This window comes from Chenopodium album, chromosome 4, assembly GCF_948465745.1.
Source record: "Chenopodium album chromosome 4, dcCheAlbu1.1, whole genome shotgun sequence".
In the NCBI taxonomy this organism is placed as follows: Eukaryota; Viridiplantae; Streptophyta; class Magnoliopsida; order Caryophyllales; family Amaranthaceae; genus Chenopodium; species Chenopodium album.
This window is the reverse complement of record NC_137837.1, coordinates 9424621-9668090: the sequence shown is the minus strand read 5'-3', so window position 1 is coordinate 9668090 and position 243470 is coordinate 9424621. Positions and strand designations below refer to the sequence as shown.

The window sequence follows — 243470 nt, the reverse complement described above, 5'->3', positions numbered from 1 at the left end:
TATATATTGGGAAAAAAAAAGGTCATTAGATCTTTTACTACCAAACTTTTTGTTGATTTCTATTTCAAGTTGAAGACTTTCAAAGTCCTACATATTTTAAGTTCTTAATTTCCTAATGGAAAATAAGTCCAAAACCCAACCTTATTTCTTAATACAAAATAAAAAAGGATTCCTAAAAGTTACTCCATATATGTATTAAAATAATATATAGTACGTCAGATCTATATAATAAATTTGTTAAGCCCAAAATCTTGAGGGTGCAGATGATATAAAGATCTACGCTAGAAAAGGGATTGTCAGTTAAAACCGACGAAGAGCAAATAAGAAAGAAGCAAATAGATTAATAAATTTTGTAAGAGTTTGATATTGCAAAAACTTTGTAATAAAATAATTAGTTGTATGAATTTATAAATGATTTAATAAATGTTGGAAATTGGACCCAACACTTACATAACAAAATGTGGGTTACCCAAGACAAACATTTATGCCTGAAATTCTCTAACTTCATATGTTGACGAGTCAGGATTCAGTACTCACTCGGCTCTATCTAACGATACTACGAAGTTGAGTACACCTTTTTTTTCTTTCTTTCTTTTAATTTTTTTTTAGAGTAACGTACTCATCTTTTATTATTTTGACCCGTGCATGCCGCATCGCATCACTCAACCCGCTGCCTACAGGGCACCTTAACGGTGAGAGTTTGGGTTGTGGATTGGAGGAATGGAGATGCATGCATGCATGCATTTTTGTTTTTTATCTAGCAACTGTTTCTCGTATTTTGATTATTATCACCGACTTATCTGATTTACACTTAAACTTATTTCTATATTAAATATCTGTTTAAAAAATCTCATATGACTATACTGTATTATAAAGTTATAAAATTTATTGTTACATTATTAGACGTAATAGAATCAGTTGAAATTGCAAAATGAGTCAAATAAAAAGAATTGAGGATATACATTATTCTTTTAATCAAATTTGATCAACATTACTCCATCATAATTTATCTCCTAGTAATCCATATTATGGCGAAATGGGCATTTATATCACTTATCTTAAAAAGTTTTATATTTAAAATTGGACATAATGACTCAGCTCCTTATTTTATTCAGCTTATCTAATTTTTACCGATTTACTATTATACTCAAAACTAAATAAAACTTATTCTATTTAGATAAAAAAAAAAATTTGGACGGTATACCATTGTTAGATTCATAGCCTTTTAGGTTGTCGTAAAATTTCCAAAAATTGAACAATTTATAAAAAGAGACAAAGAAAGTAAAGTGGCAAACTTGCATGAAAAGGAAAGAACTAAGGGAGTCGATCTCGAAGAAAGAAAAAGGCAATCAATAATTGTTTGATGAAAAAAGGATCTTATAACTAGAATATATATTTTCGGTTCAATCAGCAACATAATAGTCGATAGATGCGGCTTTAATACGTTTCCTTTATCGGTAGTGGATACCATTTCTTAGCGGAGAGGTGATTTATTTTGAGGGACAACTTTCTTACTTGACTTCATTTCCATTTGTTTTTGTCTTATGGGGCTCGTAAAGTTGCGCAAAAGTCGTCTATTACTTGATTTTTTTTCATATTCCGAATCTAAATAAAGCATTATTATATACTATGAATATCTATACTACGTGTATGGTACTTAAATTAGCGTACATATAGTTGAGTATTGAATCTTTTTAGAGGCTATTCACATTTATTAAACCGAACTAAACTGATTGGAGTTGAAATAAAATAAATATTTTATAAGTAGAAAATTAAGAGTTGAAGTGAAGTGAAATAAAATTAAGCTGAAATAAATAGGCCCTTAATAACCTAAATAAAATTCTTGAGTTTGAGTGTATGGCATAGCCATGTACCTCCCACGTCGTACGTAATTTCACTACACTTACGTTTTTACTCACAAGTTACTCATGTATATATGGCATAGTCATGTTACTCATATATGATGTATGTAGGTTCACATGTTGTGTCAACACGTCTCATGATTAAGTTGATCATGCTTAGAATAGACCAAGAAATAGTTATGACATGCTCCTGCAGTCGTGCCAATCTTCTAAATATACACAGAGCAGCCCGTTTAAGTGTTTGGCCGGCCAAGCTAGGCTAGCATAGTCCCTTAATAATTTTTATACTATGCATTATACTACTTTCATTTTATATTATTTGCAACGATTCGATATAAAATAGAGAGGAAAATGTTTAATCATTACAAATAATATGAAATAGAGGGAGTAATAAAAATAAGCAGGCCGGATCCGTTGTACTTGTGCTAGTTCGTGCTACATAAACGATGTCCATGCAATACGTTAACACTCCTACATATCCTTGATCACTAAAAACATTGAGTAACTAAAAATTATGCGATCAGAAGTATCCTTCCCTAGAAATAAAACGAAGTAAAAGTACTAAAAATAGAAAAAAAAAATTAAAAAAAAAAAAAAAATGAAAGAAACAGAATGGTATAAATCAGCGGCACGTGAAAAGGAAAGTGGGTCAGTTGAAAATCGGGGTGACGCGTAGAAGAATGAATGATGAGTAATTAGTGATGAATCTGCCACTGCATCTACTGCACTCACTCCTGCCCCCCTCTCCCCGTTTGCTCCGCGTCAACTCATCATATAGCCGTTGCCTTTTGCGGACCCCACGAACCCCACTTATAATGTTATCCGATCAACTAGAAATTATCCGTTGAAACTTGTCTTAAATTTATTATGGGGAGCTCCTCTAGCTTTTTATGGTCTTTGCTTGTCATTGTAACTTGTAGGATATTTTATTTACTACCTCCGTTATATATTAGTTGCAACTTTTGCCATAAAAGGATGCTACACATTAGTTGCAACTTTTATTTTTTCTCCTTTTTTAGTAAGTTTTTTTAAATGAAATTACAAAAATACCCTTACTAAATATTTCATATCACAATTAGTTACCTAAATCAGGTCTCATTAAATTTATAATCTGACTTAATTAACATAAAAGTCACCCAATTAAATCAATAATCAATTCAAAAAATCATTCACATCCATCATCATCTCCCACAAATTTATCAGACCACCACTTTAGCGTTGTCGTCGCTACCTCAAACCACCACCTCCAACGCCGCTGCTGCTCATCACCACCTTCAAAGTCGTCGCTTCTTCCGTCGGTGTTCTTTTCTCTCGATCTCTCTCTCTCTCTCTCAACGTCGCTGCCGCATCTAACCACCATCGTCAATGTCGTCGCTGCAAGATTTCAGTGCTCGAGGTCGTCGCTGCTTGAGATCTTTCGGTGCTCGAGGTCGTCGCTGCTCAAGGTCGTTTCGATGCTCGAGGTCGCTACTCAAGATCTGATTTCAGTGGTGCTCGAGGTCGCTTAGATCTGATTTTTTTTTTTAAATCGAGTTGACATGGGGTGGTTTCGGTATCATTTGGTTTGAAAGAGGGTGATTTTAGGGTTGTTTGGTGGTGCATGTGGGTGGTTCTTGGGTGGTCGGCTTGAGAAGGGGGTGGTTTCGGTATCATTTGGTTTGAAAGAGGGTGATTTTAGGGTTGTTCGGTGGTGCATGTGGGTGGTTCTTGGGTGGTCGGCTTGAGAAGGGGGTGGTTTCGAGCTGAGTGGTGGTGGTTTTAGGGTTGTTCGGGTGCGTTTGGGTGGTTTTCGGGTGGTTCAGGTTGTGAGGTGGGTGGTTTCTAGGTGGCTGGTGTTGGCAATGGTTATTGGGTGGCTATTGTTGGTGGTGTTGGTCAATTTACTTAATTACCTTCATTTTCTCTCTCCTACCCTTGATTTAATTCATTAATCAACCATTATGAAATTTTGTCTTAGAATCTGTGTCAAGCTCAAAGTTGCAACTAACCTGAAACGGAGGTAGTATTAGGTGAATGTAGTTTGATTATTTTATTTAAATTATTTTTTTAATATAAGAAAGGCAAGAAAGATAGAAATTCTAGTTACTTTATTAAATTGTTTTAATATTTGCAACAATTTAATTGACATACAGGTTAATAACAATATTGACCATATATGCTCCCTCCGTCCAATAATATAATACCTGTTTGTGTTTTTTTTACGTTATTTAAGAAATAGGAGGAGAAATTGGATGAGCTACATTAATAAAAGCGAAAAGTACAGTCATAGACAAAAGTTAAAAAGAAAAAAGTACAAATCATGTGCAAAATTCAAGGGTAAATTAGAATGTACAATGAATAAAGTTAAAAAAAAAAAAAAGTGAGGGCATAATGGATTTTACATACTATCCAAAAATAAAAACAAATTAACAACAAGAATTATATTATTAGACTTGACAATCCTGACCCAGACCCGATGACCCGACCCATGACCCGAAATTGACCCGAAAATGACATGAAATCCGAAATTGACCCGACTCGACCCATACCCGACCCGAAAATGGAGTTGACCCGATCCTGACCCGACACCAAACTGACTTGATGACCTGAAATTGTCCCGTTCCGAAATTGACCCCAATTGTTTGACCTAGTCAGACCCGATACCCGAAATTGACCCGAACAAACCCGATATCCGAAATGTCTTGAACTAAAATTACCTTATAATTGAACTTAATATGTCTTGTACAAAAAATAACTCAAATTGTTCATCTTTAATTGTAGATAAGCTCATAAACTGAATTGGTAGTGTTTGTTATAATAGTAACAAACATATATAATACCTATAAAATTATTGATTTGAGCTTGATTCACAAATGAAACAATTCGAACATGACCTGACCAGATTTTGACCAGACCCGAATATGACCCGAACATACTTGACCTGAAATTGACCCGACCCGAACTGGACCCGATTCCTGACCCAGAGTTGACACGAAACCCGACCCGACCCGAATGTTAGCTAACCCGAAATGAAAGTTGATTTGGGGTATTTAATATTCCCAAGGGGACCAATGAGAGCGCGACACGTGTCCCTCTAAGAGGCGTCCAAAAGGACTCTCCAGATGTGTGACATGTGTCACTCAGATACGCCTCCTTGGAAATGGCGGCCTTCAAGGCCCAAACTCCAAGGGTGCCGCAAAACGGCGTTGCCCTAATCCTTAGGTCATCAAACCCTAAGGTAGGGCACGTTTTCCTAGGACACCTCAAACTTTACGTCTTAATCATTGGGACAATCTTTTGACACCTTAAACTTTATGTCTTAATCATTGGGACAATCTTTTGACACCTCGAACTTTACATCTTAATCATTAAGGCATTTATTACTCTCTAAAACAGAGAACACATGAGATTGGAATCCGAACAGATAACTTACTTTCCGCACGTTTTTACTCTGATTCCGTACTAACTTAATCTTCGGAAGCGGACCTCCGACCATTCGGAGCTCCGTTTTGCTTGCAGGTACAGGTGATCTTGACGAATCCAGTCTTTGAGTTTTAACTCTCCTAAGGGACACAAAAAACCCCGAAACAAAAGTGACTTGACCCAAACTCGACTCGAATGACCCATTTTTCAGGTTTATATATTATGGGACGGGGGAAGTATGTAACTATGAACAAAATTATTTGAAAATATATTTTAACTAATTTAATATCATGTGCCACAATAACGTTTGATTTTTACAATAAATATTAGGATAATAAATTGTTAAAAAATCCAAAAAATAGTGTTAAAATCAAACTATTAACACTATTTTTTGATTTTTTTTCACAATTGTGATTAGTAACCTAAAAGTTAGGAGTTAAGATGATAAATTGTTAAAAAAAAAATAAAATAGTATTAACTAAATAAGTAAATACTAGTATACTTCATGTGAGAATCAAATGCATGATCAATCTACTTGATGAAACGGGATGAATTCAGCGAGTCATGTCATATCTCGTCGTCTTGTGGGGTGTGGAGTGTGGACGTGTGGATAAACAAGAATATAGTCACAATTGTTTTCGGGTAAGTTTCATTTAGCCAAGTTTCATTTAGCCCCATGAAGTTAATGAAGTCCAATGTCAATTTAAGCCTTTTGGGCGAGGCCCAGTACGAAGTAATTATGAATTTTTTTGATAAGATTTTGAAGCATTGAAGCCTTGAAGGTATTAATCTTCTATAAATATAACTAAAAAAATAACCGTTGACATCATCATTTACAAATGTCAACTTCTCATACAAAATTTTGCCTCTAAAATTTTGGAACATTATTTTTTTTTTTCAAGATAAAAAAAAAAGGTTTGGAATTAGTAAATTAATTGCACATTTCCTAAAATATTTTATGCTAAAATTGATTAACTACACAATTTTTCCGTGGATTAAATTAAAAGTAAGTGGCTGGACTATTTCATTTTTCTACAAACATTTTATCTCCCCTACTTTATACATTTATAGTGTTGTTTTTTATGTTTCCATAATCAGCGAATTAATGCTAACATCTTATAAATAAATTTTAAATTTTATTTAAATCACGAAGCATATAGTCTGATACATGATTATAATACTCTATATTTAACATAATATCTTTCGTAATAGCTCAATTTAATCTAATTATAAGAAGACACACGATTCATTAATGTTTTTCTTAAATATGACATACAAATAAATAAGCAAAAAAAATATTAAATCGTGCATCGCACGAGACTAACCTAGTGTACGAGTAAAGATGTAACCTTGCATTTGGTCCAAAAAAATTAACTTCCCTACCATTTTTTAATCCATCTATATAGCATATTTTGTTTGTAATTTGTAAAATAAATTAAAAATTTATTAATACTACGGTGATAAAAAACAAAAGAGAAGATTAAGTAAAAAAAAAATGATAGGCGACCTTCTTTACGATGGGAAGATTCCCTACATTTTAAAAAGTATGAGAATACACTTATGAATAGTTTGAAGACAATTATAACTTTAAAATATTTGTTTATCTCTATACCCTTATTGATGTAATGTTAATTGTCTTTAAGTTTTTCCTTGTATAATTTAATGATTTAACTCTAACGATTAATGTTTGGACATTATTCCTTCTTAAATGTTTATTTACTTATTTGCACTAATTAAGGTTAACTAGCCTTCCGACCCGTGCATTGATGTTTATAAGGGGTGCATGTAACACCCCAATAATTCTCCCTTTTCCAAACCACTTACTTTAAATAAAAATAGAGGAGAACCATTGACATGTTACCGCCACGTGTTAAAACGTTAAGGCTTTATCAAAGTATTGCAGCGGAAATCCAACTTAAATCTTAAAATATATAATTTAGAAAACCAATAAGTCAAAGCTTACAAATTGGAACCATAAAGGCCCTTATTTAAAACCAAACCAATAATCAAAGTTCCAAAACATAATTAAAGTAGTAAAACATAAATAAGTTCAACACAAAGAACGAATACTCTCAATCACACCAATCCCTTGACAATGCGTATGTCAAATCCCAAAACTTCACACCATCAAGCTAACCTGTGCAATACTGCTCCCCAATAATACAAATGTAATAATTGGATCATCACAGGGTCATTGAAAGGCGAAGGCCATGACCAAAAGAAAACACACACAAAAGCACGCAATCAGCAAAGCTGAGTACATACAAGCTACAACGTACCAAGCCTAGCATGCTCAACTAATTAAAGTAAATAAACATACAACACGAATTCATTAATCAAGACTCCACACTTAAACAATTCAATCGACTCAACATACTTGCTAATCAATTCCAAACACTTGACTCTTTATATTTAATTTAATTAATTTAATTTGGAGTAAGCAATAGACGAGGTTGTCCAATCCACCAAATCATTTTGGTCCCAAATGACCATTTAAAATAAAAGTTTAGCGCGATGCAAGAATGGGCGCGACTCCATTCTCACAAAGTTAGTCTAGGATCCCATCTAACTTTCATTATAAAAATAAAATGTAAATACCAAACGAAAAGAGGACATGTTGATCAAACAAGCCTCGGAAAGCCACGGGCTACCACCGTGTACCCCAACCCATAATCGTCAATACTCTAGAAGTGCACGCTTTCTAGAGTTTTATTGCTCATCCATGTTTCACTTTACGTGATTACAATTTTAATTAATAGCCGACTCATTCAAGAAGACCATATATAACAATCATACATCAATTCACTTTTAATCTTATTTAGGACAATGGTGATCACATCACAAGTTGACCTTTAGTTCCATTAAACTTCCAAATTATCCAAATTGTTGAACATAGTTAACTCACCTAGCCATTTCGGCTTAATCCACCTTTACTCAACATACTAACAATTCATGATTGAGTAATAAAATAAAATAAATAACAACCTTATGGAATAATTAATAAATTCATTCCATTTAAACCATTAAATTTCAATCCTTTAATAATCCAAATGTGGTTAACAAACTAATCCAATAAAATATGTTTGTATCAATATTCCATACAAATAATTAATCCAATATAATTCAACATGTTTGCATCCATAATTCCATACAAACATAATCAATTCACCAAAACATGTCTCATAAACATAAGCACATGAATTAATTAATGTATAACCAAACAATTTTCATCCAAGTGTTCTCTAATCATGAAACTAAGTTCTTTTCTTTGGTACCTAAACATGATACTACTTACAACGAAGTAGACATGTACGTACCTCGTATAAACAATCCTTTGTGCCACTTTTAATCACTTAAAAGTCTCCTAGGGAATAATCACCTCCTAGAAAACAACCAATAATCACAAATTAACACTTAAACAAATTTCCAGCAATATAAATTTGATTAAAGATCCTTAAAACTTCATTAAAAACATGTTTTTATGCTTAATTAATCAATAGAAATCCAATAGGAACAAAAGCCCCAATTTAATTAGTCATAAGAACCCTAAAATCCAAATTTAAATAAATTGAAACCCTAGGTTTTAAAATTATAAAATCTAAAAATTATAACAACAATTATAATCTGAAATTATTAGTTTAAAACATAGAAACATGATTTTGATACTAAAAATATAAACTTTATACTATAAAATCAAAACACAAAACTAATTAATCAAACATTAAGCATAAAAAAAAAACTTCGTTAAAAATCAAAAACTGCCCGAAAATCATATTTAGAGGCTGAATTTGGCCACAAGAGGGTGGTGCTCACTACCGTAGGTAGTGAATCTTTCTTAAAACATTGTTTCCACATGGAAAACACTACTTTTTTGTCAAAATCGGATGAGTTCAGAACCTGATCGGAATTAAAACGGGATTAATATTAACGAACCAAAATCTAAACATTAAAACACGAATTTACGTGTTCAAAATAATATGGGATTAAGTTAAACTAATTAGTAGTATAATCACCAAAAATTCAAAACATCATTACTATAAAAGCCCTAAATCAATTGTTCATAAAAACCCTAAAATAATGATTTTCAATGATTAAAAACCCTAGGTTATTAAATTTACAAAATCTGAAAATAATAACATTTATAAAATCTGAAATTATAAAGTTTAATCATCAAAATACAATTTGATACTAATTAAATTAATTTCAAACAATAAAATCAAAACCCATAATCAATAATTATAATTACACAAATTAATAAAACAAAGGAGAAAGAAAATAAGACTAACCTTTTGTATAGGGAAATTTTTGGGGATGTATGGGGTATTTATAGGAGAGAGGGTAGTAGGGTAAGTAGGGATATTGGGCCTCATTAAATTAATGGGTCAATTAAGAAAGTAAACTGGGTTTGGTTTGTTTGTTGGACATAAATTATAGAAGGAAGGTTCATAAAAAGTTCTTTGTAATAAAATCGTTTATCAACCCCAAAAATAATTTGAAACTTTTGAAATTAAATTTCGGAAAAATACAAATAAATATTATAAATAATATATAATTTCATTTATAATATATTTAAAAATATGGGGGATTACAATACAACAGTAACTTTTGTTTTATAATATGTTTTAATTGGAAAATGAATAGTTTATAAAGGAGAAGAAGAGGTGATAATTGAATGTAGATATTAAGTTGGGGGAAAATGAATCAAATAACATTCATATATGTTTTTTTTTTTTTTTTTTTTTTGAAGGGAACATTCATACATGTATTGAATTAAAGCTAGTTCTTTTTTAAGATAATAAGGGGATTAATTAATGAAGGGAGGTGACATGTGGCATTGGTGAAAAATAAATTTTAATTACATGTGGCATGATGGAGATGATGGTTTGTGTTTTTAAATACTAAGTATAGATATAGATATAAATAGATATAGATATAGATATAGAAGTATAGATTGTCTCTTTTTTTTTTTTTTTTTAAACAACTTTAAAAAATAATGTGCAGATATCTATACCTTAAAATATTTATCTACTTCAAAAAAAAATGAAGGGGCATTCCGAGAATTGAACTCGGGACCTCTCGCACCCTAAGCGAGAATCATACCACTAGACCAAATGCCCTATTGTTGCTTATTGTTCAGAAAATTACTTAATTATATAAACTAAAGTTTATCATTAATTCGTGTAACACAAAGTTCAAAAATCCTATTTTCATACTCTTCGCTACCAAATTAAAAGTTCCTCAACATTTCTCAATTTATGGGCTTTCGTTTGAACTTTGAAGGTAAGAATTCTTCTATTATTAAGCACATATTATTTGATTAATCGTTCACTTTATTCTTGATTTCTCTAAATTATTGCTTAATTACACAATTACTTGCTAAATAATTTCATCGGTATGTTAAACGATTGTTAATACAGTCAAATTCTTGCTGAAAAAATAACCTTGAAACTGTCCAATTTAATTGTACGGTTTCATTATTATTGCATCGTGTTATATACGCATTAAACTTGAGCTATTGTCTATTTAGCTACTAGTATATCTTATTGACTTTATTTGTTGGTTGTTTGTGAGGTTTTGAAGTCTAGTGCATACCACATGTTCGACGAAATGCTAATGAGAATTATGAACTAGAAAAATAAAAGGAGAACAATGTACTTGTTGTAATTGTTGGTATATGGCTATTCTTTGATTTTTGGGGATATAATTTAAAGTTATAGTTTTGATTAGTTTTGTTTCTTCTATCCCAGTTGAACTGATTTCGAGCTGTTGCAAGAGTTAGATTGTTGATTGGTTCTGCGATGTTGAAGACTGTATTTGGCGAACTGTTTAGTAAAGGAGTGCACAACAATGGAGGAAATAAAGCTATGCATTGTTTGTATATGATGACGAATAACATTCACACTGGACAGGTATACCATTTTATTTTTTAATATGACTGTTACTTGTATCTACATGATTTGCATATTAGCCTCATATATACATCCCTTTTTCTGTTATAGATGTATTCGTTGATGACATTTGGAAATTAATGGTGTTCTGGTTGATGTACACTTTGTCATTCATTCCCCTCCTTTTGAGATAGAGAGTGACGGGTTGATTGTGATCATGAGAATTGTAGACTAAGGTCCTGTTCTCATTGACTGAGCTGAGCTAAACTGCGCTGAATTGAACTGAACTGAACCGAATTGAATATTTTATAAGAGAAGGAAATTAGGACCTGAACTGAACTGAATTTCAACGTAAGAGAACAGGGCCTAAGATTTGAGTGGAGTGATGTATGAGATCTGAGAATTGACAAGAATGAGGTTCTGTGCCTTTTTCGTGAATTGTTTCTCTTTGGAATTTGTCTGGGACCTGGGAGCATAAAAATGTCTGCATTCTGACCTATTGCTAGCGCTTTAGTTAGTTTTCAGAGGGATATAACTTCTGTCATGAGTACATATGCAAAAAAATATATCCTTTGTTATATGTTGAACCTTTAGGGATGTAGGGTTGGCGCTATACTGCTAGCATATTGGTCAATGGTAGAGTAACTGTAGGATAAGGTTCGGATCTTTTAGCCAGAAATGTGTTATAGATCTGAAGTTAGATTTGAAATTGTAACCAATTCTAAAATGTTAATAGGCTAGTAGGAAAAGTAGCTGTGAGTAATGGTACTTGATTTCTAGGCATTCTTAGGCTGGTGTGAGGATACTGAGGAATATTTTGCAGTAGATATTGAATTTAAAAAGCACATTCACATTTGCAATCCTTTAAAAATGCAAATGCTACCAGCCAGTATCAGTAAATATTAGTTCATGAACATGAATCAAGAAATCAGGGGTCTTTCCCTTCAGAACTGATCCATCTTCTATAAAAAATTGTACTGTAATTGATGCATGTTAGGCTTAGCTGTTTGTTTATCTCTACACATCTTGTTTAGGATAGGAGCTTATTTTAAACAGAACTGAGTCTCAAGCTGAAGAGCTTTGTAGCCTTTTGTTCACCTTGAACCAAGTTGCAATAAGCTGCTCAATTTGGTGTTATGAGTGAATGTGGGCGATATATTTATGGGTTGTAAGTTAACTCTTTCAAGTGTCTTTTGCAAGACTAGATGCTTTATTATATTGTGCCTGATGCCTGGAGTTTAATGAAGTTATCCAAGTGAGAGATCAAGTATCTGCTTATAAGAAAATAATGTTCCAGAGCTGAATTTGTTTACTTATTTGGATACAGGTTAGTGTTGATGAGCAGGTTTAGTTAACTCTAAATGGTGAGTTTGATTTGGCCTTGATTTGCATGCAATTATAGTTAATTTTGGGTTTTGAGCTAAAAAACAATTATGATTGGGTATAATTGAGCAGCTTTGTTAGCCATTACTTGCAACCACCATCTTTGAACAATTCCCTTGCAGCATTGCGCATATTGTTTACCTTCTTTGTGTTTTCATATAGCTATCTAAGGTACATTTATCTCAGCTTTTTGTATTGCATTCTCAGCTTCATAGGCAATAATTTTCACATGGGATGTGATGCTCGTGATGTCCTGGGCTATAAACCCAATCACCCAAGTGAGCTATTGACTTAACCTTGCCAGACTATTTTTTAGCGTGCAACTTGATATACTACTCTATTAGTTGTTTGCATTAGCTTAATGTGATGGCCTTATATTACTATCCTTATTTCTTGGTTGTATCTGTATCTAAGCCTGTGAGTCTAAACTCTCTAAAGTATATTTCACTGTTCAATGTCGATTGACTACATGCCTTCTCCTTTCATTCAGAGTCAATTGTACTAATCATCTAAAATAACGTATATTTATTTGCTCTTTCAATTTTTGGTATTTCATCTATATGTTGATAAATATGCTCACTGGCTCAAATTCTCAGAAGATTGAATCCTTGATAATTAATTCCTGTCTGACATGATACCTATTGCAGTCCCACTGTTCTCCAAGGAGCTTCTTTGGGGTGGAAGATTACCTGGATGATAATAATAGTCGGCCATATACATACCAGAAGGAGAAGAAATCAAAGAATCCACAAAAGCACATATCATTTAAGCAGCGGACAATTGCTTTTATGGAACCTTTTACCCTAGATGTATTAATCTCAAAGCGATTTGTTCAGGCTTCTCTTACTCATAGAGTGACATGTAAGCAGGTTGCAGTTTCTGGTACCAACTCCAAGGATATTAAAGCTGCTCTCAAATCCCGATGTGATATACCTGCTTGTTTGGCTGTTGGTAGGATTTTAGCTGATCGGGCAAGAGAAGCAGATGTTTATACAGCTTCTTACACCCCAAGGGCTAGAGACAAATTTGAAGGGAAGATTAGAGCGGTTGTGCAGTCTCTCATTGATAATGGCATCGATGTCAAAGTCTATCTAGACTGATTGTATACAGTGTTATCAAATCTTAGTGGCTGATTGTATACAGTATAAGACTTAATGGCTGTTTTTTTGTTACTTAGCCTTGGATTGTGGTTGGCTACTTGCCTTGTTAGGTTGCTCTAGCTTAGTAATTAGGTGAGAAATCCCCGTTTTTGAGTTTCATACGTTCTTGAAACGATAGGAAAACAAACAACTTTAGAAATCCACTTCCTATTGTTGAGACTTTGGGGGTGTTTGGTATCAAATTAGTAAAGATAATAGTAGATTGGAAACAAATTAGGGGGGGAAAGGGTAATATATATAGTGTTACCCTTACTAATTGTTTGGTATTCTTGAGAAAACATAAATGATTATAACCAATCTATTTCCTCTTGTTTGACATAGATAACTTGGAAACAAAAAAGAGCAACAATGAGCCTAGTATATGAGCAACAGCAGTTTTCTACTTACTGATCTTCTTGATCATATTAACCAAATCTTCTTGATCAACTTAAAGATAGGATATAAAATTGTTTCTTCTTATTAGGTTCTTGTATCTTCCCTTTATCTTATGCTATCCCTTCATTAATTAGAGAGTAATAGGGAGTAAAAAAAATTAGCCGAATTTGATAAAAAAGAAAAAATCAAGCATATCTGGTTCTGATCATATACAATAAGCAATTACATACTACCAATTTTGTATAAATGCAAGAACAAATTTTGTATTATAGCATAGACAAGCTATTCATATACGTAGTAGTTAAATTTCAGCTAGGCTTTTTATCATACAGGTTATGAGTACCCAAAAATGAATTCTAAATCTAGGAAAGATCAAACATGTAGAGATTAGTGTATACAGTAAGCGATTTGCATTTCAGTTACAATCATATAAAACAATATCATTAAACTATATACTACCTCCGGTTCATTTTACTTGCAACAATTTCCTTTTTGGGGTGGTTCATATTACTTGCAACAAATTTTTTTTTCCTTATTTAGTAACTTTTGAGCTGCACAATTACATATATGCCCTTACTTTTTTTCTAATCCTACTACTTAACAATTTTAATTGGATTTGCTTAGTTTTATGTTTTGATTAATTAACCTAACTATTCCCACCAAATTTACCCATTTCCCTTTAAATTCCTTCATCTCCCAACCACCTTCATTGAATCCGCATTCAATACAGATTGAAGATGGTTGAGAGCATTCAATTCTGGGAAATTTTCCCAGAAAACCCACCCTCCCCCAAACCCTACTTCTTTAAAATTTTCACACTCTCTCCTCTTTGCCTTCTCTTTGTCTTCTCGTATACTTCATCTTCTTCTCTGCTCTCTCTTCATTTTCTGGGTTCTGCGACTTCCTCACTCTTCAATTCTCCATCAAAATGTCTCAAACTCAACCAAAAACTGCAGATCTCATCTGCCTTGAGTCCCTTTCTTCCAGATCTACACGTTCACCCCCTAAAGAGGGGGTTACGAGGTATGTGCCTAGGCGTGGTTCTCGTGTGATGAAGCCAGTCCGTCGGGCTTCAATCATTGCAAGAAGGAAGATTAGAGGGGCGAAGCTTGTTGAATACATCTCCAGTGATGAGGATGAGCAGCCCTTGCGCAGTTCTGGCTCCAAAAGACCTGTACCAGCAGCTGAAAGCCCAGATCTTGAGGTTGTTGCAACCAAGGAGGGTGGATCTGCTCCTGCCGTCCCTGTACCATCTCCTTCACCACCACAAGAAGCCATCTCCTCAACTGGGTCTTCGGCGTTTCCCGAATTGACTGCTGGTGAAGTTCTCCAGCCACCAGCTTCTCATCCTATGATGGGTGGGAGTTCTACTGGCCCTAGTGGTGGTTCTAAGAGGGTCAGATCTAGATTTCCTGAGGGGCTTGAGCCTGATGATGTTGTGGAGGCTTACCTCCAGATCTACTACCCCCAGTAGTCCCTTTCCCCATACTGATTTGGGCAGCGTAATTTCTATCACCCCTTTCTTCTTTTACTGTTCCAATTTTTTGATATTCAGGTCAATAATGCTACATACTGGTTTTTGTGATTCTGTTTTTGGTTCTGTTGGCTTTTTTGTTACTGAATTTATGAGTCCCTGTGTTGTTGGCTTTTATGTTACTGAAATTCTGATTTACTGAGTGTTGTTGGTGTGTTGGATTAGCCTATATCCTGTGTTGCTGTGTTGGATCTTGTTTTCCCTTGTGTTGGTGTGTTGGATCTGGTTATCCTGTGTACTGTTGGATTTTGTGTTGTTGGTGTGTTGGATTTAAGGCTGGAGAATTTGAGTCCCCTGTCTTTGATGTAATGAGTCCCCCCTCACAAAATGCATGTTACCCAATCCCATCCAAATGATGAAGGGACTCATCAAATAGCTATTTGAGTAAGTTGGCTGCTCTAGTACCCTCTTTTTGAGGAGTACTATTGAGGTACCACAACTCAAAGATGCCTTGAAAGATAATTAAACCCTAACTGATGGATGGTTGTTACCTTTTAAAGATATTGATAGCATTAATGTCCCAAAAAGTGGATTTTGATACTTACATACCTTCAATTGCATATAAGACTGCCTATCTAGGAATACACAATCTTTGTTATCAAAATACACCTAACCAATACTATTGTAAACAACAAAAAACATGTTAAAATTATGCTGGTTATGTGTGGCAGTCTATGCTTCATCTTGTGTGATATGCTTCCCTTCAATCTTCAGTCTGCATCAACCTCCATTTGGTTTTCATTTGCACCAGTTGTTGGAATAATGATTGAATCTAGGTAGTGAACTACCTCTGCAATGAGTTCCTTGTCCACCTCTAGCAAATCTGGCAGAACACCTTGCCTATCTAAACTCCTTTTTTTCATGTGTGGTGGTGTGTAGTTGTTACCCCCTTTTCTTCTTAAGACCTCAATCATGCAAGATTGGAGAGTAATCCAACAGTATTTATTAAGCTCTGCCTCAAATCCATTGAATGCTATTTCTACTTCTCTTATAAGATCATCTAAATTTTGAGGAAATGACTGATACTGTAATGATTGAATGACATTGAAGAGTCCTAAGTCTAATACATTCATGTCTGGTGATTGTGCTGATTGAAAAACAAACTTGATGTTGAACCCATATGCTTGACATGCTTCCTGAAATTCTTCATCTTGTGGTATTTGGTGAGGCCTAGCATTGTCCCACCGAATTGTGATGTCCTTCGGCAGTTGGGGAGGCCATTGTGCATGTATTGTTGGCAACACATGGTTTAGTAGCATGTCCCTTATAGCTTCTTTGTTTATGCTCTGCACTGCCTTAGCTTCAATTGTACCCTTGTCTCTGTTTTTGCTTTTTTTCTTTGCTTGCTCATACTTGACAAAGGGAAATAGACCATACTTACCATCATGTAGTAATTGTTTGTTCTCATCATACAATGGTTTCCCAACCATGCCCATAAACATTGCCTTCACCTTAAATCTCCTTGACTGCTGTGCTCTGTATGGATTTTCTTCTGCTGGTAAAAGATAGAATGTTCTTGTTTTTGGGTTTATGAAAAACCACTTCTCATCAATGTGTATCCATTGTTGCATATCAACAAAAGAAGGGTCCCCTTCTGCAGGAATAGGGATAATGTGACTGAGAACCCATTTCAGTCTTGCTATTTTATGATTGTCAGTCAGTGCTGGTTTGTTTGTGCTTGTGTGTGTTCTTAGTATTCCCCTTTTCCTTAACCTATGAATTGCAGACTTAGAAATATGAAGGGCTGCAGCATACCCTCTTTCAGTTTGTCTCTTGTACAAAGGGACTGATGTTAAGAATTCATCAGTGTATTCCTTTTGTTTTCTACCACAAGTACCTAATTTCTTTGTCCCAACATCTACACCATTTCCTTCTAGCATGTGTTGTTTAATTACCTTAAACCATCTTGTTGTTGTTGATCTATGCACATAATGCTTTCTAGCCAAGTTTGATAAAAATCCTCTTGGCAAAGAGTCCCCCTCCATATTGAGCATGATCTCATCAACAAGATTCCTCTTTTCTTCCACTGTCATTTCTCTTTGTTGTCTGCCATAAACATGTTCTGCATCTTGTTGTTCAGCATCATCATCTGCATCATAACCATCTTCTTCATCTGAGCTGCTGTTGTTATCATCACTGTATTCTGCACTGAATTGATGTCATGTTGCCATATCTTGTTCCTCATCATAAAGCTGATTTGCATTAAAGAAGAGTTCTTCAAAGAACTCTGCCATGAGTCCCCCCTTTATTTTTTTTCAGGCTGACTGAAGGTGATGAAGTGGTGGCTGGAACTTTTTGGATGGTCTTCAACGGAGCCTAGTACAAATGGACATAGATGCTGCTTTTGATTAACTTAGCACTGTGAATGTAGGCTGATTACACAAGGAGTCCCTTTTAAATTTGGCTGGAAAAAAAAAGAGGGAATCCCTTTCCCATGTGAAAAAGCAGAAAAATTTGGGTGGGAAAAGTCCACCTAAGCATACTTTCCCACCCTTCATACTTTATTAAAAAATGGGACCACATACTTTCCCTCCTTATTATCTCCCTTAATTGCTAAACCATCACATGCATTAACCCCCTTAAAAGTTTTGTCTTGGTTTGCATAAACTTGTACTTTGTTGCAAGTAAAATGAACCGGAGGTAGTACTATAATGTTACAAGACTGATTACAGAATTTTGTTCATTATTAAAAGAGAATACCTGGAATTTTGATAAACGTTGGAAGCATCCCGATTCAAGCATCATATTAGCAATAATGCCATGAAGCAAAAAGCAAGAGATTCAATTGAGAAAAGTAAAACTCAAATAAAACAAAAAAATTAGCACAGAAAACCCTAGAAATTAATACCATGGATGGAAAATAGCAATCAACAAATGGACCAAACACTCAATTAAGGAAAAAATTTAACAACTTGAGCAAAATCTATAACTTCGATCGATCAAAATTGGGATTTTTTTTAGAGATTTGTCGTATGCGAGCCTGAGAGGAGAGAGAAGATTTAGATTTGTCTTTTTGAGTTAGAGGAGAGAAATGAATTTGTTTCCCCATGTTTTACACGGGAAACAAAGTGGTGGAATGGGTTAGAGAAAAGAAATGATTTCTCTTGCTTAACTCATTAACCAAAAAAAAAAAAAAAAAAAACTCATTAACCAAACATGTTCTAACGGAAACGGTAACATAATTTCGTTTCTAGCCCTACAAAAATAGCATACCAAACACCCCCTTTGTTACCTTGTCACGTTATTTTTTTTTTTAATTTTTTATTTATTTAGGAATTGCTTGATTTTGTGATTTTGAAAGACGATGATGTTGATGAGTTCCCATTCAATCACCCAAGGATGTTCATGCTTTATCCAATTGGTTGATTCATTGGTTTGGTAGGTTTCAAATCTCGTCATCTCCTATCATTTGTTCCTATAGTATCTCCATTTGTTCAATCTAGCTGTGTAGTAGTTAATTATCCAAACTTTAACTTTGTGTCTGAGTTAGCTTGAACATGTCTCTTAAATTTAGGTGTTCTTGCTTGTCATTCCCCATGGTACGGTCCTTTATTTGCCATATGATTATTGTTTTGCTAAAGACCGAATATCCATATAGTCAATAATTTAGCTTACAAATTGTTATCGACCAATTAGGGCCTATTCACTTTAGCTTAATTTCAGTTCAGTTCACTTTAGCTCCTAATTTCCTTCTCTCATAAAATATTCTATCAACTCTATTCAGTTCAGTTCAGCTCCAATCAGTTTAGTGAATGTGAACAAACCCTTAGTGGTGTTTCTAGCCCTTTTTTTTTTTTTTTTTTTTTTTTTTTTTTTTTTTGTTGTTGTTGTTATCTTGTAAAGCTTTTTGTTTTTGTTTTTTTTTTCCAAAATATTAACTGCCGAAAAAACCAAAAAGTTTAGGGTTCGTTTGACATCGCTGTGGTTTCTATTATTTTTTTTATTTTTATTTGTTTTTGTTTTTGTTTTGTTTTTCAAAGTCATATGATATATGATATATAATGAATCAAAAATAAGTCCAACAAAAAAGTGAAAACACCTTGAAAACAAAAAACAATGTCAAACAAGTAGTCCATAAACAAATTTCATTTTAGCTCACAGTGAATTCTAAGTTATAGAAAAAAACCCCGAAAAACTCTCTGTTCTCTCTCATCTCAAAAACCAAAACACAGAACTCCCTTCCCCTGAAACCCAGGACCTCGCCAGAGTTTTGGCGTCGCGGCCCCTCTGACAAGTTTCCTCTTTCGTTTTTAGCTCTCTTTTCAAGTTTTTAATCTCGAATAGGTTAGCGGAGGGAAAGAAGGTTGTTTTCAAATCGGGTTTCAAGGTTGGTTGACAAAATAAGAATCGACGGCTACCTTTAACGCTGCCGGCTAGTGGTGTAAAGTTAGGGTTAGGGTTTGTTTCTTGCGTTGGGCTTTATTCTCGAATCTTTTTCCTTTTGTGAGTTCGGGGTTTGTTTTGAGACTCCTTCTGCGGCCGTCGTTTGGTTTGCCGGTGAAGGATCTATCGGTTTAATAGGTTGTTTCTGTTGTGCCTAAAATTTTACTATAGGCTCAGATGACTGCAGGTTGCTAGATCGCAGGTCACAGGTTGCTAGGTCGCATGTTACAAATTGCTACGTGATCAGCTACCTGGTTCTAGGTCTTAAATATAATCAAACAAAGATATTTCCAAGGAATATTCTAAGAGAATCCAAGTTTGAATGAAGTCAAATTTGTTATAAGCTTTCCTACAATCAAGGAGGAGATATTTCCCACCAGGAATAAGTTAATCGGAAATGTTAAATGTATCTACACCGCAAATCAGTCCACATTCATTGAAGACCAAATCAAGGAGTCAAACTACTTCTCCTATTTTTGTGGAGGACACTCCCACTATCCTCCAACTAACCAGCAACAAAGAACAAGTCAAAAGGCAAAGGATAAACACAAAGAGAATATGGCATAAATCTCGTAGCTGAACCTGGCAGCTAACTCCTACTTTTAAGGAATCATCAAGGAAGTTGTTACAAGACTTCAAAAGACTCCCCCATTATAAGTAGGATGGAAGACCATTGTAAAAACACAAGATACGAGCCCTAGGCATCATATTTCATAGTCATTAGCAATTAGTACTAAATTACAGGTTCATTCTTAGTCACAAAACAACCTGTATTGTACCTGTAATTCATTCTCAAACTAGTAGATTGGTGGACTCAACGCCACCCGCAGTTTTTACCCTTATTCCTGGGGTTTTCTGCGTCATCATCTTGTGTCTCTTTTCCTCTTTCCCCTTTGTTCATCTTTTGTAGGTTATCTACCCTCATTAATTGAACCTACACTATCATTTGCATACTTTTTAATCTAGTTGTTGTCCTATAGAACCTGGTCGAATCTAGCGAGCAAATTTTGGCCAAAACAGTTTCCAACCTTGTGTTTTCTTTCTTGTTTGAATGGCTTTTAATTTGTTTTTAATTTTCCTTGCTTTAATGGGTTTTGCTGTAAGTTTATTGCTCTTCGATGCAGTTTTCTTTGTCCTAATTGGTGTTTGTCAAGTTTTTTGAGGATTTAAAGGAGTGTGTTAAGCTCCTGTTTATAGTTTTGGATATTCGAGTTCGTGTATTTTGGGGGGTTTGCCATTGGAGTGGTATCCTTTGGTTATTGTAATTGGTCAGGGCTTGTAGTTTGGTCGTCGTTTCCTCCTTCAATTTTTCCAAACGAAGGATTTTCAATCTATTACTTTGAAAATTTCCTATCTTATATATAATTGCTCCTCAAAATAAAATGTTTGGGGGCCTTCAAAATTCTCATTCCCAGAGAAGAGATCAATGGTACCCACAGTTAAGGGTACCAAATCACTTAAATGTGTGATTCAATATGTGTTGTTATGCCCTAACCACTTTGTTTCCTACCCCATCTACTTTATGTTATTGGCTATTAGTGGTGCCTTTTCAGCTCGTTAATATGTATGCCAAAGTTTGTTTGTTCAACATCCTCTTATACATTCTCCAGGTTCAATGGAAAGTGGGATACAATAATATAATGTTGTATTCTAGGTCTTATGTTCAAAGGCAATTGGTGCTTGATGAGTAATATTTATATAGAGTTTATAGGCACGTTTATACTAGTTAACAGTAGCTTTTTAGGTCATTTTAAAAAATAAAATGATAAATTTTACTTTAATTAACAATTTTTTTTCAAAAATAATTTAGTATATTATTTTGTATATGTGTGATCCTATCTATTACATAATATTATCAATTATAAGATTCTATTACATAATATGCGCGATTAACTATAGATATAAATGTTATGATTGGTGCTTTTTTGTTGAGAAAGGATTGATGCAATATTTTGGTTAGTACTTAGGTCCTGTTTTCTTCACCTTAATTTTGCTGAACTGAAATTATTTTTGCTAAATTGAAATTATTTTTGCTGAACTGAAATTATTTTTACTGATTTTCCATTATAATTCTTCTTTAAGAAAACTGAGTTTACTGAACTGAACTTATTTTTACTGAACTGAAATTAATTTTACTGAACTGAAATTAATTTTACTGAACTGAACTTATTTTTGAACTGAAATTTTTTTACGTAATATTAATTTTTTAAGGTGAAAAGAACAGAGCCTTAATGTGTTGTTTATTTCTAAGTGTAATTGATTCTATTGTATACATACATAATATTATCAATCATAAGATTCTATCAATCAATAATTCAATAATCAATTAAATACTACTAAAAGCGAATCTAAAGACACACTTGTCAATATATTATTAAATAATTTCCCGCCAAAAGTACCTTCTAAAAAAATTATTGTTATGTAAGGAAAAAATAAATTATATCTAAATTATGACATAATTTGTTTTATATAAAATATAAATCTTTTCCTATAAGATTAAACTATCCATTATATATTTACAATTATTACATCTATTTTAAATATTTTCTCTTACAAGCTTTTATTTTTAATATACTCTATAATTTTTAATACTCAAGTCATTATATCAAAAAATTTATAATAAAATTGTCAAAAATATTTAACAATCGTGCATTGCACGGGATTTAACCTAGTTATATACTAAAAGCGAAATCAGGAATGACACATGTCATTTCCTGATTAAATTTTTTCCCGCCCATTTTACTTTCTGTTTTTACACATATTCTTTAAGGAAATTATTTTACAATAAACCAAAATATCTTTCTCCCAATTAAAATTCTTAATAATAGTAATCCTCCATATAAACCCAACTAATATATTTTTAAATATACGGAGTATTTTATACTTCCTCTGTTTTTTTAGTTGACACCTTTCTATTATCACGCTTTCCAACACATGTTTTTATCGATTAATATCTCTAATTATCAGCATTGTAAAATTAAAAAAGTGGATATTAATAAAATATACATTGAAACGAATTAAAGAGGATCCCTCATGAATATGTTTTATCGTATTTATAAACCACAAAGCGAGTCAAAGCGTGTTGTGTGAATAGTGTAAAAGTCAAAGGGTGTCAACTAAAAAAAACGGAGGAAGTATTAGGTATTTATTTTTTTGTAAAAAAAATGAACGTATATTAGGTAAATATTATTTCCTCCGTTTTTAAATACTTACTCCATTTTTCTTTTCCAGCCGTTTTAAATGCTTGGTCAATTTCCTTATTTGGAAAGATTTTACAATATTTTACTCATTTCTCTCACCAAGTGACCCCCATAAATCACATTTTATTGATTTCATATTTTCTTTCCTCCAATTCTCTCAACTACTTTTGCTTTTAACAATTTTTTATTCTTTCACTTACCCCACTACCTCTATATTTTAGTACTTTCTTTAATTTCTCCTAACACTCCGCGCATGGAGAAATTGATCAAGTGATTAAAAACAAAGGGAGTATTAAACAATACTATTCTATATTATCTTAGTTTTCGATAATGCTATTAACTTTTTTTTTTTTCTTCCAATTTTGTTACTTTTGCAATAATGTTTAATTCAATAAAAACAAAATCATTTTGTTAACACACATATATACACACTTTATTTTCAAATCTTAAAAGTCGTATCAATAATAACGTAGCACGCACGGGTACTATCCTTAGTATTTTATTTTCTTAAAATAAAACCTAATAGACCCTTTTTTTTTTTTTTTTTTTTTTTAAATCAAGTCTAAGGGTCTGTTCACATTTACTGAACTGATTGGAGCTGAACTGAACTGAACTGAACTGAACTGAACTGAACTAAGCTGAAATGAATATTTTATGAGAGAGGGAAATAAAAAGCTGAACTGAACTGAACTGATTGGAGCTGAACTGAACTGAAATTAAGTAAATGTGAACAGGCCCTAAGTGTCACTAATATTGGTATAACTAGGTATAAAATTAAAGTTATATATATTTTTGGATTGGTATTATGAATACAATTTTTTTTTCCAGAAAATTAATAATTACACAGATCAATGACACATGATTTTGACGTGCATTATCAAATTAATATCAGTTTAAGAAGTATATTAAATTATTATCATAACGCCGCGGGGCGTCCTTTAGCGAGATCCATTAAATATATTTGATTTTATTGATGCTAGGATAATGTTTTCCACGTTATGTGGTTGTAGACGAGCACTTACTATGAAAATTTGAGTCCTTATTTTTGTTGATATGTTTGTTGATAAGTTTGTTATATATTTTATCGTTTATTGAATTTTGAGTGGTTATCATACACTACCTTGTCAAGAAAATTTGGAATACAAGAAAGTTCAAACGTTGTAAAATTGTCTGATATTTCGTTTTGGAGGAATAAAAACGTTGTACTACTCGTACCAGTGGCGGATCCAGGAATTTCGAACTTATGAGTCACCATCAATAATTGATCACTTATTTCAATCCAAAAATTATACAAAAAAAAATTATATTTCACCAAAATTATTTCAATCCAACAATAGGATATAAAAATACATACTATAAAACTATTACATTAAACTAACTTTATGATTTTTTTACTTAAAAACAAGAATTATTAAAAAAAAATGTTAGATAACTTAAGAGACCGGTTATTAAATATAACAGGTCTTTTAATTGAAATATGAAAACAGCGCAAAAATTATTCTGCTAACAAAAAGAGACCTGTTATATAGATAACAGGTCTCTAATGACGTGGTGGCAATGGCAGCAACAAAGAGACCACCTATCTGATATTTTAATAGGGGGTCTATTTGATATCTAAAAAACTGACAGTGGCTAATCTCAAATAGAAGCAGAAAAGAGACCGCCTATTTGTAATAGGTGGTCTCTTAGATTTTTTTTTAATTTTTTTTTTTTTTTTTTTTTTTTTTTTTTTTTTTTTTTTTTTTTTGTGCTGGTGAGTCACGTGACTCACTGTGCACCTTAATAGATCCGCCCCTGACTCGTACACTTGAATAGTATTAATTCAAGTAACCGAATGGAGTTGGGGTTTGTTATGTTTGGATCAAAGTTACTATTTTAACCTGCCCCGATTTGAATCGGTTCAAATTTGGGCCAAGATCTGTCAAGTTTGGGTTGGGTCAACTTTAGATCAATTCATATTCAGTTCAAGTAATTCATACTAGGTTTAAAGCGGATTTGACCGGGTAAATTTTGAAGCGGATGACTTTGAGTCCGGTTGATTTCACTTCGGTTAAGTTCAGTTTAGTTTTAGTAGGGTAAGGATGATTTAATATTGTGTTCATCATATCTTTTTTTATCTTGGCTGAATTTGGATTAGGTTGACCCATTTCAATATTCAAATAAAGCCATTTTAAACTAAAGTAATTACCTTATAATTGGATCACTATCAAGTCATTTATGTCTCATTTAACTCATTTTTCATGTCGTGTTACCAATCTTTTAAAAACAAGAAGATGAATATTTCTTGGTCTCATTGATGTCATTTATACCCGTTTCAAAGATTAGCATATCATCAACGTATAAAAAATACAATGACACCATAACAATTTGAGAACTCAGAATAATAAATACATATATTATCATAATTATGAGTAAAACCACATGACAAAATTGTAGAATTAGGTTAAACTTAGAAAATCTTTTCCTTGTAAACCTTATAAATAGGTAAAAATTCTACAATGTCATTCTTTAAAAATGACAACACAATTTGCTGATGTGGAAAAATTTGATTGGCCTGTATTTAGTATTTTTTTTTTCATTTTGATATTTTTAATGTCCATAATGTATTAAAATTGTATTTTTATGTATTTTTTTTAAGAAATACGTAATTATAAATTATAAAAATATAGTTTTTATAATATTAATTATTTTTTGAATTTATAATTATAATTAAAGATAACAAAATTAAAATTGTTCATCATTGTTCATCCATGTTCATCAATCATGTCATAGATTTGCCCCCATTCCCAAAATCAATGTTAGTTGTTGATAAATTCATAAATCCGAACACAAATTGGGATAAAAATTCGAAATAAATTGTGTTTTTGCGTTTGGTTTTTTGCCGTTTTTTATTTTAGGTTTTTGTTCATAAGGAAATCTCAACAATAATCTCATTTATAAGTTTTTGCAAAGGACAAATTCCGATTTGAATGGTTCAAAAATATCATTTATGTGGACTCAAGTTGTGCAATTTTGACAAAGAACAAGGAGTATCAAGTTTGTAGAAGATGAATTGGTCGCATCTTTTTTTGGTTCGCAACCCCTATTTGATTCGATAAATGTAATTAAGTTTTCTCGAACTTGTTTGTGGGTTAGGTAATGACCTACCTAATATAGATAATTACCTAACTATATACAAGTAATTACCTAACTAAATACAGGTAATTAACTAACCACAAATAGATTAAAAAAATCACATATCTCAATTCTAAATCAAACAGATCTGCGAAAAAAAATTCAAACGATAAATCGCAGAGCACACCCTCTTTATCCATCAGTTGATTGTAAAAATAATTGAAAGATACGTGTTTTAGATCATCATAATACATGATCCTAAGGCTATTTTCATCATCAAAACTATCAAACAACATTATTTTTACATAAATCATAATTATCAATCGACCAACGAAATTTGTATACGAATCAATGAAGCAGATTCAATTCGAAACCCAACAAATCTGATCATTGGACAAAATTTTAGTTTGAGTTCCGAATAGATTATACAAGATTTTGGGGTCAGGGTGGTTAATTAAGATCATGAATGAAGAACAATGAAGAACAAAGATGATTTTTTTTATTTTAATTATAATTTAATTTTCGAAAATAATTTTAAAAAGATAAAAATAGTTTTTAAAAAACAATAATTACGTGTTCTTTAAAAAAATACATATATTTATAATTATACATACATGTATAGTACATTTAGTATTTTAAAAATAAATAAAAAATAGACCAATCATAACTATGACACATCACCACGTTATGGTGTAACATCCTATAGATAGGCCACAAAACTATATATCAATAAATTTTAGTGTATTTTTGTTTTGGGATTAACTTTTTAATGCTGCTTGTTTGATTTCTAATGATAATCTTCAATCCATCACTTGTAGCGACTTGATTATTTTCTAGTCGTGACTAGGAAGAGGCGACCATATATTCATTTGAGAATCAGGGTATTATCCCTTTTATTGAAGCCATAATTTCCATTTTTATCACTTCAGAATTCAGATCCTCAAAACTCTTCACAAAGATTCAAGCTTAAATCGTTGCTAATTCGAATTAAAATCCATGTCACTATTGCCCCGGTTTCAAAATAACTAACACAAGATACTATTATTGTGCATCAAAGCATGGTTCTTACAGGCGTATGCCCCGAACTTGGTGCATATGTTTCATTAAAAAAACCAGAATGAAAATATTATAGAAATGTAATAAACATGTACTTACAGTGAAAAGAACATACTATTAAAATGTAATAAACATACTATTAAAATATAATAAACATATATCTAGAGTGAAAAGAACATACCACATCTACAATTTTTTTTTATTGTCAGTATAATGTACTTTTGTTTGTGACATAATATATATTGTTTATTTTGAAATGTTATTTGAATTTTGCCTTTAGATTATGGTGGTTAAATAAAAATAAGTTATTTATTTATTTATATTTTTTTTCTCCCTTTTACCATCAAGAAAAAAGCCGAAATTGTTTTTTACCACCAAACTTTTAAAAGTTTTATTTTACCACCAACTAATTAAAAAAAAAATCTAAAAATTATTTTTTACCATATGCTGTCAAAATAACCATTAAATCAAACAAAATAAAAAAAATTCTTCGATTTTCGTGTCGAAAACATATTCTTTAATGTTTTTAGGGTCTATTTGGCCCTTTGGTTTTGATTTGAGGTCAGAATTGACTAGTAATTATCGTAAATAACTCATTTTGCCTACGAAAAATACATCGATTTGCGTGACCCACACAAAACGAGACCCTTGTGATAATTTGTAGTCAATTCTGGCATTAAATCGGATCTAAAGGGCCAAAATGACCCCCTAAACTTCTTAAGAACATGTTTTGGCATGAATATCGAATAATTTTTTGAAAACCTCTTAAATTTAACAGTTCCTTAGACTGCTGGTGGTGAAAAATAATTTTTTGATTTTTTGTTGGTGGTAAAATAAAACTTTTAAAAGTTTGTTGGTACATACTTCCTCTGTATTTCTTTTATTTGCATCAGTTTGTCCGTCATATTTGCCGAGACACAACTTTGACCATTAATATCTTTAATTGTTAATTAGTAAAAATTATAACAAAATTATATATATTATGAAACTAGACATTATGATGAATCTAATGATATATTACATAATAATATTTATTTATTTTATAGAGGTGAAAAAAGGTAAAAGTCAAATAAACCTAAAAATAATTTTCATTACCTTATATTATCATGTTCTTTATTAATATTACGAATGTTCTTTGAATATATAAAATGAACATAAAGCTGGATGTTCTTTATAAAATAGCTATATGTTCTTTACAACACTGCTATATATTTATTACAAAACAACTATAAGTTCATTCCGCCTTTTTAAAAAAAAAAAAAAAAAAAAATTAAAAATTTGATGGTTTAGGCTTAGGTTTGTGTTTTATACACTATCACACCCTCTCCCGTGAGAGCCTTTTGGGCTTGAAATGTGAATATATCACGGGCCCACCTCATACCATGTACTTAATATTCTACTTTACAAGGAGGGGTAGATTAGATTCGAACTCGTGACTTTTGTGTCACGTTGGTTTTGATACAATGTAAGTTACTTCGAATTGTAAATCTCCTTAATTGAATATCATATTCTCATTAATCAATATATATAGGGATTGCAACCTAATCTATGAGAATATAAGATACACATAAATACACAAAAGATATCCACATAATTTATACTAGTAATATCATATACTCTATCATGCACCATGCATGAGCTTGTTGGAAGAAAATTTCAATTATGCATACTTACAAATAAAACAAAATAATATTTCAAAGACTTGGGTTTGAAAAGTAAACGCTCATACAGTCATTCAAGGCCACATGCAATAAGTGGTAATCTTCATCCGAGGATAGATCCTTCTTAAGATAATAAGATAGAGCTGGAAAACTCAGCCACCATTTCCTTTATAATCCTTCAATACTAGAATAAACATGCACAAGTTCTATTTTTTAATTTTTGATTTTTTTATTTTTTTTTTATAAAAAAAGCTCTTGCTAGCAACTTAGCAGGAATTATTTTCCCGTCATACATAAGCTTGTAAGGATTATCCTTAACTTGCTTGATAAAATATGTCGGAAAATCTCTTTCTAGCAGCAAGAGTAGGGAATGAAGAAATATTCCTTGAACAAAATCTCAGTAGTCCTGCTAGGATACTTTATACGTCGCCAGAAGACGGGAACAACATCATCCATATTGCAGTGCAAAATGGCAAAGCAACGTTCATTTCCAGAGCTTTAGAATGGCTAAGTCCCACACAAGTATGTGAGCTTATTTGTCAGAAGAACAAGCAAAACATGAATGCTCTTCATATAGCAGCTAAAATGAACAATAAGCAGATAGCAGATTCACTAGTGAACGCCTATAGGTCTGCTTCCGATAAAATTAGACAGCAACAATTAGAGGAGATTACGGTTGACGTCGATGTTAATCATCGAGAACCATGGATTGAAGGGAACATGAATAAGGAGATACCATTGCATATAGCAATCAGGGAAGGGCACAAGGAAGTCGCTTTGTCTTTGCTGTCAATTGATTCGAACATTTCGGGGTTGATGAGTGGCTTTTGTGACAAGGATGGTTATACTCCTCTCTACCTCGCGGTAGAAAAGGGGTTTGAAGATGTTGCCTTAAGAATGTTGGAGTCAAGTACTGATTCTTCAAACAAACACTATACCACGTCAAACTATCAAAATCCCTTAAGTGTGGTGCCCCAGTGCTCAGGTGAGTTTAGTTATTTAGATGATTATTTTCTGTCATACTAACTGCTAAAGAGCATCCCAAATTTAAGCTCGATAGGAATGGAGTCATGGACCTACACCAACTGCACAGTACAACAGAATTGGAGAAGTCTATAGTTGGCTTTTAAGTATTTTGCTACCAAAAAATGTTTTTTTTTTTTTTTTGTTTTTGTTTTTTTTACTCCATATCCATCCACCATTTCAAATTAATCGCAACACTTTTCTCACTTTATCATCTATTTCAAATTAATCGCAACACTTGTCTTATTTCGTAAGGACCATTACTAGTTTATAATTTATTTCTCTAATTAACACACTAACATAAATATTATGAAATATATATATATATATATATATATATATATATATATATATATATATATATATATATATATATATATATATATATATACTACCTTCGTTAAATTATGTTATCTGTAACTTTGGGGGACTTTACGGTTCACGATGCAAAATTTGATAATGGTGATTAATGTATTTTAGGGGTATGTAATTAAGGTGGAGAGAGAATGTTTGGATAATTAATCAAACACCCACTGCCACCACCAAGACCGGCCAACACCAGTACACCACCCACTGCCACCACCAAGACCAGCCAACACCACCCACTGCCACCACCAAGACCAGTCAACAGTCTAACACCACCGACACCGCCTTCACCAAGACCACCACCGCCACCGCCTTCACCAACCCGCGAAACCAACTCCACTACCAACCCCACGAAACCACCACCACTACCAACCCTCATGAAATTACCACCACTACCAACCCCCACAAAACCACCACCACCACCCACGAAAATCAAAACCCAGAAAATCCGACCCCCACGAAAATCAAAACTCGGAAAAACCCACCCCACGAAAATCAAAACCCAGAACAACCCACCCCCACGAAAATCAAAACCCAGAAATCCCACCCCAACTTAAATCAAAACCCAGAAAAACCCACCTCCTCGAAAACAAAACCTAGATCCGACGGAAAACCGAGAAAATCCCACAAATTCATCACGAATTGAACTTCTTGAAAGCTGAAGAAAGAGAAAGAAGATCTCAAATCCATGAAACCCACTACAAATTTTTAAAAAAGTTGAAGAGAGAGTAAGAAGATCTAAGAAAGATGAAGAGAGATAATGATATTGAAAGAGGAGAGAGAATATATGGGGGAAGATGAAGATGTAGATGAATGAAGATAAAGATGAAGATGAATGTAGATGATTTTGGATTTCTTGAGTTGAAGATGAAGAGTTGATGAATTAGATTGGGTTAGTTGGGGTGAAAATTAGGAGAGAAATTACTGATTAATTAAATCTGATTATAATTAGTAAATTGTGTTTTAATTTTTTTAATGAGGGTAAAATTGACATTTGACAAGTTTTTTTTACTAAAAGAGGAAAGAAATTTTTTTGTTGCACATAATGCTTAGCGGACAAAAATGGCAAAAGTTGCAGATAACATTTAATGGAGGTAGTATATATATATATATCACATGCTTCCCGTGTCATTGATGACATTGATTTTATGGCATTAAAATAAGTTTAAAAAAGTTAAAACACTGGAAAAAAAAGTTTAAAAATTTACGAAATTACAATAATGCCATAAATTGTGTGTGTGTGTGCGTGTGTACATATATGTATGTATATACATATATATATAAGTATGTATGTATATATATACATACATACGTACATATTTCATTAATGGCATATTTGTAAATAATGTAATTTTTTTTCCCATTTCTTTCTTTTCTCCTGTGTTTTTCTTCCCTTCTTTTCCTTCCAGTTCATAACTCCATCCCATTTATTTTCACCCAGAGCTCATTTTCTCCATTTCCCTCTATCTCCACCCTATTCCTATGTATTTCCTCTTCCTACCATCTTTCTCTCATGAATCTAGTAAGTGAATTATGGACACAACACGTATCAAAGAAAAGATTGAAAATCAATTATGCAGTATCTTTAAACTAAATGTATATTTTTTTCGTAAAAAATGTGCTTATTTTAAAAATGATATGTGCTTGCATATTTGATAGTAGAAATGTGCAATTCCTTTGTACTTAAAAAGCATATTCGGATGCCGTTCTTTTTATTTGCTTTTGTAGTAATATGTACTAGGCTCTTTTCTTTATCCTTTGTCAAAAAACAAAGCATATTCTTTACATAAAATGTGCTTAACATTATAAGTTGAGGAAGAAAACCTAGTTATGGTTGGTAATAAGGAGAAGGGCCCTGCCGGGTCGAAACCTCTCATAGTTCCTCCCGGATCGGGCTACATATTTTGAGTGTGTGTGTGTGTGGGGGGGGGGGGAGGATAAAGAAATCCCCACCCCAAGGTGCCTCTAGTGGGTTTGATCCTACAACCTCTTCACTGTGAGATGCAAACTTTTTCACTAGACATTGCTTGATGTGTGTGTGTGTGTGCGCGCGCGCGCGTGCGTGTGTGTGTGTGTTTCTTTGTTGAGATAATATGAGAACCAAGATGAATAATGAGAACTAAGAACTAATGTGAGCCTTTAATCACGCTCGATCTGACGGCTCACGTTCACCTGCACTCATTAATGGCATTTTCGTAATTTCGCGGCTTTTCAAAGTTTTTTCAGGTTTTAACTTTTAAGGCAATTTTATTTACTTTATGATTAATTTCATTTACTTTTACTAAGTTTTCATTTACTTTATGAAATGAAATTGGAACTGTTTTGTAAAGTTGAAATATTACAAAAATGTCATTAATGATATGGGAAGCATGTGGACTGCCTGATTAATATAAAAGCCTAAATAAGTTCATAGTTCTCATTTTAGCCATGAAGCATGTGGACTGTCCGATTAATATAAAAGCCTAAATAAGTTCATAGTTCTCATTTTAGCCTTGGTTTTCATTATTACTTGATTCTATATGCAAATGAGATTATGTGAAGCCTAGATAAGTTCATAGTTCTCATTTTAGCCTTGGTTCTCATTATAACTTGATTCTATATATAAATGAGATTATGTGAGAACTTAGGTGTATATTTTGAGAATTAAGAACCAATCTCAGCAATTAATCATTGAAATTGAGTTTTTTTTTTTTTTTTTTTTACTTGATGACATTTAGTATATTTTCTGCATTAAAAGTTAAAATAAGTTGTGCAAGGGGTTGAACAAATATGTATTTACTTTTAATGTAAAATGATTTACTATAATAATGTTCCGCTTTACTTATAGGATAATTTGTTCAAAAGGACCACTTAAGCGGTCTCTTTTGTTCAGAACGACCAATTAAGACAAAAGTTATTAAAAAGGACCACAAAACACACTTTGGGTTGTTAAGAGGGACCAAGTTTTATTTTCAGGCAAGTCAATGTCAGACTCCGGCGTTGACCGTCACGTGCCAGGCACATGACTCATGGAGTTGAGTCTAATTTTTTTTTTCTCACTTCTTTCACGATTTTCCCCCAAAATTCCCAATTACCCCCAATTGTTTTCATTTCTTGATGCAAGTCTAAGCATGGAGAACTTCGAAGATTTGCTTATCATGCATCAAGATAGTTTATCCCTAAACATTGATTCAAGCCAAGCATTGCATGGACACTTTCTTGGATATCAAAGCAAAGCCACGGTTTGCTTAGTGGTTTTTCTTGGAGTCTAGTTCATTTTCTTGAACTTTCTTGAATTTTCTTTACTTAGATTTTTGCTTACAAGTTTTTACCTTTCACTTGAAAGGGTTTTTCTTGGTTCAAGCATTAGGATCTTTAATCTTTATTTAGTTCTTTAATTTTTATTTATTTATTTAGTTGCTTTAAAAATCAGTTAGTTAGCAAAATAAATCAGTTTAGGCGTGTGCTTGTTCTCCAAGGAGTTTGGTGTATGCTTGTGCGCCAAGGTGCTTGCTCTTCAAGCAAGTTAGAATTCTAGTTTAATTAGGATTGAATTAGGAACTTGTCCTAATCTTCCTAGGTAAACTAAGTCTTATAAATAGGGCTGTAAAACACACAAAAAAAATATAGAGATTAATACTCAGATTTATTTCTTAAGTTGCATACTTGAGTTTTGGTTGATTGTGATCAATTGCTGTTTTGCTTGTTTTAGTTAAAACATTCGTTTGGATTGATTAATTAGGTGGATTCTTAATTGATTAATCTTAGTTTTTGTTTAATTCTTGGTGGATTTCCTGTATAGAATTAGACTTAAACATATCCCTTGTGTTTTGTTGATTTTCGGATCAATAATTCACATCATCTTTGGTATCAGAGCAGGTTTGCGCAATTTCGGTAAAAATTAAACTGGGAACAATTGGCTGGGAATTTTTACGTGATTCTTTTTTCATTGAACTCTAAAAACGTCCAGCTATCACCATATAAAATTTCATAATTTTTAGTTGAGTAACGCGTTCTACACAGCCTAAAACGTTTGGTGTTTGTGCACTGATTTGCGGTTGGGAGTCCGGTTTTTGTGTTGCCTAGTTTTCCTTCAAGATTCGATCTTTTAATCTAGATTTTTGCATGAACTGACTTGGTTTGTGTAGGAATCATGAGTGACGAGGAGGTTCCACAAGTTCCAAGGGGATTAACCTTAGAACAGGCTCAAAATCTTAGAAGAGACAGGCGAATTGACGAGTTGGCAGCAAGGATGGATGAGATATTAAAAAGGCTTGATACTCGTGCTGGAGATTTTTCAAGGAAAGGGAATTCTAACCCTAATTCTGGTTCAAGTGAGGAAGAACAACCAAGGAGGAACCCAAGGAGGCCACGAAATAATTATTCTTCAAGTGATGAATCACCAAGGCCTAGGAGAAGAGATAGACCAAAGGATGATGATAGGAACCTTAGATTAGATCTTCCCGAATTCAATGGGAGTATGAATGAACCTGAAAAATACTTTGAGTGGATTAGAAGGGCCGAGACACTCTTTGATTACAAGGAGTATGATGAAAGGAAAAGATGCAAATTGGCTGAATTAAAACTGACCGGTTATGCTAGTCTTTGGTATGATAATCTAAAGAAGAAGAGGCATAAGGAGGGGCGTGCAAGAATCTCAACTTGGGAACAACTCAAGAAGCACATGAAAAAAAGGTTCGTACCTAGTGATTATATTCAAGATGTTTATCTTAAGATGCAACTTTTTAAACAAAATTCTATGACTGTTGAGAATTATATTGGTGAATTTGAAAAGTTATGCATGCTATGTGGCTTAGAAGAGATTGTTGAGCATAAGATTGCTAGATTTATTTCGGGGTTGAATGATAATATTGCTGAAAAAGTTGAATTGCAACAATATTGGTCCTTTGAGGATGTTTGCAAGGTAGCTTTGAAAGTTGAAAAACAGATAAAGGGGAAGAAAGGGACGTACACTAAGCTCTTTGTAAAAGGTTTCACTAAACCTTTTGAGAAGAACAGCTTGGAGAAAAGTGGTTCTAGTTCGAACTACAAGGAGACTAAATCAAAATTTGAAGCTCCTAAAAAGCTTGTTGAAGATAGGAAGTGCTTCAAGTGTGGTAGTGTTGGTCACATTGCAACTAGTTGTCCATAAAAAAGAGTAATGACTGCTCAAGAGTGGGAACAAGAACAAGCTAAGTGTGAGCAAGGTAGTGACTATGTAGAAAAGAACGAAGAGGAAAACTTTGAAGAAGAGGAGGGGCATATTGACGAAATTGATCCCGAGACTCATGGTCAAAGTTTGGTTCTAAGAAGGGCACTACACTCTAAAACCGTACCTATGGAAAACAATCAAAGGGAGAAAATCTTTCTTACAAGGTGCAAGGTAGAAGATAGGTTGTGTGACATGATCATAGACACGGGGAGTTGCACTAATGTGGTATCTACTACTTTGGTAGACAAATTGAAGTGGCCAAATACTGAACATCCAAGCCCTTATAAGCTTCATTGGCTTAATATTTCGAGTGATGTTAAGGTAACTAAACAAGCCTTAATCTCCTTTTCAATTGGTAAATTTGATGATAAAGTTTTGTGTGATGTTTGTCCTATGGATGCTTGTCATATACTATTAGGCCATCCTTGGCAATATGATAGATTTGTGAAGTTTGATGGAAGAACTAATGTGTATGTTGTGAGAAAAGGAGAAAAAGAGAGACCGGTTGCTTTAAAACCTTTGATAAGCAACAAGTCTTCTAATGTTACCTCTAATTCGAAGAGTTCTTATTTGATTAGTGAGAAGGAATTAGAAAAAGAGATTTGCAGCAACAATGTGGTATATATACTTGTTTCCAATGAGATTCGAATTGATCAAGATAAACAAGCAAAGAGGCCGTATGAATTGGAATCTGTTTTAGAAGAATTCAAGGATGTCTTTCCTAAGGAATTACCTCCGGGAATACCTCCTATTCGTGGATAGAGCATCAAATTGACTTGATTCCGGGAGCACCATTACCTAATAAGGCAGCCTATAGAAGTAATCCGGAAGAAATAAAGGAGATGCAACGGCAAAATGAAGAGCTTATGACTAGAGGATACGTGAGGGAAAGTATGAGCCCTTGTGCCGTGCCTACTTTACTTGTCCCAAAGAAAGATGGGAGTTGGCGCATGTGTATTGATAGTAGGAGTGTGAATAACATCACTATCAAATACCGATTTCCTATTCCAAGGTTAGATGATCTACTTGATGAACTACATGGTTCAAAGTTGTTTTCTAAGATTGATCTTATGAGTGGTTATCATCAAATTCGAATGAGAGAAGGAGATGAGTGGAAGACAACATTCAAGACTAAGTTAGGGTTGTATGAATGGTTGGTGATGCCGTTTGGACTCACTAATGCACCTAGCACTTTCATGAGGTTGATGCATGAGGTACTTAAACCTTTCCTTGGCAAGTTTGTTGTTGTTTATTTAGATGATATTCTGATATACTCTAAAAATTTGCATGATCATCTAAATCATCTAACAAGTGTGTTTGAAGTGTTAAGAGAGAAGAAACTCTATGCTAAGCTTGAAAAATGCTACTTCTTAGTGCCTAGTGTTACTTTTCTTGGTTATGTTGTATCAAAGGATGGAGTTTCAGTTGATCATTCGAAAGTAGAGGCTATTAAAACTTGGCCTATTCCTACTAATATGAGTGAAGTAAGGTCTTTTCATGGTCTAGCTTCGTTCTATAGAAGATTTGTCAAAAATTTCTCAAGTATTGTGGCGCCTATGACCGAATGTTTGAAGAAGGACAAGGGTAAATTCGAATGGACAAAAGAAGCTCAAAGTGCGTTTGAGTTGGTTAAAAAGAAGCTATGTGAAGCACCTATACTTGCGTTACCAAATTTCTCAAGTCCTTTTGAAGTTGAAACCGATGCTAGTGGAGTTGGAATTGGAGCAGTTTTACTCCAAAAGAAGAGGCCTATTGCATATTTCAGTGAGAAATTGGGAGGAGCTCGATTGAACTATTCTACTTATGATAAAGAGTTCTATGCCATTGTTAGAGCTTTAGATCATTGGAGTCATTATCTCCAACCTAATCACTTTGTGTTGCATTCTGATCATGAAGCATTGAAGTACATACATGGACAACAAAAGCTCAATCCTAGACATGCTACGTGGGTTGAATTTTTACAATCATTTAATTTTTCTTCAAGGTACAAAGAAGGGAAATAGAATGTTGTGGCTGATGCATTATCTAGAAGATACACTTGATTGGAATTCTAAATAGCAAGCTACTTGGTTTTGAATTGATCAAAGAATACTACAAATGTGATGAAGATTTTGCTACATTGATTGAAGAGTGTTCTAAAGGAGCCGTGGGTTCTTATTTGCTGCAAGATGGTTTTCTTTTCAAAGGAAATCGACTTTGTCTTCCTAAGTGTTCTATTAGAGAGCTAGTTGTTAGAGAAGCTCATGGGGGAGGAATTGCTGGTCACTTTGGCATTACAAAGACCTTGAGTATGTTACAAGAACACTTCTATTGGCCTAAGATGCTCACGGATGTGCAACTAGTTATTTCTAGGTGTACAACTTGTCAAAAAGCGAAGGCTACTTTTCATCAAGGCTTGTATACTCCTTTACCTGTTCCAGATTCACCTTGGGAAGATATTTCTATGGATTTTATTGTGGGATTGCCGAGAACACAACGGGGGAAAGACTCTATTATGGTTGTTGTGGATAGGTTCTCTAAGATGGCTCATTTTGTTCCTCGTCACAAAGTGGATGATGCTATGAAAGTGGCGGAATTATACTTCAAAGAGATTGTTAGATTGCATGGAATTCCGAAAACTATTGTGAGTGATCGAGATACAAAGTTCATGAGTTTCTTTTGGAAGTCTCTATGGAAGCTTGTGGGAACTAAATTTCTCTTTAGTACATCTTACCATCCACAAACTGATGGACAAACCGAGGTTACTAATCGTACTCTTGGTGCGCTTTTGCGTGGGTTAGTGAGTAAGACACAAAAGGATTGGGACATCAAGTCAGCTCATGCGGAGTTTGCTTATAATAGATCACCTACATATGCTACCAAACATAATCCTTTTGAGGTGGTCTATGGAGTCAATCTGAAACTTCCAATTGATCTTGTTCCATTGCCTAAGGGTGAGTTAATTCACAAAGATGCCGAGTCTAAGTTGAAGAGTATGCTGAAATTACATGCTCAAGTTCGAACAAGAATAGAGAAAGTAAATGACATGTACAAAGCTAGAGCAAACAAGCATAGAAAGCAACAAAGTTACAATGTTGGAGACTTGGTATGGTTACATTTGAGAAAGGAAAGATTTTCAGGAAAACGCAAGAATAAGTTGATGCCTAGAAGTGAAGGTCCTTTCAAGATTATTGAGAAGATCAATGACAATGCTTATAAGTTAGAACTTTCGGGAGAATATGGAGTTAGTGCTACATTCAATGTTGGCGATTTGGCTAAGTATATTCCCGATGAAGAACTTCAAGATTTGAGGACAAATTCTTTCGAAGAAGAGGAGGATGATGCAAGTCTAAGCATGGAGAACTTCGAAGATTTGCTTATCATGCATCAAGATAGTTTATCCCTAAACATTGATTCAAGCCAAGCATTGCATGGACACTTTCTTGGATATCAAAGCAAAGCCACGGTTTGCTTAGTGGTTTTTCTTGGAGTCTAGTTCATTTTCTTGAACTTTCTTGAATTTTCTTTACTTAGATTTTTGCTTACAAGTTTTTACCTTTCACTTGAAAGGGTTTTTCTTGGTTCAAGCATTAGGATCTTTAATCTTTATTTAGTTCTTTAATTTTTATTTATTTATTTAGTTGCTTTAAAAATCAGTTAGTTAGCAAAATAAATCAGTTTAGGCGTGTGCTTGTTCTCCAAGGAGTTTGGTGTATGCTTGTGCGCCAAGGTGCTTGCTCTTCAAGCAAGTTAGAATTCTAGTTTAATTAGGATTGAATTAGGAACTTGTCCTAATCTTCCTAGGTAAACTAAGTCTTATAAATAGGGCTGTAAAACACACAAAAAAAATATAGAGATTAATATTCAGATTTATTTCTTAAGTTGCATACTTGAGTTTTGGTTGATTGTGATCAATTGCTGTTTTGCTTGTTTTAGTTAAAACATTCGTTTGAATTGATTAATTAGGTGGATTCTTAATTGATTAATCTTAGTTTTTGTTTAATTCTTGGTGGATTTCCTGTATAGAATTAGACTTAAACATATCCCTTGTGTTTTGTTGATTTTCGGATCAATAATTCACATCATTTCTTCTTTCTCTCTCCTCAAAGTATAAACTCTAGATTGACTGTAATGTGCAATTGAGCCCTCTTTCTCCTAACAAATTCATCCACAATGCAATTGACTGTTGAGGACAAGTCACAGAAGGTAAGCATTGTGAAATTTTTTCGAATTTGTCGAATTTTGCAATTTTGGTTGATGTTGTCCATTTCAGTGTTTTGTTCAAATTGAATTTGCAGCAAAATGAATCTGGGCAAAATGAAGAGAACTAAGTGTAGCGGAATATCAAGTCGATTGACAATTGTGCTTTTTTTGCCCTTTTCCTTTCCTTTTGCCATTGATAAGGTCAAAAACAAAAACAAAAACAAAAAAAAATTGAATACAAATGGTGAGGAAACACTCCAAGATAAGAAAGGAAAGTGACAGGGAGAGAGAGTAGTACAAAGAATTTACCTTTAATAGCCTCTGATCTCACCAACAATGGCAGACTTCTAAATCCATGAACAGTGCTTTTGAGCAGGGAGAAAAAGAAGAAGAAATGGAAAATAGGGAATGTTGGGGGTAATCGTAAAAAAAAAAAAAAAAAAAAAAAAAAAAAAAAAAAAAAAAAAAAAAAACCAACTTAATGGCACGTGATGGTCTACTATAGGACTTGGTCCCTCTCAACAACCCAAAGTGTGTTTTGTGGTCCTTTTTAACAACTTTTTTCTAATTGGTCCTTCTGAATAAAAGAGACAACTTAAGTGGTCCTTTTGAATAAATTTTCCTTACTTTTAACATAGTAAACATAAATGAGCAAATGCAACCCCTAATAAAAACTGTTGCAATAGGGCAAGAAGCCGTTGCTATAGACCTATTCTAACGACTAAACCGTTGCATTTGCGGCTGTTGCCACTGGCGGATCTAGGGGGTACATAGAGTTACAGTTGTACCCCCATTCTGCCAAAAAAAAAAAAAAAGTCTGGTAAGAAAAGAGACCTCCTGTATCAAAGAGGTGGTCTCTTAGGTTCTGTTATGTAGTTAGTCAAAGCAGCGTTTTTGAGTAACATCAAAGAGATCGCCTACTTAAAAAAAAAGGTCTCTTAGCCTCTTTGGTGATTTTTTTTTATTTTTCTAGAGGGAGTTTAGTTTTTTCAATCAAAGAGACCTGTTGTTCCAGATAACAGGACTCTTAGATAATCTCTTTTTTTTTCCGCAAACATATTTAATTACTCAATAATAAGACTTATCGGAGGAGGATGGGATGTATTGTACATTTGTACACGCAATTAGTAATACAAAGTAAAATGATTTATGATTTATTAACTCAAAATTTATTTAGGAAAAAATTATTGCAATTCTTATTATTTTGTAAACTTTTTTATCGAAATTCATTTCGTACCCCCATTTCACAAATCCTGGATCCGCCACTGGCTGTTGCACTAGGTTTAATGCAACGGTTCTTTTGACCTAATGCAACAGTCATATACTCTCTAACAAATCAGTTTTTTTCCCCTTTTCTTTGGTGCTAACAGAGAATTTCGGACGAAAACTGCTGGAAAGATACCCCGATCTCATAGACAGAAGCAATGTAGGACGTGAGGACACATTTCTTCATCATTGGGTTAGAAATTACAAGCTAGATTCTTTCAAATGGTTTCTAGAGCAAAAGCCTTCATCGGAGATAGCTTGGTCTACAGTCCGCCGAAAAGTAATCTGTCGAAAGGACACATTTGATTATAATCCTCTTCATGTTGCCGCGGAATGTGGCTTATCTGAAGTAGCAGAACTCCTTATAGAAGCATACTTACAGGAGCAAAAATATCACTGGGGAGATCAATACAACGGCGAAAATCAGCATCCTTGGTTACAAAGGAACAGAAGCGGGAATACTCCTTTGCTTTTGGCCATCAGACATAAAAACCTTGAAGTGGGGATGCTTTTGTTGGATGAGAAAATTAATCCTGAAGATCAGTGTAAGATCACCTCCAACACCGGTGAAAGTCCACTTTTCCTAGCTGTCCAAAATAATTATGTCAACCTAGTAAGAGAAATAATTCTGAAATGCACAAGTACAGAATACACTGTGCATACTGGTCCAGATAAACAAAACCCTATGCACGTAGCTTTAAACTGCCCAGGTACTACATTCTTCTATCATCAACTGCTCATAATAGAACTTGGTCAAATATTTATTTAAATATTATTTATGTGATGTCCTAAAAACCCAACATATTAATGGCTTAAAATTTAATTACCAAATATGTCACAACTTAAGTGACTGATGAGTATGTTCTTGCTTTTGTAAAGGTTACTTTGCCTTATATCATATACTACCTTCGTTACATATTATTTGCAACGATTTGCCATAAAGTAGAGAGGAAAAATGTCTAATCGTTGCAAATAATATGTAAAGGAGGTAGTACTATTTCTCTCTCTAAGATTTTTATTCCTCTCTCTAAATAATTTAAACAAGTGAAATTAAAATATAAAGAAGGAAATTTTGACAATTACCACCTTCTGTTATGTCCATTTTAGCAATTACCACCTTCTATTTTTTTTTTTTTTGAAAATTACCACATTCTATTTTCAAAAACATCAAAAGTTACCACCTTCTTGCCCCCCAACTAGCACGTGACGTCATTTTGGGCCAATTCTTTCCCTTCCCTCCCTATTTCCCTTACATTTCTCATTCCTATTTTGATTCTCATCTCCCCTTTCACTTTTTTCCCCCAAACCACCAATAATTTTCCGTCAATTTTGATTTGGAGGACTGAATTGAAGAGTTTCTGAATTTTTGGGGGAAAATAAGTGAATGAGAAGGTAAGAATCGAGTTATGAAGAGAAATGGGAGAGAAATAGGGAGGAAAGGGAAAGAATGCGCCCAAAATGATGTTACGTGGTAGTTGAGAGGCAAGAAGGTGGTAACTTTTGATGTTTTTGAAAATAGAAGGTGGTAATTTTTAAAAAGAAAAATAGAAGGTGATAATTGCTAAAATGGACATAACAGAAGGTGGTATTGTCAAAATTTGAGATTGGGAAAAAACTCTTCAATTATGGAACAAATAATTCATTTAAAGATTGAAAAGCTAGATGTTCTTTAAAAATTACTATTATGTTCTTTTTTTTTTTTCCTGATGAATAAAATAATATTCATTACATTATATTATCATGTTCTTTATTAATTTTACGGATGTTCTTTAGATACATATAAAGAACATAAAGCTGGATGTTTTTTTACAAAATAGTTGTATGTTCTTTACAAAACAACTAAATGTTCATTACAAAACAACTATATGTGATGTTCGTTATAAAATAGTTATATGTTCTTTACTGAACAACTATATGTTCATTCCGCTTTCACAGAAAACGATATAATAAAGAAAACCGGATGCACGGAGCATGGTGCATCTGCCTTTACAGAAATTTTTTAATTATTTATCTCAAAAAAACGATATAAAAGGAAAAGTTTCACATTGTCTAAAATAAGTTCTACTTATAATCTCCAAGCAAATACTCGGATATTTTAAGTTATCTACAAATAAAGCAATCTCTTTTTAAATATGATTATTGAAATTTTTGACATAACTGCAATTACAATTTGTGGCTGTGTTTGGTAAACAGCTTATTTGACCAATATTAGCTTATTGACTATTAAATAAACTAATTCAAGGTGTTTGTTGGGAAGCTTATTTAAAGAGTTTATTCCACTAAATAAGCTCTTTTTAAAAAAAACTACTTTTAGGAGCTTTTTCAATTAGCTTATTCATTAATTTATAGTGAAATGACACTTATATCCCCGTTTATTTTAAAATCCTACCTAAACTACCTACCTCATAATTAGCTTAATTGTCATTTTACATACTCAAACAACTTTAAGCTATCAGCTATTTACCTAATATTTTTATACAATAAGCTAATAAAATAAGTTAGTCAAATAAGTTAATACAATCGGCTAGTCAAAATCAGCTAACATAATCAACTTCAGCTTTCAGCTTTCAGCTTTCAGCTTTGAGCTATTCACCAAACACGACCTGTAATTACGTTATCATGATTAAAAAAAAAAAAACAAAACACTTAATTATAAGGCAAAATTGGTGTAAACCACCTTTTTTGACTAACTTTTTTGAAAAAACCACCCTTTTTGTTTTGTTTTTTTTACTAAACAACCTTTTAAGTACCTAAGTTTTTTTATTGCATCACCCCTATTTCAATTTTTGACGAAAAATTTAACTGAGACGTCAAAGGGGGCACACAACTTGTGTTTTTCGCTCCTAAATCATTTTTTTCCCACTCCCAAAAACACTCCACCCTTCTCTTTATATAAATGCATGACTAAATTGAGTAAAGCTCTTAAAAAACAAAACCTAATTTTGCTGCAAAAAGTTAAATTGTAGTCTTTGTTCATTCTCAAACCCTAAAGTGAGGTAATTGAAGTGGATGGTTAAGATGGAAGGGAAGGTTTTGTTGTGGTTGATGATTTGGAAGTGGATGGTTGAGATGTAATTTGTTAGATTTGAAATAGGGTGGTGCAATAAAAAACTTAAGTACTTAAAAGGTGGTTTAGTAAAAAAAAAAAAGGTGGTTTTTTCAAAAAAAAGGTGATTTATACCAATTTTACCTAATAATAATAATAATAAAAATATTTTTTTATAGGATATAATACACTTAATAATTTAAACAAAATCTTTTCAAGGGAAATCAAAACGAAACTAATTTTACTTGTCTATCAAGTTAAATTTTTTTTTTGAACGGATCTATCAATTTAATTAACTCATGTATTCACAATTATTTTCAAAGTTTGTTAAGAGTGTGTTACAAAAATATCAACAAATTTACAATTTCTTACAAATTAAATGAGTGAAAAAACGGATAAGGTATTTTTTTTTTTTTAAATTGTAAAAAAAACGGAAATTTCACCAAATGCCACTGACAAATTTAAAAATTCAGCAAATGCCATCGGATTTTTCAGAATTCACCAAATGTCACTCAGTTTTTAAATAATTCACCGAGTGCCATTAATGACTGGAGGTGAACTGGACTGAACTGAAATTAATATTTTATGAGAGAGGGAAATTAAGAGCTGAGCTGAACTGAACTGAACTGAACTGAAATTAAGTAAATGTGAACAGACCCTAAGATGATTGGATTTCCCAAATTGATCTTGATATGACTAAATAACAAGGAGTGTGAAAATAAGGGTGTGTTCGACAAAGTATAGCTGTGAAGATAGCTGTCAGCTGTGAAGGTAGCTGTTAGCTGTGTAGGTAGCTTTTAACTGTCAACAAGCTGTTAGCGGTGAAGATAGATAATTTAGATATGAGTATTCGGTAAAGTAGCGGTTGACTAGCTGTTACATTTAAGAATCAATATTTTATCTTTAATACTATACATTAAATTTTCAACGACTACCTCAAAAGCTAGCTATAACTTCAAAAGCTAATATTTCTAATTTTTCATTAAAGCTACCTTTATCACTAAAAGCTACTCTAACCACTACTTTGTCAAACACTTAGGACCTGTTCACATTTACTTAATTTTAGTTTAGTTTAGTTCAGTTCAGCTCCAATTAGTTCAGTTCAGTTCAGTTCAACTCCAATTAGTTCAGTTCAGCTCCAATCAGTTCAGTTCAATTCAGTTCAGTTCAGTTCAGCTCTTAATTTCCCTCTCTCATAAAATATTCATTTCAGCTTAGTTCAATTCAGTTCAGCTCCAATGAGTTTAGTTCAGTTCAATTCAATTCAGCTTTGTTCAGTAAATGTGAACAAGTCCTTACATTTTTTTGTTAAGTAATGGTTTGACCAAGTTAAACACCTAAAAGCTACTCAAAAGCTATCGCTAATCTCACCATTTTAGTAAACTTGTGTCTTGGTTTTTTTTTTTTTTTTTTTTTTTTGGTGTTCCACCTGATTCACCCTTTGGGCTAATCCGGATTTGGGGATCAGTTTTGGGTGGTCAGGTTCCAGTCCCCTCGCAATGAAATCGGATAGAGGGAATATTGGTTGAAAAGTAATTACTCCGTAACAAATACATTTGTTCTCCTCATAATCAAGTTATCTCGTTTGCATACAGAAATTGCAAAATTGCTGATAGAATACCCTGAGTGGGCAAAGAGCAAAGATAGCAAAGGAAATACGCCCCTAGACAACGCAGCCAAAGCCGGAGATACAAGCCTTATTGAATTATTGCTAATGAAAGTTAACTGGATGGAGAGTTCACCTAGAGCTTGGGTTAATGCCTGTGAAAATGGTCACGTAGGTGCTTTCCACCAATTGATATCGAGCGACAAGGCAAAATTCTGGCGGCTTTGTGAGATGCAAACAGATACACCTCTGCATCATATCTGCCTGACAAATCAGAAAGATTATGAAGAATTCATCAAAAAATATCCTGGAATAGAACAACAGATTAATGTAAAGGATAGTCAAGGCGCAACACCTTTGCATCAAGCAATACAACGGAATGATTTGGTCCTGGCTGAATTATTATTACTAAAATTCAATGCAAATACAGACATCAAGGACAATAATAGGGTAACAGCCATGGCAATGCTAGCAAGTAAATGTGAAGAATCTAAGGACTGGGTACGTTTTACAAACTTGCTTTGTCATTATATTTTAAGTTTTGTTCTTCTTGACTCAATTCCTCAATTTCTTTGAGTTGCTTTTGTCAACAAAAAAAAAAAAAAAAAAAAAAAAAGAAAAAAAGAAAGAAAGAGACTCAATTCCTAAAATCACATTAAAGTATTTGCTAAATATAATATGAATTTTACATCATAAATCTAGAAATCTGCACATATCTCCAGCTTAGCGTGCTGTCAAAACTGAATTTTATGAATAAAATTATTTGTGAATTTTAAATCATACTCCATTCGTTTTTAAATACTTGCTCCATTTCTCCATGCGCGAAGTTTTAGGAGAAATTGAAGAAAGTAATTAAATATGGAGATAGTGGGGTAGTTGAAAAAATAAAAAATTACAAAAAGCAAAAATAGTAGAAGAATAGGAGGAGAGAAAGTATTATGTTGGGTCCACTAAGTGTGAAAAATGAATTAAATATTGTAAAAGCTTTCCAAAAAAGGAAATGGAGCAAGTATTTAAAAACGGCCGGAAAAAGAAAGTGGAGCTGGTATTTAAAAACGGAGGGAATAAATCACATAGTTCATTAATGGTTATGACTTATGAGACAAGTGAATTGAGATAGATATAGTAGCTTAATTTCTTGCTCCATATATATATAAAAAAAAAAAATTATTTCCCTATTATTAATTTAAAATACAGCAGCATGTACCTTAGCTCTTTTGTAAAGAACATAAAACTCTTTTGTAAAGAACATATAGCGTTTTGTAAAGAACATCTAATAATGAACATTGTTTTATATATATCCTAATATCCACCATAATTTTAAGACAAAATTCGATAAACATTTTATCATAAGCAATGAACATTATATCACAAATAAAAATACATTAAACCGACAATCAGAGAACATGGACATATATATATGTTCTTATCACTCTTTTTATAGAGCCAATATGTTTTGTTTTTTTTTTTTTTGTTTTTTTGTTTTTTTTTTTCACTCTTAAGGTATATGTTCAAGCGTTCATTACATTTAATAGCATGTTCGTTTCACTACAACTGCATGTTCTTTACATTTGCATAATACGTTTTTTTTCTACAAAACGGCTATATGATGCAAGGAACTCACGCACACCTGTAGGAGCCACACACAGCTCCCTTTACAACCGGCTAGGCCTCTTTCATTACCAGTATTATATTGCCATCAACCATCACACCCTAATTTCCCTCTCTCTATAGTCTCTTCTACACCAAAAACAAGGTCAACATGATCATTGTCAACTGTACTAACACTATGTTTACATTTTGGGTCTGTTTAATATTCCTTTGGGTTTAATTGATCGGAAAACAGGCTACTTAACAACTGATGTATTATCCGTTCAAACCAGAACTAAATTGGACAAATTTTATGAAAGATATCGCTAGTAGAACCACAATAATCAACCATCAAACAAAAAATTTAGTTTTAAAAAAAAAACCTAAAAGTTTTTTTTTTATTTTTTTTGACACAAACCTAAAAGTTAGTTTTACCAACACACCATATGGTACCAAAAAAATTTGAAATTCAAAAAACTACAAGACTTATATTAGAATGAAAAAAAGTTCCATGATTATAAATTCAATTATTTTTACACAACATTATACACATATATACTTTCTCCGTTTCCCTATTATTACAACAATTACTGTTATAAAAAGTTTCATCAATAATGAAATACACAAACTCTTAATAACATTCGAGTGTAAATCGGGGTGGGCAACTTCATCACCAAGAAAAACACCCACCACCAAACCACCAACCCTGTTGCCACTCCCTTAGCTTCTCCCAAGAATCCGGCGTCCCCCTCCGATTCGACCTTGCTGACCACTCCCATCCCCCGATTCCAGCGCCGCTGACCTCCCCCCATCCCCCGATTCTAGCGCCGCTGACCTCCCCCCATCCCCCGATTTCGGTGTTGCTGATCTCCTCCATCCCCTGATTCGTGTCGAACTTCGATTCCTGCCTCGATTTCGCGTCGAACACAATGTCGGGTTTGGTGGGTTTTCACACTTTTCTTTCTCTCTCTTCCTTCAAATCAATCCACTAATAACTACAACTATCTTTCCCCCAAATTCCAATATCGCTTCCTATATACACAACTACACAAAATCCGAATCAACATCCAACTAAAAAAACAATCAAATTCATTCATTAAATCCCAAAAATGATCCAAAAATTGAAACAAAAACAAGCTCAAATAAAAAAATATTAATGGGGTTAATGGGGTTTTGGGTTGGCTGGGAGCAGTGGGTGGGATTCCGGTTGGTGGTTTGGCGGTGGGTGTTTTTTTTTATATTTTTGAATTTGTGTTTTGTGAAATCAAGTTGGCTTCTGGACTTATGTAGTTATATTGCACTGAAATTGCAACTTCAAGAACACAAGGTTCAGTAGACTCTGAAACTGAGAGGTGATGATTGCTATAGAACAAAAACTTTTGCATTTTGTGTTTATTTTTTTGATTTTGATATTCTGTTTTTGTGAAAAAAATGGTCACTTTTGTGAAAAAAAAGGGTCACTTTTGTGAAAAAAAAAAAAAGGTAACTTTTGTGAAAATATAGGTCATTTTTGTAAAAAAAAAAAAGAAAGAAAGGGTCACTTTTGTGTAAAAAAAAAGGGTCACTTTTGTAAAATATGGGTCACTTTTGTAAAAAAAAAAGGGTCAATTGTATAAGAAAAAAAGTCACTTTTCGCAAGATGTTCGATGTACAATAAAATTATTGTAAACTGGGGGCATGTAAAAGTTTTTGAATGAAATATTACCATCTATGTCCATAATTTCCCTGTATCTCTTTATTACATGAGTTCTTATCTTTCTTTCTCTCTATCTTTCGTACCAACAAGTTCATACCAAACCCGCACTATATTTACTAAAAGAAAGGCGAGATTTAAACTAAAGAAGTATCGTTGAAAATGGCTTGCCTTGTACGAAATTCACAAACCAATATATAGTACAAACTAGCACTGTCAAAGTTCAAACCGAAATCATTGAACTATCCGAAACCAATGATTGATCCAAATAAGAACCGAATTGATTAATAACCGTTTTTTTAAGCTACAACCAATCGGAATAGTATTTTAGTAAACTCGAAATCGAATCGATCCAAATATTGTTAAACCATATTAGAATCAAACAATTTCTAAATCAAACTGGAATGGAATCAAACTTAAATTAAAGAATCGAAACGTTGTTAACCCGAACCGTTTCTAACCAGAAATCGTTTACACCAAACCATTTACTAACCAAAACCGTTCAAAAATTGAACTATTTATAAACCGAACTACTTATAAATCGAACTGTTTATAAACTAAACGTTTACAAACCGGCTTTTATAATTTGGTAGTTTAAGTAGAATAAATCTTGTCATCTTAATCTAAATGTATAAACTATAAAGAGAGGATTAAAATCACGTTAATAGGAATTTTAAATGAATTCTAAATATGTATACATGTTTACTACGGAGTACTTTATCACTAGAGCCTCGGTTAAGTTAGTAATTAGTTCATTGTTATTTTTTTTTTTACGCATAACTGATTTTAGACTATGTTCATGCATCTTTTTTTTTTTTTTTAGTTCATGCATCATTACTTTATTAGAACATAGAAGAAAAGAAAGTGAAACCATTTAACTGCCCGCAATCGACCAACCCAAATGAAAACCGAAGCGATTAACAACTTACATTTGATATCAAAAATTGATTAGAATCGTAGTTTAGTAAACCAAAAACCAAACCAATCTGAGGCCCCGTTCTTTAGAGCTGCTTTGCTCTGCTCTGCTGAAATCTGCTTTGCTCTGCTCTGCTTTGCTGAAATCTGCTCTGCTCTGCTTCAATCTGCTCTGCTCTGTCCTGCTCTGCTCTACTTAAAATTAATACTTAATATTAAATTATTATAATAATAATTAATATTTAATATTTAATAATAATAATAATAATTAATATTTTATAATAATAATAATAATAAATAAATAATATTTAATAATAATAAATAAATAATATTTAATTATAATAATAATTAATATTTTATAATAATAATAATAATAAATAAATAATATTTAATAATAATAAATAATTAATATTTAATTATAATAATAATTAATACTTAATAATAATAACAATAATTAATTATTGATATTTAATAAAAAAATAAAAAAAATAAAAAATAATTATTAATATTTAATAATAATAATAAATTAATAATAATAATAATAATAATAATAACAATAATAATTAATATTTAATAATAATAATAATAGTAATAATAATAGTAATTATACTAACAGTAATAATAATATTAATTATAATAACAATAATTGATTTTTATAATAGCAATTAATATTAAGATAATGACTAATATTTAAAGATAATACTAATTATTAATTTTTAATAATAATAATTAAATAATATTTAATAATAATTATAATTAATATAATAATAATTAATATTTAACTTTAAAAATTTAATGATTATAATAATAATGCGATAATATTAGTAGTAGTAGTAGTAGTAGTAGTAGTAGTAGTAATAATAATAATAATAATAATAATAATAATAATAATAATAATAATTATTATTATTATTATTATTATTATTATTATTATTATTATTATTATTAATATTTAATAATAATAATAATAATAATAGTAGTAGTAGTAGTAGTAGTAATAATAGTAGTAGTAGTAGTAGTAGTAGTAGTAGTAGTAGTAATGATGATGATGATGATGATGATGATGATGATGATGATGATGATAATAATAATAAAAAAATAATAATAATAATAATAATAAAATCTGCTCTGCTCTGCTCTGCTTTGCTTTGCTGAAATCTGCTCTGCTCTGCCCAGAAGCTCAAAAGAACAGGGCCTGAGTAATGTTAAACCATATAAGAATCGAACCTGTTAACGAACCGAATTAGTTCTACCAGATCGAAATAGAATCAAACCGAAAAATAATTGAACCATCGTTAACTCGAATAGTTTGTATCGAGTTTAAAATTGTTTACACATCGCAACCCGTTTGCACCGAATCGTTTTCAAGCCAAACTGAATTAAAACTGCACAAAAATAAACCAAAACCAAAACGAACCAATAATAATTTGAACCTAATCGAAACCAGCCTGTGGCTAGGTCATTTGAATCGATTGTAAACAGAATCATTTTAAACCGAATTGAAACCGAACAGTGAAACCATTTTGACAATGCTAGTACAAACTTAGGAAACCTATAACTCCTAAGAGATATACTATATCAAATGATAACCTTACAACAAAATATTAACATGCGTCCAGTTAAAGTGCAACATGCGTAACAAAATCCAATTAAATTGTGGTTGTCCAAGAGCCTTCGTAAGAATTTCTACCAACAGATGATTTATCAGAACATATTAGCATATATGAAATCAACAGAAATGTCAATAGATAGGTTGTTGGGCCTGGTTCACTTACTTTCTTCTAGGAAGCTATCCATAGTAGCATGCAGCAGTGAGCCTACACTTAAAAACCATTAGAACCAGAAGTATAGCTCCTGTATGATAGAAAATTCTATTTTAAAATCAGCCTTATAGGGTGAATGCTATGCCAACAACTGCATACATTATCTTGTAGGATTCAATGTGCAAGCGTACAGCTATATATCCAAAGATAAAAACAAGCTATGTGTCGCAAAAGACAAACTTGGGGGAAATGAGAGGGACGATGTCAGTAGTAGCAGCACTTCTAGCCACAATAACATTCGCAGCTGGACTCCAAGTTCCTGGTGGTTTCAATGATAAAGGAAAAGATGCTTTAGGGAATAATGCAGCATTCGTAGCGTTCTTGATATTTGATACATATGCGATGTGTTGTTCTATGGTTGTCTTGTTCTCTCTAATCTGGGCTATGGATTTGGATAATGAAAAGGCACTAGTTCTAATTGATCTCAGTGTGAGTATACTCCAGCAGTCCTTTTATGGGACTCTGCTAGCCTTCATGACTGGAGTTTACGCTGTGGTGTCTCATCATCATCACTCTTCTGGATGGGCAGTTTCCATTTTCATCATTGTGGTGTGCTGTATGGTCCTACTCATAACCAACAAGAGTATTCTTCTCTGGATCCTTCAAAAGTTCAAAACTAGGATGCGATGAATAATTTGGAGTGAGTATATTAAATCAGTTGGTTCCTCAGGATAGATATAATTACTACCAAAATGGATAAATAATCTCGTGAGAACCCCTCCTTTATGTGAGAATTGTTCTTATGTGAGAACACTTTTTATGTTCTAAATATTTACTTGTATGTTCTAAATTTTAAACCTGATGTTATAAACTTTTTCCCAGGTGTCCAAAATTAAATCAGATGTTCTAAATTAGTACTCACATTTTCTAAAGCATATACTTCCTCCGTTTCTTTTTAGTTGACACGTTGTTAGACACGTATGCCAATGCACAAATCAAAACATTAATATCTTTAGCTACCGATAAGTAAAAATTATAAAATAATTGATATTTTGAAAATATATACCGTGACGAATCTAACAAGACCCCACATGACTATATTTTACATTACGTATAAGTCAAAAAACATGGTCAAAGGGGAGTGTGTGAATAGTGCTAAAATAAAACGTGTCAACTAATAAAAAACGGAGGTAGTATTATTAAGTTAGATGTTATAAATTTTGAATAACTTATTCCAAAATTTTAGCTTATATGTTCTAAATTTTAAAACGTGCGCGTGTTCTAAGATTTTTAGTTATATGATCTAAATTTGAAAGCATATGTTCCAATTTTTACTCCCATGTTCTAAATTTTTACTCATATGTTCTACGTTTTTACTCCCATTTTCTATATTTTATACCAGGTGTTCTAATTTTGTTATTCACATGTTCTAAATTTTAAATCAGGTGTTCTAAATTTTACTTATATGTTCTAAATTTCATAAAGCAGATTTTTTTAAATTGTCACTCGCATGTTCTAGTTCTTAAGTCTGATGTTCTAAATAATTACTCACACAGATGTTCTAAATTATTACTCAGGTGTTCTAAATTTAAATTTGAGACGCATGTTCTAAATTTTTACTCTTGTGTTCTAAATTATAGATTAGTTCTCATATAAGTATGAATTCTCACATATTGACCTATATACTACCTCTATTTCTTATTATCTGCAACAAAAGAATATTTTAAATCTCACAAATAATACTTATTTGTTACATATAATAAGAAACGGAGGTAGTACATATATACATATACATACATATATATATATATATACATATACATACGTATATGTATGTATATACATACGTATATGTATGTATATATATACGTATATGTATGTATATATATACGTATATATATAAGAACCCTTTCTTATGTAAGAATACCTTAGGGGAGGGATCCGGTAAGAACCCTTTTTATATAAAACCCTTTCTTATGTAAGAATACCTTATGTTCTAAACTTTTTTCTGCTTATGTTCTAAACTTTTTCGTATGTTCTAAATTTTTTCCAATGTTCTAAATTGTTTTTTAGATTATGTTCTAAATTTGTTCTTATGTTCTATTTTTTTTTTCCAGCTTATGTTCTAAATTTTTTTAGGTTCTAAATTATTTTTTCAGCTTATGTTCTAAAGTTTTTTCTATATTTTAAATTTTTTCTACTTATGTTCCAAATTATTTTCAATGTTCTAAATTGTTAGATTATGTTCTAAATTTGTTCTTATGTTCTAAGTTATTTTTTCAGCTTATGTTCTAAATTTTTTCCTATGTTCTAATTTTTTTTTTTCAACTTAAGTTATTAATTTTTATTTATGTTATAAATTATTTTTTCAACTTATGTTCTAAATTATTTTTCTTATGTTCTAATGTTTTTGGTTGCTTATGTTCTAAATTTTGCTATCTTCGAAATTATTTTTCTTATGTTCTAAAATTTTCTGCTTATGTTCTAAATTTTTTCTGCTTACCTATGTTCTAAATTTTTTTCCATGTTCTAAACTTTTTTTATATGTTTTAAATACGAAATTCGCAAAATTACAGAAATGCCATTACTAAAGGATCATTTTAGATTGTTAGATCAAAACTAATAAAGGGCTGAGATTGGTTTTTATATAAGATTGGGTTCTTATATAGAAGAAGGTTCTTTTATATATATATATATATATATATATATTTGCGATGCCCGGGTTGTTCGTTGAATTTTAAGATAAACTTTTTTATCTAAAATTTATACGGAGTATTTTATTTGAATTTTCTACTCATGGATTAATAGTCATTTTCTACTCATGAATTTTTTGCCACTACCTAGCCACTTATCAGTGGCCGGCGACCACCCCCCTCCCATACCCCGACGCTAGCAGCCCTCCCCTACCCACTCCGTAACGCTGTTTGTTAAGTTCAATCCGTTGTTTCTGGCGGTCGACCGTGTGGTCATCAACTTGGTAAAAGCACCATCCTCAGCTTTTGAATCCACTCCTTGACGGCATCACTGTCATTCGCTTCTTGGTGCCTTTGAGCATCGCGAACTCAAGCTTGGATCATCCTGATGGTGTTCTCTAGTTTCTTCAAATCGGCTCGTGCACCCCACCAGGATGCAGCCTCTTTAAAGGCTGCTTTACCCAAAACTTCCAAGGCTTTTGCAACTAAGTCAAAAATAATTCCCTCTGCCATTTTTCTTAGTTTGTCTTTAATCTGAGCTCTCTCGTTGTGAATATTGTCTAATTTCTGATATTTGTAAACCAATACCTGACTTTAATAATCTAATTTATGACACTTTTAGTATATCTGATAAGTAACGAAAAGACAGTTTCATACTGCATTTTCTGGTAAGAGGATGAAGGTAGAATCGTAACCAGAGAATACGACCCTAATTGAACTTATAATCTAAGTTCTGGCAATTACAATATAATATCTGATAATTATAATCTAATACCTGACCATTATAATCTAATTTCTCACAATTGAAACCTAATATCTGAAACTGATAATCTAATATCTTATAATTATAATTAAATATTTGACCGTTATTATCTAATTCCTGACACTTTTAATCTAATGTCTGATATTTACAAAGTATAACTTAATATCTGACTATTTTTATCTAATTCCTGACAATTAAGAATTTTATTTTTTTATTTGTATGACCAGACTCACTTAAGTCCATTCTACACAATACTTTTCCTAAGGAAAATTTTAGACCAGGTAAGCGGATAAATTAAATCATAAAATTTTACCATCGATAAGAAAAAAAGGGATAAGTTGCTATACGGCTAAAATTTCATAACTTAATTAATTCGTTTACCTAGTCTAATCACCTTCTTGAAAAGCGTGATAAAAGGTGTGTTGCAACTATTAAAAAACAGAGGAAATAATAGAAGTAAATGGATTTATTTTGAAGTAACGAATATTATGATAATATAGAATAATAAATTTATAAGATAACGGTTATATAAACTAATAAGTCTCTTTGATTTTTTTTCCCCTTTTTAATTTGTATAAAATCTTAACCAAAAGTTTTATTGAAATTAAAACTCTAGAATAACTTTTTTTATCAAATTAAATCTATCTAAATTTTATTGAAAATAAAACTTTAAAATAACTGTTTTATCCTAATAAATCAATCCAACTTTTTGTCTTGTTAAAAATTATTCAAATAAATCATACGTGTCAAAATTTTAATTAATTGTCGTCTACGTGGTGGACACTTGGCGAAAAGTTAGAGCACCAAGTGTCATTGTCTCGTGACCTGGCTAAAAGTTTAGCTTTATATATATATATATATATATATATATATAGGGCCTGTTCACATTTACTGAACTGAGCTGAACTGAACTAAACTGAAATTAACTAAATGAAAAGGGTGTTAATATGAGAAGGATGAGAAGGATTATGTGCGCATATTTTTTGTACTAAGCATATATATATATTTTGAACTAAATGTGCAGAATCTTAAAATATAAAAAACCAACGCCTTAAAAAATATTTCTCTTCCATTTTTAAGATCTTATCAACCTCTTCTCCTGCCATTGTTAATGCTCATAAATTTCTCTCTCCTCCAAGCTCCAACAATGGTGGCCAATCTACCGTAACTCACATGTACTTTTCTCTCCAACACTTTCTTATTTTCCGTAACCACCGCTCGATGCCCACTACAACCGTCAATCTCACTCCAATTAATTCAAAATTTATGCACATCGTTGGATTTATATGTACAATCAAGATTTTTTCTCTTCCTTCTCATTATAAGATCCTTCTCATTGGATCTCATTTGAAATAACTAAGGAAAAGGAAAATAATCATTTAACCGTTATCTTTTCATTTGTTTAGTTTAAATTGAACATGGAAATGAACCACCTAATTAAATCTAACTCTGTTTTAGTTTGAGGAGAGCAAGGGTAATTGTTACCTTAGCTTTTAAAGAGATAAAATAGCTTAAAATTATTACTCTAAGGTATTAATAATTGTTTCCTAAACCTTCTAACCAAACACTTGATAACGGTAATGTTTTGATCTAAGTCGTTTCCAACCCTAAAAATATTCTTACCAAAAAATACTCTTAAATCTTAAGGTGGTTTGATTCACTATTAAAGTTGGTTTTTTATCAATAAATATTAACATAATTCATCAATAAACCCAACTAAATGATATAATGCATACACATTTAAATTATCGATGATGTAAAATTTATTTAAGGAAAATTTGTCAAAAAGATCTTTTTATGTAGGTTTTTTTTTTTTTTTTTTTTTTGTTATAAAGATCTTTTTATTTTTTTTTTAAAAAAAAAAGAAGAAGAAAAGAAAATGGCACCAAAGGTTAATTTTATATGATTTAGGTTGTGACGAGGGTTCTTTGATCAGATTTCTGCCATTGACTTTTTTCCGGCCAAAAAAGTTTTGTGCATTGCACGTGACTACTTAGTTTCCCCCTCCCCCCCCCCCCCCCCTCCCCCTCCCCCTCAATTTCCCCCTTTTCCTTTTATTAAACCCTAATTTCTTCTTCTTCAACCTATATGCGAACCTTATTATGTGAAGGAAAATCATAAAAATCTGATTGAAGTCCCTGAAATTAAAATTGAAGGCATTTGAGAATCATAATAATAATTAAAAAAAAAAAATTAAAACTGGTTTCTCTTACCTAAAAAAATTTAAAAGGTTTTTCTTAACAAAAAAGGTCACTTTAAAAGGTTATTCTGAACAAATTTCCCAATTAAACATTATTATAAAATCATTTTTATTATTTTTTATTATTATGATTATTATGTCTTTGTTATCAACATATTATTATTATATAGTACAAAATATTTATGGATGATTATTAGATAATAGTTTTTTTGAAGACAATAGAATTAGATAATAGTTGTTGAACATAATTGAATATAATGACGGCACTGAGCCTAGCTAGCCCGCCCACTCTGGCCTGACATTATTTATGCTGGGCCATAGGCCGTATAATTGTGAAATAGAGTTATGGCAAGGCCTGCAAATAGGCCTGTGGACTTGTCTATCACCATTAACAAAATATCCTAATACAAACATTTAAAAAAAAAAAAATTAATAAATAAACTAACCATTAATTAAGCACAAGAGATAATATTTCTTCAAAAAAAAAAAAAAAAAACCATAAGATATAATGAGTGAGTTCTATGACCAAGCATCATCCATTGCATATAATTGGATAAATTGAGGAAAGCCCGTGGGTCCATGTGCATTATTATGGGCAGAGCCGACATGCCCATGGGCTTGGGCCCTTTTTTTGCAATTTTGGGCCTGGCCCATCACATTTCTATAGGATTTGGACATCACGACTCACCTCAACTCAAAGCCATCTTTATAAACAGATAAATCTAAAAAAGATAAGGAGCAAAATTAATTAAAGAATTATACAATTCACAAGCTAAGCCAATGTATTGAATAAATAGAAAAGGACATAAAAAAACATAATTTTTTAAAAAATTGAATCATTGTATCCAATTCCAAATGTTCACAGTAAAAAAAAAAAAATTTATGACATTGTCTGAGTTGCACATTACTGTAGTTTATGAGGGTGAGGGATAGCTCTAAACACAAGAACAAAAAAATAATGAAATAAAAAAAAAATAAAAAAATAAAAAAAAATAATAATAATAATAATAATAATAAATAAAGAATTTATTTTTAGTGAATTAAATGCAGAGAGTATGGGTCCTGTCATAAAAAAAAATTAAAAATTAAAAAAAAAAATAATATGTTAAATATAGAAGAGAAAATAAAGAGAGATGAGGGAAGATTTTTTACGTTGTATTTTATATTCCATCTACTACGGGATATATATAATGTACATTTTCTAGGGTTCCATCAATGGATAAGACCAAATACCCAACTCTAGAATATTCTAAGTTGTACATGGATAATAGTCATCCATATTTAGATATTATCATAACACTCCCCTTTGGATGACTATATATTGAATAAAACAATAACTAACATTTACTACAAAACCTGTACAAAATAATACACTATAATGCGCATAAGATGCTGCCTCGTTAAAAACCTTACCAGGAAAACCCAGTGGGAAAAAACCATGGTTAAGGAAAAAAGAGTGCAGCGCGCATTAACTCCCCCTCATGACTACATCACCTGAGATCTTTAAGACGACGCAATCCAATGCCGTAAGCTAACTTTTTGAATGTTGCTGTCGGAAGAGCCTTATTAAATAAGTCTGCTAAATTCTCACTTGAACGAATCTGCAATACATTTATATCTCCATTCTTCTGAAGATCATGAGTGAAGAAAAAATTTGGGTAAGATGTGCTTTGTTCTGTCACCTTTGATGTATCCTTCCTTAAGTTGAGCAATACAAGCAGCGTTATCCTCATATAAAGTTGTTGGTGCCTCTTTCCCAGATGATAAACCACAAACTTCTTTTATATGTTGAACTATCGACCTTAACCATACACATTCACGACTAGCCTCGTGAATTGCTAAAATCTCAGAATGATTGGAAGAAGTAGCTGCAATGGTTTGTTTCATGGAACGCCAAGAAATGGCAGTACCACCATATGTGAACACATATCCAGTTTGTGACCGACCATTATGAGGATCAGATAAATAACCTGCATCTGCAAAACCAATCAAATTTTCTTTGGACAACTTTGGGAAAAATAAACCCATATCCTTCGTACCTTGAAGGTAACGAAGTAAATGTTTAATCCCATTCCAATGCCTTCGGGTTGGACATGAACTAAACCTTGCTAATAAATTAACTGAAAATGATATATCAGGTCGTGTATGACTTGCAAGGTACATTAGTGCTCCAATTGCACTAAGATACAGTACTTCAGGACCAAGAATTTCTTCATCATTTTCCCGAGGTCGGAATGGATCTTTCTCTACTTCAAGTGATCTTACAACCATAGGGCTGCTCAATGGATGTGTTGTATCCAAAGAAAATCTTTTAAGAACCTTTTCTATGTATGTTGATTGATGCACAAGGATTCCATTCTCTAGGTGCTCTATTTGTAGCCCCAAGCAGATTTTTGTCTTTCCTAGATCATTCATTTCAAACTCTTTCTTTAAATAATTGATAGTCACTGAAATCTCTTCAGGAGTTCCAATGATATTTAAATCATCAACATACACTGCAATTATAACAAATCCTGATCCAAATTTTTTTATAAAAATATATGGGCTGATAGGATCATTCTTATAACCTTCTTTCAACAAATACTCACTTAGACAGTTATACCACATACGCCCAGATTGTTTCAATCCATAAAGAGATTTGTTTAATTTAATACAGAAATGTTCTCGAGAACTAGATTTTACTGCTTCTGGTAGCTTGAATCCTTCTGGGAGCTTCATGTAAATGTCATTATCCAGTGGGCAATATAAATAAGCTGTGACTACATCCATCAAACGTAAGTCAAGTCCTTCTCTTATTGCCAGACTAATCAAAAATCTAAAAGTAGTTGCATCCACCACAGGAGAATATGTCTCCTCATAATCAATACCAGGTCTTTGTGAGAATCCTTGTGCAACTAAGCGTGCCTTATATCTTACAACTTCACCTTTTTCATTTCTCTTTCGCACAAAGATCCATTTATATCCCACTAGCTTTACACCTTCAGGTGTACGGACTACTGGTCCAAATACTTCTCTTTTTCCAAGAGATTTTAATTCTGCTTCAATTGCTTCTTTCCATTTTGGCCAATCATTTCTTTGTCTACATTCTTCAATGGATTTTGGTTCATGATCCTCATTATTATCCATAACATCTAATGCTACATTGCATGCAAAAACATCATCGACGTCGATTTGATTTCGGTTCCATGTAATTCCAGACATGATATAATTTATTGAAATTTCTTCATTATCAGGTACCTGAATTTCTTCTTGTATCATGCCTAAAGTATCAGGTACCTGAATTTCTTCTTGTATCATGTCTAAAGTCTCTTCTGGAGATCCTTCGAAAATTGTTTCTTCAAGTTGACCATCATCAATCAATGCTCCTTTTCTTTTCCGAGGATTCTTATCTTTGGAACCTATTGGTCTTCCACGTTTCTGGCGTGGTTTAGACTCATTAGCAATTTTATTTTGTCCTTCCGGGACATCTATTTTAAATGGAGCATTAACAGCTGGAATATGTGACTTGGTCACTCTTTTTGGGTCAGCAAACGAGTCTGGCAATTGATTCGCTAAACTTTGTAAATGAATTATCTTTTGAACTTCCAGTTCACATTTTTTAGTTCGAGGATCAAGATAGGATAATGATAATTCATTCCATTTAATTTCATTTTCCAGCTCTCTCTTTTCTCCCCCTAATGTTGGGAAAAGTGACTCGTTAAAATGACAATCTGCAAAACGAGCCGTAAATAAATCCCTGTTGTAGGCTCAAGATATTTAATTATTGACGGGGATTCAAACCCAACATATATCCCCAACCTCCTTTGAGGACCCATCTTAGTGCGTTGTGGTGGAGCTATTGGAACATAAACCGCACATCCAAAAATTCTTAGATGGGAAATATTTGGTTCCTGACCATAAACCAATTGTAATGGGGAGAACTTGTGATAACTTGTTGGCCTAATGCGAATTAGTGCTGTTGCATGTAATATAGCATGTCCCCAAGCAGAAATTGGGAGATTGGATTTCATAAGCAATGGTCTAGCAATTAACTGAATACGTTTTATTAATGACTCTGCTAGACCGTTTTGTGTATGAACATGTGCTACAGGATGTTCAACATTTATCCCAATGGACATGCAATAATCATTAAAAGCTTGAGATGTAAATTCACCAGCATTGTCAAGCCGAATAGTCTTAATGGGTGTATCTGGAAAATGTGCCCGTAACTTAATCAATTGGGCAAGTAATCTCGCAAACGCCAGGTTACGAGTTGATAACAAAGACACATGTGACCATCTAGTTGATGCATCAATTAAAACCATAAAATATCTAAATGGTCCACATGGGGGATGTATGGGCCCACAAATATCTCCTTGTATACGTTCCAGAAAACTAATTGATTCAAAATTAATTTTAGCTGGTGATGGGCGAATAATCAACTTGCCTTCCGAGCAAGCAGCACATGAAAAATTATTATGAAGAATCTGTTGGCTCTTCAAAGAATGTCCACATGAATTCGTAATTATTTTTCGCATCATTATTGAACCGGGATGGCCTAACCGGTCATGCCAAACAACAAAATCATAGGTAAACTTCTGGTTTACTATAGCATGAGCTTCAATAGCATTGATTTTTGTGTAGTACAAACCACTAGAGAATGTAGGTAGTTTCTCCAAAACATGTTTTGAGCCTTGAGTTATATTTGTGATTTGAAGGAATTCATTATTTTCTTCATTGATTGTCTCAATATGATAACCATTGTTGCGAATATCCTTAAAACTTAATAAATTTCTTTGAGACAATGGGGAGTATAAAGCATCAATTATTTTAATTTCAGTTCCCCAAGGCAACTTTATAGTGGCTCTTCCGGAGCCCTCAATGATATTTGTACTACCCGATATGGTACTTACATTAATCCTTTTCATCATCAAATGAGAGAAATATTTTTTATGTTTAAGTATTGTATGTGTAGTTGCACTGTCAGCAAGACATAATTCTTCACTCATAGCAAATTGAACTTGAGGAATATCCATGTTCTTCATGAAATAAAATACATGTCAAAATATTAAGCATAAAAATAAAGATGATAAAACAAATAAATCAATAAAAACACTCAAATAGTTCATAAATTTATAAAGCAAAAATCCTTATTACAACGAAAGAAATAAACTTAAACAAATCACTAGAATAAGCAAACATAAGTCTAATACTTAAAACTAACATAAAACAATATAATTTTAATTATTCCCTTCTGGGGCAGTGAAGAAATCGGCAACATCTAAATGAGTAGTACTGCCAAAATCAAAATTATTCCCTTCCGGGGAAGTAAGGAAATCACCAACATCAAATTGATTAGCATTGCCAAAATCAAAATCACCTTCACCATCTTCAAGAACAAGGTTTGCCTCAACTTTCTTTCCTTTCTTCAATGATTCTTGGTAAAGTTCAATAAGATGCTTTGGAGTTCTACAAACCCGAGACCAATGACCTTTTCCTCCACAACGGTAACATATATTGTTATCACTTTTCTCTTTTTCATCCCTACGTTCCCACTTCTGGTGGGAATGTGAGTTTGTGAAATGACCTCCACGACCTCTACCATATCCACGTCCACGACCCCGGCCGCGCCATTGGCCACGACCACGACCTCTACCTCTACCACTACTGCTGGAATGGTCTCTGTTTTTAGTTTCTTTCCCGTTATGGGTTGTCACATTCGCTTCAGGGAATGGAGTAGAGCCAGTAGGACGTGATTCATGATTTTTCATTAATAGCTCGTTATTTTGCTCAGCCACAAGAAGACAAGATATTAATTCAGAATATTTTTTAAAAAGCATTTCTGCATCAGTAATATTTTCTCCACATAATTTCAATTGAGAAGTTATTTTAAACATAGCTGAGTTATATTCACTAACAGATTTAAAATCTTGCAATCTCAAATTCAACCATTCATAACGAGCTCTAGGGAGTATCACTGTTTTTTGGTGGTCATACCTTTCCTTTAGATTACTCCAAAGGATTTGTGGGTCTTTCACAGTTAAATATTCATTTTTGAGCCCTTCATGGAGGTGATGGCGAAGAAAAATCATGGCTTTAGCCTTATCTTGAGGTGTTGCCTTATTAGCCTCTTTTATTGTTTCACCAAGCCCTTTAGCATCTAGGTGTATTTCAGCATCTAACACCCATGATAAATAATTCTTTCCGGTAATATCAAGGGCCACAAATTCGAGTTTGGCAAGGTTCGACATTTTTCACTATACAAAATAATATTAAAAGGTAAGTATATATAAATAGTATCCAAAATATGTACTAAACGTTATAATCATGCATAAATAATCCTGATACAAGTCATGCATAAATAAGAACGAAATAGAAGATGAGAACTTTAGCATGGAGAAAAATAAGAATGGAACCTTAAATTATTTATCATGCTCTGTATTCGTTATATATGTTGATATTCCAATAAATAAGCATGTAAAATTAGATAAATGTTAAATTATAATTGTTATGGGCTACGATCATACTCACATGATAATAATAATATGGGTATATAAAAAATGTTTGGTAATCCTACTCAGTTGACTAGCAATGGTGCTGATAACGTGTTAAATATAGAAGAGAAAATAAAGAGAGATGAGGGATGATTTTTTACGTTGTATTTTATATTCCATCTACTACGGGATATATATAATGTACATTTTCTAGGGTTCCATCAATGGATAAGACCAAATACCCAACTCTAGAATATTCTAAGTTGTACACGGATAATAGTCATCCATATTTAGATATTATCATAACATAATAATAATAAAAAAAAAAAAAAAAAAAAAGCAGAGTATGGGTTAACTCAAGCCAGGTATAATTTGAGCATGACTTGAACTCTTGAAGCCGTTCAAGGAATGTACTCCGGTAAGACATGTTTGATAGAGCTGCCAATATTTCATGAATTGTTCAGGTATGTGTTCAAAAAGGGTCTCAACAATAGATGCTCCTGCTACCATAAATAATAATGTTAAAACAAGCTTATTCTTTATAAAATATTCAATAAATATTGTATATAATACTTCCAATTTAAAAATCATTAAAAGCCACCGTGCGGTAAATAGTAGAATGTAATTTTTTTTTTATTTTTTTATTTTTTTATTTTTTGATGAAGAAAAGAATATAAAAGTTTTTCTAATATAACTAAACTTACCCCAATATATTAATGAAAGTCTGCTATGCACATTGTTTTTTAAAAAAATCCTCAAAAAAACAAAAAATAATTTTTGTAATTAGATCATAGATATTTGTTATTGCTTTTTTTTTTTTTTGGAAAGATTTGTTATTGCTTGTTTAAGATAATTTTAATAATGTTATGTAATTCATAATGAGACCTTATTACTTGATATTAGTTATGAGGAAATTGAATTTCTAATTTATAACTAAATTACATATAATAACATATGATATCTCATTTGTTAGATATTCAAATAAATAATTTATGTTAATTTTTTTTTTTGTTTTATTAAATAATTTAAATCCTAAATCATTATTCGTAGTTTTTGTTTAACCTTTGTGGCTCATAAAATTAAACCCTCAAATCTCATTTGTTAATTTTGTTTATTTAGCAATTGATTTTTTAATTTTAAAATAAAATATAAATTTTTTTATTGGTCAAAAAAATACTTTGTAAATATGTTATATTATCCATGAGATATTAGGATAAAATTTTAAATGTAAAAAGATATTTTTTAAAAAAAAATAATAATTTTAATCCTTAATCGTGTGTGTGTGTGTGTGTATATATATATATATATATATATATATATATATATATATATATATATATATATCATGGCAATATATTAAAATCATCAAACCTTATTCGTTAATTTTACGTATGTTAATGCACATTATATTCAAAATATATACACATAAAATTTGAGTCTTTTTTTTTTTTTATTTATTTTTGCCATTTATTACAAAGTTGTGCACATAAAATCCTTCACATTTGAAGGAACTTCTCATTTTACCCCAAATATATAATGATTTATTTTATATCTTAAAATTGAGTACATCACAATACAGGTAATGTTTACATATAAAAAGAAAGTAGAGATAAGCCCGTGCGATGCACGGTTCCACTAAATCATTTTATTTAATTTAAAATTTTTTATATTTATGAAGATCATTCATTAGATATATTGATAAATTTCCTAACATCATAATATAATTTTAAAATTTTAATACTAAAATTATCTTTTGTTGTTTTAAAATCCCAAACTAACCTTATTCATTAATTTTGCTTATGTGACAATTTCAATTTTTAATTCAAAAAAAAAAAAAAGAAAAATCTTGTTTTTTTTATTGATTAAAATAAGTCTTTTGCCTATGAGTTTATTTGAATATACTCGTTCTGTTTAAAATGTTAGTCTCATTTATAATTTTTTAGCTATTAAAAATTATGGGGAATTAGTAATATGAGATTTAATTTGATTCGTATCGATGTACATTATAAAATCAAACTTTTATAATATTTGCTAGGGAGAGATTACAGATATTTGCGATGAAAAATTTTCATGCATATATGTAAAAAAAGATAAGTATTACTTTTTTTTTTTTTGTTTTTTTTTTTTTTTGAGAGAAGATAAGTATTGGTTTTTTAAATAATTTAAATTTTAACTATTCACTATTCCTTGTTTTTACCTATGTGTCAAAATTCTTAAATTTTATTCGTCACTTTTGCTTAGGTGGCGAGTAAATTTTTTAATTCTAAATAAATTATTAGTCTAATTTTTCATTGGACAAAATAATACCTAATCTTATGTGGCGCACCGAATGCTCTTTAAAAATGCCTACTTTATTTGTATATACTAGATGTAAGCCCGTGCGATGCACGGTTCTAGTAAATCATTTTAATTTAATTTAAAATTTTGTATATTTATGAATATCATTCATTAGATTTATGGATAAAATTCTTAATATCATAAGATAATTTTTTAATTTTAACACTATTGTTATCTTTTGTTGTTTTATTTATTTTATGTGATGCTTGTATTTAAAATCTCAAACCTTATTCACTAATTTTGCTTATGTGACAAGTTAAATTTTTAATTCAAAAATGTAATGACAAATCTTGTTTTTTAAATTGACCAAAATAAGTCTTTTGCTTATGCGTTTATTTAATATACTCGTTCTGTTTAAAATGTTAGTCTCATGTATAATTATTTAACTATTAAAAATTATGGAAAAATAGTCATCCAAGATTTAGTTTTATTTGTCTCGATGATTACAATATTAAAATCAAACTTTTATAATATTTGCTAGGGAGAGATTAAAGATATTTGCGATCAAAAATTTGCATCCATAAATGTAAAAAAGATATATATATATATATATATATATATATATATATATATATATATATATATATATATATATATATATATATATATATATATATATATATATATATATATATATATATATATATATTTTGGTGAGAAGATAATTATTGGTTTTTAAAAATAATTTAAAATTTAATTATTCTTTATTCGTTGTTTTTACCTATGTGTCAAAATTCTTAATTTTTATTCGTCACTTTTGCTTAGGTGGCGAGTAAATTTTTAATTCTAAAATAAATTATTAATCTAATTTTTCATTGGACAAAATAAGACCTAATCTTATGTGGCGCACCGAATGCTCTCCAAAAATGCCTACTTTATTTATATATATATTAGATTAGATTTTTTTTTTTTTTTTTTTAATATGGAGTAGGAAAAATCACAAGTAATTGACGATAGGTGTCATTTATACTGTAATACTTTATTTTAAATTATACTTCATTCGTTTCATATTGTTTGATATAATTTCTTTAGATATATTTTCCGATGCAAAGTTTAAATGTAAATATCTTTAATTACGTGTTAGCAAAATTATAAAAATTTGATATTGAAATACGGACCTTGAGACAAATCTAACAGAACCCAACATGATCATGTTTTTTCTTACACTAAATCCCAAAATGAAAAATTGACATAAATAATCCGAACTTCGAATCATCTTATAGTAAAAATAATTCTTACTTTTGATTATTCTTGAATAATCTCAACTTATATAAGTATCTTCTTATAATAATCCGCTTTTTTATTTTTGTTATATTTAATAGTTCCAAAAGGATCAGCAAAAGCAAAAAAAAATAACACTTTGCATTGGGGTTATTCAAAAAAAATTGACCAAAATTGGAATTATTAAAATAAATTTTTCCATCACAAAATGTACTTTATGTAAATAATATATAAGGTTAAAACGTATCAAATAAAAAGAAATGCGAAAGACCAAAGTATACATCATGTAATATCAAATAACTTAAGAAGTGTTATCCAGACTCACCAGGAACTTCATTGATTGACATAAACGTTACCATGTCTCTTGTTGCTACACGCCCTTCGCAACTTTCCAATGGATGTCCATTGTCACGAATAAGATTCGTCTGCCATTATCAAATCAACATATATAAGATTATGATACATATACAAGTTAACAACATTACAATTTAGACCCGGTAATCCTGACCCAAACCCGATAACACAATTTGAATGACTTATCTCATGATCCGAAATCGACCCTAAATAAAAGACCCGAAGTTGACGTGATATCTAAAGTGACCCAACCTGAACTTAACCCAAATTAATAGATCCAAACAAATCCGAAATTGGAAATGACCCGAACTAAAATTAACTTATACTCGAATTGACCTGAACAAAACTTATGCCCAAGTACTAAACCCGAATCGAACAAAATTGAAAATAAACGCAATCAAATTGACTTGATATATTATTAATTTATTTGTAATATTTAACAACCTGACCCGACATTTGGACCCAAAATTTGATACGACTTGAATTGACCTGACCCGGCCCAAACTTGACCCAATCAAAACTTGACACGATACCTAACGTGACCCGATAATTTAGTGACCCAAATTCAACCTAAAACTTTAAATGACCCAATCATAACTTGACCGATAATTTATTGACCCAAACTTGATCTTACCTAAAATAAGTCGACCCATACCCAAACCGAATAACCTATTTACCATGTCTACCACAACTTAACCCAAAGCCTTGTAAGAAAGCTAGGGTGTATATACAGTGTACTATTTTACTTTACTTTTGTTTGTTTGCTTACCTTCATTTCCTTGAAATCGACATCACCCACGCCAACGATGAGGATTGACAAGGGCAAAGCAGACGCTTTTACCAAAGATTTAATAGTTGGTTGAATATCAAGTAAGTCTCCATCCTTCAAAATATACCCAATTCATGCAACGTTAGCAACGATTTATACTTCTTCTAATGGGTGGTTCTTACACTCGGATGTACCATGCACATGGTACACCCGAATTAAATCAGAAAGAACATTGTACATAATTATAAACAACATCATGAATATGTAAAGGAACATATTACTGAAATATAAAGAACACAATAATTTTTGTGCATAGTTTTTTTTTTTTTTTTTTTTTTTTTTTTTTTTTTTTTTTTTTTTAATAGGAGCATAGTTTTAAAATAAGGTAAAAGATAACTATTAATTGATTTTTACCAAAAAATTTAATTCAAATCATTTCAAATATAAAAAATTCTTCTATTTACAATTATTTTCCCTCAAATATACTTCAAAATTTCATTTTTAAATTTCAAAATTTAAAAATATACTACTATTTAAATAAAAATATCATAATTTGTATTATTGATACCCAAAGAACATAATTAATTTATATACCTTAATAAACATTGTTTGTAATGTAAAGAACATATAGTAGACTTAAAAAACATATTGATTAAATTTCAGAAACATATTTCATTCAAATAAAAAAGTGATAAAAGAACATTTATCAGAATATAAAGAACATCATCTTCAACCTTAGAAAATATAACACTAGAATAGAGAAGTAAATATCAAGAAGAAGAAAAAATTGTAAATTACCTTTTTCCCTCAACAATGAATTCATCAATTACATCTTTTAATTAAAAGATTCATCAATATGATATAATTAACTCCGTAATTTCATTAAATCTCTTCAAAATTCAAATTTTATTATGATTTTTCTCTATATAAACTCAATTTCTCTCTCTTAACAAAAAATGAAATTTTGTTTATCAAAAGTGATATAAAATGTAAATAATAAATCAAGGAATAAATCAAGGAATAAAAATAACAAATCAGTCCCCTTAAATCAAGGAGGGAATCATTTTGAATTTTGTTTGCTCGTGTACTTTGTAATTGTACACAATGTTCTTTCCACGTTTTTATAATCCTTGTATTTTGACTAGGTGTACCATGAGCATGGTACACTTGGGTTTATGATGAAATTTTCACTCCTTTTAAACTGGAAATAGAAAGTCCAATTATCTGTTGTAGTAGTAATAATTTTTATTACGATATGAAAGTGTTATATAAATCAGAATAGTAAGATGAACATATGTATGTATATTATATATGTCTCTTCGGTTGCTGGAAAAAAAAATCAATAATAAAAACCATATAACTCGATTAATCATTAAAAAATAATTATAAATATTTTAAGTTAAAAAATGAATGGAAATATTAAATTGAAGTGATGGATAAAAGTGGGCCACGGAAAATATGATACTTCCTTCGGTCCAGGTTAGTTGCAACTTTTGCCATTTTGGGCTGGTCCAAGTTAGTTGCAACTTTTCCATTTATTTATTTTTATGGTAAATTTTTTTTGGTAAAATTACAATTTTACCCTTATTTGTTTTTTAAACCTACCTTATTAAACTACTAACATAATCTAACTACACTACTTAACTGATTAATTATGTTAATCATTCCCACCAAAAAAAAAACCCCAACTCTTTAAATTCTTCATCATCCCAACCAACTCCATTGAATGCTCCTTCATTCAATTGATCTGATGAATATGGTTGACTGCATTTAGTCTAGAGAATTCTCCAGATTATTACCCCCCCCAAAACCCTAGTTCATCTTTTTCTCACTCCTCAGTCTTTGCCGTTTTGCATCCTCTCTCTCTCTTTCTCTCTATCTGTTTCGCCCACTCTCTCTCTTCTGGATCTTTGGTTTCTCCTTCCACTCTTCGTGAAATTTTCTCCAATTTTTCTTGAGTCCCAAAATGTCGAATCCTGATGAAAAAGAAATTGATTTGCTTTGCCATGAGACCCTAGAACCTTCTGGTTCAAAGCGTCGATCAGGCGTTGTGACCTACAAGCCACAACGGGGAACGGGTATCATGAAACCCGTTCGTCGTGCCTCAATTATTGCGAGGAAGAGATTACGCGGTGCAAAGCTGGTTGAATATGTGAGCGACGATGAGGAGAAGCCTGCGGATCTAGTCCCTGAACCTCCGACAGCAGAGGAACCACCACTTAAGGTGGTTCCAATTCAAGTGGTGCTCCCTGAGCCCAAGCCTGAACTCGTGGAGGCCGAGGTCTCCGCTGCTGGATCTGCTACTAGGGAGTCAAACCCAGTAGATCTGGAGGCTGGAGAGGTGGAGAAGCCACCTGAGTCCCTTGCTGACGGTGAAGGCCCCTCTTCTGGTGCGAAGCGCATCAGATCTGGTCCTCCAGAAGGGATGTCCAGGGAAGAGGTGATTGAGGCGTACCTGTTGACTTACTACCCTCAGTTCTACCCTCCTCCTAACTGATTGAGCAGCGTATACTCTAAAACCCTAAATTTTTTCATTTCTTTTGTCTTTGGTTAGATCTGTTTTGATTTTGATGTTGTATGTGTGATTTGGATACATCTTTGCTGTGTTGTTAGTGTTGATTCTGGTAATTGTTAGTGTTGTTGGTGTATGCTGCAGAGGTTGTGGTGTATGGTGCTTGGATTTTGTTAGTGTTGTTGATTCTGGTGAACTGAACTGAACTGATTGGAGCTGAACTAAACTGAACTGATTGGAGCTGAACTAAACTGAACTGAACTGAACTGAATTAAGCTGAAATGAATAGTTTATGTGAGAGGGAAATTAAGAGCTGAGCTGAACTGAACTGATTGGAGCTGAACTGAACTGAACTGATTGGAGCTGAACTGAACTGAAGTGAAATTAAGTAAATGTGAACAGACCCTAAATCTAGCAAACATATGTACATCCTCCATTTGTTTATAATTGCAATATACACTTTATTACGTATTTAAGAAAAGAGGATCTTACATGATATAATTCACTTAAAATGGAATTAAGAGGATGTTCAAAGTATAATCAAATGGGTCATGAACTTTTAATAAAGGTGGTAGTACAATTTTCACCATAAAAACCTTATTTTTATATTTTTATAATGTATTGCAAATAATGTGACATTTTCACTTTAAAAAAGAGTTGCAACTATTAAAAAAACGGAGGAAGTGCATCATATTTGTCTCTTTGGTTGATGAAAAACAAAATCAATAATAAAAACCAAAGAAATCGACTAATTACTAAAAACAATTACAATTTCCTCAAAAAAAAAAAAAAAAAAAAACAAATATATTACGGATTAAGATTTTTTTGACTTTTTGGATAGACACCAAATCGGCAAATCCTCCTTCCTTCCCTTATATAGATAGAAAATATGTACTATCAGCTATTAATTTGTAAAATGTTCTCATAGAAAGCTATTATAGATAATCATCAAATTGCACACTCCGTAATAGACAATGATTAACTGCATATATTTGATTAGAATCGCACTAATAATAATAATACTCATTTGACTAGAAGACTAGTAGCTTACCGTCAAAATCAGTAGAATGTTGTACTTATTATAACTCATGAGAGTAAGAGTCTCAGATATATCATCACAAGCCTTATTGATCACTTTGCTCAGTTCGGCTGGTCCGCCAAGTACAACACTTTGGACAGCAGATTTATAGGCGGCCATAATACCTTCAACCCCAGCCTGTAAAATGTTAGGTATCACATAAGTTTGGGATGCGCAACTGCATTTTTTATTTTTTATTTATTTTTTATTTTTTTTCACCTTATTATTGCCTTTGTTGCTGTATAAGTTAAAGCAGTCTTCCCCATCCATCTTTCCTCCGAAACCCCAAGCCGGAATTTGTTGGCTTGAGTCATAAGGTTCAAGTCCATCGCCAACTAACTTTATAACCTGCAACGTAACCATTATCAATGAACTCCTAAAGGTAACGATATTGTCTATATAAACAGCTTAAAGAATAGTCAAAAGTATTTAAAAAAAAAAAAAGTTTTTATGTTCGATAACATATGTAAGATAAAAGTAAAGAGAGTTTAACACTTCGTAAGGCTAAGGGGCTAAATCTTCTTTTGTCATATGATTTTGGGATGAAACCTCCTTTTATATTACCTGCTGATATGTATTCAGATTGCCCGAGGGATCAATGTAGTGCTTGGATTTTGGGCTTTTAGGGTCTCCATTTGATACTAGAAGAAACAAGTAACAGAACAAATATTAGTTTGCTGACTCCATGTGTTAAATTAAATTAAATTTGAATCAAACCGAGCTTTTGAAAATTTATTATCAAAAGCACTATAGCAATCATAATAAAATGGAGTTTTAACAAAAATAATGTACCAGTAAAATCAATAGCAACCATTAAACGGAGCTCAAACCCTTTAGATAGATAATCACAAAAGGTAACTGGTTGTATTACTGATAAATCATCAACAAAAAGCTGGGGCGCGATAGCCTATGACAATCAACACCAATCATTCAATCATCAACATATTCTCATGTGGCAATTAAAATATACGTATATTATGGGAATCTTGGGAGACGATCCATCCTTAGATCTGCGTATATAAGTACCTTTCCTGGACCATGATCGTGTGGTTTATCAGATTTGATAGCAACCTTCTCACTATGAAACTGTTCTAGCTCTGATATTGATGCCTGGAACTTGCTGTTTAGTATCATGTACACAAATTGATTCTGTCAACATATGTAATATGCAAGAAAAGATGCATGTACTTTGAACAGACACACACATAAACACAACAAAAGAATATTTGTTACCCAAACAAGGTCCCGCTGTTTTTGTTGAAAACTTGGATGACTAATGGATAATCCTGTGAAAAAATTAGGAATTTCTTTGTTAAAGCAATACAGAGTACATATTATAGACGAATTAAATTAGGAGCATAAAACATTCTCAATATATTACTGACCTTGCTAAGAATTTTCTGCATACTAAGAGAGACACTCCATGTAGGATTCTGATCTGTTTTCACAACTTCTGCCTCATCACATATTGGAATAGACTCTCCATCAACCACTTTCAATATCTTCAGAACTTGTTTCTACAAATGTAGCGATAAAAAGTTTAGAGGTAAAATTAACCAATGCCGAATAAAAGCCTAAAAACAAAAGAAGAGAAGAATTTATACAAACCTTTCTAGAAATATATCGGTCGTAGAGTCCAATATCTAGAGAAGAACGAAATAAGATTTTCATATAAGTGCCTCTAGATGCGGCAGTCTCCTCTCCGCGAATAACTAAATTGTCTATTGGTTGTTGAAACTGGTAGTTGTATGGCTTTACAGTAATTTCCGTTTGACTACGGACGATCTACGCAAGGAGGATCAAATTAAAAAGGAAAAAGAGAAAACACAGAAGCAAAATTCAAGCCTCAAATGCTCCTCCCTGAGCGTACTTTAAGCTGAAAGTACTATGCAAAACCACATATCATGAAACAGACAGAATGACAGATCAACTACTTGGTGGATTTTCTGTTAGACTTTCACAATGGACTTTAGGAAAAGAAGTGTGTACCTTTGATAGGTGACATCTGAATTCTGCAACAAGTCCCAACTCATGCAGCTGAAGTTCCTACATATATAGGAATACAGAGAAAACCGCTAATATAATGCCATTTAAGTTACTAGCTTCTAGCTAAGAAATTTAAGCTCCCAAAAAAAAGGCAAATTTGCACCAAAAGGCAGTAAATTTGACAGGTTGGGGATTTAGAAGTACCTTTGTAGATACTGTTTGAGATCTAGAATTGACATCATAGACTCGGACGCTGGTAAGGAGTAGATGACAGTTTTATTATTGTAGATCATGAAGGTTATAACAAAACTGTACCAGTGTGGAACGTTGAAAAGATATAATCACAGAAAGAAGCTTACGTTAGCTCCTGTAGAGCCCCAAACCGATAACAAATACAAATTTTATCAGACCAATAAAGATTCAGGTCCGAATCATTCATGACCTCCTCTGTACGACCAACCTCTTCAAGTTCACCTTCTATTGACGTTTTGAATAATACAGCCATCAGATATCTCTGCATTTAAGAAACAATTCTTGATATGCTATTTAATTTGGTACATGGTGCTCATGCATCCTTACAATTAGCAGAAAATTTCTGTATGAAAGACAAGCCTTTTATACAATTAGCTGAAAATTTCTGTATAAAAGACAAGCCTTTTATACAATTAGCTGAAAATTTCTGTACAATTAGCTGCAAGAAAGAGACTGTTAAATATATGGTACATATTTTTGTATTTAGTCAAAGAGATAATCTTTAGAGAAATTATCTCCCTTGTTTATAGCTTGTATTTATCGTAACTGATGTAATTAGCTCCTAGAATATTGCCTAGGATAATGCTATACTCTTGTATATATTTACTGCCAATAGTAATGTCAAAGGGAGGAAAACTTTCCCAATTCTTTCATGGTATCAGTTAGCCTAGGGTATTCTTCCTAATTTCCGCTGCTACCCTAGCTCTGTTCTCCGCCCACTTCTTCTTCTTCCTCCCCTCTTTCTCTTCTTCCTATCTCCGGCAGTGTCTATGGGGGACTCTAAGTCGTCCTTTCATCCGGCTCTCGCCGTTTCTAATATCAACAGCAAGATTCCAATCACTCTTGAGATGGATAATGCTCAATATTCTACATGGGCGGAATTATTCAAGGTTCACGCAAAGTCTAACAAGGTAATCCACCATGTCATTCCTCCGGCCGAAGGCAAGGAGCAACCTTCACCATCTACGGATGCGGAGAAGGAAATGTGGACAACCTTGGATGCCACGGTTCTATCGTGGATTTATTCCACGATTTCTCGTGATTTATTGAACACCATTATTGAGCCCGACTCAACGGCTATGGAGGCTTGGAATAGGCTGCGTGACATATTTCAAGATAATGAACACTCTCGTGCCGTGGCTTTGGAACAAGAATTCTCCACCACTTCGATGGAGGATTTCCCTAATGTTTCCTCTTATTGTCAACGTCTCAAATCCCTAGCGGATCAGTTGAAGGATGTTGGTGCTCCGGTGTCCGATAGTAGAATGGTTCTACAGATGGTTGGTGGTCTCACTCGCCCGTACCGAGGTGTAGGGACGTTGATCCGTCAAAGTAATCCTCTACCTCCCTTTTACAAGGCTCGTTCCATGCTTACCTTAGAAGAAGTCGGGTTAGCAAAAGAAGCAGCCACCGAATCTGCTATGGTGGTCTCGACTGAAGGTGGTTCAAGCTATGGTGATAAACCGAGTCACAACAAAGGCAAGAATAATTCTGGTCGGCGGAACAACAACGGTGGCCGAAAAAATTCAGGTGCAGGTGGCGGCAAGCATCCCGCCGGCAACAAGGGTGGTGGCCGGGACCAGCAGTCCGGTGGCCACAGTGGGCAGCAGCCGCACTCACAGTGGCAGCAGCAGCAGGGGGCTCCGTTTCCTTGGGGCTGGTATAACCAAGGCTGGCCCATCCCTCCTTGCCCTTACCCAACGCAAGGATGGGCCAAGCCTCAAGGCCCAAAGCAGCCTCGTCAGGCCGGTCTTCTTGGGCCCAGACCTCAGCAGGCCTTCTTTCAGCAGGCAGGGACGCCCAATCCACCACAGGGGCAGTTTGGCTCGTACTCACCCACGGATATCGAGGCAGCTATGCACACGATGTCGCTTCAACAGCCCGACCCATCGTGGTACATGGATACCGGTGCTACCTCTCATATGACGTCTTCTACCGGTAAACTCTCGTCTTATTTTAATTTGAGCAATCATCCGAATAATAATATTGTTGTTGGTAATGGTCATTCAATTCCGATTCTAGGCTATGGTCACACTAAATTGCCCTCTCAATGTCAATCTTTGTCTCTAAAAAATGTCCTTCATGCTCCTAAACTGATTAAGAATTTAATTTCTGTGAGAAAATTTACTAAAGATAATTCCGTGTCAGTTGAGTTTGATCCATTTGGGTTTTCTGTGAAGGAATTTCGGACGGGGAGGCCAATCATGAGATGTGATAGTCACGGAGACCTTTATCCTTTTTCACCCTCTTACAACAATCAAGCTTCCTCTTTTGCTGCTTTTTCTCCTCAAGTATGGCATGACCGTTTAGGTCATCCAGGGGCACCTATCTTAGATTTGCTTAGGAAAAATAAAAGCATTGATTGTAATAAACACTCTAGTTCAAGTATTTGTAGCTCTTGTGTTTTTGGGAAGCAAATTTGTTTGCCATTCATTTCTTCTTCTTCTAATACTACTATGCCATTTGATATATTACATAGTGATTTGTGGACATCTCCTGTTTTGAGTTATGCGGGACATCGATATTATGTTTTGTTTCTTGATGATTTTTCTCAGTATTTATGGACTTTTCCTTTAGGTAGAAAATCTGATGTTTATGACATTTTCTTAGCCTTTAAAGCCCATATTTCGACTCAATTTGAACGTAATATAAAAAATGTGCAATGTGATAATGGTCGTGAATTTGATAATAGTTCTTTTTGGGATTTTTGTAAAAATCATGGCATGTCATTCCGTTTGTCTTGTCCTCATACCTCTTCTCAAAATGGGAAGGCCGAACGCAAAATTCGGTCTATTAATAATGTCACTCGAACACTCTTAGCTCATGCCTCTCTCCCTCCTTCATTTTGGCATCATGCTCTTCAAATAGCCACATATCTTCTTAATGTCATTCCTAGTAAGTTGTTGCATAACAAGTCTCCTATTGAAGTTCTTTATCAAAGGATTCCCTCGTATGATCATCTCGGGGTTTTTGGGTGTTTGTGTTTCCCTCTTATTCCATCCACCACTAGAAATAAATTGCAACCAAGGTCAACTCCGTGTGTGTTTCTTGGGTACCCCACTAACCACCGTGGTTACAAATGTTATGATATGTCTACTAGGAAAATCATTATTTGTCGTCACGTTTTGTTTGATGAACATACATTTCCTTTTGCTAGCATACATACTCATGCTTCACATACTTATGACTTTCTTGATGATGGTTTATCATCATATACTATTCATCACATGCAACACTCTACTCCTGACCAGCCCACTTCACCTACTGGGCCTATCCCACACACGGCCCATCAGCAGCAAAGCCCCATCTCTTCTCCTTTTACTTCTCCACGCCACACCCAACCACCACCTGCCACCCAAGCTGACATCCGGCAGCGTGGTCACTCACCACCAACTGCCAGCCCCACCGGGTTACCAGCGGACGCCGGTACGGGGGGTGCCTCGGTGGCTGGGGCGCGCGTGGCCAGTCAGCCCGTGCTCTCTCCATCTACTTCTCCTTCTCTTTCTGGGCCTAATGCCACAACAAGCCCACTCTCTTCCTCACCTCTAGCCCACACACAGCAGGCCCCTCTTTCCACAACTTCACAACCCATCTTTCCTTCTTCTCAGCCTAGAGTTGTCACACGTAGTCAGCATGGGATCGTTAAACCCAATCCGAAATATGCAAACTTGCATACAACGGTAGCCCGGTCTCCTTTACCCCGCAATCCCATTGATGCACTACGTGATCCGAATTGGAAAATGGCCATGGATGATGAATTTGATGCTCTTATTAAAAATAAGACGTGGGAGTTGGTGCCCCGTCCTCCTAATGTGAATGTTATTCGTTCTATGTGGATTTTTACTCATAAGGTCAAAGCTAACGGTGATTTTGAGAGGCATAAAGCCCGTCTTGTTGGTGATGGTAAAACTCAACAGGTTGGCATTGATTGTGGTGAGACGTTTAGTCCAGTGGTCAAACCGGCTACAATCCGTACTGTGCTTAGTCTTTCTTTGTCTAAGGCATGGTCTATTCATCAGTTGGATGTTAAAAATGCTTTCTTACATGGTGAGTTACAGGAAACAGTCTATATGCATCAACCAGTTGGTTACAGAGATCGGGATCATCCGGAGTATGTTTGTCTCTTAAATAAGTCTCTTTATGGGCTTAAGCAGGCACCCCGGGCTTGGTATAAGAGATTTGCTGATTATATGTTGTCTCTTGGTTTTACTAACAGCAGGATGGATAATTCTTTGTTTATCTATCGTAATGGCTCCGATATGGCTTATCTTTTATTGTATGTTGATGATATTATTCTAACTGCTTCCTCTGATGCTCTTCGACGATCTATCATGGCTCGACTTAGTTCTGAGTTTGCTATGAAGGACTTAGGTCCTCTGAATTATTTTTTGGGTATTGCTGTGACTCAACATAAGGGCGGTTTGTTTCTTTCACAGCGCAAATATGCCGAGGAAATAATTGACCGTGCAGGAATGTCATCGTGTAAACCGTCTCAGACTCCGGTTGACACGAAGCCAAAGGTGGGCGCTACTACTAGTGCTACTTTTGATGATCCGACTTTGTATAGGAGCCTTGCAGGGGCTCTACAATATCTTACTTTCACCAGACCGGATATTTCCTATGCTGTACAACAGGTTTGTCTCCATATGCATGACCCACGGGTTGATCATATGTCTGCTCTCAAACGCATAATTCGGTATGTACAGGGTACTCTTGATTTTGGATTGCATTTATACCCATCTTCTATTTCTTCTTTGGTTGCATACACTGATGCAGATTGGGGTGGGTGCCCTGATACAAGACATTCAACGTCTGGTTATTGTGTTTTCTTGGGTGATAATCTGATTTCTTGGTCAGCTAAACGCCAACCCACATTGTCTAAGTCTAGTGCAGAGGCCGAGTATCGTGGGGTTGCAAATGTTGTCTCCGAATCGTGTTGGATTCGAAATCTTCTCTTGGAGTTACATTGTCCGATTAAAAAGGCCACTCTAGTTTATTGTGACAATGTTAGTGCTATTTATTTGTCAGGAAATCCAGTTCAACATCAACGGACAAAACACATAGAAATGGATATTCATTTTGTCCGAGAGAAGGTTGCTCGGGGGGAGGTCCGAGTTCTACATGTCCCATCCCGATATCAGATAGCGGATATCTTCACTAAAGGTCTTCCGCGGGTTTTATTTGAAGAGTTCCGGGACAGTCTTAGCGTCCGTAGCCCTCCCGCTTCGACTGTGGGGGTGTGTTAAATATATGGTACATATTTTTGTATTTAGTCAAAGAGATAATCTTTAGAGAAATTATCTCCCTTGTTTATAGCTTGTATTTATCGTAACTGATGTAATTAGCTCCTAGAATATTGCCTAGGATAATGCTATACTCTTGTATATATTTACTGCCAATAGTAATGTCAAAGGGAGGAAAACTTTCCCAATTCTTTCAGAGACCACAACTAACATACCTTTGAGAAGAAGCTGAGATGATCAGACAACTTTCTAGCAGATAAACATAGCTGCAACAAAATTTGAAACAAAGCCATCAAATCAATTGTATGTACATAATATGAAGAAAAAAAAAAGGAAAAAAAAATCAAACAAAGGATAAACTATTTAGTATGTACTGACAAAACCCTAATGTGATAGGAAGAACAGAACAAACTGTCATTTATTTTTTTCATTCACTAACTACTCCTCTAAAACACCTTCCTACTTTCCCTAACACTCACCCTTTTTTTTTTTTGGTATATTTTTTCTCCTTCCTCCCATTTCTTAATTCTTGTGGAATTTGTCAAATGAAAAAACAATATACTCATGTTCCTATTTTTTTTTTATTTGACGTTTCACGATCTCCAAGACGTACTTCAAAACATATATAACTCCACTTTCATATGCGTAAAAATTATAAAAACTTGAAAAATATAAAGTGAGAAGAATTTAACAAGACTCCGTATTACTAAATTACGAACATCTCTTACCAGTTAATGAGAATTTATGGTTAAAGTTTTTGAAGTTTGACCCATTTATTTGTAATGGGGCGAAGAAAAATATTCATACTCTCTCAATTCCCAAAAATAATTCCCATTTGGAAAAAAAAAACACGAGGAATAAGAAATGAGAGGTGAAAGTACATGAAGTCTATACATAAAGTAAAATAAAAAAGAGTAAAAAAAATGAATAGCATATACTCCCTTAGTTTTTAAATACTTGCTCCATTTCTCTATGCGCGGAGTTTTAGGAGAAATTTGAAAAGGTAATAAAATATGGAGGTAGTGGGGTTGGTGGAACAATAAAAAATTGTAAAAAGCAAAAGTAGTGGAGAAATTGGAGGAGAGAGAATATGAAACTAAAAAAATATGATATTTGATAGGTCCACTAGGTGAGATAAATTAATTAAATGTTTTAAAAACTTTCCAAATAAGGAAATGGAGCAAGTATTTAAAAACGGCCGAGAAAGGAAAGTGTAGCAAGTATTTAAAAATGAAGGGAGTAATACGCACATAAAATAGAATAAAGTACCTGCACAAGAGTGGTGCACAAATATTTAAAGAAACATTTGAGAGTATTGATCAGAGCTTATTATATACACGCGGGTAAACTGTATACTCATGTGTATTTTGTTCTCATTTAGATGATTGTTTTTTATTTAATAATCAAATGAAGAGCAAACACTAAGCTTGGGTTAGTTGGGTGTACGGTATACCCGGGTGTATATAACCAATTCTAGGTATTGACAGGTAATTTAGGATTTGTTCTCTTCACATTATAAAAATAAGCTTCACTTTTAATGATGACGATGAGAAGCAACCACCACAACCTACATAAATTTACTGCCAAATAATATAAAACTAGTAGTAGTAGTAGGTAGGTGGTGGTGGCGGCGGCGGCGGCAACAACAGCAGTAGTTAGGTAGTAGTAGTAGTGGTGGTAGTGGTAGTAGTAGTAGATGCAATAGTAGTTGTAGGTAGGTAGGTGGTGGTGGTGGTTGGTAGTAGTAGTATCAGATCCAATAAGTTCATTCTTATTAGGACTTGTTCTCTTCACCTGAAATAATGAAATTTAGTCTGATTTTAATAAAATCTGATATGAATTTTTATTGTTTGATCTGGTATGATTTGATTTAATAAGTTAACTAAATTTTGACCGCATTTTATTACTAATCTATAAAGAAGAACATCATCAAAATGGATCTTTTTGGATTTGTCTCATTATAAACTTTTCAAATATGTATTTCCATAATTTTTGGTAATACACTATTAACTATATTTAGCAATAAGTAAATGATAATTAATAGTTCAAATTTGGCATGATCTAAATGTTTATGATCTGATCAAATTAAGGAATAAGTAATAAGTACCTGAAATGAGTTGAAGAGAGCATGTCCTTATAAACTTAGATTAATTTAAGAGAAAACACCATTACTAGTGAAATGAAAAAAATATATATATCTTTTTAGAGGAGTAAAATGCATTTTTGGGGATTCACCTTCTATACTTTTCATCCTTTGGGGACTCACCTTTCACTTTTCATCGTTTGGGGATTACCGGTCACCGAAATTTATAACTCCGGTCACTTAATAAAAAAAATTCTCCCTAAATTTGTTGATTACAACTGTCAAAGAGATAAAATTCTTCATATCTTATCTTATAAATAAACTAAAGGAACAACCGCTGACATCATATTGTCCACGTGGCAGCTTTATAAGAAAAATTTTCCCGCCTAAATAAAAATCTGACGTCATTATATTCTCTTTGGTTTCAAATATTAAATTTAATTTCTCCTCTCAATTTATCTATACGCTTTAATTTATTTATTTTTCTTCTATCACCAACTATTGGTATCTAATGCATCTTTCCCTTATGCTTCATCGAACAAAACTTTGATATATATATTTTTTTTCTATTTTCCTTTATATATTAAATTTCCTTTATATATTAAAAGTTTAAAATCATTTTTTATTTGCTTAATTAAAATCGTATATTAAAAATCTAACTTTTATCTATGTCCTTAAATTTTCATATCCGGTTTGTTCTTCTTCAAAATTAATTTTATAAAATTAGCATTTATAACTAAAGCTTATGTCTCAATAACTTTTCTGATACGTAACCACCCTATATTTTAAAGAAATCCGTGTATTGCACGGGACTAATCTAGTAAAATTAATCAATAGTCGTCCTTACAAAAAAAATAAATTGAAGAAGAAAACTCCAAACTGTTAAAAGATTCTCTAGAGCCCAAAATGTAAAATTGTAACTGGATAACTCCAAAATGATAAACATTTCTAAAATAAAAAAATAAATAATAATTTAAAAAAAAAAAATCATAGCATATGTTGTCATTATCACAACTCACAAGAGACAATATCAACCGCAATGTAACGAAAACAGTAAAAAGCACTTGTCTAAAATTAGTAAAATAAACACAAATGGACTCATGATGTTCGGATCGAAGGAACATTGTAATATCATCAAGAAAGTTGCAAATTGCGGCATTAATATGAGATCGATAAAGTTGCAGATCTTATAATAATCAGTGGCGTATCCAGGATTCTAAGTTAGTGGGTTCGGATTTTTTTTTTTTTTAAACTAGAGTAACTAACACGTGCGATGTATGTACAATAGCTAGCTAGCTAGGTTCGGGGAGCTTCAGTTTGGTCATGTGTCATAACTTTAATCTTGAAGGTGTAAATACATTTAAGAAAATAACTTTATTGATTCCAATGATATTTCTAGAAAAAAGAGATTCATTGTATCTCAAAATTAACTTTACCGTATGTGAATGAACCTCTTAATATTAGCTTTGAAAAAGTAGCAATAGTCGAACTGCTGACCTCAAAGGATTGAAGGAGTTAGGTTTAACACGCTGACCACCAGGCCACTTCAATTTAAGAGTAATATACTGCATGTGCTTTATTTATAACATAGTTTTATTTTTTCTTTTAAACTACCAGATTTTTGGGGCGGATCCAGTGGGTTCAATGAACCCACTTGAACCCAACGTGAATCCGCCACTGATAATAATGTGTTTATTTTTTTAATCAATTTTGTTAAAAGTAAAAAGTTATTTTTAATCCTCAATCAACAATTTATATTAGTTAAAATAAATAAAGGGTTGAGTGATATAATAAGGTGGCTACAATATTTTACCTCAACGTTAGTATTCTGATGAGCTTTGTCGAAGTCATAATCGACAGCATCAACACCTTCGGCCACCGTAGTTGGCAAAAGCCCACCCACCTCCGCCACTCCACCCCTCACATTAGATAAACAAGCTCCCATTCTCTCTAAAAATTCTCTGCTAATCAGGTTCAAAAATCAACTCAAATCTAAAAGGAGGAGGAAGAAGGAAGAAGCAAATCTCTACTTGATCAGAGAATTTCAGAAAGAGAGAGAAGTTGGTGCAAATACAATATCATTTATAGAATAATAGGGACCCACTCCAAAGTCGAGGTTGGTAGAGCCCTTCGAAAATTCGAGGTTGGTAGACTCGGTACGAATTCAGTTTTCTGTTGCCGTGTCTCAAAATGTCAGGCACCAATACCAAAAAATTAAATAGGGTCTATTCTAAGCTGCAAATTGTAATTTATGGTAAATTAGTAACAAAATATTTTACCCCTACCAATACTATATTTTTCATTACGTATAAAGCACAAAATACGGTCAAAGGGAGGTGGATGAATAGTGCTAAAGTCAAAACGTGTCAATTAAAAAAAACGGAGGTACTCCCTCTATATTTTTGTTATATGCATCAGTTTGACCGGCACATTTGCCGAGACGCTATTTTGACCATAAATATCTTTAAATGTGTATTAGTAAAAATTGTAACAAAATTATATTATAAAACTAGACATTATGACGAATCTAATGATATATAATATAATAACATTTATTCATTTTATAAAGGTGAAAAAATTAAGTCAACTACGGTATGTGAATAGTGCAATTGTCAAAGTGATGCATATAAAAAAAGCGAAGGGAGTAGTATATATCTAGTAAGAGTATTTAAGGAAAAAAAATATTTTACAATTACGGGGCCCACAAATAGGGGGCCCTAAGCCGTCGTTGTGCTCCCCTAAAAACATAAAATGCTCCCCTAAAAACGACTCTTTTATTAGTCAAGAAAATCGACTGAACTATTTCTTGCTATTATCCTCATGACTGAACAATAGCCGACATAAAAATATTGGGAGCCGCGGACCCACCGTCAACACAGGATCAATTTTTCAAAAATAATTAAAATTAGGTCCCAAAAATATAAACATTTTCGAACTAACCACCCATTTAATTTTTTATTTTAAATTACCACCCCTTAAATTAAATAAATACCAGATTACCACCCATTTCAAAATCCTGGTGAATTTTCCGTCTGAAGGCCCCACCTAACACTTATTTTGACCCTTTTGACTAATGTTTTCCTCGATTTTTCTCGTTAAAAACACTCTCTAAACTTTTATTCACATTTCCTTCACCAAATTCTACCAAATTTCAAAGAGAAAAATGTGAATTGAAGTAAGGAGAGCGTTTTTAAAGAGAAATATCGGGAAAAAAAATCAATCAAAAGGGTCAAAATAAGCGTTAGGTAGGGCCCACAGACAGAAAATCCACCAGATTTTTTAAATGGGTGGTAATATGATCATTTATTTAATTTAAGGGGTGGTAATTCAAAATGAAAAAATAAACGAGTGGTTAGTTCGAAAATGGTTACATTTTTGGGAGGTAATTTAAAAAATTTTCAGTTCATTTCAGTTCAGCTGAGTTCAGTTCAGTTCAGCTGAGTTCAGTCAATGAGAACAGACCCTTAGATTATGTTGAATTAATTGCTTTACTGATTGTTGAATTGTTTTCGTGTTAAATTAGCTACAAATCTTCATCGTTTACGTGTTGAAATGTTTCTATCTGTTATTGATTTGCAACTTCAAGAGCTCAACAATAGGTTCAATGAGGCAAACATGGAGTTACTTACTTGTATGGCTTGTTTGAGTCTACTTAATTCTTTTGCGGCTTTTGATGAGTGCAAATTGGTTAGGCTTGCCGAATTATATCCAAATGAGTTCTCGGAAAATGATTTGGTAACTCTAGCCTTTGAGCTTGATTTTTTTGTTGGTGACATGCAAAATGATGAAAGGTTTCGAGATGTCAAAGATCTTGGGAAACTTTCCATGAAGTTAGTTGAAATTGAGAAACATGAAGATTATAAGCTAGTTTACTTACTTTTAAAACTAACGTTGATTCTTCCCGTAGCAACCGCAAGTGTGGAAAGGGTTTTTTCCTCGATGACTATTGTGAAAAACAAATTGCGGAATAGTATGGGTGACCAATTTATCAGTACTGATAATTTAATTACTATTAAATAGCTGAGGCCATGACTTATAATTTAATTACTATTAAATTAAATTGATATAATGCTAAAAACCAAAATAGTAGGGATTAATTCAACAATTAAGCTGCTGCCGGAGTTGGTGAGGCACTGAGGCCGTGACTTGCGAGGCGTCGCTGAGCAATCAGATTCGGAGGAGACGGTGACTCGGTGAGTTTAGATCTAGGTTTTTTTGGTTTTGTGGTGTGAACTGAGGAACAGAGGAAGTGAGGAGAGAGAGGGTTTTTTTCAAAAAAAAAAAAAAAGAGGAGAGAAAGCGTCCTTTTTTTTTTTTTTTTTTTTTTTTTTTTTTTTAATTTTTAGGTGCATGAGTGTGCACCTAAGAATATGCGCTATCTAGAGGTTACTTCAATGAATATTGCACCCTTGATAATTGATATTGTTTAGGTTTATTCTAATTATATTGCTTCCAATGTATGGAAGAGAAGTAACACAACAGCCTAAAAATCACTTGCAACTTGTTTAGTTCAAGAAAACAACCAAATTGCAAATTAGATCAACCTTGTAGATCGACACGGTTGTCAAACATAACAGACCTGTATACGGTATACCATAGGAGAGAATAGGCCCCCAAAGAGAAGAACAGATAGATAGGTTTGTACTACTCTGCACCATTATGAGTTGATCATGCATGCATATATAGTACCACACTTGAATCAGTAACGGGTTTTGCAAGATTTAAGCTTTGTATATTCCTAGTTCTTTCCTTAATCCCACTACACTAACATAGTAGCACAACATTGTTTAAAAACTCTATCGTTCATTTAATTTAGTACAATACCAGTCATTTTCGGTTATATTAACTCCTTAATTTTATATTCCATATCAAAGAAATATCAAAGAAGATAAATTATCCTGTGAAATGATGCAATAGTACTAAATTAGGGTTCCTATCTAGTAAACCCAGCTTATTAATTTTTTTTTAAATAAAAAAAAAAGCATCAAATTGTTGAAGGCCTTGAAGCTAATACTTAGAAAGAGAAAACAATAATATGAAGCAAAATAAGATAAGGAAAACATCATAACATTATTATACGTTGTTTTTTATTTATTTTTTATTTTTATTATTTTTTTTTGACGGGATAATATTATTATACGTTAAATAAATCAACATACAAAACCCTTTAATTAAATAGTAATCCAAAATAACAAATCACCTATAAGATAGGAATGTGATTCCACTAACTCCTAATTGTACTCAACTAAATAAAACATGCATTTGACTAATAAACAAATTGACCCACTAATTACCACTAACAACTTTGATTCTCTAACTTAACGGAGCAAGCAACCTAATACGTAGCCACTAAGTGTCTAAGTGTGCCATATGCCCATATATTGACTAACAAACTAATGTTTGAATCAATATCCCAACACAAATCACCTTTCTAGCTTGTGTACTTCTCTCAAAATAACATCATATATGCAAGATATACTGACAAGATAATTTCTTTGCGTATTTATAAAGAGGTTAGAATTCAGGTCTTTATGATTTTAGCATCCTTATGATAAAAATTGATAAATTTAGGTATCATCAACCTGCAAACTAATCAGATATGTAAATTTTGATAGGCTAACGATTAAACATGGGCACGGGCCGTGCCGGCACGACTCCGGCACGGCACGGCACGGCGGCCCACCTGTGGGTCGTGCCGTGAACAAAATTGTGGGATTTGGCACGGGCACGACACGTGGCACGCCGGGCGGCACGGTGGCCGGCACGTGGGCCGGCACGCTGGCACGACCCGGCGGCACGGCACGTGGCACGGCCGGGCACGGCACGAGCCCGCAAGGCACGGCACGGCCCGTGCCATACCGTTGGAAAACTAGCCGTTTATGGCCGTTTTCCAACAGCTATAAACGGCTAGTTTTCCACCCCTTTTCCCACCCAAATTCCCTATAAATACCTCATATTTTCCTCCAAAATTTTCACAATTCATCAACTCATCTCTTCTCTCTTATTCTCTAATTTTCTTACTCCCAAATTCTCAATTCTCAAATTCCTACAAATCCTACAATCTTGCTCTCTTTTGTGAAAAAAAAAAAAAATTCCTACTCTCTTATAAATTTTACATTTTTACTATTATTACCTTTATTAGTCTACTACCAAAAAAAAAAAAATTGTTATATTTACATTCGGGAAATTATAAATTCGGGAAATTATAAGTTCGGGAAATTATAAATTTGGGAAAGCATTGAAGCGTCATTGTAAGATCTAACTCAACTTTATTTTAATTTGTTATTGTTAGTTGTTAATCTTGTTATTATTATTATTATTATTATTATTATTATTATTATTATTATTATTATTATTATTATTATTATTATTATTATTATTATTATTATTATTATTGTATTCTTGGAAGTTGGAACTACTTAATTATATAAAAACTACTTTCTATTTTAATTGTGGGTTATTTGGATTGTTGAAATCTGTCTAAGGCGGGACTTGGGCTCTGGACAACATCGCTCCTAACCTCTCCTACCTGGGATCTCATTGATCCAAGTAATCTACTATTATTATAATTATTTTTAAAAATTTAATTTATATAAAAACTACTTACTAATTCTTATTGTTATTGTTATTATTATTGTTGTGAATTGTTATTATTATTGTTGTGAATTGTTATTATTATTGTTATTGTTACTTTGTTACTGTTATTGTTATTTGTATTATTATTATTATTGTTATCGTTACTTTTATTGTTATTATTATTGTTATTGTTATTTGTATTATTATTATTATTGTTATTGTTACTTTTATTGTTATTATTATTAATTAATCATGGCATCAAACCCGAACGCTTCCTCCTCCTCTGGAAAAGCCAAGTCAAAACGTAGGGAATCACCAAATCCAAACACTTCAATGCCTATGCCCCCCCCCCCCAACATGCCCTTTCCCTCCCCTAACATGCCCTTTCCAAACACTTCCACCCCTTTCTTTCATCCCCAAATCACGGGAGGGCAAGAACAAATGGATGATATGGCTCCTTGGACCCAATTTCAACAAAGCCAATTTCAACAACATGAATTTCCTTTTCCTCTTCCTTCCCAAGGTAGCCAAACACAAGCCTGCGGGTCGAGTGAACCATCCACCCAAATGCCCAACACCCAAAATCCTAACATATTAGAGTGGTGTACCGAAGATGATTTTGCTCAAACCAAAAGAAAGAGTGAAGTTTGGTCACATTATCAATTAAGTAAAAATGGACAAAAGGCCAAGTGTCGGACTTGTGGTAAAATTTTCTCGGCCGATACCAAGGGAGGGACGGGACACCTTATAGACATACAAAAAAATGTGGTGGACCATCTAGTGATCCAACCCAACCCAAAATTTCTCAATTCCATCCACAAGGCTTCATTTACAATTACGAGAGAGATAGGGATGAACTTGGGAGAATGATTGTACATGCGGAACAACCTTTTCTTTTCGCCGAAAATGATGCCTTCAACAACTATGTTAACCGAGCACTACAACCAAAACACAAAAAAATCTCCCGAAAAACCGTTCGATCTGCTGCCATGAAGAGTTATCTAGAGTACAAATTGAAATTAGTAAATGAATTAGCTAATCTTCCTAGTAGAGTTTCTTTAACCGCCGATGCATGGGATGGTGGTTACGGACTCCACTATTTATGTGTTACTTGTCATTGGTTAGATAATGAGTGGATGTTACAAAAATGCATCATTCATTTCAAAATGCTTGAATACCCTCATACCGGTCTTAACATTTCACATCATTTAATGGAAGCCATTGATGCATATAGTCTTAGGGATAAAATCATGTCAATGACTTTCGATAATGCAACTTCTATGACATATAGTGCGAATTTGGTCAAAAACCAATTGACCGATGTTATATTAGATGGAAATGCACTTCATGTTAGATGCATTTGTCATGTTCTTAACTTGTGTGTGAAGGATGGAACACAAGCAATTGGTCCATTTTATCACAAAATAAGGAATGCTATTATGTCTATTAATAGCTCTAACATGAGATATCAAGAATGGAAAGGTTTTTGCAGGCAACAACGGATAAAAACCATAAAAATAACACCGGATTGTCCAACTAGGTGGAACTCCACCTATGAAATGTTGAGTCGGGCAATCGAGTACAAGGTTCATTTAACACTTTTTTATAATATGAAATTTCCACAAAATGCTTTACTAGAAGATGGTTGGGTTAATTGTGAAAAATATATGCAGTTTTTACAATTACTATATGGTATGACACATTGTTTTTCTTCTGTATATAATCCTTGTTCTCATTCTTTTCTTAGTAATGCATGTTTACTTGCACAACTTTTTGCGGAACACCGATCTCAACATGTTTATCGTGGATATCTTCCATCCATGGAGGAAAAATGGCGTAAATATTACACCGATATTCCTATGATTTATATTTTTGCTTCTATTTTAGATCCTAGGCAAAAATATGATGGCACCTTTTTATTAATTGATATTTATTATAGTAACATGAATTTTGAAGATGATGTTGAAGCTTTTAAAACTAAGGTGACAAATGATTTTTTTTCTTTATACTCCACCTATGAAAGTAAATATGGAACCGTGTCTCGATTTTTTTTCTTTATACTCCACCTATGAAAGTAATACCGCCACAAGTTACTGTTACTAAGTTCCCATTTTTAAAAGGCTATAGGTGATGTTTGATGGTGTTGATTCTTGAAGTTTCAATTGGAGATTAAAAATTAAAGCTAGGATTGTTAGATTAAAAAGGATGAAAATGCATTGCTCTCAACTTCTCATTATACTTGGTTATTAGATGTAATTTTACAATGAAAGTAGGATGTTTTAATTTGATAATTTGCCAAAGTGATGAGGATTAATGTATATGTTAAATTTTCAAATGTGTGAGTGACTAAAGTTAATTAATTTAAATGTATTGAAGGGTTTAAATGTTTATAAAATAGATTTGATGAACGAACACTAATCTCCCCAAGTTTATTCATCACTCTTAATTAACTTCTTATTTCGTATTACATGAGCCTTTTGTTGTTTTTATTAAATGAGGTGAGAAAATATATATGTAAAGGTTTGTACATGTGGTATGTCTAGATAAGGGTTGTGTTCTACTTATATGAGTGTAATAACTTATCAAGTGAGTTTGGGAAGTATTAAGGAGGCAACAAAGAAGTCATGTTTGATATGATAGTCTCCTTATAATTTATTAATTTATACGTGAGAGTAATTTACACCATACAACTGATAACTTGAACATCCTTTATCTTTTCTACTGTAATATTAGCAGCAATTGCAGGTTGGTGCAAAATAATGCAGTGCTTGAAGTTAGTCTTGTGCTTCTATAACAAAAAAGAAAATTCAACTGCGTGGCCCTCCTTGACTCCATATCAACTTAACTACCGAAAAAGCAACCTGGATATCCTTGTTAGAGTAAAGAGGTTAGTCTTTCAAATATATTCACTCTTATCTCCTATTTTTGTATGTCAACTATGTGTGCCTTTTCCTGCTTAAATTTAATGATGGTGAGCACTGAGCAGGATCGTGATCCTTTGTATCTGAAGTAATAATTAGTTTTATTCAAAAGATTTGCAAAGTTAGATCATTGTTAGACCTTGCATTTCTATGAATCTCCATGAGTTTGTGAGGCGATGGATTCTAAAAGTATATCAAGCTCTTCTGTTTGAGAATATTACAATATACTACTCTTCTAGACTTTTTGTTCTCGAGCACTTCAATTAATTTACATCTCTGCTTGCTTACTTTATTTTCTTGATTGTATGTATTAAAAGCCTGTCAATGGCCCAATACTCATTAAAGCTTAGAGAGTAGTCATTACTTTAGGAAAATACAACTCATCACGATCACCAAACAACGTAGTCATGACCCGAAATTGAATATTGTTTATGTCATTTGTCATTTATGACTTTATCTACTCCTATAACAAATAATGTGTGCTACAAAACTGACAGAAGTTTCTGAAGTGCACATAAGGAAATAGATGACTTAATGTTCCGAAGATTCCTCTTACTTGTAATCTTGTGAAGAAGACGGGTTCCATGTTCTTAAAGTGTTTGAAAAGGAGGCAGACTTTTCTGCCTAAAGTTTGTCATAAGATAAGAGAAACATTATGACCTTTCCCATAACAAAGTTAATCTAGGAGGCATAGATAAAAAAAAAGGACACCCTACTATGATTGCGTTCGTAGGTGGGCATTACCTAAATGCCAAATCTGGTCGGGGGTCTTGATGAGTTTAAGCGTACGTCTCTTCCTGTTTCTTTGACTATTTAGATTGCTCACTTATACTTCAGTTGCAACTATCTACATCAATGTTTCTGCTATTCATACTTGTTCTGTGTGTTTTTAATTATACAGGTCTTCTTGTATAATTCTTGATGATTTATGAGCAATAATGTACCCCTCGAATCTGTCAGCTAGCCCTGATACAACAACTGAGTTGTAGTAACTCTAAAGTTGATGTAGTTCTCACTCGCTCGCTGTGCTTTGTTGAGTTCCAGGGGGAAAAGAGGAGAAGATCGAGAGGAAGACCATCTCAGAGAAGTTCTCAAGCACTCTGCTCAAATGCTTTTGGAGCTCCAAACCTCATAATAAGTATCTGTGAGTGACTTCTTGCTTTTATGGATTTTGCAGGTTTTTTTTTTGTGCTTGTATGACTTTAACTGTATTTTATAACTATCCTTATTAATCTTTAGAGAAAGATTTTATTGACTTACAAATTTCTGAACATTTAGGCTTTGTTACTATAAATAGAGAAAAAAAATTCTTTATTTTGTATAATGTAGCCATCAAGCTTACACTCTCTTTTTCTGACAGCTCTTGCTAAATTGTTGCTTCTTCGTGTTTCTTCTACACATCCTATATGCCTTGTTCTTGAGTAGGCTTGGGATGAAAGCATCATTGGCATTCCAGAATAATGGTGCTGAATGAATAGTGGGTTCTATGAATTGTTTTGGGGTTTATTTCTTAAGATATACTGCTTTGGTAAAACCTCTCATCTTATGATGCTTTGCCACATTTATATTTAGATTAGAGAAATTGGCAGCACATTATTCTTTTCGTCAAACATGATAGACAATGAACTTGGTTATTGCTTATATGGGTGTTTTAAATGTTAAAAATTTATTTTTTGCTTCTAGCTTCCTTCAATTCGTTATATGGATTTTTTTTTTTTTTTGGGTTGTGCTTGTATGATTGTTTACTGTTTTTTATAAGTATATATTCTCTTCTCCTTATTATGTCAAATTTGGTGATAAATTCAAATGGATTTGGTGAATTAGTGAGTGAATTGAATGAATTAGTATGTTGATTTGTATCAGTTCCTCAATTTGTGGGTTGTTTAGCTCTAAGACACTGAAGAATGTTTTAAGTTTTTCCTTTTTTATTATTTTTTTTTTGCATTCCTCACTTTTCCAGTATTATAGATTTTGAATTTAATATGAAAAACTCAAAGAGTTTGCACATTTTCTGAAAATGCAGCAAGTCCAAATTTGTTCAACAATGTCGATTTGTTTCCATCACATTCCTGTCAAACTTCCAGGATTAAACAACAAAAAGGTCTGGATAATTTCTTAATTGTAAGATTATTATAAGAGTAAGCTAATAATTAGGTTGCTCAGTTTGAAAAATGATATTTGTATGGTGTCTGGATTACCCTGAATCATTTTATTTCAATACGCATTTTAATCAGTTTTGCAGACTGTCTGGGTCTAGGAGGGAATTGACAATAGTCTCCATGTCGTCAGTTGCTACTGATACGGTGAAGGACGTACTTGCAGCGAATTATATACCTGCAGCTCCTATACTTTTCCCCGAAGGACCGTGGCAGCAGGTTACTGATTTCCGAATTATATTTGTGTTTTCTTGTTTATCCTAAACAATGTTATCTAATTTACAGCACATGGAATGGTACATGAATGCAGTTTACTATTTATATTATTTGTTCAAAAGTGTCACTATTTTATAAGTTCTTAAGTGTTTCATTGTACCAATTCGCATGTTTATGATCGTAGTTTTTGAGGGGGCTGGGGAAGTGGGGTTAGCGAATTAGGTCATGATGATCCTGAATATTGAGTTAAAAGGATAGCAAGACAGATTCTGACGTCTATTTCCATATGTGAAATGAAGAAAGAAAAGCTTGAAATCTCAGTGTTTAGTTTCTTTTGTAGATTTCTGGGGGAGGTACAACTGCGAAGGGATTCAAGGCTGCCGGTATTTATGGTGGTTTGAGGGCCCAAGGAGAGAAACCTCCTTACTTACAAATTTCTGAACATTTAGGCTATAATATGAATGCTATAATAATTAACTCGGTTTCTTCCTTCATTGTTTCATCATGAAGATTGGTTGGGTGCTATTGTTTCTACTTTTAAGGTTTTGTTCATTTCCTTTTTTTTTTTCGTCATATTTCTTGTACCTTGATTATGAACGATGCTTTAATTTCTATCTATGCAGAAATGGAGGGTGACAAATTATTTTAGAATTTTGGGGTGGTTTCGATTCAGTTTGGTAAAAAAAACTCGGATTATGTTCCCTTGCATCTTAAAGCTAGGGTTTTATTTATTTATATATTTGATTTAGATCATTAAGTATCTAATTGATTATTTTCTATAGGAAGTCTGCTGGAATATCAGCTCCAACTGTTGGAAGAGTCGAGAACACTCATTATTACCATCCTGGAATTGTTGCTCCTCGGTAAATTTTCAGTTTTTTTATAAGCCCCAAATTACTATAATTATGTTGCCATGTTTTTAATAAATACGAGAAGATAGAAAGATTGCAAAATTAAACAAATTTTTCTTATGATTATAAGACAAAGAGGGTTCTTAATTCACTTGGAATAGAGTAACAAACCTTCTTTCGATCTTATAATTTGAGTTTATATTGTGGATATTTAACCTCATGTAAAAATCCCATTTTGACCTTTTTTTTAAAAAAAATAAATAAATTGATTTCTGCTTTGTTCGTGAAGAGAGTAACAGGGGAAATGGGGAGATTGAATGGGATCTAAAGTGAAAAAGGTTAATGGCTAGCGAAAGAGCAGCATTAAGTGAGTTCTTCGATCTCCAATGCCTTCCCTTTTTAGTATCCTTTTATTCTTTGGCAAATATCTTTTTGGTTCATTTATGTTTACTCTATTTCTCAGTTTTTTTTTTATTTTTATTTATTTATTTATTTATTTATTTTTTTTTTTTTTGTGTGTGTGTGTGTGTTTTTTTTTTATTTTTATTTTGATGAATTTGATTTTTGAGATTTGGGTTTTGTTTATTTATAGGTATTGTTGGAATTCGGTAGAGGGGAAAAAATGAGTTTTGTTGTGCAATTTAATCCAAAATGCTCATAGTTAAATCTGGTTCACTTTTGATTTCTTGATTATCCATGTTTATTTTGATTTGAGTTTCTCTATTTTGATGCGAGTATTAGTGAGCATTTGGGTAAACTATTACTCATACTTTATTGATCGGTAGCTAACATTAGCATTACCTTGAATTGAGAATTTGTACATGCTTATAATATGGCTGAAAATTGTTATTTATGAGCTATAATAAGCGAATTTATAGTGTTGTCAGAATATTATTAAATCTCTTAAGATAGCTCAAAAGATTGGTATTTTTAGTGTCGTAGATAACATGATTCTTTTGCTAAGTAATTTGGTAAAGTTTGGACTAAAAAATATGTTTGATTACATTGTAATTTATTTACTTTAATAATATAGCCTCCATTGTGGATCGTTGAGTCCATTCTCGTGTATTGATGTATTTTTCTTTAGAGGGCAACTAAGTAGGAGATGAGTGGCATATGATTTCTTATAAACTATCATGGGTGCATTTTTAGAATATACCTTACTATAAAATTATGATATTTAATTTAATGTCTCAATAATTTTTATGGAGGAATAGGAAGTTGAATCAATCACTGCAAAATTGAGTTTTTTCAGCATTATTGATATTTTTACTTATACTATTTTTGCTTTTGTTATATGATAGGACTTCAGAAGAGGTCAAGAAGATAGTAGCTACCCAAGTTCAATGCAGGTGAAGGTTGGTCATGAAAAAGGCTGTGAGTCTACTTTACGAAGACTTAGGGGAAAGGAATTTGATATAGTTCATAAAGCAGCTCAAATCAAAGTAATACTCATCATTCAATAGAGTATTAGAGAACTTTGTGACCGTGTCTCATTCCTGCTCCCCTTCCAGTGAAAGGATTAATAATCAATGTGTTATGTTTGCATTTTTCAGCTCATCAAAAGAAGGTCGAGGTCTAGGCCGAGTATCTGCTGGTGGAAACAATTGATTGGTTTTGTTGGGTGTTAAACTTTTAACAATAAATTATGGGTACTGGATAATTTTTGCCATTTTTTTTTTATTTTTTTTTGTGAAGTTAAGTAGGCAATCCATTTCAGTGTTTTAGCTTAAGATAGCCTTAAAATGTCCTTGAATAGTTTCTTGCATTTGATGTTACTCAAATGGATATTCTAAGAATTTAACATTAATCGTAATTAGTAGCTATGTTTTTCCATTTGTATGAATGTACATTTTCAATTTCATTATGTGCGAACACATTTTTCTATATAGCAATAGATGGATTGCCCAAATAGCATAAATTTAACCAACCAACAAACAAGTTAAATAACCATACAAACCATGTAATTTCAATTTTTTTTTATTTGTTCATTGTTTTGTTGGATGAATCTCAATGTGTGTATGCTAAGAACATTATGTAGAAGAGTATGATAATCAAGGGTCATTGTACTACCCTCGGCTTCTTATTGATGCTTAAGAGTTCTTACAAGTTATCTCGATATTTGTTCACTTTTTCTTGGGGCAATTATAACCTGATTGGTGTTTAATGAAAGCATATAGTTGCAAAATTGTTACTTTTTCTCCGTAACAAGTAGTACAAGGAGATGAAAACTTAAACAAAATTCAAGATAGGAGTAAGAGATACTCAAAATTGAGAACGTAGAACTGTAGATGAGAGGATAAAGGTGAACACACACAAAAATAACCCATTGAAAGGGGGGGGGGGGGGGAGAGAGAGAGAGAGAGAGAGAGAGAGAGAGAGTACTTATTAAGAATACTTATTAGAGTGTCATTAAGGAGAAGATGGCACTACATTTTAAAGTAGTCAAAATTACAAAAGACGAGTAAAATAACGAGAAAGCTAAAGGGAGAGAAAAAAAGAAATAGCAAGATAGGGGGACTAGATTTTGACAACTATATTTGGACACACTTTTTTAAAATAATTAGTAAATGTTATTAATTAAATAGCGTGATTTCGTGACAATTGAGGCATCTAATTTATTAACACCTTTAGAATAAGAGTGCGTTATGTTCACTTGATTTTTACTTATATGAAGTTATCTGATTTTATTTGAACTTATTAATCCTTATTAAAACTTATTTTAGTAATAAATTGAACTTGGGTAGCCTTGATAGCTCTTATCACAACTCATTTAAACTTATTTTTTCTGAATTTATCTTATCTAAACTTATTAACCATTATATGAACTTATTTTTCCTGAAATAAGTGAAAATAAGGTCAACAGAACAAGGCCTAAAATTTTCAACATATAAAAATTCATGTTAGATTCATGATTAAATGTTTTTTTATGTTAATACAATCATAGTTATAGATAACTTTAGGAAGATAAAAAGTAACAGATAGTGTTTCGGGTGATTTTGTCCCTTGGGAGAGTTACGTCACGAAGTCTGATTCCGGCTGAGCTGCACCTGCAAAATAACGGAGACTCCGGGTGGTTGGAGCTCCGCCTCCGACGGTCAAGTTAGCGACTTGAAACGGAATAAAGAGAACAGAAATTTAGATAGGGATCTGCTCGGATTCCAAGCTCAGGTCTTTCTCTGATGTGAGAGAATAAGGGTGTAATAAATGATTCAATCTGTCCACAAAATGGGGAAATATCTCCCTATTTATAGGGTCGTTGGGAAAAGTGCTCCTACCTAGGTCACTTGACCTAGATTTTAGTGGGCTGCGCCGTTTTTCGGCGCTCCTAGGAATCTGGGCCTTTGAAGGCCGCCATTTCGGAAACATATCTGAGGGCGCCAAGTGTCAAGAGGATGCTGAGCCACATGGGCCATCCTAGGCTCGACACGTGGCGACCTCTCATTGGTCCACGTGTCAAGAGGATGTTAGGCCACATGGGCCATCCTGAACTCGACACGTGGAAAGCTCTCATTGGCCCACGTGTCTAGGGTATAAATACCCCAAACATTTGCCCCTCACAGGTCGCACGTGCATGTCACGTGAGGCCTGTGACACGTGTCCACCTCTCATAGGTGAACAGTAACGGGGTAAAATTTTGAATTTCAAATCAAAATTTTCCCCCCACTTTACTTTCTATAAATAGAAAGTTACCCCCCCTCCTTTTCACACTTTACATTCACATTGACTTTTTAGAGAGAGAAAAAGAGAGATTCTAGAGAGATTTTTCTCTACTCCCGCCTGCATAATCAGCGAGTTTCAAGCTTCCGAGTGCTAACAGTTCATCACCCGGTTCACCGGCTGTAGCGGTTTTCAGATTTTCCAGAGTCAAAGCAAGGTAGCCGCCTGTACCATTTTAGCTTTTCTCTTTCGATTTACATACCATTTTTTCCGCCTGTATGCCTGGCTTTCTTAGAAAATAAAAAATACAAATGAGTTCCCTATCCCCCCACTCGGCACTGCCTAGGACACTCAGCCGCTCCCCCGGAACGGCTGAGTCTAGAACAGGGGGTGCCTCTTCTGGACTGTCGGAACCAATATGCTCATCTCCAAATTCCTCCCTCTCTGTGTCTGTGCAGGAAACAATGGCCAGAACGAAACAAACGACCAGGCGGTCTAAAAGCCGGCGCACCATGAGAGTGTCAGCCGATGAGGTTTTCCCGGATGGGGATCCGAGGGATTTGGAGGAGAGTGGATCCGACGAAGAGGCTCCCTCTACAACCGAGAGCTCGGGAGTAAGAGAGGTGGACGGCGAGGGAGCCGCCTCCTCCAATGAAGCCGGCGATGCTAAGGCCGGCCGGGGATCAAGAGCAGAGTCTTCTGGCTCTGACCAAGGGGATTTTGCGGCTGACTATCAGCAGCCGCCAAAAGTAGCTGACAACCCCAACCTAAAGAGAACCCGGATGACGCCGAGCAACATCGCCCTTCTCAACAGCGGGTTCAGGGCTTTTAAGGAAAAGCATCCCTTTGGAAGGGGATGGGAAGTTATCGTCCCTCCGGCTGATGTTGTAATTGCCTGGGGGGATGACATTGAGCATGCAAATGACTACTTCATTTGCTATGAGGCGGTAATAGAAGCCGGCCTCCGGTTCCCCCTCCACCCCGGGATTAGGAAAATCCTAAAGGGGTACGATTTGGGGGTTTGGCAGCTCACCCCAAACTCGTGGGTGAACATTTTGAGTTACATCGTCGCCTGCGAGTTCCAAAATTTGAACCCTAGCTTCTCTGCCTTTGCTCACATGCATTATTTGAGCAAGGCTCCAGGCGGCCATGGGGCATGGTATACTTTGACTACCTTGCCCCAATACTTAATGACTTTGGACAAAGTGTCCAAATGGTCCGGGTGGAAGGACAAGTTTTATTTGATTTCCTCCCCCACCCTAAGACACAACCGGACACTGCGCCGGTACAACACTGAGCCGGCTCTTCTTGGACGCAAATGCCCTCTCCCGGAACTATCTACTAAAGCCCGGGAGCAGATCATGGAGCCGGGATTTTTTGAAACGACAACTGAGCCCATGGGGGATGGGACTCACATAATTGTTCCTAAGAACTGGATTCCCCATCCGGACTTTTTCAAGGATGAATGCTTCTTGTCTGCCTGCGGACTGAGCACAATGTTTCCCAGGGGTAGAATACTTCTCACCCGGAACAATTGTTATTTTTCTTTTTATTGCAAACTTGCCTTGATTCTTTCTAACTTGAAATTTTTTGTTTTTGCATAAGAAGTCCTGAAGATGGTTGATCAGGACAAGACTCCTGGTAAATCAGCTGCGCAATTGCGCAAGGAGGCGGCTCTTGCCAAAAAGGCAGTCGTCGAGGCGAAGGACAACAAGAAAGGCGGGGTAAGACCGCCTGACTTAATGTTTGCATTTTTTTTATATATACCGGTTGGGTATACTTATATCTGCTTCTTTCTCAGGAGTCCGCCAAAAGAATCCCTCTATCATTCTCCAAGCTTCTCAAAAGGAAAGGAGATGATCTTGAAAAGGCTCCGGCTGCCAAAGCCGCCAGAAAGGACCCCCCCAAAAATAAAGCTCTGCCCAATCCGGTCGTCCAACGACCGGGGGCAAATCCCCTGCTGTTCTGAAAAAACTTAGCGAAAGCTCAGAACAGCAGAAGACGCCGGATGTCTCAACGGCATCAAAGGGTGGCATGCCACCTGAGGTTGCAGACGGTGCGGCAGCCACGGGGGAGGAAAACAAGCCGGAGACCCATCCGGAAGCTCAAGGTAAGGAAGGAACTGAAATACCTTGGCCACTTGATTTCATGAGAATCAAGACCAAGGTTGATACTTCAAAAGGATCCGTCAGCAGCCGGCAATGGATGAATGCCAGCTACGCTGCTTCTATCTCACATAGCACTACTTTTGATGCAGGTCCGACTTCTGACCAGCCGGACCTTCCAGGCTTCGCAAGACGGATGGTGAGGACCCTCACCCGGTCCAAGAAGGCATCCATACCTGATCTGCAGGTTGTGGACTTTGACCGGATAATGGGCTCTCTGGCTGAGGTACATGGTTTTTTCTATCTTAATGTCTTTCATCTTTAATTTGATTAAGTAACTCTTTAACCGACTGCTATTGATTCAGGCTATGGTGAGGGTGGACAGTCTCCGGGGCCCCTTCAGGCGGAAGCAAGAAGAGGTAAATGACGCCAAACGGAGGGCCCTAGAAAACCTCAACTTTGCTGAACATTCTGATTATATGTGTAATTTAAAGATTAAAGCAGTAGAGTTGAAACAGGAGGAGCTGATCCGGAGTTTAACGGCTGCAAACGATGAAGCTAACAGCCGGGCTGATGACCTTGACAAGCAGCTGAAAGATGCCAAGTCTGATCTCAAGGCATTAGAAGATGCTGACAAAGAGAATGCCCAACTCCGGACTGACAATGACCGCCTGAAGCTCGAGCTAATGACCCTGCGCAACAAGCAGGCGGATGAGCTGGCCCAGGAGCAGACCCGGCTGACCGAGGAGAATGAGTGGGACAACTTGGCCCGCCTGAAGATCACCTGGAGCCTCCTTTACCCAGAAATAGACTTTGAGGTCTATAAGCTGAGATATGATTACGCCACTGAGGTGTATGATGCCCAGCAACTGGGTGATGCTCCACCGCCTCGCTTCAAAGACTGGGCTTCTGAGCAGAGATATCAAGTCTCTGATGATGAGGAGCAGGTGGAGGATCAGCAAGAGGGCCAAACCAGCCAAGCTCAGCCTGAGAAGACTAAGCCTTAGGCGGTCCTCCCACCTTTTTGCGGCAGTATGCCAACCATTATGTTTACCGGCTTGCATGCCGTGTTTTATTGTATCTTTTTAACATTTCCACTTTCTTTCTTCACCGGATGTGTCCGGTTAACAATTATTCTGGCCTTTGAGCCATTTTATATGAATGAAGTATTCCGACTCAGTCGGATTTTATATATGTCTTGAATTTTTTCAATTTGAATTTTTATTCATCTGTTTGCAATTGTTTAGTATTTTGCCTGACTTAAAAAAGCATGCGGTAATTTGCAATCTGGGTGCTCTTGCCCCTGGGCGGCTGTGCGGTTGGTTTAGATCCAGGTTGATTGATTGGCTTGAAAACACTTGATACTTGGAGAAGTATGGAGTGTTTTTAGGCCAATCAATCACAATGGTGATTGCCCCAAACAAAGTGCACAGCCGGCCATAAAAGCGGGTGTTTTGAGCTTCTTACCCAGGCGGTTAAATTCCATCTGGGGTTAATGCGTAGCCGTTACACAAACCTGTGCCCCAATAGGGGAAGTGAGTGCAACTTTGGAATAAATAGCCCAAGTAAGAATTTCTACTAATGACCGACTGATGCATATGGGCATCCGGTATCTGGAAACTTGTTCGCTCTTCATAGGCTATTTTGGTCAGACGGCTATGAGTTGACCAATTTGGTCGTTCAATTTTTGCCGTCTGCATTGGTACATAGAACCGACAAATAGTCTGTTCTCTGCAAAGATTGCACCCGGAGGGGTGTCGCCGGACACCTTCGTCCATGTCGGGACAGGCGATTTTATAAAATGAGTAACCATCCGGCTTTTTAGCCTCAGGTCTTGTTTGAGACCGGTTGTATAGCCACTAAACGTTTTTGTGTTTAGTTTTTAGTCAGTATTAGATTTACACTAAGTATCAAACTTTAGTTTTTTAAACAAGCGGGTCCGTCTGGGTATTACCTAGGCGGATGATCAGGCAGTTGAATAAACAAAGTATTAAATTTAAATGAACAAGGGATCCGAGTATTACCCAGGCGGCCGAACAGATGTAATCTTTACTAAGTGTCAAACTTAGTTAGGCAAAAAATCCGCCTGGGTATTACTCGGATGGATAATTAAGTAATAACTCGATTTTGCAAACAAAGTCTGAATCTTCATTAATTGACTTGCTGTTTACAAAAAGTTTACAATCTCAGAAGTAGTACTTTTTTAGATTGTCTACATTCCAAGTTCTAGGCAGACGCCTGCCGTCTGGGGTTTCCAGGCGGTAGGTTCCATCCCCTACTTCTTCATAAATCCGGTAGGGGCCTTCCCAATTGGGAGTTAGCTTTCCCAGCTCATTGGCCCTACCGGTTGCCTCCATTTTCCGTAACACAAAGTCATCCACTTTAAGAGGACGCTTGTGCACTCTCTTGTTATAGGCTCTGTTCATCCTCAGACGGTATATCTCATGGCGCAGGACAGCATTGCCCCTACGCTCCGGGAGGGAGTCCAATGCCAGCCGCATGGCCTCCCAATTTGCCTCTTCATCATAGACCATAACTCTGAGAGTCGGCTCATAATGCTCAATAGGCAAAACGGCTTCAGCACCGTATACCATGAGAAATGAGGTTTCGCCGGTTGCCCCTTTCACAGTAGTCCGGATGGCCCATAGGACATGAATCAGCTCTTCTGCCCATAGGCCACCGGCCCGTTCTATTTTCTTTTTAATGCCGTATGAGATGAGTTTGTTGAAGGCTTCAACTTGGCCGTTTGCTTGGGGTCGGCCGACTGACGCAAAACAATGTGAGATACCCTGATCTCCTAACCAAGTCTTGAGCTGGGGGGTTTCAAACTGAGGGCCATTGTCAAACACCATAGACATAGGTACCCCAAACCGGGTGGTGATGTTCTTTCAGATGAAAGAGATGACATCCTTTGTCTTGATGTTTTTAACCGGCTCAGCTTCTACCCATTTGGTGAAATAATCCACAGCCACCAAAATGTAGCGCTTTCCGCCTGGAGCAGGCGTGTAAGGACCCAAAATATCCATGCCCCATTTAGCAAATGAGATTGGGCTATGGATTGCCGTCAGATCAGTAGCCGGGCGATGAATGAGTTTTCCAAACTTTTGGCACTTGTCACATTTCTTCACCAACTCCTTGGCGTCTGCTTCAAGAGTGGGCCAAAATTAATGTCATCTGGCTCTGACGGCTAGGGACCTGCCGCCTATGTGGGAGGCGCAGAATCCCGAGTGCAAGTCTTCGAGAACTTCCTTCCCCTTTTCTGGGGTAACACACTTCAGTAGGGGTTTAAGAAACCCAGCCTTGAAGAGTTCTCCATTTTTCAACTCGAAGCTTGCAGCTCGCTTCTTCAGGACGGCTGCTTCCTGTGGTGAATCAGGAAGTGTGCCGTCTGAAAGATGGGCCCGGATGGCATCCATCCAGGTGGAGCTTTGGTCTAGGGTTCCAATGGGCTCTTCATGTATGCTTCTTTTTTCAAGAACTTCCCAAAAGACCGACCGAGGAGTATCACAGCAGGCAGATGAAGCCAATTTGGACAACGCATCCGCCTGGTTGTTATCTGACCTGGGCACTTGATTCAGACGAAACTCCTCAAGTGCCCCAGTCTCTTCCTTGACTGCCTGAAGATATTTGATCATAGTCGGGTGAGTTGCCTCATATGTTCCCTCATACTGGCTAACGACCAACTGTGAATCAGAGTAGGCGTCAATCTTCGTTGCCCCTGCTGCCTTACACATGCGGATACCGGCTAGCAGGGCTTCATATTCCGCCTCATTATTTTGAGGCTTGAAACTTAAACCGTAGTGCATATTCAAATTTATCCCCCTCTGGGGACTCATATATAATTCCTGCACCACAACCGTTCTTTGTTGAGCTTCCGTCTACATACACTTTCCAAACCTGATCAAGATTTTCCGGTTGCACCGGTCGGGACATTTCAACAATTAAGTCGGCAAACGCCTGACCTTTCACTGCTTTTCTAGGTTCGAAAGTGATTTCAAGACTTTGCATTTCAATAGCCCATTTCAACATTCTTCCGGATGACTCCAAGGTAGACATTGGCCGCTTGAGGGGCTGGTCGGTGTAGATTACCACCGGATGAGCCAGAAAGTATGGCTTCAATTTCTTGAAAGCCATATACAGGGCAAGGCCAAATTTTTCTACCATGGGGTACCGGAGCTCAGCATTTTTTAAGACATGGCTAATGAAATAGACCGGAAGCTGAACACCGTCTCTCTCAGCAAGGAGAACGGCACTGAGGGCATGGTCTGAGACAGCTAAATACATGTATAACACCTCCCTAGGCAATGGACTAACAAGTCTTGGCAAAGAGTGGAGGTGTTCTTTCAGCCGTTGAAAGGCCGCCTCAGCCTCATCCCCCCATTCAAATCTGGTCTTCTTCCTGATTGCTTGGAAGAAGTAAAGACATTTGTCACCTGACCGGCTGAGGAATCTCCCTAGAGCAGCCAGGCAACCAGTTAGTCTCTGCGCTTCCTTGACAGTGCGGGGTGACTTCATGTCAATCACCGCCTGTATCTTCTCAGGGTTAGCCTCTATCCCCCTTTGATCAATCAGGAATCCGAGAAACTTCCCAGACTCAACACCAAAGACGCATTTCTTAGGATTTAACATGACCTTATGCCGCCTGAGTGTGGTGAAGGTTTCTCGGAGATCAGCAAGGTGATCCGTCTGCTGTTTGGATTTGACTATCATGTCATCAATGTATGCCTCTACATTCCTCCCAATTTGATTAACAAAAACAGTGTTAATCATCCGCTGGAACGTAGCCGGTGCATTTTTCAAGCCAAACGGCATCACCGTGTAACAGAATAGCCCCTGATCAGTGACGAAGGCCGTCTTCTCTCGATCTTTCTTCCACAGGGGTATCTGATGGAAGCCGGAGTAGGCATCCATAAAACTCATCAAGGCGTGACCGACTGTAGAGTCGACCAGACTGTCGATCTTTGGGAGCGGATAACTGTCCTTTGGACACGCCTTGTTGAGGTCTGTGTAATCAACACACATACGCCAGGTCCCATTCGGTTTCTTAACAAGGACCACATTGGCCACCCAGTCGGGAAAATTACAAGGCCGAATAAACCTGGCATCTAGCAGCTTTTTGACTTCGGCAGCTGCCGCCTGACTTCTTTCCTCGCCGTGGTTTCTTTTCTTTTGCCGGATGGGCTTCTTTTTGGGGTCCACGACGAGTTTGTGGACAACGAGATCCGGGCTGACGCCTGGCATCTCTTCCACTTCAAAGACAAAAATTTCTTTGAATTCCTTCAGCAGAAGGTGCAAGCTTACACCCAAAGTAGCATGAGCAACCGTCCCAACCTTAACAGTACGTTCTAGACGGTTGTCATCCTTGACATTGTCAAGGTCTATTGGTTCCTGGACACCTGGGGTTACAGTGTCCCTGACGGCTGAGAGGTAGCACTCCCGAGCCGTCTTCTGATCCCCATTCAGGGAACCAACAGTGCCATCATCCCTCTCATACTTGATGAGCATGAGAGATGGGATGATTACCGCCTTGGCTACGTTGAGGGTTGGCCTGCCAAGGATAATGTTATAGGCGGTCAATTCCTCAACGACCAAGAACCTGACGACAATATGTCGCCCTTGGCCCTTCTCTCCCAGCCGGATGGGTAAGTCAATTCTCCCGGCTGGGTAGACCATTCCACCCCCAAAACCAACCAAGGGGTGGGTGACCGGATGCATGATGCTGACATTGTATTTCAGCTTTTGCAGGCACCAGAGGCTAATGATGTCTGATGAGCTGCCGGTGTCTATAAGGATCCGTCCAACCAGCTGATTGGCAACCTTACATTCAATGACCACCGGGTCATCATGCGGGCGACGGACGCTGCCCCTGTCCTTCTCAGTGATCAAGACGTCTGGGAAGGAGGAGCTGGCTTCCGCCTGCTCATCATCATCTTTGTCCATCTTTCGAAGATGGCTCTTGGTGCCCCGGATGGTAGGGCCACCACATGAGAACCCGCCTGCTATAGTGTAGACCGGCTCCTTGTCGGTATCCGAACTACTAGCAGGCTGGGGGGTAGTCTTGGAGGACTGACCCTTGTTTTTCTTTTTTGCCCCGGCTGGGGACTTAGTAATGTAGGACTTCAGAAGCCCTTTGTCAGCCAGACGGTCCAACGCCCGCTGAAGACTAAAGCAGTCGTTGGTGTCATGGCCAACTTCCTCATGGAACTGACAGAATTTATTTTTGTTCCGTGACTGGACAGAACTCTTCATAGGATTCGGCTTCTCAATGAACAGCCGGTCCTTTACCTCCATGAGGATGGAGTTGCAGTCTTTGTTAAACTCGTACTTGGGGACGTACGGTTTAAACTCTTTCTTTTTCTTCTGGGACGGCTGGTCAGAGTCACTAACCGCCCAGACTTCTTTTCTCTTCTTGCTCTCTTCTTTCTTTTTTGCCGGCTGAGCAGGCCGGTTGTCTTTCTGCTTGTCAGACTTCCTAGAGTCCGACTGGCTACCAGGCGATCAGAGGTCGGTAACTTGAATATAGCTTTCCGCCTCCCTCAGGGCCTCCTGTAGGGTGAAAGCCCCTTTTCTGACAAGGTCGAACTTAAAAGTCGACCCGTCTCTCAGACCCTTAAAAAAGTCTGTAAAAGCTACTTCATCAGACAGCCCCTGAATCTGAATTCTGATCAGGTTGAACCGCCTGACATATGAGCGTAGCCCTTCTCTCTCTCCCTACTTAACAGTGCTCAGATCGAGGCTTGTTTTCTTAGCAGGGATGTTCATTGAGAAGTTGGAGGCAAACAGGAAGGCAAGCTTCCTGAAGCTGTCTATGGACCCGGCTGGCAGATTACCAAACCATTGTTGGGCAATGCCCTTCAATGTAGCCGGGAAGCATCGACACCAAGTGGCATCATCCAACCCCTGCAGATACATGAGGTTGGTGTAAGCCATGAGGTGATCTTCCGGGTTGGAGGTACCGTCATAGGTACCAACCAACACATTCTTAACCTTGGCCGGCTAAGCCGCCTCGGTTATCTCCCGAGTGAACGCTGAAGGTTGTTCACCCAGGCGCAGCTGACGAAGCTGCCAGTCCAATGGCTGGACATTTGGATATGCTGCCTGACCCCCAAAGAAGGTCGGCTGCATGAAGTGAGGAGGATACTTCCCGTAAGCATGAGTAGGCACATACGGGACAACTCCAATCATATGAGGGCCAGAATGGACGGTATTACCGCCTGTCTGACTCTCATGCAAGGAGGGTGCACTCCCTGTAGAAATATTGTTGAAGCTGTCTGGAAAGTTCGACGTTGAAGCCGACTCAGACAGCGACTGATTTCTCTTCCGGTTGATGATCTCCCGGGCATCAATAGTTGATTTTTTGCTTCTCACCGGCTGCTGAGGTTGGCGAGTGTTGTTGGTGTTCCTCCTAGGGAGGAGAATTTTTGACCAATCAATGGTCCCGGCTGCCTTCTCCTTTGGATGAGGAGTGGGCTGCCGGTTTCTGAATGACTTCCCCTTCTCTGGAGGAGTCTTCTTCGCCGACTGACCCTTGCTTGGGCCAGCCCGGCTTTTGGTGATCAGCTCTGTGATTTCACCCTTGAAACTGGTCATGAATCTCATGAGTTCTTCTCGGGTGACAGGGGCTGATCCAGCGGCCGTTTGGGTTTCCCCTTCCGGCTGCCCAGGGGGTCGACTTGGACCCGCCTGGGAGGCACCCCGCTCCAGAGTCTCTCTGGACCGGATGTGCTTGACTCTGAGAGAGCCGTCTTCGGCTGTGGAGGTTTCGACCTGAGGATCCTCATCCTCCTCATGGTCTGTAAAAACTTCTGGGTCTTCACCCAGTCGGTTAGGGGGTGGTACAGACTCTTGAACCATCTTCGAGGTACTCTCCCCACAGACGGCGCCAAATGTTTCGGGTGATTTTGTCCCTTGGGAGAGTTACGTCACGAAGTCTGATTCCGGCTGAGCTGCACCTGCAAAATAACGGAGACTCCGGGTGGTTGGAGCTCCGCCTCCGACGGTCAAGTTAGCGACTTGAAACGGAATAAAGAGAACGGAAATTTAGATAGGGATCTGCTCGGATTCCAAGCTCAAGTCTTTCTCTGATGTGAGAGAATAAGGGTGTAATAAATGATTCAAGCTGTCCCCAAAATGGGGAAATATCTCCCTATTTATAGGGTCTTTGGGAAAAGTGCCCCTACCTAGGTCACTTGACCTAGATTTTAGTGGGCTGCGCCGTTTTTCGACACTCCTAGGAATCTGGGCCTTTGAAGGCCGCCATTTCGGAAACATATCTGAGGGCGCCAAGTGTCAAGAGGATGTTGAGCCACATGGGCCATCCTAGGCTCGACACGTGGCGACCTCTCATTGGTCCACGTGTCAAGAGGATGTTAGGCCACATGGGCCATCCTGAACTCGACACGTGGAGAGCTCTCATTGGCCCACGTGTCTAGGGTATAAATACCCCAAACAGATAGGAAGGGGGAGAAGGAGTGGAAGAGACTCGAGAGAGGAGAGATAGAGAGAGGAAAAAATAGGAGGAGGTGGAGAGAAAAAAAGGGGGGGATGGGAAAGGAAGAGAGGGGTAGAGAGAAAAAAAAGAGAGGGAGCCAGGAATGAAAATTGATTGAAGAGAGAGAGAAAAGGGTTGGAAAAGAAAAAGAGGCCAAGAGAAAGAGAAAGAATAGATAGATAGACCGAATGACAATGTCAAAAGAGAAAGAAAGATACAGGGGGTTGAGAGATGAAGGTGCTAAAGAAAGAGAAGGCAAGGTCACGAGAAGGGGAGAAGGGAGATGGGCTAAAAGAGAAGCGTTCTATGAAAGAGAGAAAAGGTAAAATAAAATAGGAAGAGAAAAGGCAGGACATGAGCTAAGAGTAAATTAAAGAACATGTTATGGGATAGACAGAGAAGGGCTAGGAGAGAAGAGCCAAGAGATGGGAGAGAGGAGCCAAGAGATGGGAAAGAGGATTTAGGAGAAAGAGAGAATAAGAAAGAGGAGTTGGGAAAAAAGAGAGTGAGATAGAGAGATAATGAGGGCCAAGAGAGATAGAGGAGGTCAAAAGATCGAATAAAGTTATAGTGCTAATAAGAGATAAGGGGGTATGAGGAAAGGAGAGAGAGAGGCCAGAAGAAAGAGGGAGATAAAGAAAAGCTGAGATAGAGGTCTCAGGGGAGAGAGAAAGAAAGATTGATATGAGAGGAGGGGAAGGAGGCGAGAAAGTACAATCTATAGTTTTAAAAGCCTATTTTTTAAAAAAATGGAACAAGGACAAGAAAAATTATGATAGAAGAAAGATATGGAGAAAGAGTTTGGGGCAATAAAGGAAGGGAGAAATGTGAGCAAGTGAACCTTTAATTCCAAAGTCATTAAAAAAAAAAGAACGTGTGAGAGAGAGAGAGAGAGAGAGAGAGAGAGAGAGAGGGGGGGGGGGTTATTAATTAGTACTCTTAAAGGAATAAAGAAAATATATGAGAAAGAAAACGCATTATCATGCGTTTCATGTTTATACATACACAATAGTACTCTGAAATACTTATTTAATCAATCAACCAAATTAGAATTCAACTTACTCTATTGTATAAATCCCTTATTGATCTTTCCAAAAACACAAGAACATCCAATTTATGGTAATGAGAAAACAAATTTGAAAATAAAAATTAATTACGCGAATAAAAATTAGAATTATTATAAACTTATTAATTAAATTTAAATAAACTTATATCAAGAATTAGTGATTGTTTTAAACTCTCAAAATCTGATGATCCGAGCCGTATCCGATCCAAAATCTATGAATATTCGATCCAAAAAAATTGGATATTCAAGATAATCACACACGATTCACATTAACAATAGAACAAATTATTTTTACAAAACATTAAATTAAGCTCCCCTAATCAGCATGTTAATAACACCCCAAACTATAAAACACGATCTCAATCACGAAGCTTACATATCTTAGTGTCGGGGGGGCACGCGCGTAGCACGTGCTCCAACGACTAGTTATGAGAAATGTCAAAAACTATTTTTTTTACCATCTAACCTGTATACTAAGCAGAATATATATGATTAAATTACCTAGTTCAAGTAGAAGAATTATAAGCTATGCATGCATCCTTCTAAATTAAGAACTGCATAAGACACTACATTCTTAACTATACTTCATGTCAAATGAATGATCAATTTACTTGAAGAAACGGGATAAAATTAGGTGATTCATGTCATATCTTATGGGATGTGGACGTTTGGTCGACTGCTCGTGTTGATATAGGGATGTCAAAAACTGACACTATACGATAACCCGACACGAAACAAGTGGATTTAGGTAAAAAATTCTAAACCCGTTTACATATTTGGGTCGAAACGAATTCGACACAAAATTAAACGAGTTAGGTATGGGTTGAAATTTTCAACCCGAAACCGACACGCATAATCCGATTATACAAATGGTTTGAACGACAACTTGTCAACCCGAATCCAACACGCTTAATTTATTAATTTAGTAGTAAAAAAAAAAAAAAAACTGAATTTTTTATTCAAACTTGTAATTTTGTATATTACCTTAACACTATTTATACATTTTTATAATTTTTTGACGGTTAATTTGACGAAAAAATTATACTCCCTCCGTGTTTTAATAAGTGTTACACTTACCAAATTCGGCCGTGTTTTAATAAGCTAGTGTTACACTTCCTTTTTTGGCAAAATGCTACATTAAAATAGTGGATTGCTAAATACCGCCAACGTTTTTTATCAAACCGCCATCATTTTAAGTAAAGGGACTTTCTTGCCCTTAATAAATATTTACCCAATTATTTTAAAAAAAATTTTAACTTTAATTAATTGACTACAATTACCGCGTCACTACCTACATCGGACCACCACCACTAATAGATTGACCACCACCACGAACAGAAAAGTTATCGGAAATGGATGATAATCACGGTGATTCGTCGGAAAACCAACCGCAATCTCAACCCTCGGCTTTTGAACAAGTACGATTATTTATTTAATTAGCTAGTTGTATAGTAATATGATTATAAATTATGCTGAATTTGGAATAAATTATAAATTAGCTAGTTGTATACATATATGTTGCCGTAAAACTTGATGTGAAACCGGTCAACCGGTGCACGAAACCGGTCAACCTCCCCGGGAATCGGTTTTATGCTGCGGTTGATCGTAGTTGTTAACCGTTTTTGACCACCGGTTGGCCGTGTTGGTCCACCGGTTTTCCACGCAGGTTACCGTGGGCAACCGGTGCTGAAATCCGGTTATCCGTCACGGTCAACCGGTGGTAAAATCCGGTAACCCATGTTGGTCAACCGGTTTGCAGCTCCGGTTGAGTGTGGTGACGGTGCTTTTTTTTTTTTTTTAATAAAAACTAATATTATTGTATTAACTTTTATACTAGTATGAATAATATAAATAAATATTATTCTATTTAAGATTATTATTATAATTATAATTATTAATGTTATATTGTTCGTTATTATTAATTAAAAGAATTATTTATTTGTATCAGGCGTCATTATCAGATTACGGCGGTGATGGTGTTGATTATAGCCCGCATTTTCAGACTAGAGAAGTTTTCCCGACCTATCAAGCAGCTGTTGATTGGGCTAGAGAAATTGCCACTCCATTAGGGTTCTTTTTGACAAATTCATCGTATAAGAAACAAAGAAATGGGCTTCCAATTAATTACATGAAATGTGATCGGGGGGAGAGAAACAGAGGGGAAAATCGGGACCGTGAAAATGCCACACGGAAGAACACGAAGAGAAAGGGTTGTAAATGTACGTTTCAAATCTCGGCTCGATGTTTGCGGGACATGGAAGGATGGATAATTAAATCTAAAAAGGGCTTGAAAGGCATGCATAACCATCCGCTCATGGTATATCGAGAGGGTCACCGATAGGTTAGTGGTCTTAGTCCAGCTGCAAAGACGCTTGTTATTGACATGAGTTCTGCTGCAGCCAAGCCGCGTCACATTATGGCAGCCGTGAAAGAGAAGTTTCCGAATGAGAGCCCTAACAAGAGACATATCTACAATGTGAGAAGTCGTGCTCGTCTAGATGCTTGTGAAGGTCAAGATGTTGCGCACCAGTTTGTTCACTTGGCAAATGAGTACAAGTATGTCACTTGGATAAATGTTGATCCAGATACCCGTGCTATCACCCATGCTTTTTTGGCCCACCCAGAGATGGCTAATATGTTACGTACGTATCCACATGTCATTGGGATGGATTCTACGTACAAGACCAACAGATATAACATGCCATTCTTCGAGCTCGTTGGTGTCACGCCTACAAATCAAAACTTTTTGATCGGATATGCCATATTAAAGAGCGAAACTTATGAAAGCTACAAGTGGGTTTTGGAGAAATTGCAGTTGTACATTGGATTTGAGGTGGCTCCGAATGTTTTTGTTACTGATTGTGAGTTGGGGTTGATGAAGGCTTTGAAAGAGGTCTTTCCAAATTGTGCGCATTTATTATGTGGGTGGCACATTAACAAGGATGTATTGGGAAGGGCGCACATTTTGTGTGGGAAGGATATGTTGATAGCCGAGAGATTTCGAAATGGTAGATGGAGAAGAGTAATGTGTTCGACCACTATTGCCGAGTATGAGTTAGAGTTGCAAACTATGAAAGCGACATGGGGAGCATCGAACCCACCACTGGTGAAATACGTCAAGGATCAATGGTTGGTCCACAAGGAGAAATTTGCGCGAGTTTGGACGAATTTGGTGATGTACTTCGGCAATGTCAACACATGTAGAGTAGAGAGCCAACATTCCGTACTTAAACAATGGTTTGACAGTTCTACAGGAGCATTAGACACTATCTTCCGTCGTGTGCACAACAACATTGAGGGTATGCTAATTGAGATTCGTCACCATTTAGAGGACTCGAGACGGCGAATGGGGTCACAACACAACATCATGCCTTTGCTTCATCTTAACGGCTTTATGTCATTTCGAGGTCTTGATATTTTACAGGATGAGTTGAAGAGGATGAGAGAGTTATCTGATGATGTGTTGGATAGGTGTGGGTGTGCGTTGCTGACGACGCACGGTCTCCCATGTGCATGCACCATGTGGACATCAATTCTTGCAGGGACAGGGTTGTATTTGGATCAGGTCCATCCATTTTGGAAAACACTAGTGATCGGTGAGGGCGTTGACATTCCCGTTTTTGCTGATGAGTCGGAGCAGGATGCAGCCTTGTTTAGGTCTTTGGTCGATGAGGTCTTAGATCGTGATCCAAGCTTTGTGCGGGGTATCAACCGGATCCTATTTGAGGAGCTACACCGAGATCAAACTTATTTTACTGATCCAGAGGTCAACGAGACAACAAGGGGTCGACCACCGACAGGTCAATGGTCTACGTCTACTAGGCGTAATCGCAGCAGATTTGAGCATATTTTGGGTTCTCGTCGCCGTCGAGGTGGACGTAGGGGTGGTCGTCGGGGTGGTCGTTCGGCACCAATTTATACAGCTTCAGGTTATTATTATTATTATTATTATTATTATTATTATTATTATTATTATTATTATTATTATTATTATTATTATTATTATTATTTATAGCTAATTTGTGCACACTTGTAGGGAATGATTTGAACTTGGAGGAATTCGCATATTTGGATAAAGTTCCAGCCTTCATGCTTCCATTTCTACGAGGGTGGAGTGATCCGCTTGGTGATGGTAACTGTGGATTTCGATGTGTTGCAGATTTTTTCATAGGTGACCAGCATGAATGGATATTAGCTCGACGATCGATTGCAAATGAGGTTGGTGATCATCGAGACATTTATTCTCGAGTGTATGGAGTTGAACAGTTAGATGTTGCAATCAACCGTATCACATGGACTGGAGGGAGATGCGACACAGATCATTGGATGGTTGCTTTTGATGACTTGTTTCCGATTGCTAACTTTTATAATGCCGATGTCATGTGTTTTGGTGTTGGTATAGATGGTCGTGGTGTGTTCCCATGCATCACTGTGCTACCTTGGACTGCTCCGTCAACAACAACCGGTCCGTATAGGGAGTTTTGCATACTGTCTTTAAGGTGGCATTTTGTGCGATTGGAGTTTGAAGATAATTTTCCAGTTCCTCCTATTGCTACTACTTGGTTCGATATACGTGACGATACCGTTACAGGTTGGGAGGATCGTTATCAACATAGGCGCGCTACTTGGAACACTCTAGCTAATAGTCAATGATGTGATTGATAGGAGATTTTATTGCATTGTTAATATTGAACTCTTAATTTAATAATTTAAAAGACACTATCGAATTATTTTTTCATTTATCAACCTAATCTAATAATTTTTAAAAAAGGGGCAAATCTAATGATGTCCCAGTAATTATGAACTCCTTAATATAATAAATTATGTCCCAACAATTATTAAATCCAAATCTATATATCAAACTAAAAAAAGGTCCAAATCTAATTATCTCCCAATATTTATTAACTCCTAAATCTATAAACCAAAAAAAAAGGTCCAAATCTAATGATGTCCCAATAATTATTAACTCCAAATCTAATAATTTAAAAAAAAATCCAAATTAACCAAATCTAATAATTAAAAAAAATATATCAAGCTTCTAACATGTCATTCCACAACTTGATTGCTTCTTGCGCCTCGATCACTGTGGGGGTGATGTTGCCTCCTTGCTCAGCTATGAACTTGCGTAATGGAGACATGAATAATTGCACCCACTACACAAATGAAATTAAATCGTGTAAGACAAATTAAATAACATTATTAAATGAATAAAGGTAATGAAATTAAATTAAAAAAATAATTAAATCAACTTAAATATAAGAAATTAAATAGTGAAATAAACTTACAAAATCTACGTTTGTCCTGTCGGGTCGAGGTGGTGGGCCAAGCACTGCATCGGGACTCATAAGAAGTGGATGTGAGTACGTGTAGAACCAGCCCTCGTAATCATCAGAACAAGTAGGCTCCTCGTCCAACAATGGCAAATAGTCTGAGAGGGGTATACAGTAAGTCCCGACATTAAATCTGCCCCAAAACTGTGGTGCAATTGCAGAGCTAACCGCGTAATTCCGCGTCTCATATGCCGACCGGCTCGCATAATCTGGTGTAAAACAGGGAGGAGGGATCCCCTGAACGAACCCAAGCTGTCGTACAACTCTGTCAAGGTGGTATGGCTCAACAATGTCTCGATACTGTATCCAACCCAAATAAGTAGTTCTCGGGACCGAATGAGCTGGACTCAAAGTATAAGGCCTCCAAATAGCCTACAAGCAATTAAAGATAAAAAAAAACAAATTATTATTATTAACTTGTAAATCCAAAAATTAAAATTTATAATAAATATTTAGCCAAAAAATATACCTCTCGATCGGTCATCTGCTCAAGGCGTCTACGAAAAGAAACTACACGATAGTAGTCCCTTTCCTGAATCTTTGTGTCCCACCTGGCGGCTCGAGCATCAGTCGATGTTATGGCTAAACAACCCTGAACAGGTCGAAATGCAGGAAAATACTCGTAAATCCAAGACTGTAACAACGTCAAACACCCAGCAATCTATTTGCAACCTATCTGTGAGGCAACGCCTAACTGCCGATACAAATAAGCAAGGGTAGCTGAACCCCATGAATAATGACAAAGCTGAACATCCTTCTTCTTCACCTCTAAGATGCAAGAAGGAGGAATACGACTACCACTCTTATCAACAAAAATAGTGCTTCCTAGAACTAACAACAAGAAACCCTGCACCTGGATATCAGCATCACCTCTCTCTGCTAGGCATCTCTCATATATGGCCTGACTTGACACCCCCCCCCCCCCCCCGTTATTCAAAATGGCTGTTGGCTTGGCAACAAGTTTGTCTGCTCCTATCCCTAAAAAATTCTGAAAGTCAGCCTTCAAAGACGCAACACCGCTTTTCTCTACAACAGCATCACCCTCCACAGGTAACCCAAGTATGTACTGTACATCATGGAGCATAATAGTCATCTCGCCGAACGGGAAGTGAAAAGTGTTTGTGTCTGGCTGTCAGCGCTCTACAAACGCTGAAATCAGGGCCCAGTCAATGTGATGATGCATGATGTTAACTAGCCCACTCAAGCCAGTACTATCAACTCGTCTACGCACATCATCGGCCATAGCACTGTGCATCTCATGTAAATTTGAGCACCATTGCGTCCTAGCTTGACACTTTAACACGTCACGATCTTTTTGCGGCCCCATCCAAATTTGCGTGGCGATGTGACCTGCGTAACTGGGAATGAGACTACCATCCTTGGGACCACCCGGCATTTGAGCTTGAACAAGCCATGAAGTATCATTCGATGCTCGGATAACACGAATTTTACAAGTTCGGGAAGTACCAACTCTAGTACTCTAAAATCTACCATCAGCACCTCTCTTCAAAGTGACTCCAGAGGACGTCTGGCCTTGCTCTCCCCTGCCTCCCCGGCGTCGAACAGATCTCAAACTCTCATCATCGTAAATTAAATCATTAATTTGATCCTCGTCCCACTCTTCCTCTTCCTCCTCCTCCTCCTTGTCCTCCCCCTCACGTCCCTGAACCTCATCATCAACACATGCTCCATCAGCTATAGGAGCTGATGACCTCAGTCTCCTAGTCGAAGCAGTCACTGCACGAGTCCTGGTATGTCTCTCACCCGAGCCATCAATACGATCAAACGTCATTTTGAGCCTACCCAACTGTCGTCATAACCAAATGAACAAAATATTTACAATCAATTATAATAATAATGATAATAAAATAACTATAATAATCATAATTGTATAAAAAAAAAAACAATAACAATCATAATATTAGTCCCTCACTTTTTCATAATAATAATGATGATAAAAATTAGTACTATGACCATTGTCCCTCACAGGTTCACTGTCCCTCAATTTTTCATAAAATATCATTGAGAAACAGTAATTGCCTGATATTTGAGCAGGGAGGAGCATCATGTGATCTATATGCAGTGTCAAATAAAAGAAAAAAATCCACAATTTAAGCTTTTTTCTCCAGCCAATATGCAACATTATCCATTAATGTGGAGTTCCTTTCAACATTAAGGCCGCTTAATTGTGCCATGTATCTAGATGCATAAATTCTAGCTATTACCCCAAAGTCAACACCGAATAGATCAAAGTTGTCCATTCTAACTAGACAATACCTAACCAAACAGTGACCAAGTCCTCTTCACTTAAAGACTCCATCTAACTAGAACCTTAAACTACTTTTAAGTGCACAACCTTAAATTAAACCTTCACTAGCTGCTTTCCTTTATCTTTCCTTGTTACAATTACAAATATTAAAACTTTAAATGATCATATTAATACAATTGCATCCAATTCAAAGATGAAAGCATATTTTATAGTGCTCATAGTGTTAGGCTGCCTTGTTGCTCTAATCAATTAGCAAATATGTAGGGGAATCTTTCCATGAGGAATGTGTAGGTCTACCAGACTGCCATTGCTTTGGAGTTTGGACTCTTTGAAGTTGTTGAGGTTGGTTTTAGAACCTTAAGGACAGCTTTGTGGTAAATATGTGTATATAAACAACTTTGCTGATGTTCACTTGATTGGTTATGTCTTCTGATATGATTCCATTACTTGCTCGGTTTTTCTGTAGCCTTGGGAAATTATCTAGACACGTCAAATATTTGTATACATATTGTAAGATGTTTCTCTACATTTATCCTAGGGTCACCAATGATGTCTCATATTGATGAATTTTGACACTGATGCTTGATGCTAACAGAATTTGACACCTCTATTTCATATTTAACTTTTCACATTTGTTGTTGGTCAGTCCAAAACAAGGTGTTACAGAAGAAGACTATTGCATGAAGGAATGGGATGCAGATGAGCAGGCAAAAGGGCTTCATAAAGTAAGCATGAAATTTGCCGAAGGCAACAGGAATGAGAGAAGTTCTACAGCCAACAATTATGTATCAGAAGATGGTAGCACTCCACGGGGAACAATGAGCCGCTTGTTACCGATGACTTGTGAACCTGTGACCACCGCCATTAACCGATTATGGTTGCCGTTTGCCGGTGACAGTCAACCAGTTTTCCACGCCGGTTAACGACGACGGTCACACGGTTACAATCGCCGGTAACCTTAATTCAAATTTTAAAAAAAAAACAAAAATAAAAAAACAACCACCGTCGCTGTTACCTAACCGGCGTGGTAAACCGGTTTGCCGCTGCCGTTAACCGGTTTCGATCGCCGGTAACCGCAATTGGCCAATCGGTTTTACACGCCGGTTGCCAGCGATCGATTTTTTTTAAAAAAAAAATACAGAAAAAAAACAGAGAAACTAACCTCTTTTGTCGAATTTTCAGCCATGAAAACACCAGGCCACCGCCGCCTACTGCCGCCTTCCGATGATTGTGGTCACTAAGTGTGTGATTGTGGTGGTTGTTGAGAAAGAAAGTGGTGGTTGTGGTGTTTGATGGGGCAGTAAAAAATAAAAGGGTAAAAAATAAGCTAAAAAAATAATTAGGGTTTAATAAGGGTAATAACGGCATTTTGCTTGAAATGAGGGCGGTTTTGATCATTTTGGATGGCGGTATTTAACACCCCCCTTAAAATATTATATATCTCTCCTCTCATGGTCCCCACTACTACTTTTTTTTATTACTACGCACGCGATGCGCGCGGTATGACTAGCATTTTGAGAAGAAACATTGTAATTAGTCCTTATGCCGGTTTGCATACTATTTTATTATAAATATTTGTATATAGACGATTAATGTGTCGAATGTGGTGTATCTTTGCAATGTTCTAAACTTTAGCAACATACACATTAGAATTATTGAGAGAATTGTAAAAGATATTGAGTTCTAGAAATACAAATGTTTGATATATTTAAAGTACATACTAAGATGAATCAATTAAACATGAAATGACTAATATCACAAGTACGTCTATATTTTACTTGTATTCCGTATTATTAGAATTTACTTAAACTCTCTATTATACTAAACACAAACTCTTATATATGGCTTGTCACACCGTGTGACCAGTGTTACGTTAGTGTTGTTAATTTGTCAGTGTTATAAGGATTACTCGGTTTCAGTTAATGTTATAGGGTTACTTGATAGTGTGATATGAGTTATTGTATACGCTTCAACACTATATAATTGGGGTTAATTTATTTTTTTGAACGAATAATCGGGGTTACTTCATTGTATTTTTAGAACGATATTATTGCATATTATATAGGTTTATAACTATAAACATCCTATGATAGATTGATAACACAATATGCTGCACAATTAAAGTAGTATAACCTCCGTTCTGCATACCAAAAGTTTTTAGTGGTCAACATCTTTATTGCATCTTAAATATTACCTTTATTATCTTTATTGTACTCAATAATCTGTTCTCATCTCTTTGTCTACTGCAAATTTTAGAACACTAAATATTGTCATCTGATCTTGTAATGCTTTGCCGCTTTGGAGTATCAATTGCTTGAACACATTACTTTTTTAAAAAAATTAAAAGTAGTTATTGCGAGTAAATGTGTAACTAAATATCGTGAAGGATAAATTTGAAAACATACTATTCATAAGAGTAATTAAGGATAATTGTGTAAATAAACACTTTGTAGGGTAGAATTGAAAGCACACTATTTATAAGAGTTTTCTTGTACTTTTTATAAGGTAGGGAGTAGGGATATATTTCCTATCATATTCATTATTTTTCAATAAACTATTAACCCCACTATCTTTCTTTTACAATTTTTTAATACCCCAACTACCCCATTTACTTCTTATTTAATTTAAGTCAATTAAATTGCCTAAACCTATGTACCGGTCAAACTGTAACACTTAAAAAAACACGGAGGGATTAATTTTCATCTTTTGTACTCTCTTCGTGTTTTTTAAAGTGTTACAGTTTCACCGGCACATAGTTTTAGGCAATTCAATTGACTTAAATAAAATAAGAGGTAAGTGGGGTAGTTGGAGTATTAAAATATTGTAAAAGAAAGGTAGTGGGATTAATAGTTTATTGAAAAGTAATGAACGTGAGAGGTACTACTACTTACTTGAAAAGTAATACTTGAAAAGTAATACTTGAAAAGTAATGAATGTGAGAGGTACTACTTACTACTACTTACTTGAATGTGAGAGGTACTACTACTACTACTTACTTGAAGGTACTACTACTACTACTTACTTGAAGGTACTACTACTACTTCTTACTTGAATGTGAGAGGTACTACTACTTACTTGAAAAGTAATACTTGAAAAGTAATGACTACTACTTACTTGAATGTGAGAGGTACTACTACTACTTACTTGAAGGTACTACTACTACTACTTACTTGAATGTGAGAGGTACTACTACTTACTTGAAAAGTAATACTTGAAAAGTAATGAATGTGAGAGGTACTACTACTACTACTACTACTACTACCACCACCACCACCACCACCACCACCACCACCACTACTACTACTACTACTACTGTTTCTGTCAGGACCTGAGATCCTGATACCCCTATCGGCAAGCTGAGAACCTACACCATGATCGTCCTTTCCAAGTCATTAAAACTCGAACTTGCCAACCTTGCCAACGCATCTGCCTGAGCATTTTTCAGTATCGGAACCAATTTTATCTCAAAATATTGTAGCTGCGTTGCTAACTGTTTCATCTTCTCCAAATACTTCACCATAGCTGGCTCTCGAGTTTCATACTCTCCACTATACTGACTTGATACCAGCTGGGAATCGGTTGTTAAAACCAACCGTTTTGCTTCTACTGCTATTGACAACTGTATTCCAGCTATTGCAGCTTCGTACTCGGCCTCATTATTTGTTGCCTTGAACTTAAACTTCATGGCATATTCAAACATTTTCCCATCTGGTGCCGTTATCACAATTCCAGCCCCTGCCCCCGTTGCCGTAGCTGAACCATCAACTGATACCTGCCATGTTCCCAATTCTTCCTCTTCATCGGTATATGTGGTCTCAACAATGAAATCCGACAATGCCTGAGCCTTGATTGACGTTCTTGGCCTGTAGCTTATTTCATACTCCGATAACTCTACTGCCCATGTCAGTAATCTGCCTGACGTATCCATTTTGTGCAATGATTTTTCCAAAGGATGATTGGTTAATACTTCTATCGGATGTGCATCAAAATAAGGCCTCAACTTTCTAGCCGCCACTACCACTGCTAACGCCATCTTCTCTATCACTGGATATCTGCGCTCTGCTGCATTCAATACATGACTAACAAAATATATCGGCTTCTGCTGCTTCTTCCTTTCCACCAACAAAACGGCTGCTACCGTTTTTGGTGATGCCGAAATGTATAACTGCAACACCTCTCCCTTCTCGGGTCTGTCAACCGTTGGAAGAGATCTGAGATGATTCCTTACTACTTCCAGAGCATCACTCTGTTCCTTTCCCCATTCGAATGCCTTGTTCTTTCTCAGCACCATGAAAAACGGAAGCGCCTTATCAGCTGACTTGCTGATAAATCTGGTCAATCCTGTCATCCTACCAGTTAATCTCTGTATATCACGAATGGTTTTTGGTTGCTTCATTTGGAGCACCGCATTCACCTTATCTGGATTTGCATCTATTCCTCGTTCACTGACCATAAAGCCTAAAAACTTCCCTGATCTAACCCCAAACACACACTTCTCTGGATTCAACTTCATCTGATATCTCCTTAACGTCTCAAATGTTTCCCTCAGATCTGCTATATGGTCTTCTTTTTCCTTACTCTTCACTATTGTATCATCCACGTACACCTCAACATTCCGGCCCTTCTGCTTCTCAAATATCTTGTCCACCAACTTTTGATATGTCGCTCCTGCATTTTTCAACCCAAACGACATTGCCTTATAACAGTACACGCCAGCATATGTTATAAAAGCTGTTTTGTTCCTATCAGCCTTATGCAAGCTGACTTGGTGATAACCCGAAAATGCATCCAAGAAACTAAGCATAGCATGACCTGAGGTTGAGTCTACTAGCCTATCTATTCGAGGTAATGGGTAGCAATCCTTAGGGCAAGCCTTATTCAAATCTGTAAAATCCACACACATTCGCCACTTCCCTGTCAGCTTTCTCACCATTACTACATTTGCCAACCATTCTGGATACGTGCAAGGCTCAATGAACCCTGCTGCTAAGAGCTTATTCACCTTAGCCTGAATTGCTTCTATCTTTTCAGTTGAGAAATTGCGCTTCTTTTGCCTTATCGGTCTGAACTTTCTATCAACATTCAACTTATGCTCCATCACCTCTGAATGTATCCCCGGCATCTCACTTGCTGAAAACGCAAAGACATCTGCATTTTCACGCAATAGGCTTATCAGATGGCATCTTGTGTCTATATCCATATCAGCCCCAACTTTCACTGTCCTACTCGGATCACCCGGTTGCAACTCAACCTGAACAGTTTCTCCCCCTGGTAACGGCCTAGGAGCTTCCTCTGGCCTCGTGTCAAAGTTCTTCATGGTTAAGTCTTGGACCGTTGGCTCACCTTCTCTTATCGGATTGCACGGTACCGGAGCACTACCAACTGGATTCTTTAAAGCAGTCACATAACAAGCTTTTGACATCACCTGACCTCCATACACCTTTTCTACAGCTCCCAAATTTGACACATAAGCTATTGCCAAATGGTAAGTTGATACAACGGCCTGCATATCATGTATTATCGGTCTGCCGATAATTGCATTGTAGGCTGACTTAACGTCCACTACCAGAAACTCTGCCATCACATCTCTTGCCTGTGGCCCATCACCCAGCTTAACTGGTAGTACTATGCTTCCTTCTGGCCTTACAGTTGACCCATTAAACCCAATTACAGGATACGATACCGGCTTCAGGTACTGTCTCCCTATATTCATCTCATTGAAAGCTTGCACAAACAACACATTTGCTGAACTACCTCCATCAACCATCACTCTTTTGATGTCAGCCCCGTTTATTTTAGTTATTAAGACTAACGGGTCATCATGCAGGAACACTACACCCCTTGCATCTTCTTCTGTGAACACCACCTCAGGTATCGCAGCTGGCCGAGGACGATTGTCCACATCCAGGGCACAAACTAGATGACGGTGTTCAGCTAAATGCTTCTTTGCTCCACTAACCGTTCCTCCATGAACCGGCCCCCCCGTTATCACATCTACCCTTCCAGTAGATAACGGCGATATTCCTACATCTCCTTGTCGGACTACTCCCCCTTGCACCCTTTCTGGCCTTGCTTCTATCCGTTGCCTCTCAACTGTTTGTGCCGGCTGTTGATTCCTGCCTGTGTTCAACCGGTATTGCGTCAAATGCCCTTTTTTGATCAACTCCTCAATGTTATCCTTCAACTGCGTACATTCCTCTGTGTAATGCCCCACATCCCTATGAAACATACAATACTTTTTCACATCTCTTGGCCTTGCCTTCATGGGAATCGGCCTTGACCAATCTTCTCTATTTTGATTCACTAAGTAGATTTCTGCCCTTAGTGCATTCAAGGGAGTGTAAGTGTTGTATCTCATTGGCGTCCTTGACGCCCTTGGATCTTGCCGACTTCCTCCTCCCCTTCCTGGGGCAGGAGCTCTCGGCCTACTACTTCCGGACGATGTCCCTTCATGCTGATTTTGCCCTCTTCCGACAGCGACATGTCTACTACTTGTCTTCATCAATTACTCACTCTTAATGTAATCATGGGCTTTGCTAAATGCTGCTGCTAATGTCGGCAGATTTTTCCTTGTAAGATAACACTTGAAATCAGAATCAACCAAGCCATTCATCAAAGCCATCACAGCTATTTCTTGTTGCAGTTTTGGGATTGTGTTCGCCTCATTGTTAAACCGTCTAATATAATCCCTCAGGGATTCATCTGACTTCTTCTCTACAGCCATCAATTCTCCAGAGGTTCTCTGTCGTACACTATTACTGACATATTGACCTACAAACATTTCGGTCAACCTTTCAAAACTATCTATCGATCCAACTTCAAGGTTGTTAAACCAATCGCCCGCAGCCCCAATCAAAGTAGTCGGAAAGACCTTACACCAGACTGCATCTGAGTTGGTATACAACATCATGTGTCCCTCATAGGACGTTATAAACCTCGCTGGGTCCCCTCTTCCATCATACCTGCAAGTCGGCATTTTCACCTTTTCCATTGGCTGGTCCAAGATATGTTGGGCAAAAGGAGATGCCCTTAACTGCACCACTGTTCGCACTGCCTGCCAATCTACCTGCGAACTTCTCTGCTGCTGGGTTCTTGTACCTACGGTGTGACTTGAGGATTGCTCAACCCGTCGTGACATTGTATGCGTTCTTACCGGTGACTCATGTCGGGGTCTCCTAGGCGAGTTCATCAACGGATTATGTTGCTCTTCCTGATTGCGGTGCGGTGTTCCCCTACCGGCTTGAGCGGCCCCCCTTTCAGCCTGTGCCGTCTCAGCCTCCTTTCTCTTCTTACTCATTGCACTCATCACCCTTGCTGCTGTCTCCAATTCATCTGGTGTGAATGCTGACATAGGATCCTCTGCCTCTCCTCCACCTGCAGGGGGGTTATCGGCATGTGAAACTGGTTATCCTCCAAGGTATAAGTTTCATCCACTATCTTTATCTGAGGCTGCTCTACTGACTGATTTACTACTTTTCTAGTCACTGGTGTTTCATTGTTTCCGGCCATGATTGTTGTCGTTATATATATATTTTTTGTGTGAGGTTCTTAGGCGATAGAAGTTATCAATGTCCCCTCCTTCTAGCGCCAAATTGTTTCTGTCTGGACCTGAGATCCTGATACCCCTAAAATTGGTTCCGAGACTGAAAAATGCTCAGGCAGATGCGTTGGCAAGGTTGGCAAGTTCGAGTTTTGATGACTTGGAAAGGACGATCATGGTGTAGGTTCTCAGCTTGCCGATAGGGGTATCAGGATCTCAGGTCCAGACAGAAACAACTACTTACTTGAATGTGAGAGGTACTACTACTTACTTGAAAAGTAATACTTGAAAAGTAATGAATGTGAGAGGTACTACTACTACTACTACTACTACTATGACTATTATGATTATTATTATTATTATTATTATTATTATTATTATTATTATTATTATTATTATTGTTACTACTACTACTACTACTACTACTAAAACTATTATTAATATTATTGCATTATTATTATAATCATTAAATTTTATTATAAAATATTAATTATTATTACTAAAATATTAATTGTAATTATTATTATTAGTATTATTAAATATTATTTAATTATTATTATTTTTATTATTACTTAAAATTAATAAATATTATATTTATTATTATTATTAAATATTAAAAATTATTATTATATTTAAATATTAGTTATTATCTTTAAATATTAATTTTTATTATAAAAAATCAATTATTATTATTATTATTATTATTTTTTCTTATTATAATAAATATTATTAATTATAAGTATTATTATTACTGTTATTATCATTTTTATAATTACTATTATTCTTATTAAATATTAATTATTATTATTATTATTATTATTATTATTATTATTATTATTATTATTATTATTAATATTATCATTATTAAATATTAATTTTTATTATTTAAATATTAATTTTTAATAATATTATTAGTAAATATTATTTATTGTTATTATTATTAAATATTAATTTTTAATAATATTTTTATTATTAAATATTAATTTTTATTGTTATTTGATATTAATTTTTATTATGATTATTAAATATTAATTATTATTATTATAATAATTCAGTATTAAGTATTATTTTTAAGCAATGTAGAGTAGAGCAGAGTAGGGCAGAGCAGAGCATATTGAAGTAGAGCAGATTTCAACAGAGTAGGCAGAGCAGATTTCAGCAGAGCAGAGCAGCTCTAAAGAACGGGGCCTTAGTGTATTATATACTATGTAGGTAAAAGGTTACCTGGATAACTTGTTTAATAAGCGGGTTAGGTTTGGGTCAAAGGTTTTCAACACGTTTAATAAACGGGTTAGGTTTGGGTTAAGGTTTTTTCAACTCGTTTAACATCGACACGGCCCGTTTGACAGCCCTAACTATAGTGGATAAGCAATAATACTACTTCTTAGGTGCACACTCATGCACTTAGAAATAGGTGTAACAACAGCACAATATGAACATTAGCTTTTTAAAAAGTGAACATAAGCATAAAAATATGAATATTAGCTTTTTAGAAAGTGAACATAGGCATAAAAATTTGTGATTTTCGATTTCTTATGTGGTGACTTTGTGATTAACTTCGATTGATTAGGTTATACTACCTCCGTCAACATTTAGTTGCAACTTTGGGGTATTATTTGAGAGACATAAAATATTCCAAAGTTGCAACTAAATGTTAACGGAGGTAGTATATGATTTTCTTAATTCTAATGAATTGAGTTTTATCTGATTTTCTGCATTTTTTTTATCAGTGAACATAATCTTGCAAAATATGAACATATGCATAGGTTCCCTTAAATGTGAACATTGACTTTTCAGAAAGTGAACATAGGCATAAAAAATATGAACTTATGCATTTCAGAAAGTGAACATAACATTTCAAAATATGAACGTAAGCATTAGTTTTCTTAAAGTGAATATAAGCATTTAAAAGGTGAGCATATACGTAAAAAAATATGAACATAAACATTTAAGAAAGACAACATATGCATGAACATATTACCCATTAATATTTCATGAACAACACTACATATTTACATAATGAATATTTGAAATTATATACGAACATATAAAATATTATTATGAATATAATGCATTCAATTATGAACATAAAAATTTGAAGTAATAAAAAATAATATGATTATGAAACATATGCATTATAAATATTAAATGTTCATTTTTTTTACATGTTCATTTTTCATTTTTTTCATATTCATATTTTTTTACTTAATGATCATATTTTTTTTACTAAATGTTCATTTTGTAGAGCGTAGTGTTGATTTTTTTTACGTTGTTGCACCTGTCTAAGGTGCACAAGGGTGCACCTTAGACTAATTGCTACTCCACTTGTTTTTGGTAAGTTTCAATTAGGCCCGTAAAGTAATAACAAACAATGTCATTTTGGGCCGCGCTAAACAAATGAGGCCCAGTACGAAGTAGTTCTGATTTTGACCATACTTTTTGAAGAGTTGAAGGTATTATATACGATAATAAGAGTAAGAAGTAATCTTGATTTTGCTGAAAATAATTTACTACCTACTACCTCTGGTTCAATTTACTCGCAACGAAGGAATATTTTATGTCTCACAAATAATACCCCTTTGTTGCGAGTAAATTGAACCGGAGGTAGTATATTTAATTGATCGATCTACCATTTTTTGTTTGTAATTTGTAAAATGGTTGTAAGAATTTATTAATACTAATACAAAAGCAAAAGAGAAGATGATGAGTAATGAAAATTTTACAGTAGTCTTTTGAAATATAATTAGCATAATGTTTAATGATGATATGGTTTATAATTGACGTGGAAGCCCCACTTAATCTTCGGGATAAACAAAATTTATTTATCATATGACATTTTGGTAAATAAATCAACAACTTTTACAGTCATCATCATTGTGGGACCCACTTTTATTAAAAAAAAGTTGTTTTTTTGTTTACAAAATTGCCAAGTAATAAACAAATTTTTGTATATCTCAGAGATTAATTTGTATTTACCCATATTGACATATTTTTTTCCAAGTAATTAATTTTAATACTTTATTAATGGTATTAAATAGCGTTATCAACTTTTTTTTTAATTTATCAAAAATTTAGTTTCATTTATGTAATTTTTATTTTTTTTATAGTCTCTCAAAATTAATTATTTTATGTCGGATAAAAAATTTCAAAATTTATACTTACATTGTAGATATTATAAGAGTAATTGTGGTCATTTTATAACGTGAAAAAATGAACCTGTCATATTATATATCATTAAAATAATATGGTAGTCATTTTGCAAACGACCGTTGTAAAATCATCCGATGAGTAAGGTGTGAAATTGATTTTAGTATATAGACACAGTAGTTTTTGGTGTTTAAGATTTTTATTAAAACTTGTATTTTGGACCATGGAATAGACAAAAATATTAAATTTCATAAATGGGCATTCCGAGAATTGAACTCAGGATCTTTCGCACCCTAAGCGAGAATTAGAGCTGCAACCAATCCGAGTGGAGCCGAGTTTTAGTCTGTTCGAACAAAGCTTGATAAGAAAAATTAGTGTTCAGGCTATTTTGAGCTTGAACGATCTTTCAAAATTCTTGTTCGAGCTTGCCTCGTTAAGTATTTGACATGTTCGAGCTTTGTTCGCGAACATTTGTATTTTGAATTTAAGGTCAAGCTTGAACGAGCTTTATTCAAAAAACGAACATAGTACTATACGTTAAACTTATAGATTTTAATGCATCTACTTAATTTTATATGAGAAGTTTCCATTCTTTTTATGATAAAAAGGTAATCCCAAGCTTTCATGCCTATATAAGATGTAATAATTTGTAATTTTACAAATAAATATAAGTAATATATAAATAAACTAAAGTAGTTTTAATATAATAGAGATTTTTTGAGTTTGAGCAAGCTTTGACCGACCTTTAAACGAGCGTGAACAAACTTATGAATGTGCATAAACGAGTTGTTCATGAGCATTTTCGAGTTGAACATGATGTTGTTCGAGCTTTGTTCATTTATCTAACGAGCTTAAGATTTTTGTTCAAGCTTGTTTGTTACTTAATAAACGAATCTTGACCGAGCTTTGACCGAGTTTGTTCGCGGGTATTTCATGAACGTATCGGCTTATTTACACCTCTAGCGAGAATTAACCCCTTAGGCCAAATTCCTGCTGATGTACAACAGTACAAGCAAATCGATTGTTCAATAATAAACGTAACTTTATCATTTATCCGTGAAACACAAGTAGTACAAAAATCCTATTTCAATGCTCTTCGGCCTTCGCTACCAAATTAAAAACTCCTCAACATTTCGGCTTTCGTTTGAACTTTGAAAGTAAGAATTCTTCAATTATAAAGCATAGTATGTTATTTTATTGGAAAATTGCCAAAGATAATCCCAACTTTGCTCCGTCCGTTCAAAATAATCCCAACTTTTGATTTTCTTTTAGTAATCCCAACTTTATACACCGTCCGCCTAGAGGTGTCAAAACCAAACCGACCCGAAAAAATCTATCCGTTTCTAACTGTAACCGATCCAATTTGATTCGAGAAATTCAAAACAAAGTCGATCTGTAACCGAATTGAACTCAACCTGAATCCGAACTTGACCCGATCTGAACTTAACCCGGCACCGATTTAATCGGAACTAAAAACAACCCGAATTCGATTTGACTCGACCTAAACTCAAACTGAACCAATTGGACCCGACCCGAGCTCAACCTGATCCGAAATTGACCCGAAAGAAGATCTTATCCGATCTGTTTTGACCCGAACTGATATTAACCCGACCCAATTTTAACTCGATTTGATTTTTAGCCGCTCCGAATTTAACCCTACCATAATTAGTTATTAACCTTTTTTCCAGTTCTTATACTATTACATTTACTAACTATTACTCCCTCCGTTTCATAATGTTAGTCTCATATGGAATCAATCACATAAAATAAGAGAACAAATATATTTGGAATCTAACATTAAAGTACAACATAATTCATAATTAGTTTACCTTATTTAACTTTTTTGATTTTTTATTAGGAAAGCACAAGTCATAATTGCATAATTTAAGGCAAAAATTTCCTTACTTAAAGTCATGTCATCAATCCACAATCAATTAATTCCAAAAAAAAAAAAGTTATAAATGAAATATATTGAATATGGGTAGATTTTTTTAAAACGCCTAAAATAGTATATGGGACTAACATTATGAAACGGAGGGAGTAATAAGTTAACTTTTTTAACTACAAAAAAATAATCCGGAGTAACAAGTTTACTTCATGTACATAACAATTATATAAACAGTTTTTTCACCAAATGCCCTTGAACTTTTCAAAATTTCACCAAATACCATCAAGTTTTTCAAAATTCACCAAATACCACTGACGTTTGTTAATATTCACACCGTGACCTCAAAATACCCCTGACGTTAAAGTTTTGTTAGCAATAACATTTAATTCACCAAATGCCCTAACTTTGTTAAATAATTACACAAAATACCCTTATTTTTGGAAGTACAACGTCTAGTTTGAAATTTAAGGAAAGTAGCTGTTAGTTTTGATTCTCACCCGTTTTTTGCATAAATTCTCGATACATAGCATCCCTCTTATTTACTTAACTACAAATTTTTAACACCATGAGTTATCAATCTATATCATCCTCCTCAATGTATGAGAACTTTTATGTAAGAGTTGCAAACAAATCTTGTTGTTGTAGGAGAAAATTTGCAATAAGAAGTCCTGAGTCCGTTAGCCCACGAACAAGCCCTGGTGAGTATAGACTAATTGTCAAGCCACATAAAAAGGGCTTGAGTTTGCTATATTAAATCCATTAGACAAAAGATGAACTATAGCCAGATCCGTTTTTCGCCTAAACTCGTAAGTAATCACCTCTATTTCATTTGGCCATCTTTTTTTTTTTTTTTTTTTTTCTTCTGTTTGCGAGGTCTCCGGCACTTCTTTTTATGAATAGAGGATTGTTTCCCTTGATGTTTTGATGATAACACAAGTCAAATAGATAGACTAATGCCTTAATAAGTTTTGTAGTTTGCTTATGTTAAGTTGCAGGATTAATTCAAGGCAAAGGAACAAGAGCTAAAAGACCAATTGTAGTGTTCTTGTGAAGGAACTGGAGCTTCGGAGCAGAAGCTAAAGAAAGAAGACTCGGAGCAGAGACTTCTTAGAGAAATAAAGTCTAAAATATTTTTATCTTTTAGGTTTTATGTAAGTGAGAATAATTAGGAGTTGATGATAAGTGGAATGCGATTTTAATTGGTTAAAAAGATAGAATTTCTTTGATTGCTAAAAAATAGGAAAGATGGTTTTTGAAAATATCTTTTCTGATCTTATCTTTATTTAATATCTTTTTATTTTGGAAAAATATATTTGAATTGACTAGAAAACCTAACTTCCTAAACTTGCGCAACTAGTTGTTGATTTAGTCTTCACCACTAACGCAAAAACCTGCTTCTAAGAGGATCAAAGTACCCTGGTTTTTGGGACACGTTTGAAGCTCTGGTAGTGGTAGAAAGAAGTGGTGTTGATGTGCAGCAGTAGTGGTGTAAGTGGAGGAAGTTGTGACGTTTTAATCAGGCTATGTTTTCCTATAAATATCAAAGTTGTTCTTTGGAAAACTTCACCTTGCTCAATCACATCTTTTTATCTTTCTTATTTTCTTAAAGAGTCAAGAAGCGCATTCTACTTATGTGTTAACATTCTTAATTACATTCACTAGAGTATTGTGTTTTAGAATTGTATTTGGGAATTGAGAGTTTGAGTGAACTCTGAGAGAAGTCAGTAGAGAAAGAGAGAGAGAAAAGAAAAGAGAAAAGAACGAAGAGTGGAAAGTTGAGGGACTTGCTGCTGGGAACTTCCAGTTCTTAGAGGAACTTAAAGATATATCTTTTAGCTTGTAATAGGTTGTTTGCCCTATTATAGTGAAGAATCTTTCCTAAAATCCCAAGTGGTCGTGGTTTTTCCTCTTGTTAGGGCCAAGAGGTTTTCCACGTAAAATCTCTTTGTGTGACTTTAACATTCCTCTAGCTTAGTTTTATCAATTCCGCAAAAAAGTTAGCTAAATTCTCTCTTACTAAAATTCACCCCCCTCTTGTAGTATTGTTCTAAAGTAACAATTGGTATCAGAGCCTATTCCTCTCGGAATCAAGACACCCTGAAGAGGAGAATCTTGGCCCAAGATGAATTCTCACGAAAAACTTGAAGAAGGGTACTGTAGGGAATAATTTCAAGCCTTTAAAATCCCACTAGCTTGAACCCCACTGTGATCATACACTAAAGTACGGTGGCGTCCAAAAGGGAAGAAGATAGAGCAAAAGAGTCGCCAACAAGTTTTTAAGGAACTTGTAAACCATCACGAGGTGAAGGTTACACCCCTTAACGATCCAAGAGATCGTCAACTCCATAAGGTCATGAACCAAATAAGGGTTCGGGGATGATGGTACAAATCCAACCTAAAAGAGATTGAACCTACCCTAATAATAGGCCTCTACTTTATTCTGATCGTATTCATGTGCGCTTTCTGATTAGCATGCAATCAATAGGATTAACCCTAAACCTGTTTAATCTATGTTGGTTGAATATAATGCACAAATAAACTATTATTGGCGATCACTTGAATTTATAATCACAATTAACTCTGACAAGATTATTAATATCTTATTAAGCGTGATTGCAAATACCAATTCCCTTTAACATGCAATAAAGGTGATCAGGCAATAACAATAAAAAATATACCAAGCAACATAATAAATAATCAATATCATGATAATAATCATCATAGAATTAAATCAAAACAATAATAATCATAAATAAAATAATCATTATCAAAATAATAATAATAATAATATTCATAATCGTCATAAATTATAACAATTATAATCATTATCATGTTCATGTTAATATTAAAGCATAATAAAAATAGCAAGATCCTAGGCATGATACTAACAAGATTAATAACAAACCCTAGCATGTCACTAAGCAATAAAAATCAAGTCTTTAGCCCTAACATGACACTAACAATCATAAGTATTAGGAAGAGAATAAAAGGCATCATAGCAATCATATTTGATATTAAAATTACCCTAGACATGATACTAGGAACCATAATAACAATCTAAACATGATATCTACATCATAATATCAATTAATCAATAAAATCCCTTAAAGTACTTACTTGGATGCCTCGTACCTCTTTCTAATAACAAAATACACACGTTAGTAACTTCAAGGAAAAATAATAATCAAAACAATTAAATTAAATAATTGAAAGAGAGATTTGGGACCAAACCCTCAGAAATTAAACCTTTCACGTCTAGGGCGAAGGCAACTTCGAATATGGCTAGGTGTTTCTAGATCTTGTGAATGCGGAATTTTGTATTAAAAAGCAAAGAAGAAAGAACGCACAAAATGAATGTTATTGAAAAGAATTGAAGAGAGTTGATGATCGATGATGAAGATAGTTGATCTAAACTTAAGAATAAAGAGAATTGGTGACCCTTGATGATTGAAAACGGAGTTTTTGATACGATATTTATAGAGAAAATCATCCAAAAAAGATAATTTATCAAAACAGAGTCTGAAGACCACAAAACTAACTTGGCGCCAGCCCTGGCTCATTGGCGCCAGGACCAGTGGCTAGCGCCAGGCGCCAATGCTGGCGTCTGGCGCCAATCCTGATTCCAGGCGCCAAGGCCTGGGGTTGGACGCCAAACCGGCTTTCAACGCGTTTTCGAAAATCTGATAAATTTCCCGTACTGGAAGATAAAATAATATAATTTCAGTCGAAAATGCTATTTGATCTAATTAAAACTCTGAAGAGTCCTAACTGAATTAAGAATGATAAAACCTTCTAGAATTTTCTAGAAGACCAAAACCATTCCTAATTACATTAGGAATGATAAATCATACTAGGCCCTCCCCTAGATCATTGGGCCGTACTTAAAGCTCAAACCGGGCCCAGTTTAGTAAATTGGCCATAACTTCCTCAATATTCATCGGAATTGGGCTTATAATATATCGTTGGAAAGGACTTTGCAAACCCCATCCAACTACACCACTATTGGACCCATATCATGGACCAACCAAACTGGATTGGCTGTTTTCTTAAAATAAAGTTTTCAAAAACAGGGAGAAGAGAAAAGAAAAGAAATAAAACTTCCCGCAACACTAGACCTTTCCACACTTTCGTTTCATTCGATTATGATTCGACGTGAAAGGCACTCATCACTGGGTTTGGTTTTGGGGAGACACATTTGGGTGTCTACAGGTACTCTACTCAAAGACCTCCTATGTTGAACGGGAAATTCCATACATACTTGAAGAACAGGATGGAGATCTTCATCAAACTTCGAAGTAACCAAAACCAATGCTCAACACGAGGTAATTCCTAAACCAATGTCTGAATATGAGAAGGAAGACTTTGATAAAATGGAAATCAATGCTATTGCGGTTAAGATGCTTCATTGTGGACTTGGACCACATGAACACAATCGTGTTATGGGGTGCAAGAATGCTAAGGAAATTTGGGATCTACTTCAGGTTACCCATGAGGGAACCAATGAAGTGAAACGTTCGAAAATTGATCTACTTATGTATAAGTATGAACGTTTTGAGATGCAACCCAAAGAATCTATCCAGGAAATGCTTACTAGATTCACTAACATTATTAATGAACTAGTTTCTCTTGGTAGAAAAATTCCTACTGATGAGCAGGTTAGAAAGGTGCTCAGGAGTCTACCTCAGGATGAACGTTGGAGAGCTAAGGTGACTGCCCTCCAAGAAACGAAGGACTTCACAACGTTCAACATTTAACAACTTGCTGGTTCACTTATGACACATGAGCTTCAACTAGGAACTAGCAACAGTGAAGGCAACAAGAATTGAGGGCTGGCATTAAAAGCTGATTAAGAGGATTCTAAAGTGGATGAAGAAGAGGGTGCAATGTTGGTTAGGCGATTCATGCGGATGTTCAACAGGAATGGTCGGAACTCCAGAAACTGTCAAAAGAAATCCCCCAACTCCAAACCAGACTATGGTTGTCACAAATGTGGATCAACGGACCACTTCATCAGAGATTGTCCTTAGTAGGACATTGAGAAAAGAAAAGGGAAGGCCAAGGAATAGGGAAAAGAAAAATATACAAGACTCCCTTCTCAAAGACTGATGTCAAGAAAGCTATGATAGCTGCTTGGAAAGATTCTAAGAGTGAAGAAGATGAAGATCAACCAGAAGAGGTAGTTGCAAATCTTTGCTTGATGGTCAAATTAGATGAAAGGCGTGCATACCTCAAGGAACTTGAAAAGGTAAGTGAAAGTAACTTTGATACTACTCAACTTAGAATTTTATCCAAAGATGCATTAATTTGATCTAATTGTTGAAATGGAAGTTAATCTAAGTGATGAATGCATGCAAAAGAATGAATGTCAAAAAGTTCTACAAATCTGGAAGGATCATAGTGCTTGGCTTGAAACAGCACGAAATGACATCCAAACTAGATTTGGAGAACTACATGATAAATATCTTCTAATGTCTGAGATTCTTGAAAGAGTCAAAAAGGAAAATGTCATGTTAACTGTGGAACTTTCACAGTATAAACTTATCAGTACTGATATTGGTTCTAGAAGTTCCTTTAATGATTCCATGCAAAAATTCAACGCTGATTTTGAAAAACTCAAGTTAGATCTTGATAATTTTAAAACTCACAAGGATAAATTGGAAAGGGAACTGCAGGGTAGAAAAAGTAAAAGTATTGATCCTACTGCTACTTGTAGACACCCATTTGTGTCTCCCCAAAACCAAACCTTGTGATGAATATCTTTCACGTCGAATGATAATCGAATGAAGTGAAAGTGTGAAAAGTCTAGTGTTGCGGTTGTTTTTATTAAAAATCTTTCTTTCAGTTTTCATAAACCTTTTTCGTATTCTACTTATAAAAACGTCCAATCTAGTTTAGTTTGGTCCATGATAAGGGTCTAATAATGGTGTAGTTGGATGGGGCTTTAAAAGATCTTTCTAACGATATATTATAAGCCCAATTTCGATGAATAATGAAGAAGTTATGGCCAAAATACTAAACTGGGCCCGAATTGGATTTTACGTAAGCTACGACCCAATGATCATGATCATGAGGAGGGTCCAAAGGTTTAATCCTATTCCTAAACTAATTAGGATTTATTATAAGCTTCTATGAGTTTCTAAAAGATCTTAATTATCCTTTTTGAAAAGATAAGACCATAGAGTTTGAATTTGAATAAAAACTTTCCTTTTCTAAGTCCTAATTCTATTCGAATTTAAAGATGTTTAAAGACAGTCAGATATTATTTTTGTGCCTCATAATATTTATCCAAATTTTATATGATTGGATAGATCTTGAAATTATCTTTCCAATGGTATATTGTAATATTAATTCCGAGCTATAACGGAAAAGATATGAAAGGAATACGAAACTCTATCCAAAACTGATACCCTTCCACTATTTCAACCATATCTTTTTATTTACAAAATGTTTTAATCTGATTCTAATTGGGTTGAAAAGTAGACTTCAAGAGCTTTCCAACGACATATTATATGCCTAATTTTAACTTTTGGATCAAAAGATATGATAAAAACAAAATCCGCAAAAAAACTGTCTTAGCGCCAAACGACAATCCCGTCGCCTGGCGACAAAGCCTGTTGTCTAGCGACATGAGGTTTTTTATTCCGATTCAAATTCTAACTCTTTTCTATCGATTTTTGGACTATTTTTCTTATAAATAGGGTCCTTAACCTCCGTTTTCAAATCACCTATAATTCTCTAATTATCTCTCTTATCTCTTGAGCAATATAGCTTTCTCTCTCTCTCTTTCTAAACCAACCCTTTTGCAAACACCATACCGCATACGTTAGTTCTAGACACACCTAGCCAAGTTCGAAGTTTCCTTCACCCTAGACGTATTTGAAATCATGCCTAATAAGATAATTAATAATTTGGTTTAGGCTAATATGATTTTAATTCAAGTGATCGCCAATAATAGCTTTATTTGTGCATTAATATTCAACCAACATAGATAAACAGGTTTAGGGTTAACCTAATGTTTGCATGTTAGTCAGAAAGCACACATGAATACAAGTAGAATAAAGTGTAGGCCTATTTATAGGGCGGGTTCTTTCTATTTTAGATTGGATTCGTACCCTCATCCCCGAATATTCAGTCTTGGTTCCATACCTATTGGAGTTGACAATCTCATGGATCGTTAAGGGGTGTAACCTTCACCCTGTGAACGGTTTACAAGTTCCTAAAACTTGTTGGCGACTCTTTTGCTCTTGTTTATTTTCCTTTGGATGCCACCATACTTAAGTGTATGATCACAGTGGGGTTTGAGTTTGGGATAGTGCTTGAAATATTTCCTACACTCCTAAATGCATTAAAGATGCTCAAGTCAAAAGAACTGAAGGACTTGGGTATGAGTCAAAAAGGAAAGGTAGTAAATAGAAAAAATATGTAGACCTACCAAGTAGCAAAGTTTGTACTTTCTTTGAAAAAATGAGACATTTGCATTCTGACTGTAGAAAGAAAATGGAACATGATAAAAGAAATGTTAAGCAAGTGTGGGTAAGGAAAACTGATATCGCCTCAACATCAAAGAAACCCAAGGATCCCGGGGTTCCTGGAACTAACACTTGAGTTTTCTTGCAGGTCCTAATGAGGGGGAACAACCTATGGTACCTCGACAGTGGTTGTTTAAAGCATATGATAGGAGACAAATCAAAGTTTTTTTCACTAGAGACCTACCCAGGAGGAACAATGACTTTCGGAGACAACAAGAAAGGAGAAATCATTGCTAAAGGAAAAATTGGAAAGTCAACCTCCCATGCAATAGGAACGTGTTCCTGGGCAAGGGTTTGATGCATAATCTACTTAGCATATCACAATTCTGTGATAGAGGAAACTTGGTAAGCTTTACTTCTGATGAATGTCATATCTTCAATGGCAGATCAGGAAAGGTTATTCTAAAAGGAACGAGAAGAGGAAATACCTATGTGGTTAACCTTGACTCAATCCCAAAGAGTAGCCTTACATGCTTGAGTGTTATTGAGTGTGACTCTCTACTCTGTAACAAACGTTTTGGTCATGCTAGCTACTCTTTAATTGATAAACTCAGGTCAAAGGACTTGGTAGTAGGATTACCAGCTATCAAGTTCCTGAATGATAAAATCTGTGATGCCTGCGTAAAAGGAAAGCATGTCCGAAACTCTTTTCGAGCTAAAAAGATGGTGAGCACCACAAAACCATTAAAGTTTATTCATATGGATTTGTGTGGCCCCATGAGAGTTCAGAGTAGGAGTGGCAAGAAATATGTGTTAGTTATTGTTGATGATTACTATAGATATACTTGGGTGATATTTTTAATAAGTAAAGATAAGACATTTGATGAATTTGTAGAATTTGCCAAACATGAGCAGAAAACAAGTGGATTCTCTATAATCCATCTAAGATCTGACCATGGTACATAATTCAAAAATTCAAAGTTTGATGAGTTTTGCAGGGAACAAGGTATGAACCATAATTTTACTACCCTAAGGACTCCTCAACAGAATGGAGTGGTTGAAAGGAAGAATCGAACGCTGGAAGACATGGCAAGAACAATGTTGATTGCAAGCTCACTGCCAAGGAACTTCTAGGCTAAAGCTATCAACACAGCATGCTACATAATCAACAAGCCAGGGTAACCATCAGAGCAATAACTAACAAGACTCCTTAAAAATTATTCAAAGGGAGGAAGCCAAATATCTCTCATCTCAGAGCCTTTGGACGCAAATGCTTTGTTCACAACAATGGGAAAAGGAACTTAGGGAAGTTCGATGAGAGAAGTGAAGAGGCTATATTCCTTGGCTATGCCTCAAACAACAAAGCTTATAAAGTTTATAATAAGAACTCTTTGTGTGATGAAGAAAGCATTCATATAATATTTGATGAATCTAACTCATTTATGAATGTACAGGAACATGACAATGATGATTTTGAAATTGGATTGATTAGAATTAGGGAAGAAGATGAAGAAGTCCTGGTAACACGATAAAATACACCTTTTATATGCCATATTTATATGATATTTGTCGTGAATTCTTTCTACATTTAATTATTTAAGCGTTAATTTATATATATATATCGTTATTGCTCTCCTCGGGATCTTTTTCTTTGTTTTGTAGGAATAAGCTATTGTGTGAGTTGAGCTATGTATTGGAGATGTTTTAATATGAAAAGGAAATTGCACAAGGACAAACTACTCCACAACCGAGGTGTGACATATGCCTTTCTCCACAGCCTACCCGCGGAAGCACATTATAAAAAAGAAGAAGAAGAGTGGTGTGGCAGCCCATTCCACAGCCCGCCTGTGGCCAGAAGAGGTGCGCCACAACCAGGTTGTGGCCTGCTCGTGATTGGTACCTTGTACACGAAATTGGGCTTGTATGGGCTTGATTTCTCGGGAGTTTTAATTGTATTCAACTACTCTAATATTATCTTTGGCTCATTGCTTATATATAGCTTGTTATTATTAGGGATAAGAGAGGGGGGTCGCCACTTTAGTATTGAAGGAGGCGTACCTCGATCGTCATGTATTCTAGCAGCAACGTTGACATTTAGTTAGTTATTTTCCTTTTCTTTTGTTCTTCATTATTTTTAGTTACTTTAGTAATTTAGTTTGATGATGATTTCATTCTTTCATTCAATCTTGGTTCGTATGTCTTTTGTTTGTGAGTAGAATTTATTCTAGGGTTAGGTTGAACCCTAGCCATGTTTGATACTTGATTTATTCTTATAAAGTCTCAATTAATTATTTATATTGTTCATGCTTAATTGATTGTGCTTATGCCAATACTAGATCAGGGATAATTGGTATTGTTATTATTCCATTGTCTTGATTGCAACGGGAGTTGGGTTTTGACGGATTTGAATAAATCAATTAAGGGTATGAAATTCTCCACGGAAGTAGGTAGAACGGATTATTAGGAAGTTAGGGTGCCGAACTTAACGTCTTTAATTTACATGATTCCACGGAAGTAGGTTTGATTGTTAATTAGGGAAGCAATTGACAACTCGGGAGAGATCTTTGGTATTTTATAGGGCGTACCTTTCCTTGTGAACGTATAATTAATTGATTGGGGTAAGAATTTGTCTTGTATTGATTATGCTAGTGGTGATACTTAATTCTAGATGTTTTTATTATTTGATTTTCTTGCTTTAGTAGTATAATATTTTCAACCCTATTTTGATTGACTCGTCTAGTTTCAATTCATAGTAACCAATATTGATACTATTCTCTGTGGGATCGACCCTGACTTACCCTACTACATAATTAGGAGGTTTAGTTAGGTATTATTTTTGGTAGGTGTACGACCGCCTATCAAGTCCAAAAGCAAACCAGAGAAGAGCAAAGAGATCCAAATGAAAATCAACAAGAAAATGTTGAATTTCCTCAAGAGGAAAATCAAGAAGAAAAGGCTAACGAACAATCGGTTCTTATTTAGAAAGCTTTTACAATATTTAATTAATTGCTTTCACCTAGTGGTCCCAACATATATTCTCTCTCCTCCAATTCTCTCCACTATTTTTGCCTTTTTTTATATTTTATTCTTCCACCAACTCCACTACCTCCATATTTTATTACTTTTTTTTAATTTTTTCTAAAATTCCGCACATGGAGAAATTGAGCAAGTATTTAAAAATGGATGGAGTATTCAGTAATATTTATCTTGTATAATAACATACCCCATTCTCCATATGATTTGAAGTCAATTAAAATACAAAAAGAATAAAAAATAACTATTGTTTCGGAAAAGTGCGTGATATTTTTTTTTTCTTTTTTTTGACACAAAAGTGCGTGACATTAATCAAAGTTCGGAAAACTCAAATATAAGTCTGACATAATATAACACATACAATCAATCACTATGTATCTACTCCCTCTGATTTTTTTATATGCATCAGTCTGACCGGCACATTTGCCGAGACGCTACTTTGACCATAAATATCTTTAATTGTGTATTAGTAAAAATTGTAACAAAATTATATTATGAAATTAGACATTATGACGAATCTAATGATATATAATATAATAACATTTATTCATTTTTTAGAGGTAAAAAATTAAGTCAACCATGTATATGAATAGTGCAATTGTCAAAGTGATGCATATAAAAAAAACGGAGGGAGTATTTATTAAGAGTTTAATATTCATTTAATTTGGAACTTATAGCTCATGTTTTGATCAACGCAAAATCATACTTCCTCCGTCCCCTTTTGATAGTTCCTTTTGGGTAAATTTTAGTCCCAAAATGTTCACCCCATTTGCTTTTTCCAACAACCATTAATATTAATTTTTTACCAAAATTCCCTCCAATTTGCAACAATACTTGTGCAAATTTAAATTTCTCATGTAAATTTTGTTTTCTCATGTACTTTTTTTAGTTTATCTCTCTACTTTTTTGCATACCTAATGTCAATTTACTTTTTCCATGTAGTTTTACTATTCTTATTTGTGTTTATTAATTCCCGTGAAAAATGCCCACAAGGGAATATCAAAAGGGGACGGAGGGAGTATAATATCAAAATAATGTAAGATATTACCAATACACATATACTTACAATATAGGATTTGTTATATATTCCCTCCATTTTAAAATACTTGCTCCATTTCTCCATGCGCGGAGTTTTAGGAGATTTTGGATAAAGCAATAAAATATAGAGATAGTGGAGTTAGTAGAAGGTAAATTGGAGGAGAAATAATCTAAAAGTGATAAAGTTGGGTCTCATTAGTTGAAAGAAATGACTTATATATTATAAAAGCTTTCCAAATAAGGAAATGGAGTAAGTATTTTAAAACAGCGACAAAAAGAAATTGGAGCAAGTATTTAAAAACGGAGAAAGTACAAAGATGCAATAATATATCACAACATATTCTCCAAAATTATGGTAAAACTCAAATTTCAATCACAAAATCATCTGTACTAAGTATTACCTGTATAATTGGATTACTTCGTGTTAAATACTGGTTTGGGCCGCACCCGCAAGAGAGAGAGAGAGTCCACATTACAAGATCAAAGGAGGTTCCATAATCCTAAAACCATATGACGACAGGGGGAGTAGCCCCTTAGCCTTATAAAGTGATTAAGGCTCTCTTTTTCAACCAATGTAGGACACTTACATGTGGAGATACTTGAGAGGTTTATTCTTCAAACATCTCGTTTAACGATAGGATCAAATGTATTTAAGAATCAATATTCTCGCCACTCATGGATTCCACATCTTCCAGCAACTCTGCGTGATGGAGCTTAAACTAATTTGATCATCCAAGAAATTATAATAATTGTGACACAATTCGTTATTGAATGGATTGGGAGATATAAGTTTTAACGTCCGAAGCAATTATGTAGCTTTGGTGTTGATAACGTATTGTGAAATAAGGAGAAAATATAAGAGATGGAAAGAGAATTAATCTGTATATCTTTATTATTTTATATACATATACATACAATGCTAGGGTTTATTTTGAGAATAATAAACCCTAAATCTAGAATGTTCCGGAGAGTACAGGAGTTTATAGACATCCACAAATATTTCATAACAGACGTCTTTTTTTTTTTTAAATATATATATATATATATATATATATATATATATATATATATATATATATATATATATATTCTTAGGAATGTTTATTACTTCATTTATTTATTTTAAAATATTTACCTCTTGCATTATTATTTTAAAAAAATACTAATAAAATATTTCCCTCATGCATTGAAAACCAAGTTCCAAAATCTTTAATTAATTAATTATCATAAGTCATAATCTATAGTGGACAAGTATCACTAGGTTACAAAATAATTTGTAAAATCTTAACTGGCAAATTAGATACAAAATTGTGGTTCTCTAATACTATTTGCTTTCAAGTACCAACCACAAAATTTTCACCAGTGTTTGTCGAAGCTCTCGTCCTCACAATTTGTTAACATCATATGGACACCCCGTGGGTCACGTGCAGTCTTGCCAAACATACCATCCATTCATTCAACTTACATTTATATAATGTACATAATTTACTTGAATGTTCTTCAATTTGAAATACGAAACAAAATTTTCTTCTAATTCTTTAGTTATTTGCAATGCAATGGTCTTAATCAACTAGTATGTACTTCCTCAAAATGCCTATGTTGGGTTTGAATCCACGAATGTTATATTTGACATCCAGAGTTAAAGACATCTTTACTGTAGGATGTTGTCATGACCAGTGGCGGATCCAGAAATATTCTCATAATATTGCTCGCTCCTTGACTATAGAACCTAGCTTACCCTACTCCAATGAGGGAAGTTTGTGTTACAAGGCGTCGTGTGCTCTCTCATTTTCACCCCTTCGATTTAATTCAACAAAGCATGGATCGAGAAATTTGATGGTTGTTCGAGCAGTTTCGATCCCTGAGAGCGCGGATGGCGGTGCCGAAACCAAATCTAGTAGTCTGGCTCTTCCTTTGCAGCTTGGTGGCATGTTTCTCCTTTGGTATCTTTTGAATATTTACTTCAATATATACAACAAGCAGGTCCATAATCTTTACATTGTCTATAATTTTTATTTTTGGTGAATTCCATAGTCTGATTAAATTGCCCTTCTTTTTTTGTGTGGTGTTTTTAGGTTAATAATCAAAAAAGGGGTGATTTGCATTTTACTCTCTTCTTAATTTTTTTAGTTGTAATATATTGGCTTGATGCGTTTCTGATAATTAATTACTTTAGTGACGTAGATTAGTAACAATAATTGTTATTATAAAAGTACTCGTATACATTTAAAATGACAAATAATTAATCAATATGGTACAAGTGTACAGCTATGAAAATCGAAAAATAAATTATAAATGAAATATTAATTGAAGCTCTAATGTGAGTCATGTTTGCAGGTTCTTAAGGTCTATCCATTCCCTTCAACAATCACAGCATTCCAATTTGGATGTGGGAGTTTGCTTGTTCTTCTTATGTGGGGTTTCAATCTTCATCCAAAACCAAAGATTACCCGTTCACAGGTATATTACAATCAACTAATCAAAGTATTTCTATCTTGTAATTTTATATAGAGAGTAAAATTTAGAGAAGTCATAAATGGGCCTTGGTAATATTATAATAATAATACTCAAGTGAAGTTTCATACTAAAGCCAATGATAAATTGGTATTAGGCGAGTAATCTATCAATCTTATTAGTTAGCCACTTAGCCCTTTTACATGTGTGTCGCCTTGCTTTAATCTTGCAATGGGGTGTTTGGCAATTGGCTTTTTGCCTAACTTTTGGCTTTTTAGTTTGGTCAAACAGCTAAAGAATATGTTTGGTAGTTGGTTTTTTTGTTGGCTTTAAGCTAGCTTTTCCGCCAAAAGTTAATAAGAGTAGCTTTTTTATTGGCTTTTGGTCCACTTTATCACTAATAAACAGCTAACAATTATTAATAATTTTACCAAACACTTATGTAAACAGTCGGCTTAAGTAATAACTTAAAAAGTCAACTCATACAGCTAATACTTCCAGTTAGTCAAAAAAGCCAAGAAAACAAGCCAACAGCCAACCACCGATTGTCAAACAACCCCCTATATAAATAGGTCATTACAATTTTGTTGGGATACTTTATCAAGCATATCTTCAATTATATTCTCATTATTCAATTAAGCTTCATTGGGCCCTCCCTTTATTGGATATTGATTATGGGTCAGGGTCATTCATTTTTACATCATCAAAGATCTTCATTTCACCAAACACGAGCCATATTGGTTTGACTACATAAAGGCGGATCAAGGTTTAATCCTATAATCAATTGATAATTGAATAAGTAGCCCACTAATCTTATAAGTTGATCATCCTTTCTTCAATTTCTTTAACGTGAAACAATTATATATTCTCAATTCACATGCGGGTTATTTTTACTATAGTATATTTAACAATGGACTAATTTGTTTTTGGTGTATGCATTAATTAAAATAAAGTTTGCAGCAATATTACCATTAGCAATAGCACATGCAATGGGAAATCTTCTAACAAATGTGAGCCTTGGAAAAGTAGCAGTCTCATTCACACACACAATCAAAGCTATGGAGCCCTTCTTCACCGTTCTTCTGTCTGTGCTCTTTCTTGGTGAGGTCAGCTTTATATTAAATGTCCTTAAGTTAAAATTACTTGTTAAATTCCAATGTTACTTGTTTAAGTACAATAATTTTAATCAAATTGATTGTTGCTAATTTAAGCTAACTTAAGAATATAATTACAGAGGCCTAATATTTGGGTGGTTTTAACTCTGGTGCCTATTGTTGGTGGAGTGGCATTGGCCTCATTTACGGAGTCTTCTTTCAATTGGTGAGCTTTAAAAAACTTTTTGTAGGATATCACTAATTTACTATACTTGATAGACACATAGTAGGACTCTGTAAGGAAATATTGAGATAAATTAAGACGGTCTCACAGTTATTATGTTGTACTTCCGGGAGCACCATGTTGTTTGTGCTATAGATTCTAACAAATATTATCAAGAAAATATAAACAAAAAAAAACTAACTATAAACGTCAAAAATTTTCGTTCATTTTATGTTGTTTCAAACATATTAGACTTGTTTGGCAAATGGTTGTTGGCTGTTTCACTTGGCTTGTTTGGCTGTTTATAATGACTTTTAAAATTGGCTGCTTAAGTTGGTTGTTTATAAAAGTGTTTGGTAAATTTAATTGTTGGTTGTTGCCTGTTTATTAGCCAAAAGCCAACAAATACTTTTTTTTGACTGTTTGACCACATAAAAAGCCAAAAGCTAGCCAAAAAGTCGTTTACCAAACATGGCCATTGTTCATCATCATGTTATTCTCAAGTCAATGTCATGTTGTTTTTTGTGTAACATCATGTCTGCATTAAAGGCATGGTCATTCTAGCTACGAGCACCTAAAAATTTTGTGCCTCATATTCTACCCATGAATATATTCTCAAGTCAAATTGCATACAAATGCTACTAGATTAGTGAACATAACTTGTTTTGAGTAAATGAACTATTGTTCAAAACTAAGAGTGATGAATAATGAGATTTATGTTGCAAACAGGTTGGGTTTTGGCAGCGCAATGGCTTCTAATCTCACTAATCAATCGCGTAATGTGCTAAGCAAAAAATTGATGGTTAAAGAAGAGGTAAATCACTAAATCATACTCCCTCAATTAGGATGAAGTATGTGACATCTTTTCAATTGAAACATACATTTGATTACATGTATTGTAGTTGATTAAATTAGAAAGTGTGTACATCAACTTTGGATGTAATGTAAGCATATTTTGATCACTTTGTTGAATATTTACAGGAGGGTTTGGACAACATCAATCTATTCTCCATAATTACTCTCATCTGCTTTGTCTTTTTACTACCAACAGCTATTTTGATAGATGGTGTCAAATTTTCACCTTCATATTTTCAATTAGCTGTAAGTTAGCTACTCAAGTTCCAATTCACTAGACTATCATGTAAATATAATTAGCATGACATGTTTATTATTTGTTTTTTTTCCTTCTTAATTAGGCAAGTCAAGGGTTAAACGTTAAAGAATTGTGTGTGAGAGCCCTTGTTGCCGGGCTATGTTTCCACACTTATCAACAGGTAAAAACTCGAATACCCTCTTTATATATACGAATTGAAGTATGTTTGTATATTTTACTAACACGAATTTGTACGTGTTGGATGAAAGGTTTCTTACATGATATTAGGAATGGTATCAGCTGTAACACATTCGGTGGGAAATTGCTTGAAGCGAGTTGTAGTTATTGTGTCTTCAGTGATCTTCTTTCAAACACCCATTTCGCCCCTTAGCTCTTTTGGTAAGACCATCCTATCGAGTTATTAATTAAATCCACACCATTTTAAAGATAGTTTTTACAATTTTACAGTACAACGTTATTTATACCTTAATCAATCTTAGAAGACATTAAACGATGTACAAAATGATTAAGATTGGTTTATAATTTGCCAATGCAGGAACTGCCTTAGCACTTGCTGGTGTGTTCTTATACACAAGAGTAAAGAGATTGAAACCAAAGTTTAAAGCTACATGATTTGGGCCATTCTTGTATTTCAAAAGCAAAGGGTGTGGATGTCAAAATCAACAAAAGTGCTTTTTTTTTTCTTCTTCTTCTTCTCTTCTTTTGGGTAATGTGGGCTGGGCCAGAAACCTATATAAATGTGGTTTTATGTCCATTGTAACATATTCATGTCCACACCCTCTGCTTTTGGACCCTAACAAATGAGTGATTTGTGCTGGTGTGAGGCCCACATTTATAATTTTTTTGTTTTTCCTTTTTGATTTTCTTTGATTTGGTTGAAGACTTGAAGATGTCAACTAGGTTGTAACTTGTAAACGAGATAATCCAACACAAACTACTTTTCTGTAATTTCAGCCAATTTCAGATTTAATTTTCCACATTAAGTTGTAGCATTAGTATATTATGATTCATAAATCAGCCGGTAAGGCTATAACTTATTATGTAGCAAATAAAGTTTACATCATATAGACTTAAAACAGATAACAAGCGTTTTCTAACATGCAACAAACTAAAGAACTATGAATAGGTTGAACTTTTTGAATAATGTTATGAGCCTATTTACCTTGATAGTTGATATGCTACCAAAAGGGGCAGTACTAACTACATTGAGTGGCTTCCAAGCTAAGCTTGCTAATAAGATGTAAGAGATCATGATGTGCTTCTTCACCAATATCATATCAAGTCAATGCATTGTCATTATAAAAGAGAAAGATGACACATGTTTTGGGTTTTCCCTACCTATAATGATTTTTTTTTTTTTTTTTTTTTTTTAAAAAAAAGGTCTAGCATTCATATATTCATTTTTTAAAAATGTACTACGTATCAGTATCACTTTATTTTACAATATACTTTGTTATTATCTTTAAAAGTAGGATAGAATGATGGATTGATATGAAATTGCTTATGTTGTATCTTTTTATTTAATTACTTTAGTAGTCTCTCTACCTCTTATTTTTTGCCCCATTTTCCTTTTTAGTCTGTCCCTTTAATTTTATAACCGACATTAATTCAACTACATTTAACTCCACCATTTTTTTCCCTCACCAACATCGACCATTTCAACCCAAAATTAAAAAATTAACTCTAGCCCTTTGAAGCATACTTAAAACAACGAGGATGGAGAATCGCCCATTTATTTAGATGGAAGACCCCATAACATACCAATTAGTTTCCCATAACATGACACTTTAGCTCACTAGCTAGGAAGATCTCTTTAAAGTTTGATTAGGTTCCTATAAACTTAATCTCCAAGTAAATAGCTCTACTTATATTCACATTATATATACATTTTAAAAATAACTCTTTAAACTTAAAACTTTTTGTGTTGCCTTTTCAATTTCTTTTTCAAGACCCTTTCAAGTATATGACATTGTCTATAAACTTTTGTGTTGCCTTTTCAATTCCTTTCTTCAAAAAGGAAGGCACGATTGCAAAAGATTAGTCTAATTCCAACTAAAATTTCCAAAGTATATTAGTGCTAAGAAGCCTAATTTATTAAACCAATCTTCCAAAAAGCAAGATTCATTTAATATAATCCTTTATAATTAAAGTTGGAACAACAAAAAGGTTAGAAATGGGGGCGTGTTTCTCAGATGTAAAAGGCGGTCAACAAGCAATTGGTGGGATGGTTCATGCAAATGATAATGCAAACAATGAAGGAATTAATGAAGCTGTTGATTATTTGTACAAAGCTACTGGTTTTCAGCCCCTTTTTACCCACATTGAGGTCATATCTCTAATCTACATTAATGTTTTTATCAATGCATGGTTTTTTACCCATTATCTTGGTTAGTAATGTTATTCGCTTTATTATCTATGGTCTGTTTGGTAGACAATAATCAATTTTGGTAAACTATGGGGTTAGAAGAATACGTATTGTTGTCTATCCCTTTAATTTTTAAAAATGTACACCCTTACCTTTAAGGCTTTAAGCTAAAGTGAAGACGAAATCGATTGGGGCTTCGAGTCTGTCAAGGTGGACACACGCAGGGTCGATGAAAATAATTTATCTACTTTGATAGTTGATGTCTAGCAATTGACTGGTGCTTTAAAACAAGTAATGATGGCTCAATATTTATGAAGGCATACAAGATACAACACAACATAAGTTTTTTTGTGGTGCAAACAACATGACCTAAGCTGTGAAACTTTGATTCTTATTCGGATAGAGTATTTTTAGAATTAAATTATTATTATTTTTCATTGATAGTTGATATCTAGATTAGATTATTGCCAATAACATACATCCTTTGTTTGAAATAGTTTCTTTGTTTTAAAATTACATTTGGCATAATTTTGTCATATTTTGAAATAGACATTGAGACTATTCCTATAACATTTAGCATAATAATATTTATACTAGTATATGTATACATAAATAAAGGCAAGTCAAAGTTAACATTGGAATAGTTCACAAAAACAAATTGAAGTGGTAGAAATTATTCTTATACCTTGTCTTAGAACCCTCATGGATGATGAAATAGACAACAGTTAAAGAAGAGCAAAAAACCAGTTACAAAGTTAGAAATTTAAGTCAATGTAAGTCAATTTATTTACTTCTTTTTTTAAAAGTCAGTTTCATAATAGTTGTACAATTAGCTCATTGCTGATTATGCCGAGTAACGTAAGCATGTGTACGTTATAATATAAGCTTATGTATACGTTAGCATCTATTGAATTTTACTTGCTTTGACCTATTATTTTTCTGCAATGCTACCAAGTACGGAAGACTTTGTTAAGACTTGAAATGTGATTTATGAATATCATGAAAATGTAATTAGTTAATGGTTCGGGTGATGCCCTGTGTAGACTGTAGCTATGTCATTGTTTATAATTTGATCTTAAATGTTCATGGAAAATGATAAATATACCATATGTATAAGAAACCAAATAAGAAAATATGAGTACATCTTATTAAGGATTTTAAACATTAATTATACTGATCCGTGTAATCTTTTGTCAACAAAATTTCACTTTATTTCATTTTAGGTTGTTAATTATATAATGCTTATATATCCCACATCATTAAAATTTGAGATTAATTAATTGAGCATTTAACTTTCGCAATATAAAGTATCACTTTATTTTTCCAATTAAATTGTAGCCATTATGGTTCAAGTTTTGATAATAACGTTTCTTCTTCTTAAATAAGTTCAACTGATGCTCCTTGCATTTTCTAATAAAAGTCTCATTTGTTCAATCTATTCGTATTTGTGAGTGATAAATTCAATTTTTAAAAAACAACACTAAGGCCTTGTTTGGCAAATGGCGGTTGGCTGGTTCACTTGGCTTGTTTGACCAGCTGGAATGTTTGGCTATTTATAATGACTTTTGAAATTGGTTGTTTAAGCTAGTTGTTTATAAAAGTGTTTGGTAAATTAATTGTTGATTGTTGGCTGTTTATTAGATAATATGTGGGCCAATAAGCCAACAAAAAAAGCTACTCAAAGCAGCTTTTTCATTTTGGCTTAAAAGCCAGCTTTTTCGCTGATTAAAAAGCCAATTACCAAACACCTTTTTTTACTGTTTGACCATATAAAAAAGCCAAAAGTTAACCAAACACCTTTTTTGACTGTTTGACCATATAAATATTCCAGAGTGTACTGTACAAGAATATAACGAGTATCTACAAATATTTCATAACAGATCGAGAATAGTGAGGTTCCTCATACTATAAAAAGGATAAAAAGGGGGGTTTTTAATTTGGAATTTGGTTGATTTTGTGGTGAAATATGGTTAAGCAAATTTTTGTTTAGAATCATTCATTTACATAATCAATGAAATTTGTCATAATAAGTTGGCTATTTCAATAGCGTATTAGCTATCTTCCTTTCTAGGTAAGATTATATGACTGTAAAAAACTGACCCATTCTTAGCGTGTGCAAAAGAAGTTTGGCTATTTCAGATGTAACAAACTAACAACCTGTTGTCCGAAATAATGCCAAATGGCCAGTGAATTGGTGATAAATATTTACTCCGTATATTATTATATTATATGCAAAAATTATGAAACTCACTCACTAAATTTTAAATCTAATTTGGTGCAATTAGTTGTGGATTTACTTGAAATTATAAGGTCAAATTCTCTCAATTGTAGATACTTAGGCCCTGTTTGATTCACCTTAATTTTGCTGAACTGAAATTATTTTTACTGAACTGAACTTAATTTTACTGAACTTAAATTATTTTTACTGAACTGAAATTATTTTTTTTACTGATTTTCTATTATAATTCTTCTTTAAGAAAACTGAATTTTACTGAACTAAACTTATTTTTACTGAACTGAAATTATTTTTACTGAACTGAAATTAATTTTACTGAACTGAACTTATTTTTACTGAACTGAAATTATTTTTACTTAATATTATTTTTTTTAAGGTGAAAAGAACAGGGCCTTAGAGGTGAAGATTTTACTATTTTAGCATCTTACTCGGTTACTCGTAATCTTTTCCCTCACTTCTTAAGTTCTAAGTTACGCATATTGCTCTGTCCGATTCCTTCTTTTTTTTCTTGGGTTATAAACGGAGTATTTATATTACCACCATTTAAGTTAATCACAAAAAAGTTAATCACAAGAGTTATTTTTTATTTTATTTTATTTTTTTGTAATCAAATTTACATTCATATACTTCCTCCATTCTTTTTACTTGATCCACTTTGATTTTTACACTATTTATCATTCCTCATTTGACCGTATTTTATGAATAATTTGTAAGGAATATCATATTCATGTTGAATCTTTTTTAATTCGTCTTAATAAGTACTGTACTATTGAGTACTGTAATATATATTTATAATTTTTACTTATCGAGAATTAAAATTATTGATCATTAAAGTTTTGCATTGACAAACGTGATAAATAAAACAGGTCAAATAAAAAAGAACAAAGAAAATATGACTTTTACTACTGTTACAATAATGGAGTAATAATTCATATATGTATTATGTACTTGTTCTACATGTGCAGTTAACCTAAAATGGAGGTTGGTGTCCTATGAATATAGTTATATAATTAACATGACTTTTGCACTTAAAATAATATTGACTTATGAAGTAAACATATTTATAAGAAGAAGAGAAAAAACTACTCCCTCCGTTTTTAAATACTTGATCCATTTCTCCACGCGCGGAGTTTTAGGAGAAATTGGAGAAAGTATTAAAATATAGAGGTAGTGGGGTAGTTGAGAAAATAAAAAATTGTAAAAAGCAAAAGTAGTGGAAGAATAGGAGGAGATAGAGTATTATGTTGGGTCCACTAAGTATGAAAAATGAATTAAATATTGTAAAAGCTTTCAATAAAAGGAAATGAACCAAGTATTTAAAAACGGAGGGAGTAATTAAGTACTTCATCCATATGTTATTTTTTTTATCTTATTTGGCTTTTTATGGTGTTCAAGATATGTTTTTATGGTGTTCAAGATGTGTTCAAGATATGCATAAAAACGATAAAAATTTAATATTAATAAATTATAAGTTTTATTACAAACAATTTCCAAAAACAAATTCTAAATATAAGAAGTATTACAATTTTAACAAGATCTCATATACTTTCTCTGTTTTTATTTACTTGCAACACATGGTCTTTTAGAACACATTTTGAGAAAGATATTAGACTACTTTAACGAATAAATTAATTCACGAAATTAAGGGATGAAGGAAGTTCATAATAAAGACTATCTTTTAGGTATCAACTACACGTTATCTTGAAGATAAAGTATTTTGACTAATTCTAAAAATCTTTAATGAAATTTCCATCTCAAGATTTTTATACACATCGTACCTTTAAGCTTTAACTCTCTTACGTATACGCCACACACACAAAATAAAAAATAAAATAAAAAACCTTTAACCCTAGGAAATTGAGAGATTTTATAACATAGATTGAGTACATAAATTTCCACAAAAACTTTGTAATGAAAAAGCAGCTGTTATTCTTTCTCTGAAATATCATACTCGTACTTGCAACATTATTTTTTATTTCGATTCATAAACTTGTATAGTTGTATAGTTGTACACTTGTACTCTGTAATTCACATGTAAATGATGTAATCATATTTTTCTTTTTTTAAAAAAAAAAAAAAAAGGAAAGTAGTTAGCATTTAATCATGTATTATTATTGTATTAATGTATGCAACTAAGCATGATTAATTTGACAAACATAATTAAGAAACCCTCAACAGAAGGCAACGCGTGGTAATTTCATCTATATTTTAATAAAAAAAAAGTCTTAATATAGAATTTATTTTAATTTTTTAAAATTCAGTCTTCTTTATAAATTTTCCAAAACTAACAACTGCAATTTCCGTAAAACTTCCTCGATCACATAATATAAATCCTCCGATACTTTTTTCATGAAAGTTATAAAACCTAGTAAATAACGCTTCTATTTGAGTTGATAGTTGAATACTTATAATTTACCAGAAATTAAAAGGGTTTTTATAATTTGTTGAATAATAATAAATTACGAGTATAAAAATTAAGAAGAGATTGAATGGGAGGTTGTTTTTCGGATGTGAGTGGTGGAATGGCGGCGGTTGGTGGGCCCATGCCAATGGCGGCGGTCGGAGATGGACACAATGATGCAGTCGATTACTTCTACAAACTTAAGGGTTATCAACCTTTGTTTACTCAAATTGAGGTTTGATTTTTATTATCTTTAATTTAATTAATTTTTAATTAACTTAGTCAAATGAATAAATAATTATAAACCCATTAATTTTTTTACTGTGATTTTAGCTGATATGTATTTTTATTTTCTGGGGTACTGTTTCTTGTTGTGGCGGCTGATGAATTTTGTTGTTGGATAATATTGTCAAATTGAAGGGACCCAGTTTGGGGTATACTAGGTTTTCTTGGGTTTGAAAGTTGTAATCTTTATTAGTAATCTTGTTAGGGTTCTTCATACGAAAGTATTTTAATGATTTTATACAAGTATAAAGTTTTTCTTTTTGAAATGTTTGGAATTGACTTTGAGGTTGGAGGAATGGAATCTGATTTTTAAATTTGGAAGTGGGAATTGGATTATTTTAACCCACCAAACCTTTGAATTGAATTGAAGGAGATGAGAACCTATCGAACCCTTTGAACCCCCATATCTTAAATTGGAGATGAGAATCGAACCCTTTGAAGTTTGAACCCCGATATTTTAAATTGGATATGAGAATCGAACCACCCTACCCGAGATGGAGACTCGATCATTGGGCTCTGACATGATTCTTTTAGTATGTATGTACGGGGTATTAAAACAACATTGTCTTATGTTATGGATCATATGAATCAATCTTTTTATTGAATTTGAACTTTTGGACCTTTGGATAAATTTATTGTCCTGTGGATAAACACACATGAAAAAGAAAGGATTTTTTGGTTAAACCAAGCAAGCAAACAAAAGGAAACCCTCATGTCAAAATCAATGTCTTCTATGTATGGGAGCTCGTTGAACTGAGTATCTTGATGAAGATTATTGAGAAAAAAATAAACTATGCTGTTGATGTGACATGTAAAAACCTAGGTGTAATATGCACATCAGATCTCACAGTATGGATAGCTTTCAAAGCAGCCATCTTCATGACACTTAATAGTCAAGGGCATGAACTGTGGCAATTTGTTACATGTTTAGGCATTCAAGCTCCTGTAATTTGTTCTACATACAATCCATGAACTTGGAGGTCATTTTCAGACAATTGTTTCCAACTTTCCATAGCATAAGAGTATATTCAAAATGTTATATTCTATTTATCAGAGACTGGTCAATGGCGAATGTTGTTTTCGTGTCATGAAGGAAAGAAAGGATCAATTCATGGTGGTCTATCTTTTATTTTGATTTTATTTTTTTATTCCAACTAATTAACTTGGTAGGCTGGCTATGCTATCAACCTAGCAGTTGTGGTGTAAGTTTCATTATTTGTTTCGGTGATGTGGAACTTATTAAGCACTTGGGTGTGTCAATCACTCAATCGTGTATAAAGAATTCAAATATAGAAGACCTTGTTTATGGTCAATGTAAATTTATTGTATGATTTCATATTATGGAGTAAACAGGAATATTATTCCCTTGCTAACACTTGTAGGAGGAAACATACAAAACTATAGTACACTTGTTGGAGGAAAAAAACATACAAAACATATTATTCCCTTGCTAACACTTGTAGGAGGAAAAAACCCTAAGACCCCGTCCCCACCCCTTTTTTTCTCCTAGTCTACTATAGTATGTTTTGCATGGCCACATTTGTAGGATTATCTAAGGGTCTTTTATTATTATTATTTTTTTTAATTTTAAAAATCATTTTTATATATAGTGGAAAGGATCATCTTAATTTATTAAAGGGAGTTGCACTATGTTGAGATTCCCATGAACATTTGTGCATCTATGCATAGAGTACAAATATTATTAAGTGGTACTCATAACTTATTAAATTAACTTGTTTATTTTGTAAGGGTATCTCTTATAAGACGTAACTGTTATAAATAAAATGTTATACATTTACATATTCTTTGTTTCAATAATGTTTTATCTGCTTGTTGTTCATTGGATCTTGAAAATATTTAAAATGGAGTTGTTAGCTCTCATATCTTACTAGATAGGTGTATGAGAGAGCTTCCCATGCTATAAAGTTGTATGGTTTTGATAGCTGCTGGGTATGAAATTCTTATAGAAGGGCAATGCAATTGGAATATAATTTCATTATAGTATTGATGTGCCTGTTAAAGTAGTTTGATGCGTTTATGGTGGGTTTATGTATTGTTGTTGGTCAGAAATAAGTCAAATAACTCTTTCAAGATTTTAGATAGGAAAAAAAGAGGTTCAATATGGTATTAAGTCTCACTCAGTCGGCTGTATGAAAGGAATTCACAGGCTTGTTTGATTGAGGAAGGGTTCTTAAAACCATAACTCTTGAGCTGGGACTGTATAATTTCCTCAATGCATGGCTTTAGGAGTCCAAGCTAGCTACTTTCTGCTAGTTTAGGTTTAGCAAGAGGCTTAATTTAGCATTTTCGGCATCTTGGTGAAAACTCGAGCAACCTAAAATTGCAAACAATGACATTTGAACTTGCCTTTTCTTTTGCTTTGAATTTCTGGGTTAACCCATGCAACAAAGGCATAAGCAACAAGGCCTAAGTTATAGGGAGGTAAAATTTTCTGAGTTAAATATGAAAAAAAGTTGGAACAACATGGCATGAACAATTTTAAGAAAACTTTCACATTCACAACAAGAATCAGAGAAGATTAATGAAGTAAATACATATTTAATTTTTTATGAGAAGTTTGTTTTATTGTGGTTCCCGTGTTTGTTATTATTGTTCATACTCCATTTTTTTGTAGTAAAAGGTTATGCTCTTCCACTTTTTTCTACTCTATTCTCTCTAATTGTAGATATGTCCATCCTCCCCCCCCCCCCCCCCCCCCTTTTTCTCTTCTAAGTTTGTTTTTAGGAGATACCTAACTTGCTTGTTGCACATCATCCTCTTCATAATTTCATACATGTAAAATATGGAATAGCCGCAAGACCAATTTCCCTATGTACCATGGTGCTGTGACCCTTGTGCGGTATGTACATTGAGGTAGTAAGACAATTTGTGTTGTAATTGGGAGAATAGTAATAAGAATATAATGGAAATGTTCATGAGTAAAGTTCTACAAACATTACTTGAAAGATGTTATGTACAATTAGAACTACATTTGCAAATTGTTTTGATCTATGATGAGCCATGTTTCTGTCTTCATCTTGTGCAAATATTTAACCTCCTTTGTGGATTGATTATTTGATTTTCATGGCCTTAGCTAGATGCCTAGATGTAGAATCCTTGTTTTCATGTAGAATCCTTGTTTTCATGTAGAATTTTGATAGTTTGCTGGTGTTCTAGGTCTTCTTTGAGGACTAAACATGCTGCTCTTTTGTTCTGCAGTTATCCCTGTCTGCTTCAAAGCTACTTGACCGTGATATCGTTTCAAAGGTACACTTTCCCATATTAATTGGCAGTAGTCAGAGCCTATGTCACATTTAATTTGATTTAAGCTGAATGAACAGCTTGATAGTGGGCGGTTGGTGTTGGGTTGCTAATTGCATTTCTGCATAAGTGTGTATGCAATTGTTATTTTGAAGTTGCTGAGCTATCTTGATACTTCATCTTGTCACCTTGTTCATTAACAGAAACAATTATTATGGCAATCATTGAAACAGTGCAAATTGCACCAGTAGATTTCTAAAATTAATTGCATTAAAGAGCTTACCATGGAGAAAGAAATAATTTTTTCATTGCTTGATACTCTTAACTGATAATTCGTAGATATGACACCAAATTATATATATCACCTTCTTAAAATCACTCACATAAACGATTTGGCTCAATGCAGAGTGATCCAATGGCTGTAATTTACATGAAGAAGCGGGATGGAACTCTTGAGGAAATTGGTCGTACAGAGGTTATCTCAAACAATTTGAATCCTGTCTGGATTGGGAAAATACCTATTGCCTACCATTTTGAGACTGTTCAGCCACTGGTGTAAGCACCTTTCTTTTGACATTAAACAAGCTCTTATAAAAGTACTTAATCATAATTCATTCACCAGTAGGACCTCAGACAACTTTAGTCTGATCCATTTATATATTGTTCTTTGTTACTAACAGGTTTCATGTATATGATGTTGATACAAGATATCACAATTTACCTGTGAAGGTATAGTTTTTTGCTTCATGTCTCTGACTCTGTGCTATTTTTTTTAAGTTACATGTTTCTGCCTTCAGGTTCTCATAGACAAATTGCAATTATTTGTTTCAGTCACTCAGGCTACAGGATCAGGATTTTCTTGGAGAAGCAAATTGTGTCTTATCAGAGGTACTTTAGTTGGATCTTAGAAGCTGAGTTACTTGCACACTATTTTTTTTGTGCACCATACATGAGCGTTGCAAATTGGTTAGAGGTTGAGTATCTATGTAAGATGTGTTATAATGTTTGCTTATTTTATATCCTCTTTGGCAGATATTTACGAAACGTGATAAGACTTTGACTCTAAAGCTGAACAACAAAATTAAGAAAACTGCAGGCATTTTAAATGTTCATGCAGAAGAGAGTGTTGCATCAAAAAGTGCTGCAGAGATTGTATTCCGTTGCACGAATCTGGATAACAAGGATTTGTTGTCTAAAAGTGTATGTAAACTTTGTGTCGCTTTGATGGTTGATTTTTTTGGTTTTTACTTGTGTTTTTTGTTGTCACTAACCCTCACCCCTTGCTTATAGGATCCTTTTCTGCGTATATCTCGGAAAGTTGAGACTGGAAATGCTGTTCCAATCTGCAAGACAGAGGTTGTTAACAACAACCTAAATCCTGTATGGAGACCACTTTATCTGAACACACAACATTTTGTAAGCAAGGTAAGCTTATCTCCTTCTATTCTATGCTTATGTAATTCACAGGAGCAAATTATGTGGCGTAAAAGGAGTTGATGTTGCTAGATATAATTAATATTCTTGTGTTTCATTTATTAATTCTGTTGCAGGATAACCCTTTGATTATCGAGTGTTTTGATTTTAACAGCAATGGAAATCATACTTTTATTGGGTAATTATCCTTACTATTTTCTGTATCTCCTTTCTTCCGTACTTTCCTTTGCTTGTGTGGTCTATTTGTGATGGATTACTAACAAAAGTATACACTTTGAACAGCAAACTTCAAACATCAGTAGCAGCCTTAGAAAATCTGCAAAAAGAAAAGACTGGTATCAACTTTGTCAAGCCACACAACGGTCGTGAAAAGGTGCTTTGTAATGAGCAATAATTGGATTCCATGGACTCTACCCCCTTTTTTGTATCTTCTAATTATTTAAATCTATGGGTGATGATCATGCAGGTTCTTAAGGGTCGGTTATTTGTAGATACATATCGTGAAAAGCAGCTGTACAGCTTTCTAGATTACATTTCTAGTGGTTTTGAGCTCAACTTCATGGTTGCTGTTGATTTTACTGGTACGTAAATTCCATTGATGCTTTATAGGTGCATAAGTCATTGATTTTAACTCTACAATCCTTGTGGTTATGCTCTTCTTTGTATTTGTACAGCTTCAAATGGAAATCCTAGAAGCCCTGAGTCCTTGCACTACATTGATCCCTCTGGCCGATTGAATGCTTATCAGCAAGTAAGGCTTCATTGTTCTAGATCTGAGTTTTATTAAAACCTAAAATCTCATGGAAATAATGTAGTCATGATACACTGAACACACTTTCTTATCTTGACTTGAGCCTAGTACTAGTTACTATAGACCTTATTCACCATTGGATTTCTTTCAGGCTATAATGGAGGTTGGGGAGGTTTTACAGTTTTACGATTCAGACAGACGTTACTCTGCATGGGGTTTTGGAGGAAAGACAATGGATGGCAGTGTCTCCCATTGCTTTAACTTGAGTCCAAGCTCGTACAATAGTGAGGTAATATGATGCATCCATCTTACTCCTCCTCTCTCCCTGACTCTACCCTTCTTCTTTTGCTGTCATTTTTTTAGCAGCTTATTCACATAGATTGAGATGCAGAGTCATGCATTAAACAATTTAAATATCCATATTGACCATCATCTTTCCATGTGTTAATCTTACTATGGTTTAAGATTTGATTATGTACTCACTATTTAGTAACCAGTATTCACCATTTTGAAGTAAAAGGAGTAAAGATAAAAACTTGAGACTGAACTTCGGCACTACAATTTTATCTGTATTTCCAACTCTTGCTCTTCTAGATTCATAACAATGATGTTTAAGGTGTTATAATCAAAGAAATTTTTCCATATGATCATAATTTACTAAGTTTTGTGTTTTTATTCTTTTTTTTTTAATCCTGATTTTGTGATAATTATATGGTGAATGGGCCTTAGCTTGAAGCAAAACTTGGTCTAGAAGTTTTTTTCTTCAACTAAGATGTGAATTTAAATGTATCTTGACATCTCATGCAGGTTGAAGGAGTTGAAGGAATTATGGCCGCTTATAATTCTGCTCTTCAAACCGTTGCACTTTCCGGACCTACTTTATTTGGTAAAGTAGTTCACAGAGCTGCAGAAATCGCTGGCCAGTCCCTCGAACAGACTAAGAGCAAGTATTATGTACTGTTAATCATCACGGTAAGTACGTCTTATAAGATTGTAGTTGTGTTCTATTACGCTGTCTGTCATTAATTTTAATCGCATTGCTCTGCTGTTTTTCTTTCAGGATGGAGTTCTCTCAGATTCCCAAGAAAGTATAGATGCTTTGGTGAGGGCATCTGACTTACCGTTATCCGTCCTTATTGTTGGGGTGGGTGGTGCTGATTTTACACAGATGGAGGTAAGCTATTGTAATTAGCAAAAATATTCTCATTGTTGCATGCACTTGACGAGGTGTGTGGGCAGGATGATACAGGATTGTTATACTGATGCCTTAGAGACTTATGTAAAGTGTGTAACTGTGGATGAACATCTGATGTGAAGTGGGGATGGAGGGTGTATGATAACGAAAGCTTTGTTTTTCTGAGTGTTTGGCCTTGAATCATTACATGGTAACTTAAATTGATATTTACATCTTAACAGATACTTGATGCTGATAAAGGGCATCGGTTGGAGAGCTCTACAGGTCGTATAGCAACTCGAGACATTGTTCAATTTGTTCCAATGCGTGATGTTCAAGGTTTGTTATAATCTTATTCACATTGAACAGATTTGTAATCTTTGTATTTTCACCATTTCGCTTTATGTATAATTGTATATCAAAATAACTTTCTAAGTTCACTAATTTAATTTAATATGGTTGTGTTGTTTTCTCGTGTGCAGCAGGGCAAAAACCCATGGTTGAAGCGCTCTTGGAAGAGTTACCCGGGCAATTTCTGTCTTACATGCGTAGTAGAGACATCAAGCCATTAATGTGAACATTGTAAAGACGTTCCCTCAAGTGCCCATTTTATCGACCATGCCATTTAGCTTCAAACAAAGATGATGTTTGCTGGATTAATTAGTTTAATGATGGGTAACAATTACATTTATATGGGTATAGGCTTTGGTAGTTTTTGCAGAGTGCAAACTGTATATATATAAATATCTGCTTAGGTTTTTAGTGGTTGTTACTCGTTTGAGCCTTCGAGGTATTCATTGGTTTGTTGATGAGATGGTGATAGAGAATATTCTACGTACAATCTCTACCAGGTCATTGGTTTGTTTATGGGAGGTGTTAGTTCTATAATTCCTTTATTCTTTGATACCTACTGTATATTACGAAGTATTGTCTCTAATATAAGATGCTTGAATTTTTCTTTTGGTCAATATACCTATTTTTGCAAAGTCATCTATTTTATCATGCCTCAAAAGTTTACTCATGATATTTTCATTAATTCTTAGGTTAGAACTAAAAAATGTATGCTCCTCAAATTTGTTCAAGTATTATACATCTACGTGAAAATATTTATATTCTCTCCGTTTCATAATGGTAGTCTTATATGAAATCAATCACATAAAACAAGAAAATAAATATATTTTTATATGCTAGAAAGTAGAAATCCTTACAGAACCTTCATGTATTGAACAATTTAGTTTCTTTAAAGGACCCCAACAATCTTTCAAGATGATGAAGCCGGAGGCTTGAGGTATTAACAAGCTGGTGTTTCAACGCAGTACTGTATCTTTCATGTGAAACACTAGTTGATTAAACTTACAACACTATGCTTTAGGCAAAATTTGAAGACATCCAAAGTGGATAACATACATTGTTTTCATCATACTTGCTCAAACATAGTCCATACATCAAAAACATCTGCAATATCAGAATATTTCTGCTATATATTTTAATACAAAGGCAGGTTGATCTGAATTATTGTTTCAAATGATGTCTATAACGATCTTTGTCCCTAGCCGAGTAAGCATGGTAATCACGATCTCGATCTGCAACAAAAAGGGGGGAAAAAAACTCACTATCAACTTTGACACATGAACTACATCCTCTGGAAGAAAAAAAAAACAAAAAAAAACTGCTCACTCACGTTCCATATAAGTAGAATTTGAGGAAATACCTCGAGAAGAATGATGCCTTGATTTATCCGAATGACCTCCTGAATTGACAAAGAAGACAAACAGAATCGAGAAAGAAATATCAGAACCCAGCTAACAAAATGAAATAGTTAAAATTGATTATGACAAGCAACTGTTAAAGAATCAAGCTAGGAAAACACTGACCTAAATCCTTAGCTTTATCCCGGGATCGGTGACTTCTTTCTTTCACTATCTCCCGTTCAATATCATCTCGCTCTCTTTCCCTGTCAGAATCTCTTCCCCTCTCACGATCCCGGGACTTCTGTCTATCCCTGTTCCTGTCTCTTTCTCTATCCCTGTCCCTAATCCTGTCTTTCTCTCTATCCCTATCCCTATCTCTGTCCCTTTCTGACTCCCTGTTTCGTTCTGCACTAGATTCTGTTCTGAGTTCAGGCTTTGACTTGACCATGACGTCCTCTCTTCCTTCACCATCATTTTCCATGTCCTTGGACTCGTCATCACTTCTCTTAGAATCTTTTATCTTGTCAAGTGCCTGTTTTACAAGTGCATCTCTGGATCCCCCAGTATCAACACTAGCTGCAGCACCTGAAGCCGTCTTTGTCACACCAGTATCAGCACTAGCCACTGGTGTATTCAGGGAACCTTCCTGGAATAAAGCGGAAACTATCAGAAAAGACACGGCAACTTAAACTAGGCATAACTATAGTATAGTAATTAAAGTTAACAAAAATGAATGAGTGCTAGACGCAGTCTAATAAACATTGCTAGACCTAATAGTAGGGCCAGTGTGCTAAAATGACAGACGGGTGATGCTTACTTTGGGCACTGCAGTATTCTGTGAATCCCAAGACTTGTTGGATGATGTGAAGGAAACTGACTCCTTACAGACAGGTATATACTTGGCCTTTGGACGACTATACAGATGAGCTAGAACTCTACAGACTTCATCTATACCAGATTTATCTGCATCGAAGACCTTCCACCATGGTGGATTCTCAGGAAGGGGAACTCCAAACCTTCTCGCAGCAGCATACACAACTCCACAAGCGACCACCTCACTTTTAAATCGAACACATAGAGTAGTCCGCAAACTGAGATAAAACACAAATGCAGAGTTAAGCAATGATATATAAAGCGAAGAACTCAGCTATTACAAAGAGTACCTAGTCAAACATATATACTTTTTAGTACACATATATTATTTAATTAATATAGTCTCTAAGACAAGTCTAAGCCCTCATAGTGGCCCTTAGTCACAAAAGAAAAAACAAATAGAGATATCATAAAATGCTGCAGCCTGCGGAAGACAGATAGACAGACAAGGAGAGAGTCTGGTCAACCTCGTGAACATAGTCTAACTACAATAGCTAGTGGCAGTAGGAGACTAGATGGAAATAGAACTAACGGCATATTGTGGCAGAAAGCCAGTAAAGTGCAAATACTCGCAATGGTGATTTTGTATTTGTAGATATATGATGCCTTAAGCATGCGGTAGTAATCAATTTAAATATTTCCATTGGTTAATATTTGATGAATTAAAATTTTAACATGCCGGCCTATTAAAGCTCCATTCATGCCAAAGAATTTAGCAATCACCAACAGTCCTCAACGGTTCATTACACCATTACCTTATGACTCAACTACAATACTACAAATTAGATAGAATATGCCAGCATTAAACATCCTGGATTCTTATGCATAATCTGACATGATCTGTCCATGAATTTATTTAAGATAACAATTTTAAATAATATCACTCAGTGCTGAACTGTAGGGAAAGGGGCTTAAAGGCTTCTCTGGTACAAGGGATTAATAATAATATCAATTACATGGGGCAAATTTTCCAGCTATAAGTGCAGGAATCATTTACACTCTACTCACTTACATTTATTTTCCTAAGGCACGCTATGGAAAGTTCTAGTGTATGACAAGGAAAAAGGCGCAGTAAAAAGGGTCGTAGAGCCTAGCCAAAATCTGTAGGAGTTAAGAGGCAAGGCACATCATCAAAGTAAGACACTACTCTTAAAAAACATAACAAGTATTAACTGCGTAAAACAGATTGCAAACATAAATTTAAAGCATCCAGTCTTTCTATTAGAGTCTTAGCTTCGCCTTGCCTAAGCTTTTGTAAGCGTTTGGGCAACAGCAACTAGGCACATTATAGGCATGCCTGATTAAATGGACAGTCCTACAGATGTAAATGAGGTGAGTAATGTGGTTGAAATTATACAGCTTAAGTTTCACTAAGCATCATAAATTTCATCACAAATTCTTATTCCCATTCATCATTTCATTCCATGTTGCCAAAGAAAAACACTTAAGCAAGTTAAAATAGTCAAGCCCAGTCCGGCATAGACAAGACTTCATACCCTGCAATTTCCTCTATTCAACGAGAGTACGTTCAAGCCAAGGACTATTTTATCTATATTATTTTCCTGTCCTTCAAACCAGTTGGCAGAAATTGAGTTCCAGGTTAAGGAAAGATTCATTCTAAAGGTAGGAAATGGTTAGCATTAGGCATTTGGGACAACCGTCCTCTTAATCCCTAAATCAAGGGAAAAATTGTTAGTTATACCAGAGAATTGTTAGTTATACCGGAGTATACTTTATGCCACAATTGGATGATGTGGCCAAAAAACCTTACCCTGAAAAGAAGAGAAGAAAAAAAAAAGAAAAAAAAAAAAAAAAAAGCTTAGAGTTTTGAACTCTTACGGACCCCTTCAGAAATCAATCAAGGATTGCCATTGATAGTTGTCACTACGCTGAGTTCTGCAATCATAGTAGCAGGTTCTTTTGCCTCTAAGACTTCCTAGGAAGCAAAGTATAGTGGCGTGCATAGGATTGTGAGGCAACTAGCAATAACTTCTATCCCTCCAGTTAGACCATCTGTCTTTCCCAATCAGCTAACATTTCCTGCCCTACTTCCAAAAAATCTGCCAGGCACTTGGCCTTGATTTTCACATGAAACACCACAATAATCACTGTTACTCATCTAGATAGATGACCAGAGAACTGTCTTTAATCGCATTACAGAACATAGACAAACAAGGCAACAAATTATTTTCAGTCTCAAGACAGCTTGAGGGTGTTACTATAGAGTGAGAGCATGAAGAAGTGATATTCCTCAATCCGTACTGGGTCATAGTGCCATACTATTTGACATATTAGAGTTTGTTAAGATTGATTTTTTTTATTATTCACTAGTTTACAGAGAGGAATGTCGTAGGCCATAGGATATAGCTAAGTATGATATAAAAGGATCATTCAGTTGGTTGGGCAAGAGGATGTGTTTTTAGTGTGCTTGTGATCTAGCCAAAAAAAAATAAAAAAATAAAAAAATAAAAAAATAAAAAAAAGAAAAAGAAAAGAAAAGCCATTTGAAGAAAGAAAAACAACAAAAAAAGTTCCCCCTCGCCGTGTATATATGTACTATTATAGTTTCACACTTTCACTAGTTTGATGCGAAGACTGAAGAAAAGAGGCAACAGTACTCCGAGAGTAGGAAAATAAAATAATTTTAGAAGGCAGATAATTTAATCAAATTTTAAATTTTACAGTGCATAGAGGAGTGAGCAGAATTTAGTCAAGATTATTGCTGTATTGCATAATTGTGTACACAGCTATACAGTTGTTTGAGCTGCTGATATTTTTAACTTCTCCTACTGGCTCTCTACTTCCCTTGTTGCCTTATAGTAGAGTAGAAACAATGAAAATATAAGATAATAAATTGTTATGAGATTTTGAAATACTTGGGTGATTTTATTTGGTAAAAATACTATAATAGTTCTAACTGTTCATATGTTTTACTATACACCGGGTATTGTGTTTCTCCATTTCCTAGTCTCCATGTTTTTGTATACTGTTACTATTATCCTACACCCGGTGTAATTTAATACCTTCTCACAATTTCTTTTCTGCATGGACATGTGCAAAGCAAGTGGAAAGGAGTTCTGGGTGTAGGATAGACAATTAGATACCCTGCAATATGTCATACAGACTAGGTAACTATAGACAGAAACCCCAACAAAAACTCTACGGCACTTGATACGGAGTAGGAATTCTCCTAATTGAATGGCATATCATTACAATGCCAAAACCAGCAAAGAGGCATAGCACTCTCCCAAATTAAACGAATAAACAATAATATGAATGATTGCAAGAGATTAGGAGCTGCCTGGGACTCCTGACCTTTAATTTCTTCTGACTTTAAAAAATGAACTATGAATCAATGTATACCTACGACATGAATGCATAAAACTTCAAGAAGATTATGATTTTAGGATAGAATTCAAGCATTCAAGGCAAGTTAAAATAAACACAAGTTCACACACTCTAGTCAAAACATAAAGATCCAATAGGTGGCATCACAAGTCAACAAAAAACCATTATATTTACAGAGAAAAGAAAGATATATGATATTAATTGATGTGAGAGATACCTATCATTAGCTAGATTCCAAGCATCTTGCCTTAACTCTGAAGGTTCTTTAAGTTCAAGGACAGCTAGGTAGTTTGATATGAATTTGTGCGGGTGCTCGACATGACAAATGAAACCCATTTCTTTCAGGAGGTGTCTTTCTGTTCTTATCAAATCCATCTTCAGCTCCGAATATTTCTGTTACATAATGGTGAGTACAAAGTTTCAAACTTAAAAAGACAAGGACACTAATTTTCCTTTTTAAGGGATAGATATACAAGTTAATTGGATAGACAAACATACAGCGATATCCTTAGTAACTAATATGTCAAATTGATAAGCAACAAGAAATGAGAGAAATATATGACTAGATACGTACTTTAGAATAAAGATCCAAATGTTCGACAGGTAAATTTTCCCTTCGACATTCCATTCGATGGAAGACAATGAGAACTTGTCTGGCTTTCCTTGGACTCTCCTCAAGTTTTGATGCCAGCCAAACACAACTGGCAGCTACTCTCTGAAAATCAGTTAAATTAAGATTCAGCAGCAGAATCAGTGCAGAAAGAACAGTAAGGGAATCACAGAATTACATGTCCAATCCAAATAAAGCAACAGAAGCAGAATATTAACCTTAACATTAAATCGGGCAAATGACTTTTTGCAGTAAAATCGATGGAACAGAACCTGGCCAGTTGCCATAACGGCTTGAGGTCTAAGATTTCACAATTAAGGACAACATAATCCATAGTTTATTAACAATGGCATAAGGCTATGGAGCACAAGCACTTCATATCACCTCAAGCTACAAAGGGTATTAGTACTTCTACACTTCATATTGGACCAAAATCATGGAATATATACAAACAAACAAACAAACAAACAAAATTACGAGTCCACACTAGGACACTTACCCATGTTCAACAAGAGTACCTGAGTATGAGTAACATTAAAATACATGGAGAAAGCCACAGCAGAAATAAACTAGCACAAGATTGAAACAACATGAAGGATACAATCTAAGAAGGATGCCGCTCTCTTGAATCAAATCACAGCCATAAATCCGGAGAGTAGTTTCGGTTTCCTGATCAATGGCATCTTTCCTTGAAGGAGAATTAGTTAGCTGCTCTTCCGTCAAGTAAAAGGTGTCAATTGCCGTGTAAATCATCTTCCACCAATGCCCAACAAAGCTGTAACAAAGGTAATTGTTGATTATATTCAACTCAAATACACAGCCTATTGTGACAAGCCAAACTATACGATATCTCATAGTAGTATAAATAAACTAACTAGTACATTCAACACATGCTGCCAACAGGCCCCCATCCCTGAGCCAGGGCAATAGGCGTAAGGAGAAAAGACTAATGTTCATTGTTTTTCATCCTAGCAGAAAAGGGTTATATATAGAATTCTGCAGAATTAAGCTGAATGATCGAAGTGGTTCAATGATAATCATCAAACTTATTAAAAATGAAGAGGGTATTCAATATTCGGGGAGCAGGAGGAAAAGAGCTCTGATTTCATAGTTAAATCCTAACATTAAAGTGTTGTACAATACATTAGCAACCAAATTTGATTCATAATTATAGGGATATTTGATTCAATTATCGATTTCATAATTTCAGAGATATTTGATATGATGATAACAAATACAAACAACTTACCTCAGAAGTTGCTTCAATGGGGGATACAAAAACTAGATTCAACAGAGAGCGCTAACTGCGCTTCAATGGAGAACGTTGAGTACTTGAGTGCGCTTCAATGGATATCTCACTAATCTGAGATCTGAGAGAGAGAGCAATTCTATGGATCCCTTATGGGTTGAGTCTCTATAGGATCGACCTAGCGCAAACCTTTTTAGGGGGCTATGGGTTTAGAATATAGGTTTGGTTCACGAAATATAGGTATGAGCTATGGGTTTAGAATGACTAAAACCCATACCATATGTTTGGTTGTCAAAAATATGAATTTCAAACCCATACTTCAAACCCATGAGGTATGGGGTTTAGAAACCTTGGGGGGGGGGGGGGGGGGAGGTGGGTTTGGCTCATTCCATTCCCTTAGGTATCAAATAAAAGGAGAAAATAGTGAGATATTCCATTCCAGAATTAAACCAAACACATGGTATTAAGTATCAAGTTCCAACCCGATACCACTTTAACCCCATACCTGATTCCAACCCCATACCACTCTGTGAACCAAACGCCCCCTTAAGGGTTTAGAGTAAATCTGTTTTAAAAAATAGGAAATTTTGATTTTTGCTACCTATCAAACACATCAAATTGAATTTGCTACCTATCAAAAATTTTATTTTATTTTGCTACCTAACATATGCCCTTTTTTTAAATTTTGCTACCACTAAACGGAATCCGTTAAGGAATCCGTTAAGTGGGTCCATAACGACACGTGGCGTGTTATTATTGGCCAAAAAAATTAAAAAAAAAATAAAAAAAAGAAAAACCTAAACTACCCAGCCGCCACCCCCTTCCCCCCAACTCACTGCACCCCTCCCCGAAACCACCACCCGCGTCGCACCACCAGCCCCAACCTACCTGAACCCTCCCCCTCCCTTTCCCGCAACCGCTTCGCCCCCAAAAACCACCAAAACTAAAACCCTAGATCCCACCACGGCCACGAATCTGGCCACAAATGGCCGAAATCGGCCGGTTTTGGGGCTCAGTGGCCTTAACCGGCCGAAATCGGCCCCCCTCCTTCGCGGCCGGCGTCCAAACCCCCTCCCCGGCGCCGGCGAACCTTTTTCGCCCCACCCCCCGCCATCCCCACCCTCTTTCCCCCCTAAACCACCAACAAAAAAATCGAAAAATCCCCAAATCAAAACCCTAGATTTCGATTTGGGATTTTTTCGATTTAGGGGTTTAAGGGGTTGCCCTATTGTAACGGTTTTTAGGGGTTGCATTTGCTCGTTTATGTAGTAGTGTGAAAAACTGAATTTCTAGCAATATGTAGAGCAGATTGCTATCACTGAACAACTTGATCGCCTTAGGGTGTTGAATACCCATACTCAAAAGTAAGGCTTTTAACCACTTCAACTCATTTGTAGTCATTGCCATGGATCGATACTCAGCCTCAGAAGAAGAGGTAGAAACTGTAGGTTGTTTCTTGGTCTTCCAAGAAATAGGGGATTTATCAAAAAACACAAGCCAACCTTTCAACGAACGACGAGTAAGTAAGAGGACATGTCGCCCAATCTAAATTACACCAACCCTCCAAAGTCAGGTCACTATCTGCACTCAACAAAATACCCTGTCCCAGGGTACCCTTTAAATAACGAACCACCTTGAGAGTTGCTTCCCAATGCTCAATCCGAGGTTCGTGCATAAACTGTGAAAGAATATGAATCGAATATGCCAAATCTGGCCTAGCCACCGTGAGATAAATCAACTGCCATACAAGTCTTCGATAAGACTCAGGGTTTGCAAGCAACTCACCACTAGCAAGGCTAAGTTTGTGGTTTTGTTCAATCGGAAAACCACTTGGCTTTGCTCCTAATAAACCTGCTTCAGAAATAATATCCAAGGTGTATTTTCGTTGACACAAAAAAAACCTGATTTACTACGAGCAACTTCGATGCCCAAAAAATATTTCAAAGGACCAAGATCCTTCATTTTGAAACAGTCACAAAGATAAGCCTTGAACACAGTCAACGCAGCGGAATCATTACCAGAAATAATAAGATCATCAACATAAACTAAGACATTAATCTGAACATTGCCTTTAGTATATGTGAAAAGAGAATAATCAGGGTAAGACTGAAGAAAACCATACCCTTTCAGAGCCGTGGTTAGTTTTGCAAACCAACACCTCAGAGCCTATTTCAACCCATACAAAGAGTTTCTCAAACGACACACCAAGCTCGGATCTGAGCTCTTAAAATCGGGAGGTAGTTTCATGTATACCTCCTCTTCTAGATCTCCATGAAGAAATGCATTATGAACATCCATCTGTTGAATTTCCCAATTCTTAGAAGTTGCAATAGCTAAGGAAAGTGCGAACTGTAGTCATTTTTGCCACTGGAGCAAAAGTCTCACCATAATCAATGCCCTCTTGTTGATGATTACCGAAGACAACCAAACGAGACTTAAGACATTCAATATCACTGTTAGACATAAATTTTGTCTTGTACACCCATTGGCTACCTAAAGCTTTCTTCCCAGGAGGAAGATGCTCTAATGTCCAAGTCTCATTATCTTCCAAGTCTTGTATCTCCTCTTTCATAGAACGTCGCCAACCTTCTGATTTAATGACCTCTTTAAAAGATTTTGGTTCCTTTTCCTGAACCACCACTGTAAGAAATTTTCGATAGTTTACAGAAAACATGTCACAATTTATATAGTGTGCTAAAGGGTAAGGCGTACCCGAAGGAGTGTTGGATGACGGAGAGGACTGAAACGGATTATTAGCAAAAACGGAGTAAGTCACATAGTCATGTAACTTCACCGAGGGAAATTTCTTACGATGGCCTTTACCCAAGGCCTCAAACTCAATGTCGGGGTGCTCTTCATGTTGCTACCGCTTCAAGGCAGGCCCCTCCGCGCCCCCTGCGGTCTATGGCAAGCTGTCGCGGGGTGGCAATGGAGCTGGTTGTTTGTTGCGGCAAAACAAGCCCCTCCGCAACCCCCCTGCGATCTGTAGTAGGTTGCCACGGGGTGCCTGCGGAGTTGTCTACCTGGCTATGGGCAGAGTGCTCTTGTGCGGTCTGCCTTGGCTGGCAGCCTGGTCGAGGTCCTCGTTGGCAGATTTTAATCGAGTAGGGGTTATAAAATCCCCGGGTCGATCTTGAGAACCAAGGTAAAAAGGGGAATTGGGTTTAATTTTAGTCGGTGGGGGTGGCGGAGGAACATCATCTCCGGCCATATTTGAGAAATTTTAGAGAAAAAAAAAAGAAAGGAATTCAAAACCAGCTTTGATACCATGTTAAATTGCATAAAACCTCAAAAGCTTGATTCTCATTGATAGCTCTAATGGCCGATATATAATACAAGATTACCTAGATAGGATAGAATTAGGAAACTAATCAAATATATCCCAAAAGATATTCTAGCCAAAAATATGGTCACCAAATATAATATAATATTTCCTAAATATCTCCAATAAATACGCTTGGTACCTATTCTGATTTACTGAACTGGAGTTGAAATGAATTGAACATAATTGTTTGTGAGTGAAGGAAGTTAAAAATTGAACTAAACTGAATTGAAACTAAGCTGAAGAGAACGTGCCCTAAGTCTGATATGGTTAGATCTATTATTCAATCTAAGTTATTCTTTTTTATAATTTGGATATCTGAGTCCAATCTTGTTCCAAGCTTGCTTTTCACAAGCTCCGTCCAATCCAATCCAAATCTTTTTACTCGTACTAAATTATTATCCATTTTTTTAAAAGCAAACGAGAAGGTGAATTATTATTGCTTATCTTAATCCACCTAAGTAAAATACACTTTGGGGGAAGGAACACTTAGGGTTTCATTCACATTTACTAAACTGAGCTAAACTGAACTGAAGAGAACTGAACTGATTGGAGCTAAACTGAAATGAAATGAACTGAGCTAAAATGAATATTTTATGAGAGAGGGAAATTAAGAACTGAACTGATTAGAATTGAACTGAAGTAAAATTAAGTAAAAGTGAACAGACCCTTAATATATACTCCCTCTGTTTTTAAATACTTGCTCCATTTCTATTTTTTGCATTATTCATTTGTCCTACTTTGACTAATGTTTGTGATTTATACATAAGAAAAAATATAGTCCTGTGGGTACTTGTTAGAATCATCTCAATGAATAGATTATTAATTTTCAAGTGTTAGAATTTATACTTATTGATAATTAAAGATATTAGTGACTAAAGATTAGCATCGACATGCGTGTCAAAGAGAAATGGAGCAAGTATTTAAAAACGGAGGGATTAACATTTAGGCCTAATAAAACTTATTTAAAAGCAAAATGATCCAAGCTATAATTTACATTACTCCGCAAATATAAGCCCTGGTCACTTCATTGCTTTGTACTCATATTGAATTTAAATTAATATAGAATTTAAAATTATGAATAACACTTTGAACGCAAAACCTTTTATTTATATTATTTTGCAGTCTATATTTAAATACAGTGCTACGTGCTAGTTGGCTCGAGGTGGCAGTGTTAGTTGCCGGTGGAAATTGATTGGTATTGAAACCTTTTTTTTTTTTTTTTTTTTTTTGACGGGTTTTTGGTATTAGAACTTGGAAAGTTGGAAGGGAGGAAGAGAGCCAAAGCCTTAAAGGGTAAATAAGTTGATTAACTCTAAAATGTGGGTGAATCTAAGTAATTTGTGGCTTGGTTTGGCTAATCACATTTGAAGCCGTTTTAAGTGTAATTTTTCAAATATTAAAAATATTAATTAAATTAAATAAATAAGTTAATAAAATTTTTGGAGTCTAAGAGGTGGATTCGAAGTTTAGTACATGTATATCTGCAAAAGAATTTAGAAGAAAATGGAGAGAGTACAAATATAAATCAGCAAAAGAATATACTAGTAAAAGAAAACAAAGAAAGTACATGTATATCATCACTTCATCAGCAAAAGAATTTAAGAGTACTAAACTTTCTTAAGTGTGTAAATTCTACTCTGTAATATCTAAACGTTACATAGGTCATAGTAAGCAAAGATAAACACTAATCCAACATTCCCTATTTTTGCTCTTCTTCAACATAAATTTACACGCCTTATCGGCAAAGAATAAACGTATAGGTCCTATAACAGACTAGCTAATACATTGTGGTCCAAAAGTATCACCACATGTCCAAACAAACTAACTCCTATAACAATAAATGTATACGCACAAGGACATGACTCAAATGAGCATCGCTAAGCTCCCAACCCTTTCCCGTCCTTTAAACTACATCCCACGTTGAAGCCCTGAAGCGCATATCAAATTCCAAAACTGCTATAAATTATACAACAATGTACATATCTTCCTCTAACCAGACTTTTCTTTAGCTTGCACGAATGAGGATCTTGTAGAATAGGGGAAGACAATCTCACAAAGATTATGAACAACTCCTTTGTCATAAATATTTTTCGTTACCACTGCCTCTGCATCTCTCAAAGGCGACCTTCTGAAATAGGATTTCCATTTGCTCTCAGGAGGCTTGCTTTCAGAGTTAAGCCCAGTAATACTTGCCTTCAGGGCCGCGGCACTGGCTTTTGCTTCATTTATCTTCCTCTGCAGGCTTATATGATCCTGCCACTTGTATGTCTGGTTGCACAAAACAGAACCAAAAGAATTATATAAGAGCTTCTGGATCTTCTCTTTTATTCCCTTTTTAGTTGATTTTTTTCATTTTTATTTTTTAGTTTGGGGATGAGTTTAGAGAAGAGGACTTCTGGTTGTGTTTCTCCAGCAGCCACAACCCTTTATAAGCCATTTATTTTCCTTTATCAAGCGCACCTAGAGTTTTAGGAACTACGGCAAATAATTACTTATAGGCATATAAGCAGGACAGAGAAGTCTAAGTTATGGAGAACTTGCATAGCATTCCATGAGAAAAATTAAAACTCAGTACCCTAAGCCTTACACGAGTGCATGATGCTAGTATGTAGCTCGTTCCTTTAGCTACTACTGCTACTACTACTACAGCACTATTCATCTGACATTTTTTTTTATGCCCAAGGACTTTGATCAACCATAAGAACCAGTGAAAATAATTTCATACCGCCCATCCCCCTAAAAAAAATCTATTATTTAAGGCATACAACTTGAATTACCAATTCAGAAACTAAACTAAAAATCTTGAACCCTGAAAGAAGCATCATACGATCCCAAACCTTAATTTTCAAGTATTCATTACATAGTATTAATCAATGGACAGCGGACATACCTCATTTGTAGTGGTATTTGTAAAACACAGTTTTGCATGGTAGCCGAAGAAAGCAGCCATTAGCAAAGAGACAATGGCAAGAAACACCATCAGAAGTATTTGAGTGTTATAGGAGCTCAACAACCACTGTTTAGGGACAGAGAAGAATAGAAAGAATCAGTAATCTGACTATCTTCTTTCAAAAAAAAAAAAAAAAATCTGACTATCTGAGTGCATAGACAGGAAGTTCAACACACACTACGTCACTACATGTAAGCATGGAAGTGAACAAGGACATCAAAATAGATCGAAACAGTTAGGTTAAAAGTGTAAATGCCAAATTGTACTCCTTAAAAAGAAAACATGGTGGAGACCTGATTCAGTTTTTAAAGCTCAATGGTCACAGTATATGAGACCTTTTGAGCCCCAAAGGTTTCAGAAATTCAATATTAGGCTTCCTCAGGTACTAAATCAATGGAATCCTGATAGTACAATTAGACATTTAGCTTCTATATTGTTTGTATGTTCAATTCTTAATAAACCATCCAATCCTCTCCTGAATGACCCAGGAAGCCGGAAAGTCATAAAGATTCATTCTTCCAACCAAAAAAATAAAAAAACAAAACATCTCAATACATCCATAACCAGCAGAACAGGGTAGTTCCTTTTACCCATTGACATCATCTTGTATTCTAACTTTTTATTCTTCATTCTCTAATCTAATCCTTATTTCATTGCGTGACAAAATTGATTAGAGTTTAACTATTCCAAGGTGAAACAAGTAAGACTTTACCCAGTAACAAATGTTTAACTGCGTAAATCTGGAGGTTCGACACTCATTTTTCACAGGTATCTATGGTCTTTAGAAACAAAAGGCCTACACTAAACTACTTTTATATTGGTAAATCATCAAAGTATGTCATGCTTCTTAGCCTAATTTAACCAATTTACCTGTGCAAGATGAGGAGCTAACCCTCGGATTGAATTTTCAACACCATAGTAGACTGCAGATCACAAGGGAAAAAAGGTATTTCAAACAATATGCTAAATGGACAGGTTAGCGTGCAATTGCAAGGTATCAACAATATCAACCTGTCAGAATATGAATTATCCTCATTTCCTTCAACCGACTAGCCAGAATAAAAATTATAGCAGTGGCTCCATATAGGCAAAGAAAGAAATGCCTGCAAGAGCACAACACATGTTAAACTGGAGCTTGCACGACATTTTTGCTTCACCTTCCCAAGGTTCAAAAGTGAAATTGTATTTTTAAAGCAATAGAAGAGTAATACCGCCATACTACATATAGTAATTCCTCTTCCAACTTCTATTTCGACCAAGCATTGTAAATTAAATACTATCATATAATCACATCATTTACATAGCTCCAAATAGACCCCAAAGCCCCAATATGATGGAAGACAAAGGGCCAGATTCTACAGCCAAATCCAAGCACAGAGTATTGTTGTTATATGGGCATGTGTCAAAGTTCAAAATTAATAGATTATCAAATTATATACTTCTTTTGTTTCTTTTTACTTGCAGCACTTTGACTTATAAATTGTTCACATACTCTGCTTCGCCAGCTTTGTTGATTATGGTTAAGGAAATATATACGGATATACCCACTACTCCGCGTAATATCAGCATAAGTTTGATCATAAATTCCACAGTACAGAAACCACATACTGCCCATACAAATACTCACCAACAAAGAAAAGCCATGAAGTACCTAGTGTTTCTTTCTCCAATACAGTTATTCTGCAGGTCAGAAAAACAACTCTGGTCAATAGAATTGAACACTACGAACTTTTAAAAAAGAAAAGTGTATAAGATTTACAAACCATCCATCCACAGTGATGATCAAAGCGTGCCACACAGCGATCGCACACACTGCAGTGCTTGGATCTTGCAGGTCTAAACCAACCAGAGATCTTGTCAATATACAATGAGCACAAGCTCCACAATAAAACATCTAGAAGATAAAGTGGTGTAACTCACTTCCAAATTTTGCAAGTTGAACATTCTTTTTCTGAATATATGACATCATCATAGGGATACGCAGAGATATACTGGGATACATTCTTCTCAGTCACAGTTCCAGGATCTGAAAAGCTGGTTAACAAGAATAATACAACACCTACACTGACAGCCAATATGCTTATATACCTGCAAAAACATATAATATAGATGACAAATCAAAAGAAATTATGTTAAAAAAGTATCATAGATAAGTATCATCCTTTATGTATATTATTTTCAGGTGGTATATTACCTATGAATTTCACCCAAATAATAATTAGGGATGTAAACAAACGAAGATGTCACAATAAAGTAGTATGTTGTTGAAAGTATTGCAAGGTAAAAAATCTGCAAAAAAACAAATAAATCACTGTAAAAAAAAATTGGCACAAAATCAATTATTAGGGATAGACTCTGTCTCCAAGTTATACAAACAATACATGTTAAACACAGCGAATGCACCAACACAGAGACAGTATAAAATATGAGAAGATAGATCTCATTAATATCTCAACAAGACTTCATCCCTCTTGATAAATTGCTCCACACATGTTAGCTATCAGCATTCAGCACCATTAAACTGAAAATACAACGATAGCCTATATACTTAATATTTTTCCCAAGTCTTACACTTACAACATTGCTTCCCAGCCTTATTTCTAAGAGAGTTAACACCATACCATCATCCTCACAATCAAGTATATTCAAAGAATACTTTAGGCCCTTGGTAAGTTACTCCAGTCATACATACTCTATCCACATCAAAACATACCTCACACTACCTTTTGAATGAATTCCCGTAAATAGGTTTTCAATAACCCTAGCTAAGTCACAAATGTATTTAACTATTGATCAGTTAAGTCTTAAGGAAAAATCTAATAATATGAATCTCGCCATAGGCCCTGATATAGCCCAATTTAAAAAAAATATATATATAAAAAATAAAAAAGAATTGCTTCTACTTAAAAAAAAGGAGCATGTTCTTGGCTGAAAACACAATTATGTCATCCTCGTTATTTATTTTATGAGAAAGAGCTCAAACAAATCACTGTGAAACTATAAACATATATGCATATATGTACTTGAAAAAAAGGAAAGAATTTTCATGATTAAAGATTTCGAGTATTTTTAACGCATTTTACATAGTGTAGGAGAGTATAAAAGTAAGAAGATCACAGAACACTTGTGCACTCTGTAATCATCATATTCATCAACCAAACTCAACAAGTTTCAAAATTCACAAGGAAATACATTATGAATTCTTCTTAACCTAAATAGCTTCTTGTTTAAGTCATCTCAAAGCGGTAGTCAATTCTATGCATGATATATAACAGTATGGTTTTTGAAACCATAATAAGCAATAGCAATTATCATGTAAGCGAAGTAACAGTATCTTACATGCCAATCAAAGTCTCAGGAAAGATTGGAATGTATCAGCAGAGGTATTAAACAGATACTAAGGGTTATGAACTACCGAAGATGAAAAGTTTAACTCAAAGTTGAGATAGGTAAGATAGCTGCAGTGCTCATTAGGGGAAGGCAACAGCAGCATTACAGAATTAGTCAATCCTATGTCACAATTTAGGCAGGTAAACTAAAGCCAAAAGAATCATCTATCAATCTATGTGATCAATTGATGACATCTTAACATATAAGTCTGAGGGACCATGACAATATGATGGTCAAGATCCAACAATTAGCAGTAGCCACACCTTATAAAAGATCAGAATTTCCAAATTACTTCCAGAATTTCCTTTGTTTACTTTAAAAGTCCTCGACTTTACCATTTGAGCTCTTAAATCTTTTATACAATTTATCATATTGTGCTTTCAGATGCTCATATCCTTGAAAGATGCAGTTGACCAACTGTAAGATCATACGTAATGAAGATTTGAGGCTTGCTAGCCAAATGTACGTCTGGGAATCTATGTCTGGAGAGGATAGCTATCCCTAAGCATAGTTTTATGACATGAATGGCTACCAAACATGTATTGAAGAATGAAGATAGGATACAAGGATATGGGTTTGCATCTGTTAGTGCTTGGTTACTCTAGGGTGTGGAGATTGAAACACACGATCATCTATTTTTTAACTGCATAAATAGCAGGAAATGTTGTGACTAGCTATCTCAATGGCTTGGGAATGTTTCTAAGCACAACAGTCTGAATAGTGCAGTGAGGGTAAAAAAGAAGACAGGGGGATTCTAAATACAACAGAAACACCATTATTACCGATGCTCTGGCTATGATCTACCAGATATAGAGATATCGAATTCCAGAATTCTATACAAAAAATGATGTAAAGCGCAGAGTTCTAGCTATGGTGTGGTTTGATAGTCTCCTTCTATAATTGGGCTGTAACAGTTTATTTCAGGCTTTGTTTAGCCAAGGCAGTATTTTATATTTTTAGAAAATTTGGTTTTTCCCAAAGGTTCATCCAAATTGATTTCTTTGCTGTACAAACTTTGATGGAATGCAATATAATCCTTACCTTTCTAACCAATAAAAATAAAAAATAAAAAATAAAAAAGATATACACACTGAGACAATAGCTATAGACATTAAAGTCAGTCTAAGAAGAATAAGAACTCAAACCAAACAAACAACCAAAAAGGATAATTAATCAATAACATATACGTAGTACAAAAGGTTAAGGTCAGAAGGTCCATGTTCCAAGTGGACAAAAGTACAACTATATTTAAGGATACAAAGAAGCTTCTACAGAATCCAGGGGAACTGTACCGACACACAATTACATGGCCTCAACTTCATGGTCAAATGACAGGGTAAAGGAAGGGTTTGAGGAAATACAAGAATGGTACTTAAAGATGGGAAGTATTATCATAAAGATGCAAAATTAAAGGGAAAGGAAGCGTTTTTGATATTCAAAGCAAAAACGTATATTAATTTTACTTTGTATTTTATAAATTACTTTCAAAGGAAGAACAAAAGGATATAAACAAGATAACAAAGACTACAGATCTTTCTGTGATGAAATGTTTTAAAGATATTTCATAGCAGTTGTTCAGGATAAGAGAATTAAGAGTCTTAAGATTAGATGGAAAGAATAGTTAGAACAACTTTTTAATAAAGATTAGGCCAAGGCGTGTAGGATACTTCTATCCAAGTTCGATCATGAGGTCAAGAGAACTTACTCGCTCCATCCCACAAAGATAATATTAGTTGACTTTGGCATGGATGTTAAGAGTACTAAACTAATAATTGAATAAAAATTGTATATAGGTAGTGGAAGAAGAGAGTAAAAATGAAAGTAAATAGATGGCAGAGTAAAGAGCGAGAGAAAAAGGGTTGATGCAAGAAAAAGTGAACAAAAAAATTGGAAATTTAAATTGGTTAAAGTCAAGCCAAAGACCTTAATCTTCAAAGTTCAAACTACTTACTGCCAATCCATAACATTCTCCCCCTCCGTCGAAACTTAATTCTAACCACATTCTAAGAAGTAGGTGGTAGGTTATCTCATTATTGTAAATCCTCTTCTAAATAAGCGTCAGGTTCATCCCATATATATGAAGGCCTTAAATTAATATGACTTAAAGATCATGACAGGAAAATAGAAACCCAATTCCAGTGTACCCATGATGACTTGATGATGTTAGAAACTGCTCTTTTAGCTAAAGAACCCTCAAGAATAAGGACCAAGCACTTTAAGCTTTTCAACTTCAAACTCAATTATAAAGCATTCAAGTTCTTCTACCTCGTAACATTGAAGTTCCAACATCGATCATTAATTAGACATTGTATACATCAATATATACTTATGATTTTAGTTCCGTTATGAATCATACTCCCTCAATAACTAACTTCAATCATCTCAATAATGAGCTTACAGGACAGCTTCAGAGTAAAAACATCCGCCCTTAAATCTACTAACTCATTCTTCACAAATTCAAAAGTGAAATATTGCTCAAATAAAACTATAACTCCAACTTTCTGCGTACACTTTATCATGAAATCTCTGAAGTTAACAAAGTTGGTGCACATCTAAAATTATCAAACAGCATCATACACAGAATACTTCCTAGTTTCCAAATCCCAATCACCGAGCATCTTTTTTCCTGGGGAGGTAAAAGCTTTGACGAATACTAAAGTAACTTCATCCCTTCAATTTCATTAACCAACAACAAAAGGAACTATACAAAAGAACAGGCAAATTGGCAACCCGCATTCGATTCTCCTACGATAAGAATTCTCAGTTCTCTTCACTTTGAAATTGATCATATTGATCAAACAAGATTTATAGCCAAGACATTCAATAAAAGGAATGTTAGAATATATGGCAATATATTCTAGGTTGACTTTGTATATAACTGATTTGGTTAATGTATATTTTATAGCCTAGTTTGTAGCCTAATTTGTAGCCTAGTTTATAGCTAATCAGCAAGCTTGATTATATCTTGTAATTGTATATTTATACTTCAAAGATAATCAATGAAAGGCAACGATCAAAACACTTTCATGGTATCAGTTTAAGGGTTCCGATCCTCGCATCCTCTATCCCTCTCACACGGCCCACAATCTCCTTCTTCTTCCTCAAATTATTCTTCCTTCCGCTGCAACCTATCCATGGCTGAAACTCCAAAATTTCATCCTGCCTTTACGCTCACAAACGTAAAGTCTCTTATACCAATTACCTTGGAATCCAATCATGGATTATACCACTCTTGGGCTGCACTTTTTAAAGTGTTGTGTCGAGTTCATGATCTCACCTCACATATCATTCCTCCTATGGAACCAACCGAACTCGCTGCATATGAAACTTCCAAGAAGGCAGACCCTGCTTATTGGAAACGATTAGATGTCGCGGTCCTTAACTGGATTTATGGTTCTATTTCTCCATCTCTTCTCACTACCATCTTACTCAAAGATGACACTGCCCATGGTGCTTGGACACGCCTCAAGTCCATGTTCCAAGACAACAAAGCGTCACGGGCTTCTCATCTCGATCAAGAACTTGCTGACCTTGATTTCGAGAACTTCTCTGACCTTGACGGCTATTGTAATCACATCAAATCCCTTGCCGATCGTCTTGCAGATGTTGATGCTCCGATTCCCGATACCCGTCTCATCCTCAAACTGACAGCCGGTCTTCCAGAAGCTTATGCCGGAACGGTGGATTTTATCCAAAATCAAGAACCTCTTCCCTCTTTCGAAAGTTGTCGTTCTCGCCTTAAGTTAGCCGAGCGCACCATCAAGAACCGTCTCGCCAAGGAGGGTGGGTCCAGTCGCCAGCCGATAGCTCTCATCTCCACCGGAAGTCAGCAGCTCAACTCGGTCGACCACCAAAAACAAAAACCAGAAGAAATCTTCTTCTAAGCCCTCTAACAAAGGGCGCCCTTCATGCCCAGCCCAGCAATCAGGCCCAAATAATGGGCAGCCCTGGTTTCAGCAAGGACCGTATATGTGGCCTCCATGGATGGGCCAGTGGCCCACTCCACCTTGTCCGTTCCCAACACAGAACTGGCCCCACAGACTGTTGTCTCCTCTACTGGTTCAAGGCCGACTGGCCTGGGATTCTTAGCCCACCACCTCAAGCGTACAGTGCTCATGAAAATGGTCCAAATCCCACTCCTACTCACATTGAAGCTGCTTTGCAAATGCTTACCGATCTCAACCGTCCGGATCCAAATTATTATATAGACACTGGCGCCACATCTCATATGACGGCCGATCAAGATATTCTCTCTACCTATGTCAATTCGAGCATTAAAAATCATAACATTGTTGTTGGTAGTGGTGATTTAGTTCCAATTATTGGTCATGGTAGTGCTACTTTGCCCTCCCCGTACCCTCCATTTACCTTAAACCATGTTTTACATGCTCCTAAAATAATAAAGAACTTGATATTCGTCCATAAATTCACAACAGACAATATGGTTTCTATTTCTTTTGACCCTTATGGCTTTTCTGTGACTGATTTACAGACGGGAGCCCACCTAATGAAATGTGACAGTACCGGTGACCTTTATCCCATCTTTCCACCCAGTCAAGCCAACTCATCAGTTTCACATTCAAATTTTTCTGCAATTTCTTCCGATCATCTTTGGCATAATCGGTTAGGACACCCCGGCGATGTTGTTCTTAGATCTTTAAGTAATCAAAAATTTATTGAATGTAATAAGGCATGTACTTCTTTTTGTTCTTCGTGTCCTTTAGGGAAACACGTTAAACTTCCTTTTTATGATTCTATGTCGCACACCATTTTTCCATTTGATATAATTCATAGTGATCTATGGACTTCCCCCATTTTCAGTTCTTCTAGTCATTGTTATTATCTATTGTTTCTTGATGACTACAACAAATTTTTATGGACTTATCCTATTGCAAAGAAATCTCAAGTTAAACATCTTTTTCAATCTTTTCATAAGATAGTCCAAACTCAATTTGAACGTAACATTAAGACTTTTTAATGTGATAATGGCACCGAGTATGTTAATGGTACTCTTAAAAAAAAAAAATTGAAAATCATGGCATGCTCTATCGTCTTTCTTGTCCTCACACCTCTCAACAAAATGGAAAAGCCGAACGCCACATAAAATCAATAAATAATATTATTCGGACCCTTCTTGCTCATGCTTCTTTGCCTCATTCTTTTTGGCATCATGCTCTAGCCATGGCTACCTATCTCCTAAACATATTACCAACCAAAGTCTTAGGTTATAAATCTCCTACTCAAGTTTTATACCAACGTGATCCTAGTTATTCGGCTTTACGAGTCTTTGGTTGCCTATGTCTTCCTCTCTTCCCTTCCCCTACTATAAACAAATTGCAAGAACTGTCCACCCCTTGTGTCTATCTTGGCCCCGCGCCAAATCATCGTAGTTCGAAGTGCTATGATTCATCAAATGGCAAAATCATCATTAGTAGGCATGTGAAATTTATTGAAAACAAATTTCCGTTCTCAAAATATCACAAACCGAAAGTTGATGATTATGATTTTTTGGATTACAATCCATTAAATCACCTAGCCCATTTACGCACCACTCAACCCGTCACTTCTCCTTTCACGGCCAGTCTACTCCTCCTCAAGAGCAGCATCATGCTCCTTCACCTGGGCCTCCCTCTACTGGGCCTTCCTCCCGCTCCAACCCACAGCCCACTGTCACATCTCCATCTGTGGGCTCCCAGCAATCCGCCCAACACACTCCAACCCTTCAGCCTTCCTTTTTCGACAGCCCAATCCTCACTTCCTCACGAAGTGAGGATTTCTCATACCCCCTGACTAACAGTAACTCACCCAACCCCACTGTCCACATCAGCCCCGCCCCCCACCACTCACATTTCCGGCCATCCACCAACCCAAACCCATCCTATGACTACCCAAGCAAAAAATGGCATTATAAAACCTAACCCGAAATATTTTTCCAACCTAAACACGATGACCACTACCACTATATCTCCTATACCAAAGGACCCGGTTAGTGCTATCCGTGACCCTAATTGGAAAAATGCAATGTTGGAAGAATATAATGCTCTTATTGATAATCATACATGGGATTTGGTTCCTCGGCCCTCTAATGTGAATGTTATTCGTTCTATGTGGATATTTCGTCATAAACGAAATCCTGATGGTTCTTTTGAGCGATATAAGGCTCGTCTTGTGGCTGATGGCAAGACTCAGCAGCAGGGTATTGCTATTTCTCACTCTTGGCCGATCCATCAGTTGGATGTCAAGAATGCTTTTCTGCATGGTAAGCTCAATGAAACAGTTTATATGTATCAACCCATGGGTTTTCGTGACAAACAACACCCTGATCATGTTTGCTTATTACGGGGATCTCTCTATGGTCTCAAACAGGCTCAGCGGTTTGCAGATTTTGTCACCTCTATTGGATTTACTAACAGTAAATCTGATACTTCTCTGTTTATCTTGAGACAGGGCACTGATACTGCTTATATTCTGTTATATGTTGATGATATCATTCTTACAACATCCTCTGATCGTCTACGGACACATATTATGGATCTTTTGGGCTCCGAATTTGCAATGAAGGATTTAGGGCCTTTGAGTTTCTTTTTGGGCATTGTTGTAACTCGTGATGCTAATGGTATGTTCTTGTCTCAGAAAGAGTATGCTTCTTCTATTATTGAAAAAGCAGGCATGTCAAACTGTAGCCCTTGTCCGACACCAAACCCAAGCTTAGTGCTTCTCATGATGCTCCGTATGAGGATCCTACTAAGTACAGGAGTCTTGCAGGTGCTCTACAGTATCTGACTTTTATTAGACCTGATATCTCTTATGCAGTTCAGAGTCTTGCAGGAGTCTGTCTTCATATGCATGATCCGCGCAATGCGCACATGGGAGCCTTGAAGCGTATTATACGCTACTTACAGGGTACTTTGTCTTTTAGTTTGCATCTATACAAGTCCTCTATTAATAAACTTGTTGCTTATACTGATGCGGATTGGGGGGGATGCCCCGACATCAGGCGCTCTACTTCTGGTTATTGTGTTTATTTAGGGGATAATTTGATTTCTTGGTCCTCTAAACGGCAGCCTACATTGTCTAAGTCTAGTGTAGAGGCTGAGTATCGCGGGGTTGCTAATGTGGTATATGATTCTTGCTGGATTAGAAATTTGTTGCTAGAGCTTTATTTTCCTATTCATACAGCAACTATTGTGTATTGTGACAATGTGAGTGTCATCTACCTATCTGGAAATCCAGTGCAGCATCAACGCACGAAACACATTGAGATGGACATTCATTTTGTTCGGGAGAAAGTCGTTAAAGGCGAGGTACGAGTTTTACATGTTCCCTCTCGATATCAGATTGCAGATATTTTTACAAAGGGACTTTCCCGGGTTCTTTTTGATGACTTCCGTGCCAGTCTTAGCGTCCGTGAGTCTCCCGCTACGACTGCGGGGGAGTGTTAGAATATATGGCAATATATTCTAGGTTGACTTTGTATATAACTGATTTGATTAATGTATATTTTATAGCCTAGTTTGTAGCCTAATTTGTAGCCTAGTTTATAGCTAATCAGCAAGCTTGACTATATCTTGTAATTGTATATTTATACCCCAAAGATAATCAATGAAAGGCAACGATCAAAACACTTTCAAAGAACAAAATTAAACTACCAATCCTACTGATACAGAACATTAGAACAATGAACAATTGACCCAACTCAACTCAAAGAAGTGAGCATGATCCACCCCAAAAATTGCCCTTAATTAATCCCCATTTTCAGCTCTTACAAACCCCAAAACATCAATATACCAATCAAAATTCAAGAAAAACAAATCCACAATAACATTAAGTTATACAAAACATAGATTAAAATCTCTCTAAAAATCAAAAATAACAAAATTACCTGCAAAGTAGGGTTAGAACGATAGCAACAGTAGTACTCGACTGATAGAACTGCATTCATACCTCGATCTCCACAAACCCATCCCACAAATCTCCTAAAAAATCCAAACAAATTAATTAGAAGGGTTAATTTTCAAAACTCATGAAATAAAATTGAAATTAATAAGATATAGAAGAGAAGATTTACAGGAAGTAATCGTAGGCGCCAAAAGTGATGAAATTGTGAATGCGTTCGATGAAAGTACCCTGAAAAATTGGCCATTGCCCACATAAAAAGGAGACTATTACTAAGGTTGTGATTATGCCATGGCAGACTAGAGCCCACTGAACCGCCATTGATGGGGAGGAGAGAGAAAATTTGGTTAATCAAGATTGAAGACTCGAATAAGGGAAGACTTGAAGTTCAAGGACTTTTGTATTGTTGTAAGTTACTGATGTTAAAGTTTACCAGAGATTACTGGCAGATCTCTGTCTGTGAGTCAAGTTCATAAATCGGAAAAATTAGGGTTTTATGTTTTTTGGTTTTTTGTTTTTTAAAGTATATGATTTATGCCCCATAATGAATCAAAATTTATTTGAACTTATTAAAATCACGATAATTTTAAAAACTGACAACAGAAAAGTGGAAACACCTTTTTCTTGTTTCCTGTTTTTGGTTTTTGGTTTTCAAAAAAACAGGAAACTGAAAACCAAAACTGATGTCAAACAAGCCCTTAGTGAATAGTTTGACAATGTAACTCCGTATATTTCACAAAAAAAAAATGTGACTACATATATCAGTACGGAGTATACTATTGGTCTTGTATGGACCCGGTCTACAATAAATTATTGTAGACCCAAAATTTGACACTTTCAAATAATATAATCACATTCTGGATGATATAATCACTTTTTTAGATGATATAATTATCTTTTTGTGAGTCATATTTTGATCTCATATTAAACCATTTAATGAGATTATATAATTATCTTTATGATGATAAAATTTAAAAATCATCTTTTGAATGATGTAATTTACTATTTGATACTTTTTATAATGATAAATTCACTTTTTGAGTGATACATTTACATAATAGTTTCAAGATGACATAATCACTTTCGTAATAATATAATCACATTTCGTATGATATAATCACATTCGTATGGTACACTAGAAGGTTGGGTCTACAATAAGTTATTGTAGACCGGGTCTATTCTATTCTTAATATGGAGTATATGGGATTTGATCTAAGTTTGGGCAAAAGTATAATTCTATTCCAATTTGATTATTCAATTTTACCAATGATTATAAAAATAATTTGAAAAAAAATTACATTTGGACATACGGATTTAATAATACTCCCTCCGTCTCCGAAAGAACGGCCCATTTGGGAATTTACATGAGGTTTGTAAAAAAAGTAGAGATAGAAAGTAATAAAAGTAGAGATAGAAAGTAATAAATTATTATAGACCCAAAATTTGACACTTTCAAATAATATAATCACATTTTGAAATAATATAATCACATTTTGGATGATATAATCACTTTTTTAGACGATATAATTATCTTTTTGTGAGTCATATTTTGAATTATATAATCTCATATTAAACCATTTAATGACATTATATAATTATCTTTAGGATGATAAAATTTAAAAATCATCTTTTAAATGATGTAATTTACTATTTGATACTTTTTATAATGATAAATTTACTTTTTGAATGATACATTTACATAACAGTTTCAGGATGATATAATCACTTTTGTAGTAATATAATCATATTTCGTATAATATAATCACATTCGTAAGGTATATTAGAAGGTTGGGTCTGCAATAAGTTACTGTAGACCGGGTCTATTCTAGTCTTTACTCAAATCTTTATATGGGGAAGCTAATTTTGCACAAATATTATTGCAAATTGACGGGGATTTTAATGCAAATGGATCATTCTTTTTGGTACTAAAATTAGGCCAAATGGGTCGTTCTTTCGGGGACGAAGGTAGTAAGATAACACGTATTTGTTTTTATTTTCCTTCAATCATAATGTCATACACTCATACTCTGGCTTTGTATATACTACCTCCGGATCATTTTAGTTGCAACAAAGGACCATTTTACGCATACCTAGGCAAAAAGCATGTGGAGATTAAGTAATTAAGGGAGTAAAATAGGAGGGAAAGCATGTGGGGTCTTATTTTAATAAAGTAAAAGTAGTGGGAAAAAATGGTGAGGTGTACTTTTCCCCACCCAAAAACTTCCTGACTTTGCACATGGGTGGGGATTCCCTCCCTTTTTTTAGCCAAATTGAGGAGGGAATCCCCTTTATTTTTTTGAGTTCCCACGAAATTCCCTCCCAATATTTCAAGGCAAATTCAAAAAATTTGCCATATACCCCAAAACCTAAACTTTTTCACATTCAAATCATATCCCCTTATAAAAAGAGAACTTTCCAAACCACCTTTCAGTTTGTTTTTCAAGTAGAAGAGATAGCAGGGAGGGGTTGGGGGGTTAAGGGTGAGTAGTTAATTGTTTACAAAACACCATCCTACAAATTACATAATCCTAAAATTAGTTCATAGTTAGCCTAAAATTCACAATGCTAAAAAGACAAAAGCAGCATCTATGTTCCATTCTTCTAGGCTCCGTTGAAGACCATTCCAAAAGAATCCAGCCACCACTTCATCACCTACAGTCAGCCTGAAAAAAAAAATATAGGGACTCATGGCAGAGTTCTTGGAAGAACTCTTTTTATAATGAAAATCAACTGTACAATGAGGAGCAAACAATGGAAGCATGGCATCATTTCACAGATGAAGAGACTCAAGCTGAAAACAGCAACTCAGAACAAGAAGGTGGTTATGATGGAGATGATGATGGTGAAGTACATGGTCCACTACATATGTATGGCAGACAAAGCAGAGAAATGACATTAGAAGAAAAGCGCCAACTAGTTGATGAGATCATGCTCAATATGGAGGGGGACTCATTGCCAAGGGGATTTTTATCCAGTTTGGCAAGAAAGCATCATGTGCATAGATCAACAACAACAAGATGGTTTAAGGTAATTAAGCAACACATGTTACAAGGAAATGTTGTAGATGTAAGGACCAAAAAAATAGGCACTGTGGGCAGAAAACAAAAGGAGTACAGTGATGAATTCTTAACATCAGTGCCTTTGTACGTACAAAAGACAAACTGAAAGAGGATATGCTGCAGCACTTAATGTGTCAAAGTCAGCTATTCACAGATTAAGGAAAAGGGGTAGATTGAGAACACACACAAGCACAAACAAACCAGCACTCACTGTCCAACATAAAATAACAAGAATGAAATGGGTTCTAAGTCACATAACCCCAATTCCAGCAGAAGGGGACCCTTTATTTGAAGACATGCAACAATGGATACACATTGATGAAAAGTGGTTTTTTTATAAACCCAGAAACAAGGACATTCTACCTCCTCCCAGCTGAAGACAATCCATACAGAGCCCAACAGTCCAAAAGGTTCAAGATAAAGGCTATGTTTATGGGCATGATTGGGAAACCATTTTATGATGCAAACAAACAATTTTAACATGATGGGAAGTATGGTCTTTTCCCTTTTGTGAACTATGAGGAAGCAAAGAAAAAGAGTAAAAACAGAGACAAGGGAACCATTCAGGCTAAGGCAGTCCAGAGTATTAACAAGGAAGCAATAAGGGACATGCTACTTAATCATGTGTTGCCAACAATACATGAACAATGGCCACCCCAACTTCCCAAAAACATAACTATTCAATGGGATAATGCTAGGCCTCACCAAATACCACAAGATGCAGAATTTCAAGAAGCATGTTTTTTGTAGACAAGCAATAAGGGACATGCTACTTAATCATGTGTTGCCTCACCAAGTCTAGACAGGCAAGGTGTTCTACCAGAATTGCTTCAAGTAGACAAGGAATTAATTGCAGAGGTTGTTTCCTATCTTGATTCAATCACAATTCCAAGTTCAAATGCAACTGAATTTCAAATGGAAGTGGATGCAGATTGAAGACTATAAGGAAGCACATTCAAACCAACAGAGCCAAAGATTGCCACATCTAACCAGTAAAAGCTAAACATGTTTTTTGTAGTTTTTGTTGGTATTGGTTAGGTGTATTTTGGTACATACTTAATGTAAACATTGTTAGGCAGTCTTGTATGGTACTATACTTTGGTTTGAGACAAATCACAACCTTTTGTTATTAATGGAAACCCAATCTATTTTGGTCACTAATAATCCATCAGATAGGGTTACATTTCTCTTTCAAGGCATCAATGAGTTATGGTACCTCAATAGATACCTCAATCAGAGGTAACTAGAGCAGCCATGTCACTCAAATAGCTATCAGATGAGTCCCTTCATCATTTAGATGGGATTCAATTTGATGCAATCAGTTGGGAGAGGGGACTCAAAGCATCATACACAGGGGACTCAAGGAACAAAATCCTACACAGCCCATTTCATACTCCAACCATAGTTACTGAAGCACACTACCAACATCTCAAATCCAAAAAAAACAGGGTACTCATCAATTTTAATCCAAAACAACAATTCATATCCAAACAACCAACAACTCATACAACAATAAGATATCCAAACATATCAGGGGATTAAGATAAATCCTTTATAAAACAACAATTCAAACCCAAACAACCAACAACTGATACACCACCAACATATGCATTTCATACTCCAACCATAGTTACTGAAGCACACAACCAACATCTCAAATCCAAAAAAAACAGGGGACTCATCAATTTTAATCCAAAACAACAATTCTTATCCAAACAACCAACAACTCATACCACAACAACATATCCAAACATATCAGGGGATTATTTCAAATCGTTTATAAAACAACAATTCAAACCCAAACAACCAACAACTGATTCACCAACAACATATGCAATAATAAAAGGAAACACATCAAATCAAAGCCAACCAACAAACAATATCAGACTAGGCATAACAACCAACAGGGGACTCATGAATACCATAATCTAGCATAAATTGGAACTGAAGAAGAAGATTAGAGTTTTAGAAATTACGCTGCCCAATTAGTTTGGGGGAAGGGACTATTGGGGGTAGTAGATCTGGAGGTAAGCCTCCAGTACATCCATCAGGCTCCTGGCCCCCAGGAGGTGAGCCCCTCAAGCGCTTACTACCAGCGCCAGACCCAGAAGCACTCCCACCCATCATGGGATGGGAAGAGGGTGGCTGGAGAACTTCTCCAACAGTGAGCTCCTGGAACAACGAAGACCCCGTCTCAGATTTGGCGTCTGGTGGTGGTGAAGGAGTTGGAACAGCCACCACAGCAGCAGATCCACCGTCTTTGGTGGACACTAGGGGTGTACAAAAACTGGCCCAGACCTGAAAACCGACCTGAACCGGACCTGTTGGGACCGGACCTGATCCGGACCTGTAGATTCAGGTCCGGTCCCAGTCCTTGAAATTCAAGGATTCCGGGTTTCAGGTCCGGTCCGGGTAAAACCCGGAAATTTCAGGTCCGGACCTGAAACAGGTAAAACTACTTTTTTTTATTTAATAAGTCTAAATAGGTCCATAAACAGGTCCAAACAGGTCCATAACAGGTCCAATCAGGTCTAAATAGGTCAAAACAAGTCCAAACAGGTCTAAACAAGTCAGCACTTTCATATAATTTAAAAAAAATAAAATAATCAAGTCTATTCAGGTCCAAACCCGGACCGGACCTGATTTTTCAGGTCTGGACCAGAACTGGACCTGTTGATTCAGGTCCGGTCTCCGGTCCTTAAAAAACAAGGATTCAGGTCCCGGTCCATTCAGGTCTGGGTCAGGTCCGGTCCGGTTTCGGACTGGTGTACAACCCTAGTGGACACTACCTCCAGATCTGCGCTGTGAGGTGGCGGAACCGCCCTTTTGGACTCAGAAACCTTAATGGGATTCTCATCCTCGTCGCTTGAAATGTATTCAGCAAGCTTCGCACCGTGAATCTTCCTCCTTGCAATTACAGAAGCACGACGGAGCGGCTTCATCACCCCAGAACCACGACGAGGTATGTACGTGGTTCGCTCAGATTTTTTTGGAGTTCGAGTAGATCCAGAAGATAGGGACTCATGGCTTTTGTTTTGGGTGTTTTTGTCCCTCGGGAGAATTACGTCACGAAGTCTGATCCGACCGAGCTGTACCTGCAAAATAACGAAGACTCCGGGTAGTTGGAGCTCCGCCTCCGACGGTCAAGTTAGTAACTTGAAACGGAATAAAGAGAACGGAAATTTAGGTGGGTATCTGCTCGGATTCCAAGCTCAGGTGTTTCTCTGATGTAAGAGAATGCAAGTGTAATAAATGATAAAACGTGCCCTCGAAATGAGGGACATCTCCTATTTATAGGGTCCTTGGGAATTGTACCCCTGATTAGGTCACTGAACCCTAATCATTGGTGGGCCGCGCTGCTTTGCGGCTTTCTCGGGATTTGAGCCTGAAGGCCGCCTTTTTTCCTTAATTTCTGGAGTGACATGTGTCAGGCAGGGATTGGTCCACTTTGGGCCATCCTGAGGATGACACGTGTCATCCTCTGATTGGACCACGTGGCGAGGTAAAATTACCCTAAACATTTGCCCCTCACAGATGTGACGTGGCACGTCACATGGCATCTGTGACACATGTCACGCTCCGGTTGGCGGTAATTTTACCGTTAAAGAGTAACCGTTCACCTTCCGAGTAAATTACGGAAATGCCCCCGTATTTACCCTCTATATATAGCCATTTTACCCTCATGATTTTGTACGTTTACAAAAACTTTCTAGAGAGAAAACTTTGAGAGAGCAGAAGTCATCCGCTTGAGTCAGACGCGAGTAAGAAAGTTTGTTCTCCATCAACCCAGCCGGACCCGCCTTCCTTCAGATATCACATCCAAAGGTACCGTCTCTGTCTCTCTCAGCTCTTTTTCTTTTTTCACCGCTTGTACATATTTCTTGCAATAAATGGATGCATCACCAACACACACGGCACAGCCTAGGTTAGAGTCCAGCCGGTCACCAGGGACGGCTGAGTCTAGGACTGGGAGTGTCGTCTCGAGGTGTTGGGACCACCCTTTGCCTTGGATTCCGACCAGTTATGTGTCTGTGCAGGACACCATGGCTCGGACAATGCAGACGGCAACTGATCCAAATTACAAAAGCGAAGGCTCAGGCGGCCAAACGCCTGAGGGAGAAACGTCTGGTCAGGGAGGCCAGATGGCTCTGGAGAGATGTTATTTTAATGAATACTACAAGAAGGGGGGGTTGAATTGTAGTATGAGAATTTAGCCAAACTTTTTGCGGAATTAAAATTAAGTTAGCTAAAGGAACTGAGAGATTAACTAAAGGAACTAAAGAATGCAAGAGAGATTTTACGTGGAAAACTCCTTGGCCCTAACAAGGAGAAAAACCACGACCACTTGGGATTTTGGGAAAAGAATCTTCACTATAATAGGGCAAATGATCCTATTACAAGCTAATGACTCAAACTCAAGTTCCTCTACGAACTTGAGACCCTGAGGAACAAGTCACCCAACTTGTTACTTTTCTCTTCTCTTTCTCTCTTCTCACTTCTCTGTTCTCTGTTCTCTTTCTCTTCTCTTTCCCTTCTCTCTCTCTCTTCTCTTTCTCACACATAAACGTTCACTCGAACTTCCCCATTCCCCAATTACAACTCGAAAGAAAAACAAACTCTAGTATAAGAACATTAAGAACACTCTTATAAACTTGTGTGGAATTTGACTCTTAACTCGGTTTGAAGCTTGAAAAATTATGTGAGCAAGGGGTGAGTTTTTCCAACAGAAATCAATGGCTATTTATAGATCAACAAATGCTTTGGAAAATTCTCTTTGTGCAGCAACACCATTACGCCACTACTCATACCCACTAAGAAGATCATGTTCCTAAATTTAAGGAAACATGAACTCCTCAATGTGCAAGACCATGACTTAAAGAAGATCATGGAGGAGTAGGCAGCAAGGTTTTTAGAAAACGTGGGAGATTTTATTTGCAAAAGATATTTTTAGAAAATCAGAATAAAAATAAAATCCTCTTTTTGTTTGAAAAGATAATCGTTTAGAAACCAACTTCCCTAAAATTTAGCTAGCACAAAATTATCTTTTTAGACCAATTCCACACAGATTTTTCGAGTGCAAATTAATATCTTATACTTACATAAATCCTAAAATATAAAAATATATTTAGTCTTCATGTTCTCTGCTGAAGCTTCTACTCCGAGGCTTCTGTTCCTTGCAAGGAACTTCTCTTCTCCAGTCTTCATTTCTGAAGCGCCAGTTCCTGTGAGGGAACTCTTCTATATGATTAGCTCTGCTTCTGGCCTTCTTGTTCCTCAAGGTATTTTTACAAGACACTTCATTCTCCTAGTCTTTGTAACTGAGTACACACTTAAACAATCAAGCACTTATTAGTTTGTAAGTAAGTGAGGTTGTGTCATCATCAAAATCATTAAGTCCAACAAGATATCCCCTCCGCGCGCCCCTTCAACTCCTGCTGATTCCTTCTGGGAGGAATGCGACCAAGGCGGCGACAAGGCCGCCTCTTCCCCCTGAATCAAAGTGAGGAGGAGACGGAGAGCGACAGCTCCGCCTCTACCTCTGAGAGCAGTGACGACTTACCCCCGCTTCCGGATAGCGAGGAGGAAGAAAAGAAAAAGTGGAACGAGAAGGATGATCCCTTCAACATCCACGTCTCCTCCAAAGACCGGATCCAAATGGAGGAGAACTTAAAGCATTTTACCCAAATACATCCGCTAGGAGACGGGTATAGAATCCGGGTGCCGCCTGAGAATGGCACCATCGCCTGGGGGGACGATCAACAGAACGCCAACAGCTATTTCGGCTGTTATGAGGCGGCGTTCAAGGCTGGCCTTCGCTTCCCCCTTCACCAGGCGATGAAGGCAATTTTAAGAGGCTACGGCCTTGGAGTCTGGCAACTTACCCCCAACTCTTGGACAAACATTCTGGGGTATGTTCCCGCCTGCGAGTTTCAGGGGCTTAACCCCGGCTGGGAGGCTTTTGCTAGTATGCATTATCTTAGCAGAAGCCCAGGCGGCTGGAGGACGTGGTACACTCTAACCACGCAGCCTCAGTATATGATGACCTTGGGAAAGGTCTCAAAGTTCGATGGCTGGAAGCACAGGTTCTACCTGATGTCAGCCCCGACCAGACGGGAAAATTATGAATTCTGTCTGTACAATAAGAAGCCCGACTTGCTGGGCCGGAAGTGCGCTCTTCCCCGGATCCCAGAGGAAGATTTTGACAAGATAATTGAGGCAGACTTTTTCGGCCTCACAGACGCAACTCTGTCAACCGGGGAAACAATAAAAGTCCCCAAGAACTGGATCCCCAAGAGCGCCTGGTTCAGGGATAAGTGTTTCCTAGCCACCTGCGGGCTAGGGCACATGTTTACAAAACGTATGCGCCTGATTTCATATCCGTATGTAGTATTTTTCTATCGAAATTGATTTATGATTTTGACCAATTTCTTTCTTTTTGCAGAAGAAGCATTAGAAATGTTGCAGTCGGAGAAAACTCCCAAGCGGTCTTCTGCAACCATCCGCAAAGATCTTGCGGAGAAAGCTGCGGCTGAGGTCAAGGCCAAGGTATTAAGCGCCTGACCCTTTCATAAGTTGATCCTTTAAAATCATTTTTCCCGGATGCTAACCTTAACTTTGTTTATTTTTGCAGGGAGGAGAGGTTGGAAAGTCGTTTGAGAAACAACTCAAACGGGCTAGGGAGGAGAACCCCACCGTTCTTAACAAAATTAAAAAAGCCACCTCTGCGTCAACTCCTGGCGCCTCAGCCGGGCATCAGCAGATGCGGATAGCGGGGCGAAACGAGAAGATAGGCGGCAGCTTGTGCCTTGATCTCGTCAACCCCTTATCAGCAGCCGCGGGGTTCACCACGCCTGCAAGCGGTTCCCGCTTGGCCGGCTCTGAAGGTAAGAACCCTTTTGAATCCCCGCTTGAGCTGGGGTGGTCTTTACGGGTGAAATCCCACTCTCAACAGACGTCATCCTCAGACGGTCGGCAACAAATAGGTGCTGCCTTAGTTTTGCACTCATCACGTATTATTGTGGTGCAGATCAATCTCCCCGCTGGCCAGACGTCCAGCAGCATGCCAAGGCCATGCTAGAAGCCGTCCGGAAGAGGGATAAGGACAATATCCCTGGGATAGAGACGTTCAATCTTGAACGCATTCTATCCCTTCTGGCTGAGGTAAGAAACTTGCCAATTCAATTTTATTTTTTCCAAGTGTTTTATCCCGCCTGCAATACTTATGTCGCCTGACTTTTTGCAGGCCATGCTGCGGGTGGACGGGCTCAAACGTCCTTATTCCCGCAAACGGGAAGAGGTAAAAAGGGCCAAGAAGTCCGCCATAGACACTGATAATATTGCTTTACACTCGACTATCGTAAATGAACTTGAAACTAAAGCAATCATTATGACACAGGCGTCTAGAATCCAGCAGTTGGAGTCAGATCTGGAGGCGCCCAAGCAGCAGGCGACGGATACTAAGACGGCTAAGAAGGAGGCGGAGGAGGCCCAGAAGAAGGCGGATGAGAGCGCCAAAAAGGCTGATGAGGCGCTCAAGAAGGCCTAGACGGACCTTGGCAAACTTAAAGGTGTTTCCGAAGAGAACACCAAACTGAATACCAAGGTTCAAAGGCTGGAGAAGGAGGCTGCTCAGGCTCAGACAAACTTTGCAGCAACCCTGGAGGCGGAGCAAAACCGTCTTTTTGCTGAGAGTGACGCTGACAATGACGCCCGTATGAAGATTGCCTGGGCTTCCTTGTACCCAGACGCGGATTATAGCATCTGGGCACTAACGCACAGCTATGCCGAGTACGTGGTGTACTTGAGAGAACAAGGCGAGCCAGAGCCTGCCTCTTTCGAAGCCTGGGTCAACTCCAACAACGAGTCGTCCGCGCCTGAGCTTCCTGGTCCTGGTGAAGCACAGGAGATACCCTCAGATGATGAGGAGAAGGAGGAGGACCAGGGGGCACCGTCTGCAGGCCAGAAGTGACCATTCAGCGGCAGTCTGCTTTTTTATTTTTTCTTTTATTCAGCGGTTGTATGCCAAAACTTGCTTTTTCCGGCCTGCGTGCCGAGTATCCTTGTATTTACCGGCTAAGGAGCCGGGTTAATTAACAATTTCTTTCTCCCGGACGGGGTCCGGTTAACATTTGATCCATTACAACCGTTTGGTTGGGTGGATTTTTATGAAATGCACCGACTGAGTCGGTTTTGATCATTTTGCATTTGAATTTTTATTTTGTGCAAATTTTAATTTTTCATTTTTGTCTAACTTATCAAAAGCATGCGGCGATTTTTTACCTAACTAGTCAATAGTCTGGCTGTCCTTGCCCCTGGACGGCTGTGTGATTGGTTTCAAGTGGAGTTGGTTGATTGACTTGAAAACGTCTGATGCTGCAAAAGCATGATATGTTTGTAAGTCAATCAATCACAGTAGTGATTGCCCCAAACCAAGTGCACAGCCGTACACCAACAGGCGTTTCAGTCACTACACAGACGGCGTTTATCCGTCTTGGTAGAGATTTCATAGCCATTGAACAACTCTTTTGCCCCAATTGGGGTGGGAAGTGCAATTTTGGAATAGATAACCTAAGTGAGAACTTCTGCCGGTGACCGACTGATGCCTCTGGGCATCCGGTATCTGGAAACTTATTCGTTCTTCATAGGTTATTTCGGTCAGACGGCTATGAGTTGACCAATTTGGTCGCTCAATTTTTGCCGTCTGTATAGGTACATAGAACCGACAAATAGTCTGTTCTCTGCGACGATTGCACCCAAAGGGGTGTCGCCGGACGCCTTTGTCCATGTTGGGACAGGCGATTTTATAAAATGAGCAACCATCCGGCCATTTTAGCCTCTGGTCTTGTTTGAGACCGGTTGTATAGCCACTAAGCGTTTTTGTGCTTAGTTTTTAAACAAACGAGTCTGTCTGGGTATTACCCAGACGGACAGGCAATTATTTAATCTTACCAGGTATCAAACTTGGTTAGGTAAAAGAAAAATCCGTCTGAGTATTACCCAGGCGGATAATCAAACTTAGTTAAATGAACAAAGTATCAAACTTAAATAAACAAGAGATCCGAATATCCGAGTATTACCCAGGCGGTCAAACAAATGTAACCTTTACTAAGTATCGAACTTAGTTAGCTAAATGAAAAATCCGTCTGGGTATTACCCGGATGGGTAATCAAACAATAACTCAATTTTGCAAACAAAGTCTGAATCTTCATTAATTGACTCATTGTTTACAAAAAGTTTACATTCTCAGAAGTAGTACTTTTTTAGATTGTCTACATTCCAAGTTCTAGGCAGGCGCCTACCGTCTGGAGTTTCCAGACGGTAGGTGCCATCTCTCACTTCCTCATAGATCCAGTAGAAGCCTTCCCAATTTGGGGTTAGCTTTCCCAGCTCATTTGCCCTACCAGTTGCCTCCATTTTTCGTAACGCTAAGTCGTCAACTTTCAAGGGACGCTTGTGTACTTTTTTGTTGTAGGCTCTAGTCATTCTCAGACGGTAAATCTCATGACGCAAGGCGGCATTGCCCCTGCGTTCTGGGAGTGAATCCAATGCAAGGCGCATTGCTTCCCAGTTTGCCTCTTCATCATATAGCATGACTTTGAGAGTCGGCTCGTAATGTTCGATGGGCAAGACGGCTTCAGCACCGTAAACCATGAGAAATGGGGTTTCACCGGTTGCCCCTTTTGCTGTTGTCCGGATGGCCCATAGGACATGGATTAGTTCTTCTGCCCATAAGCCACCGACTCTTTCTATTTTCTTCTTAATGCCGTCTGAGATGAGTTTATTGAAGGCTTCAACTTGGCCGTTTGCTTGGGGCCGGCCAACAGATGCAAAATAGCTTGAGATCCCCTGATCTCCCAACCAAGTTTTTAGCTGAGGCGTCTCAAACTGAGGACCATTATCAAACACCATAGACATAGGTACCCCATACCGGGTGATAATATTCTTCCAAATGAAGGAAATTACGTCTGAGGTCTTGATGTTTTTAACCGCCTCAGCCTCCACCCACTTGGTGAAATAATTCACAGCCACCAAGATGTAACGCTTTCCGCCTGGAGCAGGCGTGTAAGGACCTAGAATTTCCATGCCCCATTTTGCAAACGGGATTGGGCTGTGGATGGCCGTCAGATCAGTAGCCGGATGGTGAATGAGTTTGCCAAATTTTTGGCACTTGTCACATTTTTTCACCAATTCCTTGGCGTCTGCCTCAAGAGTGGGCCAAAAATAATATCATCTGGCTCTGACGGCTAGGGACCTGCCGCCTATATGCGAGGCGCAGAATCCCAAGTGCAAGTCTTCGAGAACTTCTTTCCCCTTTTCTGAGGTGACACACTTCAACAAAGGCTTCAGAAACCCCGCCTTGAAGAGTTCTCCATTTTTCAACTCGAAGCTTGCAGCTCGCTTTTTCAGGACGGTTGCTTCCTGTGGCGAATCAGGAAGTGTACCGTCTGAAAGGTAGGCCCGGATGCCATCCATCCAGGTAGAGCTTCGGTCCAGAATTCCAATGGGATCCTCATAGATGCTTCTCTTTTCAAGAACTTCCCAAAAGACTGACCGAGGCGTATCATGGCAGGCGAAAGACGCCAGCTTTGACAATGCATCCGCCTGGTTGTTTTCCGACCTAGGCACTTGACTCAGACAAAATTCCTCAAGTGCCTTGGTCTCTTCTTTGACTGCCTGAAGATATTTAATCATAGCCGGATGAGTAGCTTCGTAGCTTCCCTCATACTGGCTAACAACCAATTGAGAATCAGAGTAGGCGTCAATTTTCATGGCCCCTGCCGCCTTACACATGCGAATGCCGGCTAGCAGGGCTTCATATTCCGCCTCATTGTTTGTGGCTTGAAATTTGAAGCGTAGTGCATACTCAAATCTGTCCTCTTCAGGAGACTCGTAAATTACGCCTGCACCACAGCCGTTCTTAGTAGAGCTCCCGTCTACATACACTTTCCAAACCTGATCAAGATTATCCGGAGCCACCGGACGGGTCATTTCAACAATGAAGTCGGCAAACGCCTGACCTTTCACTGCCTTTCTTGGTTCGTAAGTGATTTCAAGACTTTGCATTTCAATAGCCCATTTCAACATTCTCCCGGATGAGTCCAAGGTAGACATTGGCCGCTTGAGTGGCTGGTCGGTGTAAATCACCACCGGGTGTGCCAGAAAGTAGGGCTTCAATTTTTTGAAAGCCATATACAGAGCAAGGCCAAATTTTTCAACCATGGGATACCGGAGTTCAGCATTTTTAAGAACATGGCTAATGAAGTAAACCGGGAGTTGCACGCCGTCTCGCTCAGCAAGGAGGACGGCACTGAGGGCATGATCTGAGACGGCTAAGTACATGTACAACGTCTCCCTAGATAAAGGACTGACCAACCTAGGTAGAGAATGTAAATGTTCTTTCAACCTCTGGAATGTCGCCTCGGCCTCATCCCCCCATTCAAATCTGGTCTTCTTCCTGATTGCTTGGAAGAAGTAGAGGCACTTGTCGCCTGACCGGCTGAGGAACCTCCCCAGGGCGGCCAGACAGCTGGTGAGTCTCTGCACTTCCTTGACAGAACGGGGTGACTTCATGTCTATCACCGCCTGTATATTTTCAGGGTTAGCCTCTATCCCCCTTTGATCAATCAGGAATCCGAGAAACTTCCCAGACTCAACACCAAAGACGCATTTATTAAGATTTAACATAACCCTATGCCGCCTGAGGGTGGTGAATGTTTCTCAGAGATCAGCAAGGTGATCCGTCTGTAGCTTGGATTTGACTATCATGTCATCAATGTATGCCTCCACATTCCTCCCAATCTGATTAATGAAGACCGTATTAATCATCCGTTGGAAAGTGGCAGGCGCATTTTTCAAGCCAAACGGCATCACAGTATAACAGAATAACCCCTGATCAGTGACGAAGGTCGTCTTCTCTTGATCTTTCTTCCACAGGGGTATCTGATGGAAGCCGGAGTAGGCATCCATGAAGCTCATCAAGGCGTGACCGGCTGTAGAGTCGACCAGACTGTCGATCTTTGGAAGCGGGTAACTGTCCTTTGGACACGCCTTGTTGAGGTCTGTGTAATCAACACACATGCGCCAGGTCCCATTCGGTTTCTTAACAAGGACCACATTGGCCACCCAGTCGGGAAAATTATAGGGCCGGATGAACCTGGCGTCTAGCAGCTTTTTGACTTCGGCAGCTGCCGCCTGACTTCTTTCCTCGCCGTGGTTTCTTTTCTTTTGCCGGATGGGCTTCTTTTTGGGGTCCACGGCGAGTTTGTGGACAGCGAGATCCGGGCTGACACCTGGCATCTCTTCCACTTCAAAGGCAAAAATGTCTTTGAATTCCTTCAGCAGAAGGTGCAAGCTTGCACCCAAAGTAGCATGAGCAACCGTTGAGGGTCGGGATGATTACTGCCTTGGCTACGTTGAGGGTCGGCCGGCCAAGGATAATGTTGTAGGCGGTCAACTCCTCAACGACTAAGAATCTGACGACAATATGTCGTCCTTGGCCCTTCTCTCCCAGGCGGATGGGTAAGTCAATTCTTCCGGCTGGGTAGACCATCCCACCCCCGAAACCAACCAAGGGGTGGGTGACCAGATGCATGCTGCTGACGTTATATTTCAGCTTTTGCAAGCACAGGAGGCTAATGATGTCTGATGAGCTGCTGATGTCAATAAGGATTCTTCCAACCAGTTGGTTGGCAAACTTACATTCAATGACAACCGGGTCATCATGAGGACGGCGGACGCTGCCCCTATCCTTCTCAGTAATCAAGACGTCTGGGAAGGAGGTGCTTGTAGACGCTTACTCGTCATCATCCTTGTCCATCTTTCGAAGATGGCTCTTGGTGCCCCGGATGGTAGGGCCACCACAGGAGAACCCGCCTGCTATTGTGTAGACCGGCTCCTTATCGGTATCCGAGCTACTAGCAGGCTGGGGGGTAGTCTTGGAGGACTGACCCTTGTTTTTCTTTTTTGCCCCGGCTGGGGACTTAGAAATGTAGGACTTCAACAGCCCTTTGTCAGCCAGACGGTCCAACGCCCGCTGAAGACAGAATTTATTTTTGTTCCGTGACTGGACAGAACTCTTCATAGGATTCGGCTTCTCAATGGACAGTCGGTCCTTTACCTCCATGAGGATGGAATTGCAGTCTTTGTTAAACTCGTACTTGGGGACGTACGGTTTAAACTTTTTCTTTTTCTTCTGGGACGGCTGGTCAGGGTCAGTAACCGCCCAGACTTCTTTTCTTTTCTTGCTCTCTTCTTTGTTTTTGGCCGGCTGAGCTGACCGACTGTCTTTCTGTTTGTCGGACTTCTTGGAGTCCGACTGGCTACCAGGCGAGCAGAGGTCGGTAGCTTGGATGTAGCTTTCCGCCTCCCTCAGGGCCGCCTGTAAGGTGAAAGCCCCTTTTCTGACTAGGTCGAATTTAAAGGTCGACCCGTCTCTCAGACCCTTGAAAAAGTCTGTAAAAGCTACCTCGTCAGACAGTCCTTGAATCTGAATTCTTATCAGATTGAACCGCCTGACATATGAGCGCAGCCCTTCTCTCTCTCCCTGCTTAACAGTGCACAAATCAAGTCTTGTTTTCTTAGCAGGGATGTTCATTGAGAAGTTGGAAGCAAACAGGAAGGCGAGCTTCCTGAAGCTATCGATGGACCCGGCTGGAAAATTGCCAAACCATTGTTGGGCAATGCCCTTCAATGTAGCCGGGAAGCACCGACACCAAGTGGCATCATCCAACCCCTGCAGATACATGAGGTTGGTGTAAGCCATGAGGTGGTCTTCCGGGTTGGTGGTACCATCATAGGTACCAACCAACACATTCTTAACCTTGGCCGGCTGGGCAGCCTCGGTTATCTCCCGGGTGAACGCAGAAGGTTGTTCACCCAGGCGCAGCAGACAAAGCTGTCAATCCAATGGCTGGACATTTGGATATGCCGCCTGACCTCCAAAGGGGGCCGGCTGCATGAAATGAGGTGGATACTGGCCGTAGACCTGAGTAGGCACATACGGTACAGCTCCAATCATATGAGGGCCAGAATGGACGGTATTACCGCCCGTCTGACTCCCATGCAAGGAAGATACATTCCCGACAGAGGTATTGTTGAAGCTGTTTGGAAAGTTCGACGTTGAAGCCGACTCAGACAACGACTGGTTTCTCTTCCGATTTATGATCTCCCGGGCATCAAGAGTTGATTTTTTACTTCTCACCGGCTGCTGAGTCCGGCGAGTGTTATTGGTGTTCGTCCCAGGAAGGAGAATTTTTTACCAATCAATGGTCCCGGCTGCCTTCTCCTTTGGGTGAGGAGTGGGCTGCCGGTTTCTGACTGACTTCCCCTTCTCTGGAGGAGTCTTCTTCGCCGACTGACCTTTACTTGGGCCAGCCCGGCTTTTGGTGATCAGCTCTTTAATTTCACCCTTGAAACTTGTCATGAATCTCATGAGTTCGTCTCGGGTGACAGGGACTGATCCAGCGGCCGTTTGGGTTTCCCCTTCCGGCTGCCCAGTGGGTCGGCTTGGACCCACTTGGGTGGCACCCCGCTCCAGAATATCTCTAGGCCAGATGCTCTTGATTCTGAGCGAGCCATCCTCGGCTGTAAAGGTTTCGAGCTGAGGATCCTCATCCTCCTGGTCTGTAAAAACTTCTGGGTCATCGCCCAGACGGTTAGGGGGTGGTACAGACTCTTGAACCATCTTCGAGGTACTCTCCCCACAGACGGCGCCAAATGTTTTGGGTGTTTTTGTCCCTCGGGAGAGTTACGTCACGAAGTCTGATCCGGCCGAGTTGTACCTGCAAAATAACGGAGACTCCGGGTAGTTGGAGCTCCGCCTCCGACGGTCAAGTTAGTAACTTGAAACGGAATAAAGAGAACGAAAATTTAGGTGGGTATTTGCTCGGATTCCAAGCTCAGGTGTTTCTCTGATGTAAGAGAATGCAAGTGTAATAAATGGTAAAACGTGCCCTCGAAATGAGGGACATCTCCCTATATATAGGGTCCTTGGGAATTGTGCCCCTGATTAGGTCACTGAACCCTAATCATTGGTGGGCTGCGCCGCTTTGCGGATTTCTCGGGATTTGGGCCTAAAGACCGCCTTTTTTCCTTAATTTCTGGAGTGACACGTGTCAGGCAGGGATTGGTCCACTTTGGGCCATCCTGAGGATGACACGTGTCATCCTCTGATTGGACCACGTGGCGGGGTAAAATTACCCTAAACAGCTGATGTATTCATTTTATATAGTAGTTTACCCCCGTCCCTTGGTCATAATTAGTAGTGTTTTTGGCTCTTTAGAGCCACTTTTATTACTAATTGGTGTTTTCTAGTGTTTTCGTAGATTTGGTTGACTTTTGCAGGGATTTATGCTTTTGGAGTATTTTCCCGAGATATTTTGGAGCAATCACGAGCACTGGAGAAGCACGACCAGATTTTATAGCCCAGGGCCGGTTGGAGCCATCGAACCGGTGATTAAGGGCTCGGTAGAGGTGATACCGGGGCGTTTGGACCGAGTATTCAAGACCCAAAGAGGAAACCCAGATTGGCCCGAAGAATTGGAGCCCAATCGAAGTCCAAATATTGGCCCAAATGATCCGCCCGACCAAAAAGGCTGGCGCCCGGAGGCGCGCCCGGCCGGGCGGGAGGAGCGCCCGATGACGCGCCCGGCCGGGCGCGAGATTGTTGTTAGAGGTGAAAAAAAAGGCGCGCCCGATCGGGCGCGTGTTTATTTAGAAGACAATTAGAGTCGTTTTAATTTGTTTTAGTTTAGGATTTTTGTACGGAGTATAAATACTCCTCCGTAATACGATTTTAGGACGACTTCTTCTTCTCTTAATCCTTTCTCTTAGACTTTCTCTCTCTACTTAGTTTTCTCTCTCTTAATCTCTCTCTAAACCTTTGTTCTTATTTCTTTGATTAATTCCAGATTTACTTTGGTGACGATTTCTCTTCCCTTAATCTTAGTTATTTATTTTATTCCTTTGATCATGATTTATTTTATTGCTTTGTTTAGTTTATATCTAATTATGTGTGAGTAGTTTAATTTCTAGGGTTCATGGGGATCTAATAAATAATATGAAGGGGTAAATTATTGTTGTTGATTATCAATGCTAGATTAATTTCCTATTGATTGATTTAATGCTCTGTGACTAGATTAGGCCTATCTTTTATGCATGAGTTTGACAATATTGATTCAAGAATCGAGAGATGAGAATTAATGTTTAGGTCTAGTTTCAATAGGCAAGTTAATTTATAAATGGTTAAGTCAAGATTCGAGAGATGAGATTTAATACCGGTAATTTAATTGTGTGATTGTAATAAGTAGCGAGAGCCCTTTACAATCTGATTAATTGATGCATTGATGATTGACTATTATTAATTATTGGTATTGCATGATGATTTCTTATTGGATTGTTTTAATGTTTTACAATTGCGGCTTGTAAAAGTATAGCAATATTAAATTGATGAATCGAGCAGATGTTAATTTGATATTAAAGGCTATTTTCAATAAGAACTTAGATCTAGTAAATTGCGAGAGCCTGTTAGGTCTATGTTGGTTAATAAATTGCGAGAGCCTGTTAATCATGTTATTTATGCAATGTCAATAATTGATTACCCTATTTTACCCCGGAATATTATTTATTGGTGAACCTATGCCCTAGATCCTTTTATATATTATTTTCTCCCTTTTCCTACTCTTTTTAGTTTAGTTTCATATTCAACTTTTAATATTGGTTACTTAAATAATTTAGATTATAATATTTAAATTAGGAGTAAAAAGACTTGTTTCCCTGTGGAGATCGACACTACTTCCCTATCTACTTTAGTTAGTGAATTAGGTAATTATTTTTGATTAGGGGATACGACTTTACCCTATCAACAGCTTTCAAGATCAATGATTTTTGGTTGAGAAGAAGACATTTGAAGAGTGAAATGGTATGAATCGGTGTGAGAATACAGAGGATGATGAGAGAGAAAGGAGGAAGATGTAGGGTTTTGGAGGAGAAAGAGAAGGCGAAGAGGAGAGAGAAATAAGAAACGACGAGAGAGAGAGAATTTAAACAGTTAGGGTTTGAGAGGGGGGGCTTTGTTTCTGGAAAAATTTTCCAGAATTTATTTCTCCCAACCATTTTCCAGTATTGAATGCAGATTCAATGAAGGTGATTGGGAGATGAAGCAATTTAAAGGAGGAGGGGGTAAATTTGGTGGGAGTAGTTAGATTAATTAATAAAATAAGTAAACTAAGTAAAACAAATTAGGAGTGTTAATATAATAGGTTAGTAAATAAGTAAGGGCAAATATGTAAATTTACACCCAAAAACTTACCAAAAAAGGAAGAAAAAAAATTTGTTGCAAGTAAAGTGAACCACCCCAAAAAGGAAATTGTTGCAACTAAAATGAACCGGAGGTAGTACTTATTCTACAGGCCTGTTCACTTCAGTTTAATTTCAATCCAGTTCAGTTCAGTTCAGCTTCATTCAGTTCAATTCAATTCAGTAAATGTGAATATGCCCTATGTATTTCTTTAACAATCAACGTTTTGACTTTTATACTATTTATATATTGTACTCCACTTTGACTAGATTAGATAATTTATAGTAAAAAAAAAACTATAATCATGTGAATTTTATTAGATTCTTGTCGGTTTATATTTAATTAATATGTAATTCATATTCAAAGTTTTACATATTACGGAGTAATATTAAATAATACTTGTACTTGTATTAAAGATTGAAATAATGTTTTGACAAACATGATATAAAAAGTGTTGCATTTAAGAGTAAAGAATTAGTTTGATTGCACAATTAGTAAAAGGGGTTGATATTTCAAAAATAAAAATATTCAACAAGGTTATAAAATAAATAATGAATGCATAAACTGATACGGTACTCCATATAAATCGGTATAATTTTTATTTGCCTTAACGTTGTACTCTAATATACAAAGTGTTGGATCAATTTTTATCAAAAAGGCTTAAAAAAAAGGTAAAAATTCATTAAAATTGATTTAAAGTAACATCTGGTACCAAACCCACATGCTTTACGGTTAGCTAGGCCTAACCCACAAGCTACATACCATACTATGTCAAAATTTTCAAAAGGTTGTCTAAGCCCGTTTGCCATAATTACATGCCATACTATGTCATAATTTTCAAAATTTTAACATGTTTTGTTTTAGCATGCCAAACTTGATCGTGATTCTCCCAAATGCCAAACTCATCACCCAACACATACAACCTACTATGCGTCTATGCCTAACAATGGTCTAACCCTGTTCTAACTCAATGGCATATTTAGATCGTCCAGTTGATAATGTAGTTATCCTCTAGTTGATAATGTAATTAAGAAACAATCATCATTCAATCGTTACTATGCTGTAATTATTAAGTAAATTACACCAATTAGACAAATTCCACATAGCATTTTCTCGTCACTATAGCATACTACATACAAGTATATCTTCTACAAAGCACTTAAAATATACTCAAATCAACGTTTGTTTGATTGATCCAATTAAAATATTTCTCTCCAAAAACAATGTTTAAGTATCAGTTTAAAAACTAATTATCATCAATTAAATTAATAAAACATCAATTACTAATGCAGACTGTCCAACTTTCCAGCCACCCCCCATAAAAACAAGAGTTCAAATGCAAAAAGTTTTGTTTCTCAAATGCAGGCAAAATGACCGAAAACTCTATGTGTAAAATGATGAATAAATGCAGAAAATACTTTAAAAAATCGACTACAAATGAAGAAATTCAGAAAATTCACAATTCTCCATTAGAAAATAGCAAATCCGATGATTAAAATCCCATAAACTAACTAATACTGCATTACATAAACATTATAACCCCCATTGATTGCTATATCTAAAAACAAAAAGGGGAAGAAAACCAAAACCAAAACCAAAACCCCCAGTAAAATCCCCCAAAAAGAAAAAGAAAAAGAAAAAGAAATTATACTAAGCTTTAATTTCCTTGTTTTTTAAGTACATCCGAGAATATTCTAGAACTCTTGAGATTGAGTATTATCTCCTTTACCACCGCCAATCTTCTTAGGCAAAAGAGTCTGATGAATGTTTGGCAAAACGCCGCCGTTTGCGATTGTTACTTGCCCTAATAGCTTGCTCAACTCTTCATCGTTTCGAACTGCTAGTTGAATGTGACGCGGTACTATTCGAGATTTCTTGTTGTCTCTTGCTGCGTTTCCGGCCAACTCCAATACCTGCATCAATTTCAAATTTACCAGAAATTTGTTAGAACAAACCCTAGAATCGATAATTTTGGTAAAAATTAATTCAATTAAAGTGAAAAAATCAGCAGAGTTAAATTGATTGAATGATTAATTGCAGATTAATCAAGCTTAATTGACCTATTAAGAAATCATCGATTTTGCAGGTTTTGAAGCAAAATCGATTGAAATGAATCAAAATCAACTGGAAAATTGTGCAATTAAATTAAATCATTCGGAAACTTCAGAACATCAATTAGCACCAAAAGCATGAGAAATTATTACTTTAAAACTCCTCAAATCCAAATAAAATGACCAAAGAAATCGAGAAAACTTAATTAACATCAATCCAAAAAACTTCAGCAAACTTTAAATATCAAAATCAATTTCAAAAACTTTCAAAAGACACGATCTGAGCGGTGAACCATAAAAAACACAGAGGATTGAGAAAACGAATTACCTCGGCAGCGAGATACTCGAGAACGGCGGAGAGATACACCGGAGCACCAGCACCGACACGCTCAGCATACTTTCCAGCCTTCAAAAACCTAGCGATCCTACCAACAGGAAACTGAAGCCCAGCTTTCGACGACCTCGAGACCGATTTAGAAGCCTTAGGCTTGCCTCGGCCGCCTTTGGTTGATGCGCCGCCTTCTTTGCCGCTCATATTGTTGCCGGAAACCTACCGGAGAACGGAACCCTAGGAGAGAGAAAGTGATCGGTGGAAGAGAATTGCGGTGGTGGTGGTGTTGTAGTGAGAGAAATCAGGGTTAATAATGAGGACTGTTGAGAGAGATAAGAGATGAGTTTGGTTTATATAGAACGGTTTGGTGTGTTTTGATTGGTTGAAAGGGAGTAACACGGATTGCCAACGTGTCAGGATGGGGTCACATATGGAAGTTCGCGGGAATGGTTTGATTTTGTGGGTGGGTTCGAAAAGTTTTTTGGATATTTAATTCCCGCTTTGTAAAAGTTTATGAGTGATGAAAAAATTATTGTTTTTTTTTTTTAGTGTTCCTTTTTTTTGGGCACTTGGTTTGGCTAAAAACGGGTATAATATGAAAATGAAAACAAAAAAAATATGTGAATTGCTAAATACCGCTAACCTTTTTTATCAAACCGCCAACAAAAGTGATGAAGTGACAAAACTACCCTTACTCATCCCCACTTTGCTTTCTCTCTCTTTTATTGCATCAATCCTCAAACTCAACCGTCAACCACCACAAAAGCAACCATCATTGCCACCACCACTCACGTCTCCACAACCACCACCATGCCACCATGACCACAACCACCACCATCACTGCCCGCAACCTCCAAGAGGTACCAGATTTTTTGTTTAATTTTTTTTTTTTGTTGCCGAAATTCCCAAAGAACCAGCAGCAACAACCATTGAAGAAACAACCCATCACCTACCCTCGTCGGTAGGAAGGTGGTGGTTTCCTTTTAAATTCAGCAACCAGCACAACCGACACGCAAAACCGGTCACCCGGAACAGTAACCGGTTTCCAGAGTCGGTTGACCATGGTAACCGGCGTGCAAAACCGGTCACCCATGACGGTAACCGATTTCGAACGCCGGTTAGCATGGTCAACCGACTCTGAAATTCGGTTACTCTCCCAGGTGACCGGTTGTGTTGGTCGCCGGAGATTGTTAAAAAAAATCAAGTGAGATGACAAACTGGTACTTCCGACCACCATGATGCCATTTAATCACCTCCAATCCTTGTTGCCGCTGTCCTTCTACCTTCGACGAATTGAACAACCGCTGCTTCCCTTCACCTCCAACGTACAGCCGATGTTGTGGTTGGGAAGTGGTGGTTGACTTGCGCCCCTAATAGGTGATGAAAGAGAAACAATAAAAGAGAAAGAGGAAGATGGAGGTGGGAATATAGTAAGGGCATTGGTGTCCATTCACCTTAAATGTTGGCGCTTTTGATAAATATTGTTGGCGGTATTTAACACCCCCCAAAAATATTAATCATGAAATTAACTTTGATTGAATAAGTATTTTTCCAAATGAACTACAGAGTAAAAGTTTTGAGGGTGGGGAAGGGGCGATCGGCCGTAGGAACAGAGGCGGACTTACGTAGTAACAACTGATAAGGAGTAGCACACCCCTAAAAAGAATAAAAGAAAAAAGATCCCTGTTAATCAAATAGACCTGTTTTTTTGAAATAACAGGTCTCTTGGGTGAAACTAGTCATACAATGATACAATTCATACCTAACCTATAGGGCTTAGCAAATCTGCCCAAAAAATCGAGAACTCGATCTGTAACCGTCCCGAAAATTATGGTACCCGATCTGATAACCATAAAGGTTCGGGTACCCGTTCCGATAATGTGTTATCGGGTATGGTAATTGGGTATTATTTTAAAATTAACGGTTATCCGATATGATCCAATAAAAAAAAATAATCAAAAGTTAAGATTATTTTGGACGGACAGAGCAAAGTTGGGATTATTCTTGTCAATTTTTCCTTTTGAATTTTAGGGTTAATGAATTATGATTTTGGTTGATTAACATAAGGATTTTGTAATTTTCTTTGAATTAAGCTATTAACTAAGCATAATATGTGAATTTTCTTTGAATTAAGCTATCGACGAATTCTAGCGTGGAATGATAATTTGTTTTTTTCGGTCCTCCTCCTTTAGTGATCCCTCCTTTTCCCTTCATTTCTCGAAATTCTGATCAATTTGGCAAAGTAAAGGTATCGTTGCATGGCGGACTATTGTGACGCCAATTTGTAGAGTGCTCTTCAGCGGAGGTTGAATGTTAGCAAGTTAAAGTGGAGTTATGAGGTTGTCAAAAAAAAAGGTGGAGTTATGAGATAGAGAAAGAAAAGGAAAGGGGGTGGTTTAGCTAGGGTAATCATGGGTGAGGACGGGATTTATTTTTCCATTTTTTTAGGTCGTGTAAATGGTTAACCAAGAGTTAATGGGAAAATATGATGTCAAAAATGGTCTAAAGAGAAATCTCATAGTAAAATCAATTTTTTTTCGATAGTAATTCACAAGATTTTTAATTTGCGGTAGTAATTTTTAAAATGACATTAATTTGCGATAGTAATTGACAAAAATTTCTTATTTTATTAAAAAGTAAAGTAGTGTGAGAGACTATGAGGGCATTGGAGGAGTGAGCTGAAAAATGATAAATGTAAGAGAGAGTACGAGTGGGGACATTAGTGGGTAAAGATATATTATTATCAAGGAAATTTTGCAAAAAAAAAAAAAAAAAACACCTTTTATAAGTAGTTTTTTTTGCAAAAAACCACCCTATATTTTTTTTTAAGCAATGACACACCTTAATCATTTTTTTTTTTTTTTTTTGCAATGCCACACCTTTGGGCGGAAAAGAGGGTTTGACCTATTTCTCGACGTTGACCAGACCACGTGCGATGCACATGACCTCTTAAAACCACTCTCTAACTACGCCACCCACCGGAACGCTACCAAATAGAGTGGTTTCGGTGGTGGTGGTTGTAGGGGTTTATAGGTACTACGCAGCGGATATAACATGAATCATATTCAACAAGTACCAATCCCAAGAATCACATGCATAACACACAAGACACATAATCATACCTTTGACGCGTGAATTCCACGAAGCTATTCGACAGGCAAATCAGGGAGAGAATAGAGCCCTAAGCGTTGCTCCTCTACTTAGTCCACGAGATTCGCACGAGCCGTCCACCAATACTAGATTGGTCGAGTGATTGAGGAGAACCGCGATCACCACCTTTACGGACAACCGACCACCGCACGAACCACCACCACCACGACACACCACCGGCGCCTAGGAGGAGGAGAGAGCCGTGTGAGAGAGGGGACTTTGAGAGGGGTTGGGTTTCGTGTTTGCTAATTAGGGTTTGATCACACTGATCAGTTAATTGCTTACTTGCTGCAAACCTAGGCACCTAGTCTATTTATAATCTCATTATAATTAGACTAGGGCACGAAGCCCAAAACCACTTCTTAATCCCCATATGGCCGGCCACCTAGAGTGATGAGGCCCATGATGGGCCTCGTCCTCTAATGCTCGATCTAGCCCCTTTGTGTGACCTTATAGGATCCGTCCAATTGGGCTTTGGGCTATTTTACTAGTCCAAAGATCGTTAGTACCTCTAGTTATGGCAAAACGACGACCCAAATGTACGAACTTAATTATCTCCATAATTTGATCCATTTATATATCTAGTAATTGCACACGACAAAGACATAACTCCTTCAATCTCCCACTTGTCTGAGACAAGGGTGCAATATTCAAATTCCTTAAGTCAATATATGTGTCGATTTGATAATATGATTGCATCACATGTCGAGATCATATTAATCTACAAATCGTTTCTTGAAATCTGAGTTAGAATTACAAAACCAAATGATTACTGTGTAATGCATTTGAACGCGGCCACGTATTTTCTGAATTCTCCCTCTTCAAGCGGCCATGACACATTTCCTAATTTAATAGGTAGACTCTATCCAATCTTGTGGTAACATGACTCCCACTCAACTTCTGAAATAACCGGGAAACACCCTTTATAATCTCCAGTTACGGCTAGACGTTTGAGTGTACCACAGTCACAACATCCATTGAATGAAATCAATGTTCCACTCATGTCAAAGGAATCCACTAATATATACGGAAGCTCTATACTTGAACTTCAAAGTAGGTCAATAGTTCGATCATGCATCATTCATGCATATCCAAGTGATTGACCGAGCATCACTATGCCCCTATAGCCCATGACACTGCGCTATCCAATCAATCTTACATGCTAGTTCATTTATTGAAATCATTTATGTCCACTTTAATGATCTTGAACTAGGAACTTTAAATAATATATGAATTTTGTTCACCTGTGGGGTTTCAATTCACCAGGTCATCAACCTGATGAGCCCATCAATTCATAATTATTTTGGACATTTTATTTAATTTCCAAAACCATAATTAAATAAGAGAAATAATAATTTCTATTTTAAACATAATTCTGCAAATTGATGCATTTCTTATGTAATATGTTTTCTCATATACAACTTAAATTACATAACTTGCTTCAATCCTAAGACTTTAATATGACTCTCATATCCTAGTCCATGGAAGGGGTTTAGTGATTTCTCACTCATAATAAAACTTTGCAGAACACGACCTTCCGCTGGTCAATGATCTCATAATTGAGGTGATATCTCATATCCTTTTGGATTTGTGATGTGACTCTGGCTCCTTTGTTTTTGGGCAAAGGTGACCTATTAGTCACATGACATTTTAATCCAAACCTCCCCTGTAACTATCTGACTATAGTTTAATACACAAATTCTGACATTGAGTATGCAACAGTGCTCTACTTTGAACTCTTCAAGCTCACTGTACTTTTCCATCCAGACACAAACATGCATTTAGATCACCATCTAGCATCATAATGCCTGTTTGGAAAACTTGCATTTGTGTAACCTTTTGACAACTTGCTTAAATTACAATAGCTAGAAGAATCCTTTTTAGTGCTTCTCAAGTACTCGAGGACTTTTCTTGGTAATTCTCCGTATGCTTATTCTGAATTTGCTTGAAACCTGATACACATGCACAAGTCATATGCAACATCTTGCTTTGTACATTTCATGGCACATATAATGAACCTTTTGCAGAAGCATAAGGTACATTATCCATACAACTCAACTCTTTTAGCTTTTGAAGGCACTGAGTCTTACTGAGTGTATTACCGTGAAACATGGGAAGATATCCTATCTTAGAGTCTTGCTTCATGAACTTGTCAAGATCCTTATCAACTTAAGTCTCTCGATTCATTCCAATCATTCTTCAAGATTCACTTCATGGATTTTAATTCCCAATATGTACTCAACATCTCTTAATTCTATCATATTGAAACAATCTTTCTAACCACTGCTTGACTTATTCAAGCATTGATATATCATTTCATATGAACTGTATGTCAACTACATACTAGACTAAAAGATCAATTGCTCCCACTAAACTTCTTGTCTCTACAAGAATTCTTTCGTTCTACTAAGGAAATCAAACTGTTTGATTGCCTAATCAAAACGAATGTTCCAACTCCTTAATGCTTACTTCAATCCATTAAATGAATTTCTGAAGTTTGCAAAACTTTCTAGGAATTTCTGGATTTCAAACTCTTTGGTTGTATCATATACATGTTCACTATCAAGAACATTTCATGAAAGTGATTTTGATATCCATAACTAGAATAATCCGAATAGGCTTACCCAACTAATAGGTTTGACCCTATTTGTAAGACTATTATGGACTAACACATCTTTACAAACATGGAGTCCATACTGGATTTCATGGCTTTAAGCCATTTCCTGAGTTGGCATTTATCCAAAGCTTGCTTGTAGGCCATGGATTCTAACCGTTCTAATAAGAAAATTTTATAATCCATCTTTTCTCAGAATTTCAACAAACTGTTTGCTTTGATCCCAAGTAACCTACGATAGGTATGAGCAACAATAGAATTATTCTCTTCAACTCTTTGAAGTCTTTCATTCTAGTGGGACGATAGAAGCCTCGCTAGTTGAATTAGCTTGCTTCGACACATGGTTTATCAGATTAGCTGATTTCATATGCCTTCGTCTCTGATGTAGTGTTATCCACATCCATTTGTTGCTCGTCTCGAATCTCATCGAGATCAAACTTTACTCCCACTTGGCTTTGTAGGAAGACATTCTTTCTATAAAGACACTATCGCGAGCAACAAACACTTTGTTTCTGCGCGATTGTAGGAATAATACCTCTTAGTTTCCATGAGAAAAACCCATGAAGAACTAATTTTCTGATTTAGGGTGTATTATGTTATCTTTGTAAACATTTTACATTGATTTCATAACCCTTAATCCTGTTTAGAAAAGATAACTTAAGGAACATTTCCAAATCATAACTCTTATGACATCTTTTCTACTGCTTTGGTTAAGTTTCCTGTTTAGTATATTCGCAATTGTTGTTGTTCTAATGCATATCCTCAAAACGATATTTGTAAATCATTAAATCTTGGATCGAACAATGGCAAGCAAAGTTTGATTCCTTCTTCATAAACATACATTTTAATTGTAATGTTTCTGGATTGTGAAATAATTCAACAATTCCCTCTAGATGATCATTCTTTTGAGTAAATATTTATCACAACAATCATATTGTGGTGTTAAATTGTTCATCTCAAACTGATTTTGCATTTCATTTTTGGAATTTTGAACTTTTCAATGTTTCCAAGCTTTACTTCATTAAGTAATTATCGATATATTTACTTAAATCGTCAGTAAAAGCGATGAAATAGTTAAATCTCTTTGCTAATTTTCAACTTATTGGTTCACATACATCATATGTATGAGTTCCAAATGGTCATTTTAGCTTCTTTTACCCTTTCTATTAAAAGGCAATTTGGTCATTTTAACTTTTATCAAGCATGACTTCTAATTCTCAAGTGATTCATAATCATATAAGAATATGAGTCCATCCATAACTTTGGATGTGCAAATGGTTAATGTGACCTAACTTTACTTGTTATAAGTAAGTGTACTTTGAATCATCTAAATTTACCTTTTTGTGATCTACTTATATCAATGTTATAAAACAAAATTAACTCATATCTAGCAAAAATGAAAACAATTTATTACCTTGGTCATGGATCAACACTTGTCCAAGCCAAGTAAACCAAATTCAGTATTCAAAATAAGAAAACCGAAATATTGTCTCATCAAAACTGGAAATTGTTCTAAAATCATGATAAACTAATCAAAATTTAAAACTATGAAGCTATCTCTGGTCACTCAAACACTTCTAGTGAACCTTCAAGCTCCATTTCCATGCTAGCTTCACTTATTTGCAGTTCCTGCGCAACATCACTATGTTAAGCACTGCAACTTGGTATCACATACCTAAGTGAAAGTTAAAATGTTTATAACATTATACCTGAGGTTGATGCTCCATTCTTCTTGAGGAAGTCATGGTATTTCTGGCAATTTCGCTTCCAATGCCCCTTCTTCTTGCAGTAAAAGCATTCACTTTCACTTGCAGCCTTGGGCTTTGGAGTCGTCTTAGGCTTTTCAGGAGCCTTGGCAACTTGCTTGCCTTTGCTCTTGGAACTAGCCTTTTGCCCCTTCTTCTTGAACCCCTTTCCCTTTTGAATCATAAGAACTTCCTTCTTAGGTTCCTTAGGGATTTGTTTCTCAGCACTAACCAGCATTGCATGCAATTGATTCATAGTCTTTGCAGTGGCAGTCATGTTAAAATTCATGATAAACTGGTTAAAACTTTCTGGTAGTGAATGGAGAATGATGTCTGTTGCCAAATCATCACTGTATGGGTGCCCCAGTTTTTCCATACTTTGAATTAGGCCGATCATTTTGAAACATGATCACGAACTGTGGCTCCCTTCTCCATCCTACAATCCAGAATCTCACGATGGAGCTCATACCTTTAAACTCTAGCTTGTTTCTTAAACAAAGCTTTGAGTTCTTGCATGATTGAGTAGGCATCCTGGTCCTCAAAACGCTTTTGAAGACTAGGCTCCATGGTAGCAATCATTAAGCAAGTGATAGGTATAGCTCTATCATGAGCTTCCTTGTGCTTCTTGATCTCTGTCGCAGTTGGATTTTCTGGCAAAGGTCCTGGTAATGGGGTATCAATGATATCCTCTTTACCCTCAGATTTCAGAACAAGTCTTAGCATTCTTTCCCAAGTGGAAAAGTTCTCCCCTGTCAACCTATCCTTCTCTAGGAATGGCCGAAGGTTGTAAACGTTGTTGTCATTGTGGTTACGGCTACCCATCTATGTCAAAATAAGGCAAAGTTTAAAAATTATGTTTAATTTAAAATTAAAGTACCATAAACGCATTCATTTGGTAACTTTAAAACACTTTATTCAATAATTAATTGATCCCAATTGAATTTTAAGTGATTCCAAGATCCTTTATTTGTGCAATAATTGACCGGACTGAGGCCCTACCATCAATCATTACATTTTCAAGGTGAGTAAACTCTTTACTGATTACAACTCTTGTAACTCTTGGTTGAATAATTAATCATCACATGCTTAATTATTACCCTTAGCTTCAAGGTTCTAAACTATTTAGGTAACCTTGTTGAGTATAACCAATTAAAAGTGTAAAACGTGATTTACCCCCACTCCCCTAAGATATAATATGACACTCAGCTGAGGCATGACCCATCATAAAATATCAAAGGTTTCATCGGGTTTTTAATTGGAAAAGCTATCTCAATATTACTGGGACCTAGATTTATTATGTTGTGATTATTTAGTGAACTCTAGCGCATCATCAATCAACATAAATAAAATCTAACATGCATAATCTACTAATGCAATAAATCATGACATAGTATGGCCCCTTAGTCCTAAGAAAACTAGAAATGAAAAAGCTCCCACTTGAATCATCATGGATCTCCATCCACCTTGCTCCTTTGGGCCTTCACTTCATATTTAAGAATCTATGGGCCATACTAGTCTATATATAGCAATATAATATCATATATTATAAAAGTGCCATATAATAAATCACTCAACATGCTTGTCTAAACTACAACATCGAATGTTCATAATAAAGTCAACGCATTTCCTAAAATATCTCATATTTTAATCATAATTAGATAATATCATATATTATTCATGACCGTTAATAAAATATCATATATTTAATTTAGTCATGAGATAGAATCAAATCATATTTCAATCTAGAAAGATAAATAATATTTAATCTTTCATGATTATCCTAACAAATTTAGGAGATTCTATCCTGATTACTAGCCAATCAAATAATTTTAAAATCAATTATATCCTAATCTAATTATGGGATAATCACATTATTTAAATCAATTATTATCCTTTTGGAATATGCTCAGAATATCCTAGTCAATCTTATCCAAAATTAACCACTTTAATTAGGATAATTACCAATTTAACAACTTTAAATATGGATAATATCAAATATAACAACTTTTGAATATTTGATTTTATCCTAATATAAAAGATTTTATACAAATAAAACCAACTTTATCTTTTAAAAATAAAAGATCATATTTTCAAAATATTCTATCTTATCCAAAATAAAACTGATTTTATCTCAAAATAATTCACAATTATCTTGAAATAATTTTAAAATAAGATTTTTTTTTTTTTGAAAACCGCAAGACACCACCGCCGGCCACCGTGGTTGGCTAGCCGAAGCTAGCCACGGTGGCTGGCTGCCTTAACAGCAGCCACTGCCGCAAGGCAGCAGCGGGCAGCTGCTCTGGCAGCCGTGGCAGCAGCCGTGCAACGCTTGCACGCTGCTGCCCACAGCCACCCCTGACCGCCTGCCCTCCCTCCCTCCCTCCCTCTAGGACTGCCACCTGGTCGGCAGCCGCCGTGGCTGCGCCACCCAGCCGCGGTTGCCGACCACCTAAAACAATTTTTTTTTGTTGTGTTTTAATTTAATTAAAATAACACTTATTAAAATTAAATTAAATCAGTCCAAAAGATTAAAATTATATCACATTCAACTTTAAAATTAGGGTTCTTCATAAAATTAATCCCAATTTAATTCTAACTCTTAAAATTAAATTGATGATCATACACAAAACACTTTTATGCATGAATCAATCCGATTAAAATTATGAATCATAAAATAAATCGAATTAAATCAAAATCAAGCACAAAAATCATATTTTAGGGCTAGGATTTTCGAAAAATTCGAAATTTAGGGTGAGGGGGTTCGAAAATTTCGAACATGTAAGGGCTAAAATTCGGTCTCTTCATGGCTATTTTGAGCATAATTAAATCACATTTAATCGATTCCAAAAGTTTAATCACATTAAATATAATAATTGAACCATAATTAAATTGATTTCTCCCTCTTAATTGATTATAAAATTAACGTGGACATCAAAATAATCGTATTATTATGATCTAGCGCGTTCATGCAAGAGGCTAACTGATACCACTGTAGAGGTTTATAGGTACTACGCAGTGGATATAACATGAATCATATTCAAACAAGTACCAATCCCAAGAATCACATGCATAACACACAAGACACATAATCATACCTTTGACGCGTGAATTCCACGAAGCTATTCGACAGGCAAATCAGGGAGAGAATAGAGCCCTAAGCGTTGCTCCTCTACTTAGTCCACGAGATTCGCACGAGCCGTCCACCAATACTAGATTGGTCGAGTGATTGAGGAGAACCGCGATCATCACCTTTACGGACAACCGACCACCGCACGAACCACCACCACCACGACACACCACCGGCGCCTAGGAGGAGGAGAGAGCCGTGTGAGAGAGGGGACTTTGAGAGGGGTTGGGTTTCGTGTTTGCTAATTAGGGTTTGATCACACTGATCAGTTAATTGCTTACTTGCTGCAAACCTAGGCACCTAGTCTATTTATAATCTCATTATAATTAGACTAGGGCACGAAGCCCAAAACCACTTCTTAATCCCCATATGGCCGGCCACCTAGAGTGATGAGGCCCATGATGGGCCTCGTCCTCTAATGCTCGATCTAGCCCCTTTGTGTGACCTTATAGGATTCGTCCAATTGGGCTTTGGGCTATTTTACTAGTCCAAAGATCGTTAGTACCTCTAGTTATGGCAAAACGACGACCCAAATGTACGAACTTAATTATCTCCATAATTTGATCCATTTATATATCTAGTAATTGCACGCGACGAAGACATAACTCCTTTAGTGGTATGGGTAAGGCGGTATCGATGGAGTGGTTAAGGCAGTTTTGGTGGCGTTCTGGTAGTTGATGTAGTTGAAGAGTGGTTTTAAGAGGTCACATGCCTCGCTCGTGGTCAGATCACAACGGAAAACAAGGTCAAACCCTCTTTTTCCGGCCAAAAGTGTCTCATTGCAAAAAACATTTTGATTAAAGTGTGTCATTGTTAAAAAAAATGATTAAGGTGTGTCATTGCAAAATTAAATTTATAAGGTGGTTTATTGCAAAAAATTTATTATAAAAGGTGTTTTTTTTTTTTTGCAAACTTTTCTATTATTAATAATACTATATACATTATCAAAGAAATAACATACTCTCTCCGTTTTTTATTTGCATTATTTGGGAATGCACGGAGTTTTAGGACAGTAATATAATATTAAAAGTGGGTGAATAAATTATATTAAAAGTAAGATGGGGACCATAAAATAGATGGTATGTGAGAGAAGATAAATATTTTTATCATTTAAATGAATATCATGGAAGAGAGATAAATGATAAAATAATTTGAGTGGGGTTTAAAGTAAGGCCCTGTTCAATTTACCTTAAAAAATAATATTAAGTGAAAATAATTTCAGTTCAAGACAGTAAAATTAATTTCAGTTTAGTAAAGATAATTTCAGTTTAGTAAAAATAAGTTTAGTTCAATAAAATTCAGTTTTCTTAAAGAATAATTATAATAGAAAATCAGTAAAAGTAATTTCAGTTCAACAAAAATAATTTTATTAGTCCAGTAAAATTAATTTAAGTTCGAAAAAAAAATTTAAGTTCAGCAAATATAATTTTGTTTCAGTAAAATAATTTTGGTTCAGCAAAAATAAGGTGAAATGAACAGGGCCTTAGAGAGAAATGATAAAATATAATATAAAGTTACCAAATATAGAAGTGATACATTTTAAAAAAAAACATCCATATAAGGGAAGTGATGCAAATAAAAAAATGAAGTGATTAATATCCTACGTTACAAAGATAACAAGATATGATATTACCAATTATGATGCCAATAATGCAAGCAGTGGCGTATCCAGGAATTCCGAACTGTGGGTTCGGAATCTTAAAAAACAAACGACGCTCATATATTAATTAAATATTCAATATATAAGTTCAAATTTTTTATTACAAATGGATGGATTAAACGGTTACAAAATAATAAATAAATAAATAACCTACAAAAGCATTCTTCGAGTTTTATACTTTGAAAGCGTGCTAAAACATTACTACTTCTATAAATGATAAATCTATAATTATATTGCAAAAAATCTATATTACACGAAAAACAAAAATCTCAAGTCCCTAATAAACACAAATTTGACAATGTAAATTTTTTCTAATTATCAATTAAAAGACCAAGTAAAAATTTTAAATTCTAAGTTTCTAAATTCAATTTGTACGTCAACAATATATGAAAACTAATTAATTAAATCAATAATTAATCTAATTATCACTAATTTACAAATAAATAAAGATTTAAGAATTAAGAGGAGTAGAGGAATAAGAGGACTGTTGAAACAAATACATACTAAAGGATAAAAACAATAATAATATTAGATAAGTATGAAGCAAGTAAAATAAAGAACTCAATAATATTTCTTCATGCTTAATTCACCAAATACAAAAGCCATATATGTAGGCTAACAAACAACAAATAATAAGCTAAAAAACTAAAAGTATAATGCCATGATTAAACCCACTAAATAAACTCATTAACTTCTAAATTCATTTGACTATCAAGAGGAGCCTCACTACTCTATTAGTCACTCCCTTACCAATGTGTCAGAGTTACATATTTGTTTATTTACTTCACAAAAATTTGTTTTAACCTTATTTTTTTCTTTATTTAAAAAAAAAAAAAATCAGAACTTATAATTTTTTTTTCAAAAAATCTGGGGGTTCAATGAACCCCCCCTAGATCCGCCCATGAATGCAAGAGATATCATATCTCTTGATATCTTTAATTTCCTTTTAAATAATTGCATTATGTTACATTGGCAATTTGACACAAAAGAAAAGACAATTATACGACTAAGAATTAATTATGTCACAAACATGTGTTTAGAGAGAGTGGTGGATAACTCAAGTGATTACAGCTCCCCTCTCGATTCCAAGAACCTGTGATCGATATTCTCATCACCCATTGATCTTGTGGCTCTCTAAACACCAAAGAAAATTTGAGTAACCTATTATTATTAGATGTCGTTACGAGATATTTGTTCACTATGTATGATATGCTCCTTAAAGGCTACGTCCATGGAAACGTATGATTATATAAACCCAGAAAGTATCATATTCCAATTAATAAAGAAAGTTGAATTGTCTAATGATTCTTCTAATGTAATACGAGTACTTCATAGAACGACCTAATTTATTATGGCTATAATCGCAATATTAAGACAACTTAGTACTCGTACTATATATATAAGAAATATTATTTCATTCAAAGTAATAAGAAATACTCCACGCTTACATTAAAAATAATGTAGGTCCCCAACATGACATTTAATCCCTTGCCATATTAAAACTACATCGATGAGGGACTTAAAGAAAGAACAGCTTTATCATTATTCCAAGGGTAACATTCCTGAATTTTATCCCTAAGTAGGCAAGGTTCATTACTATAAATGTACCACCAACAAACAAACCCACAAACCCTAAGATCTCTTTCATCAACATATATATCAAACCACTTAATTCCCACATTTTCCCAACTAAAACTACAATAGTACAAAGTTGTTCCCCAAATGTTTCTATGAAATGAAAAATGCCATGAATCTTGATAATGAATCACTTGCTCACCAAGATCATCGTCACCGGATTTGCAATGTAAAGTTAGATCAATTCCATTGCCTATATAATTAAAGATGGATACCGTTGTTGTGGGCTCTTTAAAAATTGGATTTCCATTGCAAGTTGATGCAACAAAAATTGTTGCAATTAAGAACAACATTTGAGTTTTTGAATTGATCTTGACCATTGTGTTTTTTTTTTTTACTAAAATAAATATGATTTTAGATACAAGAATTCAATAGGAACATGAAAACAAGGTGAGGTTTATATATTGAGTACTCATGTTGGAAAAGCTTAGGAGCATTTGATATGAGATTAGAGACAGATAAAAAAAGGTTAAAAAGGTATAACGAGATATGCAATTATTATTGGATAGGATAAGGACAAAATAAAATGTAACTTTTTATAGTAAAATTATTATACTATATTTGGTATAGTTAAGTCAGGGATAAGAGATTACGAAAAGGGTATGTAACAAAGTTACTAATTAACCTTACTAAGGGTCTGTTCCGATTGACTGAACTCAGCTGAACTGAACTAAACTGAACTGAACTGAACTGAACCGAGCTGAACTGAACTGAACTGAACTGAACCGAGCTGAACTGAACTGAACTGAACTGAACTTATTAATTAGTGATTTTTAACTACGGATTAGTGATCTTTGATTATTTATTGATTATTTATTGATATTTATTACTATACATATGTGTATATACAAATGTACATATTAAAATATTTACGAAAAATATACTATATAATTATAATTATAAAATGTATGGAAAATATATTATAAAATGTATGGAAAATATATTAAAAACTTGAAACCTCTAATTTTCTCAATGAGATTAACATTAGAAATATGTTTCGAAAAAATAGAACCATTTGAACAATGAATTGTATCAATATTATTATTGTTATTATTATTATTATTAATTATTGATAATTATTATTATTATTTATTGATTATTATTATTATTATTATTATTATTATTATTATTATTATTGTTATTATTATTATTATTTATTGATGATTATTATTATTTATTGATTATTATTGTTAGTATTATTATTATTATTTCAATTATTATTGTTATTATTATTATTATTGTTATTATTATTATTATTATTATTATTATTATTATTATTATTATTATTATTATTATTATTATTATTATTATTATTATTATTTTTATATACTATTTATTATTATTATTTTTGTTGTTGTTGTCGTTGTAATAAGATCTTAAAAGAATGAAATTTGGCTTTATATCATTAGCAATATCATTAGACATAAATTAAGAGCTGAGCTGAACTGAACTGAACTGAACTGAACTGAACTGAACTGAACTGAACTGAACTGAACTGAACTGAACTGAACTGAATTTCAACGGAACAGAACAGGCCCTAAATCCTTGTCATATCCCTCTCAACCCTCTACGCTAATCTTTATCCCTAAAAACAAACGTAGGATTATTTCTAATATCCCTTCCCCATAAACAAACATATATTATAAAAGTATTAAGGATTATGAAACATGAACCAACCTATTAGAGATAATATTAAGAGATATTACTACTATATCTCTTGATATATTGATTTTTGGTATCAAAAGTTCTTGGGTGGACCTGGTCCACAATAAACTTATTGTGGACCAGAAATGTCACGTGCCAAACCCACCAAGCAGCAAAACACACTCCCAGCCCACTAACCCTTAATCCCGTAAAACCCCAAACAAAAGAAAGCGTTGAAATCTCTTTCCTGCTACTTCATCATCAACGCCATTAACAACTTCATCTCAGAGCTCGAATTTTTTTTCTCTCTCCCTCTAATCAATTCTAGGGTTTATAATTTCTCCATCATCAATCAATTTCTGCAAAATTCATGACAAATTCTTCTATACAATCAATCGAAATTGATCTAAATCGAAATATGTAGGACACTGTAGAAAACTTCGATATTAATGTCATCAATTTCGATCTGAACGATGAAGCTCAAATTGTAAGCAACTATGAAGGTAAGAATTATAAAAATCTGATCATCTATTTGTATTTGATTTTGATCAAATTGTGCAAATTAAGCGATTATGCAATTGCAATTGTTTGTTCGGAAAATTAAATTAGGCATTTAGGTATTATTTCGTATTATTTGTAACCAATTGTATGTAATTTATGTCAATTGAAAATTATATAGGGTTACTGTAGTTGGAGATGACATGCAAATCCAGTTTTAAGTAATATAGTTACCTTTAGTGATAGTATAGTTCCTTTTCAAAAAAAAAAACACAAGTGATAAAGCAGGTAGATTAGTATAGTATTCTAATACCTTATAAACAGAGACCCAAAGCCTCCTTCTCGAAGCTTGTTGCCGTGTGAAATATAATTGGTAGCTTGCTCTACTACACCAAAGGCGACTTTTTGTTGTTAAAGCTTTCTTGTTCACCTTTGCTTGTAACAAGGTTTCCTGTGATCAACAGATAAAAAATCAAGAAAATGAAACGCTTAAATCTTTTAAATACTAATTATTATGATATAGTGTCTTTTATGATTGACATAGTAACTTTAATTTTGAGATATATAAAATTTGGAATAGTAACCTTTTTTTTTTATAATATAGTGATCTTTATTTCTAAATAGTAATGTTTATTTGAGTAGCCCTATATTGTCAGTTTTTCACCATTAATTAACATATAGTCCTTTATTTTGATATAGTAACCTTTTATTTGGAATACTAGCCCTATTAATGATATAGTTGTCTTTGTGTAACACTATATAGTGACCCTTTCATCTCATAAAGTCACCCTTCTTAAAATATAGTAACTCTTTTATTTGTTATACTTACCGTTTTAAAAAGCATAATCACCCTTAGCTGCATTAAATTACCATATCAGAGTTACCCTTTTTAATACATAGTGACCTTTTTTTTGTCATATAAATACCTTTTTAGCATATAATTCAATATTTATGATAATATTATGCTCTTAGACTACTTTCAAAGTTTCAATCTTCATCTATTCCCTTTGTTCAGACTCTTCAAAGCATATATTGGCTCAGCATGGAGATAACAATTGATAGAATGGATTGACAATGCTTAAATGTTTGGTGCTACCCTTTTTATTATAACTAATGTGTTGTTATGCCTATTAGCTCAAATGGTCGAGCACTGTGTAATTTCACAGTAGATGTAGGTTCAAATCCTACATAGGCTATTGGTTGTATTATGTGAAAAGGCAGCTTTATTAATAGAATTTGAGTATCTTATCATCATATGTTATCTTCATTATAATACAATATAGGATAACAATGCAAGTTAAATAGTTATTTATGCACTTTGATGCTAACAAGCTACTACATACAATGACCAAAACACAACTCATCAATGATAGCAACACACAAGGATTGTTGTAGCATAGGCTATGTGGGACTTGAACCCACACCATGTACATTATTGTACATTGCTCTACCCTTTGAGCTAATAGCCTATATTTATATATACATGGACAATCCTTCTATCTGTCCCTTGGTAGCTTAACAAAATATTGAAATAAAAGAACATCTTGTCGACAATAACATAAGAATGACCATGAGTCTGTGACACCCTTAAAACAAAGTATCTTAGTCATAGACAACATTAATTATTGTCAAACTGTTTAGGGTGAATGACCATATTCTTTAAATTGAAAGTATTAACTAGATAACTCTGCCTGACAATTTTCAAACCTAACCCCTATAGAAGTTCAAGTTCTTAAAACAAAGGGAGCATATAGACCTCACCTTATTATTTGCATAATGGTCATCTAATATGCATCGTGACCCTTAAATAAACTAAACAACCTTATTCATATACATAGTAATTCTTTTTGGAATCATAGTTGCTCTATTATAACTAAGGAGTAAATAAACACTTTGATTAAAAAGAGTTGCTACATCACAAGATTTTATATGAAGAATTCATCACCTATATGCATAATTGGCTTATAATTCAGTCATGAAATTATTATGCCTATGAATGAGAACAATGTAAGCTAAAATTTCCATGATGGATTGTCGATCTTGGGCTTCCCGTTTTCTTTATTGTAGTATCAAGCATGTGTATCTTTAGTAAAGACTTTACAGAGGCATATATATTAGTTTTATATAAATGATAATAATTTTGCTCTACTTTTAGTATACATGAAACTTTTGTATTTGAGTGAAGCTTCTACGGGCTTTCATAGGGGTTGATTATTGCCTCGTACTCTATAAAACATGCAACTATTAGCAGATTTTAATTAGTACCCTGCTATTGATTTTTCTCTAGTTAATCTGGTTGTAGTGATGGTACTCAAGAGACAATTTGGTGAGGAGGCAAGTGACAATTCATCACTTAACAATAGCTCCCAAAGCCAGCCAACAAAAACTCGATTCTTAAAGCGCAACGAAGACATAGAGTAATATAATAGCAAATGTAATTAAAGAGCATGATTGAAAATATGCAATTAGCATAGAAGAATCTTAAAATGCATATTAATCAAGTTCACATCATTTCATCATCCCTTATAACAAGCGCATTTTGCTAAAATCCCCAAAACTCCAACTCTCTAAAATCCAATACCAAAAATCAACCGATCAGTACAATTTCATCCTCATATATAGTTCAACAGATTACAATATACTAACAATTCCACAAAATCAAATAATTAATCAAAATTGATGATGATTTATAGAATAATCAAAGTTGAAATTAAAGAATAGAGTAGAATACCGGTGATTGCTCAAAATTGCTCAAAATTAATCGCTCAAAAACAACAACTATTAATCGCTCAAAAATAACAATTAATCGCTCAAATAATCGCTCAAAAACAACAAGTAATCGCTCAAAAACAACAATTAATCGCTCAAATAATCGCTCAAAAACAACAAGTAATTGCTCAAAAACAACAATTAATTGCTCAAAATTGCAGAAATCAAAAAACGAAGAATGAAGAACGAAGAGCAAAATCAAAAATCGATTATACCTGAAAGTAGTGGTTGATCTACTTTTATAGCCGAAGAACGAAGCCTCTTCTCCGGTTAAACATGCCACCACCTCGAGTTCTAGCCATACAAGAAGAATTGAAGCAATTTTGAAGAGTGAGAAAATGGAAGAAATGAAGCTTGGAAGAGAGAGAAAGTGTGAGGGCTTAGAAGAGAGAGAAAGGGTGAGGTGCGCTTTTGACGAGAGAAAGAAAAGGAAATAAATGGTTGTATTAATTTGTTTGTAAGAAACTGGTAGTAAGGAGGAAGTAATCACGTGATAAATTTGGTCCACAATAACTTTATTGTGGACCAGGTTTATTTAAGAATTAGTCTTTTGGTATATAATCATATTATACATAATTATCAGGCAAGTATCTTTGATACTCCCTCCGTCCCAAAAAGAACGACCCATTTGGGTTGATTACGCGGGTATTAAGGAAGTTAAGTAAAAAGAAGTAAAAATATATTGAAAAGATAAATTTACATGGGGTTTGTAAAAAAATAGAGAGAAAAAGTAATAAAATAACATGGAAAATGAAATTTTTATATGGGGAAGCTAATTTTGCACAAATATTGTTGCAAATTGGTGGTGTTTTAATGCAAATGGGTCATTCTTTTGGGGACAAAATTTTGGCCAAATAGGTCGTTCTTTTTAGGACGGAGGGAGTATTATCTTTTGCAATTATAATAAAAAGCTATATAATTCATTTGTATCTTTAGTGAATCATAAAGATTGTATTAGGTTCATTGAACACCTGTAACACTATAAATAGTCATGTCAACATTTTATTTCTCACAACAAACTAGCTTTATCACCATCTACTCATGTACTTTAATTAATTAAATTTTTATAAAGAAGTTTTAAATCTTGAATGAGTTATGTTGGGTGCCAAAATACTGACTATCCATTTAAGCCTTATTTCTCAATTAGGTCATCAAGTCCAACAAGCTTAAGTCCATGTCCAATGTAAGTAAGATCCAGTTCTTTTGAGCCGTAGGCAGAGTAGGACAGAGCAGAGCATGACTTCCACACACTGCATAGTAGATTTTAGCAGAACATAGCTGAGCAGATTTCAGTAGAGCAGAACAGAGCAGAGCACGCAGCTCTAAAGAACATGGCCTAAATCAGTCCAAAGGTCATGCTAAATCCACCAAAAGAGCCCACGTGCTCAGGATTGGACATGTGTCCTAAGGGCATTATATTATTTACTACCCATTGGTATAATAGTTCATATTATATGATTTTCAGGTATCCAATATTAATCTCAAGCATTTACATTCTTGCATCACATTAGGAATTCCCCTCGTAAGGAAGGCTTCCTAATGTTTATTTCTTCTTACCTTTAAAAAAAATTACATTCTTGCATAGCATTTAATACTCTCACTTTATATTAAAAAAGACTGAGTTAGGCATCGAAAGGGGCGTTCCTTGTACAACCCCCGAGATCAGTTATTATGTTTCACTATGTAGGATATCCTCGACCCAAAGACTCTTGGACCGAGCCTTGTCTTCAACCCATTAGACCAAGGATCTTCTTTGTTTCACATTGTTTTTACCAAAACAAGTTATAGTGTTAAATTATTTTTCACATGTTTCAAATCTTAAATTATTTGTTCTAGATTTTAACTTATATGTTCAAAATTTTAAATGTGTTCTAATTTTTTTAATCATACGTTCTAAATTTTAATCATACTTGCAACATTTTCTTTTTCACGCTTGTCACTTTGTTATTTCAATCGTTAATATCTTTAGTTACCAATGTGTAAAATTATAAAAATGTGATACTCCCTCCGTCTTCGATTAATAGTCGCTTTTGAAGAAAATCACGGGAATTAAGGAGAATTAAATAAAGAACATTGAAAAAGTAAATTTACATTGGGTATGCAAAAAAAAAGTAGAGAGATAGAGGCCTTGTTTGGCAAGTGGCTGTTGGCGGTTGGCTGTTGGCTGGTTCACTTGGCTTGTTTGACCAGCTGGTATGTTTGGCTGTTTATAATGGCTTTTGAAATTGGCTGTTAAAGCTGGCTGTTTATAAATGTGTTTGGTAAGTTAATTGTTGGTAGTTGGCTGTTTATTAGATAATTTGTGGGCCAACAAGCCAAAAGCTAACAAAAAAGCTACTCAAAGCAGCTTTTTCATTTTGGCTTAAAAGCCAGCTTTTTCACTGGCTAAAAAGCCAATTACCAAACACATTTTTGGCTGTTTGACCTTATAAAAAAGCCAAAAGCCAAAAGCTAACCAAAAAGCCATTTACCAAACATGGCCATAGTTATTAAAATACATGGGAAAGTAAAATTTAATTGGAAAGTTAAATTTGCACAAATATTTTTGCAAATGTTAGGGAATTTTTGGTAAAAAAATAATATTAATGGTACTTGAAAAAAGCAAATGTGACTAACATTTTGGATGCCCAAAAATGGCATAAGTGACTATCAATCGAGGACGGAGGGAGTCTTATGAAAGTATAAATCGGGATGAGTATAACAAAACCCATATTGCTATATTTTTCCTAATCTATAAATTCCCAAAACTAGTCTAAGTGAGATATGTGAATAGTATACAAGTCAAGCTGTTGCAATTAAAGTATATATATATATAACCAACCCGTTGACCTGACTTAATTTAGTTGGGTTTTTTTTTTTTTTTTTCAAAATTAATGGGCCGGATACCCGACCCAAGAAAATTAACAAGTCTTCGAGTTTAGTAATGGGCCGACTTGTGTGATGGGTGGTGGATATCCGCTGACCCATGAGAATTTTATTAAATCTATTTTTTGAAGCATAACTTGTTATGTTTAAAGAGTTAGAGACTTAGGATTTTATTCAAAGATTCCAATTTTTCATTCTCATTTATATCTATAATTCTTGCTTTATGGTAATTTAAGATATTAACGGTATAATATATATGTGCATTGATAAATATGTCAACTAAAAAGAAACGACCGAAGTATATAAGAAATATTATTCTTTCATTCAAATAAAGTAAAATAAGAAACGCTCCATGCTTACATCAAAAATAATGTAGGTCCCAAAATCCCAATATGATATTTAGCCCCTAGGCCAAAACAATAGCCATGTTAAAACTACATCTACATCGATGAGGGGCTTAAAGAAAGAAGAGCTTTATCACTTTTCCAAGGGAAGCAATCCTTAAATTTATCCCTAAGTAGGCAAGGCTCGTTATTATAAATGTACCACCAACAAGCAAATCCACATACCCTAGCATCTCTTTCATCAACATATATATCAAACCATTTAACCCCTTCATTTTCCCATTTGAAACTACAATAATACAACGTTGTTCCCCAAATATTTCTATGAAATGTAAAATACCATGCATCTTTATAATGAATTACTTGCTCCCCAAGATCATCGTCACCAGATTTGCAATGTAAAGTTAGATCAATTCCATTGCCTATATAATTAAAGATTGTTACTGTTGAAGGGGGGCCTTCAAATATTGGATTTCCATTGCAAGTTGATGCAACAAAAAATGTTGCAATTAAGAAAAATATTTGAGCTTTTGAACTGACCATTTTATCCAAGTGTTTTTTCTTTTGTTTGCTAAAACAAATACGATTTTAGATGCAAAGAAATCAATATTAACATAAAAAAAATACTAGGTCTATATATAAAGTAATCATGTTGGTGAAGTTTACATAACATTTAATATGAGGGATACAGAAAAGAAGGATAAAAAAGGAAGGATAAGATATGCAATTAAGGATATGATAATAAGGACAAAATAAAATGTTATGTTTTAGCTGTTAAATTGTTATACTTAAGTCATGGATAAGAAAAGGATAATTAACCAACTTAGGTCATGTTTAGTTCACCTTATTTTTACTTATTTCAGAAAAAATATGTTCAGATCAGATCATCGTTTTATGTGCAGTATTTTATCGTTAAATATTTTTACTTTTGTAATGAAAAAAATTATGAAAATCACATATAAATAAAATACACATATAAATATTCTCGCGTATTCATCGAAGGTCTGTGGGGGAATTTGCAGACCTCCTGTTCATCGCAGCTCCAAGATTTGGAAGGCCCCTCCCTCAGCTCTGACTTTGTGAAGGTAAATTGTGATGCATCCTTGAGCGACATTGGCTGGCAGGTGCAGGTGTTGTGGCGAGGAATTCGGAAGGTGTGGTGCTGTTCTCTGCCACACGAAGGGTACGCAGCTACTGGGACCCGATCGTGGCTAAAGGCAAAGCGTTACTACTTGCTGCGAGGCTTGCTCGAAGCTTTGGTTACAAGAAGCTGATATTTGAATCAGATAATCTTTCCCTCATCTCCAGGCTTTCGAAAGCAACTATACACTTGACCGAGTTGGACTCCTTGTTGGAAGACATTCTCTCTATTACCTCTTCTTTTGATCTTGTTATTTGGAATCATGTAAAAAGGGATGACAATTTTGTTGCACGTCACCTAGCTAAAATTATTCCTTTCGGTGTGGAGCAAGTGTGGATTAACCATTGCCCATGTGAGGTTAATCCGTACATTTTGTCGGACGTTTTATCCCTTGATTAATTAATATATTGCTTCGTGGTTTTTTTTTTTTAAAAAAAAAACACATTATTACGAATCTAAAAAGACCCCACTTGATATATTTTTTCCCTATAGATCATTGTATATTTAAGGTCAAACTTTGGTCAAATTTGACATTCATATAAGATCATACTCCCTCCGTTTTTAAATACTTGCTCCATTTCTATTTTTTGCACTATTCATTTGTCCTACTTTGACTAATGTTTGTGATTTATACATAAGAAAAAATATAGTCTTGTGGGTACTTGTCGGAATCATCTCATTGAATAGATTATTAATTTTCAATTGTTAGAATTTATACTTATTGATAATTAAAGATATTAATGATCAAAGATTAGCATTGGCATGCGTGTCCAAGAGAAATGGAGCAAGTATTTAAAAACGGAGGGAGTATCAGATAAGATAAGATCAGACAAGACCAGATCAGACCAGACCAGATCAAATAAGAAAAATTAAAGTGAACCAAATAAGCCCTTACTAATGAACCCTTACTAAATATATATCCTTCTCTCTTTTCTTTTCTTTCTTTTTTTTTTTTTTTTTTTTTTTTTTTTTTTTTAATTATCGGTAATTAATATATCTTTTTCATAATAAATTCTTAACCTTTCTTTCTCCTTAATTATACTAACCCTCCTAAGTATTCTTTTTTTTTTTTTTTAAAAAAAAAAAGCCCTCCTAAGGGCCTGTCCTCTTTAGCTAATTTTCACTTCAGCTAAATTTAGTTTCTAATTTCCTTCTTTCATAAAATATTAAGTTCAGTTCAGCTCAATTCTGTAAATGAGAACATGCCGGGCTAAGGAGAGAGGAGGGGCTTTAATCCTTGTCATATACCACTCAGCTTTCTGATCCTGATCCTGATCCCTAAAAACAAACACAAGATTCCATCCCCATAATCCCTATACCTCTCCTTTTATTTTCATAAACAAACATATATTGTTAAAGTATTAAGGTTTATGAAATATGAATCAACTATTAGAGATATTATATCCCTAGATATATCAACTTTTATGGTATATAATCATAACATTATTATTAATATCATGCAAGTATATTTGATATTATCTTTAATTATACAATCATAATTAAGTTATTAGAGATTGTACTAGCTTCAACACCTGTATCACTGTAAATAGTTGTGTTATCATGTCATGAATGTAATTAAGTTTTCCTAGAATTTGTTATATACACTTTTGTGTATTGTACATCTAACTAACCTAAGGTTACTTTTTTATTGATGATAAAATGGAAACAATCATCAAAATGAGAATAAATACTTATGGGTGATGTACGGTGTGATACACCCAAGTGTATATAACAACCTCTCAAGCTTACCAGACCAATATTAATTTCTCACAACTAGCCTTATCTCCATCACCTTTTATTTATTTATTTATTTTTTATTTATTTATTTTTTTAAATAAAAAAAATCCATCTACTTAAACTTAGTATAAAGAGGGGAAAAACGTCGCGCAACCAATAGGACTTAGATTAGTAATACTCTCTTCGTGTTTTTTTTAAGTATTACACTTTTCATTTCTGGCCGTGTTTTTTTAAGTGTTATACTTCCTTTTTTTGGCAAAAAACTACATTAAAATATTATATCTCTCTTTTTTCACGGCCCCCACCCAAAACCACTACTACTTTTTTTATTATATTTTTCCTCTCACATTAATTAATTTTCAATAAACTATTCATCACCCCACTATCTTTCTTTTACAATTTTTTTAATACTCCAACTACCCCACTTACCTCTTATTTTATTTTATTTAAGTCAATTAAATTATCTAAAAATATGTGCCGGTCAAACTGTAACACTTAAAAAAACACGGAGTGAGTAACATAAGTTATACCCCATTTGTTTAAATGTTAAACATACTTTCAAAATCAATCAGAATGTAGTATGAATGCATAATGTATGCTCTTGCATTACAAAATATTATTGTACATAGTTGGATACTTGAATTTTTATTATATTATTTTTTTTTTTGAAGAAGAAATGTATTAAACAACCCCGAATCAATTACATTTATAATTTATTAAGCTTATTACTAAAACAATAGCCAAGTTAAAGCTACATCGATGAAGGACCTAAAGAGAGGGGAGATAATCGATCATCATTCCAATCAAAGCATTCATAGAAATTAGGTTCAAGTAGGCAAGGTTCACTTGTAAAAATGTACCAATAACAAACAAACCCACATACATGACCATCTCTTTCATCAACATATATATCAAAACCACCTAGTTCCCTATAATTCCCAGTAGAAACTACAATAGAACAACGTCGTTCCCCATATATTTCTACGAAACGAAAAATACCATGAATCTTGATAATGAATTACTTGCTCGCCAAGTATCATCGTCCTTTGATTTGCAGTGTACCGTTAGGTCCATTCCCTGACCTATATAATTGCAAGTAGACGATGTAACGAAAATCGTGGTGATTAAAGAAAATACTTGAGCCCTTAAATTAACCATTAAATCGAAGTATGTATTATATTTTTTTGCTAAAATAAACATGAATTTAGAAGAAGAAATCAAAGGAAATTTGAAAATAAAAAAAGAAGGGAGGTGTATATAATAGGTAGAGACGTAAGTACTCATGTTGGTTCAGTTAAAGGTTTATGAAACATGAGCAACCTACTAATAAGCTTATTAGTAATAAAAGGGAAAAAAATACCTAATGTACCAATGCAATAAGAATTAATAACATAATTTGACTAGACATTCATTATAGTTTTCCTTCAAATAACTAGAATTCAAATTAATATACATACATTTATTATTTATCAAATTAAAAATATTCTAAAACGTACAATTGTCAAGTAAAAACTACATCGATGAAGAACCTATAGAAAATGGAGAACTATAACCTCTCCAAGAGTATGTAATTAAAATGTTAAATCATTAGGTGTAAGTGTGTAACTAGCTAAGCGAGGTCTAGTTGAAAAAATGTAACAGCAACAAATCAATCGACCCACAAACTTCATTGTCCAAAAACATGTACTTCAATTCGTATATTAAAAACATTCTCGTATTCCCATTTAAAATTACAATAGAACAATACTGTTCTCCAAAATTACCTTGAAATAAAAAAATAGACCATGGACCTGGAAAATGAAACACTTTCTCACCAAAATCAATCATCACTAAATTATTCACTCACTCAAATAATCAAAGATGTTATAACTGTCTTGATATCACAAATCAATAAATACTCAAATCCATTTATTTAATTTTATTATTACGGTTACTCCTAAAATAGTTGTCGATGAATTAAAAAGGCCTTAAAACTAAATCGACCATCTAAGGACCTAAAGAAAGTGGAGAACGACTATCATTTTTCCAAGGGTAACATTTAAAATAATCAGGTCTAACTAGACAAGGCCAATTTGAATAGATATACCACCAACAAACAAACCCACATACTTGTGCATCTCTATCACCAACATATATATCGAACCACTTAACTTCCTCGTTTGTCCATTTGAAGCTACAATAGTACAACGTTCTTCCCCACCAATCACTACGAAATGAAAATTGCCATGCTTCTTGATAATTAAGCACTTGCTCACCAAGATCATCGTCCTCAGATTTGCAGTGTAAAGTAAGTTCGATTCCCTCGCCTAGATAATTAAAGATGGTTACATGTGTATGGACGCCATTGCAAGTTGATGCAATTAAAACAAGTAGAGTAATTAAGGAGAATAATACTTGGGCTCTTGCTTTCACCATTATTTAAGTGTATATAATTTTGGAAGCAAAAAAATCAATGGAAATATGAATGAAATAAATAAAAGTGAGGTCTATATATTAAAGAAGTCATGTTGGAAGCTAAGGTTTATGAAACATGCATGAACCAACTACCAAAGATGATTGATTCTTCATATTAATGATGGGGAGAGAGAATAAAAAAACCATGTCTTCTTAATTTATCTTTAATATATTGGATGGGAGGAAAATATATAATCGTATGTATATGATTGCCTTTTATTGATATAGGAATGAATGGTTGATGTGATATTATGTTAATATCATATGAGATATTATTGTGAATTGTGATCTGTTGTGATAGATGTAAGAAGTTTTAACATATTTTTGGGAATATTAGGAATTAGGATTAGATTTTTATATTGTCTATATAATTGATGTGGTCAAATATTATGATTGGGGAAAATATATGAGAAAAATACAAAAAGAAATATTTTCCCAAAATGTAACATCTTTTAACTTCCACAGGACGAAGGCTGCATAACGTAAATGTATGCCACCCGCAAGTGCTAAATATGATAATTGTGATATATTTTTCATATAAATCTTATGGTAATATATGTGGTTGTTCAAAAATTGAAATACTTGAGTTCAGGTTCAAAAATGCTTACTTAAATTAGATAGTAAAAGTGATTTTATCTCTTGTATTGATAAGTTACTAATGTTTATTATAACATCTAATTTATCTTTGCTTAAGGAAAATTGGAAGGAAGAACAATAAGACAATACGGTACATCGCGTACAATACCATAATTTCAGGTCACCAAATTACCTTTTGAGTTTTGACACCAAAATATATAGTTACAATAATTTTGATATAACGAATGGGGGTAGGAATAATTTAAGCACGTTCTGTATAAACCATGTATCAAGAAGAGAAAAATAACAATTATTGCATTAAAATTTGGAATGATTGTCCTCCTTTTATCATTAATTCACATCTTTTACAATGACTTTTGCATAGAGATGAAATATATTTATTACTTATTTGTATATCTTATTCATAAAGAGTTGCCATGTTAACATTACATTGACGAGGGACCTATAGAAAGTGGAGAATCATAACCTTTCCATGCGTAACAAGTTAAAGCACCAGGTGTAACTACACAAGGTCGATTTGGAAAAATGTACCACCAACAAACCAACCCACATACTTCAGCATCTCTTTCATTTACGTATATATCAAACCATCTAACTTCCGCATCTTTCCATTTAAAACTACAATAGAACAACGTTGTTCCCCAAAAATTAGTATAAAATTCAAAATGCCATGCATCTTGATAATGAAGCACTTGCTCACCAAGATCATCATCTCTAGATTTGCAGTGTATAGTAAGGTCAACTCCTTGGCCTCCTAAACGTATATAATTAAAGATTGTTACAACTGTTTTGAAATAAAATTCATCATGAGCACCGTTGCAAGTTGATGCAACGAAAATCGTTGCAAATAAAGAGAATACTTGAGCCCTAGGTCTCACCATTGAATCCAAGTGTTTTTTTAGTAGAATGAATAAATATGATTGTGGAAGTAAAGAAATCAATATAATGGAAACATGAAGGAAAACGATTGAATCAAATACTTCATTTTAAGGAGAGTACTCATGTTGGGAAGTTAAGGTTTATGAAACATGAACCAACTACCAAAAAATGATTGAATCATCACATCAATGAATCAATGATGGGAAAAGAAAAAAAAAAATTAAAAAGCATGCATGTTTTTTTTCTTAACTAAAGTTTTGTTTGATATGGATGGTTTTAATTCTAAAGAAAATACCATGAAGGCTGCCTAGGGTTATATAAACGTATGCATAATCCACAATTTCCTAGCATATGCCTAAGTTTAGTGCCACAAATTAAGCATAAGTAACAGATTTTGTACCATGCTAAGTTTTCATTATCAATAACATCCTCGATCAGGGTGACATTAGGGAAGGAGGACTCTTGTGGGCAATCCGAGAGCACCGTAACAAATTTATCACCTAGATAAACTTAGAATGTAAATCAAGTAGCAATTACATGATAATATCAACAATTTTTCAATAATTATTGTTGGTCCCACACTTATAAATTTTATTAAGAAATCGTTATGTTGACAGATAAAGTAAACGTATTTACAAATCACACTTAATTTGCATTTTTTGGTTATCTCGTTGATAAAATTGGGCTGGCTCGTTATACAATTGTACTTTTTCATGTTCATGAGGGTCTATGATGTAAAAGATCGACTAGTATAGACTATAAAGATTAACATCATATTCCACTATACTTAATAATTCATTCTGAAAATAATCCATTGGCCACCTTTTTGGCAATACCATCAATCCATTTCTTTCCAAAAGTTGATCAATTACACTTCCTAGTACTTCGTATTTATTAATAGCTTACTCCTAAAATTATTTCCAAGAAATCATCTTGAAATTACATGGACGAGGGACCTAAAGAAAGCAAAGAACTATAAGTACTCCAAGGGTAACATCTAAAAGTATCGCCTGCAGCTAAGCAAGGTATAATAGGAAGAATGTACCACGTACATACCGTCTCACACACTTCAAAATCTCTTGCGAAAACATATATATCGACCCATTTAACTTCCTCGTCTCCCCATTTGAAACTACAATAGAACAAGGTTGTTCCCCAAAAATTAACGTAAAAAGAAAATTCCCATGCCTCCTTGTATCCAATCACTTGCTCACCAAGATCATCGTCACTCGATTTGCAGTGTAAAGTAAGATCCTTTCCCTCACCTATATAGTTGAAGATTGTTACATGTATCTTGGGATCAAAAGCATTGCCATCACCATTGCAAGTCGATGCAGTAAAACTTATCAAAATTAGGGTCAATACTTGAGCCCTTAATGTCTTCATTGAATCTAAGTATTTTTTTTAAAAAAAAATGGAAAGAAAGAAATCAATGGAAACATGAAGATATATTAAACAAATGATGGACGTCGTATTAGGTCAATATATATTAAGGAGTACTGAACTTGAGAAGGTTAATGAAACATGAACCAACTACCAACTAAATAGATCAGATCAAATACACTTATTAATCTTGCTCCTAATAGCCAATAGGTCACCCTTGAAATTACATCGATGAGGGTCCTAAAGAAGACGGAAAATTAAGAGTATTCCAAGGGTAACATATATAAACAACGCGTGCAAATAGGCAAGGGCCAGTAGGTAAAATATACCACGGGCAATGCATCCCACAAACCCTCACATCTCTATCGTTAAAATATATATTAAACCACTTAGTTTCCTCATCTGCCCACTTGAAACTACAATTGAAAAATGTTTTTCTCCATATATTCGTAGAAAATGTAAAACACCATGACTCTGTAAAATGAACCACTTTTTCTCCAAGATCAACATCCCCGGATTTGCAGTGTAAAGTAAGGTCAATTCCCTCACCTATAAAATTATAGATTATTACCTCTGTCTCGAGTTCAAGAGCACCACGATCACCATTGCAAATTGTAGCAGCAATCATAATTATCATTGAAATTACTTGAGCCCTTGATCTCACCATTGAATCCAAATAGCTTTAACAACAAAAATCCAATTTCGGATGCAAAATAATCAATGGAAAATATGAATATATAAAATGAGAGACATGGCAAGAGTTCTATCATGTATCAAGGAGAGTAAGTGATGAAACATGAACTAACTACCAAATAAGATTGAATCATCAATGACGAGGGGAAGAGAAAATGAAGAAAGCGTGTATGCTTTTTGATGACAACAATTTTCTTTTTATATGTTAGAGAGGAAAATATATCATATGATAAGTTTTAATGAAAATACCATCACAATTCACAGGAAAGAATTTGCTGGGCATGAAGACTGCTAATGTAACTGCATGCAACCCGCAATTTCCAAGTGTATGCCAAATCTTAAAGCCACAAAGTATGCACAAAGTCACAGATTTTGTGCCAAGTCTTCATCATCAACAGCTTCCTCAATAACATTGATGCAAGAGCCAACAGACATCCCCATAGACATGGCATCAGCAAGTTTTGCTCGAGCTTCTTCATGGCGGCGTAAGAGAAGGATAGTATTCAAGACTGCCCACCTCAGCTGTGAATCCGCTTTCTTCTGTGTGAACCCCAAGCTCTTGAGCAAGCCATCCAACTTTGATAAGGAAAAACAATTCAAATATTAGGAAAATACAGATATGAAACCCAATAGCACAATGAAATCAAGGTTTATGAGTTACTTTGATTTAGGCTAACAAGACCAGTTTAATGTAGGCTAACAGAATTTTACTGTGTTCGTGAAGGAATGACAGATGCATAATAGTTATTTTACACTAAGGGGGGGGGGGGGGGGGGGGGGGAAGGCTTTTAAGGGCAATCGAGGAACAACTTAGAATCTAAGACATGATGATTAAATCAATGTAATGGCCAGATAGATAAGTAGGATGAACCTTGTTAATATCAGCTAAACCTCCTTCAGCATATCCGTATAATAAGTACTCTGTTGCTACACCAGCCAATGCTATACATGAGAATCTGTTCAGCATCTAATCAAAGACATAATACTGTCATGATCATTAAAAGTTTCTTGTTAATTAACATGAGGTTTCTCCAGAAAAGGGAGCCTCATAAAAGCTTGCACCAAGAAGAGATCATACCGTAGATGACATTTTCCCTGCGTTGGTCTGCAAATTACAGTCACAAATTGATTCAGAATTTCACATTCAAGCAAACAAAGCTCATCGCAAATAAGCAAGGAAAAGACCTTCAAATGCACCAAAGCATAAGCAAGTTGGACAAGATAAGACATGATAGTCCAGAGGGAGTGTTAAAGGAAAGAGAACTCAACAGGTCATAGAGAATAACTTACTTCTTCGACGAACTCAAAGTCAACAAAATTTGTTCCTGCTTGAACATTGAGAGACCCTTCTTTGCTCAAAGCTTCTAAACTCGAAAGAGTATAACTCTTTGGAAGGATGCCGAGCAAATAGGCGATTAAAAAGTGCCCAGCTTCATGCTGCAGTTGAAAATTGATCTTCTGGTCAGCTCAGGGATAGCAAACACTTAATGTATGAAGCAAAATGCCATCCTATAAGGAAACATCTACCATATATATACATCTAAAAGATAATGTATCCAATAAGACTATACATATTAGCTCCAGGAAACGAGATAATAATCTATGTACTTACTTGAATAACCCGGTTGTGGTACTTTTGACTGATGGTATGAGTGTATGACCAATTGTATCAAGAGCCAAACCGGCAATTCCTCCACCAAAAGAAATCTGTTAGAAGCCACAGATTAGCACATCGTTTAAATGATTCAAAGCATTTCTCTAAGCACAAAAACTTAATACAGTGACTCAGTCCAAGAATAATCTTTTCAGGAGCCTCTACCATTATTCCATTAATATAAGAAATAAAATTCTCAAGTTTGACAAAAAAAAAAAAAAAAAAAAAAAAAAAAAAAAAAAATGGTTACCAAGTCCAATGTCCAGAAGAATAACAATCCCAAAGAGATGTAAAAGAGTTGCTGGGGGTTAAGTTCAAAGGCGTTCCAAGCAGCAACACCACCTAAAACAGCAGCAATCTGCAGGTTCCTTTCAATTGAACCAAGAGTCGTATCCACAGGTGATAAGAGAGAAGCAGCTTCAATTCCATTCAGCTTCAATTCATCCAAAGTATAGAGTCTCTGAGGCACCTGCACTGCACATCACACTTCCACTTAATAACACAATACTAAAGTCCAAATCCACAACATCTTGACTTTGAGACAATGATCATGTATGTGTAGGGATCCAAACAAGTCCTAATGTCCAGAAAGCAGTCCATAACATTGATCAAATTCATTGTTCCATGCTTCAAACCCTCACACCCTTGTCCAATGTATCATGTCAAGAGTCGGACATAGGCCACACGGGTTACTGAAGCTCGGCAAAAAGATTCACATGCTCAAAACTTTGAAACTAATGCACGTATCCAATACATATCTCAATTACACCCATCAGACAAAATCAAACCAAACTAACAAACTCTATGTTGATGGAACATTAAAATCTATCATTAATCTTCATCTATATATTTTATTATCAGGAATTCAACCTGCAAAGTCTGAGGCCAAATTGGAAACACAAATGTTTTGCAATTTCATCTTTAGTTAATCATGTAGAGCAGCTCCATCCAATTCACCTAATCACCTCAAAGATGTTCACTTTATAGAAATCAAGTAAAAACTTTATATATACACCAAGATGATTGAAAATACAATCCCTTTTTTTAATGGACAGAATTCAATCTTTTAAAATTATACTTAGTACAACTAACACATATATACAATCATAGTTGTAAAATATAGGGTCACATAATTTGTTTTGCATATCAATCTCATAAACCAATCAGATCATTCTACTTACAAAATGATACCAAAAATGAAGCTTAATTAAATGAAATAATCAACATCTTCACCGGAAATCAATTCTGTAAAAATTCATATAAAAATCAAAATTTAGAGAATACCCAATAAAAGAAATAGCATAATTTACAAAAGGGTAATACTGAATTGAATTCATATGAAAAGGGGTATGATGAAATAGTATAATAAAAGTCATAAAATTGAATTAGAGAGAGAAAAAGAAGAACCTGGCGAGCAGCGCCGAAGCAACGGAGGGCACCAGGTTGAGTAAGGGACTGCTTGACAAGAGAAAGAGCGGCTCTTTCATCGCCTTTGGCTAATTCATTGTCGAGTTTTTCCAAAACTTGCTTTCGAACATGTGAACTTCCTCTGAGGCCACATGTTATTTTGAAGTTTATTAGTGTACATGACATTGTGATTGTGAATCTTATTCATTCGTTTAGTTTCGATTGTTTGTTTAGGCCATTGGGGATTCTAAGGGATTTCGGGGTGTAGACGACTTCATTGTGGATAAACCATGAAGGACTAGTTCTGGTTCTAACAGATTTTAACCATATTTGTTTCAAGTCTATTTTTAATTTTGTGTATAACCATTTATAGGGCCTATTTTGATTTAGTGAACTAAGCTGCACCGAACTTATTGAAGCTAAACTTAATTGAACTGAACTGAGTATTTTATGAGAGAAGGAAAACTGAGCTGAATTGAACTTATTGAATTGAACTTATTGGAGCTGAACTGAAAATAAGGTGAAGAGAACAGACCCTGACTCTACTAATCTCATTATATTAACCTTTTTACTCTTGTACATTGTTAGTTTGCATGCAAATAATACAGTGTAATTGTGTAAAACTCTAAGGGTCTGTTTTGATTTACTGTACTGAACTGAATTGAATTGTTTATGAGAGAAGGAAATTGGAAAATGAACTGAACCGAAATTAAGATGAAGAGAACAGGTGTGTTACTCGTAGGATCAATGGGAAGTGGAGACGGTATACTGTTTTCGTTTTCTTTTTTTATGTGTGTTGGGTTATGGGTCATTTCTTACATAGAGAAGCCCATTCTATTGGTGACTTTTTGGGGCAAATAGTATACTTAGAGCCTGTTATGATTGACTGAACATTTTATGAGAGAAGGAAATTAAAAATTGAATTGAACTTGTTGAAGCTGAACTGAATATTTTATGAGAGAATGAAATTAAGAACTGAACTAAACTGAACTGAAAATAATTTAAAGAGAACATACCCTATAACCAAATGTACTTTATTTACTTTAACTTTTGGGATGTCTTTTGCCGTGAAATTGGATGGGCAACAAAAAGTCATTGCTGGCTCACTTGTAGACAATAGAGTGAGATTTAGATGAATTAAAAATTGGTGAGATAAAAAGAGAAACACATAGGGTATTTTAAGTGCATCTACTTCACGTTTTACAGTGAGCAGTCCTAAAATGACTTTTGATAG

The 243470-nt window shown here is 35.3% G+C and overlaps 13 protein-coding genes, 1 non-coding gene and 1 pseudogene across 27 annotated transcripts; 7 read left to right on the top strand and 8 right to left on the bottom strand.

The window, feature by feature from the left end:
• Positions 1 to 10309: 10309 nt before the first annotated feature.
• TRNAP-AGG (transfer RNA proline (anticodon AGG)) lies at positions 10310 to 10381 on the bottom strand. The gene has a single exon. It is a non-coding gene; the product is annotated as a tRNA-Pro (tRNA).
• Positions 10321 to 13711, top strand: LOC145626633 (uncharacterized). 4 transcript variants are annotated; one of them, XM_081679100.1, is made up of 3 exons: positions 10321 to 10544; positions 11044 to 11173; positions 13183 to 13711. In XM_081679100.1, the coding sequence occupies exons 2-3, from the start codon at positions 11063 to 11065 to the stop codon at positions 13633 to 13635; spliced, it is 564 nt and encodes a 187-aa protein (XP_081535226.1). In that variant the 5' UTR covers positions 10321 to 10544; positions 11044 to 11062; the 3' UTR covers positions 13636 to 13711. The 4 variants fall into 4 exon arrangements, with proteins under 4 accessions (XP_081535226.1, XP_081535223.1, XP_081535224.1 ...); XM_081679097.1 differs by having other exon boundaries at positions 10323 to 10544; positions 11012 to 11173; XM_081679098.1 differs by lacking the exon at positions 10321 to 10544 and adding an exon at positions 10781 to 10915 and having other exon boundaries at positions 11012 to 11173.
• A 2603-nt stretch (positions 13712 to 16314) lies between these two features.
• On the bottom strand, positions 16315 to 20912 carry LOC145627609 (uncharacterized). Its single transcript, XM_081679975.1, has 2 exons — positions 20825 to 20912; positions 16315 to 17747 (listed from the first exon to the last, which is right to left on the bottom strand). Exons 1-2 carry the CDS (start codon positions 20910 to 20912, stop codon positions 16315 to 16317), a joined length of 1521 nt encoding a protein of 506 aa, XP_081536101.1.
• Positions 20913 to 29122: 8210 nt separating this feature from the next.
• On the top strand, positions 29123 to 79695 carry LOC145628858 (protein ACCELERATED CELL DEATH 6-like). Of its 2 annotated transcripts, none has more exons than XM_081681283.1 (4): positions 29123 to 30003; positions 41151 to 41756; positions 45688 to 46199; positions 79326 to 79695. In XM_081681283.1, the coding sequence occupies exons 1-4, from the start codon at positions 29352 to 29354 to the stop codon at positions 79359 to 79361; spliced, it is 1806 nt and encodes a 601-aa protein (XP_081537409.1). In that variant the 5' UTR covers positions 29123 to 29351; the 3' UTR covers positions 79362 to 79695. The 2 variants fall into 2 exon arrangements, with proteins under 2 accessions (XP_081537409.1, XP_081537408.1); XM_081681282.1 differs by lacking the exon at positions 79326 to 79695 and adding an exon at positions 51831 to 52594.
• On the bottom strand, positions 72021 to 74565 carry LOC145626184 (protein BONZAI 3-like). Its single transcript, XM_081678615.1, has 9 exons — positions 74405 to 74565; positions 74250 to 74298; positions 74049 to 74105; positions 73668 to 73844; positions 73445 to 73576; positions 73293 to 73345; positions 73086 to 73179; positions 72279 to 72407; positions 72021 to 72197 (listed from the first exon to the last, which is right to left on the bottom strand). Exons 1-9 carry the CDS (start codon positions 74563 to 74565, stop codon positions 72021 to 72023), a joined length of 1029 nt encoding a protein of 342 aa, XP_081534741.1.
• A 10630-nt stretch (positions 79696 to 90325) lies between the features above and the next one.
• LOC145628856 (uncharacterized) lies at positions 90326 to 96179 on the top strand. Of its 6 annotated transcripts, none has more exons than XM_081681278.1 (9): positions 90326 to 91086; positions 92165 to 92264; positions 92481 to 92648; positions 93144 to 93241; positions 93355 to 93495; positions 94116 to 94169; positions 94275 to 94355; positions 95648 to 95788; positions 95900 to 96179. In XM_081681278.1, exons 3-9 carry the CDS (start codon positions 92591 to 92593, stop codon positions 95972 to 95974), a joined length of 648 nt encoding a protein of 215 aa, XP_081537404.1. In that variant the 5' UTR covers positions 90326 to 91086; positions 92165 to 92264; positions 92481 to 92590; the 3' UTR covers positions 95975 to 96179. The 6 variants fall into 6 exon arrangements, with proteins under 6 accessions (XP_081537404.1, XP_081537401.1, XP_081537406.1 ...); XM_081681275.1 differs by lacking the exon at positions 92481 to 92648 and adding an exon at positions 92022 to 92060; XM_081681280.1 differs by lacking the exon at positions 92481 to 92648 and having other exon boundaries at positions 93144 to 93221.
• A 3440-nt stretch (positions 96180 to 99619) lies between these two features.
• On the top strand, positions 99620 to 114318 carry LOC145627608 (uncharacterized). The gene is made up of 5 exons (XM_081679974.1): positions 99620 to 99722; positions 100261 to 100394; positions 111614 to 111884; positions 112065 to 113594; positions 113702 to 114318. The coding sequence occupies exons 1-5, from the start codon at positions 99620 to 99622 to the stop codon at positions 114316 to 114318; spliced, it is 2655 nt and encodes an 884-aa protein (XP_081536100.1).
• Positions 114319 to 120628: 6310 nt separating this feature from the next.
• Positions 120629 to 123766, bottom strand: LOC145627607 (uncharacterized). Its single transcript, XM_081679973.1, has 2 exons — positions 122166 to 123766; positions 120629 to 122060 (listed from the first exon to the last, which is right to left on the bottom strand). The coding sequence occupies exons 1-2, from the start codon at positions 123764 to 123766 to the stop codon at positions 120629 to 120631; spliced, it is 3033 nt and encodes a 1010-aa protein (XP_081536099.1).
• Positions 123767 to 134176: 10410 nt separating this feature from the next.
• On the top strand, positions 134177 to 134593 carry LOC145627605 (uncharacterized). Its single transcript, XM_081679972.1, has one exon. The coding sequence runs from the start codon at positions 134177 to 134179 to the stop codon at positions 134591 to 134593; it is 417 nt and encodes a 138-aa protein (XP_081536098.1).
• Positions 134594 to 142826: 8233 nt separating this feature from the next.
• On the top strand, positions 142827 to 147234 carry LOC145628855 (phosphoenolpyruvate/phosphate translocator 2, chloroplastic-like). Its single transcript, XM_081681274.1, has 9 exons — positions 142827 to 143362; positions 143717 to 143839; positions 144787 to 144939; positions 145068 to 145153; positions 145880 to 145964; positions 146132 to 146251; positions 146347 to 146424; positions 146513 to 146642; positions 146800 to 147234. The coding sequence occupies exons 1-9, from the start codon at positions 142955 to 142957 to the stop codon at positions 146874 to 146876; spliced, it is 1260 nt and encodes a 419-aa protein (XP_081537400.1). The 5' UTR covers positions 142827 to 142954; the 3' UTR covers positions 146877 to 147234.
• A 5978-nt stretch (positions 147235 to 153212) lies between these two features.
• Positions 153213 to 161123, top strand: LOC145626632 (protein BONZAI 3-like). 2 transcript variants are annotated; one of them, XM_081679096.1, is made up of 16 exons: positions 153213 to 153501; positions 156771 to 156818; positions 157219 to 157367; positions 157493 to 157541; positions 157644 to 157700; positions 157845 to 158012; positions 158103 to 158237; positions 158363 to 158424; positions 158529 to 158619; positions 158713 to 158827; positions 158921 to 158997; positions 159149 to 159286; positions 159805 to 159969; positions 160058 to 160171; positions 160414 to 160510; positions 160657 to 161123. In XM_081679096.1, the coding sequence occupies exons 1-16, from the start codon at positions 153355 to 153357 to the stop codon at positions 160746 to 160748; spliced, it is 1704 nt and encodes a 567-aa protein (XP_081535222.1). In that variant the 5' UTR covers positions 153213 to 153354; the 3' UTR covers positions 160749 to 161123. The 2 variants fall into 2 exon arrangements, with proteins under 2 accessions (XP_081535222.1, XP_081535221.1); XM_081679095.1 differs by having other exon boundaries at positions 160654 to 161123.
• Positions 161124 to 161327: 204 nt separating this feature from the next.
• Positions 161328 to 168114, bottom strand: LOC145626631 (cyclin-L1-1-like). 2 transcript variants are annotated; one of them, XM_081679092.1, is made up of 9 exons: positions 167943 to 168114; positions 167295 to 167468; positions 166912 to 166993; positions 166658 to 166798; positions 166301 to 166476; positions 162680 to 162953; positions 162046 to 162508; positions 161853 to 161921; positions 161328 to 161754 (listed from the first exon to the last, which is right to left on the bottom strand). In XM_081679092.1, exons 2-9 carry the CDS (start codon positions 167444 to 167446, stop codon positions 161684 to 161686), a joined length of 1428 nt encoding a protein of 475 aa, XP_081535218.1. In that variant the 5' UTR covers positions 167447 to 167468; positions 167943 to 168114; the 3' UTR covers positions 161328 to 161683. The 2 variants fall into 2 exon arrangements, with proteins under 2 accessions (XP_081535218.1, XP_081535219.1); XM_081679093.1 differs by having other exon boundaries at positions 161883 to 161921; positions 167943 to 168112.
• A 4692-nt stretch (positions 168115 to 172806) lies between these two features.
• On the bottom strand, positions 172807 to 185987 carry LOC145626630 (putative protein S-acyltransferase 17). Of its 2 annotated transcripts, none has more exons than XM_081679090.1 (10): positions 185676 to 185987; positions 185490 to 185583; positions 176412 to 176506; positions 176138 to 176305; positions 175981 to 176053; positions 175845 to 175897; positions 175229 to 175320; positions 175088 to 175140; positions 174158 to 174283; positions 172807 to 173535 (listed from the first exon to the last, which is right to left on the bottom strand). In XM_081679090.1, exons 1-10 carry the CDS (start codon positions 185822 to 185824, stop codon positions 173257 to 173259), a joined length of 1182 nt encoding a protein of 393 aa, XP_081535216.1. In that variant the 5' UTR covers positions 185825 to 185987; the 3' UTR covers positions 172807 to 173256. The 2 variants fall into 2 exon arrangements, with proteins under 2 accessions (XP_081535216.1, XP_081535217.1); XM_081679091.1 differs by having other exon boundaries at positions 175869 to 175897.
• A 21317-nt stretch (positions 185988 to 207304) lies between these two features.
• Positions 207305 to 208550, bottom strand: LOC145626627 (histone H2AX). Its single transcript, XM_081679089.1, has 2 exons — positions 208238 to 208550; positions 207305 to 207771 (listed from the first exon to the last, which is right to left on the bottom strand). Exons 1-2 carry the CDS (start codon positions 208442 to 208444, stop codon positions 207553 to 207555), a joined length of 426 nt encoding a protein of 141 aa, XP_081535215.1. The 5' UTR covers positions 208445 to 208550; the 3' UTR covers positions 207305 to 207552.
• A 29383-nt stretch (positions 208551 to 237933) lies between these two features.
• LOC145626626 (uncharacterized) lies at positions 237934 to 242559 on the bottom strand (annotated as a pseudogene). The gene is made up of 7 exons (XR_014111040.1): positions 242237 to 242559; positions 241080 to 241298; positions 240788 to 240882; positions 240466 to 240612; positions 240254 to 240280; positions 240047 to 240142; positions 237934 to 239751 (listed from the first exon to the last, which is right to left on the bottom strand). The product of XR_014111040.1 is annotated as an uncharacterized LOC145626626 (transcript).
• Positions 242560 to 243470: the final 911 nt, after the last annotated feature.

Bases quoted from the DNA above. Each gene is read 5' to 3' on its own strand.
- LOC145626632 (XM_081679095.1), top strand. From the start codon at position 153,355: ATGGGAGGTTGTTTTTCGGATGTGAGTGGTGGAATGGCGGCGGTTGGT. The intron at 153,502-156,770 runs GTTTGATTTTTA...TTTGTTCTGCAG, and splicing joins CTTTGTTTACTCAAATTGAG to TTATCCCTGTCTGCTTCAAA. The intron at 158,238-158,362 runs GTAAGCTTATCT...ATTCTGTTGCAG, and splicing joins CACAACATTTTGTAAGCAAG to GATAACCCTTTGATTATCGA.
- LOC145626184 (XM_081678615.1), bottom strand. From the start codon at position 74,565: ATGCAGAGATATCTGATGGCTGTATTATTCAAAACGTCAATAGAAGGT. The intron at 73,577-73,667 runs GTTTGTATAAAT...CTACATTTGTAG, and splicing joins ACCGATATATTTCTAGAAAG to AAACAAGTTCTGAAGATATT. The intron at 73,180-73,292 runs GTAACAAATATT...GATACTAAACAG, and splicing joins AACAGCGGGACCTTGTTTGG to CAAGTTCCAGGCATCAATAT.
- LOC145626633 (XM_081679100.1), top strand. From the start codon at position 11,063: ATGTTGAAGACTGTATTTGGCGAACTGTTTAGTAAAGGAGTGCACAAC. The intron at 11,174-13,182 runs GTATACCATTTT...TACCTATTGCAG, and splicing joins ATAACATTCACACTGGACAG to TCCCACTGTTCTCCAAGGAG.
- LOC145628855 (XM_081681274.1), top strand. From the start codon at position 142,955: ATGTACTTCCTCAAAATGCCTATGTTGGGTTTGAATCCACGAATGTTA. The intron at 143,363-143,716 runs GTCCATAATCTT...TCATGTTTGCAG, and splicing joins TCAATATATACAACAAGCAG to GTTCTTAAGGTCTATCCATT. The intron at 146,252-146,346 runs GTAAGTTAGCTA...CTTCTTAATTAG, and splicing joins CTTCATATTTTCAATTAGCT to GCAAGTCAAGGGTTAAACGT.
- LOC145627608 (XM_081679974.1), top strand. From the start codon at position 99,620: ATGGTTGATCAGGACAAGACTCCTGGTAAATCAGCTGCGCAATTGCGC. The intron at 111,885-112,064 runs GTACGTTTCAAA...GTTCTGCTGCAG, and splicing joins GAAGAGAAAGGGTTGTAAAT to CCAAGCCGCGTCACATTATG. The intron at 113,595-113,701 runs GTTATTATTATT...GCACACTTGTAG, and splicing joins ACCAATTTATACAGCTTCAG to GGAATGATTTGAACTTGGAG.
- LOC145627607 (XM_081679973.1), bottom strand. From the start codon at position 123,766: ATGAAGACAAGTAGTAGACATGTCGCTGTCGGAAGAGGGCAAAATCAG. The intron at 122,061-122,165 runs GTGTGTGGATTT...TGCTATGCTTAG, and splicing joins CTGACAGGGAAGTGGCGAAT to TTTCTTGGATGCATTTTCGG.
- LOC145627609 (XM_081679975.1), bottom strand. From the start codon at position 20,912: ATGAGGGTAGATAACCTACAAAAGATGAACAAAGGGGAAAGAGGAAAA. The intron at 17,748-20,824 runs GTAAAAACTGCG...AATTCAGTGCAG, and splicing joins AGAAAACCCCAGGAATAAGG to AATACAGTGATGATAACAAC.
- LOC145627605 (XM_081679972.1), top strand. From the start codon at position 134,177: ATGTCTGAATATGAGAAGGAAGACTTTGATAAAATGGAAATCAATGCT.
- LOC145626627 (XM_081679089.1), bottom strand. From the start codon at position 208,444: ATGAGCGGCAAAGAAGGCGGCGCATCAACCAAAGGCGGCCGAGGCAAG. The intron at 207,772-208,237 runs GTAATTCGTTTT...AAATTGATGCAG, and splicing joins TCGAGTATCTCGCTGCCGAG to GTATTGGAGTTGGCCGGAAA.
- LOC145626631 (XM_081679092.1), bottom strand. From the start codon at position 167,446: ATGATTTACACGGCAATTGACACCTTTTACTTGACGGAAGAGCAGCTA. The intron at 166,994-167,294 runs GTATCCTTCATG...GTGAAATCTTAG, and splicing joins AGCGGCATCCTTCTTAGATT to ACCTCAAGCCGTTATGGCAA. The intron at 161,922-162,045 runs GTCAGTGTTTTC...TTGTCAATTCAG, and splicing joins GGATAAAGCTAAGGATTTAG to GAGGTCATTCGGATAAATCA.
- LOC145628858 (XM_081681282.1), top strand. From the start codon at position 29,352: ATGTCGGAAAATCTCTTTCTAGCAGCAAGAGTAGGGAATGAAGAAATA. The intron at 30,004-41,150 runs GTGAGTTTAGTT...TGGTGCTAACAG, and splicing joins TGTGGTGCCCCAGTGCTCAG to AGAATTTCGGACGAAAACTG. The intron at 46,200-51,830 runs GTACGTTTTACA...ATTATCTTGTAG, and splicing joins GTGAAGAATCTAAGGACTGG to GATTCAATGTGCAAGCGTAC.
- LOC145626630 (XM_081679090.1), bottom strand. From the start codon at position 185,824: ATGGCGGTTCAGTGGGCTCTAGTCTGCCATGGCATAATCACAACCTTA. The intron at 176,054-176,137 runs GTGAGTTACACC...TGGTTGGTTTAG, and splicing joins TCAACTTGCAAAATTTGGAA to ACCTGCAAGATCCAAGCACT. The intron at 173,536-174,157 runs GTATGTCCGCTG...TTGTGCAACCAG, and splicing joins CAAATACCACTACAAATGAG to ACATACAAGTGGCAGGATCA.
- LOC145628856 (XM_081681275.1), top strand. The intron at 93,496-94,115 runs GTTACTGATTTC...CTATCTATGCAG, and splicing joins CCGAAGGACCGTGGCAGCAG to AAATGGAGGGTGACAAATTA. The intron at 95,789-95,899 runs GTAATACTCATC...TGCATTTTTCAG, and splicing joins ATAAAGCAGCTCAAATCAAA to CTCATCAAAAGAAGGTCGAG.